General features: G+C 39.4%; 2 protein-coding genes and 1 pseudogene across 11 annotated transcripts in view; 2 read left to right on the forward strand and 1 right to left on the reverse strand.

The window, feature by feature from the left end:
* CXHXorf66 (chromosome X CXorf66 homolog) overlaps window positions 1–4860 on the forward strand; it is a 9959-nt gene extending 5099 nt beyond the window's left edge. Inside the window, exons 2-3 of the mRNA XM_003940755.1 lie at window positions 2487–2640; window positions 3996–4860. Of these exons, the coding sequence (XP_003940804.1) occupies window positions 2487–2640; window positions 3996–4860 (1019 nt within the window). The remainder of the gene's footprint in view (window positions 1–2486; window positions 2641–3995) is intronic.
* Window positions 4861–28963: 24103 nt separating this feature from the next.
* Window positions 28964–233223, forward strand: ATP11C (ATPase phospholipid transporting 11C (ATP11C blood group)). 10 transcript variants are annotated; one of them, XM_074391506.1, is made up of 31 exons: window positions 29838–30022; window positions 119405–119422; window positions 129526–129645; window positions 136492–136581; window positions 138949–139029; window positions 141254–141361; window positions 152054–152182; window positions 154830–154933; window positions 156989–157039; window positions 158372–158436; window positions 158760–158841; window positions 159796–159946; window positions 160589–160786; window positions 168713–168874; window positions 169859–170010; window positions 170944–171015; window positions 172964–173037; window positions 175218–175321; window positions 175755–175936; window positions 183555–183818; window positions 189624–189798; window positions 194765–194867; window positions 196067–196212; window positions 200540–200599; window positions 208899–209026; window positions 213527–213662; window positions 215741–215806; window positions 218247–218350; window positions 221285–221438; window positions 227840–227944; window positions 230635–233223. In XM_074391506.1, the coding sequence occupies exons 1-30, from the start codon at window positions 29996–29998 to the stop codon at window positions 227939–227941; spliced, it is 3408 nt and encodes a 1135-aa protein (XP_074247607.1). In that variant the 5' UTR covers window positions 29838–29995; the 3' UTR covers window positions 227942–227944; window positions 230635–233223. The 10 variants fall into 10 exon arrangements, with proteins under 10 accessions (XP_039320039.1, XP_074247607.1, XP_039320040.1 ...); XM_074391504.1 differs by lacking the exons at window positions 29838–30022; window positions 227840–227944 and adding exons at window positions 30046–36410; window positions 221558–221623; XM_074391501.1 differs by lacking the exon at window positions 29838–30022 and adding an exon at window positions 30046–36410.
* LOC120361961 (U6atac minor spliceosomal RNA) lies at window positions 61662–61780 on the reverse strand (annotated as a pseudogene).
* Window positions 233224–258584: the final 25361 nt, after the last annotated feature.

The raw sequence follows: 258584 nt of genomic DNA on the forward strand, positions 1-258584 counted from the left end.
TCAGAGAGATCCACTGTTAGTGTGATGGGCTTCCCTTTGTAGGTAACCTGACCTTTCTCTCTAGCTGCACTTAACATTTTTTCTTTTGTTTCAACCTTGGAGAATCTGACGATTATGTGTCTTGGAGTTGGTCTTCTCCAGGAGTCTCTTAGTGGTGTACTTAGTATTTTCTGAATTTGAAAGTTGGCCTGTCTTGCTAGATTGGGGAAATTCTGGATAATATTCTGAGGTGTGTTTTCCAACTTGGTTCCATTCTCCCCGTGACTTTCAGGTACACCAATCAATTGTAGGTTTGGTCTTTTTCACATAGACCCATATTTCCTGGAGGCTTTGTTCGTTTTATTTTTTCTTATTCTTTTTTCTCTAATCCTGTCTTCATACCTTATTTCAGTAAGTTGATCTTCAATCTCTGATATCCTTTCTTCTGCTTGATTGATTTGGCTATTGATATTTGTATGTGTGTCACAAAGTTCTCATGCTGTGTTTTTCAGCTCCATCAGGTAATTTGTGTTCTTCTCTAAATGGATTATTCTAGCTAGCAGTTTCTGTAATCTTTTATCAAGGTTCTTATCTTCCTTGCATTGGGTTAGAACATGTTCCTTTAGCTCAGAGGAGTTTGTTATTACCCACCTTCTGAAGACTACTGTCAATTGCTCATTCTCATCCAGTTTTGTGCCCTTGCTGGAGAAGAGTGGAGATCATTTGGAGGAGAAGAGACATTCTGGTTTTGGAATTTTCAGCATTTTTGTGCTAGGTTTTCCTCATCTTTGTGGATGTATCTACCTTTGATCTGTGAGGCTTATGGTCTTTGAATAGGGTTTTTGTCTGGGGGTACTTTTGTTGATGTTGATGTTATTGCTTTCTGTTTGTTAGTTTTTCTTCTAACAGTCAGGCCCCTGTTCTGCAGGTCTGCTGCAGCTTGCTAGAGGTCCACTCCAGACCCTATTTGCCTAGGTATCACCAGCAGAGGCTGCAGAACAGCAAAGAATGCTGCCTGCTCCTTCTTCTGGAAGCTTTGTCCCAGAGGGGCGCTGGTTTGATGCTAGCTAGAGCTCTCCTATATGAAGTGTCTGTTGACCCCTGCTGGGAGGCTTCTCCCAGTGAGGAAGCACAGGGGTAAGGGACCCACTTGAGGAGGCAGTCAGTCTCTCTCTTAGCAGAGCTCCAGTGCTGTGCTGGGAGAATCCTCCTTGTCAGGATCCACTGCTCTCTTCAGAGCTGGCAGGCAGGATGTTTAAGTCTGCTGAAGCTGCCCCCAAAGCCACTACTCCCCCCAAGTGCTCTGTCCCAGGGAGGTGGGAGTTTTATCTGTAAGCCCATGACTGGGGCTGATGCCTTTCTTTCAGAGATGCCCTGCCCAGGGAGGAGGGATCTAGAGAGGCAGTCTGGCCACAGACACTTTTAAGCACTGTGGTGAGTTCTGCCCAGTCTGAACTTCCTGGCCTCCTTAGCACTGTCAGGGAAAAACTGCCTACTCAAGTCTCAGTAGTGGCAGACATCCCTCCCTGCACCAAGCTCGATTGTCCCAGGTCAACTTCAGACTGCTGTGCTGGCAGCAAGAATTTCAAGCCAGTGGATCTAAGCTTGCTGGGCTCCATGAGAGTGGGACCCACTGAGTGAGACCACTTGGCTCCCTGGCTTCAGCCCCCTTTCTAGGGGAGTGAACGGTTCTGTCTCACTGGGCTTCCAGGTGTCACTGGGGGGGTGGGGGGGACCAACCTGCAGCTAGTTCTGTGTCTGCCCAAACAGCTGCCCAGTTTTGTGCTTGAAACCCAGGGCCCTGGTAGTGTAGGCACACAAGGGAATCTCCTGGTCTGTGGATTGCAAAAATCATGGGAAAAGCATAGTATCTGGGCTAGATAGCACAGTCCTTCATGGCTTCCCTCGGTTGGGGAAGGGAAGCCCCCAGCTCCTTGCACTTCCTGGGTGAGGTGATGCCCCACCCTGCTTCTGCTGGCCCTCTGTGGGCTGCATCCACTGCCTAACCAGTCCCTATGAGATGAACTGGGTACCTCAATTGGAAATGCAGAAATTACCCGCCTTCTGCATTGGCCTCACTGGGAGCTGTGGACCAGAGCTGTTCCTATTTGACCATCTTGCCAGATCTCCAGCATATTGTAGGTTTTTAACAAGGGTTTGTTTTTGTCACATCCCTTTTCAATCACACACATTCACACACATATTAACACTCAAGTACACTTATACATGCAAGACATAAACACACAGATTCAAAAACCCGGGTAATGTGGTAACAAAGCCATGATTCAGGGATAACCCAGGAAATGGTATGGATTAGCCAGTGATACCTCCCAGATTTAGCTTCTGGACTGGCTGGATCCATGAGGAAAAAACAACAGTGGTACAATTAATCAGGTTTAAAAAATAATTGATGAAGAAATGTTATTTTGATCTACACTATCAAACTACTATCAACGTGGAAAAAAACTTGGTTACCTAACACCTCTGATTATACAATCTCTTTGCAGAAGCTAAACCCGTTGAATCAATGCAGACAAAACTGGGCTACCTTAGACGAAATCTACTTATTTTAGTTGGTTTTATCATCATCTTCTTCGTCTTTACCTGTTTTTGTTATCTCCATTATAATTGTATAAGCAATGATGCCGCCAAAGCAGAAATGTAAGTTTTACTCCTTTAAATTAAGAGTGCAAGCTGTGTGTTTGTGTGTGTGTGTGTGTGCATGTGTGTGTGTATACACATAGTGGAGGTTTCATTATTGCTCAGGTTACTTAATTTTAGACTGGTGAAGAGCTACCAACATGTTGTAGGTGAATATTTTCACTTAAATCATATCAGCTTTTAATATTCTCTAGTACATTATTAACTTTAGCCAAAGTGTCTCTTGTTCAGGGTTCAGCTGAACTCCAGGATATTAATTGCATTATAAATGCAGTGTAGGAAAAGAGGGCATGAATAGCTGAATAAGAGTGGGAGAATGAAGAGAGAGAAAGAGGGAATTGGGTCTCTGTTTTTGAAAGACAATAAAACATTTTGGATAATCTACCATTTTAAGATTTAATGCATCAAAAATTATTCATTGTTGTTACTCTCATGATCTTAGTGCCTGCCTTTTATATACTAGTTCCCTAAAAATATCACATTCCAAAGACTGGTGACTATAATGTGGTACTAGTTCTGTACTCCTTTAGTTTCAGAGGAATGTTATGAATTTAAATATGCACAGATAACTTGATACTGCAAATATGATATAAAAACAATGACTTTTTCTACAGATGCTTTATCTTGTGATACATTATCAATTTGTGACTTTTTTTATAAATAGTTAAATTCTGAAATAAGTGAGATTCATTCTCTCTCTTTCTCTCTCTGTGTGTTTGTGTGTTTCTTTCTCTCTTATTGTAGTAGATTTGAAACAACTTTGTGTCATTCTATATGTGGACTATACAGTTATCTAATGTGGTTAAATAGTAAAATACTCCTAAGAAAAAGCATTAAACAAGAGTTCATATTTATAACCTTAGTTGTGGCTTTCACTACACTCCAATTCTATTTTTTTGCATGTGTTTTTTTGTTGGTTTTTGAGACAGAGTCTCATTCTGTCACCTAGGCTGGAGTGCAATGGCATGATCTCGGCTCACTGCAACCTCTGCCTCCCAGGTTCAAGTGATTCTTATGCCTCAGCCTCCCAAGTAGCTGGGGATTACAGGAGTGTGCGACCACGACAGGCTAACTTTTGTATTTTTAGTAGAGACGGTGTTTCACCATGTTGGCCAAGTTGGTCTCGAACTGCTGTCCTCAAGTGATCTGCCCTCTGTGGCCTCCCAAAGTGCTGGGATTACAGGCGTGAGACACCACGCCCAGCCACCACACTCCAATTCTTACCGTGTTCAGTCTTCATCCTAAAGCCTCAAAAAGATCACATGTCTAAGCTGACAGTACTGTATGTTCTCTGATAATAGTAATAAGTCTCTTTTGTTTTAAATCATTATATTCCAAATTTTCTATGCTTTCAGGGGCAAGGAAAAAGGTATGGCATCCAACTTGTGCAAAATGTCATTCAGTGAGGACAAGACAGCCAGTCAATTCAATCCCGAAAAACAATCTCTACTATCCACTATAGACAAGATATCTGAGCACTCAAGTTCAGAAAATTCATCATCCAGTGCAGAAAAATTAATCAGGCCCTTGAGTCTACAAAAGCCATCCATACAAAACCACGCACAAAAGTTAACTAGGCCATCATATCCAAAAAAGTCATCCAAGTCATCATGCCCCAAAAAATTATGCAAGTCATCTCACCTGGAAAAGTCACATAGGTCACGCAGTCTAGAAAAATTATGTAAACTAGCCTATGCGGGTAAGCTAGCCAGTTCAGATAAGTCAGTCAGGCAACCTTTGCTATCCAAGCCACTTTGCTCATCCCATCCAGAAGATGAAATCTCATCACCCGAGCCATTTGGTCTACAGAAATTGGCTAAGCATCCATTGGCTAAGCCTCCCAAACATTTTAATCCAAAAAGGTCGGTGAGTCCAGGCGGGGCAGTCTTATCATCCAACCCTCAATTAGCCAAAACTTGTCAATTCCACAAGGAAAGACATCTTATTTCTAAAACCTATAAGCCTTTGGTCAATGGCATTTCTGTGGCAAAGAAGAAAAATACTCAAAACCTATGTGTTTCAAGAAAAGTCAAGTCCTTTTCCAGGTCCTCTAGTAAGTTAGATTCCAGGAATAATGCACACTGTGATCACGTGAATGATGGGAATAAGATGAAATGTTACACTAAGAATGACAGTGATAGGGAGGTAACCCTTATGTGCAACATAGCAATGAAGCCATCTTCAAGTGATCCTCAACGATTAGGAGCGCAACAAAAATAAAATCCAAGTGTGAAAGAGGAAACTTATACCAATTATTTTACGCTCATCATTGCTTAAGACACCAATAGAGGGAAAAATCACTATCAAAATCAGCCCTATCCATCTTGGAGGCGACTTATTTTAAAAATATCAATAAAATGCACGACATAAATTACTATTGTAATTATTATTTCATTTTAAGGGGGACAAGGATCTTTTGATGTATCTTACTTAGACCTGGTCACTTGGATACGAATCTAAACATACACTCACACAAACTTAGAAAGAAATTGCAAGATGGGGCTGGGTATGGTGGCTCATGCCTGTAATCCCAGCACTTTGGAAGGCAGAGGCAGGCAGATAATCTGAGGTCAGGTGTTCGAGACAAGCCTTGCCAACATGGTGAAACCTTGTCTCTACTAAAAATACAAAAATTAGCCAGGCATGGTGGTGGGCGTCTGTAATCCCAGCTACTAGGGAGGCTGTTGCAAAAGAATCGCTTGAACCCAGGAGGCGGAGGTTGCAGTGAGCTAAAATTGAGCCACTGCCCTCCAGCCTAGGTGACAGAGCAAAGCTCCATCTCAAAAAAAAAAAAAAAAAAAAAAAGAAAAGAAAAGAAAAAGAAAAAGAAATTGCAAGATGGGTACCCTAGACTCTTCCTTACCTTGGATTAGCTCTCAACTGAAGCCCCAGTCCAATTATTTTTTAATGTTTAAGTGCAGTCCTCACAGTTGAAGACTGTCTCTTTTTTTGTAGTGTCCAGTGCCTGTTGGAAATAGCTCTGTGCTGTGGACTAAATGTTCGTGTTCCCCCAAATTGATGTGTTGATACCTAATCCCCTATGTGATGGCATCAGGAGGTGGAGGCTTGGGGAGGTAATAAGGTCATGTGACCGGAGTACCTTTCAGCCCCATATATGGGTACTAATCCTTTATAAGGGGCTAAAGAGTTCACCCCTTCCACCATGTGAAGACACAGTGAAAAGACTCCATCTACACATCATAGAGCCAATCTTCACTGAATATTCTGGTGTCTTGATCTAGACTTCCTAGCCTCCAGAATTGCAAGCAATAAATTTTGGTTGTTTATAAGCCACCCAGTTGATGATATTTTACTATAGCAGCCTGGACAGACTAGAAAATTCAGTGCACTTGATTCTGGCTGAGTTGGGAAAATTCCTGATAACCACTTCTGTATTTTGGGTTTTTTTTCTCGCTCTGTCCCCCAGGTTGGAATGCAGTAGTGCGATCTCGGCTCACTGCAACCTCTGCCTCCCAGGTTCAAGTGATTCTCCTGCCTCAGCCTCCTGAGTAGCTGGGACTACAGGCATGCGCCACCACCCCCGGCTAATTTTTGTATTTTTAGTAGAGACCAGGTTTCACCATGTTGCCCAGGCTGGCCTCGAACTCCTGACCTCAAGTGATCCGCCCACCTCAGCCTCCCAAAGTGCTGGGATTACAAGCGTGAACCATCACATCTGGCCTTCCTGATGACCACTTTTAACACCGTGGCCTCTGGTGGCTGTTACCTAAAGTGAAGATCCAGCCTGTGGCACCCACACTTGGAGCACCATGACATTAGTCTAAGTGTTCTAAACTTCTAAATCTCAACAAGGCTTTTCATTGTTTCATTACTCATCAAAATGGTAAAAGAGTTTGCCCTGGCATGCAGTCTTCAAAGGTCTCAGTTTGTGGTCTACATATTCGTACATATTTGTCCTACATGGCACCTCCCAACTCTGAATCGGAAGTGATAGGAAGCCAGAGGAGAATCTTGGAGTTACATCCTTTAAGTTCCCCATTGATTAAATGTTATCCTTGCCTTCTTCCAAGGGCATCATTGAGAAAATCAGGCAAAGTCCTGTATTCCCAGCCTATATTCTAGTAGAGTATAGTCTGTCTCATATAACATATAGCAGGCAGAATTTAAATGTTAGTAGCAAGCATATATTGGATGTGCATTATTCTTCAGGTACTGTACTAGTCCTTTTATATTTCACAGGTCCTAAGTTCACTCTCAAGTTTGCTGATTCACCACAAGTACTCACAAAACTCAATACTCATGGCTAAGGTTTATTAGAGCAAGGTTACACAGACCAAGAGCAACAGGAAAAATATATCAGGAGAAATCCAGAGAGGTCAGGGACAGGCTTTTTTCCCATCTGGGGCCACATAGGATATGCCTTCTCTCTGGCAGCAAACTGCATTGACAATGTGCAGAATGTCTCTGCCCAGGGAAAACTGTTAAAAGTCTCTTGGTCTGAGGTTTTTATTGAAAGTCAGTCTCATAGCGACATCATGCTACATTACCAGCCAAAGCAACCGAAACACAGGATCACAAATGAAACAAATGCACTTCATATAGGTTGATGTTTATGCAAAGCAAAATCCTGACAAGCTGATGAGGCCAGGTCCATTGCTCCAGGTGTACAAAACATAATTATCAACCATTCACATGAGAGCATTCTGAGGGCTACATTCCCAGGGGTTGACCAAAGGTCAGTAATGGTTCCAGGTTCCCTTGAAGACATACACGTCTGTTGTATTAATACTACATATCTTTTATTTAAACTTCAACAGTTCCCCATTATATGAAGGATTATACAAGTAAACTCCTGAGGCTCTGAAACATATAGTAAGATTACATCTAGCAATTGGCCGAACTGAGATTCGGATCTATGACTGGCTTATGCTCAGTCATGCATTATGTTGTACTGCCTTCTCACTACCAGCTGCTAGGATGCTGATTACTCACAGATCACCCAATCCATCTATGTGAGCAAAATCTCTACTTCACTTCTTTTTTTTTTTTGAGACAGAGTTTCGCTCTGTCGCCCAGGCTGGAGCACAGTGGCATGATCTCAGCTCACTGCAACCTCTGCCTCCTAGGTTCAAAAGATTCTCCTACCTCAGCTTCTCAAGTAGCTGGGGTTACAGGCATCCACCACCACACCCAGCTAATTTTTATACTTTTAGTAGAGACAGGGTTTCACCATGTTGGCCAGGCTGGTTTTCAACTCCTGACCTCAAGTGATCTGCCCATCTTGGCCTCCCAAAGTGTTAGGATTAGAGGCATGAGCCACTGCACCCAGTCTCAATATGAAAAATTCTAAATGCATTAATGCAGGCTTCACACATATGACCAGTATAGCATATGTAACAGAAATATATGTACCATAAGTCAGAGAAGAATTTTAGCAAAAAAGAAAAGAAGGAGGAAGGGAGGGAGAGAAGGAAGGAAGGAGGGAGGAAGGGAGGGAAAAAGGAGGGAGGGAAAAAAGGAGGGAGGGAGGGAGGGAAGGAAGAATGATTGATTTACCAGTGAAAATTTGGCCAAGCTAATAATTTAAATAATTAAGCCCTACTCCTTCTATAAATAGTCTTTAGTTATTCTTAGAAATGTCCTGATTTAAGTACAAGAGTCACAAATTTCTCCCTCTTGGCCTTTCTGCAGCATCATCTTATCTCTTATGGTACCTTACTTCCTTCTCCCCCACTCTCCATTTTGTCTCTCCTATTCAGTAAGAGTCAGGGTCACATGTTCAGTCCATTCATTGCTTCCTTACTTTTCCCTTCTCTAAAGGACACTGTAAAGCCAATTTCAAGTGTAGCTTTTCCCTCTTAGACCAGTCCCGCCTCCTTTCTGTTGAATTACCTTTATTATACTCATTTACTAAGCTTATAACCTGCTCCTGGCTATGGGCCCGAAATGGATTACATTATATTATGCTCCTTTTGTTCAGTACAACCCTTTCTAAAAATCCATTACTTTTTAAAAGAGCATTGAAAGGTCAAATTTTAAACATTTCTCTTGTATATTATCTACATGAAATTATATAAGCACAGAGTTAAAAGGATGCTTAGAGATCCTCAATTCCACCCTCCTGTGGGGAGAGGTGTTTTCTAAAGAGGCAAAAGAATGTTCATTCAGCAAGAAGACTACTTTCTACCAGGGCTGGGGGTGAGCTAGCCGTGGGATACTGCTAGGAATAGGAATCACAGATCTTTAGGCAGCCACAATGAAGTGATATGCCACATGTGAGATGGTTATAGTGGTGTCAAGCAGGGACTTACTAAAAGTTTTCAGCTTTGTCAGTTCCCACAGTTCTACAGTCCCTGTCATGCTGTGTTCAATCTCTAAGAATTAGAAGCAGCCAAAGAAGGGAAATAGAAGTAGAAAAAAAGGACTGGGCGCAGCAGGTCATACCTGTGATCCCAGCACTTTGGGAGGCCAAGGCAGGTGGATCACCGGAGGTCAGGAGTTCAAGACCAGCCTGGCCAACATGGCAAAAACTTGTCTCTACTAAAAATACAAAAATTAGCCAGGCAAGGTGGTGGGCACCTGTAATCCCAGCTACTTGGGAGGCTGAGGCAAGAGAATCTCTTGAACCTGGGAGACAGAAGTTGCAGTGAGCCGAGATTGTGCCATTGCACTCCAGCCTGGGCTACAAGAGTGAGACTCTGCCTCAAAAAAAAAAAAAAAAAAAAAAAAAACAACAACATTCAGCCGAGCAGCTCTATTGTAATCCATGTAAGACTTACAATAATTCCTGTGCCACTGGGACCTTAGAAAACAAGGGTTAAGGCCAGGTGTGGTGGCTCACACCTGTAATCCCAGCACTTTGAGAGGCTGGGGTGGGTGGATCACCTGAGGTCAGGAGTTCAAGACCAGCCTAGCCAACATGGCAAAACCCCGCCTCTACTAATACAAAAATTAGCTGGGCATGGTGGTGCATGCCTGTAGTCTCAGCTACTTGGGAGGCTGAAGCAGGAGAATCTCTTGAACCTAGGAGGCAGAAGTTGCAGTGAGTTGAGATCATACCACTGCACTCCAGCCTGGTTGACAAAGCAAGACTCCATCTCAAAAAAAGAAAGAAAGAAAAGAAAACAAGGGTTAAGCACAATTAATTAGTTTTGCAGTTATTTATATAATGCATAGAAAGATCATAAACAAGGACTAACTATAACTTACATCTATGAACTTTCAGAGAGTTTTACTTGTTTAGAATTATTCTGTTATATGCCTGTATCAAAATGACACATTGGAAAGATTGCTGAAACAGATAAGGAAATAAATGTCCATGAATATATATATATATATATATATATATATATATATGTAAAAAATAAAACATAGCAATAATCTAGGTATAATATAGCCATTTTTCACTGACCAGTAGAAATTTGCTGATAATAAAAAATCAACTATAGCCTCTATCATTGACCTCTTCCTTAAGTCAAACCTTTTCCTAGAAAAATGGGCCATTTTTGAACATTGCATTGAAATGACCAAAAAGCAGGTTACTGAAAAGAAGAAATAAGGATCTATGGTAATACATGGCTGAAAAATTTAGTCAGGAAAATGTTGACTGTTTCTGTTATAAATGGACCCTCTCTACCATTTTTCAAAAAAAAAAAAAAATCAATGTCAAATTGCTTGGCTACAAATTGGGACAAAGCAGATGGGCACGATGGCTCACGCCTGTAATCCCAGCACTTCAGGAGGCCGAGGCTGATGGATCTCGAGGTCAGGAGTTCAAGAACAGCCTGATCAAGATGGTGAAACCCTGTCTCTACTAGAAATACAAAAATTAGCCAAGCATGGTGGTGGGCACATGCAATCCCAGCTACTCGGGAGGCTGAGGCAGAGAATTCCTTGAACCTGGGAGGTGGAGGATGTAGTGAACAGAGATCATGCCACTGCACTCCAGCCTGGGCAGCAGAAGGAGATAAAAATAAAGGGGGACAAAGCAATGTTATTGAGCTTCTTGCTTTTAATTTTCACATATTCATCTAAATAAATATGAAGCTGCTCACAGTAAAATTAAACTTCTAAAGCACTACAAGACTAATGGCAGATATAGATTATTCAAATAAAAAGAGTCAACTTCTAAAAGTTATACTTGTTGAAAAAAGGAATATAATACTATTGTAAAAACAAGTTTCTTTTATAAAGTTTAGTTTTTCTGAAGGAATAGAGATGGCAAAGAGTGGAACTGTCTCTGGGTGCGGTGGCTCACTCCTGTAATCCCAGCACTTTGGGAGGCCAAGGTGGGTGGATCACCTGAGGATACACGTTTAAGACCAGCCTGGCCAACATGGAGAAACCCCATCTCTACCAAAAACACAAAATTAGCCAGGTCTAGTGGTGCATGCCTGTGATCCCAGCTGCTCAGGAGGCTGAGGCAGGAGAATCACTTGAACCTGGGAGGCGCAGGTTGAGGTGAGCTGAGATCGTGCCATTGCACTCCAGCCTGGGCAATAAGAGTGAAACTCCAGGTCGGACGCGGTGGCTCAAGCCCATAATCCCAGCACTTTGGGAGGCCGAGGTGGGTGGATCATGAGGTCAAGAGATCGAGACCATCCTGGTCAAGGTGGTGAAACCCCATCTCTACTAAAAATACAAAGCATTAGCTGGGTATGGTGGCGCGTGCCTGTAATCCCAGCTACTCAGGAGGCTGAGGCGGGAGAATTGCCTGAACCCAGGAGGCGGAGGTTGTGGTGAGCCGAGATCGCGCCATTGCACTCCAGCCTGGGTAACAAGAGCAAAACTCCGCCTCAAAAAAAAAAAAAAAAAAAGAGTGAAACTCCAACTCAGAAAAAAACAAAAAACAAAGAGTAGAATTGTCAAAAACAAAATTTTCTGTGCTGATCTCTTGTGGTTACTATAGAAAGCAGTAAGAACATCTTATATAGGCCATTAAAAAATTAAAGGCAGAGGAGGGGTAAACTATTACAGGACCCATATGCCAGTTGCTAGGCCAGTGGATCATCAGCAAACCAGTCTAGAGGAGTATACCCCAATTCAAGCCACTTTTCTTTTTTCATCACAGTTATCATGATCTAAACTATAAAAGTCTAAAATAGAGATTTATCATTCTCTGGAGCTTTAAACCACTTTTAGGTTGCAATCAGTTTCCCCAAAAGCACCTTTCCTGTTCATTAGCTAGGTACTGGGTGCTACACTGGGGGGAAAAATATTTTGTGTGACCATGACATCCCATGGGTCCTAGATATATGCCAGGTTTTGTCGTTTAGGTTTTTTCTTTCTTTCTTTCTTTTCTTTTTTCTTTCTTTTTTTTTTTTAAGAGATAGGGGTGTTGCTATGTTTCCCAGGCTGGAGTATAGTCACTATTCATAGGTGTGATCACAGCATACTACAGCCTCCAAGTTCTGGGCTCAAGCAATCCTCCCACCTCGGCTTCCCCAGTAGCTGGGACTAAAGGTATGCACCTCCATGCCCTGCTTAGTTTCTTATCCTAAAGCTCACATTTTGTTGTACATCTCTGTCTAAGTCTGCTTCTGGTGAGGGCTTCATGAAGCTTCCACTCAGGTGGAAGGCAAAGGAAAGCCAGAGTATGCAGATCACATGGTGAGAGGGAAGCAACAGAGTGGGGAGGAGGTGGCAGGCTCTACTTAACAATCAGGTATCTTGGTAACTAAAAGAGTGAGAACTCACTCTATTGAGGATGGCATCAGGCATTCATAAGGAATCCACACCCATGATCCAAACACCTCTCACTAGGCCCCATCTCCAACACTGAGGATCACTTTTCAACATGAGATATGGAGGGAACAAATATCCAGACTAGTCTGTTGCATCACAGGTAGTAGGGGTTAAGTTTTATCTAGTCATACAAGGCCTCAGAACACTTTTGAAAGTAGTACTCAAATAAGAGGAGAAACAAATCTAGGAGATGCCGTAAGGGGTATGTGGTTTAAGAGTGATGGTGTTGGACTGGACACAGTGGCTCACGCCTGTAATCCCAGCACTTTGGGAGGCCTAGGCAGGTGGATCACCCAAGGTCAAGAGTTCGAGACCAGCCTGGCCAACATGGTAAAACCCTGTCTCTACTAAAAATACAAAACTTAGCTGGGTATGGTGATATATGCCTATAATTCCAGCTACTCGGGAGGCTGAAGCAGGAGAATCACTTGAACCCAGGAGGCGGAGGTTGCAGTGAGCCAAGATCGCGCCATTGCACTCCAGCCTGCAAGAGCGAAACTCCGTCTCAAAAAAAAAAAAAAAGAGTGATGGCACTGGTGTTATGGGTCGAATTGTGTGCCCCCAAATTCATGTATTGAAGTCCTAACCCCCTGTGCCCCAGAATGTGACATTATTTGGAAATAGCGTCATTGCAAATGTAGTTAAAATGACGTCATACTGCAGTAGAGTGGGCCCCTAATCCAATGTTACTGGTATCGTTTTAAAGAAGGGGATATTTTGTGGCCAGGTTCATGCATATTGCAGATCCTGGGACTTCTCAGCCTTTATAATTGCATGAGCCAATTCCCATAATAAATCTCCTCTTCTATCCTATCAGTTGTTTCTCTGGAGAACTTCAACTAATACAGTGGACTTTGAGAAAAAGAACAAACAATCTCAGTTCCTGCTTGGCAATTCCAGTTTTAAATTACTTTGTGGCCTGGCTGTACTTCAGAGTCCAGACATTTTAATATTGTCTGTTGTATTCTTAATAAATCTCCCTTTTCTGAGCTAGTTTGAATCAGATTTTATGCCTTGCTACCCCTGCTCTTTAATTAAGACAATGTACATACGACCTCTTAAAGTTAGAACAGAAATGACAAATGGATTTCATCTCAGATGACTACTCTGATCTATTGACATGGCTGTGTAGAGGGCCGAATTAAAAAACATTATGGTATTACTTCCAAATTCAATGACAAAGAGTGCTTGACTAGCACTATTTGTTATGAAGGTGGGAGCAGAGAGTGAGCAGTGGCAACTGGCGACGTATGTGCCACGTATTTGCCATCACTACCATTGAGGATGCAATTCAGGTAAGTATATATCTTCCTTTAAAAAAATGCTAGGGGTCACTGTGTGACTACATTATGGAAATACGAGGTACATATAAAGATCCCAAATATACACAATCTCATAACCCCATAATCACAGCAGTTTGCTTAACTTTTGTCTGTTTCTTTTCTTTTTTTTTCTTTTTTTGAGGCCAGGTCTCACTCTGTCACCCAGACTGGAGTGCAGTGGTACAATCTCCACTAAAGGCAACCTCTGCTTCCTGGGTTCAAGCGATTCTCCTGCCTCAGCCTCCCGAGTAGTTGGGACTACAGGCATGAGCCACTACCACCCAGCTAGTTTTTGTATTTTCAGTAGAGACAGGGTTTCACTATGTTGGCCAGGCTGGCATCCAACTCTTGACCTCAAATGATCCACCAGCCTCGGCCTCCCAAAGTGCTGGGATTACAGGTGTGAGCCACCTGGCCAACTTTTGCCTGTTTCTAAACATTCTTAAACTTATGCAATCCTTAGATCACAAATAGAAATGACCATGAATCCATTTTCCTGGAAGGTTTTATTTGGACTTTTTTTTTTCTTAGATAGGGCAGGGATTCCACAGGTATTACAAATATGCACACTACATGGGAAGCACATCCCTAAAGAAGATGAACCAGGGCATGATCAAGAGTCCTGTACTTTAGGGCCAGGTGCAGTGGCTCATGCCTATAATCCCAGCACTTTGGGAACTCGAGGTGGGGGGATCTCTTGAGGTCGGGAGTTCAAGACCAGCCTGGTCAATACAGCAAAACCCCGTCTCTACTAAAAATACAAAAAGTAGCCAGGCATGGTGGTATGTGTTTGTAGTCCCAGCTACTCAGGAGGCTGAGGCAGGAGAATTGCTTGAACTCGGGAGGTGGAGGTTGCAGTGAGCTGAGATCACACCACTGCACTCCAGCCTGGGTGACAGGGTGAGACTCAAATCTCAAAAAAAAAAAAAAAGATTCCTATACTTTAGGCTGGACGTGGTGGTGGCTCACAGCTGTAATCCCAGCACTTTGGGAGTCTGAGGCGAGTGGATCACTTGAAGTCAGGAATTCAAGACCAGCATGGTCAACATGGCAAAATCCTATCTCTACTAAAAATATGTAAAAAATATATACAGGCATGGTGGCACACTCCTGTAGTCCTAGCTACCTGGGAGGCTAAGGCAGGAGAATTGCTTGAACTCAGGAGGCGGAGGTTACAGTGAGCCGAGATTGCACCACTGCACTCCAGTCTGGACTACAGGGCAAGACTCCATCTCAAAAAATAAAAAAATAAAGAGTCCTGAACACCAGATTGCTGGTGGACTAAGAAATAACTCAAGGAGGCAGCCCCAAAGAGATAAGAAACCCAATGATCCGATGCTTAAAGAGAAAAAGAAAACTGTTGCCTGATGAACGTACACACACTTGGTCCTTAAACTATTCCACTCTTTCGTGACCTATTTCTTTAAGCTTAATTTCATTTGGATAGCAATATTGGGATGGGAAGGTGAGTTGGCCTGCAAGAGATTTATAGTAATTAGACCTAGCTAAAACTTCCTGTGGATACCTGGGGGTCATTAGAAGCATGCCTGCCTTATGGTAAAATACAACAGTCATTAATGATAGAAGATTGCTCAGCAGTCAAGGAATGACAGTTACCAGAGAAATAGCCTACTTACTAATTATGACTTATAGCTGAGCATGAGTTCAGACATTACCAATCATAGTCTTAGGAGTGTTCTGTAGGAGAGAGGCTAATTAACTTGTTAAGAATGACAAGACCATTGCACCTTTAAAGTCCTACATTCTACCCGGTTGCCTGGGTGATTGTGGGCAATCTATATGTATTTATGTACACACACACAGTCAAGAAAGTAGCTTTACTCTGAATTTTAATGAAATGTACAGTGTAAGTACTTATTTGATGCATTTCTTTTATTGTTGAGTGATCTGTGTTTCCCCTAGCACTGATGAGGAAGATTCTCTTAAACCACTGGTACAGTAGTCCAGTGGAGGGCGGGTGGAGTAAGAAGGTGTTGAAAATTGAAAGGTGAGCCCATTGGGGCAGAGACCTTGCCACAAATGTAAAACAGAAGGTATTACATAGAATACTTGGCAGTCACTTACAAGTTGTCATTCAAGAGGCAGTAGGTGAATGAATACACTCAAAAAGCTTACCTATTGATACTTAAGGTCTCATCATCATAGACCCAGCATTGCTTATTCCCTGTGGTTCTTATAAACATTTGCACACTTTTAGAAGTATTCAAATTCTTAAATTAAAGAGGTTTATCAGATCTCATTCCTCAACTCATTAAGAGTGGAAGGGATTGCAGAAGAGCCCTGTACACTTGAGGCAGGGGCTAGAAAAATGCAGTGATAAAAGGAGGGACAGGAGTTTGACAAGGACTAGTAGATACCTATTGTGATGGCTGCCTTGCTTACCTCTATTTCCTGTTTTGATGGGAGCTCTCTTTTTAAGAAGAATTTCCTGGTTTGCTGATGAAGTCTAGTGGAGATGGAATGTCTACCCAGGTATGATGACACAGCTGCCAGTCACAAACTGAGTGTTATCTGATCTGGCTGGCCATACAGTCTGGTATGCTCAGTAGTATTTCATCATCTTGTGGAAGGTATATATGTGGGACAGGGCCTGAAGAAATAAGTTAGTTTCTTTTTTTTCTTGCTTTATTTTTTTGAGATGGAGTTCTGCTCTGTCATCCAGGCTGGAGTGCAGTGGCATGATCTTAGCTCACTGCAACCTCCACCTCCCAGATTCAAAGGATTCTTTGCTTCAGCCTCCCAAGTAGCTGGTATTACAGGCACCTGCCACTATGCCCGACTAATTTTTGTATTTTTAGTAGAGACAGGGTTTCACCATGTTGGCCAGGCTGGTCTCGAACTCCTGACCTCATGTGATCTGCCCGCTTCGACCTCCCAAAGTGCTAGGATTACAAGCATGAACCACTGTACCTGGCTGAAATAATTTAGTTTCATAAGCAAGTGGTTCAGGCTCCCATGGGCACTTCCTCCTGCCATATTGCTGCCCCTCCCTCAATCCATACCTGTGGCCTTATGGCAAGTTACCTATGATCAAATGACTGAAGAAAAAAAGAAATACATGAGTCTGGCTTACACACAACTTTGCACAGTTAAGATGGCACCAGCTGAAATAGGCAAACTGCACCCACCATGGAATGCCCATAAAAGACAATGGAAGAGATAAATTTTCCCATGTGGACAGAACTTTTGAGTGGCATATCTAGTTGCTTAGAGAGATGACCTGAGGTACAGATTTACTCTGATTCACAGGCAGTAGCCAAAGTGTTGGCCAGGAATTTAGAACATGTTTCTAACAGCAATCTAAATATTGCTACTTGGAAAGCTAAAATTATATCCACTTTGAAATGGCATGTAAAATTCATAAAATTTCAATCAGAAGCAATGTCATCTAATTCCCTCATTTTCACGTGGGAAAATAGGGTCCAGAAAGTGTAAGTGATTTGTCCAGCAAAAACTCTACATAGGTAGAACTGACATCTCCTGGATCACAGTTCAGGGCTCTCTCCTTAACAGCACATAGATAATCATTCACTTATTGCCAGTATTCCCTAATGTTTATTCTGTTTTGTGTATGTTGGTGTATTTTTGGTGTATGTTGGTGTATTTTCAGTGTATGTTGGTATAATTTGTGCACAGTTATAGCCTGTGACAAGAAGTAACTGGAACCAAAATGGCAAACTCTTTTTCAAGTAAGGCAGACTAAATTCTTGCTGAAGAGTGCCAAATGGAATTGCAAATGCTAGAAATTGAACCACTAAGAACTATATGGCTTGAAAATAAAACAGATACCAACAGAGATATTAATTAATTCAAGGTTGGATTTGATTGTTAAGGCAAGTTTGCATCTCTATCACTGCTGGGAAGAGAGCCATTTTTAATGGATTTTGATGGCATCCTGCCTGAGTCTTAGTACCTAAATGTTGGCCTGGGTGAGATAAAATTTGAATTAATTGATCAGGAAGACTGGAGGATGGTGCAATCTGCTATTATTTTAAAACAGTAGAAAGTGGTTGAAATAGGCCTGTGGAGTATCCAAAAGGTTTGTTAATTTTCAGCTCTGAACCTCAAACTGTATTCTTCGATTCCTTCTGAAACTCCATCCCCTTTTCCAATTGCCCATTCTCATAAAAGCTCAGCTTTGCTCAAAAGGTAAAGACCACATACTCCCATGCATTTTCTTCACCTAAGACCACTTGATTCACTTTTTCTTCTCTCAGCCTTCTTTATCATCTTAAAGAACAACACTCCCTGCTCCTCTCTCGATTCTGAGCCTTGTGCGCTCTAGTTCACCCCTTTCTACCTCATTTCACACCTAGTTTCCTCAATTATCTTCTTTAGCTTCTCCTTTCTACAGAATTTTTCCTCTCTGCATTTAAACACGTGTAGGTCCCCTCTGGTTTGGAAAAGAAAAGTCGCTTAACCCTCCTGACAGCCCTCCTACACTATTGTACAACCTTTTTTTCTTCCTTCCACCATTAAGCTTTGCAAATGAACAGTTTATACCTATAAACTCCTGCAATCTCACTTCCAGCTCAGCTAACACTGAAACTGTACTTTTTTTATTTCTTTTTTTTTTTTTTTTTTTTTTTTTGAGACGGAGTTTCGCTCTTGTTACCCAGGCTGGAGTGCAATGGCACGATCTCGGCTCACTGCAACCTCCACCTCCTGGGTTCAGGCAATTCTCCTGACTCAGCCTCCTGAGTAGCTGGGATTACAGGCACGCGCCATCATGCCCAGCAAATTTTTTGTATTTTTAGTAGAGACGGGGTTTCACCATGTTGACCAGGATGGTCTCGATCTCTTGACCTCGTGATCCACCCGCCTCGGCCTCCCAAAGTGCTGGGATTACAGGCTTGAGCCACCGCGCCCGGCCTGAAACTGTACTTTTAAAGCTCATGCAGAATTTCTGAAGCATTAAATGAAATAGCTTGTTACAATTTTGATTTCTCTTGACCAGGAATAGATTTTTGAGGTTTAGAGCATATTATACTAAGCTATAACACCACATTTTCCACGCACGCTGGACATTTTTTATTTGAATACCCTGTTGTTACTTCAACATAGTTAAAAATGAACTGATAATTTTCTCCACCGAGGTTCCCCTGAATGATTTTCCTATGTATGACAGACAGTAAGCTCTATGAGAGCAGGAATCATATCATATTTCTCACATTCGTTGCTATATTTCCACCAAATTACTTGGATGTAGTCAATAGTCATCATTTTCCCAGTATGTAAGTCTTAATTCCTTGGAGTTATTTTGGATTCATCCCTCTCCTTTGTTCTATAAATTATTTCAGTGATTAAATCTTGTCAATTATGCTTCAAAACATAGTGGCTAAGAGTATGGATTTGTTGTCAGATGGATCCCTTTGTATCTTTGCTCTGCTACTTTCTTTTTTTTGAGACAGAGTCTCTCTCTGTCACCCTGGCTACAGTGCAGTGGTATGATCTTGGCTCACTGCAACTTCTACCTTGTGGGTTTAAGGAATTCTCCTGCCTCAGCCTCCCAAGTAGCTGGGGTTACAGGGTCATGCTGCCACATCCAGCTAATTTTTGTATTTTTAGGAGAGATGGGGTTTCACCACATTAGCCAGGCTGGTCTTGAACTCCTGACCTCAGGTGATCTGCCTGCTTCGGCCTCCCAAAGTGCTGGGATTAAAGACATGAGCCACCATGCCAGGGACTTTGCTTTGCTACTTTCTAGCTGTGACTTTGAGCACAACTTTGAGTTTTGTTCCATAACCACTCAGTTTCTTTACCTTTAAAATGGAAGATAATAGTAGTACTTGCCTTATTTGGTTAGTGAGTAAACGAGTAGTGTGCACAAAGTGATTAGCAAAGTGTCTGGCACATAGCAATTACTCAATAAATGATAGCTATTAAAATTACCTTTGACTACTCCCCAGTGGGGACTCTCTCTTCCCTTGGGAGATATACTTAGTAGTTTCTATTTCATGTCTTTGCTGTTTCTCTTAGCTGAAATATTCTCCTTCCCCTCTGCCCATTTAAAATGCCATTTATTCTCACTCATTTATTACTTTTTATTTATTGAAAGTAATCCGTATTCTTAGTAAAAAGTTAATAGCTTTTTTTTTTTTTTTTTTTTTGAGATGGAATCTCTCTCCATCACCCAGTCTGGAGTGCAGTGACATGATCTTGGCTCACTGCAACCTCTGTCTCGCAGGTTCTAGCTATTCTTCAGCCTCACCCTCCTGAGTAGCTGGGATTATAGGCATGTACCACCGTATCAGCTAACTTTTGCAATGTTAGTAGATACGTGGTTTCACCACGTTGGCCAGGCTGATCTTGAACTCCGGACTGCAGGTGATCCACCTGCCTTGGCCTCCCAAAGTGCTGGGAGTTAAATAGATTTAAATGACTCATAAGGAAAAAGAGCATGTGGCCAGGAGAGGTGGCTCACACCTGTAATCTCGGCATTTTGACAGACCCAGGTCGGCAGATCACTTGAGGCCAGGAGTTTGAGACCAGCCTGGCCAACATGGAGAAACCCTGTCACTACTGAAAATACAAAAACAACTTAGCTTGAACCCAGGAGGTGGAGGTTGCAGTGAGCTGAGATCCTGCCACTGTACTCCAGCCTGGGCCATAGTGAGACTCCATCAGAAAGAAAAAGGAAGGAAGGAAGGAAGGAGGGAAGGAGGGAAGGAGGGAGGGACAGAGGGACAGAGGGAAGGAAGAAAGGAAGGGGAGAGAGAGAGAAAGAAAGAGAGAGAGAGAGAGAGAGAGAGAAAGGAAGAAAAGAAAAGCAAGCAAGCAAGCAGATGCCTACTCCATCTCTACCAACTTCTGATCTGTACTACTAGAGAAACCACTTTTAATCATTTTAACTGTTTCTTCTAGTATTAACTTCTATTTCTTTCCTTTCTTTCTTTCTTTTTTTTTTTTTGGAGGCAGAGTCGCACAGGTGTGAGCCACCCTACACCTGGCCTGGCTATTTTTTTTTTTTTTTTGGAGACAGAGTCTTACTCTGTTGCCCAGGCTGGAGTGCAGTGGTGTGACCTTGGCTCATTTCAGCCTCTGCCTCCTGGGTTGAAGAGATTCTCCTGCCTCAGCCTCCCAAGTTGCTGGGACTACAGGTGTGCACTACAACACCTAATTTTTGTAGGTTTTTTTTTTTAGTAGAGATGGGGTTTCACCATGTTGGTCAGGCTGGTTTCAAACTCCTGATCTCAGGTGATTTACCCGCCTCAGCCTCCCAAAGTGCTGGGATTACGGGTGTGAACCACCACCCCTGGCTTTTTAAAAATATTTTTAGTAGAAATACGGTCTCACCATGTTGCCCAGGCTGGTCTCAAACTCCTGAGCTCAGGCAATCCACCCACTTTATCGTCCCAAAGTGCTGGGATTACAGGTGAGCCACTGTGCCTGGTCCCATATTTCTATATAATGTACTTACAAGGACATTTCTTGATCATTCAGTTTTTAGATACTTCCTATTTTCTTTTTCTTTCTTTCATTTTTTTTTTTTTTTTGAAAGTGAGTCTCACTCTGTCACTAGGCTGGAGGGCAGTGGCGCAATCTCAGCTCACTGCAACCTCCGCCTCCCGGGTTCAAGTGATTCTCCTGCCTCAGCCTCCCGAGGGACTACGGGCACCTACCACCATGCCTAGCTACTTTTTGTATTTTTAATAGAGACGGGGTTTCACCATATTGGCCAGGCTGTTCTCCAACTCCTGACCTTGTGATCTACCCGCCCTGGCCTCTGCAAAAGTTCTGGAATCACAGGCATGAGCCAACCATGTCCAGCCAACTTACTTTCTTTTTATTATGGAAAACAAAGGCTTATATCTCTTACGACAAACCTCCCTCCAACTTTTTCTCCCTTCATCCTACAAAAGAGTTTTAATTTTGTAAATCAGTAATATAGTGTTTCGATTGCTACGGCTGTGAATGTCTGTCACAGTAGAGTCAAGGAATATTTTATCATAACTCGTTTACTTTCTGTTTACTTTCTTTCTTTCTTTTTTTTTTTTTTTTGAGACGGAGTTTCGCTCTTGTTACCCAGCCTGGAGTGCAATGGCGCGATCTCGGCTCACAGCAACCTCCGCCTCCCGGGTTCAGGCAATTCTCCTGCCTCAGCCTCCTGAGTAGCTGGGATTACAGGCACGTGCCACCACGCCCAGCTAATTTTTTTGTATTTTTAGTAGAGACGGGGTTTCACCATGTTGACCAGGATGGTCTCGATCTCTTGACCTCGTGATCCACCCACCTTGGCCTCCCAAAGTGCTGTGATTACAGGCTTGAGCAACCGCACCCGGCCTCATTTACTTTCTCGAGCAACTTTTTGTTTTTCTTGGCCTTAATAGCTGCCTTAGTTTTTGTTACTTAGTTTGCTTCACTTTCTATGTGTTTATCACTAAGGTTTTACTAATTTTCCCACAATATCATGAAACATTTCTGAATACTATTCTCCACATGGTCAAACACATTGAGTAATGTATCAGTTGTTTTTCTCTTTTCTCTAAAGATATCCCTTCTTGATTCCTCTATCTTCCTACTCTCCTCTGGCCTTGCTAGGTGTCCTACACAGCTGTCTACTGTGAACTTTCATTCATCATTATCTGGGGAATTCCCTACTCCTTTCTTCCAGGTTCATCCCATTTTCTGGATTCCATGTCTTCCTCTCTCTTAGTTTATGCTCTCGTTTGGTAGAATGCATATTCCGGTGGCTTACTGAGAATCAAAGTTACAATTTTACACCATCTACTCTTAGTTTATTCTCTCGTTTGGTAGAATGCATATTCCAGTGGCTTACTGAGAATCAAAGTTACAATTTTACACCATCTACTACTTGTGAACCCCAAAAATCTGAGACCGCTCTCAGTTAATTTAGAAAGTTTATTTTGCCAAGGAGGAGGATGTGCGCCCGTGACACAGCCTCAGGAGGTCCTGGTGACATGTGCCCAAGGTGGTCGGGGCACAGCTTGGTTTTATACATTTTAGGGAGACATGAGACATCAATCAATATGTGTAATATGTACAACGGTTCGGTCTGGAAAGGCAGGACAACTGGAAGCAGGGAGGGAGCTTCCAGGTCATAGGTAGGTAAGAAACAAATGGTTGCATTCTCAAGCTTCTAATTAGCCTCTCCATATGAGGCAATCAGAGATGCATTTATCTCAGAAAGCAGAGGGGTGACTTTGAATAGAATGGGAAGCAGAGTTGCCCTAAGCAGTTCCCAGCTTGAGTGATTTTGGGGCCTCAAAATTTATTTTCCTTTCACATATTCCTCAGTATGGAACAATGCTTCTCTAGATAGGTCTATTTACTATTTACTGGAATATCCTCACTTCTACATCTTTGCCATTTCTCTTGGCTATAATGCTCTTCTACCTTCTGTGTGTGTCCAAACGGTATTTGTATTTTAAAATAATTTTTATGAAAATAATGTGTGTACATAGTTTTAAAAGTAGAAGTTACAAGGCATATATATATATATATATATATATGCATATATATATAAAGTCCCTTATCCCTTTCTTCCTTACTCTAGATTTGTGTTCCTAAAGGCAAGTAGTTTCTGTTATTTTAGTTGTTTTTTCTGCTATTTACCTCATTTCTAAATAAAATAATTATACTGTATTAATATGTCTGGACAATAACTTTTTATTATTGGAGATAAGAATTTAGTCTTTTTTTTTTTTGAGATGGAGTCTCACTCTGTCTCGCTGGCTGGAGTGCAATGGCGTGACCTTAGCTCACTGCAACCTCCGCCTCCCAGGTTCAAGCGAATCTCCTGTCCCAGCCTCCCGAGTAGCTGGCATTACATGCGCCTGTCACCACGCCCAGCTAATTTTTGTATTTTTAGTAGAGACGGGGGTTTCCCCATGTTGGCCTGGTTGGTCTATGAACTCCTGACCTCATGATCATCCACCCACCTCAGCCTCCCAAAGTGCTGGGATTACAGGCGTGACGCATCGCACCTGGCCACAATTTAGTCTTTTTATGCCATATCTTTCTAACCTCTTCTCTATCTTCTCAATATAGTTTTGTAAGATGTTGAATTCTGAATTAGAAATGATTTCTTGGCCAGGTGTGGTGGTTCACCATTGTAATCCCAGCATTTTCGGAGGCCGAGGCGGGCAGATCACTTGAGGTCAGGAGTTTGAGACCAGCCTGGCCAACATGGCAAAAGCCTGTCTCTACTAAAAATACAAAAAGTAGCCAGGCATGGTGGCAGGGGACTGTAATCCCAGCTACTCTGGAGGTTGAGGCAGAAGAGTCATTTGAACCCAGGAGGCGGAGGTTGCAGTAAGCTGAGATTGTGCCACTGCACTGCAGCCTGGGCAACAGAGTGAGACTCAGTCTCAAAAAAAAAAAAAAAGAGAGAGAAAAAGAAAGAAAGAATGTCTACAGAATCTTGAAGGCCAAACTACATCTCAGTGAACATATTGTGGTTCTTAGCAATTGCCTCTTCCTTTCCACGGTGGTTTTTTAAAAAACAAAACTATCCTTTTAGTGATCAGTTATAGAACCTTGCTTGCCTTTGATATTATGATTACTAGAATATACCTTCTTCCTCTTTTTGAAAAGCAACGCAATATTAGATCATCCCTCAGTCCCTTTGGACTTTTGCCATTCTCCATGATTACTAACCTCATCTGTCAGTACCATAGGATGTAATTAATACGGGCTCTTTGGAGGACAATAACAGGGAGCCCTGATCTCATCTGAGGAAGTGACATTTAAGCTGAGATCCAAAGGATGAATAGCAACGGCGTGTGAAAGCATTCCAGTAGAGACTGCTGCCTGTGCAAAAGCTGTCAAGAAAGAAGGAGCTTTGGAAACTCAAGGAATGTAAGCAGACCAGTTGGGTAGAGCCTGATGAGAGGAAAAGTTGTCCACCTGAGGTTAGAGAGAGAGGGCAGAGGTCAGAGAATTCAGGGTTCTTTTTGGTGATGTTAAGGTAGGATTTTTGAATTTATACCAAGAGAATGGGAAGCTACTGAAAAGTCATAAGCAGGGGAGTAATTTGATCTCACTTGCTTTCCATAGATTTCTGTGGTTACAGTGTACAGAATAAATTGGAGGGGCTGGATAGGAAGATACAGGTAAAATTGGTCATAGATAAACATCAAGGCTAACCTTGAAAGGGGGAAAGAAATTTCAAATGAGCAAAAGATAGTTTTAGCAGGTATGTTTGGAAGCTCAGCATAGATGGTTGAATTCCCTCAATTTGCTGATGATGCGGTGATTTAGATGCTAATACAACAGGCTCAATTTTTCTTCTTTTTTTCCTTTTTTAGTATTAGATGGAAATGACTCCTTCACACCGTTCCCCTCCTGCCAGACCACTTGAATTGCTGACTGACCCACAGATCCTAGAAGCAGTTGGCCCTCCTTGGTCACAGGTATGGCCTACATCCTGTGCTCTAGTGGTTGTTTCGCTCACTTGCCATGGTGAGATTTCTGAGGAGTTGAGGTAGAAGGTACGGAAGACTGCGGGTGGGGACAACAGGAAACAAGTGTTCCTGAGTGATTTGTACAAAAATGGTGCAACAGAATTGAAAGGATTGAGAAAGAACTCTTTTCCTTCCTTCCCTCAGGTAGCAAGCATTATCTAGTCAAGTTGATAATAAGGACAGAAAGAAGACTGCTTCCTCTGAATTCCTACCTGCTGGAGTCCGGGGCTTCTTTCTGTTGGGGTTTGCAGTCAGCTGATCCACCAGGAGAGTTGGTGTTACCTGTCAGGGGTACAACAGTTTAGGCAGGAGGAAGTTCGTTTTTGCAGTTCTGTTCCATGGAGTTGTCCGAATGAAAATGCTGGCTGAGGGCCTGCTGTACATAGTCACAGACAACAGCTTTCTACAACACCTGGGTTTTCTTTGGAAACTGTGAGGAGGCACTAAAAAGAACCAAAATCTTTTTTCCTGCCTTAAAAAAACAAAGGAGTGACTCTGAAGGATGTGTGTGAGAGTAGCTCTAATTCCAGGTTGAGTTTGGATATAGAAAAAGTCACCTTGCATAATTTTATGTTTTGCTGAGTATATTTTGATTTGCATGGAATTGCATTTAAAAAAAAAAATAGAGTGGCCAGGCGCAGTGGCTCACACCTGTAATCCCAGTACTTTGGGAGACTGAGGTGGGCGGATCACGAGACCAGGAGTTCAAGACCAGCCTGACCAATATGGTGAAACCATGTCTCTACTAAAAATACAAAAAATTAGCAGGGTGTGGTGGCAGTTGCCTGTAGTCTGAGCTACTCAGGAGGCTGAGGCATGAGAATCGCTTGAACCTGGGAGGCAGAGGTTGCAATGAGCCAAGTTCGTGCCATTGCACTCCAGCCTGGGTGACAGAGTGAGCCTCTGTCTCAAAAAAAAAAAAAAAAAAAAAGAGATGAGGTCTTGCTATGTTACCCAGGCTGGTCTCAAACTCCTGGACCCAAGCGATCTTACACCTTGGCCTCCCAAAGTGCTGGGATAACAGGTGCGAACTACCACGTCAAGCCTGGAATTGCATTTTTTTTTTTTAGATGGAGTCTTGCTCTGTTGCCCAGGCTGGAGTGCAGTGGCACGATCTTGGCTCACTGCAGCCTCCGCCTCCTGGGTTCCAGTGATTCTCCTGCCTCAGCCTCTCGAGTAGCTGGGATTACAGGTGCATGCCACCATGCCTAGCTCATTTTTGTATTTTTAGTAGAGACGAGGTTTCGCTATGTTGGCCAGGCTGGTCTTGAACTCCTGACCTCAGGTGATCTGCCTGCCTCAGCCTCCTAAAGTGCTGGGATTACAGGTATGAGCCACTGTGCCTGGCCTGGAATTGCATTTTTATAGTAGAGCAAATTAGACTGGACCCATGAGTATAGGTATTGTATTGCAATAAATTGAGAGAACAAATAAATAGCAGAATTATAAGAAAAACATGATAAAAATACTGCTATATCTTTTTTTAGGGGGGTGGAGTTTTGCTCCTATCACCCAGGCTGGAGTGCGATGGCTCCATCTTGGCTCACTGCAGCCTCTGCCTCCTGGGTTTAAGCATTTCAGTTCTCCTGTCTCAGCCTCCCAAGTAACTGGGACTACAGGTGCTCACCACCACGCCCGGGTAGTTTTTGTATTTTTAGTAGAGATGGGGTTTCACCACGTTGGCCAGACTGGTTTCAAACTCCTGACATCGGATCACCCACCTCGGCCTCTCAAAGTGCTGGGATCACAGATGTGTCACCATGCCCAACCCAAAACTGCTGTATCTTGAGGAATCTTAAAATTCCTGTGATTAGGCTGCAGTAACATGACAATGGGCAAGTATGAGAGAATACTGCAAACAGAAAAAAATTTCTGGTCACAAAATTTTTTTAAAGTTGATCTGTTTGAATTTATAAGCAAAGTACATTTTTCCATTTGTTTAACAGAATTGAACTTGGAACGATATTACTATTCACTACCAAGCACTTGCGTCCCCAAATGTCTAAACTAGTTTATTACTTATTTTACTGATAAGGATGTATTTTGGTAAGAATTCTAGACTTATGCCTAGAACAAATGACAATAACCTTCTCCACATCCCAATTCCAGTATCTAGAATGTCTGCCACATAGTAATTATTCAACATATAAACCAGTGAATGCACAACATGGTGAAACCCGTTCTCTACTAAAATTATAAAAATTAGTGGGATGTGGTGGCAGGCACCTGTAATCTCAGCTACCTGGGGGGCTGAGGCAGAAGAATCACTTGAACCCAGGAGGCAGAGGCTGCAGTGAGCCAACACTGCACCACTGCACTTCAGCCTGGGTGACAGAGTGAGACTGTCACACACACACACACACAAAGTAAAGCCAGAAAATAACTCTATTTGAAAATAAATCTTTAAAGCAGTAGAGAGCAAAAATTTAGATCCATTTTGTCAATAAAATATTGTAATATCTGATTAATATAAATTATAAATCGTAAAAACCATTAGATACAAGCTCAACTGTGAGCAAAGAGAAGGAATCATAATCGGGGAAGAATTGAAAACGGTTGGTTTTACTTCTTGGCAGTTAAGTCAGTTTGGGAACAAACCTTAGGTCTCCAGCATTTAGCATTTTATTGGGGATGAGCTTCTCATTGATCACAGAATGAAGTTCAAACTTTGTAACATGTTTCTGAAGAATTTTACATTTTAGCTTTCGTTTGAGCTGCCCTTACCTACACATCCTGGCTGTCTGCCACTATGGTGTGATCTCTTTCTTAGTTTGTTCTGCACTTTTTCACTGACCTCTCCCCCTCTACCCTGGACTTTTTGTCCCCTTGGGCTCAGTCAGGTCCTCTAAAGCCTTCCAACGTTTCAAGGGCCACTTTAATCTCCAGAGCTTTTAGGAAAACTCCCCAGACCCTCTTTTCCGATGCAATGTCCCTCTCCCCTATTTCCTTAGCACTTTGAACTCTAGCTGTTATTAAATTCTAATGTGGCGTTTTCGCTTGTTTCCCCAAACCAGACTGTGACCACCCTGTTGGTGAGGTCTTTTAAGAAATTGCTGTGTCCAGCCCTGGCACAGTGCCTGGTACAAAGAAAATAACCAGTAAAGGTTTGTTGAAATGAATTGAAACTCCAGAGGGTAAAGGAGAAGCACCTGTGTCTAGCAGTAAAGGCCTTTCAGGACCTTCGGGAAGGCCTGCGGTGTGGCTGGGCCCTGTCCCTAGCTCTAGACTGGCAGGAGAATGTGGCGAGGCGGAAGTCTCGTTTAAGTCTCTTAACTCCCTTTACTTACTTCTTTTTGACTTTTATAGAAGAATCTGCAAGTTCTGCCACAGCCTTGGGCCCCGCCTTCAGGGGCGGTGAAAAGGGGTGGGGTTGTGATAGTTGGGAGGGATGCCCAGCCTCGTGGCAATTCTGGACGCACTTGTCTTTTGCAATGTTTAAAGTTTCGTAAATTCCAGCTCTAAGCTGGGGGCTGAGGGTGTCGAGGGTTTCCTGGTGCGCACATTTCGCGTTCCAGGGAAAGCTCCCAGCATTCGGAGCTTTGCGTATTTTATCCGTCTCACATGTCCCCATCTCCAGGAAGCTACCGAGCACACCCGGCCTCCACACCCAGCGGGCCGGCGTGGAGAACCCGCGGTTCAGCCGGCGCTTCCTTCTTCCACCCTCTGGGCAAACCTGGGACTAGCGTGTGGGGGAGCTCCCAGCCCGCGGTACCAGGCGGAGTAGGGGGACTGTGGGACTACAACTCCCAGGCTGCCCCGGGAACGAGGCGGGGGAAGGGGCGAACGGGAGGGGCCTGAGGGTGGGGCGGGGGGGGCAGGGAAATCCCGCCCCACTGCGCAGGAGCGGCTACACAAAGCCTGACTTTACAACCTCAGAGAAAGTGGAAGTAAGAAGGCTTAGGTGGGCAGGCGGGACGAGAGAAAGAACGAGAGGAGGGAAAGCCGCGTAGGTGGGAGTGGAGCAGAGCGAGGATCGAGGGGGGAACCCTCGTCCGTGAAGATGAGGGTGGGCTTTCAGAACTAGTCCCCCCTCGCACCCCACTCAGGACCGCCCTTCCCTTCCCCTCCCCTCCCGCGCTGGGGTCTGCCCAGTGCCCTGCCTCAGAGCCCGGCTCCGCCCCGCCCGGAAGGGGGAGCCCGGCCGTCGGCTGGCTCCGGGAGGGCTGGCTGGCTGCGCCGAGGCTTCCTAGCCTGAGTGCGGGACTAGAGCGCGGGGCGGCGGGGCAGCGCGGCAGTCGCGGACTGAGGAGGGGCTGCGAGTGAAACCGCGCGGCGCGGCGCGGCGCGGCGGACGAACTAGGGCTGGGGCGAGGGAGGCTGTGGCTCCCGACTGAGACAGGGGAGTAGTGTCGGGCTGAGGCACGGCGTGTCTCGGGAGGGTTCCCCGTGCCCCGAGGGGGGTGGCCGCGGAGGCCAACGGGGAGGCGGGCGGTGGCGCCCCGCAGGGGAAAAGTGCAGCTCCCGGAGTGCCGAACCCGGTGCTGGCGTAGAGACGGGGGCGCCCCCCTCCCCACAGGAGGAGCCTCGCGCTCCTCCGCCATCCTTTCCCCGCGTGGCGGGCTTGCCTTCTCAGTGGGTGCTGCGGGAGCTGCCGGCCCGCGGCGCCGGGGCCAGATGAGGGCGAACTGCGGGGCCGCCGCCCCGGGGGCGGGCAGGCCGGGGGCGGGCCGCGAGTGAGGCGGGGCGGCGGCGAGGCTGCTGGCGGCTGTGGGGAGGCGGAGCGCGGAGAGCCGAGTGGGGCAGGCGGCGAGCGGGTGGCCCGGTAGCCCGCCTCGCTGCTCCGCTTGGCGCCGCCGGCCCACGCCGCAGTGTGTTTTGTGGACGGCGCCTTCCCAGACAGCCCGGTAGAGCCCAGCTCAGCGCCTGGCCGCCTTCGACGCGATGTTCCGCCGGAGCCTGAATCGTTTTGTAAGTACACTCGCTGCGGCTCCGCTCGTGCCGGTTTGCTTGCTCGTCAGTCCTTTCGCCAGGTCCCTCACAGCAATTTTCTGAGGGGTTAGTTACATCTCTGAGAGACGCCACCACCCCTCTTGTTTTTCACCGAAACACGGTGCTCGGGCGGCCGGCGACGTGAGGCAGGTAGGGCTCTCGAGATATCCCGCCCTCGCCCCCAGGACAATTGGACCCAGGCTTCCCGGAGCTGTTTCCAACTCTGCCTGAGACCGGGGCCGCCCTCAGGCTGGCTGGTGGGGGACTCGTGGGGGCGGTCGACCCGGGGACCCCTTAGTTTGCCAATTAGTCGAAGATGGCGTTTTATTCTCAGGGAGGTTGCTTTCTTTTGTTTCCTCTGCCACGAGCAAATGGAGGTAAACCTAGACCTGTCACCGTGACCCAAAAGAAGAGCTGGGGGCTGAGGGAGCCTGAGGCTAGGGCCAGATTCTGCCTTGCCTGGGGCGCAGCCAGCGGGCGGCTGCTGACCGGAGGCTGGGCAAACTTTGGAGACCCAGCCTACAAAGCTCACCTTTTAGGGTGTTTGAAAGGCGAGCGTGATTGTCAGGGTGGGCTGGCTGGATGTGCAGCCTGGAGGAGGCTGCACCGCCACTGCCCAAGCTGCCGATCGCTGGTTTGAAGCCGCGCGGAGGACTGAGCACTTCAGACCTTGAACCCATGGGAAAAGGCAGACTGCGACTGGACTCCTCCGTCCACGTTTCCCCCCTTCAGAATCTCCAGAAAAGGGAATTTCATTTTCATGGGAGTTTGGCATAGGGAAAATCTCTTTCCTGCTACTGACTTTTTCGAGTAACCTGTTTACTCCTAGAGGGTACATTAAGAATGGAGCAAAACAGGGCCATTTACGTCTATGTTGCTATTTGTAGCAACTTCCTTAATTGCAAGAGGAGGTGTCGGGGATAGGATTTTATTTCTGCCAATGATATGAAAGAAAGGTTTCATCTGCAAATTTTCGTTTTTCTGTAGTTAGGAAAAAGGGTTGAATGCTGAGTGCTTCCTTCCACCTGTCTTAAGAAATGCATCTTTTGAGAACTTGTCCGTTTGTAAGTACACTCTTGCAGTTATTCCTAATCAAAGCATTACTAACAATTTTCAGACATCGGATAAATTTTCTCTCATTTTTCATTCACTGGAAACTTTTGCAAATGTACACTGGCTAAAAGTAATACTTGCACATCCCTTTTTAGGATATTATTATCGCAATAGTGCTATATTAATGGTTTTCTAAATGTTGACCTCATCCAGAAACATGCAGTATGAAATTGGAACAGATAATTACCTGTGGCACAGAGCAATAGAGGTTGTACATATCAATCAGCTTGAAACCGGTAGGCGATGGCTTGTACTGATACCTTTGCTGAAGCGAGTGACTAAAATTGGTTTCTCACATTTAGCCTGAGAATGCTAAAGAGTATTGTTCTTCATAGCTCTGTTGCACATAGATTCTTGTGATCTTGGAGTGTTGTTTGGGGGTGACAAAAAGGGAAAGGTGACAATGAGAGCTAATTGTAGTATTTAGGAAAAGGGTCTTTTCACATGGCACTCTTGTGGTTGAAAACAACTGGGCTCTGAATCATAATAAAATCCTTAGCTTAAACTTAAGATGTTGAAATCCTCTTTTTTTTTTTTTTTTTTTTAAGGATTTGAATATTTGAATATTTGAAACTGAACAACTCAAGTGTCGGTCTAAAAGCCCATTTGCTTTTCTTTTGCGAAGTGATCTGCATCGTATCAAAGTCTAGTAATTAAGCAGTGCTGGCCCAGGAAGCCAGGGCATGCAGCAGAATTTGCAGCAGTTGTTGAGGTGCCAGCCTGCAGGTTTGAGACCAGTGCTTTGTATCCCCTACTGATCTCAGCAGAGAAACACTTTTGCTAATACTGAAATGAGCTTTGACCTCATTGTTTCAGCTGGAATGTTCAGCTGTTCACATTTTCCTGCACAGCCATGACTATGGTAAGTATCGGGAATTTGTACCAGTGCAGTAAGCTGGAAGATTCTTAGGAGTTATGTCTGAACCCTAGGCCCAGGGCAAGGAATTAATCTGCATACCGTTGGACTGAATGTGAAAAATATTATCAAATACTTATTGCTAAACAATGGCTTCAGAATTTTGTTGGGGGCAGTTTTTCGATCTCTTAGATCAGTAAACCATGCTGTTCTCATCTTTTGCCTGAAAAATTCTTTGAGGAGCACTTCCATTTAAATTACTAGAAGGCTAGAATTAAAGATTTGGGTGGAACTTTGAGACTTGCACAGCAATATAGATATAGTCAAGGTTGGGAGCTGTCTTATGATTGTTTTAATATTTTAGAAATAGAGCTACGAATTCCTTTCAAAATTAGTTGTGTTTTTTGGTGTACCTATATGTATCTGAAATTGGTTTTGATTGTGAAATAAATTACAGTGGTGTTGATTGTAGTTGTTGGTCATTGAAAACTAGACTACATATTAGAGAAGTGCTTTCTTTATATTTTAAACTTGAAATGGTAAGAATGTCTTAGGATTCTTAGAAGCATCATCTTCTATAGCTCAGTTGTGTTTGCTGAATCATTTTTGAAATGCCATTTATTTTTTGAGTTCTCCAATTTCAAGCTAAAAGAAAATAGTGATTCACTGTATTTTTTAAAGACGTGATCTTGACTTCTTTGCCATTAATAATTGTGTTCTTTTATTTCTGATGAATTATGACTTTCCTTTTGACAGTTTTGAGGTGGAAAGAAATTGGTGGATTTGGTTTAGCATTTTAGGGTTGAGGCATGTAGACGGTGTCCTAAAGGATTTAAGAGTTGGATGTCTCTGAGTGCAATAAAAGCACTGCCTGTTCTTAGTCAATATTTCCATTAATACAGTAAGTAAATAATAATAGGTCTGTCTGTACAATTTTTCTTCAAAGGCATATTTAATCAGAAGTCTGGACTAGTTGAGATTTAAGGGTCATGGACTTTTATGTTCTGTCTTGTTTTATTCGTAATGCAATTCCTAGTGATTATAGTAACATGTTCTCTTGGGTTTAAAGGTTTACTGAGAGTCTAAAAACAATTCCCCCCTCTTTTTGGCTTATTTAATTATTTTATGCTAAAGATTTAAGATAAGAGATTTCTTGATAAACTAGATTGGGGGCTTGGCCAAGAGGACACTGTTCATTTAGCTTGACAGAGAGTGATATTTAACAGGTATGCATTTTTAGACCTTTGGTACATGAAAGTTTAATTGTGAGTGTGAAATACTGGAGTGCAATTGAATCTCTGATTCTAGGAGCCCTCAAGCTGCTTTGGTTTCATAAAACATGCAACATGTAATCATAATATCACACAGAAAATGCCCAAGACTAGACAGAAATTAGTCTGCCTAAGGAAGGATGGAAATTTAAAATAAGACTAAATAATACAAAATAAGAATTAATGAAATAGGTAGCTAATTTATTGCTTTGAGTCCAAGGCAAGGCTAGTCTAATGAAGCAATATATGGAAGCAATTCAGAAAATAATTCAGGTAATTGCTTTTTTTTTTCCAGGAGCAAGAAGGTTTTTAGTTTCCCCCTTACATTATCTGTGTAATTAAACTTTTTTTTTTTCTTTTCTGTTTGACTTTACTAATAACCCTGACCTGACATTGACGAGTGGGAAAATATTGTCTTTATTTTACTGTGTTTAGAAATATGTCTGCATATATGTAGTGCAGTATTTTTACACTTGCATGACTTACAAATGGTCTGTGCATCTTGGCTCCCACATGGCTGTTCATAGAGGTCTAGATTTAACAGTTGACCATACGTAAAAGCAGCTGTTTAATCATATTGTGTTATAATTGCCTTTTAACTTGTGTGGCTCCCTAGACTAGTCTTTCTCAACATGGAAAGAATTGGCACTGAGGCCCTAGGACATGCACTGTAAGTAATAAATTAACTTTTTTCCTATGCAGCTGGAGTTAAGGAACCGTAAATTGAGAAAGGCTGTCCTAAACAGGGACAGTTCACAGTATGTTCTTATCTCCTAGTACAGTGCCTGGTCCCCAGTAGGTGTTCATTAAAATATTTTTTGAAAGAACAACTTTTATGTGTATCACATAAATAATAACCTTTATTTATAGATAATGATTATTGTAAACTCGCCCTTATGCAGAATGAGTGAAGGATGAGGAATTCTTGTTAATTGGGGTATACCATATACATTACTAGTTTTCTAAGAATTAGAATAAATACATCTAATGCCGAAGCTATTCTGAACATAGTATAATCTGTCTTTTTTTTTTCTTTGTTTTCTGTTTTGAGATTTTTTTTAATGGGAATTTGATGATGCAATTATAGAGGCTGAGAAATCCCAGGATCTGCCGTCTGCATGAGCCTGGCCACAAAATATACTTTTTTTTTTTTTTTTTTTTGAGACAGTCTCACTCTTGTCACCCAGGCTGGAGTGCAATGGCATGATCTCGGCTCACTGCAACCTCCGCCTTCCAGGGTCAAGCAATTCTCCTGCCTCAGCCTCCCTAGTAGCTGAGATTACAGGCACCTGTCACCAGGCCTGGCTAATTTTTTTGTATTTTTTAGCAGAGACAGGGTTTCACCATGTTGGCCAGGCTACTCTCGAACTCCTGACCTCAGGTGATTTGCCTACCTCGGCCTCCCAATGTGCTGGGATTACAGGCATGAGCCAGCATGCCCAGCCTCTTTCTTAGATGATTAAGCCATTGTATGGTTTTGCAGAGCATTATTTCATTCAACAAGTACCTACTATGTTCTGGGCACTGTAGTAAATTCTGGGGATGTAGATGAGCAAGACAGACCCAAGTTCCTGTCTTCATGAGCTGTAATTATCATCACATATACAACTATAGATATAGAGGGCATGTTAACTGCATTGCATTGAATACACGTGTGACATACCATGAAATTTGATCTTTATGAATAAGTTACTATTACATACTTGTCATTTTTCTATCAAAAATAGATTGTACAATATCAGTTATTTTCTGGTTGTTTGGATGCCAGATAAAAAGGAGTTTATTGCATTTGTCTCCTTTCATCTGATCTATGTATGGCAAACTGCTCTTTTGCAAATAGATGCTAGGCTGACCCTGCGCAAGGTGGGAAACCTGTTTAGAAATGAATCACTATAACTTGAAATAAATGTTTACACAAATGAAAGCAGGTTTTGTCTTTTTTTTTTTTTTTTAATCTACCTTTTACTAAGCAACATAAAACTCTGAATGTGTCCTGAGTACCTTCTATAAGGGTTTCCTGTTTGTTCCTTTTGTTTATTCTTCTTGCTAATAATTCAGCCATTTAGTGAATAATATTGAGTGCCTATATACCAGGTAGTTTCCAATGTTCCTAATGAACTTTTAGCTGAATTGAGATTTGGGCAGGTGAAGCTGGCCATTTTTATGTTGATGCAACTGTCCAAATGAGCTTGTTTTCTGAGCAAAGCTGCCAGTTGACCACCTGCTGGGCAGTGGGTTCTAAGAGGTCAAGGATGGCCAGTGACCCCTGACAGAACCATAACTAACCTTCCTGTGTCTGCATGATGTACAAAGAACTAGCCCACTGAGTGAAATGAAATACTGGTTTGTTGAGTGATGGAAAACATCATCAAGGCTAACTACTTGTCTAACATGGTGGGTCAGTTCTTTCAGAGGATGAATGCGTGGGATACAAAAACATACTAGTTTTTTCTTCAAGGTGGTGCAAGTTTTGTAAATCTGTAGTGCTTTATACAGATGAACCTTTTACATCTGGAATCCACAAGACTGAGAGAGTTTTTCTGGTTAGGTGGAGGGAGGTTCTGGGCTTCCACAAGTGAATTAGGTTCTGGCTCTTGAGTTTATTTCCTTTCATTTAACATTTACCTTCTTGGCCTGGTATAAGGGTAGAATAGCAGTGATCGTAAAGCAAACATATTGGCATAACTGCAGCATATGTTAACACTGCTGCAGCTTAATGATGAATGAGTGCTCAGCACTGCAGATATGGGCACAGGATGCCCTATGCCAGTACATTGGCAGACAGCCCCTCAATTACTGCAGTGTATGGATGGATTGCTGGTTTGGCAGACTTCTTGATAATAGAAGATGTGATTTACAAATGATAATGGACCATGGATATCCAGATTTAGAAGGTGAAGTAGAAATTATTGATTTCTTGCCCCATATTTATTGAATGGAATATGGGAGGATTGGTGAGGCCTACCCTGTTCTAGCAGATATCATCATTTGTCTTTTAGGTGTCTCTATTATATGTTATAAAGTATTAATGTCGCAATGTTTTCCTAGTCCCTTTCTCTTTACCAAGGTATTCTTGGAAAAATCAGAAGTGCTCCTGAAAATGATCTTGCAGTTAGCACAGCATCAGGTAAATAGTAGATGTTCAATTAATACTGGTTTAATTGTTTTGAGCTGAATTGGTGATACAGCCTGAGTCAGTAATAACAGATGAAAAATGATCAGTTGAGGAAGCAGCCACCAAGAAGCTTATGCATTTCAGACTGGGCTATAGATAAGTGCAGAGCACTGAAAAAAATTTCCTTTTCAGTGGACAAAAATACTACACTAATTGTATTTTATTTTTTGAGATGGAGTCTTGCTCTGTGTCACCCAGGCTAGAGTGCAGTAGTGTGGCCTCTACTCACTGCAACCTCCGCCTCTCCAGTTCAAGCAATTCTGCCTCAGCCTCCCGAGTAGCTGGGATTACAGGCTCCTGCCACCATGCCTGGCTAATATTTGTGTGTGTGTGTGTGTGTGTGTGTTTAGTAGACATGGGGATTCACCATGCTGTCCAGACTGGTCTTGAACTTCTGACCTCATGTGAGGCCTTGGCCTCCCAAAGTGCTGGCCTCCCAAAATGCTGGTATTACAGGTAGGAGCCAACATGCCCAGCCACTATACTTATTTTAAATGAGAAAAAATAATAATTACGTGCTTACTTAAAAAGTAATCGGAAAAAGGTTGTTGTTTACTTAAGACTTTTCTCTGTCTACTAGAAGGATAATCTTTAACCCCCCTTCCTTTCTTGGCCACTCATAGAACACTATAGTTTAAATATTGTACAAACTAAAATTGTGAGCAAATTCATATTCTCATTAAGTACAGTTGATAAGCTTATATTTTCTGTTGCCACCAGCACATCAAATCTATTTTGAAAACCAAAGTTTCAGTGTTAATTCTCCAAGAGCTGTGAATCATTTGACTTACCTTTGTAAGTGTCCATTATTTGGATTCAGGAGACCTCTTGGTATTTGGTGCTGGAAATGTAAGGTACTTTCCTTTGTTTGCATCCAGTCACCGTCAGCTGGATGGGTACCTGTAGAAAGAAGACAGAGCAAACCAGAAGAACTGCTGAGTTTGAGGGATTTGGAAGCAGTTGTGTTGTGAAATGAGCTTCAACCTTGTTTAAAAGAGTTAGTACAAGTTCTGCCATTTACTACCTAGCTTGAGAAATTGGGAACTGAAGGCTGTAGTTCATATACAACAAAGTGTTTCTCAAAATGTGGTCTTTGGACCACTTACATAAAAATAATCTTGGAGCTGGGTGTTGTGACTCTTGCCTATAATCTCAGCACTTTGGGAGGCGGAGGCGGGTGGATGACTTGAGGTCAGGAGTCCGAGACCAGCCTGACTAACATGGTGAGACCCCATCTCTACTAAAAATAGAAAATTAGCTGGGAGTCGTAGCGCAGGCCTATAATCCCAGCTGCTTGGGAGGCTGAGGCAGGAGAATCCTTTGACCCAAGGAAGCAGAGGTTGCAGTGAGCTGAGATTGTGCCATTGCATTCCAGCCTGGGCAACAAGAGTAAAACTCCATCTCAAAAAAAAAAAAAAAATTATTGGATGCTTACTATAAATACAGATTCCTGGGCTTTGAACTTACTGAATCCAAGTCTTGGGTGATAGGCCCCAAGAAACTGTGTTTTTAACAAGCATTCCAAGTGGTTCTTAGGCTCACTAACATTTGAGAACAACCATGTATGATATAGTAAACACTGAAATATTTATTTTCTGGGCATACTCTCTGTTCACCTTTTTGAACTTACAGTGTCTTCATCGATAGAATGGGAATAATAATACCTATTTCACAAGATTGTTGAAAAAAATGTTTGATAGACTATTTAACACTATACCAATTGTGTCAGAAGTCCTTAAAACCACCCTAGGTTTGATGATTCACTGGCAGAACTCAGTGCATAGAGACACTCTGGGATGTGATTTATTTAACAAAAGGATACAGAGCAAAGTCAGTAATGGGAAAAGGCTCACTGGGGCCAAGTCTGGAGGAAACCGTGTGCAGGCTTCCAGTCTTCTTTCATTGAAGTCACACAGATCATGCTTAATTCCTCCAGCAACAAATTTTAACAACTTGTGTGAAATGCCTACTAGGGAAGCTCATTAGAGATTCAGTACCCAGGGTGTTTCTTGGGAGCTGGTCACATAGGCACCCTCTATCTGATACACAGCAAAATTTCAGACCCCAAGAAGGAAAGCAGATATTCAGTGTCAACCCTATTGTTTACACAGCTTAAGTAGAGTGAGCCACTCTTATCAGTTAGGGTGATGGGAACCCTCCCAAAATCCGAGTCCCCAGGTACCAGCAAAGGACCAACCTTGCAAACAGGACTTACGAAGAGTAGCAGTTTCAGGTCGGCTATGTTAACTCTTTCCAGCACACAAATATTGTGAAACACTGGTATTTTTTTCAGTGAAAGGAAATGACTTGTCCAACATCATTAAGCTAATCAGCAGTAGAGCTGAGACAGACTCCCAGCAATCACACCTTTTCATTGCTGCCCATAGCCATGCTTCTACATTATGGGTCATTCCTTTTCATACTGTCATTGAAAGCACTCACTGTTTGTCACTTGCAGCAGAAGAGCAGCCTGCCGGTGGTAAATTGATGCACCCAGTGGGGGAGCCAGGAAGTATTGATGTTTCTGCCAGTTTAACGTCAACACTTGCTGGTTTCCTCTCTGGAGCATCACCAAGTTCGTGGATTTTCATTTTTCCTGACTTTTGGACTTTTCTTACTGCTCCCATTCATTTGATCATAGTCTTAACACTTATTTGCATCATCACCTCATCCCATTACATACCTTTTGGGTACACAATTTCCAAACAGTGGGCATACTGCAATATTTTGTCAAAGAAGACTGTATAGGGAAAAAAACAGCCACTAAAAGAAAAAAATATTCTGGGCAATGAATTTTATGGCAATATTTACAAATACTGGTTTTTAGCCTGAATTGTCTTTTGAGTTTCATAGTCGTGGAAAACCCTAGGGATATCTCTGGTTATTTGGAGTTTGAACCGTTTTTACTGTTATAAAGGAAAATGAACTGTTCTTTTATGATTGGTGTAAGGAATAAATAAGGAAATCATACTTGATGGTGCAGTAATCCCACATATCGACACAGGGAGTAGAAGCCAGGAGGGAATTGCCACAAATAAGTAACAGCTGGGGAGAGCAGATTATGTAAGCTACACCTGTTGTGTAAGCAGTGGGGATGTTCTTTAAGCTTCACAATTAATGTATTTTGCAGTAATATGGATTAAGGGATCTGTGGTGTAGTGTACAATTTACTCTGGTTTCTTTTCTGAAAACATTCATGTGAATCACAGCTTTCTTGGAACGCTCATGCCCTATTTGGTGCTGTAGAGGTGTGTAAAGTACAGCCCTGCTCACCAGTAGCTTGCAGTTTGGTAGAAGACATAGAAGAAAAGCACAAAGGACCAACCTCCACACAAGGCCAATAGGTCACCAGTGCCATCCTTTCGCAGGACATACACAGTAAGTGCAGTAGGCATGCAGAAGGAGATACTGGCTCTCTGTTTTCATTTCCTGGGGAGAGCTTTATGGAGGACGTAGCCTGTCAACTGGGCCTTTGGAGACCCAAAGGGCTGAAGATCCTGAGATTTTAGGGATGGGCATTCTTATTACAGGAGGAAGCAATTACCTGAGCAATGGTGGAGGGTCATTGTTTAGCACTTAAAGCATGGGAACCAGTCAATTTAGAGAGCGTATGTGCCAATCCCAAATGAGTTTGAGCTGTTATTAAAAAAAAAAAAAAGTGTAACAGGTGGGGCACAGTGGCTCATGCCTGGATCATTTGAGGTTAGGAGTTCAAAACCAGGCTGGCCAACATGGTGAAACCCTGTCTCTACTAAAAATACAAAAATTAGCTGAGTGTGGTGGAGGATACCTATAATCCTAGCTACTTGGGAGGCTGAGACAGGAGAATCACTTGAGCCAGGGAGGTGGAGGTTGCAGTGAGCAGAGATGGCACTATTGTACTCCAGCATGAAAGACAGAGCAAGACTCTGTCTCAGAAAAACCAAAAAGTGTAACAGATGACCATAGATTCAGTGGCTTATAAACAACAGAAATTTATTTCTCACAGTTCTGGAACCTAGAAGTCCAAGATCAGGATGCCAGCATGGTTGGGTTCTGGTGAGGGGCCTTCAAGTTGCAGATTGGTGACTTATTGTATCTTCATGTGGCAGAGAGTGAGATGAACTCTCTAGGGCACTAATCCCATTTATGAGGGCTCCAAAACATGGCCTAATCACCTGTCAGATGCCTTGCCTCCTAGTACCATCACCTTGAAAGTTAGGATTTCCACATGAGAATTTTAGGGAAACACGAATATCCTGTCCATGACACATCAGAAAGACCAAAACTTTGATCTTCAATGCCTTATGTTTGCTGTAGTATTTTTGATTTTAAAAAAGGAGATGCTGAAGACGGGTATCAGGTGGCTTTAGGTCTCTGTAGCAATAGCTATAGGAATCTTCCCATATGTAGATACTCTTTTCTGAAACCCATGACTCCAGTGAATTTATGTCATTTATATATATATATATATATATATATATATATATATATATATATATGTTTTTTTTTTTTTGAGACAGAATTTTGCTCTGTTGCCCAGGCTGGAGTACCGTGTGGTGTGATTTTGCCTCACTGCAACCTCCGCCTCCCTGGTTCAAGTGATTTTCCTGCTTCAGCCTCCTGAGTAGCTGAGACTACAGGTGTTTGCTACCATACCTGGCTCATATTTGTATTTTTTTTTTGTTTGTTTGTTTTTTGAGTCAGAGTCTCGCTCTGTCACCAGGTGCCAGGCTGGAGTGCAGTGGTGTGATCTTGGCTTACTGCAACCTCTGCCTCCTGGGTTCAAGCAATTCTCCTGCTGCAGCCTCCCGAGTAACTGGGACTACAGGCGTGTGCCACCATGCCCAGCTAATTTTTGTATTTTTTTAGTAGAGATGGGGTTTCACCATGTTGGCCAGGATGGTCTCCATCTCTTGACCTCGTGATCTGCCCAACTTGGTTTCCCAAGGTGCTGGGATTATAGGCGTGAGCCACCGTACCCTGCCTCATTTTTGTATTTTTAGTAGAGATGGGGTTTTGCCACGTTGGCCAGGCTGGTTTTGAACTCCTGACCTCAAGTGATCCACCTGACTCAGCCTCCTAAAGTACTGGGATTACTAATGCATGAGCTACCATGCCCGGCCTGATTTGGTGCAGGGACAGTAAGGTAGAGACCAGGATGAAATATACATTTGAGGTAATATATCATGATACTACTTCCTGTATTATTATAGGACTGCTTACTTAGTTACCCTGCTTAAATTATGGGTGCCCATCTCTGGGAACTTTTACTATACAGGGGAGACAGGACGATAGTTTATTATCTTCAGTACTAGTGGTCATTTATTTAAAAAGCTGGGGATGAGGCCTTTGTTCAGGAGCACATGCCTTACCAACACATTTGTATTTCACTGCTATTAGATAATATGGCTTTTGATGGACTTTCAGATCTGACTGCATCATTCTGACTTACCAGAACATGAATTGCATCTCATTTCTTCTGTATTAGTCTATTTTCATACTGTTATGAAGAACTGCCTGAGATTGGATAATTTATAAAGGAAAGAGGTTTAATTGACTCACGGTTCCACTTGGCTGTGGAGGCCTCAGGAAACTTACAATCATGGCAGACGGCAAAGAGGTAGCAAGGCACCTTCTTAACAAGAAGGCAGGAAGGAGAAGTGCCGAGCAAAGAGGGAAGAGCCGCCTATAAAACCATCAGATCTGGTGAGACTCACTATCACGAGAACACCGTGGGGAAACCTGCCTCCATGATTCAGTTGCCTCCACCTAGTCTCTCCCTTGACACTTGGGTATGATGGGGATTATAATTCAAGATGAGATTTGGGTGGGGACACAAAGCCTAATCATGTCATCCTCATAACTAGTTCATCATGACAGCATGCTCAGTCAATGCCACTTTTCTTTTTCATCATGAGTGTTACCTTCGTTCAAGTCATCAGCATCTCTCCTCTTTCATATTTGTTCCTCCAGTTTTCTCCTGTTCAGTAAATGGCACCATCTCCCACCTAGTAGCTCAAGCTAAAATCCTGCAGTCATGCTTAATACTAACCTTTCCCTTTATCACATTTGTCAGAGAATCCAATAGGTTCTATTTCTGAAAGTGCCCCCACATCTATCCACCTTTCTTCATGCCCACACCTACCACCATTCACGTTCAAGCTACTGCTGTCATTTAGCTGAATCTTTGTAGTCGATGATTTTATTACCCACTTTTACCCTCTCCTTTCCATCTTCCACAAGCTCCAGAGGGATCTTTTACAAATGCACACCAGGAGGCTTTCATTGACTTTTCACTGATTACTGGATACGTTGCTGGTATTGTTCTTACTCTTTCTCACTTTCTTTTATTCACTTTTAAAAATTGAGATAATTCGGCCGGGCTCGGTGGCTCAAGCCTGTAAACCCAGCACTTTGGGAGGCCGAGGTGGGTGGATCACGAGGTCAAGAGATCGAGATCATCCCGGTCAACATGGTGAAACCCCGTCTCTACTAAAAATACAAAAAATTAGCTGGGCATGGTGGCTTGTGCCTGTAATCCCAACTACGCAGGAGGCTGAGTCAGGAGAATTGCCTGAACCCAGGAGGCGGAGGTTGCGGTGAGCCGAGATCGCGCCATTGCTCTCCAGCCTGGGTAACGAGTGAAACTCCGTCTCAAAAAAAAAAAAAAAAAAAATCGAGATAATTCACATAAAATAAAATTCGCTGCTTTAAAGTATACACTTAAGTGGATTTAAATTTACTATGCTGTGTAACTATTGCAGCTGTCAAATTCCAGCACATTTCCACTACCTCAAAAAGAAACCCTGTACCTGTTAGCTCTTAGTCCCAATCCTCTACCCTTCAGCCCTTGGCAACCACCAGTCTGCTTTCTTATCTCTGAATTGCCAATGGAATAATACAATATGTGTCCCTTTGTGACTGAATTCTTTGGTTTAACATGGTAATATTTTCAAGATTTGTTCATGTTGTAGCATGTATCAGTATCAGTACTTCATTTTCCTTTTTTTTTGAGATGGAGTCTCTCTCACCCAGGCTGGAGTGCAGTGGTATGATCTCGACTCACTGCAACCTATGCCTCCTGGATTCAGGCGATTGTCATGCCTCAGCCTCCCCAGTAGCTTGGACTACAGGCATGCACCACCATACTCGACTAATTTTTGTATTTTTAGTAGGGACGAGGTTGCGCTATGTTGGCCGGGCAGGTCTTAAACTGACCTAGGGTCATCTGCCTAGCTCGGTCTCCCAAAGTGCTGGGATTATAGGCATAAGCCACTGTGCCTGGCCTCATTTCTTGTGAAGGCAGAGAAATATTCCATTGTATGGAGAGAGCACATTTTATTTACTTGTTCATCAGTCGATGGACGTTTGGGTTGTTTGCACTTTTTGACTCTTGTGAAAAATGTTTCTTTGAACATTTTTGTACTTTATTTTTAAAAATTTTTTTTTTTTTTTTTTTTAAATTGAGACAGAGTCTGACTCTGTCACCCAGGCTGGAGTGCAGTGACGTGATCATGGCTCACTGCAGCCTCTGCCTCCTCGGTTCAAGCAATTCTCCTGCCTCAGCCTCCAGAGTAGCTGGGACAACAGTCATGTAACACAACACCTGGCTATTTTTAGTAGAGACTGGGTTTCACTATGTTGGCCAGACTTATCTCGCACTCTTGGCCTTAGATGATCCACCCACCTCAGCCTCCCAAAGTGTTGGGATTACAGGTGTGAGCCACTGTGCCTGGCAAACTTTTGTCCTCTTTAAAATGGATGTGTTTTTACTTGATTATGTATTAGTGGTATTGCTGGATCATATGGTAATTGTATGTTTAAACTTTTGAGGAACTACCCAACTGCTTTCTTCATTTCTTCCTCACTTAAATAACTACTCTGTGTGTGTGTTTATGTGTGTGTGTGTGTTTGTGTGTGTTTCGAGATGAAGTCTCACTCTGTTGCCCAGGCTATAGTGCCGTGAGCTCTGCTCACTGCAACCTGTGCCTCTCGTGTTCAAGCCATTCTCCTCCCTCAGCCTCCCGAGTAGCTAGGATTACAGGTACCTGCCACCATGCGGCTAATTTTGTATTTTTAGTAGAGACGGGGTTTTATCATGTTGGCCAGGGTGGTCTTGAATGCCTATCCTCAGTTGATCCACCTACCTCGGACTCCCAGAGTGCTGAGATTACAGGCGTGAGCCACTGTACCCGGCCGTGTGTGTGTGTGTGTGTGTGTGTGTGTGTGTGTGTGTGTGTGTGTGTTTTGAGACAGTCTTGCTCTGTCTCCCCAGCTGAAATGCCAGTGGTATGATCTTGGCTTACTGCCATGTCTGCCTCCCGGGTTCAAGTGATTTTTGTGCCTCAGCCTTCTGAGTAGCTGGAATTACAGGTATGTGCCACTACACCTGGCTAATTTAAAAATATTTTTAGTAGAGAAGGGGTTTTGCCATGTTGGTTAGGCTGGTCTTGAACTCGCGACCTGAGGTGATCCGCCCTCCTCAGCCTCCCAGACTGCTGGGATTACAGGTGTGAGCCACAGCACCCGGCCAATAACTAGTATTTTTAATTGTTAAAAAACCACATAAAACTTACCACCTTTTTTAAAAGTGTAGAGTAGTGCAAATTATATTCACATTGTATGTAACAGATCTCTAGAACATTTTCATCTTGCAAAACTAAAGCTCCATACACATTAAACAACAGCTCCCCACTTCATGCAGTATTTGTTTTTGTGACTGGCTTATTTCAGTTAGCATAATGTCCTCCAGGATCTCCATGTTGTAGCATTCTGAGAGGATTTTCTTCTTCGTGTTCTTTTTTTTTTTTTTTGAGACGTAGTTTGCTCTGTCGCACAGGCTGGAGTGAAGTGGCGCTGTCTTGGTTCTCTGTAACCTCCACCCGCTGGGTTCAAGCAATTCTTCTGCCTCAGCCTCTTGAGTAGCTGGGATTATAGGTGCCTGCCACCACGACTGGCTAATTTTTGGATTTTTTTTAAAACTTTTTTTCCTTTGTTTCAACAGTTCTCCGGTTCGTCATAGTTTTTGTATTTTTAGTAGAGATGGGGTTTTGCCATGTTAGCAAGGCTGGTCTGGAACTCCTTACTTCAGGTGACCCACCCACCTTGGCTTCCCAAAGCGCTGGGATTACAGGCATGAGCCACTGTGCCTGGCCTGATTTTCTTCCTTTTTAAGGCTGGGTTATATTTCATGCATATAGATATATTATGTTTGTCTATTAATCTGTAGCTAGTCATTTAGGTTGCTTCTACCTCTTTGCTATTGTGAATAATGCTGCTATGAACTTCAGTGGGCAGGTATCTCTCTTCGAGATTATGCTTTCAATTATTTGGATATATACCCAGAAATGAGACTACTGTGTCATATGATAATTCTGTGCTTAATATTTTGAGGAACCTCTATACTGTTTTCAACAATGGCTACATCATTTTACATTCCCATTAAGGGTTCCAGTTTCTCCACATACTCACCAACAATTGCTATATTTTTTATAGTAGCTGTCTTTTTTTTTTTTTTTTTTTTTTTTGAGACGGAGCCTTGCTCTGCTGTCCAGGCTGAAGTGTGGTGGTGCGATCTCTGCTCGCTGCAACCTCTGCTTCCCAGGTTCAAGCGATTATCCTGCCTCAGCCTCCTGAGTAGATGCGATTACAGGTGTGTACCACCATGCCTGGGTAATTTTTGTCTTTTTAGTAGAGACTGGGTTTCACTGTGTGGGCCAGGCTGGACTTGAACTCCTGACCTCAAGTGATTTCCTTGCCTTGGTGTCCCATGTGCTGGGATTACAGGAGGTAGTCACCGCTCCCAACCTGGAGTAGCTGTCTTAATGGGTGTGAGGTTACATCTCATTGTGATTTTGATTTGCACTTCTCGGATGAATAGTGATGTTGAGCATCATTTCCTATGTTTTTTCACCATTTTTATGTCATCTTTTGAGAAGTGTCTACTTAAGTCCTTTACCTGTTTTGGTGGCAGGGGGATTATTTCCTTTTTTGCTGTTGCTCAGTTGTAGGAGTTACTTACATATTTTAGATAATACCTCCTTATGAAATAGATGATTTGCAGATGTTTTCCCACATTCCATAGGTTGTCTTTTCATTGTGACCATTACGTACTTTGATGAATAGAAGTTTTAAGATTTGATTTAGTCTCAAATGTCTGTTTCTGCTTTCATTGCTTGTGCTTTTAATGTCGTTTCCGTGAAATCATTGTCAAATACAAGTGTCATGAGTCTTTTCTCTGTTTTCTTCTAGGAGTTGCGTATTTTTTAGTTGATAGTTTATAAGTCTTACATCTAGGTCTTCAATCGACTTTGAGTTAATTTTTGTATGTGGTATAAGGTAAGGTTCCAACTTCATTCTTTTGTATGTTGATGTGCAGTTTTCCTAGCACCATTATTTGAAGACTCTCTTAGCATCATAAGACAGGGTAAGAAAAAAGAAAAGATTCTCTTTTCCCCACTGAGTGGTTTTGGCACTCTTGTTAAAGATCATTTGACCATGTACATGATAGTTTACTTCTGGGGTGTTTATTTTACTCTGTTTGCCTGTGTGTCTGTGTTTATGTCAATGCTGCATGATTTTAATTACTTTGATTACAAATTGTTTTGTAATATGTTTTGAAATCGGGAGTTGCGAGACCCCCAACTTTGCTCTTTTTCAAGATTGCTTTGGCTATTTGGGGTTTCTTAAGATTTCTATATGGATTTTATGATGGATTTTTTTTTTAATTTCTGCAAAAAACCTTCTTCATTTTTTGTGTTCTATCTGCTACAGGACTGTTGTATATACTATATATTCCTGGCACACTTCTCTCCTGTAGTCAGTTGTCTCAACTCTTACTCATTTCTCAGAGCTCAGCTTAATCATCAGTTCCCTAAGGAAACTGTTTCTGATCCTTGCCTCAGACAATGCCAGGTTCTCGTGTTACTATGAACATGTCCTTTATATTCTTTTTGTAGTTGACTTTACATTTGTATATTGTATTTGTTTGCTAACTTATTTAATATTTAGCTTTCCTCTGTATAGTATGCTCCATGAAGGTAAGAACTGTGACTATTTTTGCTCATTGCTATATCCCTAATGCCTCACTGCCTGACATAATATGTGCTCATTAAATGTTTGCTGAATGAATAAAATATGATTTCTATTTGCATTTCTAATCTTATTTTCCATTTATAATTACAGACTTGTAGAGCTTGACTGAGAGATCAAAGACTAAGTGATGTTCAGTCTTTTTTTTTTTTTTTTTTAAGACAGTCTTACTCTCTGTCACCTAGGCTGGAATACAGTGGCACGATCTCAGCTCACTGCAACCTCTACCTCCTGGGTTCAAGCGATACTCTTGCCCGAGCCTCCCGAGTAGCTGGGATTACAGGTGTGTGCCATCACACCCAGGTAATTTTTGTATGTTTAGTAGAGACAGGGTTTCACCATGTCGGCTAGGCTGGTGTCGAACTCCTGACCTCAGGTGACCTGCCTGCCTCGGCCTCCCAAAGTATTGAGATTCCAGGTGTGAGCCACTGTACCTAGCCACATGTTGTGTTTTATAATACATACTTCATATCTTTTTAATTATGATTTTAGTTATTTAATACTCTGTGATATAGTTAATGAATTAACTCTAAAAGCTTCACTGTTTTCATAAACATTTACAGCGTTAACTTTCTTCAGCAATTTGCTATTATATTTTCGAAGTAATGTACTCCTAAATATGTACAACTATTATATATCAATTAAAAAATACTTCTGTATAAATACGAAATGAAGTGTTTATTAATCAAGTATTTTTTTTTCTTTTTTTTTTTTTTTTTTTGAGATAGAGTCTTGCTCTGTCACTCTGGCTGGAGTGTAGTGGCTCACTGTAGTTTCTACCTCCCAGGTTCAAATGATTCTTGTGTCTCAGCCTCCCGAGTAGCTGAGACTACAGATATGCACCACCATGCCCAGCTAACTTTTGTATTTTTAGTAGAGACGGAGTTTCAACATGTTGACCAGGCTGGTCTCAAACTCCTGGCCTCGTTTGATCCTCCTGCTTCGGCCTCCCAAAGTGATGGTATTATAGGTGTGAGCCACTATGCCCAGTAATTTTTAAGTCCTTTTGATAACTTTTTGTCTAGGTGTTTTTCAAATTCTTGTTTCAAATTTTGTTTTTAAGCAGTTTTATTGAGGTGCAAGTACTTTTAATATTATTTTTGTGAGTTTATTGCAACTTTAAGGGGTACCAGATATTCAGCAATGATAGTAGTGTCTCATTTAAGTCCTTATTGCATAAAGATGGAGCTACTCTTATCACTTTACATGGGTCAGAATTTGAATTTTCTAAAAAATCTTTTTAAAAATTTTACTTTTAGTGTAGGAATTTGTGTTTTGTTAGGATATCTGTGTGCAGAAGTAATTTAAGTCAGAGCCTTGAATTGCTGATCCATGATTTCACTGATTTGTTGCAGGTTTATGGAGTTGTTAATAGTTGTAAGTTGTTTTTCTTTGCCTTTTAACCATAATAATGACAGCAAAAACTAGAGCTCTAGGAACTGTTTTAAGTGCTGTGTAAGCATGACTTTATTATACACATTTGGTTATTAGTTAAGATTCTCCAGAGAAACAGAACCAATTGGATATATACAGGAAGTGATTTGTTGTAAGGAATTGGCTTATGGGTTTATGTAGTTTGACAAGACCCAAGAGCTGCAGTCAGTAAGTTGGAGACCCAGGAGACCTGGTGGTGTAAGTTCCAGTCTGAAGCCTGGTAGGTTCAAGACTCAGGAAGAGCCATTATTCAATTATGAAGGCAGGAAAATGCAGAAGAAGTTATTCCTTAGTCAAGAGAAGGGAAGGGGCAGCCTTTTTGTTCTACTCAGGCTTTATACTTACTGAATGAGGCCCATCTACATTATGGAGAGCAATCTGCTTTACTCAGTCTTCTGATTCAAATGTTAATCTCGTCTAGAAACACCTTGGCAGACACATCTAGAATAATGCTTGGCCAAATACCTGTGCATGCTGTGGCCTGGTCAAGTTGATACATAAAATTAACTGTCACACTTATGTCCCAGGATCGTGTGAAGATTAATGAACAAATCTAAAGTGTCTATAGGTCAGTCAGGAATGACAGACTACTATAAATATAATTGTAGTTTGCTGTTCTCCCCATCTGTAAAATAAAGGGCTTGGGCTACTAGATGGTCTATAAGGCTCAGTGAATCCTAGAACTACTAAAGGACCTTAGAGGCCATTTAGGAGTCCAACATCTTCATTATAGCCGGACGGAGATTGGGTAAGTTTCCAAGATTATTCAGTGAATTGGGATTTCAGAACTATGGAATTTTAGGGTCAGTTCTATTGCCCTTGTTCTCAGTTTCCTCATCCGTGAACTGCAAGGGCTCCTGGGATGATTTATATCTAACTTCTCTTCCAGCTTTATGATTTTGTACTATATGTGTAGGCTTCAGAGTCTAGGAGTGAGCAATCTTTTGACTCTTTACTGTTGGGTTTTTATCTGTTTTACTCTTTGGGTCGCCATCTCTTGATTGCACATTTGACGGTACTCTGCCCCAAATTTCAGTTTCCCTTTTAATAGGAATAAGTTTGAAGTGAATTTTATATACTTTGGATGTAACAGGGACAAATTTTAGGAAGTACTGTTTATAGATTTTTAATAGTGGTTATACTGTTTAGTTTCACACGGATCTGGCTGATTGAGGATCAAATGTAGACCCATGCCCTGGTTAGTATTATGCTCTAGAATTAATTAAACTCAAATCTAATTATATTGATCTCTTAGCTAAAAGCACTAATGGAGGAGAGGATTTTTGTTGATGCTGGAATATTATGGGCAAGCTTCCTGGGAATCAGCACCACTGCCTTTGCCAGTGGTCACCTGCCATTACTTTTTAAAAGCACTCTTGCTCATCTCTATTCATGAATACAATTAATTAGTTGCAGAATGTTAGATAGAGTAGCAGCCTTTGGGTAGGCTGAGTGACAGCTGCTAGGAGGTGATAGGAGGCAATAAGTAGGCAATTCATGTGTATATACTTGAGAACAAGTAGTAATTTGGTCAAGCTGAATTGGGTGCCATGTTTATTAGAGCCAATGATTCAATCTAAGGTTGAGAGCCCTAGCAAGGTAGCAGTTTCAGAAATTGAGTATGTAAATACAATCTATTTTAAAAGTCATAATCATTTGTTAGGTTAGACCCTAGACCTTGATGAAAAATATCCGGAGAGCATATATCCCTGTTTTGAAATTTCAGGCAGTGCAATTAAAATATTCCTGTAAAAATTCAGACATATTACTTATTAAAAATACTAATGAAGACAGTGCAATCAAAATAAAATCATATGCAATCAAATCAGAAGACTTATTAATGAATTTATAGAATCCATGTTTGAAATTAATGTTTTTAAATAGTCATGAAATTGATGTTGCATTAACAAGTATCTGTTTAGTTCCTAATACGTACCTCAGATTGTGGAAGTTTTTTGAGGTATGGGGATGGGAATTTCTTTGTTATGGTGCTTCCACTGAGCAGCATAACCTTGAAAAAAAATCATTTCCTTTTAAAAGAAACTGTCATTTAAAATTATAATATTCAGTGCATATAAAATAGATGTAAAATATGTGCATAATAATAAACCCCTGCATACCCACTACCCAACTTGAGAATTATAACATTAGCAATAAATTCTACCTATGTACTACTTCCCTATCTCGTCTCCTTGCCTTCCCACCACCCTGTAACCATTAGCCTTATTTTTGTTGTGATCATTCTATTTTAAAATATAGTTATAACATGTATGTATAGAAGCTTAGGTATTTAGCTTTCTTATTTTGAGCTTTATGAAAATGGTTTATATATTGTTTTTTACTCAATATTATATTGCTAAGATTTTTATTTATTTATTTTTTTGAGACAGAGTCTTATTCTGTCTCCCAGGCTGGAGTACAGTGGTGCAATCTTGGTTTACTGCAAACTCTGCCTCCTGGGTTCAAGCGATTCTTCTGCCTCAGCCTCCCAAGTAGCTGAGACTACAGGCATGTGCCACCATGCTTGGCTACTTTTTGTATTTTAGTAGAGATGGACTCTCGCCATGTTGGCCAGGCTGGTCTTGTACTCCTGGCCTCAAGTGATCTGCCCCACCTCAGCCTCTCTAAGTGCTGAGATTATTACAGGTGTGAGCCACTGTGCCCAGCCTGCTAAGGTTCTTTTTAAGGTTTTATGTAGGCATAATTCATTCATTGTCACTGCTGAATAATATTTCACTTTGGGAGTTTACCAGAATTTATCCATTGTCCTGTCAGTGGGCCTTTAGGTTGTTCTCAGATTTTTTATTTTCCTGCTATGATCAGTGCTGCTAAGAACAATATGTATCTTTTGGTTTATGTGTATTTATTAAAGGGTCTTTACCTTGTACAGTATGTATGTGTGTGTAGGATATGCATATACATAGAAACACACACAAAAGTGTATACATAGGAAATCTCACATACCTAATTATAGGTCTTGGAATGTGCAACTTTACAAAAGGAGGTAAAATTGTTACCCAGAGTAGTTGTACCAATGTGCATTCTCACGAGCAATGTATGAGTTTCCGTTGATTCATATTTTCTCAACACTTGCTATTGTTTGACTTCTTTCTTTTTGTCAATCTATTATGTGTGAAATTTTATTTCATGATGATCTTAATTTGCATTTCTCTGAATACTAATGAAGTTAAACATCTTTGCTTATGTTTATGGGCCCTTTATGTTTCTCTCCTGATACATTTGTTCGTTTCCTTTGACTATTTTCTGTTGGGTTGTTTATCTTTCTCACGCTGACTTTAAGAGTCCCTTTCATCTTCAACACACTAAAGCTTTGTGGTTATGTTTGTTGCAGATATCTTCTAAGATACTTTGCTTTCGCCGGGCGCGGTGGCTCAGGCCTGTAATCCCAGCACTTTGGGAGGCCGAGGCGGGTGGATCACGAGGTCGAGAGATCGAGACCATCCTGGTCAACATGGTGAAACCCCGTCTCTACTAAAAGTGCAAAAAATTAGCTGGGCATGGTGGCACGTGCCTGTAATCCTAGCTACTCAGGAGGCTGAGGCAGGAGAATTGCCTGAGCCCAGGAGGCGGAGGTTGCGGTGAGCCGAGATCGCGCCATTGCACTCCAGCCTGGGTAACAAGGGCGAAACTCAGTCTCAAAAAAAAAAAAAAAAGATACTTTGCTTTCTCCTTTTAATATTTTTTGGTACCTTTTGATAAACAAGTTCTTAATTTCAATGTAGTTAGATTTTTCTGTCTTTTTCTTTATGGCTAGTGCTTTATATATTTTGTTTAAGCAATCCTTCCCTATGCCAGTTGGGAATCTAGTCTCCTGTTTCTTTTTTCTAAAACTTTTAACATTTTGCAAATCATTTTTTGAGCCTCACTTTTCAGGTCTTTAGAATGCATATGTGGAACTAGATGTTCCCTAACAAACGTATTCTCTTACTCCTCGACAATGTGACCTGAAGTAAATTTCTGATATGTGACTGTGTTTTCAAAGTATGCAGTATTCTTTTTTTTTTTCCCCACAGTCTCTCTCTGTTCCCAGGCTGGAGTGCAGTGGTGCAATCTTGACTCACTGCAACCCCCACCTCCGAGGTTCAAGCAATTCTCCTGCCTCAGCTTCCCGAGTGGCTGGGATTACAGGTGCCTGCCACCATGCCAGCTAATTTGTGTGTGTGTGTGTGTGTGTGTGTGTGTGTGTGTGTGTTTTAAGTGGAGACGAAGTTTCACCAGGCTGGTTTCGAACTCCTTATCTTAGGTAATTCGCCTGCCTCAGCCTCCCAAAGTGTTGGGATTACAGGCGTGAACCATGGTTTTTTTTTTTTTTTTTTAAATGCAGTGTATGTTGTATAAAGAGGAGCCTGCGTAGATTAGTACCTTACATGGCATCTATCAGGATAACAGGATAACCTCAATTGTTGCGTCAGAGCCTTTTGTAATTTCCAAATTTAAATGAAATGTAGTTATTGTGGAGAACTTTACATTTTTTTTCCTTGAGCTATTATTTTCTTTTCATAGGAGTCTTTTTCTTGATAGGAAAAAAACCTTAATTAGCATAAATCCTGGATGGACTTAAATAGGCAATTCAGATTGTAGTCCTTTTTTTTTTTTTTTTTTTTTTTTTTTTTTGTCTTAAGGCTAGTCAAGTGAAGCAGTGGGAGTGGGGAAGGAACAAAGAAATCTGTAACTGGTTGTGATCAGTTAGTTGTAAACACCACTGCACTCGGACCAGCCCAGATTATAGTCTTAATCGAAAAATAAATTTCTGTCAATGGCCAAAAAAAAAAAAAACCAAAAAAACCAGGCCCAGCCTGTTTTTACTGTTTACTGTTCTACACTCAAGAATAGTACAGATGTGTGGAATATGCCAATACCTAAGTTAAAAAAGTAGATGATTAGATCTTTCATACGTTTAATGACTGTCTTTTTCAAACTTTTAGCAACTGTCTTGTAGTTCTTTCCCACAGATCTAACAACAATCCTGTGAGTGAAGTAAAACCACAGAGTTTCTCTGTGAGGCATTTCCGACAACATGCAGGCTACAGGAATGCAGTGTTCTTTTAGTAACCTTTCCCTCTATGAAGTTTCATATTTACTCCTACTTCTCTTTCTCTCATTTCCCCAGTGTCTTCCTGTTTTCTTCAGAAAAGCAACCAGCTGAATTCTGTAGTATCCTAGAGTTTCTGTGTTGAAACAACATTTTTGATGTAAAGTTTTTTCGACACGTTTATGGATACATACGCAGTTGTAAGAAAAAATGCAGAGAGATCCCATGAACTCTACCCAATTTTTCCCCAATGGTAACATCTTGTAAAATTGCACTATAATGTCACAACCAGGATACTGATGTTCATGCCATCCACCAATATTTTTCAGATTTTCCATATTTTGTATTCTTTTGTGTGTGTGTGTGCACATGGGGGTGTATGTGTATGGTTTAGTTCTATGCAGTTTTATCCCATGTGTAAGTTCGTGTATCCACTGTCACATCACAGACCAGATACAGAAGGAAAGAAACATTATTTAAACAGCGTGGTTTAGGCCGGGCGCAGTGGCTCATGCCTATAATCCCAGTACTTTGGGAGGCCAAGGTGGGTAGATCACCTGAGGTCAGGAGTTCAAGACCAGCCTGGCCAACATGATGAAGCACCAGCTCTACTAAAAATATAAAAAGTTAGCCGGGCATGGTGGCAGGCGCCTGTAATCCCAGCTACTCGGGAGGCTGAGGCAGGAGAATTGCTTGAACCTGGGAGGCGGAGGTTGCAGTGAGCCAAGATCATGCCACTGCACTCCAGCCTGGACAACAAGAGTGAAACTCTGTCCCCCCCCCCAAAAGAAAAACAAAAAACAAAACCAGTGTGCTTTAAAGTCTCTGTCACTGAGTACCCCCAGATCGTTCCAACTGCCCAGTTTGGCTGGTGCCTCAGAGTTTTAGAGAGCAATCTCAGCTTACATAAATTAGAAGCAAGTTGATTAACTGAAACTTTGACCTGAGAAAGCAGAGGTGCTTTAGTCCTGGGTGTGAAGTCCTGGGAGGCCAGTTGGCATGGTCCTAAAGTATAATAATCATTTATTTTAAATTATATGTCCATGTGAGCTTGCAGTGGAAACAGCCTAGTAAAAGCTACTTAGTCCATCATACCAATAGGAGTCATTAAAATTCTACCTGCTTATTAGCAACTAAAAACTAGTAGTGGAAAGAGGGAATAATAATTCTTCTAAGAAGACAATAAAAAACCTGCCAGATTGTGCATTGGTTTACAGTCCCATAAATAGAAACTAACATTATTGTCAGGAAGGTAGTCAAGGACATTTGAATACTGTATTTATAGAGAACTACATATGCTTTTAGTAACTAATACCCACCCTAACATACTTAAACACTCAACATCTTTAGTGAAGTTCATTTACTCCTTTATTGCCTATTTATAACCAGCTAGACACTATATGCTAGGCAATGGGGACCAAGTGGTGAATAAAAACAAAAGTGGTTCATGTCCTTATGGACCTTATCATCCAATTTATAATGGAAAACCCAACAATTTTTTTAATTACTCATTTTCATAAGTGTTATGAATAGAATACAGAGCTAGCAGAAATAGTATATGTTTTGTTAGGGTAGCAGGATGTTCTGTCTGAGAAGATGACATTTAAGCAGATAACTGAAGGAATGAAGACTTACTTTTTACAAAGGGGTTTGGGAGTAGATACTAGAACCAGCTTGCTCAAAGACCCAGAGTTGGGCAAGAGTCAGGCCCATTGGAGAAACTTAAAGGAGGCTAGTGGGGCTGAAATGCACACTCAGTAGAACTGGGGGAAGACGGCAGTGAATGGGATTTTGTAATCTAACTTTGGTATCCTATCATGTGCCAGGCACTGTTCTAATTGTTGGGGACGCACTGATGAGCAAAACAGATGGAAATCTCTGACCTTTTGGGCCTTACATTCTAATGTAGGAAGGTGTTGTTAGGGTACAGGGTAAAATAATGTAACAAAAGCTCCAAAGTACAGTGATCAAAAAATTATAGACATTTGATTCTCTGGCATATAACGACCCAGAGAAGGTAAGCAGCCTCATTTCTATGAGGTCATCCAGCATTCCAGGCTGCATGGATCAATTCTGTCTTCCACAGCATTTGGTTTTCAAGTTCCAGCCAACATGAAGGAAAGGGAGTCCAGGACAAGCTTCTTTGGGAAGGTGACCAGGAACTTTCACATATCACTTTTGCGCACATGCCATTGGAGAAATCTTAGTCATGTGGCCCTCCCTAGCCATAAGGGAGACAAGGAAATGTAGTTTCTGGATGGAAAGCCAGGTGTTCAGGGAGAAAGGAAGAACAGATTTGGGAGGACAACCCAGTGGACAGGGAGGCAGGCAGTAAACAACATATTTGTAATATCTCTTATGCTAGTAATGAGTGATAAACGAAAAATAAAGCTGAGAATGACAACAGAAAGTGCCAGGGGTGAGGGTTACAGTTTTTCAAAGGGTGATGAAGGCCTTACTCAGAAGGTGTCATTTGAATAAATCCCCAGATGAAGTTTTGTGAGCAAGAAATACCATTTTGGGTTGTTGGGAAACCTATAAGAATGCATGGCTGGTTTTAACATGCTTGAATCTTGGACCTGATCAGACCCTGTCTGAAAGTGTGTGGAAAGGCACCGTTATGCTACAGTTTCACCTACTGCAAGCAATACAAGGCCTTAATGAATGTTAAATTAATGAGTTACAATGCTAGGACCTGGACTGAGGTATCTGTCTGAGAGATTTTCTCTTGGCTTTTTTTTTTTTTTGGAGACAGTGTCTTGCCCTGTCACTAAGGCTAGAGTACAGTGGTGCAGCCATAGCCCACTGCAGCCTCAAGCTCCTGTGCTCAAGTGATTCTCCCACCTCAGCCTCCCAGGTAGCTAGAACTACAGGTTTATGATGCCATGGCCCCAGCTAATTTTTTTTTTTTTTTTTTTTTTTTTTTTTGTAGAGATGGGGTGTCACTCTGTTGCCCAGGCTGGTCTTGAACTCCTGGGCTCCAGCAATCCTCCTGCCTCAACCTCCCAAAGTGCTGAGCTTATCGACATGAGGCACCGTGCCCAGCCTTGTCTTGGCTTTTTCTTAGATGGAAAGCTTACCTCCCAAAGAAGGGAGGGACTAAGATTCCTCTGCCACACACAGTTCAGAGTGTTGCACATACTTGGACTGTAGGAATATCTGTGTGTGGGGAGGAGGACATTGGGAGGGGAGGTAGGTTTTTGCTCAGGGTAGAAATTGTTTATGGTGTGAATTTGCTGTAGAGCTCTAGTTAACTTCAGTTAGCCATTGTCAGTACAGTTTAAGGATGTGGTGACGTGGAAGAGTGGAAGTATTTTCATTTTTGCCGTTGATCTTCCAAATCTTGCTTAGTAGCTTTTCCAATTACAAGAGGCAGTATTTTCCAACCTTTTGCTATTTTCTTTAATCATATTTGAGTGCTGCTTTAAACATTTTTACATAAAATACATAAGTACTTAAAAAAACTTTATCACGTTTTAAAAACTTTTTCTGTATCACGTTTTTAAGGGTAACTCATTTGTTTAATGAGCTAAAAGAAAATAATTTTCTGCCTATTTTTTCTGTAATCTCCTTCCTACTTAAAACATCCCTAGGTTGGGGTAAATAGATCGTCTTTGGGATTTCTTATTTTTGTGGTAAATTATGTTTCACTAGGGAACTTACAGTTTAAGAAGGTAGATGGGGTACATTAATAATATAATGAAAATACAAGATAGAAAGTGATAAATGCCCTGAGAAGGTGAAAGTAAAATGCTCCTGTAGTTCAGAAACTATGGAATGAGATGAATAACCCTGTCAGTCTGCTTCCACAATTGTGAAAGGAGACATTAAAGCTAACTATGAGCTTAACATACAATACTCTCAAAAGGAATTTTCCATTCTTGGAAAAGGGAAACATTTGATCTGTCATCCTACTGGTTAAGTATTTTTGTAAGCCCCATCTTTTCCTAAGCACAGATAAAATCCATTTTTTTCCTTTCACACTATGCCATAGGGAACAATTCAATTCAGATTGGAAAAAGCACTGCTAATCACTTCACAGCATTTTGTAGAGGCATGGAAAGTTAGCCTTGAATCTTTCTTCCTTTCTCTCACTTCATCTTACCCAGTTCATCACCCAGTTCCACAGACTGTGGTCCTCTGAATGTTTTTTAGATCCACTTCTACTTTTGTTCCACCTTTGCAAAGCAGCTAGGCTGACTCTTTTTAAAACATACATTAAGTCAGTTTCTAGTAATAATCCCTATCCCTAGTAATTCCCTTCATACTTAGAGCACAATTCAAACTACTTACTCTGCCTGCTAGGCAATAATATATCTGGACTTCCCTGAGGCACCTACCCTCTTACTGTACTTTGTTTATTCTGTGTGTGATTTTCCCACTGTATGGAACTCTCTCCCCGAGGACCCCATTTCTGCTCCTCCTTCAGAACTAAGTTCAAGAGTCTCTTCCTTAAAGAAGCCTTCCCTGACCCAAGCTAACGTCAGACCACCCAGTCTTACAGGGCCTCATAGTACCTTGTACTTCTCTTATGCACCTCTTACTGCAATTGTAATTAATGAATTATGGGACTAGTTATTACCTCCCCTCTGCCTCTAGAACAACATATAAAAAACAAAGAAGCATGTGTGTTTTAATTTACTCACTACTCTACCGAGTACCAGTGTCTAGTCTAGTTCTGGGCACTGGAATAAATGCTCAAAAAATATTTGTAGCAAAAGAAAAAGAGCAAAAAATTCACAATTATGTAAATTTGGTTTTGAATTTTGTTTAGGTCCTTACATTTGATCATAGGTTTTTCAATGTCGTTGGAGTGTTAACAAAAGACAAGAGAGTGCACCACATCACCTGGGAGCTGTTAGAAATGCAATTCACAGACCTCTGATTCAGATCTGCTGCCTCAGAAACTCTGGGGGTAGGGCCTGGCAATCTGTGTTCTAACAAACCCTCCAGGTGTGGTGATGCATAATAAAATTTGAGAACCAGTGTTCTTTAAAAATATTGAGTGAAGGTTAACTTTGTCCTAGTTCAGGCTGCTGTAACAGAATACCACAGATTGGCTGGCTCAAACAACCCAGAAGTTTATTTTTCAAAGTTCTAGAGCCTGGTAAGTCCAAGATGAAGGCTCTGGCAGATAAGATGTCTGATGAGGACACTCTTCCTAGTTTGCAGATGCTGTCTTGTGGTTGAGATCAGGGAGAGAGGTATAGCGAACTCTTTGGCCTTAAAAAAATTTTTTTTACGCTGACTGGTTTATTACAAAGGGTACTGCAGAGGATACAGATGAAGAGATGCATAGGGTGAGGTATGGGAGAAGAGGCTCAGAGCTTCCAGGCCCGTCCTGGGGGTGCCACCCTCCAGGAACCTCCACGTGTTAGCTATCCAGAAGCTCAGTGAACCCTGACTCCTTGCATTTTTATGGAAGCTTCATGACATCAGCGTTCCTTCTCCCAGGGTATAGGGTGGGACCCTCTCATGGAAGGCTCTTGAGACCTACAATAAGAAAGGAGGGCAGGAAAAGATCAGAGGCCTGCCCCTGAGTCCTAACACACCCAACATTATCACAAAATACTGTAACAAGGGTTATGGGAGTTATGAGCCAGGAACCGTGGATGAAAATCTATGTATAGCATCACACCACAGGCCACCCCCTGGTTTTTGACAATGGATTTTTTACATACAAATATATACTGTGCACGATCATTAATAATTAGTTCAGCCCATCATAGTATGTGAATGTCTTTTAGGATGAGGCCACTCATGTTTGTGGGTTTCCTCACAATCTTGTCAGCTTCCAAAAGCAGGAGTGGCCTTGGTAAATTTATATAGCTTTACTTTTTCGGGCATCTGGGATTATTGAGCTTAGAGACAGTGTTATCCCTGGCTCTGATATTCTTGAGTTGGTAACATAATATTTAATTTTCCTCAATAACCCATTTTTTTCATTTCTTTAATTTCAGCTAGTATTTCTCCTTCTCTCCATTTGTACTCTAACTTTTCCAACTTTGGAAGAGACATTAGAATTGCATCTGTGCTGGTCTAGATTGCAGCCTGCAGTACAAGTCTGGCAAGTACCTCCTCAGTCTACTCCCATTCAGACAGGGTATGGTTACAAAGGTACAGAATTAGTGCGCTGTTTTTACCAGCAGGCAATATAGCTGCAGTCACTGTTAGCCCCAATTTTGCTAGATGGATTGAAGGCACTACCCATCATGACCTTAGGAATTTTGACTTAAGGTTTAAAAACATAGTTTTAGTTTTTTGCTTAGAAATTATCCCTTTTGTTCTAGCACTTGTAGTTGCAGCCCTGGTCCTAGGGCCGTTGCATCAGGCAGGGGAGAAAAAAGTAAATATATTTTTTCCTGAGGTGATTTGAGGAAGAAAGAAAAAACTGTAGTCGTTATGCTAGTGTAGTCTTCCCTCGGCAGGAACTACATAGACATACCAGTGTGAACCCCAAATATGAGACAAGTCTCAGTTAATTTAGGAAGTTTATTTTGCCAGAGTTAAGGATGGCCGGTAACAGCCTCAGGAGGTCCTGATGACATGTGCGTAAGGTGGTCTGGGTACAGCTTGGTTTTATACATTTTAGGGAGACCTGAGACATCAATCAATATGTACCTTGGTTCACTTGAGAAAGGCAGGACAGCTTGAAGCTGGGAGGGGGCTTTCAGGTCACCGGTAGATAAGAGACAAAAGATTGCATTCTTTTGAGTTTCTGGTTATCCTTTCCAAAGGAAGCAATCAAATATTCATCTCAGTGAGCAATGGGATGACTTTGAATAGAATGGGAGGCAGGTTTGCCCTAAGCAGTCCCCAGTTTGACTTTTTCCTTTAGCTTAGTGATTTTGGGGTTCCAGGATTTATTTTTCTTTCACACCAGCATCCTCCCCACCTCCTCTTCCCCAGATAAACCAGAAAAGCAGAGAAAAAAAAAATCTAACAAGGATACTCTAGTCCCACTCATGTTGAATGTGAATACAGTCATGAAGGCTTGTAAGCCAGCCTTTCATGCTTTTATCTCCCGTTTTAGACAGCCAAGGTGGTCTACTTCTCTGTCAAACTGTTAGACTCTAAGGAGAATATCTCTCTGCCCATTGTTGGACTTTGTGGGCTGTACAGTGTGTTCCTTGGTCTGAAAAAAATGGTCAGCTATCCAAATCCAGGCAAAATTTTCTGTGTTTTTTTATGGTACTCTGAGCATTTTCATCTTCCATTAGATAAGCAAAGCCCACTCCAGAGTCAGTGTCTATTCCTGTCAGGTCCCATTTTTAGCCTCCCCCAGGGCTACCAACATCAGTCTCAGTTGCCAGCTATGTTCAGGGCCTTCGCACCAGAGAATCTGCCACACAGTCACCAATAATGTCTAGCTGCAAGTTTTTCATAGATGCTCTATATCAGTCTGAGGAAGTTTCCTTTGATTTCTAGTTAGCTGAGTTTTTTCTTTTTTTAAATCATGAAGGGCTGTTGAATGAATGTTGTACTTTTTCTGCACCCATAGAAATAGTCATACAGATTTTCTTTCTTAGTTAGGCTGCTGTCACAGTGAATGGCATTGTGTTTGACTTATGAATGCTGAACCATTCTTGCATTCCTAGTCTAAACTCCACATGGCAATAATAGATTAGTCTCTATTTTATGGATAAAAATCATGGATAAATGACCCGAAGTAGATAGCAATTTCTTAAACATGTGTTTTATAAGTCATAGAAACTCTTCCATTCTAAGGGAAGTGCTAACTCTCTTGCTTAACATACAATACAGATAGCATATTTTTGCTTCCTCTTCATTTGGTCTTTTAGGCCATCGAAAGTGAGTGAGGGGAAAGGTAAGAAAAATAGTGTTTGCTAGGCGGTGTGTGTGTTTTTCTTATTTCATCTCAGTTGATGGAAAGTGAGGTCCCTCAGACAATTTGTACCGCGAAGTCTTGGAGCTAGTAAATGGGAAGGTCAGAATTTAATTGCAGGTGTTTGGGATAAAAGCATTATTATTTTATTTTATTTTTTTGAGACGGAGTTTTGCTTTTGTTACCCAGGCTGGAGTGCAATGGCGCGATCTTGGCTCACTGCAACCTCTGTCTCCTGAGTTCAAGCAATTCTCCTGCCTCAGCCTCCCGAGTAGCTGGGACTACAGGCGTGCGCCACCATGCCCAGCTAATTTTTGTATTTTTAGTAGAGACGGGGTTTCACCATGTTGACCAGGATGGTCTCGATCTCTTGACCTCGTGATCCACCCGTCTTGGCCTCCCAAAGTGCTGGGATTACAGGCGTGAGCTACCGCGCCTGGCCGGATAAAAGCATTATTAGTTCACTATATAGTATTGCCTCTCTTTGGAAGTGAGTGGGTATGTTCCTTCATATGTTTGTGTTTGTGTGAGAGAGACAGATGGAGGAAGGGAAGGACAGGAATTAGGAGAGTGAAGTAGAAATTGATTGAGCTTGATCTGGCTCTCTAAATTTCATTGATTTGGTAAACATTCAAAAACTAAATGTGTAATGACTACCTTTGTCCCACAGTTAGGCTCAACAAATGTGATTAGATGCCTGTCTTCAAAGGAGTTCATGAAATAACCAGTTGGTAAGAGGCAAAGTTTGGGAATAATTTCTTCCACCCTTCATACACATAACCGTCTCTTTCTAGATTGACTGGAGAGGGTTCCAGTGTCCAAGCAGGAATGACCAGACTTCATGAAACTTTTGAGTGGCTTTAACTAAAATGCTGGGGCATGATGTGAGGCCCAACCTTGTAGATTTAGTGAGATTCTTGAGGAGCTACTTCGTGTAAAACACCATTCTAAGATTAAAGCAAAACAAGCAAAAAATGTGATTTCATTCTTCATTCTTCCGTACCTCACAAGCTAGCAGACAAGATGGAAACATACATAGAAGTGCTTCCAATTTCTGCTTTGTCCTGTCCAACCTTCATTCTGCCAGCAGAACAGTTTTTTGAAAACATGTCCTTTACTTGCTTAAAACTTCCTGGTGGCTTCCTGTTTCTCCTAGGACCAAGTTGAAGTTTCTTATCAGGGCATACGAGGCCTCCACTGATTTGGCCCAGCTTCTTCTATACTTCCACAGCTTGCTCCAGGCACATATCACTCCTTGGGGTGCTTAGAACCTATCATGATTTTTCATACGTCTGGGTGTTTATGCTGAGCCCTCTGTATAGAATGTTGTATTAATCTGGGTGCTCCGCAAAACAAACACACAGGATTAAACTGGCAAGGGTTTATTAGCGGAAAACGCATGTGGAACAGACAATGGTGAGGGGGCTGGGAAGACTGAGTGCCGTTAGTCCTTGATGCAAGTCTGAGTCCTGGTGAAGGGGATAGGGAAAGCTGGTAAGGCAGAAGCTTTCCAGACTGCTGTGCAGTCTAAAGAAGATTCAGAAAAGCTATTGAGGAGTCCAAAGTCAGCTGTTAGTGGAGTCCTGCATCTTCCAGCAACAGTCGGCTTTGGTATCCCTGCTGTACTCAGTGGTTGGTTGGAAGCATCCCTTTGGAGGTGTGAGTTAGTACAGACACTAGGATGAATTTCAGCGGTAGATGGGGTCCTTTATCAGTTGTGCTCTTTGTATGTAGTTGGAGACCCTTAAGTTGCCTCCTTTTGACCTCTTCTTGGCTGCCATAAATTCCTTTTCTCTTTCATTGAATTCTTCCTGCTTGTCCTTAAACGGCCAGCTGTAAATGTTTTTTCTTCCAAAAAAACTTTTCATTGAAGGAAAATATCAGAATGTCCATCATGATCCCATGTCCTAACATGATCATACTGTAATCTTTGCCTGGCAAATTTTTAATACATTGGTATTATAGGACCAAAAATCTGTTAGATACTCAGGAAATGTTTGTTTGAATGAATGCATTGGTAGGTCTTGGACAGGCAGATTTGGGGAGAAGGTAGTTGAGGCACAGGGAACTGCTTAAGCAAAGCCATAGAGGGAGAATAAAGGATTTACACTGTAGTTAATAATTGTCTTTTTTCCCCAAATAAGTATATCTTCCCCCAAAGCTGTCATTTTAGAGAAAGCCTATTATGATGCAAAACAGTAGGAGAAAGGAGTGTCTTCCTGGCAGTTGAAAATGATTCATATTTGAGAACTTTGTTGAACAATGTTTTGAGTATTTCCTGAGAGACTTCTTTCCTGAGAGGAAACAGTTGATGGAAATGGAATTTTACTGCTGCCAGGAAAAGTGCGATAAAGATAAAATCTCATGCAACAACTACTACCAGAATAGAAATTTCCATAGAGCAAAGATATTTCAAAGTCTTAACTAATGGCTCATATGTATTTAGTATTCAGTGCAGCTGAACTGTAATTCTGTAATGGAATTTGACCAATTTTGAGAAACCAGTTTGTAATGTATGAATTAGTGGAGACCCATACATCTTGACGTTTGCTGACTCTTCCAGATGTTGGTTATATTTCTGATGGAAAGAAACAGAGAGCTGGCTGGGATCCCAAATCTTAGAATTGCTACCAGCCGCCTACCACTGCCACATGTTGCAGTGGTAGGAGATAAACATGCTGAGGATAAGGCCTAAAAAAAAAAATCACTCTATATCAGCAACCAGAGATACAGCCCCTAATCCCTATGAAATGTTTTACTCTGTTGGCCTGGGTTGAACCATGTATGAGGCAGGCGCTCCCTTTAGCCCAGGCCCAAGTCTGCTCTATGTAGTCTACCTCATGTCTTGTTACCCTAGAGCAGGCATCCCCAAACTACGGCCCGTGGCATGCATCCCCCTGAGGCCATTTATCTGGCCCCCTGCCGCACTTCAGGAAGGGGCACCTCTTTCATTGGTGGTCAGTGAGAGGAGCACAGTATGTGGCAGCTCTCCAACGGTCTGAGGGACAGTGAACTGGCCCCCTGTGTAAAAAGTTTGGGGACGCCTGCCCTAGAGTTACCACTTGAAGGCATGCAAGTTTCCTTATGTGTAATGTGATGATGATTACTGACACCTAGCTCATGGGCTTGCTGTGAGGTTTCAATCAGATAATATATGCTGAAGGCTTAGATTGTGCCTGGCATAGAGTAAGTGCTCAATAAATGGGAGTTAAATTTCTTTTATTATGCAATGGAAGCAGGACTCCGAGGGTAACATCTTAATATTTCCAATTGAGTGTTATCAAAGTCAGTTGTACATGCATTTGTTAAATTACGGGCCATAGCAACCCAGGTCCAGGACTCTATGGGCCTGGACTGCTTTGTCTCAGACTGTAATTAATCTAACACACAGTTGCTTATATCTGTCTTTTCTCCCAAGTGAGGACAGTTTGTTGTGACTTGTAGATAAGCAAAATTACTTGCTTCTCCATTGTGTGCTAACATGGCGTGAAATTTTTTCTTGTCTGTCTTATTTACCCATCACTCTTACTTTCAAATTTCTATTATAATTCTCCTTTAGATTATAAATTGCTAAGTTAAAGAAGTCCCAGGTGTGAAAATAAGGAGCATGCATGATGTATCCCCCTTCCCTTGATTTTTGCTGATCAGCATGGGAAGCTGATCCAATAGCTCTTCACTTCTATATCTTTTCTTCCCTTTCAGTGGAGTAGTTCACATGGGATATTATCTTTTTTTCTTTTGTCTTTTACTACTAGGACATTTCTTTTAACCATCTTCCTCCTTTCTTTTCCAAGTTTTGCCCAATTACATCAGGAACTTCCTCCTCCTCCTCATTCTATCCCATATGAAAGCCAAATACATGAATTGAATTGTAAATGGTAGGAAATGGAGTATTACTTTTGAGAGACATGTTCCAAGGCAAAGGAAAGCCATGTACGTATTAAAATGAGCAAGAGGAAAGTAGTATTTGAATTCCCAAAGCCATCTCGTACTCACTATGTCCAACTCTGAAATCACTCTTCTTTGAGCCTTCAGTCCTGCCAAAGCCCTTTGGAAGTTTGTGGCAGTCTACTCTCAAGATATTTCACCAGTGGGTTTATTTTATTCTTTTTACACCTACTGTTTTTGCTCTGGGCCTGGCCCTCATCATCTTTCATCTTGAGATAGTAACTTCTTTTAATATCTTTTTGTACCCTCTCTGTCCTGAATGACCTATATAATGGCAAAATAAAGTGTTTTTTTTTCCTTTCCTTTTTAGCTTTTTTATTGTAAAATGAGACAAAGATTAAAAAATCAAACAAATATGTAACTTAATACAGTATTACAAGGCAAACATACTTGAAATCCCATCCAGATCAAGCAATAGAGCTTTGTCAGTCACCCCAGAATTCCTTCCAGGTGCCCTTTCCCAGTCAAAAACCTTCCCTCCTTCCAAAACAACCATTATTCTGACTTTTAAATTAGTAATTTCCTTGCATTTCTTAATATCGATAGTGCTGTTTGAAAACTGAAGTCTTGACACATGCAGTTGCCTTTATGCTAAAATCTAGGAATGCGCAAATTCCCTAATGGGTTTTCTTTTTAAAAAAATTGTTTTAAAATATTTAATTGACAAAGACTGTATAAATTCAAAGTTGTAAATGTGATAATTTGATATACATATACATTGTATAATGATTATCACAATAAAATTAACTAATCTAATGCCACTCATGGTGTACATTAGAACCCCAGAACTTGTTCATCTTTTATCTGAAAATTTGTGCCACTTGATTATTTTCCCATCTCACCCCTTTATCTCTGGAAACCACTACTCTTGTCTGTTTCTAGGATTCAGCTTTTCTAGAATTCCACATATAAGTGAGACCATACAGTATTTGCCTTTCTGTGTCTGGTTTATTTCTCTCAGCACAACTGTCCTCTAGGTTCATTCATTTCGTTACAAATGGCATGAGTTTTTTTTTAATGCTGAATAATATTCCATTGTATATGTATGCCACATTTTCTTTATCTGTTTATCTGTTGGTGGATACTTAGGTTGTGACCAAGACCATATCTTGGCTACTGTGAATAATCCTGCAGTGAACATGGGGGTACAGATATCCCTTCAAGATAGTGATTTACTTCCTTTCTTTCCAGCCCTCACAGGTTTTCTCAGGCCTACATTTACAGTCTCCTGTTTTGTTTTGTTTTGTTTTTGAGATGGGGTCTTGCCCTGTCACCAGGCTGAAGTGCAGTGGCTCTATCACGGCTCACTGCAACCTCCACCTCCCCAGGCTCAGGTGATCCTCCCACCTCCGCCTCCCGAGTAGCTGGTACAGGTGCCTGTACTTTTTAATTTTTTTGTAGGATAGGGTCTTGATACGTTACCCAGGCTTAGTCTCCTTTCTGTGATTCCTCCTCCCCTCCCCAATACCGTAGTCCAAAACACGCTATTTGTAGATTGCTAGATACCTCAGGTGTCTGTTGGTGTTTGCCAGATGCCTCTAGGTATTGACTCCCGTTGCTCCCTCTTTCTGGAGTTGCTACTCTTCCCATTCACTGGTGAAATCCTAGACCCAAATCAAATGTCATATCTTCTGTGGTATGCTGCCCTGGATCTTTCTTCCCTGATATACCTGAGGTAGAATGAATTCCTCCCATCCCTGTGCTCTGCATACATTATAGCATTTTACACATGCTATAATGTGTAAAGTACTGTGATGTACTATTTGTTAGCCTTTTTCACAGTCTCTGTTACCTAACAGATTGTTTGTAGGTGCTCAGTAAATGCTCATTGAATGAGTGAATCTGTGCAATCCCATCTTTAAAGCTGTTTCAGGGTGTCACATTTTCTTCAGAATCAACAAAAATTTCACACAATGTTAAAAACATGTTCATTTTATTTTCTGTCTATAACTATTATAATACTGCCAGTGTTTGGTTTTACTCTCTTTTCTTTGTTTGATAAATATTTGCCGTTTTGGCCACATTATTGGTAAGATAGACCTTTGTGGCCTTTTCTGGCTACCTATACGTCATTTTTATTCTTTCAAGGATAACAATAATTATTGAGTACAACTTTGTGCCAGGCATTGTGCTAAGGCTTGTCTGTGCATTATTTGCTGACTTATCACCCTGATCCTTTATTATTTTCATTTTACATGTCAGAAAGTAAAGCTTAGAGAAGTTAAATGAGTTAAAGTTACAACGCTAAAAAAGGGTAAATTCAGGGTGCAAATACTAGATAGTCTGACTATAAATGTAAAATTCATTTAGAAAAAAAATTTTCTTTTTCCTCTTTGAGACAAAGTCTCACTTTCTCTGTCACCCAGGCTAAAGTGCAGTGACACGATCTTGGCTCACTGCAAACTCCCTCTCCCAGCTCAAGTGATTATTCTGCCTCAGCCTCCCAAGTAGCTGGGATTACAGGCACGCGCCACCACACCCAGCTAATTTTTGTAGTTTTTAGTAGAGATGGGGTTTCACCATATCGGCCAGGCTGATCTTGAACTCCTGGCCTTAGGCAATCCACCCATCTTGGCCTCCCAAGGTGTTGGGTTTATAGGCTTGAGCCATTGTGCCAGGTGTTTTTTGTTTTTGTTTTTTATTTTTTTTGTTTTTTACCATTCTGTGTTATTTCTTATTATGAAAGATAATAGTTCTCAGTAACCAACAGTGGACTTTTGCAAAGCATCCGTGGAGCACAGCTAGCTCATTTGTGGAAGTTTGCTGCACTGGCACTCTAGTCAGTGCTTTTAACGTCTTCATTCCCACTTCCCTAAGTTGCTCCTGTGCAAGGGTCTGTCCAGCTCTACTGATATTAGATATGTATATCTTGTGGTGAATGGGTGGCAGCTTGGTTAATGACTCTTTGTTAGCCAGAATTAAGGAGGTTGCTTTTATATTGACATGTCTCTCTTCTTAGCCACATATGTCATTTAGCTTATGTCTACTGACTTAAGAGTTATCATCACTATAAATGATGTGCCTTGTGCCTGGCAAGGTGATAAGTTGTGTCTTCTAAAATGATATTGGTCATAAATGTTAATTGCTATTTTTTAACTTCCCTTTGAGGTGCTACAAGGAAATCCATGTATGAACAACTGAGGAAGCAATTAAGCAGAACAGCAGCACAGGAAAATCCAATAGTTGGTACTGCACATGGCCTCCTGGGCTTACAGAAACTCAGACCAGGGTCCCCAGAGGAATTGGCTTTGAAATAGCAGCAGTGGAGGCTCAGCCTTTTGGGGAATCATTGATAGTCGTTGGTAGATGGCTCAGACGAATGAAGTCTAGTCTCACTTGAGTGTTTGTCCTGTTTCCCTCATTAACTTGTCACTTTTCCAGGGCAGAAATTGTAGCCTTTCTTTGGTTGAGTCCTGTGCCCCTTAATACTGCCCAATCCTGCATATGGCGTAGATATGGCATTGTTCACTTGCAGGCACTTCTTGTCTATTTTAAATAACCCTCTTACTGCATTTTGGTTTTTTAAGTCAGTTTTCCATTTAAGCAAATTGCCAAGGTTTATCTAGAATTTTTGGTTGTGTAAAACTTAGCAGCAGCAGCTAACATTTTCTGTTCCTCTAGCAAATGCCAGGTGCTGTTTAAAACACTTTCTATATAGTTACCTCTTGTAGTCCTCTCAAAAATCCTTTGAGATAGGTACTGTTATTATCCCTGCTTTCTAGCTCAGGGTGGAAATTGGCATCACTTTGCAGCTTAGAAGATTTCTTGTTACAAAGAAATTTGTTAGGGAGATGTATTGATGCCCACCTGTAGTCCTAGCTACTTGGGAGGCTGAGGCAGGAGAAAGCCTTAGGCTCAGAAATTCAAAGCTGTAGTGTGTGATGATTTTGCTTGTGAATGGCTACTGCACTTGAGCCTGGGCAACATAGTGAGACCGCATCTCAGAAAAAATTGTATTGGAATTTCAGCCGCACTTTCTGCCTAAGGTACTGCTTTGTTTGGAAAGGGTACTTAACAAACATCTGTGTGGCTGGGAGGGTACCTCTAGAGATAGTGATTTTTCTCTAGGATCAGTTATGTAATCATTTTGGGAAAAAAACCACACCATTTTTGTTTTGGTCTTGGTAGAGATGTGGCTGTAGCATTTTCTTTCAATTGATACTTTATCAATAGCTTTCCTAGGAAGTTTTATTATTTTTTTTGTGGGGTGGTGAGCTTCAAGACTATATGTTGCTGTTGTTTCTTTTCCAGACTACCCTACTTCCTGTTGTAGTCTAAGTACTGTAGAAGGGTTTAGTGACTGATGGTCAGCAGTTTGGCTCTTTTGTTAATTCCTGATAGTGCAGATGAAGTAACGGGTTTTCTTGTCAGGTAAAATGTATAAGGCTGCTTCTCAGGTTGACAGGAAGAATAAGCTAGAAGTACTTCTCAAAGAAAAACATTTCAGAAGTAACTTCTGTTTTTGCTTTTTCATTTCCTAACCTTGTTCTCCTGTATCCTGCTCTACTCCTAAACAGGTATGTGATTTGAGCAATTCATTTAATCTCTCTGAACCTCAGTTTTCTTATTTATAAAGTTTCTCTAACAATTCTATGAGATAATGCCTGTACAGTACACATCACAGGGACTGGAATATAAAAAGCATTTAATAAACCTTAGATGTTAATTGCAACCACATGAATATAAAAATGCACACTTCTTCAAGGGCCTGAATGCTCTCCAGGTTCGTGCTCCAGGAGTATTGTTTTTTGTTTTGTTTTGTTTTGTTTTGAGACAAGTTCTTACTTTGCTGCCCAGGCTGGAGTGCAGTGGCATGGAACACAGCTCACTGAAGCCTCAACCTCCTGGGCCCAAGTGATCTTCTGCCTCAGCCTTTGAGTAGCTAGGACTACAGGTGTGTGCCACCATGCCAAGCTATGTGTGTGTGTGTGTGTGTGTGTGTGTGTGTGTGTGTGTGTGTGTGTGGTGTGTGTAGATGGGGCCCAGGCTGGTCTTGAACTCCTGAATTCAACTGATCCGCCCACCTCGGCCTCCCAGAGTGCTGGGATTACTGGTGTGAGGCACCACGCCTGGTCAAATTGGTGTTATTATTCTCAAAAGGAAACCTAGGTTGATATCCTGCTTACCCTAAGGAAGGTTCTTCAAAGATGTTGTCCTATTCTTGGCTAAAGAGCATGAGAAGGGCAGTAACTAAAAGCACTTTAGTGGCTAGATGAGAAACCAGGTAGATACTGGAAATACCTAAATTTGTGTGATTTTATTCTGAGAACATGACATTTGGTTTCATCTTCCTACAATGGAAGCAAATTAATGGATAACTAAAAGTGGTATGCTGAAGAGGACTGAGTCCTGAATTTGTGTAGTATGCTCTTCCAGCAAGGATTGAGATTAGGGGGAGGAGAAGGTAGTAGGAGAGGGAAGAATATTTAAATAAGACGATACATTGGGCTGGTCATGGAAATGGATGTCAAGATTCATGCCCCACCTGCTAGTAAAGTTAATCAAAACCAGAGAAATTAGGAAGCCTCATTGTAGAGCAGATTTTGTTCATTTCCCCTCTCCCTCCCTCTTCTCAAATTCCCCGCAGTGTGTCTGATTGCAGCCAGATGTGGCTGGGAGTTCCAGGCCTCACCTCCAGAGATTGGTATTCACTAGGTTTGGCCTGACACGTGGAGCTTTGCATCACAAGTTCCCTGGGGATTCTCCTGCAGACCTTTTCAGAAGCACCTTTTGTGAAAACCTGGATTCAAATTAAGGCCCACATATCGCCATAATTGGTCAGCCTGGAATGATCTAGCCCAGGCGTCCCCAAACTTTTTACACAAGGGGCCAATTCACTGTCCCTCAGACCGTTGGAGGGCCGCCACATACTGTGCTCCTCTCACTGACCACCAATGAAAGAGGTGCCCCTTCCTGAAGTGCGGCGGGGGGCCGGATAAATGGCCTCGGGGGTGATGCCTGATCTAGTCATACACATCCACTTGTCCTCTTGTATTTTTGCCAAAATGGGAACACATGCATTTCTTTTTACTTTGGGAAAATCAACTTTTTATATTAATGTGGTTGCTAATAATAGCTAAAGTTCATTGAGTGCTTTTTATATTCCAGTCACTATGACGTGCACTTTACAGATATTAGCTCATCATTAGAAAAACCTGGTTGTTTTCTGTATTCTGTAAATAAGGAAACTGAGGTGCAGGGAGATTAAATGAGTTGCCCAAATTACATAGTTGCTTAGGAGTATTGCAGGAAGTTTATTGAGATAACCTACTTGCATCTGTACTCTGTTTTTGTTCTTAATTGACCTCAGGTACATGGAGTTGTTGGCTGCACTTTAACTGCTTCACTGCACTGTCTTTGGAGCCAAGCAACTTTTTTTAAATGTTTCAGAAACAAGCCAATTTACTTTTAAAAATTCCTTTTAATTGTGGTAACATACACATAACAGAATTTACCATTTTAACCTTTTGCTTATTTATTTGTTTGAGATGAAGTCTCGCTCGGTTGCCCAGCCTGCAGTGCAGTGGCATGATCTCGGCTCACTGCAGCCTCTGCCTCCCAGGTTCAAGTGATGCTCTGCCTCAGCCTCCCAAGTAGCTGGGATTACAGGCCTCCACTGCCACTCCTGGCTAATTTTTGTATTTTTAGTAGAGATGGGGTTTCATCATGTTGGTCAGGCTGGTCCCAAACTCCTGGCCTCAAGTGATCCACCTGCCTCGGCCTCCCAAAATGCTGGGATTATAGGCGTGAACTACCATGCCTGGCCCATCTTAACCATGTTTAAGTGTACGGTTCTGTGGCATTAACTGCATTCACACTATTGTGCAACCATCACAATTCTCCATCTCTAGAACTCTTGTCATCTTGCAAAACAAACTCTGTATTCATTAAACAATACCAGCCCCTGGCAACCACTGTTCTACTTTCTGTCTCTATGACAAAGCCAACCAATTTTTGTGTTAAGAGTATACCATTAATCTCTACAGCCAATAGCTTTCTATTGAATTTTTAAATAAAAAAATTTACGAATCAAACCAGCATTTATAAACATATACTCAATATTGAAACAAGAAGTCCATAGACATTTTAAACAGAATTCAGCATGTCTTTAAAAATGTGCAATTGTAGCTTTTTTTTTTTTTTTTTTTTGAGATGGAGTTTCGCTCTTTTTACCCAGGCTGGAGTGCAATGGCGCGATCTTGGCTCACCGCAACCTCCGCCTCCGGGTTCAGGCAATTCTCCTGCCTCAGCCTCCTGAGTAGCTGGGATTACAGGCACACGCCACCATGCCCAGCTAATGTTTTTGTATTTTTAGTAGAGACGGGGTTTCACCATGTTGACCAGGATGGTCTCGATCTCTTGACCTCGTGATCCACCCGCCTCAGCCTCCCAAAGTGCTGGGATTACAGGCTTGAGCTACTGCGCCCGGCCAATTGTAGCTTTTAAAGGACTTGAAGTCTGCTCCACTAGATGAAACAACTAGGTTACTATTTGTTAACTTACACATAAGAAAGCTACACTGAAAGGAAAAACAAGCCCTATTGCTGGGTGATTCCTTTATGCTTGAGAAGGCAGTTTCTTTGGAAAAGAAATACATTTGTGGTCATATGAATTAATGCAGACTGCTGCATCAGGCTAAAAATCCATTATGCTCAGTAACTTTAAATAATGAGATCATATATTTTGGGATGTTTTGGACAGAGCAAAGCAATCTATATTAAAAGTGCTGATTATGAAAGCTGAAGCCCCACTTTTTCCTCCCATCTGTTTTTTTAAGTTGAAATTTAGAAAGCCGATTTGTGTGGTTACACAGGTATAGTAGTTTTATTTTAAGCTTTTAAAGATACAGTTCCACCCCTCCCAGAGACATGCATTTTTGTCTTATCTTTCTGGGAAAATCCTGAACCTGGAAGCTTCTTTTACAAACTTTGTTCTGTGTCAGACAATTAAAGATCAGCTTGATGTAGACAATTTGTTATTCTGAAATGTACTATGGTCATTATCAATTTTTAGCTATTTTCACAAAGCGTTCTTGTGTTTTAATTTTTTAGGCTATCTTAAAATACTTAAGTTGTGTCAGCCAAATAGGGACTGAGGGTGCTTTATAATAACTTAAAACTTAGATCCCTTTTTATCTAATGATAAAATCAGTAGGAGTGCATTTTTTCATTCAGGGTCATCTCTCTCTTTAACTCTCTTTCATTTACATGTTATGTAACCAGGATATATATGATTTAAAAAATTTGACAATTAGTCATCAGGATTTGTTTTGAATTTAACAAGCATTATATGTGGTTACAAATTTCTAAACAGGTTGGGTGAGGTTGCTCATGTCTGTAATCCCAGCATTTTGGGAGGCCGAGGTGGGTGGATTGCTTGAGTTCTGTAGTTCAAGACCAGCCTGGGAAACATGGTGAAACCATGTCTCTACTAAAAATACAAAAAAATTAGCTGGGTATGGTGGCACACACCTGTAGTCCCAGCTACTTGGGAGGCCGAGCTGGGAGAATCACCTGAGACTATGGAGGCTGAGGTTGCAGTGAGCTGAGATCGTACCACTGTACTCCAGCCTGGACAATCAGAGTGAGACCCTTTCTCAAAAAAAAAAAAAAAAAAAAAGACCTGGCATAGTGGCTTATGCCTGTAATCCCAGCACTTGGAGAGCCAAGGTGGGTGGATCAGTTTGAGGTCATGAGTTCAAGACCAGCCTGGCCAACATAGTGAAACCCCATCTCTACCCAAAAATACAAGAATTAGCCAGGCGTGGTGGCACGTGCCTGTAATCTCAGTTACTCAGGAGGCTGAGACATGAGAATCACTTGAACCTGGAAGGTGGAGGTTGCAGTGAGCTGAAATTGTGCCACTGCACTCCTGCCTGGGCAGACAGAGTGAGACTCCATCTCAAGAAAAAAAATTGTATTATAGAAAGTGTAAAGTTCACATCTGTGCTGCATTTAAAGCCCTGTTCAGTTTCTTATCTGGACTTTCAGATGGTTTTTATGTCAGTCTAAGTACACATACAAATGTACACAGTACGCATACCTTTTTATACACAGTAAGAACCATACAATTTTTGATATTCAATTTAATTTTTAACTTACTATATGTTAGAAATTATTTTATGGGTATTTTCGCAGCTACTCATACATTTTAACAGTCCCACAGTATTCCAATGTTTGGGTATTCCGTAGCTAATTTAAACAGTCCTCTCCTGATGGACATGTGGATTATTTAATTTGTTTTAATATTATAAACAATGCTTTCATCAAACATTCTTTTACATTTTTGTTTACTCATGTTTATGGAATCACATAAAAAAATTTTTAAAGAAAAATTGGAGTAATGACGTTATTGAAAGTTTATACAGTCTGCTATTTGATAGTTCCTAATTTTAAAAAAGCCAGTGTAAAAATAACCTTTGGAACAATAAAAATGAAAACCAGTATCATACACTTGAACATGGATATCTAAACATAAGTGTAAATATTATTTTGAATAATTACAGCTTTTATTTAATGATCACCAATGTTACTGTATTTATTCCTCACAACACTATCAGGTAGGTACCATTTAAAAACATTTTTAAAGCAGCTTTATTGAATTATAATTGATATACAAACTGCACATATTTAATGCATGCAATTTGATGAGTTTGTACATATGCATACACCCATGAAACCACTACAACTAAAGTAATAGACATATCTATTGCCTCTAAAAGTTTCCTTATGCTTCTCTGGTTTGTTGTTGTTGTAAGAACATATAACATGAAATGAAGTGGGATCATACAGTTATTTGTTTTCCTGTGACTGGCTTATTTCATTTAGCAAAATGTCCTCCAGCTTCATTCATGTCACAATGGGATGATTTTCTTTTTTAAGACCAAGTAATATTCCATTGTATGAATATACCACATTTTCTTTGTTTTTTGGCCAATTTAGTTCTATTTATTATCGCTTCATTTCCCACTTTCACCTTCCCAGAACTTATTTTATTGTTGTTATTATTTTGAGATAGAGTGTTTCTCTGTAGCCTAGGCTAAAGTACAGTAGCATGATCTCGGCTCAGTGCAACCTTTGCCTCCCAGGTTCAAGCAATTCTTGTGCCTCAGTCTCCCCAGTAGCTGGGATTACAGGCATGTACTACCATCCCCGGCTTTTTGTTGTTGTTAGTAGAGAAGGGGTTTCGCTACGTTGGTCAGGCTGGTTTTGAACTGGCCTCGAGCAATCAACCCCCCTCAGCCTCCCAAAGTGACCTGCCCCCCAGAACTAATTTTAAACAATTTCTAAACATTGTATGATTCTATTTATAAACACTTCGGCTATCATTATTATTTAACATAGGAAATATTATATATTTTGGGTAGAAATGCTGTAATAAAAGCACTTTTATGTTGTAATATTAAATATAAATATTTCTTTAAACTTACGGCTTTCCTTGGTTCATCAAATTGGGTAATAAATTAAACAGGTTCCAATTCAGATAGTGAATATATCATATTTTCTTTTTCTTTTTAAATACATATTTTATTGCGTTTTAGGTTTTGGGGTACATGTGAAGAACATGCAAGATTGTTGCATAGGTACATACATGGCACTGTGGTTTGCTGCCTTCCTCCCCATCACCTACATCTAGTATATCTCCCCATGTTATCCCTCCCTAACTCCCCCACCGCGCTGTCCCTCCCCTATTTCCCCGTAACAGACCCCAGTGTGTGATGCTCCCCTCCGTGTGTCCACGTGTTCTCATTGTTCAACACCCACCTATGAGTGAGAATATGCGGTGTTTGTTTTTCTGTTCTTGTGTCAGTTTGCTGAGAATGATGGTTTCCAGGTTCATCCATGTCCCTACAAAGGACACGAACTCATCATTTTTTATGGCTGCTTAGTATCCCACAGTGTATATGTGCCACATTTTCCCTGTCCAGTCTGTCATCAGTGGGCGTTTGGATTGGTTCCAAGTCTTTGCTATTGTAAACAGTGCTGCAGTGAACATTTGTGTGCATGTGTCCTTATAAAAGAACGATTTATAATCCTTTGGATATATACCTAGTAATGGGATTGCTGGGTCAAATGGAATTTCTATTTCTAGGTCCTTGAGGAATCGCCACACTGTCTTCCACAATGGTTGAGCTAATTTACACTCCCACCAACAGTGTAAAAGTGTTCCCATTTCTTCACATCCTCTCCAGCATCTGTTGTCTCCAGATTTTTTAATGATCACCATTCTAACTGGCATGAGATGATATTTCAGTGTAGTTTTGATTTTCATTTCTCTAATGACCAGTGATGATGAGCATCTTTTCATATGTTTGTTGGCCTCCTGTATGTCTTCTTTTGTAAAGTGTCTGTTCATATCCTTAGCCAACTTTTGAATGAGCTTGTTTGTTTTTTTCTTGTAAATGTGTTTTAGTTCTTTATAGATTCTGGATATTAGCCCTTTGTCAGATGGGTAGATTGCAAATTTTTTTTCCCATTCTATTGGTTGCTGGTCCACTCTAATGAATGTTTCTTTTGCTTTGCAGAAGCTCTGGAGTTTAATTAGGTTCCATTTGTCTATTTTGGCTTTTGTTGCCAGTGCTTTTGGTGTTTTAATCATGAAGTCCTTGCCTATGCCTATGTCCTGAATGGTTTTGCCTAGATTTTCTTCTAGGGTTTTTATGGTGTTAGGTCTTATGTTTAATTCTTTAATCCATCTGGAGTTAATTTTATTGTAAGGTGTCAGGACGGGGTCCAGTTTCAGCTTTCTGCACATGAGTAGCCAGTTTTCCCAACACCATTTATTAAACAGGGAATCCTTTCCCCATTGCTTGTTTTTGTCACGTTTGTCAAAGATCAGATGGTTGTAGATGTGTGGTGTTGCCTCCAAGGCCTCTGTTCTGTTCCATTGGTCTATATCTCTGTTTTGGTACCAGTACCATGTTGTTTTGATTACTGTAGCCTTGTAGTATAGTTTGAAGTCCGGTAGTGTGATGCCTCCCGCTTTGTTCTTTTTGCTTAGAATTGACTTGGCTATGCGGGCTCTCTTTGGTTTTATATGAAATTTAAGGTAGTTTTTTTCAGTTCTGTGAAGAAGGTCATAGGTAGCTTGATGGTCATAGCATTGAATCTGTAAATTACTTTTGGCAGTATGGCCAGTTTCATGATGTTGATTATTCCTAACCATGAGCATGGAATGTTTTTCCATCTGGTTGTGTCCTCCCTTATATCCTTGAACAGTGGTTTGTAGTTCTCCTTGAAGAGGTCATTTGTATCTTTTGTTAGTTGTATTCCTAGGTATTTTATTCTCTTTATAGCAATTGTGAATGGCAGCTTGTTCTTGATTTGGCTCTCTTTAAGTCTGTTATTGGTGTATAGGAATGCTTGTGATTTTTGCACATTGATTTTGTATCCTGAGACTTTGCTGAGTTGTTTATCAGTTTCAGGAGATTTGTGACTGAGACAATGGGGGTCTTCTAGATATACAATCATGTCATCTGCAAATAGAGACAATTTGATTTCCTCCTTTCCTATTTGAGTATCCTGTATTTCTTTTTCTTGCCTGATTGCTCCGGCTAGAACTTCCAGTACTATATTGAACAGGAGTGGTGAGGGAGGGCATCCTTGTCTAGTGCCAGATTTCAAAGAGAATGCTTCTAGTTTTTGCCCGTTCGGTATGATATTGGCTGTGGGTTTGTTTTAAACAGCTTTTGTTATTTTGAGATACGTTCCATTGATGCCTCGTTTATAGAGAGTTTTTAGCATAAAGGGCTGTTGAATTTTGTCAGAGGCCTTCTATGCATCTATTGAGATAATCATGTCGTTTTTGTCTTTGGCTCTGTTTGTGGTGAATTACGTTGATAGACTTCCATATGTTGAACCAGCCTTGCATCCTCGGGATGAAGCCTACTTGATCGTGATGAGTAAGCTTTTTGATGTGCTATTGCAGTCGGTTTGCCCATATTTTATTGAAGATTTTTGCATCTATGTTCATCATGGATATTTGCCTGAAGTTTTCTTTTTTTGTTGAGTTTCTGCTGGGTTTTGGTATCAGGATGATGTTGGTCTCATAAAATGATTTGGGAAGGATTCCCTCTTTTTGGATCAGTTGTAGTAGTTTTAGAAGGAGTGGTACCAGCTCCTCTTTGTACGTTCGGTAGAATTCAGCTGTGAACCCATCTGGACCTGGGCTTTTTTGGGGTGGTAGGCTATTAATTGCTGCCTCAACTTCAGCCCTTGTTATTGGTCTATTCAGGGTTTTGACTTCTTTCTGGTTTAGACTTGGGAGGATGCAAGTGTCCGGGAATTTATCCATTTCTTCCAGGTTTACTGGTTTATGTGCATCAAGTTGTTTGTAGTAATCTCTGTTGGTTGTTTGTATTTCTGTGGAATCTGTGGTGTTATCCCCTTTATCGTTTTTTATTGCATCTATTTGATTATTCTCCCTTTACTTTTTTATTAATCTGGCTAGCGGTCTGTTTGTTTTGTTGATCTTTTCAAAAAACCAGCTCCTGGATTTATTGATTTTTTTTTGAAAGGCTTTTGGTGTGTCTATCTCCTTCATTTCTGCTCTGATCTTAGTTATTTTTTGTCATCTGCTAGGTTTTGTGTTTTTTTGATCTTGCTCCTCTAGCTCTTTCAATTTTGACCATAGGGTGTCGATTTTATCACATTTTTTTAATCCAGTCATCTGTCAGTGGACATTTGGGTTGCTTCCTTATCTTGGCTATTGTGAATACTGGGTCAGTGAATACTGCGTACAGATATGTCTTCAGGATTCTGATTTTTATTTTTTGGATATATACCCGGAAGTGGGATTGCTGGATTGGATGGTGGTTTTATGTTTAATTTTGGGGAGAAGCACCATACTGGTTTTTACAGTTGCCCCACCATTTTATATTTCCACCAACAGTGTTAAAAGGGTCGCAGTTTTTCCACATCCTCACTGACACTTTTTATCTTTTGATTTTTTTTTTATATAATAACCATTCTACCAGGTCTGAAGTGATATCTCATTATGGTTTTGATTTGCATTCCCTTGATAATTAGTGATGTTGAGTTCCTTTTCATATACATGTTGGTCATTTGTATGTCTTTTTTGGAGAAGTGTCTATTCAGTTCCTTTGTCTATTTTTAAATTGGGCTCTCTGGTTTTTCGCTGTTTAGTTATAGGGATTTCTTTTTTGCTTATTCATTTTTTTTTTTTTTTTTTGAGTTGGTGTCTGGCTCTGTCGCCCAGGCTGAGGTGCAGTGGCACGATCTTGACTCACTGCAACCTCTGTCTCCTGGGTTTAAACAATTCTTCTGTCTTAGTCTCCCGAGTAGCTGGGACTAGAGATGTATGCCACCACGCCTGGCTAATGTTTTTTGTACTTTTTATAGAGATGGGTTTTCAGCATTGGTCAGGCTGGTCTTGAACTCCTGACCTCAGGTGATCCACCCACCTCAACCTCCCAGGGTGCTGGGATTACAGGTGTGAACCACCGTGCTTTGTCAGGAATTTCATATATATTTTAGATATTAGCCCCTTGTCAGATAGATGGTTTCCAAATATTTTCTCCCATTCCATAGGTTGTCTATTTGTTCTGTTGTTTTCTTTGCTGTGCAGAAGCTTTTCAGTTTCGGATAGTCCTACTTGTGTATTTTTGCTTTTGTTGCCTGTACTTTTGGGGCCATACACAAGAAAATGATTGTCAAAACCAGTGATTTATTTTTATGTTTTCTCATAGGAATTTCAGTTTCAGGTGTTACATTTAAGTCTTTAAGCTATTTTGTGTTGATTTTCATGTATGGTATAAGATATCAGGTCCACTTTCATTTCTTTGGATGTAGATAATCCCTTTTCCTCAAGACCATTTGTTGAAGAGACTATCTTTTTCTGTAATGTATTCTTGGCACCCTGGTCCAAGATCAGTTGACTGTTTATGACTGGTTTTATTTCTGGGTTCTTCATTTGGTTTCATTGGTCTCTATGTCTTTATGTCAGTACTGTACAGTTTTAATTATTGTAGGATTTTTTTTTTTTTTTTTTTTTTTTAAGACAGTCTTACTCTGTTGCTAGGCTGGAGTGCAGTGACGTGATCATGACTCACTGTAACCTCTTCCTTCCAAGTTCAAATGATTCTCTCGCCTCAGCCTCCTGAGGAGCTGGGACTATAGGCACACACTACCACACCTAGCTGTTTTTGTGTTTTTGGTAGAAATAGGGTTTCTCCATGTTGCCCAGGCTGTTCTCAAGTTTCCTGAGGTTAAGCCATCTACCCACTTTGGCCCTCTGAAAGTGCTGGGATTATAGGTGTGAGCCACTGTGCCTGGCCTGTTTTAATTGCTGTAGATTTTTAATATATTTTGTAATCAATAAGATGATTAAAGGTTATATCTCCAGCTTTTCTCTTCTTCCTCAAGAGTGCTTTAGCTATTCTAGGTCCTTTTTTTGGTTCCATATGAAATTTAGAATTGCCCTTTCTATTTCTGTAAAAAAATGCCGTTGGAATTTTTACGGGGATAACATTGAATCTGTAGATTGCTTTGGATAATGTGGACATTTTTGCAGTATTGAATATTCTAATCCTTGAAAACAGGATGTCTTTCCATTTATTTGTATTTTTAATTTCTTTTGTCAGTGTTTTGTGGGTTTTAGCATATAGGTCTTTCACTTCCTCGGTTTATTTCTAAGTATTTTATCATTTTTGATGCTATTGTAATTGGGATTATATTAGTTTAATTTTCATATTGTTTGTTGTTAGTATGTATAAACACAAATGATTTTTGTATGTTGATTTCCTATCTTGCAATTTTACTGAATTTGTTTCTTAATTAATAGAGTTTTGTTGGGGAGGGGATTTTTAGGGACTTTTACATATAAGATCATGTCATCTGCAAATAGTTTTACTGCTTTCTGATTTGGATACTTTTGTTTTTATTGTCTAGTTGCCCTGGCTAGGACTTTTAGTACTATGCTGGATATTAGTAGTGAGAGTGGGTATCCTTGCCTTGCTCCTCATCTTAGAGGAAAAGCTTTCAGTTTTTCTCTGTTGAGTATGATGTTTGCTGTGGGCTTATGGTCTTTATTATGTTGAGATACATTCCTTCTATACCTAGTTTGTTGAGTGTGTTTATCACAAAAGAATGTTGAATTTTGTCAAGTGCTTTTCTGCAGCTATTGAGATGATCATGTGATTTTTATCCTTCATTCTGTTAATGTGATATATCATATAGCTTTATGTATATGAAACCGTTTTTATATTCTAGGGGTAAATCTCCTTTGACCATGATGTATGATCCTTTTAATAAACTGTTGGATTTTGTTTGCTAGTATTTTATTGAGGAGTTTTGCATTAGGAGTATTAGCCTGTAGTTTTTTCCCCCTCCTTCCCCTCCTCTCCCTCCTTCCCTTCCTCCCCCTCCTCCCCCCTTTCTTTCCTCTGCTTTCTTTCACCCGCCTTCCTCCTCGTCCTCCTCCTCTTCTTCTTTGTAGCGTCTTTTTTTTTGGCTGAACACAGGGGACTTTATTGATGGTTCACAACAAGGTGGGGCTCCCTAGGCGTCTCCCTCTTTAAGGGGTCTGTGTGGAAACTTTGAGGAGGGAGATTCTCAGTATGGTAGGGGGTTGAGTCAAGCAGGGATTATACAGCAGCTGAGGGCCTTTTCCTCTCATGCTCTTGCTCTGAGGCTGGTGGTCTGGTGGCCTTACTCTTTGGAGGCTATGTGGACCATGAGGTACACCACTCTGTTGCTGCAGCCAAATTTATTGTCATACCAGGAAATAAGCTTGACAAACTGGTCATTGAGGACAACGCTAGCCCCAGCATTTGAAGGTGGAAGAATGAATGTCACCGTTAAAGTCAGAGGATACAACCTGGTGCTCAGTGTAGCCCAGGATGCCTTTGAAGGGACTGTCAAATGCCTGCTTTACCACCTTCTTGATATCATCGTATTTGGCAGGTTTCTCCAGACAGCAGGTCAGGTCCATGACCCACAGCATTGGCGGAGGTGACGCAGAAGGCCATGCCAGTGAGCTTCCCATTCAGCTTGGGGATGACCTTGCCTAGAGCCTTGGCAGTACCCGTACATGCAGGGATGATGTTCTGGAGAGCCCCATGGCTGTCATGCCACAGTTTTCCAGAGGGGGCCATTCATGGTCTCCTGGGTGGCAGTGATAGTGTGGACTGGGTCATGAGTTCCTCCATGACGCCAAAGTTGTCATAGATGACTTTGGCGGTGGGGGCTAAGCAGTTGGAAGCGTGGGAGGCCTTGCTGACAATCTTGAGACTGTTTTTGTACTTCTCATGGCTCATGCTCATCATGAACCTGGGGGCTTTAGCATGGGGGGCAGAGATGATGACCCTTTTGGCTCCCTCTCTAAGTGAATTCTAGCCTTCTCGATGGTAGTGAAGACACCCGTGGACTCCACAACATAATCAGCACCAGCATCACCCCATTTGATTCTGGTATGATCTCACTCCTGGAAGATGGCGAAGGGATTTTCATCGATGACAAGCTTCCGGTTCTCAGTCTTGATGGTGCCATGGAACTTGCCATAGGTGAAATCAGGTGGGAACAGGTAGACGATGTAGTTGAGGTCAATGATGGGGTCATTGACGGTGACTTTGTCAGAGTTAAAAGCAGCCCTGTTGAGCAGGAGCTCAGTATGGCCAAATAGCTTACTCTAGTCTTCACTTTCATGATGTTGTCTCAGGGACCATGTGGCTGTCTGTCAAATTGGCGAAACAGAGAGCCGTTTATAGTGTCTTTGACTGGCTTTGGTATCAGAGAATGATGTCCTCATAAAATAACTTTGAATGTGTTCCTTTCTCTTCATTTTTTGCAAGACTTTGGGAAGTGTTCATATAGTTCTTTTTAAAATGTTTGATAGAATTCACCAGTGAAGCCATCTGATACTTAGTTTTTCCTTTTGAAAGATTTTTGACTACTGATTCAACCTCTTTACTCATTATCAATCTGCTTCCTGATTCAGTTTTTTTTTTTTTTTTTTTTTGAGATGGAGTCTTGCTCTGTTCCCCTGGCTGGAGTGCAGTGGCATGATCTCAGCTCACTGCAGCCTCTGCCTCCCCAGTTCAAGCGATTCTCCTGCCTTAGCTACCTGAGTAGCTGGGATTACAGGCACACACTAGCACGCCCTTTTAGTTTTTGTATATTTAGTAGAGACAAGGTTTCACCATGTTGGCCAAGCTGGTTTCGAACTCCTGACCTCAGGTGATCTGCCTGCCTTGGCCTCCAGAAGTTGGGATTACAGGTGTGAGCTACTGCTCCTAGCTACTGCTCCTAGCCCTGATTCAGCCTTGGTAGGTTGTATGTTTCTAGGAATTTATCCATTTCTTCTTGATTATTCAATTTGCTGGTATATAATTGTTCATAGTAGTCATTTATAATCCTTTTTTATTTCTGTGACATTAGTTGTAATATCTTTTTTCCATTTCTGAATTTATTTTTCTTTCTTTTTTTCTTAGTCTAGCTGAAGGTTTGTCTTTTCTAAAAAACCCTCAGTTTCCTTGATTTTTTTTTTTTTATTGTTCTTATAGCCTCTATTTCATTTGTTCCTATTCTAATCTTTATTATTCCCTTCTTCCTTCTGACTTTGGGCTTAGTTCTAATTTTTCTAAGCCCTTGAGGTATAAAGTTACAGTATTTATTTGAGTTGTTTTTTTTTTTTTTTAGGGTGTTTATTGCTGTAAACTCTTCATACTGCTTTGGCTGCATGTCATATGTTTTGTTACATTGTGTTTTTATTTCCATTTGTCTGGAGATCTTTTCTGATTTACCTTTTGATTTCTTCTTTGACCCATTGGTTGTTCAGGAGTATGTTGTTTAATTTTCACATATCTGTGCATTTTCTACTTTTCCCTCTACAATTTTTTTTTTGAGACAGGTTCTCACTCTTGCCCATGCTAGAGTGCAGTGATGTGATCCTGGCTCACGGCAGCCTTCACCTCTCAGGCTCAAGCCATCCTCCTACCTCAGCCTCCGGAATAGCTGGGACTACAGGCATGTGCCATCACTCCTGCGTAATTTTTTTGTGTGTACTTTTTGTAGAGACAGAGTTTCCCCATGTTGCCTAGGCTTTCCTTCTATTCATTTCTAGTTTGATACATTGTGATTGGAAAAGATACTTGGTATAATTTTTTCTTAGTTTTTTTTTTTTTTTTTTTTTTTTTTTGAAATGGAGTTACACTCTTGTCGCATTGCCTAGGCTGGAGTACAGTGGTGTGATCTTGGCTCACTGCAACCTCAACCTTCCAGGTTCAAGTGCTTCTCCTCCCTCAGCCTCCTGAGTAGCTGGGATTACAAGCATGCACCACTATGCCCGGCTGATTTTTGAATTTTTAGTAGAGATGGGGTTTTACCACATTGGACAGGCTGGTCTTGAACTCTTGACTTCAGGTGATCCAGCTGCCTCGGCCTCCCAAAATGCTGGAATTAAAGGCATGAGCCACCATGCCTGGTCTAGTCTTCTTAAATTTGTTAAGACTTGTTTTGTGGTCTAACATGTGATGTATTGAAGAATATTCTGTGCGCATCTAAGAAGTATGTGTATTCTGTTGCTGTTGGATGGAATGTTTTGTATATTATTAGGTCCATTTGGTCTATAGTGTTGTTTAAGTCTGCCATTTCATTATTGATTTCCCATCTGGGTATTCTCTGCACAATTGAAAAGGGACTGTTGAAGTCTACTACTATTATTGCTATTTCTCCTTTCAGGTGTGTCAGTGTTTGCTTTATATATTTAGGTGCTCTGATGTTGGGTACAGACATATTTATAATTGCTGTATCTTTTTGATGAATTGATTGTTTTATCATTATATACATCTTTGTCTCTTATGACTGTTCTTTAGTTGACGTCTTGGAGTAAGTACTTCTGTTGTTCCTATGTGCAGATGAGGCAACTGAATAAACATTAAATTCTGTGCCCAGCATCCCATAGGTAATAAGCTTCAAAATAAGGACCAAAAACGGTTTGTATTCAACAATAAAAAGCAAATAATCCAATTGGAAAATAAAGGATTTGAATAGATGTTTCTCCAAAGAAGATATGCCACTGGCCCTAATTACATGAAAAGATGCTCATTGTCGTAAGTTACTAGGGAAATGCAAATCACAACTCCTTACTAGGATAGCCATAAAAAATAAAAGTGGAAAATACTGTTGATGAAGATGTGGAGAAATTAGTACCCTCCTACATTTTTGATGGGAATGTCAAATGGTGAAACTGTGGAAAACAATTTGCCAGTTCCTCAAAAAGTTAAATATGGAATTAACAATGACCTATTTCTGTTCCTAGGTATATTATCAAGAACAATGAAAGCATTTTTACACATGAAAACTTGTACATGGATGTTCACAGCAGAATTACTCATGATATGATAGCCAAAAGGTAGAAACCCAAATGTTCACTAATGAATAGATAAGGAATCAAAATGTGGTATATTCATACAATGAAATATTGTTTAGCCTTATATAAAAAGGAATGAAGTACTTATACATCCTAAAACATGAATGAAGAACCTTGAAAACATGCTAAGAGAAAGATGCCAGACAGAAAAGACAACATAGTATAGGAATCAGTTTATAAAAAATAGGCCCAGAATAGGCAGAGAGTAAATTGGCAGTTACCAAGATCTTGGAGGAGGGTGGGAGATGGGTAGAATGGCTGATGGGGAGTGACTGCTAATAGTTACAGGGATGAAAATGTCCTGAAACTGGACATTTTCAGTGGTAATGGTTGCCCAACTCTGTTAAGCATACTAAAAACCTTTGAATTGTACTGTTTAAGTGGGTGGACTCTATATATTTTCGAGCATTATAAAACCATAGAGGACCATTAAAATATTGTTGCCCTTAGAGATCTGTCCTTAACCCTTTTTTTAATGGGTTCATTTCATCGGTTCAGTGCCATGCCCTCAGTTGCTAAATTTAGGATGATGATGAACAAATCTATCTTTTCTGCAGTGTAGTACTCTCCCCTGAGCTATACAATTATATTTGGGGCTGCCTACTGAATTGCCTTTCCTATTGGCCTCTCAGACACTGCAGTGTGTTCAAAACAGCTCATTATTATCTTCATTCATAAATCTGCTTCTTTTATATTCCCTGATTAGGTGATAATATCCCAATTTACTCTGTCATTTAAGCAATAGACCTCCAAGTCCTTTCAGTTCTTTTTTATCTCTCTCAACTCCATCTCCTCCTCTTCCATTCTCATGGCTGCAGCTTTGGCCCAGGCCCTCAACAGTTATTACCTAGATAAATATAGTTATATGCACCCCAGTGTGGCTTGGACCCTGCCCAGCCTTGCCTCTTGCTGTCTTTTTCCTTATATGTTTTTCTTCAGCAGTGGATCAACTCCATGTGGGTCACTCAGTCACCCCATGCCATCTCCTGCCCTTGAGCCTTTGTGCATGCTAGCTTCCCTGCCAGGTCCTCCCTCTTCTTAGTCTATCTAACACCCATCTTTGAAAGGCTTGCTTCAGACATCACATCTAGGAAGTCTCTGCTGACCCCTGAGTTTGATCACGGGCACTCTCTTTTCCCACACTTGCCTGTAGCTCCTCTGATATTATATTCACCACACTGGGGTATAATGATCTATTTGGGTGCCTGTCTTCTCTTCTGGATTGTGAGTTCTCAGAGAGTGCAGCCATGGGGAAATCTATTGCATTTTTCTGTGTGTGAATGGGAGTGGGGTCTCTCCTTTAGTCATAATGTCTCCTTCTCAGGAAGACCTTCCTTTGTAACCCTATCTAAAATTGCAACCTCCCCCAACACTTTTTATCCTCCTTCCTTGATTTATTGTTCTCCTTGGCACTTACTGCTCTCTACCACACTGTAGATTTTACTTATTTTGTTTATTGGTTGTCTCCTCTCACTAGAATGTAAGCTCCATGAGGGAAGGGATTTTTGTCTTTTTTAAAACTATTGTGTTCTTACTGCCTAAATTATACCAGGTATGTAGTAGGCAGTCAGTGAATATTTGTTGAACGATTCAAAAGAATGTTTGCCCTAGGTGCCTCTGATAGTATATTTTGTTTTGTTTTGTGTTTCAAGACAGGATCTTGCTCCGTTGCCTAGGCTGGAGTACAGAGGTGCAAACACAGCTCACTGCAGCTTCAAACTCCCAGACTCAAGTGATCCTCCCACCTTATCCTCCCAAGTAGCTGAGATTACAGGCACACACTGCCACACCTGGCTAATGCTTTTCATATTTTTTTGTAGAGACAGGGCTTTGCCATGTTGCCCAGGCTGATCTCGAATTCCTGGGCTCAAGCAATCTATTTGCCTTGGCCTCCCAAAGTGTTGGATTTACAGGCGTGAGCCACCATGCCTGGCCGGTATAGTGTTTGAATGTAGTATTTGGAGCCGGACTGTTAGACTTCAGATTCTTCTGGCATCTTTTTTCCTTTTTTTTTTTTTTGGAAACAGGGTCTTGCTCTGTCACCCAGGCTGGAGCTTGGTGGCCCTATCATTCATTGCTCACTGCAACCTCGACCTCCCAGGCTTAATGTGATCCTCTCACCTCAGCCTCCTGAGTACCTGGGACTACAAGCATGTGCCATGATTTAAAAACGGCTACTTTTTAAATTTTTCATAGAGACAGGGTTTCTCCATGTTGCCCAGGCTGCTCTCAAACTCCTGAGTTCAAGTGATCCGCCTACCTCGGCCTCCCAAAGTTCTGGAATTAATAGGCATGAGCCGTTATGGCTGGCTTCCTGCAGCTTTTTATCTGTGTGATTATGGGCAGGTCACATAATTTATGTGTGCCTCAGTCTTTTCTGTTTTAAAATGGGACTAGTAGTCATTTTAATGCACAGAGTAAGTAGGTGTTTGTGACATATTACAAGATTACCTGGTACAGTAAACGTTCAAAAAGTATTACTTGTTTTTATTCCTCTCTTAGCAAGTTGGCCTTAGAGACATCTAGTATAGCTATGTATTTATCTTGGCATTTCCAGAGGCTGGCCTCATAGTGCACACCTGAAATTATCACATATTTCTATGTAAGATAAATATTTGAATGGAATTTAAGGAGATTTTTAAAAACTATTGTCTTCTTTAAATTAGTGTTTTGGGCCGGGTGTGGTGGCTCATGCCTGTAATCCCACTACTTTGGGAGGCTGAGGTGGGCAGACCACGAGGTCAAGAGATCGAGACCAGCCTAGCCAATATGGTGAAACCCCATCTCTACTAAAAAAATACAAAAATTATCCAGGCATGGTGGTGCGTGCCTGTACCAGCTACTCCTGAGGCTGAGGCAGAAGAATTTGCTTGAACCCAGGAGGCGAAGGTTGCAGTGAGCCGAGATTGTGCCATTGCATTCCAGCCTGGGTAATAGAGGGAGATTCTGTCTCAGAAAAAGTGTTTTGGATTTTTGTTAATTAATATAGCAGTTTGTATTTCAGTTAGCTATGTGAATACCTAACGGAGCAAATCTTAAAACTTTTTTTTTTTTTTAAGAATCTCACTGTGTTCCCAGGGTAGAGTACATTAACATGATCATGACCTCAACCTTCTTTCTGGCCTTAAGTGATCCACCTGCCTGAGCCTCCTAAGTATCTGGGACCGCAGGCATGTGCCACCATGCCAGTTTATTTTTTTAAATTTTACTTTTTATTTTTGTACAGATGAGGTCTTGCCATGTTGGTCTTGAACTCCTGGGCTGAAGCAGTCCTCCTGCGTCACCTTTCCAGAATGCTGGGATTACAAACATGAGCTACGGCGCCTGGCTTTAAACATTTTAGACAAAAATGGGAACTTCTGAGCTTTGACCTTGATTAGACCAGTAAGCACACTCAGGTTCTAAGGTTAGAAACTCCTTCAATTTCTGTCGAATGTGGATACTGTTGTAGAATTCTAGACTGTGCTTAAGCTAGTAGATCTGTTTCACGTTTTAACTCCTTGCTTCATTTTCACCAGCTTTAGAGTCCTATATCTTTGTAGCCAAGAAAGAAATTAGTCTAGGCCTGTAAAGACTCACATGTAGTTAGGATAGACAAGTCTTTAGTTTTTAGTAATATGATACAAAAAAGGCAGAAAACTACACATCTTGGTTTCTTGGAAAGTGAAACTGTATGTGTACTAAGCTCCATCTGTCAAAAGTAGTGTTTAATATTTTTTCCTTAGCATCTTTTCAGAAAATAGGAACGTGGGTGATGGTGATGGAAATTAACATTTATAGAGTGCCAGCTATGGGCCAGACACTTTGTTTTGTATGTTATTTTGTTTAAACCTTATAGGAATATAGTATGTCCCAATTTACATATAAGGAAACTGAGGCACAGAATGGCTAAGTAACTTGGTAAAGATGACATACCTTGCTAGTAAGTAGCAGAGACAGTGTTTTGATCTACAATCTTGTTTACTCTCACTTTCCATATCTGCCACACACTTGAACAAGAAAATGTACAGTTGTCTTTCATCTTGAATGTTGATAATTTGTCTTATTGTCAGATTTTTGCTACTTTTCAAAAACTGGCACAAAGCTTAAAAGAACTTTGGATTTCTTAAAGTTGAGAGGTTTGTGGTTCCATTTGTAAGAAGTTAAATCCTAAAAATATACTGCAAAGTATATTCAGTGAGCAAATTATACATTAATAGCTGCAAAACTATAATTTATATTATACATACTGATTTATGTAATATATAAACTAAAAATTAGAGGTGTGAAGGATCCTTAACATGGTTACACATGTTTCAGTTATCCTAAAATACTTTTTTTTTTTTTTTGCCAATGCTCTTTTTTTTTTTTCTTCCTTTTTTCTTTTTCTTTTTTTGAGGAAGGATCTTGCTCTGCTGCCCAGACTAGATGGAGTGCAGTGGCTTGATCTTGGCTTACTGTAACCTCAACCCCGTGGGCTTAAGCGATTCTCCTACCTCTCAGCCTTCCAAGTAGCTGGAACTACAGACATGCACCACCATGCCCAGCTAATTTTTGTATTTTTTGTAGAGACGAGGTTTTGACATGTTGCCTATGCTAGTCTCAAGCTCCCGGGCTCAAGCAATCCACCCACCTTGGTCTCCTAAAGTGCTGGGATTATAGGTGTGAGCTACCACACCCAGCCCACCAGTACTTTTTTCTTAAAAAATATTTTGAGCCGGGCGCGGTGGCTCAAGCCTGTAATCCCAGCACTTTGGGAGGCTGAGGCGGGTGGATCACGAGGTCGAGATATCCAGACCATCCTGGTCAACATGGTGAAACCTCGTCTCTACTAAAAATACCAAAAATTAGCTGGGCATGGTGGCGCGTGCCTGTAATCCCAGCTACTCAAGAGGCTGAGGCAGGAGAATTGCCTGAACCCAGGAGGCGGAGGTTGCGGTGAGCCGAGATCGCGCCATTGCACTCCAGCCTGGGTAACAAGAGCGAAACTCCGTCTCAAAAAAAAAAAAAAAAAAAAAAAATTTTGAGAATTTTTTTTCTTATGACTTCAACATTCTTTGGAAATGTTGTACTTTCCATCAGTAAAATGTTCCTAGTTTCTACTCTAACTCTGGAGCAGTATTTGTATGTGTTATCAATTGTTTAAATCAAGCATCTTAGTAATGGCATACTATTTGGGCTGTTATATGGCTCTGATGAATGTTATTTTAATTTAATTTTTTTAAAATTTCATTTATTTTATTTTAATTTTGAGACAGAGTCTCACTCTGTCACCCAGGCTGGAGTGCAGTGGCCCGATCTTGGCTCATTGTAACCTCCGCCCCTGGGTTCAAGTGGTTCTCCTGCCTCAGCCTCCCAAGTACCTGGGACTACAGGTGTGTGTCATCACAGCTGGCTGATTTTTGTATTTTTAGTAGAGATGAGGTTTCATCATGTTGGCCAGGCTGTTCTCTAACTGCTGACCTCAAGTCATCTGCCCACTTCGGCCTCCTTAAGTGCTGGAATTACCGGTGTGAGCCACTGTGCCTGGCCTGTGAATGCTATTTTATATAGTTCTCAGGAATAATAAAAATGAATGTGTTTTTATAAGTGGTAGAAATGATAGATAAAATCACTTTGAAATTAAATTCCACAGGTAACATAGAATTTGTTTCCCTCAACAAGTCATGATGTAGCACATAGTATAATTTTGGCAGATCCAATTCTATTACCAACAAAACTGTAAAGCAAGTCCAGGGTCCTGTTTGTTTTCTCTTTTTGGGGGGTTTCTGTTCTTACCAGAACAAGTCAAAGTGCAATGTGCATTGCTGGTCTTCAAGAATTATTCGTTTTTGTGTTAACTGTTTAATGCAGAAACAGATGCTAGAGCTGTTACTCCACAAGGTACCATGTGTGTAAAGCATTTTTAAGGCACTAGTATGTTTTCAGTGTGATAACTGCTGCTCTGGTAGAACTGTATACATAGTGGTTTACTTTTACAGTGTGGTTAGAACTGACATTTCTAATATATTAAGAAATTTAAGGCCAATTTGGATTTGTACTCTGGCTCTGCTTCCTGCTAAGGTAGAAGACTGAGTGATTTAGTTATTCTCTCTGCCTCTGTTCTCTCCTTTTCAAAGTGTGGATGATGAAACCTACTTCATAACTTTGCTGTGAGGATTTGTTTTGGAAAAACTCTCAAATTAGCTCTGCTCTCACATCAACAACACAACAGCAATCCACACAAAAGACTTCTGTGACAAAATGTGGGGATTTTTTTCCAACACATTAAACAGTGAACATCAGCTGAGTGTCCTCTAATTCAATTCTGGCACCATCTTTCTGGAGATAGCATCAGATCCCACAGGCAGAGGGCTCAGTCCCCAAAATTGCCCTCTCTCTCAGATACCAGTTCCAAGTCTGGGCCTCCGGAACTTCTTACCAAGGAGCTTCAAGTTGAGGTTCCCAGGAACCTCTCATTGGGTTTGATTACTTTGCCAGAGCAGCTCACAGAACTCAGGGAAACACATTTACTGGTTTATTGCAAAGGATATTACAAAGAATACTGATGAAGAAATGTGTAGGCGAGGTATGGGGGAAGGAGAGTGGAGTTTTCATGACCTCCCTGGGTGTACCACCTTCTAGGAACCTACATGTGTTCAGCTTTGAACCCTGTCCTTTTGAGTTTTTTATATATTTTATGTAAATAAAACCATGTAGAAATGTGATAGGACAAAAAGCTCATGATCTAAACCTAGCAAGGCTTGTCTGTTGAGACTTTTATTGGCTTCTCTGTGTAGCATTCCTTTCTCTAGGGTATGGGGCAGGGCCCTCTTTGAAATGAGGCTCTGTTGACTCACAGTAAGATAAGAGTCTTCCCTTGGGAAGATGAAAGGAAGACAGGAGAGTTCAGAGAGATCTGTTTCCTGAGGCCTGCTTCCGAGGCCTAAAGTGCCCCAACATTATAACAAAAGATTATAACAGGGTTATGGAAGTTATGAGCCAGGAACTGTTGATGAAAAGGTGAAAAAGGGGTGTGTGTGTGTGTGTGTGTGTGTGTGTGTGTGTGTGTAACGGGATTATTATCTAGGACTACATGAATTTGATTTATGCATTTAAGACAGTGTAGTATTGTATTAGATATGCAGGCTTGAGAGTCAGTCTGTTGAGATACAAATTTTGGCTTCACTCCTTTTTAGTCACCTGAACTAGGATAATCCACATAACCTCTTTGTGCTTCAGTGTCCTCATCTGTAAAATGGAAAAACTAATAACTACTTATATCATAGAGTTGTTATAAGGATTAAATGAGTCAATACATATGAAGTGCTTTGAACTACACCTGGTAAGTCTTCAGTAAATGTTAAATATTGTTATTAATTTCTGCAATATTGTTACCTCCACTTGTCAGCATGCTATGTCAACATTCATTCACTATGTTCACTAAACTGAGACATCCTTGAGAACTTGACCAAAATCAGTATTTGTATCTCCTGAACCTGGCATATTTATACTTAATTTAAAATGTTTATGAAATGAATGAAATAGTGAGTGAAGGAATACATTCATGCTTCTCAGATCTGCCCTTTTTCTTTTTTCCATTTCTTTTGAAACTAATCTCTTTCTTGCATGACTCATATCATATTTGCAGCTGGACTGTCTGGGCTTTCTACAACAAAAATTTGGGATACTAGATCTGAAAATAGATCAGTTTTGTTAAGACTGCTGTACTATTTATCACAGTCCAACATTCTGTCTCAGATGTATTTCTTCTCTCCTACTTCTTCTTTCTCTCTAGTCCCGAACGTACAATGTGTACAATGTAGAGTCTGGGGCATGGGGTGTAGAAATGCTTGATAAATGATTATTGACTTGAGCAAAGAGTCTACAGGGTTGATTCAGGGCATGAATTGACCTTCCTCATGCTTTTATCTCAGTTGGAAACAGAGCTGCTCATTCACACCAGTGATGGTTTCAAGATTATTAGGAGCTGTGGGATCTGAATCTGGCTGCTTTTTTTTGAGACGGAGTCTCACTCTGTTGCCCAGGCTGAAGTGCAGTGATGCGATCTCGGCTCGCTGCAGCATCTGCCTCCCTGGTTCAAGCCATTCTTCTGCCTCAGCTGCCTGAGTAGCTGGAATTACAGATGTGCACCATCACACCTGGCTAATTTTTGTATTCTTATTAGAGATAGGGTTTCACTATGTTGGCCAGGCTGGTCTTGAACTCTTGACCTCAGGTGATCCACCTGCCTTGTCTTCCGACAGTGCTGGAATTACAGGCATGAGCCACCACGTTCAGCCTGAATCTGGCTTGTTTCTTTTTTTGAGATGGACTTTCACTCTTGTTGCCCATGCTGGAATGCAATGGTGCAATCTCGGTTTACCGCAACCTCCACCTCCTGGGTTCAAACGATTCTCCCGCCTCAGGCTCCCGAATAGCTGGGATTACAGGTTTGTGCCACAACGCCCGGCTAATTTTGTATTTTTAGTAGAGACAGGGTTTCTCCATGTTGGTCAGGCCAGTCTTGAACTCCGGACCTCAGGTGATCTGCCCACCTCAGCCTCCCAAAGTGCTGGGATTACAGGCGTGAACCATCATGCCCTGCTGAATCTGGCTTATTTTGAAGTAACACATTTCGAACCTCAAGTTAGGTGCAGGGTATATGAGACCCAGAAACAGGCATTTGAAAATATTCTCCTTTGTAAAATTAGATATCTGTGCTTTTCTTCTAGGTTATTCTTTTCTCAAATCTCTTAAAACCTATGTATCTATTTTTTAAAAAATATATATTTTATGCACTTTAGGTTCTAGGGTACATGTGCAAAACATACAAGTTTGTTGCATAGGTACATACATGGCAATGTGGTTTGCTGCCTCCATCCCCCTGTCACCTATATCTGGCATTTCTCCCTGTTATCCCTTCCCAACCTCTCTGCCCACTGCTGTCCCTTCCCATTCCCCCACAACAGACCCCAGTGTGTGCTGCTCCCCTTCCTGCATCCCTGTGTTCTCATTGTTCAACACCCCGCCTATGAGTGAGAATATGCAGTGTTTATTTTTCTGTTCTTGTGTCAGTTGGCTGAGAATGACGGTTTCCAGATTCATCCATGTCCCTACAAAGGACAAGAACTCCTCATCTTTTATGGCTGAATAGTATTCCATGGTGTATATGTGCCACATTTTCCTTGTCCAGTCTATCATCGATAGGCATTTGGGTTGGTTCCTGGTCTTTGCTGTTGTAATCGGTGCTGCAGTAAACATACATGTGCATGTGTCTTTATAATAGGATGATTTGTAATCCTTTGGATAGGTACCCAGTAATGGGATTGCTGGATCAAATGGAATTTCTATTTCTAGGTCCTTGAGGAATCGCCACACTGTCTTCCACAATGGATGAACTAATTTACACTCCCATCAACAGTGTAAAAGTATTCCTGTTTATCCACATCCCCTCTAGCATCTGTTGTCTCCAGATTTTTTAATAATCGCCATTCTAACTGGCGTGAGATGGTATCTCAAATGTGGTTTTGATTTGTGTTTCTCTAATGACCAGTGATGATGAGCATTTATTCATATGTTTGTTGGGCTCATAAATGTCTTCTTCTGAAAAGTGTCTGTTCATGTCCTTTGCCCACTTTTGAATGGATTTGTTTGTTTTTTTTTCTTGTAAATCTGTTTTAGTTCTTTGTAGATTCTGGATATTAGCTCTTTGTCAGTTGGGTAGATTGCAGAATTTTTTTCCCATTCTGTTGGTTGACAGTTGAGTCTAATGATTGTTTCTTTTGCTGTACAGAAACTCTGTAGTTTAATTAGATCCCATTTGTCTATTTTGGCTTTTGTTGCCAATGCTTTTGGTGTTTTAGTCATGAAGTCCTTGCCTATGCCTATGGCCTACATGATGTTGCCTAGGTTTTCTTCTAGGGTTTTTATGGTGTTAGGTCTTATGTTTAAGCCTTTAATCCAGGTGTCCCCAAACTATGGCCTGCAGGCTGCATGCGGCCCCCTGAGGCCATTTATCCAGCCCCCTGTCACACTTCAGAAAGGGGCACCTCTTTCATTGGTGGTCAGTGAGAGGAGCACAGTATGTGGCGGCCCTCCAATGGTCTGAGGGACAGTGAACTGGCCCCCTGTGTAAAAAGTTTGGGGACGCCTGCTTTAATCCATCTGGAGTTAATTTTAGTATAAGGTGTCAGGAAGGGGTCCAGTTTCTGCTTTCTGCACATGGCTAGCCAGTTTTCCCAACACCATTTATTGAACAGGGAATCCTCTCCCCATTGCTTGTTTTTGTCAGGTTTGTCAAAGATCAGTTGGTTGTAAATGTGTGGTGTTGCCTCTGAGGCCTCTGTTCTGTTCCATTGGTCTATATCTCTGTTTTGGTACCAGTACCATGCTGTTTTGATTACTGTAGCCTTGTAGTATAGTTTGAAATCAGGTAGCATGATGCTTCCAGCTTTGTTCTTTTTGCTTAGACTTGTCTTGGCTATGTGGGCTCTCTTTTGGTTCCATATGAAGTTTAAGGTGGGTTTTTTCCAGTTCTGTGAAGAGGGTCATAGGTAGCTTGATGGGGATAGTGTTGACTCTATATATTACTTTGGGCAGTATGACCATTTTCATGATACTGATTCTTCCTAAACAGGAGCATGGAATTTTTTCCATTTGTTTGTGTCCTCTCTTACTTCCTTGAACCGTGGTTTGTAGTTCTCCTTGAAGAGGTCCTTTACATCCTTTTTCAGTTGTGTTCCTAGATATTTTATTCTCTTTGTAGCAATTGTGAATGGCAGCTCGTTCTTGATTTGGCTCTCTTTAAGTCTGTTATTGGTGTATAGGAATGCTTGTGATTTTTGCACATTAGTTTTGTATCCTGAGACTTTGCGGAAGTTGCTTATCAGTTTCAGGAGATTTTGGGCTGAGACGATGGATTCTTCTAAGTACAGAATCATGTCGTCTGCAAATAGAGACAATTTGACTTCTTCCTTTCCTAATTGAGTACGCTTTATTTGTTTTTCTTGCCTGATTGCTCTGGCTAGAACTTCCAATACTGTATTGAATAGGAGTGGTGAGAGAGGGCATCCTTGTCTAGTGCCAGATTTCAAAGGGAATGCTTCCAGTTTTTGCCCATTCAGTATGATATTGGCTGTGGGTTTGTCGTAAATAGCTTCTATTATTTTGAGATACGTTCTATCAATACCTAGTTTATAGAGAGTTTTTAGCATAAAGGGCTGTTGAATTTTGTCAAAGGCCTTCTCTGCATCTATTGAGATAATTATGTGGTTTTTGTTTTTGGTTCTGTTTATGTGGTGGATTACGTTGTTAGGCTTGCATATGTTGAACCAGTCTTGCATCCCTGGGATAAAGCCTACTTGATCGTCATGGATAAGCTTTTTGATGTGCTGTTGCAATCAGTTTGCCAGTATTTTATTGAAGATTTTTGCATCTATGTTCATCATTGATAGTGACCTGAAGTTTTCTTTTTTTGTTGAGTCTCTGCTGGGTTTTGGTATCAGGATGATGTTGGTCTCATAAAATGATTTGGGAAGGATTCCCTCTTTTTGGATTGTTTGTAATAGTTTCAGAAGGAGTGGTACCAATTCTTCTTTGTATGTCTGGTAGAATTCAGCTGTGAACCCATCTGGACCTGGGCTTTTTTGGGGTGGTAGGCTATTAATTGCTGCCTCAACTTCAGCCCTTGTTATTGGTCTGTTCGGGGTTTTGACTTCTTTCTGGTTTAGGCCTGGGAAGTTGCAAGTGTCCAGGAATTTATCCATTTCTTCCAGGTTTACTGGTTTATGTACATAGAGTTGTTTGTAGTAATCTCTGTTGGTGGTTTGTATTTCTGTGGAATCTGTGGTAATATCCCCTCTATCGATTTTTATTGCATCTATTTGATTATTCTCCCTTTACTTTTGTATTAATCTGGCTAGCGGTCTGTTTGTTTTGTTGATCTTTTCAAAAAAACCCAGCTCCTGGGTTTATTGATTCTTTTGAAGGGTTTTTTTTGTGTCTCTGTCTCCTTCAGTTCTGCTGTGATCTTAGTTATTTCTTGTCTTCTGCTAGGTTTTGAGTTTTTTTGATCTTGCTCCTCTAGTTATTTCAATTTTGGTGATAGGGTGTGGATTTTAGATCTTTCCTTCTCATATGGGCATTTATTGGTGTACATTTTTCCTTAGATAAAGCTTTAAATGTATCCCAGAGATACTAGTATGTTGTGTATTTGTCCTCATTGGTTTCAAAGACATCTTTATTTCTGCCTTCATTTCATTGTTTATCCAGTCAACATTCAAGAGCCAGTTGTTCAGTTTCCATGAGGTTGTGCTGCTGTGAGTGAGTTTTCTTAATCCTGAGTTCTAATTTGTTTGCACTGTGGTCTGAGAGATTGTTATGATTTCCATTCTTTTGCATTTGCTGAGTAGTGATTTATTTCCAATTATGTGGTCAATTTTAGAGTAGGTGTGATGTGGTGCTGAGAAGAATGTATATTCTGTGGATTTGGGGTGGAGAGTTTTGTAGATGTCTGTTAGGTTTGCTTGATCCAGATCTGAGTGCAACTCCTAGATATCCTTGTTAATATTCTGTCTCGTTAATCTGTCTAGTGTTGACAGTGGAGTGTTAAAGTTTCCCACTATTGTTGTGTAGGAGTCTATGTCTCTTTGTAGGTCATTAAGAACTTGTTCCATGTATCTGGGTGCTCCTGTATTGGGTGTGTATATATTTAGGATCATTAGCTCTTCTTGTTGCATTGATTCTTTTACCATTATGTAATGCCCTTCTTTGTCTGTTTTGATCTTTGTTGGTTTAAAGTCTATTTTAACAGATACTAGGATTGCAACTCCTGATTTTTTTTTTGCTCTCTATTTGCTTGGTAAATCTTCCTCCATTCCTTTATTTTGAGCCTATGTGTGTCCTTGCACCTGAGATGGGTTTCCTGGATACAGCACACAAATGGTGTTGACTTTTTATCCAATTTTCCAGTCTGTGTCTTTTGATTGGGGCATTTAGCTCTTTTGCATTTAAGGTTAATATTCTTATGCGTGAATTTCATCCTGCTGTTTTGATGCTAGCTGGTTGTTTTGCCCATTAGTTGATGCAGTTTCTTCATTGTGTCAATGCTTTTTACCATTTGGTATGTTTTTGGAGTGGCTCATACTGGTTGTTCCTTTCTATTTTTAGTGGTTTTTTCAGGAGCTCTTGTAAGGTAGGGCTGGTGGTGAGGAAATCTCTCAGCAACTGCTTGTTCATAAAGGATTTTATTTCTTCTTCTCTTATGAAGCTTAGTTTGGCTGGATATGAAATTCTAGGGTGAAAGTTCTTTCTTTAAGGATGTTGAATATTGGTCCCCACTCTCTTCTGGCTTGTAGGGTTTCTGCTGAGAGGTCTGTTGTGAGTCCGATGGGCTTCCCTTTGTGGGTAACCCGGCCTTTCTTTCTGGCTGCCCTTAGCATTTTTTCCTTCATTTCAACCCTGGTGAATGTGATAATTATGTGCCTTGGGGATGTTCTTCTTGAGTAATATCTTTGTGGAGTTCTCTGTATTTCCTGGACTTGAATATTGGCCTGCCTTGCTAGATTGGTGAAGTTCTCCTGGATAACATCCTGAAGAGTGTTTTCCAGCTTGTATTCATTCTCTCTGTCACATTCAGGTACACCTATGAAAGGTAGATTAGGTTTTTTCACATAATCCCATATTTCTTGGAGGCTTTGTTCATTTCTTTTTACTCTTTTTTCTCTAATCTTGCCTTCTCATTTTATTTTATTGAGTTGATCTTCAATTTCTGATATCCTTTTTACTGCTTCATCAATTCAGCTATTGAAACTTTTGTATGCTTCGCGAAGTTTTTGTGTTGCGTTTTTCAGCTCCGGTAAGTCATGTGTATTCTTCTCTATGCTATTTATTCTCATTAGTGTTTTGTCAAACCTTTTTTCAACATTCTTAGTTGCTTTGCATTGGGTTAGAATATGTTCTTTTAGCTCAGAGAAGTTTGTTATTACCCACCTTCTGAAGCCTGTTTCTCTCAGTTCATCAGATTCATTCTCCATCCATGTTTGTTCCTTTGCTGGTGATGAGTTGTGATCCCTTAGAGGAGGAGAGGCCTTCTGGTTTGGGGTGTTTTCATCCTTTTTGTGCTGGTTTCTTCCCATCTTTGTATATTTATCTACCTGTAGTCTTTGTAGTTGGTGATTTTCGGATGGGGTCTCTGAGTGGATGTCTTTTTTGTCGATAATGTAGTTACTTCTTTCTGTTTTTTAATTTTCCTTCTGACAGTCAGGCCCCTCTGCTGTAGGACTGCCAGAGGTCCACTCCAGACCCTACTTGCCTGGGGATCACCTGCGGCAGCTGAGAAACAGTAAGGGTTGCTGCCAGTTTCTTCTTCTGTTATCTTCGTCCAGGAAGGATACCCGCTGGATGTCAGCCTGAGCTCTCCTTTATGAGGTGACTCTTTGGACATATTGGGGTCAGGGAGCTGCTTGAGGAGACAGTCTGTCCGTTATAGGAGCTCAAGTGCTGAGTTGTGAGCTCCCTTGTTTTGTTCAGAGCTGCTGGGCAGGTACGTTTAAGGCTGCTGCAACGGAACTCATAACTGCCTTTTTTCCCATGTATTCTGTCCTGGGAAGGTGGGACTTCATTTATAAGTTTCTGACTTGCTACTCTGTGTTTTCAGAGCTTCCCTGCCCAGCAAGGAGGTAGCCTAGTCACAGTCTGCCAGCAGAAGTGTTGGTGAGCTGCTGTGGGCTCTGCTCAGGTGCTTTGTGAACTGTTTTGTGGTTTTGTTTATAGAGGTATAGTTAGAACTACCTCAGTAATGGTGGTCTGCTTCAGTAATGGCGGACTCTCTCTCTGTAATGGCAGATTGGCTGGTAATGGCGGACTGCCTCAGTAATGGTGGACTGCCTCTGTAGTGGCAGGCGCCCTTTCCCCAACAGAGTTGGACCACCTGGGTCCAGCTGGGCTTGCTGTGAAACTCTCTATCCAGAGCGTTTCAGATTGCTGGTCTTTGTGGGCGTGGTACTCACCCAGCCAGTTTACCTGGTTCCCTGTTTCAGCCCCCTTTTTTTTTTTCAGTTCAATGGGTGGCTCTGTCTCCCAGGAGTTCCAGGTGCCAGTTGAAATGGCCACCCAGATTTGTGTGAGTTTTTATGCGGAGACCCACCACGCCAGCTGAAACAGACGTGCTGGAAACTAGTGGCGCTTTTCAGCCGGGGAATCTCCTGGTCTGTGGGCAGTAATAACTCGTTTGAAAATGTGTTGTTCACTCACCTTCTGTGTTGTTCTTGCTGGGAACTGCACTCCAGAGCTGTTTCTATTCGGCCATCTTGGATCCCTTCTGTATATCTGTTTTTTAAAATTTCCTATTCTATTTCAGGTCTTCAAGTGGTAAATTAAATTGGAAATAATTCATTGGTAATTTGCAGTCACTATGCAAGGAGAGTTGGCATAAATGGTGCAGTTTTACTCTTGCTTCATCTCTCTACCTATGGCAACACAGAAATATATTTTCTAATTATAGTCATGAAAAGGCTAATGAACTCTCTTCCGTTTAAAAAAAAACCCTTTCCATTTTCTTTTGTAAGCAGTTTCTTTTCATTTGTGCCATATATATGGCTGAAAATTGCCATTTATATACCCTTCTGGCTTTACACATTTGGTTCCACTTTCCATGTAACTAGACACAAATGCATTATGCAAAATTGTGTTTGTAAGGAGAGATCATCCTTCATTCAGTCTGATAAAGGTTTTCTCTTTTTTACTGTTTACATGAGGGTTGAATATGTCAGCCTTCTGGTAACACATTAAGGCTGCAATATTTGTCTAGTTGTAGGAATACTCAGCTTTTATTTGTCTGATTTTGACATAACATATGGGTAAATCTAATCCTGATGAAAAGTTCCATTTAATTTTTTAAAACAGCTTTTAATTGATATATAATGTATTTATGAGGTATACAGCAATATTTCAATACATGTATACAATGTGTAATCATTAAATCAGGGTGATTAGCATATCCGTCACCTTAAACATTTATTATTTCTTTGTGTTGAGAACATTGAACACTTTCTAGTTATTTGAAAATATGGAATAAATTATTAATTGTAGTCACTCTACAGTGCTATAGAATACTGCAGGTTTTTTCTTCTGTTTAGCAGTAGCTTTGAATTTGTTAACCTCTCACCATTTCCCTTCTGCCTAGCCTTCCCACCCTGTAGTTGCCGCTGTTCTGCTCTGTGCTTATATGAGATTAGCTTATTTAGAAAGCTCCCTTTTTAAACACATAAAAATATTTTTGTACTGTAAAACCAATATATGTATACTGTAAAAAAAAGTTTGTCTTAATTGGCTTAACATATGTTTGAATTTTAAAAATGTAGTTATCTTAAAGTTTCAGTTTCTGAAATCAAAGTAAAAAAGTACTAATACTAGTGCTTCTTCATGTATACTGGGTTGGGTTTCTTTTAGGGGTGATGAAAGTGTTTTAGAGTTAGATTGTGTTGATGGTTACACAATGCTGTGAATATGTTAAAAACCATGGTATTATTGAATGAATTTTCATTTAGTCTGTGATTAATGAAGCTGTTTTATGTAAAAGGTACTCATATCACAGTGAACCACTCTACCACTTACTAGCTGGCTGTGTAACCTTGGGTTAAGTTGCTTTCTTTTTTGTGCCTTGGCTTCCTCATCTGTACAATGGAGATAATACCTTCCTTATGGGTTAGTTGGGAGGACTAATTGAATAAATACATTCAAGGAACTTAGAATTGTCCTTTGGAACATAAACCCTCAAATGCCAGTGGTTGTCATTATTCTTACATTGCGCGTAGAGTTCAGAAGAGAAATCTGCGGCTTTAGATACACCTTTTTGGTGTGATCAACATAAAGATGGTAATTAAACCCACACATGTGGATTAGGAAACCCAGGGAGAACTTGTAGAATGATGAAGGACAGAGAGCTGAGGGCCAAATATAGAGAAATAGCATCATTTAGTGTGGGAGCAGAACAAGCAGATCTGGCAAAGGAAACTCAGAAGGCATGTCCGTAGAGGTGAGAGAGGTATAATGTTAGGGAAGGAAAGGAAAAAATTGTCTTCCAAAAAGGAGAATATAGCTAATAGTGTCATGCTAAAGAGAGCTTATCTTAGTCTAATTTGTGTTGCTCTAACAGACTGGCTAGTTCATAATAAAAATAAATTGATTTCTTACAGTTTTCAAAGGCTGGGAAGCCCAAGCTTGAAGGGCGCGTATCTGCCGAGGTCCTTCTTGCTGAGTTGCCCCATGGCAAAAGGTGGAAGGCCAGAAAGTTAGAGAGTGAGAGGGCAAGAGCAGAAGGGAGCCGAATTCATTTTTATAGCAACCTACTCTTAACATTAATCCATTCATGAGGGCAGAGCCCTTATGGTCTAATCACCTCTTAACATTCCTGGTCCCACCTCTTAATACCATCATAGTGGCAATCACATTTTAGCATGAGTTTTGAAGGGGACATCCAAACCATAACTTTCTGTTCCTGATGCTCTGAAACCCATGTTCTTCTCACATATGAAGTATATTACTTCCATTTTAATGGCTCCAGCAGTTTTTTTTGGGGGGGTAGGGGTGGTGCACAATCACATCTCACTGCAGTGTCAACTTCCTGGGCGCAAGTGATCCTCCCACCCCAGTCTCCCACATAGTTGGAACTATGGGCACATGACACCACAAAAGTCTTAACTCATTCCAGAATCAATTCCAAATCCCAGAGTCTCATCTAAATCATATATAGTTGAGAGACTCAAGGCATGATTCATCCTAATGTGAATTCCTCTCCAGCTGTGAGTCTGTGAAATTAACAAGTTTTGTGCTTTCAAAATAGCATAGGTTAGACATTCTCATTCCAAAAGGGAGGAATAGCCAAGAAAAAAGGGGTATTTCATCCCCACTAAATTCAAAGCCTTTCAGGGAAAACAACATTAAGTTTTAAAGCTAAAAAATAATCTCCTCTGACTACATATCCTGCATCCTAGGCACACTGGGATAGAGATTTGGCTCCCACGGCCTCAGGCAGCCTTACCCCTATGGCTTTGTTGGGTTCAGTCCACTCAGTAGCTCACAGGTTGGAGTCTCCTACCTGCAGCTCTCCCAGGCTGATGCTGTAAGCCGGGAGCTCTACAGTTCTGGAGTCATGGTAATGGTCCCAGTCCCATATCTCCACTAGGCATTTCCCTAGTGAGGACTCTGTGCTGGCTCCAACCTCACATTTCTGCTTGCCATTTCCCTGGTAGGGGCTTTCTGTGATGGCTCCACCTGTCTGACAAGTCTTTGTCTGGGCCCCAGGCTGTTTGTGACATCCTTTGAAATCTAGATAGTTAGCTATGCCCCCACAACTCTTATGTTCTGCACCCCTGCAGAATTAGCACCAACTGGACACTACCAAGGTTTATGTCATGGACTTCGTGGAGCAGCAGCTCAGTTCACATCTGGGCTCTCTTGAGCCATGGCTGAGGTGGCCATGGAGCACTGGGCTGGAATGCAGGGAGAAGAGACTCTGGGCAGATAGCCTGTGGAGTGTGCCCCAGGTCTGTCCTCCAAAACCATTCTTTCCTACTGGAGCTCTGGGGCTGTGATGGGAGGGCAGCCTCAAAGACCTCTGAAATGCCTTTGGGGTTTTCTTCCATTGTCTTGGTGATTCCTTTTGTTAGGACGAATCTCTGTAGCAAAGGGTTGCTTGGCCACACGGATTTTTTCCCCAGGAATGCTTTTTTATTCTGTACGTGGCCAAGCTGAAAAAGTAAAAAAAATCTTTCTGTTGTGCTTTTTTTAAATTGTAAATTTTGCCTTTAAGTCATTTCTTTCTTCTCACATCCTACTGTATATGGTTAAAAAAAGCCACACAGGGCGCTTCCTCAAGGACCTAGAAACAGAAATTCCATTTGACGCAACAATCCCATTACTGGGCATATACCCAAAGGATTATAAATTGTTCTGGTATAAAGACACATGCACATGTATGTTCATAGCGGCACTGTTTACAATAGCAAAGACCTGGAACCATCCCAAATGCCCATTGACGATAGACTGGACAAGGAAAATGTGGCACATTTACACCATGGAATACTATGCAGCCATAAAAAATGATGAGTTCATGTCCTTTGTACGGACATGGTTAAATCTGGAAACCGTGATTCTCAATAAACTGACACAAGAACAGAAAAACACCGCATGTTCTCACTTATAGGCGGATGTTGAACAATGAGAACACAGGGACACAGAGGGGAGCATCACACACTGGGGTCTGTTGCGGGGGCAAGGGAGGGACAGCGGGGGGTGGGTGGGAAAGTCGGGGAGGGATGACATGGGGGGAAATGCCAGATGTAGGTGATGGGATGGAGGCAGGAAGCCACATTGCTATGTGTGTACCTATGCAACAATCCTGCATAATCTGCACATGTACCCCAGAACCTAAAGTACAATTAAAAGAAAAAAAAATAGCCACACAGCTCCTTTGATATTTTCCTTAGAATTTTCTTCTACCAAATATCCTAGTTCATTAGTTCATTGCTTTTAAATCCTGCCTTCCATAAAGCCCTAGGTCTTGCACACAATTCAGCCACATTCTTTGCCACTTCACAACCAGGATGACATTTATTCCAGTGTACAATAAGATATTTGTCTTTTCTATCTGAGACCTTATCAGAATGGCCTTTATGTTTATGTTTGTACCAACATTCTGATTATGACCACCTAAGTAATCCCTAACAAGCTTCAGACTTTCCCCATAGCTCTTCTCTTCTTCTGAGCCCTTATCAGAATCATCCTTAATACTCCATTTATGGCATTCTAGACTTTTTCTAATCTGCTCTTTCAGGTTCTTTCTGCCCCTTCCCATTACCCAGTTCCACATTTTCAGTTATTTTTTTTATAGTAACAATCCTACTCTCAGTACCAATTTTCTGTCTGTCTTCATTTTGTGTTATTGTAATAGAATATCACACACAGTAATTTATAAAGAAAAGAAATTAATTTCTAACAGTTCTGGAGGGTAGGAAGTCAAAGGTTGAGGGCTCGGCTTCTGCTGAGAACTTCCTTGTTGCATCATCCCATGGCGGAAGGCAGAAGGGCAAGAGAGGGCAAGAGCAAGTGAGCAAGAGAGGGCTGAACTTGCTTTTATAAAAACCCACTCTTATGATAACCAACCCACTTTTGCAATTATGACATTAATCCATTCATTCATGGGGGCAGAGCCCTCATGGCCTAATTATCTCTCAAGGGTTTCAGTTTTATCTCTTAATACCATCACAGTGGCATTTAAGTTATAACATGAGTTTTGGAGGGGACATTCAAACCATAGCAGAGGTTTAAGTAAGGTAAAAGACAGAACTATTCATTGAATTTGGTAAGTTAGCGTTATGGGAATGTGGGTTCATCGACCACCTTAGAGAAAGAGGGCTGAAAGAGTGAAGAGGAGGTAAGTGGAGGTGGTATATTCTTTTGAGGAGACTGGTTATTTATTCAGAAGTTATTTATTGAACTCCTACCATGTGACAGTCCTTGTTCTAGATGTTAATGGTATCTCAGTGAACAAAACAAACACATTTCTGCCCTGAAGAGTACCACTTTACCTTGGACCTATAGAGGGAAGGGGAGAAGAGGTTAGAAACAGCATACATTGTCAAGGAAATTTTGGAGTTTTTTAAAGGAAAATAAGTATTTAAATATATTTAAGTTAAGGAACCAAGGAACCATGGGTAAATAGAAAGTAGAGATGAAGTGGTTGACAGTATAGGAAAGACAGGTTAATTATTTGTCTAAAAATATAGGAAGATAGAGATCAAAACAGGTAGAGGCTCTTTGTGAGTCTTGAATTGGAGAAGAGATTCTTTCTCAAACTGATGTGTACACACAGGGCAGTGGGAGGGAATGCATCCTAGATGACTTTGATATTCTAAGGGATGTAGGAGCAAGATCACCCATATGGAGAGGATTGTGATAGGGAACTAGAGAGTCATAAAGCTTTGAAATGAGCATTTAGGGTAAGTGGAGAGTCAGAGGAAGGAAGACACGTGGAGGTTTGTGGAGTAGCACTGAAGAATTTGTAATAACATTAATTTTTTGTCTGTGGTTTTACCAAAATTGTTCTCAGCTTCCTACGTGCAAGAATGAAGAAAGCAGTTTGCGAGATTGGTCCTGGTTTTAGGGCTTTGTAGGTAGGTCATTTATGGCAAAAAGTCAGGTTGGGAAGGAATTGAGAGGGCTGGTGAGAGACTAGGTCTCACGAGTGAAGTTGGTGTTCAGACATCACAGGGAAAGTGCAGGTAAGGACTAGTAAGGGCTTTGAGAAAATGAGGCTAGGGTCAAAAGAGTAGTGGTCTTTAGCTGGGTGCGGTGCTACATGCTTGTCCGCCCAGCTCCTCGGTAGGCTGAAGTAGGACGATCACTTGAGCCCAGGTGTTGAAGGCTTCAGTGCACTATGATTATGGCTGTGAATAGCTACTGCACTGTAACCTGGGCAGCATAGTGAGACTCCCGTCTTAAAAAAACCAAAAAACAAAAAACAGAGTAGAGGTCTTAAAGAGCTATGTAGTGGAAGTTACGGAGCTGAAAAATGAGAGAGGGCTATTATCATGTGTTAGGGATGAAGCAGTAGATGGTAACATCCTACTCTCTCACTAGAGAGGATGTGGGTGAAGACTAGAGGTGAAGATCCTTAAAGCAAAGGAGTTTTGTGACTCAGCAATCTAGGTTTCTGGATTGGGGTGGGTGTTGCATGTGGATTATGGAATTTTCAAGTATCATGGCAGATGTTGGCATAGAGAACAAGTTTGAAAGCCAGATTTCAAAGTCTTCAGCCAGTGGGCAATAACTGACCAGAGATTGGTGTTTGATGGTGATTATAAGGGATGGTAAAGGTCACTACAGATAAGAAGTCTGAGAACTATGAGATGGTGTGTTCAGATTTCATCAGATGATGACAGGAGATGAGATGGAGGGTCCACTAGTGACCCAAATGAGCGAAGACATATGTCCAAGGAGATGGATAGATGACCATGATGAGGATGGGTAAAAACTGGTATCTCTAGATGATTTCAAACTAACAGAATGATGCCAGGAGTATGAGTTAATGGACTCTATAAGCAAGGGAGGCAAGAGGAAGCTTGCCTCTTGCCGTCTGAGTTACATAGATGCGAGATTCACAGAGGGAAGAATTTTAAGAAGAGAGCCAAGTTTTCAGGAATGTGGGGAGTTGTAAGGTAGAGTTCCTGATGTTAAGGATGTAGAGAGTTTGATTAATAAGGATGGCAAGTTCTATAGGACATAGTATTTTTTGTTGTTGTTGTTGTTTTTGAGGCAGGGTCTTGCTCTGTTTTCCAACCTAGAATACAGTGACACAATCATGACTCACTGCAACCTCAACCTCCTGTGCTTAAACGATCATCCCCTGGCTCAGCCTCTGGAATAACTGGGAGTACAGGCGTGAACCAACACATGCAGCTAATGTTTTTTGTTTTGTTTTGTTTTGTTTTGTTTTGTTTTGTTTTGTTTTGTTTTTTGTAGAGGTGAGGTCTCAGTATATTGCCCGTCTGGTTTTGAACTTCTCTGGGCTCAAGCAACCTTCCCACCTCAGCCTCCCAAAGAGCTGGGATTACAGGTGTGAGCCACTGCACCCAGCCATACAGGACGTAGCTAGCTTGTTTGTTTGTCTCTTTATGAGAAAGGGTCTCATTTTGTTGCCCAGGCTGGAGTACAGTGGCACAATCTTGACTCACTGAAATCTCTGCCTCCCAGGATCAACTGATCCTCCTGCCTCAATCTCCTGAGTGTCTTGGACTACAGGTGCGCACACCACCTGCCATACCCAGTTAAATGTTTTGTATTTGTAGAGACAGAGTTTTACCATGTTGCCCAGGCTTGTCTCGAACTCCTGAGCTCAAGTGATCTGCCTGTCTGGGCCTCCCAAAGTGTTGGGATTACAGGTGTAAGCCGCCGAGCTCGGCCCAGGACTTAGTTTAATCAATGGATTCGGGGAGAGAGACGGAAGGGGAATAATTAGGTCATGTATGTGGGGTGGAAGAAGGAAGCCCAGAGCAGTAAGCGGATGAAGTTGAGCAATTGGATGAGAGTCATGGGTAGATATAATTGGCCTTTGGGTCCCACATCTGTCTATCTTTCCTTCCCCTTCCCCTTCCCCTTCTCCTTCCCCTTCCCCTTTCCATTCCATTCCATTCTATTTCGGGTACAGACATTTTCAGTTAATGCCATGTAAGCAGTGCAGAGTGCCACAGGAGTCACCAGTCAGTTGCTTCCACCAACTGTTTCCCTTTGCAGATACTGTCTGGGTCTGAACCTGATTAGAGTTCTAGGTTATAGGCTTCCTACCCCAAATCTTAACGTTTATTCTAACTAATATCAATCTGTTTCATGCAAAATACAAACTATAACAATGAACATACTGTTTTAGAAATGTAGCCAAAATTCTTATGATCTATGTTTATGTTTCTTTTAAATTTTAAATGTATTCCTAGGAGTGAATGAAAGCATTTCTTCATAGTATTTTATGGTCACCATTAGAGCCCAAATCCTGCTTTCCCTATAGCAACTGGGTGGTTGGGTTTTTATTAATCTATCAATTTATTTTTAAAAAGAAAAAAGAGCAGCAAAAGCAAAGTAAGCCTTTACTTTTGTAAACCTAACCGAGTTACACAGCGGATTGTATTCTTATTCTGTGCACAATTGCTAACCTAACCTTACTTTAACATTTACAAAGCCAGTTTTTGATTAGCTTTTTATTCCTGGTTATCAGATATACTCCAATTCTCTAAACTAAGTCCAGAGGTGATCATTACTGAGATTTATAGCCACTGATATCACAAAGTCTTAAAATTCAGCTGTTTAAGAATTCTTTTAGGTGAAAATTATTTAGGAAGGAAATCTCGTGTTCAGGTTGGAAACAACTCGACATTAATAAAATTGAAGCCCCTTAGCAAAGCTTATTCCAGTTTGTTATATAACATACTGGTTAACAGCCAGAGGTTACCTGGATTCATGCAAGAGGCAATATTTCTCAGGGTCATGCAATGTATGGCCCTTTATTACAAACTTTTCTTTTAAATATGGATATGTAAGTCAAACTTATTTTTGGATGATCATAGTGAAACCAGAAGACCCATAGTGAAGTTTATGTGACAGAGATCCCCACACAACAATCTGAGCGGTCTCTATAGTGGTGTACAACTTCCCTCTCACTTTGGCAGTTTCTCAAATGTAATTATTCCCAAAACAAATCTATTCAAACATATTGAAAAAGAATGTGACAGTATTGGCAAGCATAAGGATGTTTTAATAGTGATTCCAAAGATTTCTTTTAAAGGTTTTAGTTGTAAGAATGATGGATAATGAGAATTGCAGAAAATTAGCGAGAGTTCTCTTGCCAAAAACAGTTGTTTGGGAAAGCTTTGGGCCTTAAATAGAGGGAATTATGAATAAAGACAATAGTTGATAAAGATGAATACAGTAAAACTTAAAGTGTTGTTGGCTTTAAGAGTATTTTATGTATAAACTTGATTGATGTAAACTTGATTGTTCAATGTTTAAAAGCTCTAATTAATGTAGTTTATACTTAGTATGAAGCACATCAAGGTCTTCATTTTCTCTACTGATTGGAATAATTGAACTATATATTCAGACTTTTCTCACTGCTTCACTCCCTACATGTATTCAGTTTTACTTTTCTCTCAGAAATCCCTGACTTCTTCTGATATTAAAAGTAAGTTTCTTTAAATATTTATTGTTAATAAATACATTAATGAAAAAGCAGAAACATTTATGGTGGTTTCTCTAGTTTTTTTTTTAAACAAATCCCTGGAGGGGTTCCTAATTTATTTCTGTTCCACATTGCCCTCTGATCACTAAATCAAATACAGAGCCACTGCTGCTTAGGGATCTGGCATTCTAGCAAGGCAAGCTAGTGCTAGGGCACTAGCAGGAAGCTTGTTTTGAGCTTACTGGAGGCTATGAGCCTCCTAAAGAAAGAGAGAGGGTCCCTTGGGCCTGAGGCTTATCAGTGATGGGAGGAAATGTTGGGTCCAGTCCCTGGGGAGGTGAGGTGTACTAGAGAAACTGAGAGGCAGGTAAGTGTGTCCACCAGAACCTAATGTTGCTCACAACTCCTTAACCACTTAATCATCTGTCATTCTTTTAAGTAAATACCTGCTTAGGCTCATTTTATCATTTTGAACTTTCCTTCTTCAGGGTGCTAACTTGATAAATTTTTGGTAAATCTGTAGAATATTAGATAAGCACAAGAACCTTCTTGTTCAACTCCCACATTTTATGAATGGGAAAACAGACTCAAAGAGAGGGAACTGAGATAAAGTTGGCTTTCTGGTAAGATAAGCTTCCTAATTTACCATGGGAATTATACTTATCACTGTGTCTAGCTCCTTCCATGTTCTTTAAATATTTGTTTCAATAAAATGGGATAGGCCTTTGGGATAGAGGATCTTACAAATAACACAGGCCTCTACGTACATAGATTATTGATTTGATTTGGAAAGAATGGTAGGAGAAGATGGATGTCTGAGGCCATCTGTTTTCAGTTCTAAATCTGTGGCCCCTTCTTGTTCAGAGCTGTCCACTGGTCTGACCATCTTCTCTTTAGTTAGGGTGCTACCAGGGCAGTATTGAAGGTTTCTTCCTACTGCTTGCTTGCATGTGCTTTCTTCTTACTCAGCACCAGGCCTTTCCTGCATTGCAGGTATTGCAGAACCACGTGGTGTGACACAGTTGGGCGACTTTGATTACACATGCTGTTTATTTCTGCTTCCCATCTAGTGCTTAACCAGAGCCTTCCACGCTCTGCTATGCCTTGCATTCAACCCTAAACTGAGTCATTTATCATAACCTTTGCAGAACCTTTTGAACCTGATTTTTCTTTCCTTTTTCCAAGCATTTTGAATGTTTCATTGAAATCTTGAATGAAGTCACAATGTACTATTCTGTTTTTTGGTTCATGTGCTAATTAAAGAAATTATATCTGGTTAGTGTGGCATAGTTCATTTACAAAACAACTATTCATGGTCATTTTTATTTTATAAGCTTTCTCTCTGTTTCAATTTCGCAAAGACTGTATCTTTATTTTAGTTTAAAAAAAAGTTCATGTTAATTTCATTCTTGCCCACTGAATTTTAAGTGTAATAGCCCTGCAGATATATTTCACCTATTTGTATTAGAATTGTATTTTTTCCATGGACATCAGGGTTGTTTTGTTTTGTTATGTTTTGTTTTGTTTTGTTTTTGTCTGTGTCAGAAGCAACTAGTTATTGGCAGCAAAGGAATTTACTATTCCATTGTGCTATATAAAACAACTAACATTTTTTCAGTGTTTATGATATGAAGGCACTGTTTCATACTTGCTTTATAAGTTGTCATGAATATAATCACCCCCATTTAGACTAGTGGGAAAACTGAGACATCACACGGTTAAGGAACTTGCCCCAGGTCACATGCTAAGTGGCAGAACCAAGATTTTTGAACCCAGATATGTGGCTTCAGAACTCATATATATAGCCAATATATTTCTCTGTTCTTCCTTGTCCCTTGTATAGCCTCTTTGAAACAACCTGGTAATTGCCATGCTCTGTGAAAAAGGGCATTAAAATAGCAAATATCAGAGTACCTCTGATTTTTGAACATCAAAAATGTACCCATTAGAAGATATTCATGAGACAGCTAATCGTTGAGACTCCAGCCTTGATCATACTGTATTTTCATCTCCGGTCATACATAGCTTGATGACCTTTGATGACTTCAAATGACTCTAAATGATATTCTGATTTTGGGGTTAGGCCTGTGTATCAAATGAATGAGCCGTATCTATTTGTAATTCTTCCATCCATCCGTCTTTTCATCTGTCCATCTATAGAATACTTCATCTGCGCATAACAGATACTTAGGTGTTACTTATCCTTACTGCAGCAGCAGAAGCCTTGTTGTGTCCTAAGAGAATAAGACACAGCTTCAGGAATCACTGACTGATCACCTTGAGGGGAAGCCAGTTTGTGAGGGGAAGCCAATTTGTAAGGGTTTGCCAATTTTATGTATCTGCAGCCTTCCGTATGTTACAGGGACTCTTGATTAAGCTGCTGAATTTGGCATTAGTTGAACTTCCAGTTTACTTTCAAGGAGAGTCATTCAGACAGTTCCAGTCCAAGAGAATAGCAGTTGGGAATAAACTGAGATATTTGGCGAGAAAATGAGGTGGGAGATGAATTTGGTGACAGCAGAGCATTCTTATTGGAGACTACTATTGGAAAATGTAGTTAGAATGGCAAGGGAAATAAAAGTTTGTTAGAGTAGCTCTGAAACCAAGCACAGTATACGACTGGAAATAAATTCTCTTGTCATTGTAGGCAAACTCCAGCTTTGGAGCCTGACACGTGTGAAGTATACAACAGGTTTTCAAACTAATTTGATTGTGTTCCAAATCACAAGAGGTCAAAATTACCCAAGGCTCAGACACATTAATCTTATAGAAATTTAAGACAAACTCTACCCAGCCCCAGTCAGTCTTTACATTTCTGCAACTCTTTCTCCTTTCTTCTTCGGTATTTACTTAGCAGTGCGCTGCAAATGTACTTATATACTTCCTTCACTTATGTCCTACTTGTGTTTCCTGTGAACTCTATGAGATTGTAAACGCGCCTATTGTAGGAACTGGTACAGCCCTAGCTCAGAGGTCAGTGAGAGGTAGAATGCAAGCAAAAGGAGAGAAGTGATTTGACTTCGCCTCAGCCTGCTCCTACTGCCAACTGATGACTTTTCACAATGGCGAAATGTGAGAGTGGAAGAAGAGGGGGAGAGTTACTATATGGAGTGTGGCAGGAGGAAGATTGGCACCTTTGGAGGGCATGTATGGAATTTAAAACATGCTCATGCACTCTGGGGAGGGCAACGCAAGGCAAGATAAGTGGAGCCCTAGATAGCCATGGGCCTGTCTTTGAGTTATAATATGATAAGGTCCTAGTTCCAGGAGGGGAATGAGGAAGAAATTATAATTTTCCTTAGGGAAATCACTTAAAAGAAATCACCTTACTAGATTCCATTGTTTATGAGCTCCAGAGCAAGATGGAGTGTGTATATATGTGTATGTATATATAATGTTTTTAATACTTTATTGTTTATTGTCTTTTGTATCACATGGTACTAGAAAATTTGGTAAGTGGCAATTTTTTGTGATTGAAATATGCCACTTAGGTGTTCTAGTTGTTTTTCTACCCAAGATTTACTGTATTCTCAGCATAGGGATGGCAAAAGCTGATAGGAGAAAATTCTCTCTCATGTCTCTTGAATATAAATAAAAGGAGAGTTTTCTTTACAGCTCTGCAGCTCTTGAATGTTGAATTTTAATATTCTCATTTGGAGTTTCATTTGAACAAATAGCTTTCTTCTCCAACCCATTGTACCAACAATCATTTCAACCTGCAGTTCTCCTCTCCTCCCCCTCACCCTTTGTGGAAACAATTCTTTGATCTTAGTAAGGTTTAGACACAGTTCATTAACTAGTATTTTGTATTTATGAAAATTCAGGTGTATGGATGAAAACTACTGAAACAAATAAGTCTTGTTGTCCAATTGTAGTAGAGTATCTCCGTTTGGAGTTGATTGCCCAATAGTGTTGTGGAGACTATGACCCAACAAATAGTGTCATTGATTACATGCTATTGCTTACTCATTTATTAGTAAACCCTTTGTGTGGGCTTCATTACTAATTGTTATGTCAAATATCTGTATAAATAAATAATATCTGTTAATCATTGAGATGTTAGTCTTTAAAATGTAATTTTCAGGTTCTAAAAAGCACAAAGATAATGATATATCACATCAATGTTCTTTGACAGCTTTGGCAGAGTCTTTCTTGACTTTTTTTTTTTTTTATTTCCATAGGTTTTGGGAGAACAAGTCATATTTGGTTACATGAGTAAGTTCTTTAGTGGTGATTTGTGGCATTTTGGTGCACCCATCACCCAAGCAGTATACACTGAACCCAATTTGTAGTTTTATCCCTCACCCTTCTCCCACCCTTCAGTCTTTTTTTGTATTGGACTTTATGTAGGTTAGTGATGTTTCTCCTTGCTCTGCTTGCAGAGAAATGTTGTGAAAAATACCCTGCCCCAGCTTGTGATTATTAAGCGAGGTAAACTTAGAGAACAGCTCATGGCTGGCTGATTTGAATGTGTTTGCCTTGTGATCAGCCTCCGTTCCATGGTGCACACTAGTGCTGGGTTGATAGGCCCTCCTGAAAACCTTTTACAGTTGTCCTTGTATTTTATGGCAGGTTATGCTCACAGAAAGTTTTCTGTAAGTCAAAATAATATAAGTTGAATCTGAATTCTTCAAAGAAACAATATTACATTGGGGATTATATCTCTGGCCTGATGCCTAACTTTTTATAAAAATAGAAATAACTATAACCATCATTTTAATCAACTGTTTAATCAGCTGGAAATGATGAATCTGAATACTGTTCAGGAGAAAATTGTCTGAAATATTTTTAAAATCAGTTAACAAGGCATCACAATAACCAGTCACATTAAATTATGTTTAATGAACTAAAGTGTCATAGTAGACTATACAAAGGTTTTTATCATAATCACTGCCTTGTTTTTACTGAAACTAATCAGAAGGTTGTTTTTCTTAAAGCACTTTCTGCAAAGTCAAGGACTTCTCACAGGATTTCTTTTAGTAAATTTTGATAGGGATGCTTCAGGAGACTCTTGGGGGAGACTTTGAGGAGACTTGGCTTTACAGCTTTTTGAGAAATTGAATTGAGATTTTCCTTATGCTTTGCTTTGCTCATTGTAAATACCCTGTAGCAGACACATATTTTGGAGAATAAGTTATTGGTCTCTTCATTTTGATTGTCACCAGAGAAGGGTTAATGATAAAGTTATGGTTGTTGAGATCTGAAGGATTATTATCAGTAGGTAAAGAAGTGGGCGTATTCTATGTCAAGGGAAACAGTGGAATACCCAGAGACCAGAAAGTGCCTGAGGCTTACCTGGAATGGAAAAAAGGCCAGTGGATTATAATAGAGAAAGAGAAGAGGAGGGCAAATGAAGTTGGGCAAATAGGAGGAAGAGACCAGACTATGTATAAGACTTCACAGATCAGAGTAAGGATTTTAATTTTCAGTTTTAAGATCATTGGGAAACCTGTAAAGTGGGGGCTGGAGGAGCAATATGATCAAGTTTGTGTTGCACCTGGTTGTTGTGTTGTCCTGCTAGGTTAGCTCTCAGAGTACTATGTAGCCATCATTCTTGGCACTTAGCTGATTTCTATGAGCATTTAATGAATATGTGGTCTCCCCTCTCCCTATACTCTAAGCTCCTTGAAGGCAGGGAGTGTGTCTGTTTTTTATTCATCACCCCGTCTCCAGTGCCTTACACAAAGTAGGAGCTCAATGAATATTGGTTGAATGGATGCATCAACTGTGTTAACAGATTAACCTTGTGACCCGCTATTAGGTGAGGGAGTTACTTTTTTATTGATGCGAAATTCACATAACATAAAACTAACCATTGTAAAGTGAACAATTTATTGGAATTTAGTACATTTATATTTTTTATAACCACCAACTCATACCTACTTCCAGAACATTTTTATCTCCTAAAAACGAAACTCCATACTTACTAAAGAGTTACTCTCCATTCTTCCCTTTCCCTAGCTCCTGGTAACTACCAATCTGCTTTCTTTTTTTTATGGATTAACCTATTCTGCATATTTCATGTAACGGAATTATACAATATGTGACCTTTTGTGTCTGGCTATTTTCACTTGACCTAATGTTTTTGAGATTCATTCATATTAAAGAACATATCAATGCTTCATTCCTTCTAATGGCTGAATAATATTTCATTGTATGGATATACCACATTTTGTTTATCCATTCATCAATTGTGGACATTTGGGTTATTTCCACCTTTTTGTTTTGTTTTTTGAGACGGAATCTCACTCTGTTGCCCTGGCTGGAGTGCAGTGGTGTGATCTCAGCTCACTGCAATCTCCACCTCCTGGGTTCAAGCAATTCTCCTGCCTCAGCCTCCTGAGTAGCTGGGATTATACGCATCTGTCACCATGCCTGGCTAATTTTTGTATTTTTAGTAGAGACAGGGTTTTGCCATGTTGTCCAGACTGGTCTCCAACTCTTGACCTCAGGTGATCCACCTGCCTTGGCCTCCCCAAGTACTGGGATTACAGGCATTAGCCACCGTGCCCAGCTGTTTCCACCTTTTGAATAGTGCTACTATAAACATGCACGCCCAAGTTTTTGTTTGAATACCTGTTTTCAATTCTTTTGGACCTATACTTAGGAGTAGAATTGCTGGGTCATATGATAATTCTATGTTTAACTTTTTAATGAACTGCCACACTCTTTCTCATAGCAGCTGAATCATTTCACAGTCCCACCAGTGATGTATGTGAGTTCCAATTTCTCCACATTCTTACCAACACTTGTTATTTTCTGTTTTTATTGTTGTAGTTGTTTCTTTAATTCTAACTAGCCTAGAAGGCTGTTCATTCATGGCTTCTGCAATGCATGAGTGAACTTCCCCTTATTTGCAGGGAATATTTTATTCCTTGGTACTTTATCACATTGTTATTTCACAGTATGAAAATTGAAGTGAAACTCAAAGGTACACTGGGAAGAATTGGATTCTAAATTCATAAAATTTGAGTCCAGCAGCATTCTGTTACATTGCTTTCTGAGATAGACCTGCAACTATTAGGAGAACTATATTTTTTCTCTTATATACTATTTTTAGGATTGAAGAAGAGGTCTAAAGGACTAATCTCACATCCAAAGAAGTTTCTTCTTCTGAACATACGTGTTGGCTAAAGCATTTATCAACTCTTCTATTGCATGAGTCTTTTGAGAGTTCCACTGAGAATTATGAGGAAGCGCCATGTAGTCTTATAGCATAACGTTCTCATCATAGGCAATTTTGTATTGGTTTGACACATTTGTGTTTTCTACTCTTCTTCTTCTTTTTTTTTTTTTTTGAGATGGAGTCTTGCTCTGTCACCCAGGCTGGAGTGCAGTGGCATGATCTCTACTCACTAGAACCTCTGCCTACTGGGTTCAAGTAGTTCTCTGCCTCAGCCTCCTGAGTATCTGGGATTACAGGCACCTGCCACCATGCCTAGCTAATTTTTGTATTTTAAGTACAGATGGGGTTTCACCATCTTGGCCAGGCTGTTCTTCAACTCCTAACCTCGTGATCCACTTGCCTCAGCCTCCCAAAGTGCTGGAATTACAGGTGTGAGCCACCGCGCCCAGCCTCTATTGTTTTCCTTTCCGTTATTGTTTTGTTTTGTTTTGTTTTAGTTTAGCTGTGCTCAGCATGCAGGGAGCGGTTGTATTTGCTTGTAGTAAATGACTGGTAACCAAGCTGAGATGTCAGCAGAACATCATAGAATACTTAAGTACACTGACTATATAAAATCATTCAGATTCCTGTCCATCTGAAGTAATCAGACTATCAGTCCACCATTAATTTGTCCTCATTAATAATACTAACAAATACAAATGCACTTTAATTTCCATTCTTTGAGGACTGCCTTTATTTCATTGATTTCTGCTATTTTTCTACCCTTAAGTCATAACTATTTGGCAGCATTTAGAACGTTCCACATCATATCTGAGTTTATAAAGTAGAGCAAGAATAGACTTAGAAATGTATTAACACATTGCATACACATATGCTTTTTATAATAATGCAAAGTGGAGTTAAATGCATTACAGTCAGGAGAATTGAGTCTTTATGAACATTTAATTTTTGAGTACTAGTCATGACTAAGCTGCTTGCATTCCACTGAGCAAAGGTTTCTTAATGAAGAAGACTACAAACCACTGTGTTGTTTCATGATTTAGCTGAAAGCATTTTTTTCTGTTTAAAGCTTCCTAGGCATTTTTTAATGTTGGCTACAAATTCTTATAATTGTTCTAGATACCCCCTATGTATGCTTTAGAAATACCCCATTGCTGTTTTCAATCATATACTTGAATAGGACTTCTAACTACTGTTTTTCCTATTTGGTAAAAAACATTTGTTTTGTGGAAAATTGTTTGGTTTTCAGGGTGGTTTGGCCTTTAGTGTGAGTGGTGTTTGTTTTTGTGAAGTCGTGCATTTTGAATGTATCCACTCTAATATAAAATAATTTCAAATGGTTTTTTTCTCTCTCTTTTTGTGTGTGTGTGTGTGTTTTTTCATTTTATAGCTGAAATCCTGTGTACAGGTAAGATTTGTATTCTAAGAGGTTTATTAATGTTAAAAATTGCCCTTATGGTAGTTAATGCTAATGTGATTGTACCTTAGTTGCTGGGACTTGGATTTCATTCTATTTTATCAGAGGAGTAAACAGTTTCCCTAGGGTGACAGGCCCATTTGAAAAGGCATTCATTTTTTCACATTTAAAGATTACCATTAAATAAATTGCTACTGTTGTGTTTTACGTGGACATCTTAAAGGCCTGAAAGAACCAGTGTACCCTCTTGTGTACCAAAATTAGCACCCTGAAGGAGTTTTATCTAGTAAGTTTGTACTTAAACATTTTTTAAAAGGCATTATCACATGACCCTTTCCCAAGTCTTTGTGACTTTTCATGATGTTTCATTTATTTCTCCCTCCTTTTCTGCTTTGGAGCCTGCATTTTTTTTTTTTTTTTTTTTTTTGAGACAGTCTCGTTCTGTGACCCAGGCTGGAGTGCAGTGGCACAATCTCGGCTCACTGCAAACCCCGCCTCCCTGGTTCAAGTGATTCTCCTGCCTCAGCCTCCCGAGTAGCTGGGATTACAGGTGCCCTTCATCAGTCCTGGCTAAGTTTTGTATTTTTAGTAGAAATGGGGTTTTGCCATGTTGGCCAGTCAGGTTTTGAACTCCTGACCTTAGGTGATCTGTCCATCTCGGCCCCTTAAAGTGCTGGGATTACAGTAAGGCTTGAGCCACCGTGTCTGGCCTAAGCCCGCAAATTTTTATTCCACATATATTGTCTTCTCGTGTGTATTAGTTTGTAAATTATTCTTTATCCTGAAACAGGGAGTGGTCTCTTCCTCACCCTTGAATGTTTTGTTTTGTTTTAGGGGGCTAGGCTGAAACAGGGGGCAAATGATGCAACATCCAAAGCCACATTTCAAGTTTTGTGTGTGTGTATGTGGCAGGTGAAGGAGTCTAGCTCTGTCACCCAGGCTGGAATGCAGTGGTGTGATTTCGGCTCACTGCAACCTCCACCTCCCAGGTTCAAGTGATTCTCCTGCCTCAGCCTCCTGAGAAGCTGGAATTACAGGTGTGGGCCACCATGCCCGGCTAATTTTTGTGTTTTTAGTAGAGATGGAGTTTTGCCATGTTGGCCAGGCTGCTGTTGAACTCCTGACCTCAAGTGATCCACTCACATTGGCTTCCCAAAGTGCTGGGATTACAGGCGTGAGGCACTGCACTTGGCCGACCACATTTCAAGTTTTATTGCTAGAATATCTGGCTCCAATAGCTGGGTGCTGTGGCTCACACCTGTAATCCCAGCACTTTGGGAGGCTGAGGAGGGAGGATCACCTGAGGTCAGGAGTTCAAGACCAGCCTGATCAACATGATGAAATCCCGTCTCTATTAAAATTACAAAAAATTAGCTGGGCATGGTTGCAGGCACCTGTAATCCCAACTACTCAGGAGGCTGAGGCAGGAGAAGTGCTGGAACCCAGCAGGCGGAGGTTGCAGTGAGCCAAGATTGCACCATTGCACTCCAGCCTGGGTGATAAGAGCCAAACTCCATCATAAAGAAAGTCTGGCCCCACTTTCCTTTGCATCATTTTAGATCAGATTATTAGTCAAGTCCTCTTCAAGTTATATATGAAGAAATCAATGCCAGGACTTCCCCAAGACACATACAGGCTAATTGGTGATAGAAGGCTATTAGGACCTCCATCTCCTGGTTTCTTACCTCTCTTAATTAAGCGTTAGAAGCAAAAACACCCACCTGGGATCATAACCGAATACTTAATTTTACTTACCCATTTTTGCTATACATGGATAGAAATTATCACAAACAGGACAGTGATCTCACTCATACTGTTGAGTACTTTGCCAGTATTGTTGATTGTGAATACGATGTATTTTTCCTACCAGCAGACTCTTGCATAGATATAGCCCAGATATGCAGACATGTTTGCTGAGATAAGAGATATAGTAGCATTGCCCAAAGCATGTTGTATAGAATGTGATGTCCCTGGAGTTTCCTTGTGGGGAAAAAAAGAGTTCTGTGGTCAAAAAATTTGGGGAAATGCTGACTTACACAAAGTTAAAGAGGTTTCTTTAAGACTTTATGGAGCTTTTACTACGTGAGTATGCATTGTGAATAGCCGGGAGGAGGGGTTACAGGAGTGGGCTTCCCCTTTCTCTAAGGAACCTCATTATTAACTTGTTTCTTGTAACTCAGTCTGGGGAACATTGAGTGTGGTATCCTGATATTCTTGCCGGTTATCTTACTGTGGCATTCCTAGTTGGCAATACTCAAAGGCAAATTAAAATTTAACAATCTAAACAATTTTTATTTATACGTAAGGCATTACTGAGTATTTGTCGTGCTCTTCTTTTTATGCTTCAAGATACAAGTTACACATTACACTTCAAACATCTTGCTAATTTATATAGTCTCTTTTAAGCATGTTTTAGGAGTAACTACAGTCCAATCATCTGTTATATTTATAACAACATCCAATCTTTATATTGCAAAGAAGCTTCAAATCCAAAGCTTTGGGAAGAGGGAAGAGATAGATGATAGAGAGACAGTGTCAGTAATTCCAGTGCAGTTCCCAAGTGCCTGTGTGCTCTGCCACAAAGGGAGAAACGAATTCCTATTTTTACTGTCAGGGTGTCAGATCAACAGTTCCAAAAGACTAACAGTATATGTTATGGACAGCAGCCTCGCCTCCATGGGTTCTTTGAGTAGCCCTCAGTTGTCATCAGACATGCCACTTGTCAGCCTCCATTGCCAGCTCTAGTCCTTCATGAACACTGAAGAATAGTGGTTTCAAAACCAAGTGCTCCCTGCTAGTGGACCATAACTCATCCTGCCCCTTTAGGCAGGGGTAGCACCAAAATTGTCTATGCCTCTTCTGTAGAGCCAGAAACTTTTCTTGCTTTAACTAGAACATTCACATGTGGGTTATGTTTAGGACATTGCCTAGTTCCATGCTGTCCCAGTTGCTAGAGTTTTAATATTCTCACAGTTTGTTAACATCTACAAACCTCATTTTTTTGTTCCTGTGAATACTTTACAGTCATTTAAAGTGATTGTTTCTGTTAATCTTGCTGTAAGCAGTCTGGTAGGTTATGTGACCTTGTTTTATAGATAAGGAAATGAGGCTCAACTAAGCCATTTTCTCCAGGTCTCATTTTGAAGAAAAAAAAGATACAAATAATATTTCTCATATCTTTCTTGCTTCCCCTGTCCTCTCCAGATTTTATCCTGAAAGCCTACCCTATAGAATGTTTGTTGTTGTTTTTTTTCTTTTTTAAAGAGATGAGGTTTCACTCTGTTGCCCATGCTGGAGTGCCACAGTGGTGATCATAGTTGACTATAATCTTGAACTTCTGGGCTCAAGTGATCCTCCTGGCTCAGCTTCCCTAGTAGCCAGGACTACTGGTGTGTGCCAGCATGCCATGCTAATTTTTAATTTTATTTATTTATTTATTTATTTTTAAAAACAGGAGTCTCACTCATTTGCCCAGTCTGGTCTGGAACTCTGGGCCTCAAGCAAAGCATTTGGGATTACAGGCCCAAGCCACTGTGCCAGATCCAGGAAGAATGCCACCACCATCCGCCCCTGAAATCCCTTACTTTTTTCATTTATTCAACTAAGCCATGCTCCACAGTGGAAACTTGCTTTTTACCTACTTCTTTTATTGGGGATTTTAAGAAAAGTTATAGCCTGGATATGCTATTTAAATTAATTACATTTACAGCTTGGGCAGTTTTTAAGCCAATTTGCTTGTATGGTATTTAACAGTTTACTTGCAAAAATGCATTCATTGGTTTTGCTGAACACACTCCAACTTATATTTGAACTGGCAGACCTTTCTAGGAAACTTAACAACTTTTATAGTAATTACACTATCACTGAAACAGGAAATAAAACCTGTTCAGGTCATCAGACACCCCTTTTACAATATGTTTTTCTTTTGCTCCAGCCACAGTTTCTTATCTCTTCTTATACTGTAATAGAAATTCTTCTCTGGTGATCTAGAAAGTAATTTTTGGATGAGAATTTATCTCTTCTAGGTAATGATATTGGTAAAGGCATTTTTCTCCCTAATAGCAGCTTTTTTTCCTTGTGATTGTTAGATATTACTGTTGGCTGCTGAGATAAAACTTTCTTACCTATGAGATAGCTAAATAGTGAGAAAAATATTCCATCTCTAAGGGACCTTTCCACATAAACTGTCTGCTTAGGGCTTGTGTATATTTTTGAAGCTTGAATTTACAATATTGCAGTCACTCTCTTGGGGTGGGCAAACTCTGTATCATAGCAAATACTTAGATTATGTTACATACACTACAACCAAAAGTCCAGTTCATCTTTCCTCAGAAGCTTATTGTTTAGCCCCACTTTTTATTGTGGTCCATTTATTGTAGGTAGGGATTAGAAAAGAACTTCCCAAGATGAGGAGAAATTGTGTGGTGTGAGATACTGATATTTTAAAATAATAACACCTTAAAAATACAAAAGTTACCAAGACAAATCAGGTCTTTGGAGAAGAGTAACAAAAAAATGATGAAATAATGGGGCCAAGGCCACTAGAGCACTGCTTTGAACTCTTAAGGAATAGATTGTCCCCTGATGGCTTTCTTTGCTGCCTCCCATGGAAGTACAGGAACTAGGCAAGCCACAGTTGGCTCACTTCCCAAGTTCTGGGAAACTTTACAAGGATCACAGGGGTTGGTACAAGTTACTTGATAATCTGCAGCATTCTCTCTGAGATTTAGCTGCCATTGTGTTAGCAAATTTCTGCATGTCAGTATGCGGTTGGTCCCATCTCTCCCTCCAGCCTCTGAGGTTTGTAATCTATATTTTATTCTCGTCTTTTTCAGCTAAGTTGGGCTTTGAGGCCTGGGGCCTGCTTATTCCTGCTTTTTATTTGCACGTATATTTTTATCCATTTCCTGAGGGTAATCGTAAATGGTTAGCTGGATTTTCAGCCTCACTGCTCCTATCTTTAGAGTTAAAAATCTCTTTATTTAGAGTTTTAAATTAATTTTCTTGAGTGTTTGGAATGAAAGGCTGTGTGTAAAGATGGGTAGGGTGAAAGTGAAAGGGAACTTCTGAGGCTTTGTATACTTGCTAGTTAAATTTTTGTGCATAATTGTCAGGCTTTGGGTTAGGAAAGATTCTGTTAATAAGGAAAGTTGAGTTACTGAGACCCCAAAGGAACGCTGAGAGTCTCAGGTTCCTTCCTATAAATGGAAGAACCCGAGTCATTAAAAGATAAAACTCCCGTTAGAATCTTGAATCACAAAATGTTTACAGTATTTTCGATCCATCAACTTTCTAATAGCCATCCTGTAATGAAGCTGCATTTTAGTCTTTAGAGCCACAATTTCTGTAGCCCTGAAGTTCTTGGAGTAAGGGCATAGTGAAGGAAGGGGGATCAGATTGGGAAAACTTAGAATTGATTGTCACTATTGAAATTAAACTGCTCAGTGGATCAGTTTGAGATAATGAAAGGTCCTCTCTGAGCTTCCAAACAAGGCATTATTCTTAACCAAATCCTCATGATCAGTGCTTTTTCTTAAGCCTTGTGCATGCTGATTTAGGTGTTTATGTGAGGTTTAATATCCATTTCCTATAGCAGGTTTTATTCAATTAAATATGCTGCCTTTGGGCAATGCCTAATTAGAAAAATTTATGTCTAGGGATAAACTTTGTATATTCAGTTGTCCCTTGGTCAGGTGTTTGAGAATTTCAGTTAATATGACCGTAATTAAACTTTAAAGGCAGAACAACACAAAATGCCCTATTGGTCTTGCTTCACTTCCTTTGGCTTAATCACTTATAGAAGTTGCAGTAAAAGGAAAATCTGAAACGTGCAATTTTAAGGATCATTTTAGAGTTATGATTGTAAATTACACATCAAGTTTATTCAGCTTTGCTTGTTATAATGGAGTGGGCTTGGGAACCTCAGCAATTTGGCCACTGAATACATTGTAGTTATTTTAACCAAGAAGCTCAATACACTGGAAATGTTCCCTGGAACTGTAATGATCTCCCTGTACCCCCACCCCTTCAGCCCTAGTGTGGAAATGCTGACTTCTGGGAGCATTTTAATAGACATCTGAAATTTCGATGAGATGCTCTTTCAGTTTTGAATTTGGCCTTTTTAAGACATTATACTGTTCAAAAATATTCCTGCTTCAGAGAAGAAAATAGCTTTGGGCTGGAGTGTGGAGTTTTAAATCATTGCCAAGTCTTCAGATTTTAATAAGAATTTTTTGTTGTTGTTCGTTTTTGAGAGAATACTTTTATTTGCTGTAGTAACTTTCAGAAAGCAGTTTGATGACCAATAAAAATAATGCTGTAACTACCAGGGATTACATCAGTTTTAAGATTATTTGCTGATAATCCAAGTAGCTGCATTGTATCAGGGCCTGTAATTCTCATTATTAATGATCTGAATAACTGAAGGGGGATTAACCACATGCAAAATAAATTATCAAAGGGGAATCTTTGTGAGCAGCTTAAAATGGTTGGACAGAACAATATTTGAGGGTTATTTGTATTCTTAGCCTTTGGAAAGGAAATTGTTTAAATTATTTACATTAAAGAAGTAGTGCAAGATTATGGATGGCATACTAAAAATCATAGGATGTTATTTAAGGATGATTACTGTTTGAAAGAGAAAGTCTGTGGCAGTAATTCTCAGCTGTGGTTGCAAATTAGAGTTGTCACCTGGGGAGCGTCCAGAAAAATTAAATATTAAATAAAATACCCAGGCATCAGTATTGTGTTTAAAGCCACTGTGTGACCAGGATTAAGTCAAAGATCTATGGCTAACTGATAAATTTAAGTCTTCCAGCACCTGGAAAGGATGTAGAGGTAGGCTTTATTTCAGATCTTGTGCTAGCTTTTATAGTGACAGTCTTGTATTGAGGTCTCTATTTTTCTTCAGTTCTTATCTAGTCACTGGTCTGGAGGCAATCGGGAAACAAATTTTGTTTCCAGTGGCTTTTCATTTTGTATGACTAGCAAAGACATAGGATTTTAAGATGGTACCAGTTAAATAATTACTCTGTTAGGTTTTTTACCGAGAGGCCATTTTGGGGTATAAATTACTTGCTTTATTATTTTTTTACAGTATTCAGTTTGTACTGTGAAAGTATAAATTCAGAGTACAAAAGGTTGATTTTTATTGTGAGGAAGAAATTTATGTTGTTTTCTCTGTTAATTCATAAATTGTAAACATACTTTTAAATATTTGCCATACTTTATCATGTAGTGTGATATCTCATTAAAATAGAGTAAGTACCAGCATATTTCAAGTTTTAAGAAATGCTGTTCTTAGGGACAATTGAATGGGAAGCAGTTCAGAACAGGATGGACTCCTCTGATGAATTGCAATTCATTATGAGGTGCTAGGAATCACACACTCCCACTCCAGACTACACTGCGTGCCATCCAAATGGGAATTTTAAAAATGATTTCTACTTAGTGTTTCTCTGCTTTGGCAAAGACATCTACATTACTCAAAATCAAAGGAAATAACAACACTGTTTTAACACTATATTGGCAGCAGGTGGACAATTACGGAAAATTTACATGAGTTCAGCATTGCTTTTTTTTTTTTTTTTATGTGAACCAAATATTATACCGTTGCAGGAAATTCCACCAGATATTGCAGGTTCATAAGCTTTTAGAGTGAAAACAGGCATGGAAAAGTCACCTACTTCATACTACCCTATCCCCAGTCCTCAGGCACTTCGCAACCCAAACCAGTTTGGGTAATTTTGGAAAATGCTCAGAAGTGGACGTTCTGCAGCTTCTTTCAGGCTTCTGTTTCATTGTCTAGCAACAGTCACTGCCAGGATCTGCACACACATAACCCTAAACCTGCATAGTAATTTCAATCCATTTTCTCCAATTTAATGGAGGTAGAGGTCACCTAGGCCTTCTTTAAAAGAGATTAGAGAGATGATGTAAGAGGAAAGCTCTTAGTAAAACTAAGAGCTATATCATTCAAATATAGGGAATTCATAAAAATATCAATGTGCCTAAAAAATTGTGTTGTGTCTTTGCCTTTTGTTCTTTGGCACAGACTATAGAAGACAATTCAGAATTGGGAAAGCACTAGTCCATTTTTAAGTTAATCAGTGGTTGCTGTAATTTAAGGGAGAAATCCATAATGGCATCACACGACATATCCTACTTCAGTCATTCTCTAACTCCTTTGCCTCTTCTCCATTTCAACTTGTAGAATTAATTAAGAACTTGTATAAAAGGTAACTCTGCCTCATTTACTCTACAGCCACTTCTTGCTTGTGTGAAAAACTAAACAGCCATATGAATATTAAATTAAAAGTTGCAAATTACAATGTATATGTGGACTTGACATTTTCTGTAATTCAAATTGGTATAAGAGTCAGGTCTGTTTTGGAGACCACAGATAGGCCTTAACCTACAACAGAAGATGGGAGCTGGGGTGAAGCCAAATAAACTATACATCTGGCAGGTGCATATGCTTTCATTTTAAGTTTTACAAAATGGATATTATGGAAAATTTGGTGCTCTTACCTATAAGCTGTGTCAGAACCTGTGTATTACAATTGCAAACAGAGAAGTAAGTCGCTAAATCAAAGCTATCACTTGGTGAAAATACTGTTTACTGGTTTCTAGGAACTGTGTGAAATTTTACCTATGAATCATTTACTCTTAGTTTGCGGAGGACCTTGGACAATCAGTTGTTCTAATGCCTTGTCTTTGGGCAGACAGATAAATAACTAAGCTATCCAGCACAGACACTTACTGACTTTTTCCAGGTCTCCAGGGATCCCACAGATTCCCTTAGCACATGCCAGGGTAGCTTCCCAGAGTTACATACAGCTTGAATCTCTCTCCTATTTCAGTTTGTCCCAGTTACTTTTTGCATGATTCTCTACAAATTTTGAAGGCAGTATCATAAGCTTAAATGAAAATGCAAGGCAAAGAGGTTTTATCTATACTTTGGGGTGATTTTTATTTTTTAAAATGAAGAAATTATTTTCTATATACTGTATACCTAAGATGCACAAATTCAGACTGGAATACATTCAGACATTGTAGATAATTGGAAGACTACAAGTTCTTAGTAGTCTTGCATAAAATGATTAGTTTGAGGGTGGGATTTAATCTTTGACCTTTAAATAGATCATTGAAAGGAAGGAAGATCTTTTTGACTACATATATTAAAACATTTTAGGTTGGGGAATTATATTTCTAAAAAATAATGGGAATATATAAATGGATATTGTTTTCTATCATACATCCTTTGACTTAAATATGAGGTAAGTCTCGGATATGGTAATATAGTACCATAAAAGGAGACTGTCTCAAATTTATGTAAGAAAAGGGTATTATCCTGATTTAAGCAAAGAGAGTGAGGCCTCAGCAAAATTAAAGAATGGGATAAAATGGAGCCCAATCTTGTAACTTTTAAATTCAGTGAGTCTACTTATTAAAAATGTAAAAGGGGCATGAAAAATATGTTGTGTGAAATGGGACTTTACAAGAATAAGGCTCTGAGAGATTGCAAAATATATTCTATAAAGCCAAATAATTACAGTTGCCTTGTACAAAAAGTTGATCATTTCTTCAGTAGTGGCAGCCGTTCTGTTTCTGACCTGTACACTTATACACAATTATTTTGTGTTTAGAAGTAATCTGCATTGTGCTTTCTGTTCTCTAGTAAGGTAGTTGGCAGGGTCCTCAGTAGTTGCATAATAAATGAAATATTCCCAGTTCTTTCTTTCTTAAGTTAGTGTGTTGCTAGTGAAGGTTATGATTAAGATTCATTTGAGCTGTGGATGAAAGAAAAATGATTGGCAGTAAAAATATTGTTTCTCTAGGATACTTTCTTTAATCATTTTAGAATTGCACAGTTGACCTCAGAACAGTTGGTTTAAGCAACACTTTCGGTAATCTTTCCTATGTCAGCAAGTAAGAGCTTAGTGGATTTTGAATTTCCTAACAAGATTTTCTCCTATCCCTACTACTTTCTCCCCAGATTATAGCCCAACATGCTTAGACAAGAATTCTGGGCTTGGTAGAAGTGTGAAGAAATGTGATGAAAAACTGATTTTTTTTCCTTTTCTCTTGGTCAGTGTGCTGGAGAAGAGAAACGAGTTGGTACGCGCACAGTATTTGTTGGGAATCATCCAGTTTCGGAAACAGAAGCTTACATTGCACAAAGATTTTGTGATAATAGAATAGTTTCATCAAAGGTAAGTTTTTGTTTTAACTCAATAGATGTTCATATAGTGAATCAGATAATGCATTTATTCTAATTTATGCTTCTGAGGACACTGATGCATTTTTATATGTGTACATGTATGTGCACTTACACAGATCATATACCAGCTATGGTAAGTATTCCTTTGAAAGACAGTTTATTTTAAAAAATCACTTTGCTTGTTATAGGTGAAAGATCATTCACTTGCCTTCCACTACGATTCACAGTGCTTGTTGATTATGTGTATTACTTTAAACCTTAAAGTGTGCTAAAAATAGGAATTATTTACTTGTGCAAAGCTTCCTGAATTACCCTTGAATGGCTGAACTAGGATATAAATGATTTGCATTCTTTTGGAGAGAGCTGTCCTGGAATGACTTTATTTGCATCTCTTTCTAATTCCCCTGCCAACCTCTCCACCTCCCATCCCACTTCTCAAGTATAAATACAGTCTTAGGTCCCAAAGGGTGCATGCTGCGCAGTACACTCCTTCACCTGTGATCTGTTAAGAGTTAAATCACTGCAGCTGTGCCACTGTTTGACTACATCTTACTTCAGCATAGTGTAGGACTAAGAGCATTGGCCTGGAAGTCTGAACACCTGTATTTAAATCCTTGCCCAACCACGTACTACTTGTGTCATCTTGGCCAAATTAATCGCCCTGAGTCTAAATGTCCTCATTGGTGAAATGGGGCTAATACTCTATGTGTGAAACCACTTCTTATAGCTCCTAGTACCCAGTAGTCATTATTCTACAAGTGTTATTTAGCTAATCTTTACCTCTGGCTGACCAGGTTAGGTGCTAGGTTAGCCTACTGCCATCTCTTGTAGAATGGAATAGATCTTGAAGATATTCCTCACTTCCTCATGTGCCCTGGCAAGACAGAGATAAAAGTTGGTGACATTTGGTTCACTGTATACTTGTAATCACTTAGAACCTCAAACACAAAATTAGGCCCTTCCTTAAAAGTATATGACATTTTGTTTTTCAAATATGCATTTAATTTCTCATTTGGGTGGTGATAACAGTAGTGATTATGTTTAGCCGGGAGATTAACATGTAAAGTATGGTCAGGACAGGTGAAAATTTTGTTGCCTGCCAAATAGGCAGATTTGTAGGCCTGTAGAACATTTTATTTTGGTTAAAAATGTCTATTTCCTGTTAATCTTATACACTTGTGGCAGAAATTTTATTCTCAGCCAGAGGTTTACATATTTGTGCCTAAAATAGTGAAAAGATCTTTTACTGGAAATTTCGATTCACCTTGTAGCCAATTAAATGGTCAGTAGTAGTCCTTTGATTCAGGATTGTGGACTTACAGAGCTGCAAGATCTTAAGAGGTTATCTTATTCAATTTATTGACTTTACAGATGGAGAAACCAAAGCCAGAGAAGTATAGTGACATGGTCACTAAGCAGAGTTAGTAATAAAACCAGTAGTAAAACTACTTTATAAGGTCTAGTTGCTCTGAATAAAGAGCCCTTTTTACATCATTGTGCTGTTTAGGTTCCTTCCTCATTTTTTTTTCTCTCCTCTTGCATTGTGCTTGGCATGGGGCGACAACTCAAATGGTAGCTGCTATTGTTATTTGTGTTTCTGTGATAAGTATTACCATACTGAGTGGTACTATTGATTTACTCAGGTTCATATGTTTTGAATGTGTGGGATACTTCTAAATGGAGGCCTTCAGGTCTACTCCATAAAGACCAACAATTTTATAATTTGACTTTTTCTTCCTCACATTGTCTTGGCTGTTGTATTTATACCAGAATTTTTTAAAAGATTATTTTTTCAAAATATACTGTTTATAGAATATGTTAGCTGTCTTCCAACTTTGTAGCAAGAGTTGATTTTCTTTCTCTCTACCCTTCAATCATAAAAATAACTATCTTAATTGAATGCTTCTTTTGTTTACAAATACCATCAGTAATGTGTCATTATAAGTGTTGTTAAGGCCTGGAACACTGAAGACAAACATTTTGACCTACTTTAAATTTTATTTGCTTATAAAATTAGTGCTCTTTTTTTTTTCTCCTGGGATCACAAATACTTTCTTTACAAAAACTTGTCTTCTACAGCCTCACAACTTTAATGTGCTCTGCAGGTACTTTGGAAATCACCAGAATTTTGTAGCTGATGCAAAACTTGGAAATTCCCTTCTTTAGCAAAAGGAGTATTGATTGTACTCTGCTGTGAATTTTAGGATATTTAGTTTCCATCATGTTTATCTGTTGTGTGTTTTTATTCTTTAAAAATTAAAAAAAATTAAAAATTTTTTTGGTACTTTTAGTAGAGATGGTGTTTCACCATGTTGACCAGGTTGGTCATGAACTCCTGGCCTCAAGTAATCCCCCTGCTTCAGGCTCCCAAAGTGTTGGGATTATAGGCATGAGCCACTGTGCCCAGCCTTTTGCCCAGCTTTTAATGGGGTTGATTTTTTTTTTTCTTATTATTTACGTTCCTTGTGGATTGTGGATATTAGTCCTTTTCCAGAAGTGTAATTTGCAAATATTTTCTCCCATTCTATAGATTGTCTGTTTACTGTTGAGCATTTCTTTTGCTGTGCAGCTTTTTAGGTCCCATTTATTTTTGGTTTTTGGGCATTCGCATTTTGTCTTTGTCATAAATTATTTGCCTAGGCCACTGTCCAGTAGAGTTTTTCCTAAGTTTTCTTCAGCAGTTGACTGCCTTTTAAAAATTTGTATTGATTGATTGATTGATTGATTGAGATGGAATCTTGCTTCATTGCCCAGGCTGGAGTGCAGTGGCCCAATCTCAGCTCACTGCAACCTCCGCCTCCCAGGTTCAAGCAATTCTCCTACCTCAGCCTCCTGAGTAGCTGTGATTATAGGTGCCCACCACCACACCCAGCTGATTTTTTTACGTTTTTAGTAGAGATGGGGTTTTACCACATTGACCAGGCTAGTCTCAAACTCCTGACCTCAGGTGATCCACCTGCCTCAACCTCCTAACCTGCTAACTTTATTATTACTTTAAATATCTACTACTTTATTTTTATCTCTTTATTTTTCATTTTTGCTGCTATTCATACACATTAGAAAAAGTTATTTGTAGTCTTAGGTTCCTCATCAGCATTTTTAATGCTAAATCATCAGCATCTTTAATGATAAATTGGAAATCTTGGGTAAAACAGAACTGATAAAAACAAGTAAGTTCTAAAGCCTCCTTTTGCTTAAATGAAATAATTGAATCTCAAAGCTGAGATTCTCTTCTACTTTCTTCTTTTGGGAAATTTGCTTAGTAAGTTTGTAAGATTTTGGTTTCAAATTAGATGGCACATACTTGAGCCAGTGACCCACTACTTTTTCACATAATTTCATCTTTAGTGACCACACTTGTGTACAGATTATTTAATCCACTACAAACCAGGTATAAAATGCATTGTATGTACTGGGAAAGCTGGCGTTACCCCCTCCTCTCCTGTTCCTTCCCCTCCCCTTCCCTCCCTTCTTTCCTTTCTTTCTTTCCGGATAGAGTCTTCTCTGTCACCCAGGCTGGAATGCAGTGGCACGATCTTAGCTCACTGCAACCTCTACCTCCCGGTTCAAGCAATTCTCCTGCCTCAGCCTCCCAATAGCTGGGATTACAGGTGCCCACCACCACGCCTGGCTAATTTTTTGTATTTTTAATGGAGACAGGGTTTTGTCATGTTGGCCAGGCTAGTCTCCAACTCTTAACCTCAGGTGATCCACCAGCCTCAGTGCCCAGTCCAAAGCTGGTGTTTTCTGTAGAAATAGTTTTAAACATGTTCTACATGGGCTACTTTTTAAGTTTATAGTTGCACTTAAAGATAGTATAAAAGAGGCTGGGTGTGGTGGCTCACAACTGTAATCCCAGCACTTTGGGAAGCTGAGGCAGATGAAGTTCAAGACCAGCCTGGGAGATGGTTCACAGGGAGAGCCCATATCTACAAAAAATACAAAAATTAGCCAGAGATGGTGGTGTGTGCTTGTAGTCCCAGCTACCCAGGAAGCTAAGGTGGGAGGATTGCTTGAGCCCAGGAGGCAGGGGCTGCAGTGAGCTGGAAATGCATCATTGCACTCCAGCCTGGGTGACAGTGTAACACTCTGTTTAAATAAATAAATAGATAGATAGATAGATAGATAGTATTTAATGATGTCTCCAAGTAAGAACTAACTTGTAACAAAAACTGAATTCTCATCATTGTGTCTAAAAAACTGTTACACACATTTTCTTTTTGTTATTAACTTTTTTTTTCTTTTTTTTTCTTTTTTTTGCCCTGGAGGTCATGCTTGAGAACATTGTTTTTGGTTTGTAGCAACTGACCCAGCCGGAGAGTCTACTTTTTAGATAAACAAGTTAATTGAATAACTTGATGTATATGGCTGAACTAAATTTTACTTTTGAGTTAGACAACTCTAAAAAGTAGACTTTTCTTGGTCTGCATTAAAATACTACATTTGTATTGTGATAAAAAAGATGTGATAGAAACTAAGTTTACCTTTTAGTTAAACCAGTAGAGTAAATGGCTAGGGCATAAGTTTGAATAACGATTTCTTGTATACTTTCTATGTGCTAAACTATGGTTCCAGCTATTGTTCTAGGCACCTGTGGTAAGGAGACATGTGACATGCTCCCTGATCTCTTAGTAGCTCATGACCTGATGAAGGAGAGAAGAGGGCAGTCATTTCCTATGAAGGGAATAATTAGAGCAGTTCATTTAATAAGACAGCGGTAAACTGATACTTGGGACTTAAAAACGACACCACCAAAAAAAAGTATTCCCTTTTGATGTATTTATGTCACCTTTCACAGATGACTCTGTCTTTAATGCTTATTTGAATAATTAAAAACTCTTTAATTTGGGAACACAAGGGTAACATACCGGAAGCTCAGCCATTAGCCTGTTGTTGGAGTTTACCTTATTGTTTTAGAAAGTTGATTTTAAGTAATTGGGACAGTTAAAAATGCTGGTCTGCCCTGTGTCAGCTTCAAAGTGACTGGATCAGTGGTTTTGAATGGTTTCTATTTTTGGTCACAGGCTACCTTGGGAATCTCATGAAAAATGTGGACTTTATTCTCCTCACTGATGCATACCCATGCACAATTCTGCATTTATCTTAAAATTATTTTCCCTAAGGCACTACTTGGACTGCAGGATAGAACCTTTTCTAAATTGGTTATTGGTTGTAATGCAGCTGTTCTACTGAATGTATTTGCTTCCTTTTGTCTTTTTTCTCTCAGGATTCCCTAAATTTTGAGCCCATAAGCCTTTTTAAACTGAAAGGTTAGTAAATTCCCATATATTATGTCGAGCAATATGACTTGGCTTTTCAGTCACCTTATCAAAGGATATATTCTCATATATTATGCACATAATTGGGATGAAGATCACTCAACTGTAAATGTAGCCCTTTTGGTAAAGAAACATTTCTTTCTTTCTAGTTTCTGGTCTTACTAGGTCATCTCAAAAATTCAACTTTTTCTGGTCACTTTTAAGTGATTCAGTCCTTGAGCTTAAGGTATCAGGTACAAAGTACGTATGGTTTGACAGTTGGCCCGAGTTCTCTTCTTCTGACCATATGCAATTTAGTATGAAACTTTTACCTACTGCCAATTACCAAAGCCCAGCCTAGAGTGGTATGTTGTTGATTAAAATGAAAGCCCTCCGTGGCCCAGGGTTGTATATACACCTTCCTAGCTGTCATGGAAATTAGAGGTACTCACAAGGACAGAGTGACTCATAGGGGTATCTGTTATAATTATCAAGATTCCGGAGGTCAGTTGAGCCAGGAATTAATGTGTCCATTCATTCCTCCAATTAATTAATTAATTAATTAATTTTTATTTTATTTTATTTGTTTGTTTTTCTGGAGACAGAATCTTGCTCTGTAGTCCAGGCTGGAGTACAGTGGTGTGATCTTGGCTCACTGCAGCCTCCGCCTCCCGGGTTCAAGTGATTCTCGTGCCTCAGCCTCTTGAGTAGCTGGGACTACAGGCATGCACCACCATGCCTGGCTAAGTTTTGTGTTTTTAGTAGAGATGAGGTTTCACCATGTTGCCGAGGCTTTTTTTTTTTTTTTTTTTTTTTGAGACGGAGTCTTGCTCTCACTCTCTTGCCTGGGCAGGAGTGCAGTGGTGAGATCTCATCTCACTGCAACCTCTGCCTCCCAGTTTTAAGTGATTCTCCTGTCTCAGCTGCCCGAGTAGCTGAGATTACAGGTGTGTGCTACCATACCTGGCTAAATTTTGTACTTTTAGTAGAGACGGGGTTTTGCCATGTTGGCCACACTGGTCTCGAATGCCTGACCTCAGGTGATCTGCCTACGTCGGCCTCCCAAAGTGCTGGGATTACAGGTGTGAGTCACTGTGCCTGGCCATTCAAACAATTTAGTGTCTACCTTGTACCAGGCACTGTGTTAAGTGTTGGGGAAAATGTAAACAATACAGGTGAATAACCTGCCCCTATAGAACTCAGTGCTTATTGAGAGAGAAACTTTAATTTAAAATGTACACATATATAATTCACTATAAGGAGTGTATTAAGTAAGTATATATAGGATGACATGAGAACACATAACAAGGAACCTAATTTGGATTGGGTCAGAGAAAGCAAAGACATGAGACTAGATGACTATTGTAATGCTTAGAATGAAAACTTTTATTTCTGAAAAAGTTTTTTATATACTGTGTCTCTAAATATGTGCTTATGTGTATGTGTGAGGTTTGTATTTCCATGAGTTGGACATACTAAATATCACTTTATATGATAATGTGTACCCGTAGTCAGTCATTACTATTAAGATTTTTCAAGTTTCCTTCATAACAGTGTTATTTTTTCTTCCTCCCTTACAGTATACACTTTGGAATTTTCTCCCAAAGAATCTGTTTGAACAATTTAGAAGAATTGCAAACTTTTATTTTCTCATAATTTTCCTTGTACAGGTAAGAGCTCCTTAAACAGCCACTTAACGTTGAAACTTGATTGCTTCAAACAAATTTTCAATCTATTTCTAACCTTAAAATGCTATGCAATAAAAAAAGACATTCCAGAGCTTATTATAATATGACTTCTTAAAAAAGTAGGAACATAACATTTAAAGATGATCATTTTATGGATTTCTAAAGTGACATTTTTGCTAGAAAACTTATTGAGATTTTATTTCATTATTTTCTTTGAAACTTTCATATCTCTGCTCTTCCTAGGACGATGTGTGTACCATTAAATGAAATGGAATATATCAAAATTGAAAATAGTTCAAACTAATAGTTTTATTCTGTTACATACCAGTTTCAGCCTAATTGGAAACTTCTCACTCATCTTCCTGATTACCATTTTTGCTCCCCCTCGTTGATTTACTCACTTTAAAGGTGAGAGCCTAGTAGATTAATCTGCTTCTCTGTATTCTTTCTACTGTTTCTCATTTTAAATTTTAGACAGTTTAAATTGCATCTTCCATCTTTGAATCTGTAAGCTATTAAAATCTTTTCCTCGCCATAATTACCCCTGAAAATTTTACATTAAAGGTACTTTTTTTCTCATTTCATTTTTTAAATGAAACATAAAAATCCCAATGAAATTACTCAAATGCCTTGTTGATGTTAAGTGCTTCTGTTTACTCACTTTAAGGGTTTGAGTAAATGGTGCTATAATTGAATTTAGCCTTGCTACTTAACATCTATCTGGGATATAATATGGGCAAGAGCCTATTTTAATCATGAATGATGGAAGATTTGAAAAGGAGCTCCTTTGGATCCATGGTCAGATGTCTTACCAACAGAATAAACTACCTCAAGGATTCTGCTTGCAAGAATCATTCTACTTGGTGGGCAGTGCATTTCATTTCAATTCAGCGAATGTATGCTACTCACCCACTTACTGTGTGCTATGCAGTAGCACAGACAACAAAAATGGTAGCAGGTACAATGAAGATCAAGATAAAGCTTTTCTATGCTTAAGGAATTTATGCTATAGCTAAGAAGACCAGTCACGTAACAGTTATGTATTCACTTAATGTAGTAAAGCCATTCAAGAAGTATGAACAAAATGCTTTGGGCATATAGTGTAAGTTATCATTTTTTTCTCCCCAAGAGAATTTGGGAATTTGAGAAATCTTCAGAAAATAGATGATATCTGAATGAAACCTTGAAGGATTAGTAGGAGTTTACCTGGTGGAGAATGCTGAATTGGTATTTTAGGGACAGGGAAGAGATTGCCTAAAGTGACAGAAGCATGTAGAAGCCTTATGTACATGGAAGTATGTGTTGTACCTACAACACACGTGTGTGGAAGGGGTAGGCCTGATGGAGGATTGGAGATGAGAGTCAACAAGTTGTGAGGACAGATTGTACTCATGACCATCTTCCCTTAAATCTAGTTCTCGTTCAGTATTTCCCGTCTCAGTGAATGATGACAACATCCACCTAGGCATGCTAACCTGATACTTGGGAGACATCTTTAAGCACTTACCCTCTAACTCCTGCCATTTTTGCCTCCTAAATATTTATAGAACTTCTTTCCACATCTGCTAACACTCTAGTCCAAGCCAGCATCTTTCATCTAGATTACAGAAATAGCCTCCTAAATGACCCTGCCTTCACTTTTGTTCCCTTCTAATTCGTCTTCCACAGAGCAGTGAGAATGATCTTTTCAAAATGCAGTTCTGTTCATGTGACTTTTCCTTGTTTAAAACTTTCAAGGATTTCCTGTTATTTGTGGGATAAAGAATGAACAGCTTTGTTTGGCCTAGAGGGCCCTGCACAGACTGGCTCCGGCCTCCCTCTCTAGCTCCATCTCACACCACACTCCCTCTTGGCATTGGCTTCCTTTATTTCCCAAAGACCTGCATATACTATTCACTGTGCCTAGAAAACTACCTTTCATCTAGTTAACTTCTTTTTACCCTTCAGACCTCAGCATCTACATACTTGTTTTACTATCCGATTTTTCCTATAAGCTACCACCTACATGAAGGCAGGGACTTGTCTTCATCTTGTTTAAAGCAGTCTATCTAGAGCTTGGCTGATAATAGCACAAGAGCTGACAGAATGGTGCTTAGCAAATAGGTGGTAAGTGAATGGCTATATTTCAATAAAGGGGTTAATCTGAGCTGGGATAAAAACTATGCCTGAATTTAGGACTATTTGTTAAACTGTCCTTTGTCCTTTTGTTTTAATAAAAATTAATATTTACCCTACTACTGGAATGTGTTTCGTCTATGTTTCTGTTTGAAATGTTTGCAGCATGTAAAATGCTGCATATGAGTTAATAACTAATTTTCATTTTCCTTTCAATTTAATTTCTTTACCTAGGTCACAGTAGACACACCAACTAGCCCAGTTACCAGTGGACTTCCACTTTTCTTTGTTATAACTGTTACAGCCATCAAGCAGGTAAATTTCTTACTTATACTTGCAATTGCATTTCAATCCAGGCTTGTTGGAATTTCATTGTCAAAGGCCCTTTTTCATATTTATATACAGTGGGCATTATCTTCTATGGATTTACTTTTATTTTATCATTTATTATTATTTTTTGAGACAGGGTCTTACTCTGTTGCCCAGGCTGGAGTGCAGTGATGCGATCTCGGCTCACTGCATCCTCCGCCTCCTGGGTTCAAGCAATTGTCCTGCCTCAGCCTCCCAAGTAGCTGCCACCCACCATGCCCAGCTAATTTTTGTATTTTTAGTAGAGACAGGGTTTCACCCTGTTGGTCAGGCTGGTCTCGAACTCCTGACCTCAGATGATCTGCCTGCCTCGGCCTCCCAAAGTGCTGGGATTACAGGTGTGAGCCACCATGCCTGGCTGTATTTATTTTATATTTGTTACTTGTTGAAAACCTATTAAAATGATAGTAAAGCACATCCTTAATATTTCCTTGTTTCCTCTTCAATATCTGTGTGAGGGGGTGTAAACATAAAAAAAAGCAGGTAAAAGGTATAGCCCAGTTAGGAAATAGGAGGTAGATTTTTAATGCACATTAATTGTTTCGGAGTAGTAGATAGAGGGGACATTTCCTGTTTTTTTTTTTTTTTTTTTTTTTTTTTGTCAGAGCTGATAGACTGCCACAGATTGTGATATAGATGTCTTTGAAGTATTTTGAACATTTTGTATGCTAGTATGTTTGAAAAATTCCAGATGAGAATAGAAACAGAAAACTGGAGGTGAAAGGGTAGGTTAACAGTGTTAATCATGTGTTGTGTCAGTCCACAGGATCTGACTATTTACAAACATACTTTTAGATATACTTAACAAAGTGCTTTTAAAAAGGATACCAAAGAAGCTTGCAAAAAAAAGATCATCTTAGCAGTACTGGGAACAAGATTACCTTTCCTCTTGGGGTTATCTGGTCTTATATCTTGCCTACCAGGAACTATAAGAGTATTTTATCAAGTGTTCAGTTGCAAAATAAAGACTTTTGGAATGTTCTTTCCCTTAGGCTGGTAGAATTATCTTCTTTAACATCATAAAATTGCTGGTTCCAAGAATAGCATGTGTGGTTTTCAAAGGCTTTTTTACTGATTCATTCTACTCCCAGTACTGGTTCATGTTAGGGCGTTTATTTCTTCACCAGCTTCACAGAATGTACCCTATAAAGTGATAGCCTAATATTGTCATAAAGAGGACAGAAGAAGAGTAGATATAGCACCTGAGGGGAAAAAGTAGGGGGGAGGTGATGAAGAGATTTTTCAAACAGTTGTATTTTAAAAGGTACAGACATCATTACAATGAACAAGGCAAAGGTATATAAAAAATGAGAGGAGGTCATGCTCAAACAAATGAACATCCTCCTTCTTTAGATCTTCTGGCTTAAATCTACTTGAGATGAACAGTCCAAAGTAAAATGAGCCATTAGATCTTTCTCTGATTACTACAAAAAATGGATACCTATCACTTCTCGGCCTTTTGGCTAAGATCAAGTGTAAAAATGGATACCAATTTGTGTTTTTTTTTTTTTTATCACTAAGTCCGTTGAAAAGTTTAGCTGTTGATCTCTAAAACTTATCATAGCTTCTCTGCCAAAACAATCCTAGCTTGCCTTTTCTATTCTTTGTGGGTGAGAAATAAAATACTCCCTTGGAGATGATTACTCGAACAGCCTACTACAGCATGTACAGAAGATTATATGTAAGTGATTATGGCTATAAGAAAACACAAACCCAGGACAATCTTTTTTCAAATTAAAAAGTAGAGAGAATTAACATTCACTTGAATAAGACTACAATTAGAATCAATCATAGTCTTTCACACATACGAAATAGTAAGTCTCCAATGCTTGTGTTTTCATTAATGTTTATCTAAAGAATGGAGAAAACTTAACACTGTATTTTACTTTTAACTATAGTTAAAAGTAATCAGAGAAAGATCTAATGGCTCATTTTACTTTGAACTTTTCATCTGAAGTAGATTTAAATAAAGCTATTTACCTAAGGGGTATTTTGAAAGTATATCTCAGATTTACTATTAAAATATACAGCATTGTCTCTTTAACAGACTGAGTTTAAATTAATGCTATAAATATAAATATCTGCTGTTGACTCAGGGGAGGATACAGAAATTTATTAACAACTTTATTCAGTATCTGAACTCTATTATATAGTTATTTTTATCTTTCAGGGATATGAGGATTGGCTGAGACACAGAGCTGACAATGAAGTCAACAAAAGCACTGTTTACATTATTGAAAATGCAAAGCGAGTGAGAAAAGAAAGTGAAAAAATCAAGGTATTTTTTCTTAGTCCACCCCTTTTTTTTTAATGGTAAAAATGCACCATTTTTAAGTGTATAATTTAGTGTCATTTAGTACTTCATAATGTTGTGCAACCATTAACTCTATCTAGTTCCAGAATATTTTCATCATCCAAAAAGGGAACCCTATACCCATAAGCAGTTACTCCACATTTCTCCCTCCTCCCAAGCCCTAGCAATACTAACCTTCTTTCTGTCCCTATGGGTATATGTATTTTGAATGTTTTGTATAAATGCAATTATATACTATGTGGCCTTTTTGTCTAGCTTCTTAGCTTCGTCTGTATTACAGTGTATATCAGTATTTCATTCCTTTTGGTGGCTGAATAACATTTCATTTTGTTTATTCATCAGCTGATAGACATTTGGGTTGTTTCTACCTTTTGGCTGCTATGAATTGCTATGAACACTGAATTACAGTTTTTGTTTGAATGTCTGTTTTTAATTGTTTGGGGTATAAACCTAGGAGGAAAATTGCTTGGTTATATTGTAATTACGTGTTTAACTTTTTAATGAACGACCAAACTATTTTCCATAGTGCCTGTGTCATTTTACATTCCCATCAGCAATATATGAGAGTTCCAAGGTAGTGTTGTTTGTTTACAATCTCAGGCTATTATTTATTCCAGTTAATCATTGTTTCTTATTTACACAATAAGACCCCTGTCAAATAACATCTTTGACTTGTCCATGTCAAACACTAATTTTTTGGCTCTCATTAGATTTTTGTAGATTACAAAATTATATTTTTAGAGCAGTTTTAGGTTCACAAGAAAATTGAGCAGAAAGCATAGAGAGTACCCATAAACCCATTGTTCCCAAACACATTTTCTCTGGCTGTCAACATCTGACACCAGAATGGTACATTTGTTACAATCAGTGAACCTATTTTGGCACACTATCACCCAAAGTCCATAGATTACATTAGGGTCACTCTTAGTGTTGTACATTCTGTGGGTTTTGTCAAATGTAGGATGCATATCCACATATCTTACATTTGTATGTATGTACATATGTATCCATTGTAGTATCATGCCAGGATAGTTTCACTGCCCTAAAAATCATCTGTTCTCTTTCTGTTCATTCCTATTTTCCCCCATGGCAACCAGTGATCTTTTTGCTGTCTCTATAGTTTTGCCTTTCCTAGGATGTCACATATTTAGAATCATACAGCCTTTTCAGATTGGGTTCTTTCACTTAATAATAGACTTTCAAGTTTCTTCCATGTCTTTCTGTGGCTTGACAGCTCATTTGTTTCTAGTGATGAATAATATTTTATTTTCTGGATATACCATAGTTTATCCATTCACCTACTGAAGGGCATTTTAGTTGCCTCCGAATTTTGGCAATTATGAGTAAAACTACTAAAAAAAAAAAAAAATAAAAAAAAAAAAAAATAAAAAAAAAAAAAAACTACTATAGACATTGTGTGCAGGTTTTCATTTGGATGTATGTTTTCACTTCATTTGAATAAACGCAAAGGAGTGCTGAATTGTATGGTAAAAATATGTTTAGTTTTGTAAGAAACTTTCTGCCTTCCGAAGTAGCTGTATTGTTTTGTGTTCCCACCAACAATGAATCAGAGTTCTTGTTTTTCCACATCTCCGGGTTTTGATGTTGTCAGTGCTTTGTATGTTGGCCATTTTAATAAATGTGTAGTACTTTCTCTTTTTTGTCTTAATTAGCATTTCACTGATAATATATGATATGGACTTTGTTTTCACAAGGTTCTTTGCCATCTGTATATCTTCGTTGGTGAGATGCTGCTCAGTTTTTGCCCATTTTTGAAGCAGGCTGTTTTCTTAATGAATTTTAAGAGTTCTCCATATGCCCAACAGTAGTCAAATTTTCTTGCAACTTCTTATAGTAATGGATGGGAGGAAGGCTACAGAATGGGAAGGTCACCAGTGTTTGACATAGAATGCTTTCCTTTTTCTACTTTTTCTTTTCTCTATTCTCTACATCCTGGCCTAGGGGGAACTTGTGCTTAACTAGATTAGGTTAAGATCTGAAGTTTTTGAAACAATTGTAGAAACTCAGCATCATTAATCAGCATAAGAAACAAAGGCAGTCTGAGTACAGTGGTTCATACCTGTAATCCCAGCACTTGGGAGGCCAAGTTGGGTGGATAACTTGAGTCTAGGAGTTGGAATCCATCCTAGTCAACATGGTAAAACCCTGTCTCTACAAAAAATAAATACAAAAAAATTAGCCAGGCATGGTGGCATGCACCTGTAGTCCCAGCTACTTGAGAGGCTGAGAGGATCCAAAAATTGAGGCTGCAGTGAGCTGAGATCGAGTCACTGCACTCCAGCCTGGGTGACAGAGTGAGACCTTGTCAAAAAAAAAAAAAAAAAAAAAACCTCAAAGGCAGCCTAGATTCATAGCATCCAATCTGTTGCTCCTAGTACACGACATAAAATTGCAAAGCAGGTAAAGGTCTCCTACATCTCTCCTTTTCTCTCATTTCCTCTTTCTGATTTTGGTGACACTCTACCCCACAACCCTTTACAAAGGCCCTTGTCTTTCACTTTCACTTCACCAAGCTTTTTGCCTTGAGGCTGAACTCAACCAGGTATAATCTTGTTTAAATAAATGTGAAACTATTGTGATTAAATTATTGTGTGAAATGCTATTTGATGTAGCTGTTTCTGGAGTGTAAATGTGTGGGAAGAGATGCTTATTAGCCAACGACCTCTAAATGGTAGATTGCTTGGCTGGGGAGTAGAGGGATAGAATTTGTGAAGACTCATTTTGAGCAAGAGAGAGACTTGGTCTGCATCCTCAATGTGGTGGGGAGTCTTTGAAGTGTTAAAGCTGGAGAGTGACCCCATGATTTTTTAAAAATAAAACTGGAGAGAGGCAAAATGAAAGCATGGGCAAATGTGCAATCAGATATTGTGTCGGCAACAAATGATAAGGGCTTATATTAGGATGATAGTGGTATTGATTACAATAATAAAAAATAGTAGTCACCATTTATATAGTATGTAATACATGCCAGGCATTCTTTTTTACATTCTGTTAACTCATTTAACCCTCACTTCACAACAGCCATATGAAGGTATTTTTATTATCCTCTCTTTACAAATGATGAAACCGAGGCACAAGGTGGTTAAGAAACTTGCCCATTACTAGTAAGTTGGAAAGCTGGGATTTGAATTAAAGCAAGCCTAGTTGTAGAGTCCATGCACTTAACCACAACTCTCTACTACCTGTTTAGATTTTAAGGGAAATAGATATATTCAGGATATTTTTTGGAGGTAGAGTCATCAGGATTTAGTGATTTATTGGACGTAGTGGGTGAGAGAAAGAGAAAAAAAAAAAAAAAGAATAATTAAGATAGCCTTCCTGGTTTTTGCCTGAGTGAGTGAATTACATAGTGCTATTAAAGAAAATGCTGGTGCTTTTAAATAAGATGGGAAAGCTGGGAGAAAAACAGATTTAGGGACAGAGGTGAGAATGAAGGGAAATCAGGAATTCACTTTTGGCCATGTTAAGTTTGAGAAACCTGTTAGACATATAGTTGGAGTTGTCAATCCTGGAGCTCAGAGATGTTTTAACTAGAAGTTGAAATTTGGGTATCATCAGTCTGTAGACACTATTTGATGCCATGAAACTGGATGAAATTTCATACAGCACAGCCAACAGGACTTAGTAATAGGACTTGAGGAATTCCAATGTAAAGACACCATTATTTTTAACAGGAGTATTTTTTGGCATCAGAAATATTGGAAACTAGATATAGTAAGACACCTCTCAATAATATGTCATGCTTTAATGCCAAATAGAAATATAAGTTATACTCTAGTACTTCAGCCAATGAATCAACCAAAATGTATTGAAATACTGTGCTGAGTTCTAGAAGGGTTACACAGAATAAGAAGAAATGGTTCATGCTCTTAAGAAGTTTTATAGTTTAGCTTAGTAGTCATGACACATAATGCTAAAAGAATAAAAATACAAGATGGTAACTGGTCAGAACCCAGTGAGTGCTTCTGGGGGGAAAAAAAACCAACTCTGAATTTAGAGAAGGGAAATGAAAACTTTTCTCACATGAAATGGGCATGAAATAAATTGTAAAATTCAGAGAGGCAGAGTGTGAAAACATATGGATTGGGGCAGAGTGTGAGGAACAATGCCTAAGAGGTAAAGAGGGAGCTCCTTGTATAAAAATGAGGTGTTAAGTTAGATTTAGTAGTAAAAAAAAGTTGATTTGAATCTGTTTTCTAATACACACATTTAATGCTGTAAATTTTCCTCCAAGTGTTGCTTTAGCAAGAGCCTACAGATTTGGATATATTACGTTTGCATTTTCATTTAGTTTAGTATTTTCTGATTTCTCTTTAATTCTTCCTCAATTCATGGATTATTTAGAAGTTTGCTATGTAATTTCTAAATATTTGGGAATTTTCTAGTTATCTTTTTTTTTTTTTTTGAGACAGAGTTTCACTCTTGTTGCCCAGGCTGGAGTGCGGTGCTGTGATCTTGGCTCACTGCAACCTCCACCTCCTGGGTTCGAGCAATTCTCCTGCCTCAGCCTCCCAAGTAGCTGGGATTATAGGCATGTGCCACCATGTCCGGCTAATTTTGTATTTTTAATAGAGATGAGGTTTCGCCATGTTGGTCAAGCTGGCGTCGAACTCCTCAGGTGATCCACCCACCTCAGCCCCCCAAAGTGCTGGGATTACAGGTGTGAACCACTATGCCTGGCCTAGATATCTTTTTGTTACTGATTTCTAATTTAATTCCAGTGTGTTCAGAGAATATATTTTCATTTCTTCATTCACATCTTTTGTGTTACTATTGTCATATGTTTTACCTTAACATTTTATAAAGCCCACAATATGTTACTATTTTTGCTTTAGCCATTGAGTTATATTTTTTGGTAATAAAATATATAAAATAAACTTTACTGTTTAACCTTTTTTTTTTTTTTTTTTGAGACGGAGTTTCGCTCTTGTTACCCAGACTGGAGTACAGTGGCACCATCTCGGCTCACCGCAACCTCTGCCTCCTGGGTTCAGGCAATTCTCCTGCCTCAGCCTCCTGAATAGCTGGGACGCACCACCATGCCCAGCTAATTTTTTGTATTTTTAGTAGAGACGGGGTTTCACCATGTTGACCAGGACGGTCTCGATCTCTTGACCTTGTGATCCACCCACCTCGGCCTCCCAAAGTGCTGGGATTACAGGCTTGAGCCACCGCGCCCGGCTTAACCATTTTTAAGTGTACAATTCATTTATAGTAAGCACATTCACAATGTTGTACAACTATCACCACTATTCATTTTCAGAACTTCTCTATTATCCCAAACAAAGCTCTATTCATTAAACAGTAGCTTCCCATTTCCCCCTTCATGGATAAAAAATTTAAAACTAGATAGGGAAACTAGATATAGTATAGGGAACTAGATATTGGAACTAGAAGATAGATATAGTATAGGGAACAGCTCCATGTAGCTTCTATTCTATTAATACTTTCTGTCTCTATGAATTTGCCTATCCTCAAAACTTTATGTAAGTGGAGTTATACTTGTTCATTTATATCTAGCTTCTTTCACTTGGCATAATGTTTTCAAGGTTGATCCATGTTATAGCATGTATCAGAAATTCCTTCCTTTAAAAAGGTGAATAATATTCCATCATATGTGTATAACAATTTGTTTATCCATTTATATGTTGATGGACATTTGAATTATTTCTGTCTTTTGACTATTTTGATTAATGCTGCTGTGAACATTGGTACGTAAGGATCTGTTTGAGTTTTTGCCTTTGATTCTTTTGAGTATATAACTTGGAGCAGAATTGCTAGGTTGTAATTATCTTTCTTAAAACTGTTTTTTTGTTTGTTTGTTTGAGACAGAGTCTGCTCTGTCGCCCAGACTGGAGTGCAGTGGCGCAATGTCGGCTCAATGCAACTTCCACCTCTGAGGTTTAAGCGATTCTCCCTGTCTTGGCCTGCCAAGTAGCCGGGATTCCAAGTGCCCGCCACCACACCCAGCTAATTTTTGTATTTTTAGTAGGGACAGGCCTTTGCCATGTTAGGCTGGTCTGGAACTCCTGACCTCGGATAATCCGTGTGCATTGGCCTCCCAAAGTACTGGGATTATAGGCGTGAGCCACTGCGCCCAGCCTGTTTGGTGTGTTTGTTGTTGTTGTTTTGAGATGGAGCCTCGCTCTGTTGCCCAGGATGGAGTGCAGTGGTGGGATCTCAGCTCACTGCAACCTCTGCCTCCTGGGTTCAAATGATTCTCCTGCCTCAGCCTCCCGAGTAGCTGGGATTATAGGCATGCGCCAACACACCCAGCTCATTTTTGTATTTTTAGTAGAGACGGGGATTCATCATATTGGGCAGGCTGGTCTCAAACCCCTGACCCCAAGTGATCCGCCTGCTTCAGCCTCCCAAAGTGCTAGGATTACAGGCGTGAGCCACCGTGCCTGGCCTAAAACTGTTTTTAAAAGATTAACAATAAGAACTGTATTTTATATTTACCCACATTTTTATCATTTCCCTATCTAGATTTAAATTTTCATATAGTATCTTATTTTTTATCCATGAGGAACTTCCTGTAGTATTTTATAATGTAAATCTGCTAGAAGTGAATGTTCCTCTGGAAAAGTTTTTATCTCACCTTCAATTACAAAGATTATTTTTCTGGGTTTATAGAATTATGGGTTGGAGGGTTTTTTTTTTTTTTCTTTCAGTACTTTAAAGATATTATGCCATTATCTTCTAGTTTGCATAGTTTCTAATAAGTCTGTTTTATTTCTGTTCTTGTTCTTATGTATATAATGTTTCTTTGATGCCTTCACATTTTTCTTTTTATTTTCAGTTTTCAGCAGTTTGACTATGATATGCCTACATTTTTTTCATCATAGGTATCCTTCTTGAAGTTTTCTTGGATCTGCTGTTTGTTGGCTTTGATTGACTTTGGATAATTCTTGGTCATTATCTTTTTCATATATTTTTTCAGCCTCATTCTCTCTCTTGTTCTGGTACTCCAATTATATGACTGTTATACTGCTTGATATTTTCTCCCTTGAGTAATTAAATACACTCATTTTTCTCCTGTTTATATATCACTCTGGATAATTTTAGTTGCTCTGTCTTCATAATTGATGATTATTTTCTTTGTGGTACCCTGTCTACTAGTTGAAGGAAATCTTCATCTCTGATAATATTTTTCATTTCTAACTTTACATTTTCCTTTTTTTATATTGCTCATCTCTCCACCAGCATTCTTCATCCACTCTTATATGTTGTCTACCTTTTCCACTAAATACCGTACCATTTAACATCTTTTTGTTTTTTTAAAGAGACGGGGTTTTACTCTGTCACCCAGGCTGGAGTGCAGTGGCGCAGTCATAGCGTTCTGCAGCCTTGAACTCCTGGGCTCAGGCAGTCCTCGCACCTCCATCTCCAGCTTACCTGGGTTTGTAGGTGTGCGACTACACTTGGCTAGTTATTATTATCTTTTTTTTTTTTTTTTTTTTGTAGAGAAGGGGTCCTGTTAAGTTGCCCAGGCTGCTTCAAACTCCTGGCCTTAAGCGATCCTTCCACCTTGGCCTTCCAAAGTGCTGGGAATATAGATGTGTGCCACCACACCCCACCCATTTAACATCTTAATCATAGCTATTTTTAAGTCTCTGTTTCATAACTCGAAAATCTGGACATTTTGGGTCTGGTTTCATGGACTGCTTTATCTTTCAATGATGGCTCATTTTTTGCCTGTGTTTTTGTGCATCTCATTTTTTAATTGAATTTTGGGCATTGTATGTAAAAGAATGGTATTCACTGAGGTCAGTGGTATATGTGTTCTGAAATGGGCCTGGCTTCTTCTGTCAGGCCACTAGTATTGGGGGTTGAGTCAATCAAGTCAAGAGTTGGGCTGGCTTTGGTTTTTGATGCTTTTAGTGTGCCACTTAACTTCAAATTCCTTAAGTGGTAGAATGCCATTACCTTGAGCTTTGTGTGGGACCTGGTGTGCCAGAGAGTTTTTTATGGTTTTCCTGTTCAACTCTCTGCTTTCAGCACATCCTGTGCTCCTGAGTCACAGAGGGTACCTCCCCCTGTTCCCTTGCTTTTTCTCCAGTGGTACACTGCTATTTCTTGTTTGTAACTCAGTGTAAGGCTCTTGGTCAGAACAGAATCGTATCTTGGTTTTCTGGTTCCGGTCTCAGTATTAAGCAGGCCATATGCACCAAAGCCTCAGGGTAAGACTTTCTCAGTATTCCCGCCCCACCCCCGATACCAGATGAACTTCTGCCTTTTATCAGTGCCAGGTTCTTGGTACGAGTAGGTTTCCTTTCCCATTTTCTGTAGCAGGTCCCATCCCTTGTAGCAGGTCACTTTTGTTTCTACCTCTCCTCTAACAGTAGTGATGTTTCCCTGAGACTATGCCAGGGAAGGTTTCCTGCCTTCCTCCTAAATGCAAATGGCATTTGCTTAATATGAGAAAGGGGTCCATGATTCTGGCATGTTTTTTTTGCCTGCCTCTTCACAGCAGTCAGCCACCACTGTATGCTTGTGCCAGTGAGAAAGTTGCTTTTAGGTCCGCTGCCTGTATGCTTTTACATGAACACTCAGTAGAAGCCTCTAGAGAAGAGCTGGTGAATGGTTATGGTCTCTTGTCTCTCAGGCTTGTAGAGATTCTAAACTGTCATACTAGCTCACACCTAGTCTTTAAGAATTGGTTAAAAATTTAGTTGTTTTCTTCTTACCCACTTTCATGGTAACCATCTCTTCTTCTATGCTTGGTCAGTTATGAAACAGTTCATCTGTCCTGTCTCTCCTCAGAAACACTTGTTACCCTTTGAAATTCAGTTCACTTGGTTGCTTTGCAACCTCAGCTCTCTTATGGACTAAAAAAATACATATTATTTTTAGATTATCCATTTTTTCCTAATGTTTGTAATGGGAGGTGATGTTCTCTTGTGGCTTTTAAAATGGTAAATAGAACTCTGGAGTTCATTGTCTAACTAGATCATGTTATTCTCTGTCTTTAAAAGTCCTGTAGTTATCCTTTTACCTTTAGGGTGAGGCCTAAATCCTTTGGGCTGGTCTGCCAAGCCCTTTGTGATCTGACTGCTACCCATCTCATCAGTCTCAGTTTGTACTGCAGATGTAGGGGTCTTTTGATTTCATATCTGAGTACATCCTAACTGTTGAAGAAAAAAAAATGCTCCCTTTGTGTGTTTTGTCAGGGCCTGAGAGTCATCTTCCAACCTCTAATGAGTATTTCCTTCTTCTAAGATGTGTTAGGATTCTGTTTGTTATCTCCCTTCTACATATTTAAGCATCGATTGTGGTTTTATGTAAGCAACATAAGTGTTTATGTAAGTGAGGAAGGAACAATCCAACAAAATAAAATATTATTTACAAATTAGTTCAATTATTGATGCTGTTGATCTTGGCTAGTGATTAAGATTGACAAAGAAAATAGAATTTTTCGTGAATCGATCTTGAAATCCTCATCTTTATTTGCCAAATCATATTGCAAATAGAATTCAGGTGTTGCATGTATTACTTAGCATTTCAGAGTCAATGTGTCTAGGTCAGTGTGCCAAATATTGACTCCCTTCTAAAGTGGGTTATCTTCTGCATCCAGCAGCCTCTTCCCTTTACCTAAAGGTGCTGTACAAAGGTACTATTTATAATTTTCAATATGTACCATGGTGTGAAAATGTTGGGAAGCACCAGACTGGAGGATTTCTTATATCTTTCCAAAAAAATGTTATGACTATTCATAAATTGGGAGTAAAGTAGTTGTAGGATGTTAGTAATAATTATAATTAACACCTTTGAAGTAGTTAAATATGCCAGGCACTTTGCTTAATACTTGTATCATCGTTTCATGCTCACATCAATTCTCTGAGGTAGTTGCTGTCGTCTAAGACACTTATTTAAGGTCATATAGTTAAGTGGCAGAGCTGGGATAAGAAGTCAGGTTAAAGAGTCCAAACTTTTAACAGTTATGATTTACTCCCTACATGATTAAATTATTCACAATTTCTTCTCTCATGTTTTTCCTCTCCTTGAGCTTTGGGTACTTGGTGATAGGAAATTGTTTCTTATTGCTATATTAAATGATTCTCCTGACAGCAGATGAATTCATAGAAAGTGAGCTATAGAAAAAAAAATTCAAATATTATGGGAAAAATCAATGCCTCTCTAATTAACCGAGATATTCTGAACACTGAAGAAGGACCTGGCACCCAACAACACAGTTGTTATCACGTGGCAGGTAAAGTATGTTGAAATAGGCATGGTACAGAGTGGGAGTGTGGCTTCTCAGTGTTCATGAAGTGCCCAGTTTGTGACATGGAGGTTTTCTTGATTCATTCATGAAGTGATAATGTCATTGTCTTACCAAACATTTGTGCAAGAAATATCAGAGAGCAAACGGGTGTCAGAATCATTTATTGAAGGTAAAGGTCAGTGCTAAGGTAATCTGAAGCATCCTAAGTCCTTCTGACCTTAAAGAGGATTTTGAATGTTGAGTAATATTCTTTCATCACCTTTCACATGATGTAGGATGCTCATACTCTCAAAGCCCCAGAGCTAGAGGTAACCTCTTGCTAATGTTTTGACTTTTATATGAGTATAATGAATGCTTTGTTTAGAATTAAGAATATTTATATTTCTTTCTTTCTTCCTCAATTCTAGGTTGGTGATGTAGTAGAAGTACAGGCAGATGAAACCTTTCCCTGTGATCTTATTCTTCTATCCTCTTGCACCACTGATGGAACCTGTTATGTCACTACAGCCAGTCTTGATGGGGAATCCAATTGCAAGGTAACAGAGATTAAACCTTTCGTAAACATTCTGATTTCAGGATAGTTAATCAAACAATACTGCCTCTCACCACCCCCTGATCTTTTACTGTTTTCTTATTTATACAGGTTTTGTATTTGAAAACAGCTTTTTCGTCTTCTTCCTTCTTCTTCCTCCTCCTTCTTCTTCTCCTTCTTCTTCCTCCTCCTCCTCCTCCTCCTCCTCCTCCTCCCCCTCCCCCTCCTCCTCCTCCCCCTCCTCCTCCTCCCCCTCCTCCTCCCCTCCTCCTCCTCCTCCTCCTCCTCCTCCTCCTCCTCCTCCTCCTCCCCCCCCTTCTTTCTTCATCTTCTTCTGAGACAGAGAGTTGCTCTGTCGCCCAGGCTAGAGTACAATGGCACGGTCTGCAACCTCTGCCTCCCGGGTTCAAGTGATTCTCCTGCCTCAGCCTCCCAAGTAACTGGAAATACAGGCACCCACCACCATGCCCAGCTAATTTTTAGAATTTTAGTAGAGACGGGATTTTACCATGTTGGCCACGGTGGTCTTGAACTCCTGACCTTTTGATCTGCCCTCGTCAGCCTCTCAAAGTGCTGGGATTGCAGGCGTGACCACTGTGCCCAGCCAACAGTTGTTATATAATTGTCTTTTAACTTCTGAGCAAACACTCATCTTTGGATAAAAGGGCAGTATTAGGTAGAAAAACTGAGCCCCAAGTAAAAGTTACCACAATTTTTATAGCACTGATTGAATTTAATATTGACACAGCCTATTTAATATTTAGACTCTTTAAAATGGGAGTAATCATAGGCTTAACCTATGTAACTCTACAAATAACTTCATGTGTGCTAACCTTACACTTTGATCTTTTTTTCCCCCTAAAATGTTGTATATTTTCATTTAAAATGTATATTCTTGGAATATAAGAAACCTAACCTGGAGTAATTTCATTGCTATTTTAAAATAACTTAGGGCCAGGCACGGTGGCTCATGCCTGTAATCCTAGCACTTTGGAAGGCTGAGGCAGATGGATCATTTTAGGTCAGCAGTTCAAAAGCAGCCTGGGCAACATGGTTAAACCCGTCTCTACTAAAAATAAAAAAATATTAGCCGGGCATGGTGGTGTGGTGGTGGGTGCCTGTAATCCCAGCTACTCGGGAGGCTGAGGCACAAGAATTGCTTTAGCTCAGAAGGAGGAGGTTGCAATGAGCCAAGATCGCATCATTGCATTCCAGCCTGGGCGACAGGGCGAGACTCTGTCTCAAAAAATAAAAATAGGGTGTAGTTTGGCAAATGTGTGCTTTATAAGTAATGAAGCAACATTTTATGTATGTATAAGAAATTATAACTCACTAATAATTACAAGTAACTTAAAGTAGATTTGGTCAAACAGGGGTAACTTAACTTCCCTCATACTTTCTGGCACAGTTGGTTTTCTTGGCCATCGTCCAGAGCTCCACAGGGCATGAAGATGTATCCTCTCTATGCTGCTTTCAAGGAGGGTAACTCATGTGGCTCACGTCTGGGTGTATCTTTGGAGGGTTCCTCTGCTGGTTTATTCTATCTGGAGTTGAGGACTAGGTTTCAGCATTTAAAAGAGAAACTTTACCTGTTGAATGACTAATTCTCTATTTCAAAATCATGGTAATGACTTGCTTTCAACCTGTTCAAAAGCGAAGTTATAATTTAGGGAATGTCAAGATGTAAATCAAGAAATCTACGTGAAGATTTCCCGATAGTGAAAAAGTTGTTTAGAGGAAGAAAACTTTCAGATAGTTTCTTTTTTCAGTTAAGTTGATCTGATCAAATCAGCTAAAAGTACAGAGGTTTAAAAAATAAAAATAAAGTAAATAAAAGCACAGAGGTTTTCAAAATCAGGAGATAGTTTTAAGTATAATCTAGACATTGCCATAATATTCCCCCAAGATGGCAACAACAGCTTTCGCTTCGGTGTAAGTGGCACACTCTTTGAGTCCGCTTAGCCCTTGTTTGATGATATGTAAATGGGTTCATTGGAGCCTGCTTTGAGTTCTGGATGAATCAAGTGCATAGTATACACTTGATTCTACTATGTAGAATATTCTACATAGTAGAATATTCTAATTATCTGACTAATGCAAGACACATCATCTTCCTGCCCCTCGTACAAAATGTATCCATGTTGAACATTTTCAAGATCATTAATTAAACTATTTGTGTAATGGAACTATTAATGGTTTTTTCTTGCTGTTGGCAAAATTTTAGCATTTTTATGACCAAAAAGGTTATGTTCAATTTATATGTGTATATCTTGATTGCCATACACTATAGTGAGCAAAATAAGAAGTCTCAGTTCTGTAAATAGGAAAAATAAATAAATGTATTAAATTTTTCATGGGGTTTCAGTTAATTATATGCATGTTGCAAATAGAATCCTCTCAGCTGTTAGTGTCAAGAAGAGATTTTAGGTTTTTGTCTTTGAAACCCCCCTGCAGCAGGTTATCTTTCTAATTATTTGTAATATATTTTGATAATACCATAAAACTTACATAGTGATAAATGTTAATATTTGTTTATTCTGCCAAAGCCTCTTACTAAAACATACTAAATTTGTTCTTGGAACCGGTTGGGTATATGATTATGAAAAGAAACAGTTTCTTTTGTTTTTACTTTTTCTTCTGCTTTCAATTAGACACATTATGCAGTACGTGATACCATTACACTGTGTACAGCAGAATCCATTGATACCCTCCGAGCAGCAATTGAATGTGAACAACCTCAACCTGACCTCTACAAGTAAGAATCACCTGGTTTCATTTTACTGCTGTTTGTTGGCTTTGCTTCTCTTTGCTACCAGTATTGTAAAATAAACACCCACCACTTACCAGCCTACTCTCATTTGTGTTTTTATGGGGTATTCCTTCCTTCTGGCAGGGAAATGAATCAAATCAGCCTTGTTCACTATCAGCCCAGGATAAGTCATTGTGGGCCCAGGTGTCTTAAGATTTTTCTTTTATTTTTGTTACTTGTGAACATGGCCATATATCAAAATTTTAGATTATATTATCCTGTAAGACCGATCTATCAAACTGATGCAGTAACCAGAGTTAAATGCAAAACATATCCTTTTACATGACATCTAACATTAAAAAGAGAAGGGGAATATCCTCTTCATGCAATTGTAGGCTCTATCCTTTCTTACAGTGATCATGATGCACTAAGGATTGCAAACAGGCTATTTCTTGTCCACAGTAAACAGTTAAGGAATGAGTAAAATGGTGTAATTTCGTCTATTTTACTATACTTAGGCTGTCTGGAGTAGGTTTGCTGATAATTAGTCATTGTGGATTGTCAAAAATTTGGCATTTGATTTCAAGATTGGTTAGTGTGGTTGATTAGAGCATGGTGCTAATGTGGGTAGTGTAACAGGTTTTATCCCCATGTGGGCTAATTAATTTTATCCTATTCTACCGTTGCAGATGGCATCCATTACCCATCTTGTTAATGCACACTGTTAGTCATAATGAGCAACCAAGTGGTTGGATGTGGTTTATACTAATACCTAGTAGTGGAAAAACAAAGTATTCATTCTACTTCAAGAACCTCCCTCCTTCTCATCATTTTTTCTTTCCTCTTTCCCTTCCTCTTTCATATTCACCTTGATAGGAACTAGGGCCACAAAGTGTAACAGCTATTCTCTGCCTTCAAGGGGCTCACTGTGTACTAAAGCTAAGCTTATACAGCGTGATAATAGAGGTGAGTCTAAGGTCCATGGAATCACAGAAAAGGGAGCAACCTATTCTGCCTGAGCTAGATAACAGTATCTGTACCCTTACATATTTATAGGGAAACCCCCACATTTTTCAGTTGCTTTAAGTATGAAGGATAATGTTAGGACAGGGAAGGTTATTCCTAATTTCCTTAGATGATTGAATTCCTTGCTCTGTGACTTTGGAGTACCTTGTACTTCTATCACTAGTGGTAAGCACTTGCATCATAATTGCTTATTTACTTGTCTTTCATAGGGCAAGGAACATTTCTTTTTTGCTTAATAGTGCATCTTCAGCACCTAGTATAGCACTGGCACAATTAATATATGACAAATGAATGAGCAAACCTTCATATTTTGTGTATTTGAGTAGCATAATATATTTCTATTTTCTGGGAAAATGCTGTTTACAATGCAGGTTACAAAACACTCATATTAACAAGGGATTAGGTGTTTTTACCTTATTTTGCAGAAATACGGGTTACCATATACCTATTATATTAAGTGATTGGGTGAAGCTCAGTATTAAGATCAACTGCAAGTCACGGCTAGACATTTCCAAGATAGCAGTGAAGCGTTCACTGTCTAAGACTAGTACTGTGGTTTAAAGAGTGGTTTCGTAGCACCGTTACTGGGAACCTGAATCAGAGCTCAGGGATGGGACCTAGAAATCTGTGGTTTAATAAGCCCTCCAGTGATTCTGATGCACACTGAAGTGTAAGAACTACTTAACTAATGGTTTTGAAAATTGCATTTTAGCACCAGAAACTTTTCTTCACATGATCCAAGATACAAGTCAATGTTATGTATATAACATTATAAAAGAGAGAGGTATTGTGTGCATGCATGATGTTAAACAGACCTTATTCCCATCATATTATTTAAAAATTACATGAAAATGTTATACACATTATCAATTCAACATAACTTTTTTCCCCAGAAATATAATAGGCTTTTGTAGTTCACTCACAGTTTCATCTGTCTCTGTTTTATTATTTGTATTTTCATTCCTTCTCATATTTCTGGTACATAGATTGCACCCGGATATAGAAAACAAATTTGCAATTATGCTCTTTTTACAGATTTGTTGGGCGAATCAATATCTATAGTAATAGTCTTGAGGCTGTTGCCAGGTAAGTTTGCTATTTCTTTAATTTGTCCTTTGCGGGTGGGGGGGGGGTCTATTTTTCTTTTAAATCAAATAAAATAGCCAAATACCTTTCTATTATAGAAAGGAATATAGGCCAGGTATGGTGTCACACACCTTTAATCCCAGCACTTTGGGAGGCCGAGGCGGGCAGATCACCTGAGGTCAGGAGTTTGAGACCAGCCTGGCCAACATAGTGAAACCCTGTCTTTACTGAAAATACAAAAATGAGCCAGGCATGGTGGTGGGCACCTGCAGTCTCAGCTACTTGGGAGGCTGAGGCAGGAGAATAGCTTGAACCTAGGAGGCAGAGGTTACTGTTAACTGAGATTGTGTCATTGCACTGCAGTCTGAGTGACAAGAGTGAGACTCCATCTCAAAAATAAATAAATAAATAAAAAGGAATATAAAGATATAAAGGTGAATAAGCAACTAACTTTGTGATTGGTAGGGTTGTGGTCATAGGGTCTCTGTGTGTTGTGGGGAGGGGGTTGTTAGAAGTAATGCTTAGGGTTTCCAAAATAGTAAAGATCTAGACACACACTTTGGATGATATTCCCAAACCTGTTCTAGCCATGGTATTTATTATCCTTGGTTGTGAAGTGGCTGACAATATTGGAATTACACCTGGAGAACAGTGGGAGAGTAATTGAGAAAGTAGGCAGTGGGTAAAATGCTGAAAGAACTACCTGGACTTAAGCAAAATGAAAGGCTTCATTAAAATGATAATTAGAACTTAAGTAAAATGATAAATTGTATTGGCCTTCATACAATTTATCAAGCAATTCATACAAAAAGGGATGCTTTCTTTCCTCTTCTATCATCATATTAATTACCACAACTTTCCACTTGGCCTTTACAGTCACACTCAAAAGGAATTTAAAGAAATACAGGGTCCCCAGTGGTCCCCCAAAAGGAGGGTTTATTCTCTCCAAATACGTCAGTGTATTTTTCCCATCTTGACATTTGCATTCCCAGTCTTTTATCCATGACTCTCTGCTTCTGTGTCTCATGATCTGCTGCTCTGTCCTGTTCTCGTCTTGCTGTCTATGATTCATAATCCTTTTATCCCCCCGTGCATTTCTTTGCCTCTGTGTGTTGCTGGCTATTCCTGTACTGTGCTTCCATCTGTGCTGTACCCTCAAGTAACTTCAGAGTGAAGGATCTTTCAGCTTGTCCTGGGGAGTAAGCATATGGTATACGTAGACAGATACATTCTGAACCCCTTGGAGATAGGTGTGTGTCAGGGCAAAATCTGTCTCCAGAGTTGTTGATGCTATTAGCTTGTTTGGATAAGCTGTGTTCATTTTTTATTTAGGTCTTTGGGACCTGAAAATCTCTTGCTGAAAGGAGCTACACTAAAAAATACCGAGAAGATATATGGTGAACAATTTTTAAGATATATTTATCAAAAATATGCCTTGTAATGGCTGTGAATAAATAGTGTATATTAAGAAGTAAACAAAGCAGGTTTTGCCATTTAATCTAAACCTATATTTAGATGTTGGGAATTTATAAGGTGGTAAACTAAGATGAAATATGACAAATGCTATATATAATTAAAATTATACTATAAATGATAGACAATTGGTGATGGAAGAGGACCTAGATTTCCCACTTTTATAGACTTAAAAATTCATAGAGCCAGCTGGGTGAGGAGTTGGTTGACATTTTCTTAGTTTTCATTATATTCTGTTATTTCTTAGGAGTTGCTGTTTACACTGGAATGGAAACCAAAATGGCTTTGAACTACCAAGGGAAATCTCAGAAGCGTTCTGCTGTTGAAAAGTTAGTATGCACCACAATTTATTTAGTCATTATTGATTAGAAGAGTTACTTTCTCAGTAATTCCAACTAACAAGCCTAACAAAAAACGTCAATTATAATAGCAACTACTATTTTAAGCACTTGTTTATATACCAGAAACTGTGCTCAATGATTTGTATGTCTGATTTGGTTTAGTCTTCTGAAGAACACTGTGAAGTAATTCATGTTAACGTCTCCACTTTACAGATGAGGAAATGGTGTTGGAGATGGTATGTGACTTACCTAAGCTCACATAGCTCTTGAAGGGCAGAGTTTACTTCAACTATAAATTCATTCTTTTTTGCTACTGGAGTTAATGGTTTGGAGTTCTTTAGTTGCTATATGCAATTTAGTTCTATAATATAGATAATAGTCTCCTGGCACCTATTGAAGCAGTACCTGGTAGATCCTCAAGCCAGGTGCCACTGGCATAGACCTCACCCTATATTTGGCATGGAGTATATCACTGGCACCCTTTCCGTAGCTCCACTTTCAAACTGAAAGAACCTACACCAAGCTTGAGGATTTCACATTGCTACTGTGCCCTCTACCCCAAACATTTAGGATTCAGGGAAATGGAGACAAGATACTCCTTCTATAAGGGTTGAGTAAGTAATGGTATGTATATGTGTGCATGTGTGTACATCTCCTGTCACTTTATAGGAACCTTACTAAGGTGTATTCAGCTAATCAGCCATTGCACTTGGGGGAGCATTGTTGATCAATAAACAGTTCATGGCCAGCTTTTCCGTTTTGCCACTTGAAAATAATGCTGCAGTTATGATAACTGAGGTTCATATACAATGGCTTGTGCTGTAGTTATACATTATATACAGAAAAAGCTTTAGATGACTCAGTAGTTTAATTCATATCTGGCTGATGTCTTAAGTATTAATAATTAGGTGGTTTTAAAATCCATGCTATCTTATTTTTCAGATCTATTAATGCCTTCCTGATTGTGTATTTATTCATCTTACTGACCAAAGCTGCAGTATGTACTACTCTAAAGTATGTCTGGCAAAGTACCCCATACAATGATGAACCTTGGTATAACCAAAAGACTCAGAAAGAGCGAGAGACATTGAAGGTAATTTGTTTTCTGCTGAAAATTGAAACTCTAGAACTTTGTGACTGAGCCAACTTTCATTGAAATGCTGTTCAGGGAAATGGCACCTTTTGTTAGCTTCTAAATTTTCTCTTGATTATATGGTGACTGTAAGCCAATAAATATTTAAGAAGATTTAGAGTTTTTTTTTTTTTCTTTTACTTTAGGCATCTATGCTTGTTTTTAGCTCTTTATGTAAGAATTTTAGACGAAACCATTTGGCAAGACGCTTTGGCATTTTAATATAATATGATCTTGTGAGATGTCATAATAAAGGCATAATGAATGCTTACATATGAGCTTTGATTTCACTTTCATATCTTAGGGTGGAGTGAGCAAACAGAACTTAAAGAAGTGAAAAAGTACTGACAAGTTGCATATACTTAAGAATAATGATAAAATTGTTCTTAAATGTTGTTCTCAGATACTGTGATAATTTTGACTACAGTGATGTAGTGTTACTGGGAAGTTCCGTCTTTACAGCAAGAGCACGTTTTCAGCACTGAAATAAAGATGAAGTTAATTCTTCCTTTATATTATATTAGTCGGGTGGAATTGTGTGTCTAATTAGCATGAACTATCTCTTTTATTTTATGTTTTAAAAATGTTCATCTTTTTCTTTAGGTTTTAAAAATGTTCACCGACTTCCTATCATTTATGGTTCTATTCAACTTTATCATTCCTGTCTCCATGTACGTCACAGTAGAAATGCAGAAATTCTTGGGCTCCTTCTTCATCTCATGGGATAAGGACTTTTATGATGAAGAAATTAATGAAGGAGCCCTGGTTAACACATCAGACCTTAATGAAGAACTTGGTCAGGTTAGAGCATTTTTTTACTTAAAATAATTTGTCAATATAGTGAAAATATCTTTTTATGTAGTCTGGATCACCAATATATGTGAACACATCACATTTGGAAAAGTGATTCAGAGAAAATTATTTTTTGCAGGCATGTAATGAAGATAAGCAGTGTTTTCATAGTTACAGCATCAGTTCTTTTGCTGGCCTTTTTGAGAAGGATACAATTTATGTATTAAATGTGAATGTTACTGAAATTCTCCTTGGACCTGGGTGATATTACATTATTAGCTATTGCTTTGGAACAGGAAACAGGTAGTCTTCATCATCATCTATAACCATTTGTGGATAGAATATGGGATAACAAATATAGTTATTTTATAAATGCATTTTGTTCCATAAGCAAAATTGACTAGAGTTGTCCTATTGACATTTTCTTGGTACATTTCTGATGAGATAGAATATAGACCTAACAAGCAGAATTATTTATTCCAGTACAAGAATTTCAGTGAAGGGAAAACGTGAGGGCATGCACTCCTCAAAATGCATTCTGCTTTATATACCAATATAACTCAGACTGTGACCCCATTCTAACCCAGGTACATTTATTTTCCAGTGCAACATCACTGTAATTCTTCAAGTGATGATTTCTTAAGTGCTTTTCCTATTAGTGTTGAGAAAGTTTTCCCCTTTTTCTGATTTTACTCTGTGTCATGTAATGATCTTCACGAGCTGAAGGAATTTTTTGGCTTACATTTTATTCTCATGACATTTACAATGTCAGGACTGTGGAAATGTCGTTTTTGTGACTGGGAGTTGCAAATTCAGTTAATGAAACTGTGTGGCTGGAACAGAGCCTCACCCTCACACTTGCTGTAAATGGGGCTGATTTGCCTTCTCACCTCAAAACTCTTACTTCCTGAGTTTAACTCTCTCTGCAGTCCCTGCACTCTATTTCTACTCTTGATATAGCCTTTACCTAAATCAAAGTACCCACATGGCAACTGCAGTTGAAAGGTAGCAAAGACTCTCCAGATACCATTTTGTTTAGACTTGACTTCAGGACAGCAATGTCTGAAACCATGGAGTCTGCATCTGATGCAGATACTGAGGCACTAAGAATAGGAAAAAAATTGAATGGACAAATGGCTTTTCCTTTGGATATTGTTCCCAGAAGGTTATTTTGTTGGTGATGTGGGCTGCCATACCTGACCATTGTCTTTTAAGCCAGAAGTTTTCATGCAGGGTTAGAGCTGTTTGAGTAGAACTGCTCTGATCTCAATAAAAGGCATCAATTTGCAGAGTTTTTTGCATGAGAAAAAAGTTCGAATATACAAGCTACCTTTAGTGAACCTTTCCCTGACAGTTAATTTAGTGGTTCACTCTAGATGCTGAGCAAATCTGCCTGTTCTAGATTAAGTGCCTGGCTTTGTGTGTTAACCTACCCAAGGGTGAGCATGGCTAGCTTGGGGCTAGCCTCAACTACTATTACGAATAGCCGTCATTCCGAATATGACACTTAATGTTCACTAAAAACAAGTAAGATGCCCAGGTCAGGTTCCAGTTGATGAGACTCTTATCTCTTTCAGATTTCCATCTCAGCAGATTCCATATTACCTATGGGAATGCAGTCTTCTTCTTATCTAGACTATGTTAACACTGCAGAAAATAAAGTAGAGCTTTGAGTAATGATCTAGTAAATTTGATGAGTGAAAAGAAGCTACAGTCTTCCTTTTAGTCACTACTCCTTTCTCCTACCAAACCTTGCATTTCTAATTGTGATTGTCATTTAGTCAAATCGTTAATAGTCAGATGATCACTTCAATTAATACAGTGTATAAACTACTTGCTGTCGTTATTAGCTTACATGTATAGAAATGACCTAAATGAAAGTGCAAAGAAGTCTTGAAATAGTTTCTTAGGCCATTTAGTATTCAATAAACAAGCACACATTGTTTTTTTCTGTTAAGTGTAACCTGTTTTTTCTTTGTTGAGTCAAATTTAAGATCTCTGTACCTTTTTGTGTTACTAAAGCCAGTGGCATTTAATTCCTGTCCATACCATTGCAAGCATTTGCTTAACCTCTTTTAATCTGACCCACACTGGGATTAAAAAGTAGAAAGATATGTTTAGGACAGTGTTTGACATGAGAAACAAAAGGAAGTAGACTGCTCAGCTCATTTGGAAAATATTGGGGTCTTTTATGATCAGACATAATCTTTTAGACAACCAAATAATTGTAATCTATATTGAAAAAAATGTGAGGCTACTCTTCTTCATATTGCCTTTCCATCTTGCAGCTCTGCCTAATGATGGAAATTTATAGTGTAAGTATATAATTCAAGCCAGTAGCTGTTATTCACCTTTTATTGTCTGAGATGTGTGTATATTCTAGGTACTATTATGAAGTAAACAAGAAACCCTCAAATTTTTAAAAATATCATTGGGGAGACATACACATCAGATGTAAATACAGCAATGTGATCATAATCAATCAGAAAAATTGTGGGGGAATGCAAAGCGTCTGGTGCTCTTTGATTTTGGTCAAGTCAACAGTGGTGACCGTCAGCATGTATATAGTACCTTAAAGGTTATAGGTTATTATTATTGGGCTTTCTTTTTAATCTTTACATTCTTGTGCAGCAGGTATTGTTAAGGTTAATATTTGAAGTTCATAGAGGTACAGAGATTTTCTTAAGGTCACAAAATTAGTAGGTGGTGGAGCCAAGATGGAGTCCAAGTGTTCCATTAACTCGAACCATGTGGTAAGTTTCGATATAACAAATAGGTGATTTCACATGTTCAACATACACTTAAGAGCTTTTTCTACCCTACAGCAGTTGTCTCACTAAGAAATAGGAAAAGTATTTTTTCTTTTTTTAGAAATTATAGTTTATTCAATGAAATACTAATTAATCAACAAAAGTTATTATGTAAATCTATATTCTTGACATGGAAATACACATATATATTTTTTTTTTTTTGAGACGGAGTTTTTGCTTTTGTTACCCAGGCTGGAGTGCAATGGCGCGATCTCGGCTCACCGCAACCTCCGCCTCCTGGGTTCAGGCAATTCTCCTGCCTCAGCCTCCTGAGTAGCTGGGATTACAGGCATGTGCCACCATGCCCAGCTAATTTTTTTGTATTTTTAGTAGAGATGGGGTTTCACCATGTTGACCAGGATGGTCTCGATCTCTTGACCTCGTGATCCACCTGCCTCCGCCTCCCAAAGTGCTGGGATTACAGGCTTGAGCCACCGCGCCCGGCTATATATTTTTTTTATGTGAAAAAAATAGATTACATAGCAAACATAATGAGGTTATATTTTTGTTCAAGTGGTAAATATACATATATGGTATCTAGAGAGATAAAAGTCAGAATGTTAACTATGATTGTTTCTGTATGATGGGATTAATATGTTTTTCAGGGAAAACTCCCAAAATGTGTTTTTATTGTGCTCTCACACCAAACAACACAGAAGACTTCTGTGTCCAAATGTGGGAGGGAGCAATTTTTCTCACCAACAAGCAGTAGACACCAACTGGATGTCCTCTAGTTCAATTCTGTCCACCAGGAGATAACATTGGATCCCACAGGAAATCCTTAAGACTTCCCATGCCTCCCAGACACCAGTCACAAGTCTGGGCCTCCATAACTTTTCTGACCGACCAGCTTCAAGATGGGCTACTCACAACCCCCTCTTTGGGTTTGATTAGCTTGCTAGCGCAGCAGACAGAAGTCAGGAAAACACTTAGGTTCACCAGTTTCATATAAAGGATGTTGCATAGAATACAGATAAAGAGACATGTAGGATGAAGCATAAGGGAAGGGGCGTTGAGGTTCCATACCTTCCCTGGGTGTGCCACCCTACAGGAACCCCGACATGTTAGTTATCCATAAGCCCCTGTTTTTCTTTTACTGTTCTCACATAGCCACTCAACACAACACTCTTGACACAAGCTATGTGAAGTTTTCTCCTGACACACCAAGCAAGCAGTTCTCCAGCAAACACCAGCTAGGTATCTTCTAATTCATTTTTGATACTGCCTACCTGGAGTTAGTGTATTGTGTCAGATCTCACAGGTTGAGCGCTCAGTCCCACGAGACTGCCCCCCACTTCAGATGCCGGTTACTAGTTCAGGTTATAACTTATGCTTCTGATTGACCAGCTATAAAATGGGGTCCAGTTTAGAAATAAAAGTTCCATTTGACCCAGCAATCCCATTGCTGGGTATATATCCAAAGGATTATAAATAGTTCTACTATAAGGACACTTGCACACGAATGTTCATTGCAGCACTGTTTACAATAGTAAAGACCTAGAACCAACCCAAATGCCCATCGATGATAGACTGGACAGGGAAAATGTGGCACATATACACTGTGGAATATTATGCAGCCATCAAAAACAATGAGTTCATGTCCTTTGTAGGGACATGGATGAACCTGGGAACCATCATTCTCAGCAAACTGACACAAGAGCAGAAAATCAAACACCGCATGTTCTCACTCATAGGTGGGTGTTGAACAATGAGAACACATGGACACAGGGAGGGGAGCACTAGACACTGGGGTCTGTTGGGGGGAAATGGGGGAGGGACAGTCGGGGGTGGGGAGTTTGGGAGAGATAGCATGGGGAGAAATGACAGATACAGGTGATGGGGAGGAAGTCAGCAAATCACACTGCCACGTGTGTACCTATGCAACAATCTTGCATGTTCTTCACATGTACCCCAAAACCTAAAATGCAATAAAAAAAATAATAAAATGGAGTCCAGTAAGTTACTAGACCCCCTCGTTGGATTTGATTAGTTTACTAGAGCAGATCATAGAACTCAGGGAAACAGTCACGTTTACTGGGAGAAGGGGCGTGGAGCTTCCCTGACCTTTCCAGGCATCCCACCCTTCAAGAAATTCCATGTGTTCAGCTATTCAGAAGCTCTTTGAACCCAGTGTTTTGGGGAGTTTTATGGAAGCTTCATTATGTGGACATGATTGACTAAATCATTGGCCATTGCTGTTCAGATTAACCTTTGGCCACTCTTTCCTCCTTCCCCAGGTCAGGTGTGGGGCTGGAAATACCAACCCTATAATCATGCCTTGGTCTTTCCAGTGACCTGCACTCATCTTGAAGCTATCTAGGGGCCCCCAACCATTTGTCTTCTCATTAGCATACAAAAATACTCTTAACACTCTGGAGTTACTCAGGCTTTAGGAGCTTTATGTCAGGAAACAGGAAGGAAGATCAAATATATATTTATCAAATATATATTTAACAATATCATGCAAATGATAGCTTTGAGCCTGCTGATATAGAGGAATCTTTTTGGCAAGCTTGAAGACGAGGCTGTTTTTGAGAGAGTCAAGCAGCAGCCACCCACTTCATTTATTTCTCTCCTTTAAATATGAGAATAGTGTTCTTTTTTTGTTTTTGTTTTTTAAATTTTTCTCTGAGGCGGAGTCTTGCTGTGTCACCCAGGCTGGAATACAGTGGCATGATCTCAGCTCACTGCAACCTCCACCTACCAGGTTCAAGTGATTCTCCTGGCTCAGCCTCCCCTGTGGCTGGGAATACAGATGAGCACTACCACGCCCAGCTGCTTTTGTTTGTATTTTTAGTAGAGATGAGGTTTTGTCATGTTGGCCAGGGTGTTCTCGCATTCCGAACCTCAGGTGATCTGCCCACCTCAGCCTCCCAAGATTACAGGTGTTAGCTACCACACCTGGTCTAGAATAGTTCATCACAGTTGATTCCCTCCTCTTCTTTTTCTAAGTATAGATCATATATTAGGGTGGTAGTTCTGTCAATATGATCCTGGGACCAGCAGCATCAACACTACCTGATTAAGTTAGAAGTGTAAATTATCTTGTCCCACCTCAGACTGACTCAGAAATTCTGGCAATAGAGCAGTGATCTGAGTTTTAACAAGAGCTCCAAGTGCCTGTGATACATTCTACAGTTTGATAATTACTGCACTCATGTATAATTTGTAGGCATGTAACTATGAGATTCAATGTTTGCAGATTCATACTGCCCAAACTGTTTCACATAGGCGAGTAAATTGTACTTTATATTTTAAAGTTGCCATCTTTAACACTAACAAAAGAGATTCTAATGCTTATCCAAGTTCAAGAGGTGAAATAACCCAGGACACCCTTCAGGAGAAAATGAAGGTTAATAATTTTGATCAGAAAAAAGCCCCAAAGAATTTCATTTAAACTGGAAGAATCTAAATGATATACAAGTAATACCACTTGGATTAATTTAAAGAGAGAGTTCAAACTTGGCTGGCTTAACAGGAAAAAAAAAAATTGGAATGCCGTATTTGTGCCAGTGCTGCTACCGTGAAAAGCTTTGAAAAATAATTAGAAAGCAACTACTGCCGTAGTTCATCTCTTTCTCCCTTACATAATAAAAACCTTAATCTTGTGCTTATGCTTGTTCCTGTCAGCCCATAATTTTAACTATTTAATCATAAATTGCCAAAACGAGGATAAAATTGTAGGTTTCCAAAAGCCAGATGTTAAAAATAGAAGAGATAAAAACTGAGATAAAATAGAAATGCTCAAAATGATTTATCTTAATGGCAAATTTATGTCTTAGCTTATGTTTCCATTATTTATGAAAATATACTTGTGTTATACTTTAACCTATCATTAAGACTTCTGCTTTTCTCTAAATTTGGAAACTTGAATATTTTCAAAATATGTATAGTATATAGAAAGAAATTTCAGTTATGGTTTTGATCACTTGACCTACTGTATCTTCTAATTAGGTAACTGTTAACGTTATTATTGATTCTTACGTATATTATATGATGTGATACATTTTATTTCAATTCAGCATTTTTATAGAAAATTTTACTTAAAAAGGAGAAAAAAATCTTTCATCAGTTTCTGTTTTGTTACAGCCCATTTAATTCATTAGTAAATATTTTTAATGGGTAATATACATACTAGCCCACAGAGAGAGAGAGAGAGAGAGAGAGAGAGAGAGAGAAATAAGTAGTATAATTTCCCACTTGAAAAATTGATTTATGTAACTTCTTTACATCAAACAGGTTAACTGGCCTGGGCATGGTGGCTCATGCCTATAATCCCAACACTTTGGGAGGCCAAGGCTTGAGCCCAGGAGTAATAGACCAGCCTGGGCAACATAGTGAGATCCTGTCTTTAAAAAAAATTACAAAAAATAAGCCTGGTGTGGTGGTGCATGCCAGTGGTCCCAGCTACTCAGGAGGCTAAGGCAGGAGGATTGCTTGAGCCAGAAGTTCGAGGTTACAGTGAGCTATAACGGCTGCTGCATTCTGGCCTGGGTGACAGAGTGAAACCCTGTCTTTTAAAAAAAAAATGTTAACTTGTATTAGAAGGGTTATAAGTTTGATAAAATAGTCACTTTTTATTTGTTTTTTCTTTTTGTGGGTTAGAGTCTCAGTCTATTGCCCAGATTGGAGTGTAGTGGTGCGATCTTAGCTCACTGCAATCTTTGTCTCCTGGGTTCAAGCGATTCTTGTGCATCAGCCTCCCAAGTAGCTGGGATTACAGGTGTGCCATCACACCCAGCTAATTTTTGTATTTTTAGTAGAGATGGGGTTTTACCATGTTGGCCAGGCTGGTCTGAACTTCTGAGTTCAAGTAATCTTCCTGCCTCGCCTCCCAAAATGCTGGGATTTTAGGTGTGAGCCACCATGCCCAGCTAGCAGTCACATTTTTTTCTATTCATCTTTTACATTTGAGTAAGTCTACCTTAGACATGTGATACCATTTTAGTGTCTTTAAAAATACTCATTTTTTCCTCATTTGTTTGGTAATATTGTTTCTGTAATTCCCTGACATTTGACAAGAAGTCTTAGGTGATTTCCTATGGATATGAAAATAGCTTTGCATTACAGCAAACTAGTCACACTGAAGAAACCAACAATGTATATGTTTGTGTGCTTGTTTTAGGTGGATTATGTATTTACAGATAAAACTGGAACACTTACTGAAAACAGCATGGAGTTCATTGAATGCTGCATAGATGGACACAAATATAAAGGTGTAACTCAAGAGGTTGATGGATTGTCTCAAACTGATGGACCTTTAACATATTTTGACAAAGCAGATAAGGTGCATTTGCATTATTATTTTATATAAGAAATCAATCTATGTATGCATGTTAACATTCCATAGTAGAAAATTTTTTCGTAGGAGCATGACATGGACTTTTGTGGATATTTTGGTTTGTTTGGTTTTTTTGAGACAGAGTCTTGCTCTGTTGCCCAGGCTAGAGTGCAGTGGCATGATCTCGGCTCACCACAACCTCCGCCTCCTGGGTTCAAGCAGTTCTCCTGCCTCAGCCTCCCAAGTAACTGAGATTACAGGCGCCTACCACCATGCCCAGCTAATTTTTTTGTATTTTTAGTAGAGACGGGGTTTCACTATGTTGGTCAGGCTGGTTTCGAACTCCTAACCTCAGGTAATCGACCCACCTCAGCCTTTGGAAGTGCTGGGATTACAGGTGTGAGCCACTGCACCCAGCGAATTTTGAATAACTATTGTTGGCTTCACCTTTCTTGTTTTACTGACACTTCTGAAATTTGTAAATGAGTAGAATTTATAAGTAAAGAGAATTGTGGGAAATGACATTTGGGTAAAAGCTTGCCTGTCCATATGATCATAATTTTTTGTTCTTTGTCTTTTAAAGCTCTTCCAAGAATGATGTCTGTTCAAATAATTAAGGTTTCAGGAGTGTCTAGGCAGTAAATTAACCAGAGTCTCCCTGCACTTGAGCTATTGCTAGATTGTGAATTAGATACTGAATGAAGTCTTTTAGACCATGAAGAAGTCATTCCTTTGGCTTAGGTGATGCTACAATAACCTGAATGAGTTAACACAGCCTATAGAGGGGCATGCTAGCTGAGAACCGGGAACTTTGTTACGTACTAGGAGAATATATAGCTGATTTGAGTGTTAGGAATTTATATATATCTGCTACTAAGTTTGCTAGAGGTTATAACATTCTGTCTCATTACTATATTTTCTCTGTTCACTGTCAAGTTACTGAGTGATCAAATTAAAAATAATAATCATGATTTTGTTACTATTCCACAGAATCGAGAAGAGCTGTTTCTACGTGCCTTGTGTTTATGTCATACTGTAGAAATCAAAACAAATGATGCTGTTGATGGAGCTACAGAATCAGCTGAACTAACCTATATCTCCTCTTCACCAGATGAAATAGCTTTGGTGAAAGGAGCTAAAAAGTAAAGTATACTTTCTTATACCTCTCCTAAGAAAGTGAAATCACAGGAGGACAGAAGTTATTTTGTTTTTTCTGTTTGCTTCAGTCACCTTAGCATGTATATCTCCTACTATTTAATAAAAAAAAAAAATAACTGCTTTAGCCAAAAGTTTTTTATAAAATTCCCATACCTGACTAGTTAGACCAAGAAGAAAATAGTGACATGTAGGTATTACTTGCCTTACTATTTATGCATGCCAGCCAGAAGTCTGAATATTATATTTTGCAAATAACGTAACAGTGGCTACTTTTTGTACAACACATGCTATTTCTGAGGTGCTCCCAGCAATTTTGACATCATTTGAGAACTGAAAGTCCAGTTTTACCCATGAGGTTTAAGATAATTTAAGTGGCTAAGAGGTTACCCAGTGTGTTAGCTGCAGAATCAGAAACCCAAATTGTCTCTCCCTTGGTTACAATAATTGTGGCTGGGCATTGACTTTTTCTGTTATCATTTCATCAAGGAAAAGGAAGTACAGTTATATGTTGAGATCATATGAAAGAGAAGAGAAGCATAAACAAGAATGAGTAACCCCATTGAAAATTAATCATTCTAGGCCAAGCGCAGTGGCTCATGCCTATAATCCCAGCACTTTGGGAGGCCAAAATGGGTGGACCACCTGAGGTCAGGAGTTTGAGACCAGGCTGGCCAACGTGGTGAAACTGTGTCTCTGCTAAAAATAAAAAAATCGGTCTGGTGTGGCGGCATGCACCCATAATCTCAGCTACTCAAGAGACTGAGGGAGGAGAATCACTTGAACCTGGGAGGCGGAGTTTGCAGTGACCCATGATCTTGTCATTGTACTCCAACCTGGGTGACAAAGCAAGACTCTGTCTCAAAAGTAAAAAATCATTCTTTAGAGATATACAAGGTCTTTTTTATTGTTTTTGATAGGTACGGGTTCACATTTTTAGGAAATCGAAATGGACATATGAGAGTAGAGAACCAAAGAAAAGAAATAGAAGAGTAAGTAGCTCTGTGTTTGATGTTTGTCATTTCTTAACCCCACAGTCAAATTTAAATGGATTCAGGCAGGGCAGAAAAGGAAGTGATGCCACTAAAAATACAGGACTCTGCTCTCTCAGTTCAGTTTTAGGTAAATGTAGTTAGGGTAGAAGCCATTTTACATAGCATGGCAGAAACTGGGGTTTGAGGTAGAAACTTCAGTCTGGTCCACATCTGGGTCCAGTAGCCAGAAAGAGAGTCTGCCTGGACTGTTTCTGAAATTTAGATGCCATTTCAGATTTCTAACATATGTTACAAGAAAAATCAGTTAAAGTATGTGAAACATTCTGCTCTCTAGTGTCTAAGCAATCACTCTGGGATTGCAAGCCCAGCCAATAAAGGCAGCTTTGCTGTAAACCAGAAGTTTTGTCTTGGGGATGTTCAGGTGTGAGTCTCAGGGCAAGTACTCTGATGTCCCAGTGTCTTCACATTTCCTCTTTTGCCACAAAGACCCCGGTGAAGAAATTCACCTTATCTTAATGGTGGATTTTAATTAGGCTCTGTGTTTAATTTGAATTTCTTCTCTGACTTTCAGGAGATCCCCTAGGATCTCCAGACCCATCTCAGAAACCTGTAATAACATTTATACGTACTTGAGTAATGCGCCCCTTTGGAGAGAGGTGCATAGAAGCCCAGAGGAAGGTTCTTAGTCTGACTGACAGGGACCCAGGGTCATTGTCAGAGTTTAGATTCTAGTCTGTCTGCAACAGTGCCCTCATCTGGCCAACAACAAACCAGACGCCATTGTAGATGTCTTAGGCACATATAGTCCCCCAAGACTAATGACCCCCTCACTCCTACCAAAAACAACATATATAATAAATACTTTTTTAAAATATTAGTTTATTTTCAAGGAAATATTTCCTCTCACTTTTTCTAATAACCAACTCTTATTTAAACTCTTCTGTATCTCTCCATTGATTAGTTCAGCCATCCACACACACGTTTGAACAATTTCATGATGTCATTCCATTGTTTAAACCCTTTCATTGGCTTTCTTTTGCTCTTACAATATAATCCCAAATTCCTGAAATGGCTTTTGTGTTTCCAGCCTCTGCTTACCTTTCTTGCTTTATCTCTTGCTATTCCCCTATCAGTGAGTTTTTTGGGCATTGGTGAGCTACTTCAAGTCCTCCATGGGCTGTGTGCTGTCATGTTGCTTTGCTCATTCCGTCTGCTCAGAATGCCATGGCCCCCTTTCTTCATCATATTACCCCCAGCTCAGGCATGTCCTCTTCCAGGAAGCCTCCTTTGAGATGGCTTCCTTCTGTGTTCTTATATCTCCCCTGTAAGTGCCTTTATTACAGCATTTGAGAGACTAGAAGGGTAGTTATCTCATTATACTCCATCTCCCTTATATGGTGACCTGTGTAAAAGAAGGGGCTTACACAAGTCACCTTATGATAAGGGAGACAGAGCATAATGAGATAATTATTATAGCAACATTTATGTATGGAGTGCCAGGCACAGTGCTGGGTGCTGGGGAATAGAGGTGAATCTGAGCCAACTCTGTTCCCCGGCACCTAGCACTGTGCCTGGCACTCCATACATAAATGCTGCTAAAATAATTGGCAGAGTGGGACTATTTCTAGACCCCTCCAAATATGGCTTGGTGGGACAGCTCTTTATCCTCCATTTTATGTGGTCATTCTTCTTACCATCTTAAATAGTATAGTGAGGGACTATAAATGCCCCTTAACCAACACTGGTGTCCTCTGACAGCATATTTTATGTTCAGAGAAATTCTAAGACAAAGGAAAGTACCAGTTGTGTAGACAACCAGTGACCCTCCTGCATAGAGGATAGCTATCTGTTGATTTAAGATGTTTAAATATCTTAACATATTTCTGTTGTGCTTTATTTTTCTCAGTATGTGCTAGGATTTTTACTTTTCTCATTTCTCTTAAAGATATGAACTTCTTCACACTTTAAACTTTGATGCTGTCCGCCGACGTATGAGTGTAATTGTGAAGACTCAAGAAGGTACGTATTTTAAAAACTTGAATTTTTCTCTTTGTTCATTTGTAGGCTTACTGGTTGATTCACTCTTTCAAGAAAGAGAATCATTTCATGTAGTAGCATAGGATTAGTGAAAGTCATGCGAAGCAGTATTTTTTTGTATATGCCTTCATGTTTTTTTTTTTTAAGCAAACATGTTCAGTTTACCAAATCGTTAGTGGTAGAACCCTTGTTATAACAGGAAGTGCATTTTCTTATTAGCTGAACAATATCCCTCTGCTCTGGGTGTTCATACAGGAACTGAAAGGATGACTTGTGTGTGGTTCATGGTACCGACCAGTCTACCAGTAAAGTTTACACGCAGCCACCCAGCATGGTTGGATGGTCTGGGATTACTAGTAGTAGAATCCTTGCGTATAGGGAGTTGCTTATTATCCCTCACTGACCTTCCTGGTTCCCCTACTGCTTGACATTCCCTGGAAACAGGTTAGGTAGAGAGGAGTAAGGGCCTGGCTTCTGGGAAATGGCATTGCAGTTTTAATCCAGAGCTCAGGTTCTTTGTTTTAAGAAGAATAAAGCTTGCCTTTTGCAGGGGAACTGGTACCATAATCCTGGCTTCCCTCATGTCTTTGGAGGCAACATGGTGGTTCGCCTTCTGCTCAGATTCTACAAGACTCATAGGGGAGCACTTCTGCTTTATTCAAAGGCTCTCAGATACATGTGTGTATGGTGTACCCAGGGGTTTGTTTTCTAAAAATTCTTGATTTATTTCCCAATAGTTTACTTTTTACTATTAAATTTTCTAAATTCCTTAATGTGAGAATGGGAGGATATAGACAGACCCTTGGGGGGAACATACCCCACTTTATTCATACTTTGTGGTATGATTGCAAAGTCATGACATCGATTTTACGTAAGTGACCATGGAGTTTGTTTTGTGAACTTTAAAGTACACTTTGGATGTATAAGAATAAATGGAAAAAAAAAAACAATATTTCAAATACTTGCTATTCTTATGTCTGCACATCCATGTGTTCAGCAAATGGTGAAATGTCTGCGGAACTGGTCTACAAAGGACATTGACCTCAGAGCTACACTTTTTGTTGAACTTAGTTGTTTCCCTTACAAGAATAAAGTGTCTCTCTTAGTGCACAACTGTGAATATTTCCTAGGTGTGTGAAATGATCTAAAGCTGCACTTATACCAGCATTCTATAATGCTATTTTCAAGTTTCAGTAAAAACCATCAAGCCAGTGTTTTAAAAGCTAGTTAATATAGTTTATTCAAAATTATTTCAGCTTGTTTGAGCTTAAGTTTTCTTCTTGACATCTATAGATGCCGTATGTATACTCTAGGCCATGGCTTCACTGCATTTCTTTGTTTCTGGGTTGTTTTTTTTTTTTTTTTACCCGAGAGAGGGTATTACTCTGTCATCCAGGCTGTAGTGACAAGATCATAGCTCACTGCAGCCTTGACATCCTGGGCTCAAGCAATCCTTCCACCTCAGCATCCAGAGTCATTGGGACTATAGGCGTGTATCACCATGCCTGGCTAATTTTTTAATTTTAATTTTTTTAATTAAAAAAATTTTTTTTGAGACAGAGTCTTGCTCTATTGCCCAGGCTGGAGTGCAGTAGCATGATCTTGGCTCATCACAACCTCCGCCTCCCGAGTTCAAGCTATTCTCCTGCCTTAGCCTCCCGAGTAGCTGGGACTACAGGCACGTGCCGCCATGCCCAGCTATTTTTTTTTTTTTTTTGTAGTTTTAGTAGAGATGGGGTCTCCCTATGTTACCCAGGCTGGTCTTGAACTGAGCTTAAGTGATCCTCCTGCTTCGGCCTCCCACAGTGCTGAGATTACAGGTGTGAGCCACTGCACCTGGCATACATTTTCATAAGGAATTCAGATTCACCTCCTTGACACAAGCCCAGTCCTCCATGAATTGGTGGGAGGAAGTATATTTTAACAGAGAGGTACATATTGTAAACTCTGGCTTGTTAATTGTGTTCATAATGACCTGTAGGGGTGTGCCTTTCTGACAGACTAAGGGCCAAGATTTCTCATTTCATTTGAGTGAGTATTGCAAAGCATGCTCAGAATATATAACAATTGGGTGAGAGAGACTACTTTAAAAGTTATCTCTTATTGAAACCACAATACCAGCCTTAAAACTCTATGTCAAGTACTATGGTTCTTTATTTTAGGAGACATACTTCTCTTTTGTAAAGGAGCAGACTCAGCAGTTTTTCCCAGGGTGCAGAATCATGAAATTGAGTTAACTAAAGTCCATGTGGAACGTAATGCAATGGTGAGCCTATACTCCTTCCCCTACCAATAAATAATCAGAGAAATGCTGAAGATGACTGTGTTGATTGGATTTCTGTTTAAATGACAGCTTAAATACATTTTAGCATGTTTTTGTGGTCTGTGTTTTGTATTTGGGGATTCAATAATATTACTTTCTTTATCTTAATATAAAACATTATTCTGGAGCAAGTTTCTGGTCAGAATTTATAGCCTTAAAGACTTTTCAGCAACCTTTGTTAAAAGAACTGTTACTTCCTTTTTCTGAACCTAATTGAATGTGACCTTTTCAGTTGTAATTTGTTCAGTTTTACAAACTAAATATGTGTCACAATTTCTCTTTTGTACATATAGCTAAAGCAAGAGCATTTACAGAGTATGGGTGTTTTTTCTCAATTATTATTAGAATAACTACAGATCTCCTACTTTACTCCTAGGATGGGTATCGGACACTCTGTGTAGCCTTCAAAGAAATTGCTCCAGATGATTATGAAAGAATTAACAGACAGCTCATAGAAGCAAAAATGGCCTTACAAGACAGAGAAGAAAAAATGGAAAAAATTTTCGATGATATTGAGACAAATATGAATTTAATTGGAGCCACTGCAGTTGAAGACAAGTAACTAGAAAATGATACTCTAATTATTTTAGTGACCAATCATTTTGGGTGTGATCTGTCCCAGATTAGTAATTTAATCTCAATGTTTGAAATCTTTAGTTTAGTTTTATTGTTTAAGTGGGTTTAAAGATTTATTATAGCAAGTATGAAAAGTTACACCAGATTTTGAACTGTTAGTAGGAATGATTTTTAAGGTAAATTCATGTAACCTAGAAGAATGAATCAGTTATCACTAAGGTCTTTTGACTGTTTACTAAGTCATCCATATATTTATGCACAAATTATCAAATAGTCTTGACATGTGTAGGGAAGGGTACTATAGCCATTGTTTTGTACTGGTGCCTAGGTGAAGGGGTAAGCTTTGAGAGACAGATGAGCAGAAAGAAAATTTAAGGTAGAGTGAACAGCATGAGAGGTTACTCTAGCTTAGTTCAACAGACCAGAGTATGTTTCTGCATGCTTTATTTACTTATTTGATTTAATTTAATTTAATTTTTTTGTTATTTGTTTTTTTTTTGTTTATTTATTTTTTTGAGACAGAGTCTTACTCTGTCACCCAGACTGGAGTGTTGTGGCACAATCTTGGCTGACTGCAGCCTCTGCGTCCTGGGTTTAAGTGATTCTTGTGCCTCAGCCACCTGAGTAGCTAGCTGGAGTAATAGGCATATGTTACCACACCCAGCTAATTTGTGTATTTTTAGTAGAGATGGGGTTTCACCATGTTGGCCAGGCTGGTCTTGAACTCCTGGCCTCAAGTAATCTTCCTGCCTTGACCTCCAAAAGTTCTGGGATTACAGGTATGAGCCACTGGCCTGGCCTGCATACTTTAAAATAATATGCTTTTAACTTATAGGCTGAGCTTTTTCAGACGCAATTGCAGGAGACTGCCATTGATCTGCTTGAAATAATTTTTAGATTCTTAATATTTTTTTGAATTTTCTAAATATTGTATATGAAAATTATAAGACTTTAATAAAAAGTTACAAACATATATTCAACCATATTAAAAGGTATTGAAATTCTAATGAAATTCATTTAGTGTAATTTCATTATTATTCTGTGGCCAAAAGAAACCCAGAGGAAAGTGTCATTCTTCTATCCTTGCCTATAAGAATTATAATTAAATTCTCATTCAAGATGGTTGGCGTTCCTCTTTTTGGAGGGTGGGTCAGGGGTTGTAAACATGCAGGTTTGTTACGTGGTTATATTGTGTAATGCTGGGATTTGGGCTTCTATTGATCCCATCACCTAAGATACTAACATAATACTTAATGGGTACTTTTTCAACCATCATTTCCCTCCTGTCTTCCCCCTTTTGGAGTCCCTGTTGTCTATTATGTCCATGTATACCTATTGATTAGCTCCCACTTATAAGTAAGAGCATGCAGTATTTGATTTTCTGCCTCTAAGTTATTTCAGTTAGGATACTGGCCTCCAGCTGTATCCATGCTGCTGCGAAGGATATGATTTCACTCTTACGGCTGCATAGTATTCCAGCAATCTTGCCTGATTGCTCTGGCTAGGACTTCCAGTACTATGTTAAATAGGAGTGGTAAGAGTAGATATCCCTGTCTTGTTCCAGTTTTTAGGGGAAATGCTTTCAACTTTTGCACATTGAGTATGGTGTTGGCTGTGGGTTTGCATGTAAGACCCTTATTATTTTGAGGTATGTTTCCTCAATGCCTAGTTTGTTCTCAGGGGTTTGTTTTTATCATCAAGTTATGTCAAGTTTTATTGAATTTTTTTTTTACATCTATTGAGATGAACATATTTTTGTTTTCATTCTGTGTGTGTGGTAAATTACATGTATTGATTTGCACATGTTAAACCATCCTTGCGTCCCAGGAATAAAACCCATTAGATCATGATGAGTTATCTTTCTGTTGTGCTGATGGTTTCAGTTTGCTAATATTTTGTTGAGGATTTTTATATCTGTGTTCGTCATGAATAACAGCCTGTAGTTTTCTTTTTTTATTGTGTCCTTGCCAGATTTTGATAACAGGATGATACTAGTTTTATAGAATGAGTTAGGGTGGAATCCCTCCTCATTGATTTTTCTTGGAGTAGTTTCAGTAAGATTGGTACCAACTTTTCTTTATATACAGCTGATAGAGTTCTGCTGTTAATATTACTGATTCCATTTCATAGCTTATTATTTGAGACAGAGTCTCAAATAATATTTGAGAAAAAAATATTTGAGACAGAGTCAAGCAATCTCAGGATTGCTTGAACCCAGGAGTTATAGTGAGCTTTGAGGTGACAGATTAAGACTTTGTTTCTTTTTAAAAAGGGCTAAAAATACATCCCCAATCTTCTGTCTTCTAAGGTTTCTGCTGAGACAGAGTCTCAAATAATAGTCTGTTTAGGGTTCTTTTCCTCCTGGTTCAATATTGGGAAGTTGTATATTTCCAGGAATTTATTCATTTCCTCTATATTTTTCAGTTTATGCTCATAGACATGTTCATAATAGTCTCTGAGGATCTTTTGTATTTCTGTGGTATCAGTTGTAATGTCACCTTTGTCATTTCTGATTGTGCTTATTTGAATTCTCTCTTTTTCTTGGTTAATTTGGCTACTAGTCTATTTTTCATTTTTGTTTCATTGATCTGTTGTATGATTTTTTTGGTCTCAGTTTAGTTCTGCCACGATCTTTGTTACTCCTGCTAGCTTTGGGTCTGGTTTGTTTTTCTGTTTTTTTTAGGTGTGACATTAGGTTGTTCATTTGAGAGTTTTCTTCCTTTTTGATATAGGCAATTAGTGCTATAAACTTTTAACACTGCTTTTGACGTTTCCTGTAAGTTTTGATATGTTGTGTCTCTATTTTCATTTGTTTCCATTTTTTTTTTAAATTTCTGCCTCAATTTCATTATTTACTCAAAAGTCATTCAGGATCAAGTTATTTAGTTTATATGTACTTGTGTGGTCTTGAGAGTTCCCCTTGTTATTGATTTCTAATTTTATTTCACTGTGTTCTGAGAAGATGTTTGATACGATTTTGAATTTAAGGAGACTTACCTTATGACCAGGCATGTGATCAATTTTGAGAATGTTCATGCACAGATGAGAAAAATGTATATTCTGTAGTTGTTGAGTGGAGTGTTTTGTAAATGTCTATTAGGTCTATTTGGTCAAGAGTCCAGTTTAAGTCCAGAGTTTCTTTGTTATTTTTCTGCCTCAATAATCTGACTTGTGCTATCACTGGGGTCTTAAAATCCCTCAATATTGGTCAGGCATGGTGGCTCATACCTTTAATCCCAGCACTTTGGGAGACCAAGGCGGGGGGATCACGAGGTCAGGAGATTGAGAACATCCTGCCCAACATGGTGAAACCTCATCTCTACTAAAAATACAAAAATTAGCTGGGTGTGGTGGCACATGGCTTGGCTGTAATCCCAGCAGCTACTGGGGAGGCTGAGGCACAAGAATTGCTTGAACCCAGGAGACAGAGGTTGCAGTGAGCTGAGATCGCGTCACTGCACTCCAGCATGGCAACAGAGTGAGATTCTGCCTCAAAAAAAAAAAAAAAATTTCCCCTCAATATTACTTTATGGCTTTCTGTCTCTAGGGATGATTGTTTATCAATTTGGGCCCTCTGATGTTGGGTCCCTATATATTAGGTTAGTTAAATCTTGATGAATTGAATCCCTTTTTATTACATAATTCCCGCCTTTTTATTTACTGTTGTTGGCTTAAAGTCTGTTTCAGCTGATACAGGAAGATCAACCCTGCTCTTTTTTGTTTTCTATTTGCATGATAGATCTTTCTCCATCCCTTTAGTTTTAGTTTGTGGTCATCATTATGCCTGAGATGGGTCTGCTGAAGTTTTCGAGACCAAGTCTCACTCTGTCACCCCGGCTACAGTGCAGTGGCATGATCTCGGCTCACTGCAACCTCTGCCTCCCAGGTTCAAATGATTCTCCTGCCTCAGCCTTCTGAGTAGCTGGGACTACAGGCGCCCGCCACCATGCCCGGCTAATTTTTGTATTTTTAATAGAGATGGGGTTTCACCTTTTTGGCCAGGCTGGTCTCAAATTTATGACCTCAGGTGATCCTCCTGCCTCGGCCTGAAGTGCTGGGATTTCAGGTGTGAGCCACCACACCCAGCCTAACAGATGGTATTTTTGTATTCAGTGTGCCAATCTGTGTCTTTTCAGTAGAGCATTTAGGCCATTTACATTCAAGGTTAATATTGATATGTGAGGTTTTGTTCCTGTGTTAGTGCTGTTAGCCAATTGTTTTGTAGTCTCAAGGATATAATTGCTTTATAGGATCTATGAGCTTTTTACTAACATATGCTTTTATAGTAGCAAATATCATCTGTTTGTGTCTGTGTTTAGAGGTCCTTTAAGCATTTCTTATAGGATAGGTTTGGTGGTGACAGATTCCCATAGCATTTGCTTGTCTGGGAAAAACTCTATTTCTCCTTCCTTTAGGAAGCTTAGTTTAGCAGGATATAGAATTCTTGGCTGCAGTTCTTTTTCTTTAAGAAGGCTAAAGGCCAGGTATGATGGCTTGTACCTGTAATCCAGTGCTTTGAGAAGTTGAGGTTGGAAGATCACTTGAGCCTGGGAGCTCACAGCTAGCCTGGGCAGCATAGTGAGACCTGTTTACAATTTTTTTTTAGAAAACTAGGCGTGATGTCACATACTTGTAGCCCCAGCTGCTTGGGAGGCTGAGGTGGGAGGATTGCTTGAACCCAGGAGTTACAGTGAGCTATGAGGTGACAGATTAAGACTTTGTTTCTTTTTAAAAAGGGCTAAAAATACATCCCCAATCTTCTGTCTTCTAAGGTTTCTGCTGAGAAATTAGCTGTTAGTCTGATGCTATTTCATTTATAGGTAATTTTTCCTTTTTTTTTTTTTATTCTAGCTGCCTTTAAGATTTTTTTCCCTGTTAACCTTGGGTAGTCTGACTATATATGCCTTGGTGATGGCCATCTTGTGTAGCATATCACAGTTGATCTCTGAATTTCTTGTGTCTGCATGTTGACCTCGAGCAAGGTTCAAGAAATTTTCCTGAATTATTCCCCAAATATGTTTTCCATGTTGCCTGTTTTTCTTCTTCTCTCTCACAAATGCCAAGAAGTTATAGATTTTGTTGCTTTACATAATTCCATGTTTCTCAAAGACTTAGCTTGTGTTTTTTAATTTATTTTTTTATCTGACTGGGTTAATTTGAAAGACTGCTCTTCAGGCTCTGCAATTCTTTCTTCTGCTTTGTCTACTCTATTGTTAAAGCTTCCAGCTATATTTTGAAATTGTTTTAGTGAATTTTTTCATTTCCAGATGTTCTAATTGGTTTGTTTTATTATAGCTGTCTTTCATATCCTGAATCATTTTTCTGGTTTCTTCGTGTTGGGTTTCAACTTTCTCTTGGATCTCATTGAGTTGCCTTGCAATCCGTATTTTGAATTCCTTATCTGTCATTTCAGAGTTTTGATTCTGGTTAGCCTGTATTACAGAGGTAGTACAATCCTTTGAATGTGTCAAGACACCTGACTTTTCGTACCACCACAGTTCTTACACTGATTCCTTCTCATCTGAGGGATCTGTCACTTCTTATTTTTTAATTTGCTATAGTTTGGATGAAACATTTTTATTTTTCAATACTTTTTTCCCTTGAGGATATGACTGTGTTATATGTTGTGTATGATTGGCTTTGTTTCTGGGTGCTTTCAGTGGGGCAAGGCTCTGTATGATTTCCTTGGTTGTGGATAGCTTCAGTGCAGTGGCTTTCTCAGATACTGATTGTTGTAGTGAGGTATGGAATGCAAGGGCCAACACACTGTCTCCTGCAGGGCTAAGGGTGTCAGAAAGCCTGTCATGTGTACTAGCACTAAGCCCTTCTGACAGTTGTTATTTGGTGGTGCAGTTCAGGCTTCAGTCCAATAGGTGGCGCTTAAGAGTAAGTCAGTTCTTCCTCTGGTAGGCTGATGATGGATGGAAACACCTACTCTGAGGGGAGGATGGGGGCAAGAGCTGGAGATCCTGTTGGGGTATGCCAAGGTCTTGGGGGAGGGAACGAGGAGGGGTGTACCAGCTCCTCATCCTGTGCAGGTAGGAACGTGAGCTGCTTCTCTATTATGCCCTGTCGTGGGGCTCACGACCTTCAGTTCATATAGACTTTATCCTTTGGTTCCTGGTCACAATGTGGCTGCAGACCATGAATACACCTCTCTGGTGGTTGCCACCCAAATGGGCTTTGGCCAAGCCTTTCCCCCAGGTTCAAAGCAGACAACTCTGCAGCTTACCTGTCCATTGCTGGGATGTTGCTACTCTGTGTCGGGAGTGGGAGTTGGGTCCTGCCCTTTGTGTAAGCCTAATTGGCACGAGCTCATTTTCAGCAGGGGTGGAGCTACTGCAAAAAGTGTGAAAAGTTTCTCCAGGTACATATGTGCCACCCTCCACTGGGAAGAACCACTGCAGGCTCCATCAACAACAGTGTACAGGGGATGGGCACAGTGGGAAATGTCGCCTCTTCATGACTGTTCCTGGCCCTCAGTGCTACTGCCTTCAGTGATTGTCACTGTGTCCACATTTCCTTTGTCCCAGGAGGGTCCTTGGTGGACTGTAACTTCCCTCTTAGGGGCATTCCATGCCAAGAGATAGATCTCCAGGAGTCCCATAGCTCCTTGGGGACTCGCTGATCCCCCTGAGCTTGCCAGAGTCAGGGTGGGCTGTGGAGTATGTTTGCTGGGAATTGATGGTGTGATAACGCAAGGGCAGAGATTCCCCTAGGTAGGGCATTGGCCCACTGTCTAAGTTTTGGTCTGAGGGAAGTACTGATGTGCCTGCACGAGCTAGCCACCTGGATCTCTGTCCTTGTGAAGTTCCTGTATCACCACTGACAGTATTGCCCTAGGTAAGGAGGGCAGAGGGGTATCCCAGCAGTTTGATAGTCAGGAGATTGTCACAGGGTCAAGGAAGCAGAGAACCATTTCCACCTACCCTTTACATGGGGCTCTGAGTTCTTCGGGGATCAGTCTCTGCCAGACTCTGGCTACTTTCCTTTTCTGTATCCCAGCTTCCTCTTGGGTTCTCTAGCAGGTCCTGGCTCTTTTCCTGCAGTTTTTAGTTCAGAACAGGTCCGTTCACCAGTAACTTTGATCTTTTTTATGAGGACAGTTGGCATCTGACATCCCTAGTCAGCCATCTTCAAAACCCATGTTCCTGTTCTTAAAATTCCTGAGGGATAGAGATTCACTAATTTCCCTCATTATCTGATTAGAATCTTTGGCCCTTTATACTGTGAATGATGTTAAGTGATGTTAAGTATTGGTATGGTTAAATATAGCAATGAAATATGCTAAAGTGACAGTGAGTACAAATGTTTCTGAACATCTTAGCTTAGAATGATGATACTCAATTCTGCCATTGGATACCAGTTACTTTGAGGTGTCACAAACTTTTCCGAACCTCATTGTTTAGAATTTAGTAAGTGAAACTATGTCAGAGACAACACTCAGAATGAGTAGGGGATGTATATGAAAGCCAACCATGATAAGGTGTCAGGATTCTAGAACTGCTATGAATTATTAAAATACTGTCTTTAAGAAGCCTTCCTATAGAATCTTTGTCAGGAATTTTAGAAAATCACGAAGTTTCTTTTGTGTTCCCAGGCTACAAGATCAAGCTGCAGAGACCATTGAAGCTCTGCATGCAGCAGGCCTAAAAGTCTGGGTGCTCACTGGGGACAAGATGGAGACAGCTAAATCTACGTGCTATGCCTGCCGCCTTTTCCAAACGAACACCGAGCTCTTAGAACTAACCACAAAAACCATTGAAGAAAGTGAAAGGAAAGAAGATCGATTACATGAATTATTGATAGAATATCGTAAGAAACTGCTGCATGAATTTCCTAAAAGTACTAGAAGCCTTAAAAAGTAAGAAAGTACATCAGTTTCTTATATTTAGACATTGATGCAGATGTAAATCACAGCTGTGTATACACAAGGCTTCACTTTCTGTAATTTATGATTTTCTATTTGCAGGTGTTTTATCGTTATAAGTTAAAATTGTCCCTGAGGACTTGACTAATGGCCCATTTCAGATTATTTGGCACTTTCCACCTTTCTTTTAACTTAAAACTGCACATTTCTGAAGGTTTAGAAAAATGGCTCAATTTTTAAATGTTTACAGTCTAGGTATTCAATGTTGATATTATGGCCTGGTCCATGTTAAGAAAAAAATATTGCTTTCACAGTCTCTTAAATTTAATGTAATAAGATCAATCACTATGACAATTTTTGTGCATTTTGAGGTTCTGGAGCCATTTTATGTGCATTTTTATACCCCACAGCTCCAAAGGGAACCAAATACTTATTAACGTGGCCACTTTATTTAGAGGACATGGCCGTTTTGACTCTGCTTTCAACTAGGAAGAATTTGTGGAACATAAAGGTGTCAGGGAAAGCCATTGATACACAATAATTCAATTCCCAGACATATATCTTCTATACTTCCCATTGACCAAGGGTCAGCCTTGTCTAAACCAATTGCTTGAATTTACCTTGGCCATAAGCAATTGATTTCCTTTTTTGGAATGGCACGGGATGTGTCTGTACTAACTCAAAATATCCCTAAACAATATTATTTTTAATTTCTTGAGCACACTTTATGTTCCAAGAACAGTGTTAAGGGCTTTGTATGATAATTGTCATTTAATCTTCATTAACAACCCAGTTAGGCAACTGTATTTTCTTAATTTTACAGATAGAGATCACACAGCTAAGAAGGAGTTCAGAAAGTTTATCTAATTCCAGATACCATGCTTATAACAACTATGCTATATCTGTATCCTCATCTCTAATATTTAAACAAACTTTAAAAATGAATAGCCCACATTCTTGAGGCTATGGCCAATTTTAAAACAGCTGTTGTTCTTCTAGTACTTGGGCATCATTGAGAATAAATAGGTTTTTATTAATTGCCTATGAGAAACATTTTCTTTAGCCAAGTGGTACTTATAAAGACAGTCCAAAATATGTGCATTTTACTTCTCCGTTTGTCTTAGTCTACTTGGGCTGCCATAACAAAATACGATAGATTGGGTAGATTAAAAAGCAGAAATTTGTTTTTCACAGTTTTGGAAGCTAAAGTTCTGTTACTGGAGTGTCAGCATGGTTGGTTTCTGATGAGGGCTCTCTTCTGACTTGCAGATGGCTGCTCTTTTCCTGTGTCCTCACATGGCAGAGAGAGCTCTGCTGTCTCTTCCTCTTTTTTTTTTTTTTTTTTTTTGAAACAAAGTCTCACTCTTGTTGCCCAGGCTGGAGTGCAATGGCGTGATTTCAGCTCACTGCAACCTCTGCCCCCCGGGTTCAAGCAATTCGTCTGCTTTAGCCTCCTGAGTAGCTAGAGTTATAGGCATGCACTACCACGACTGGCTAATTTTTTTTGTATTTTTAGTAGAGACGAGGTTTCTCCATGTTGGTCAGGCTGGTCTTGATCTCCCGATCTCAGGTGATCTGCCTGCCTCAGCCTCCCAAAATGCTGGGATTACAGGCATAAGCCACCAGGACCAGGCTGTGTCTTTCTCTTATAAGGGCAGTAATCCCATCATGGAGGCCCCACCTTCATTCACTCATCTAAAGTCAGTGTATTAGTCTGTTTTCACACTCCTGTTAAAGACATACTGAAACTGGGAAGAAAAAGAGGTTAAATTGGACTTAGAGTTCCACATGGTTGGGTAGGTCTCAGAATCATGGCAGGAGGCAAAAGGCACTGCTTACATGGTGGCAGCAAGAGAAATATGAGGAAGAAGCCAAAGCAGAAACCCCTGATAAACCCGTCAGATCTCATGAGAGTTAATTCACTGTCACGAGAATAGCGCAGGAAAAGATCAGCCACCATGATTCAATTAACTCCCTCTGGATCCCTCCCACATCACATGGGAATTCTGAGAGATACAATTCAAAATGAGATTTGGGTGGGGACACAGCCAAACCATATTATTCCATCCCTGGCCCTTCCAAATCTCATGTCCTCACATTTCAAAACCAATCATATCTTCCCAACAATCCCCCAAAGTCTTAACTCATTTCAGCATTAACCCAAAAGTCCACAGTCTAAAGCAGGCGTCCCCAAACTTTTTACACAGGGGGCCAGTTCACTGTCCCTCAGACTGTTGGAGGGCCGCCACATACTGTGCTCCTCTCACTGACCACCAATGAAAGAGGTGCCCCTTCCTGAAGTGCGGTGGGGGGCCGGATAAATGGCCTCAGGGGGCCACATGCGGCCCGCGGGCCATAGTTTGGGGATGCCTGGTCTAAAGTCTCATCTGAGACAAGGCAAGTCCTTTCTGCCTATGAGCTTGTATAAAATCAAAAGCAAGCTAGTTACTTCCTAGATAGAATGGTGTACAGGTATTGCATAAATACAGCCATTCCAAATGAGAGAAATTGGCCCAAACAAAGGGGTTAGAGGGCCCATGCAAGCCCGAAATCCAGCCAAAATTTGACTCTGTGTCTCACATCCAAGTCATGCTGATGCATGAGGTGGGTTCCTATGGTCTTGGGCAGCTCTTCCCTGTGGCCTTACAGGGTATAACCTCCCTCCTGGATGATTTTGCAGGCTGGCATTGAGGGGCTGTGGCTTTTTCAGGTGCATGGTGCAAGCCATCAGTGGAGCTACCATTCTGGGGTCTGGAGGATGTTGGCCCTCTTCTCACAGCTCCACTAGTCAGTGCCCCAGTAGGGACTCTGTGTGAGGGCTCTGTCCCCACATCTCCCTTCTGCACTGCCTGAGCAGAGATTTTCCATGAGGGCCCCATTCCTGCAGCAAACTTTTGCCTGAGCACCCAGGCATTTCCGTACATCTTCTGGAATCTAGGTGGAGGTTCCCAAGCCTCAGTTCTTGACTATGCACCCACAGGCTTAACACCATGTGGAAGCTGCCAAGGCTTGGGGCTTCCACCCTCTGAAGCTGATGACCCAAGCTCTTCATTGGCCCCTTTAAGCCATGGCCTGAGCAGCTTGGACACAGGGCACCAAATCCCTAGGCCACACACAGCATGGGGACACTAGGTGTGGCCCATGAAACCACTTTTTCCTCCTGGGCCTCTGGGCCTGTGATGTGAGGGGCTGCTGTGAAGGTCTTTGACATGGCCTAGAGACATTTCTCCCATGGTCTTGAGGATTAACATTAGGCTTCTTGCTACTTATGCATATTTCTGCAGCTGGCATGAATTTCTTCTCAGAAAATGGGTTTTTTCTTTTCTTTTACGTGGTCAGGCTGCAAATTTTCTGAGCTTTTGTTTCCCTTTTAAAATGAAATGATTTTAACAGCACCCAAATCACCTTTTGAATGCTTTGCTGCTTAGAAATTTCTTCCACCAGATACTCTAAATCATCTCTCTCAAGTTCAAAGTTCCACAAATCTCTAGGGCAGGGGCAAAATGCTGCCAGTCTATTTGCTGAAACATAACAAGAGTCACCTTTGCTCCAGTTCCCAACAAGTTCCTCATCTTGAGACCACCTCAGCCTGAACCTTACTGTTAATATCACTATCAGCATTTTTGTCAAAGCCATTCAACAAGTCTCTAGGAGGTTCCAGATTTTCCCACATCTTCCTGTCTTCTCTGAGCCTTCCAAACTTTTCCAGCCTCTGCCTCTTTCTTACTGAGTTTCAAAGTCACTTCCACATTTTCAGGTATCTTTTCAGCAATGCCCCACTCTACTGGTGCCAATTTGCTATCTTAGTCTGTTTTCATGCTGCTGATAAAGACATAACCTGAGACTGGGAAGAAAAAGAGGTTTAATTGGACTTACAGTTTCACATGGTTAGGGAGGCCTAAGAATCATGGAGGGACGCAAAAGGCACTTCTTATGTAGCAGTGGCAAGAGAAAAATGAAGAAACAAAAGTGGAAACCCCTGATAAACCCATCAGATCTCATGAGACATCACTCAACTCTCACAAGAATAGCACAGGAAAGACTGGCCCCCATGATTCAGTTACCTCCCACTGGGTCCCTCCCACAACACATGGGAATTCTGGGAGTACAATTCAAGTTGAGATTTGGGTGGGGACATAGCCAAACCACATCAGTCAGTTTCCTCTCAAGGGCCCTACCTTCTAATAACACAACACTGGGAGTTAAGAGCTTCAACAGAGGAATCTTGGGAGAATGCAGTTCAGTCTATAACAGACACAAATTCCATTATGAGGGCCTCACCCCCTAAAGCTACCATCTTCCAAGTACAATCACATTGTGGGTAGGACTTCAACATATGAATTTGCGGGGGAACACAATTCAGTCTGTAGCACCATTCAGCAGGCCTGAAGGGACTTCTATAAAAGCCAGAGCTTAAGGAAAACTTAGCATTCTATCACTGTCTCAGATCAACCCATCTTCCTGGTTATCTGTATGGAGTAGGGCACAGTCTTTTCTCTGCTTACTTACACAGGGTTCAGACTCAGAGTCACCTTTGCCAGCTTCTGCTCCTTTGCCCTCCTTCAAATCAGCCCCCAAGCCTTATTCATACTCCCATTTTCACTACTAGTGCCCCGCATTAGAGGCCTAGTACCTCATGCATGAAATCCCTTAAGCCCCTCTGCCAGATGAATGATCTTTAAGTGAAGTACTGTCCCTATCACAGTTCTTCTCAGAAACCTTTGGTGGTTCTCTATTACCCACAGATTCAGGCCACACCAAAGGCCTTAAGTGACCTTTTCAATGTGCTTTTCCAGTGCACCCCAGCATACATTCTATTACTTGCCCTCTTCCTTGTCTTTCAAGTCCTACTTTAGATACCACACTTCACAGAGAATTCACTATTTTCTTTGTGGATGTGTCTCAATAACTGAGCATTAACCATTGATTATCTTGTTTGGTTGGGTATGTTCTCTCATGTATGCTTCCATCACTGTAAGGAGATTTTCTATTCTCCATAAAAAGATTAGTCAGTAATTCTTTGTGTTCTTCTATATAGTGAGCTTATAATTGGTGTTCACAAGTATTTCTTCATTGGTTATTGAGTTGCTGTTTTCAGCCCCGTAAGTAAGCTAATAATATATGAGTAGGGGAGCAAAGAAAGAGAACAAAATCATTGACATCTCTTTATTTAGTGAATGAAATTATGCAGCAAAATATGGGTAAGTATACAGTATTATGGTATTAGTAGTATACACTGAAGGAATATAGAATAAAGGAGTGATGAGGTATATGAGGCCCTCACTATTCAAAGTTTCATCTATAGAATAGCAGCTCCATTGTCACTGGGCAGCTTGTTAGAAATGCAAAATCTCAGGAAGTAGCTAAGGCTACTGCGGCAGGAAGTCTCAGCCCTTCTCTTAAAACCTTTCAAGTGACTGAATCAGGCCCACTCTAGTTACCTAGGATGATCTCTCTTACTTGAAATCAACTGCTTGTGGACTTTTATCACTTCTACAAAGTACCTTTACAGCAACGCTTAGATACTTGTTTGGTTAAATAACTGGGAAACGTGACCTCACCAAGTTGACCTTTTGGAACTTACAGTCATCTATATGTGCAACTTGGGTCTCAAAGGTAGGATTGCAAGCCACTGTTGTGCCGTTATTAGAGGCCCTTGCTTCTTTAGAGTGAACAGGTCAAGGAACCAGACTGATGACTCCTCTTAACCTGGAACAGCCCCCTTTGTGGTTAAAAAAATCTGGATCCTAAATAGAAATGTATAATAGATCCAAACATAGCATTGTTTTTCTTTTTCAGAGCATGGACAGAACATCAGGAATATGGATTAATCATAGATGGCTCCACATTGTCACTCATACTAAATTCCAGTCAAGACTCTAGTTCAAACAATTACAAAAACATTTTCCTACAAATATGTATGAAGTGTACTGCAGTGCTCTGCTGTCGGATGGCACCGTTACAGAAAGCCCAGGTAACTGTGAACGTTAGTTAACGTTCCTTTCTGGATATTTCTATACACATATGTGCAAATGTTTATTTTTTTTTAAAAATTATTTCTTCCTCAAAGGGCCATTATTACCATCTAATTTCTTCCTCCCAGGCTTCTTTCTTTTTGTAATCAGATTCAGAAGTCTTTCCCCATTTTGAATTAAATGTATGCTGTACCTTGTTGTCCCCTCAGTCTGGCTGTCCCAATTCCTCACCTTCCAGACTTTTTTCTCTGATGAGTGCTTTGTGCTTGCTGCCACTGCTCCTAGATCCCTTATGACATTAGCTCTGTGTGTTCTTTCTGCTCTTCTTACTCCCTTGGCTTGCCTGCAGGTAGACCTGGCCCATCCCTTGTGTAGTCTTCCATTCTCTTTCTCATTTCTCCTTTGCACTTGACATCAATTATATCCTCCTTAAAATTATCCTTTCATGGTTTCCATGATGGTCCATGGTCCTGACATTTTATTTGTCAACTTAGTGGCTTTTTATTTTGTGCCATTGTCTATTTTCTCCCAAATTATCTGTTTTCTCTAGGGCAAAGTTTTCTCTCCACTTTTAACTTTATGGTCTCTCACTGGATAAGCACATCTATTTCTCTGACTCCCATTGATGAATGTGTGGCCCTGACATTCTCTTGACATTAAGTCTCCTATTTCTACCTGTCTGCTAGACAACTCTATATGGATTCCCTACTGTCACAAAAATTCTAGTGTCCAATACAGATCTTAAAATGTTCTTCCTCAGACCAGTTTGGTTTTTCTTTTATATGTTCTTGTTACCGGTATTATTTTTCTCTTGTCCCTGTATCTCAAAACTACCTTTGATCCTTCTCCTTTCCCTCTACATATAGACACCATGTCCTATTGGTCCTACCTTTTGTCATAGTTCTCATTTTAATGCCGTATTTCAAAACCTTTTACTGCCCGACTAGTCCAAGCCCTTATGACTTTACACATAGACTATTTGATTTAGTCTCCTCACTGGTCTCCTTGCTTTCACCCATCCATTTTTAATCTCTCCACATTCCCAAATTAATCTTGTTAAAACACAACTCTTGCCATCATACGTTCTTTTTCAGATACTTTCAGTAGTTTCATAGTCTCTCAGGATGAAGGGCAGTTGGCTGAATGTGGTACATGGGGCTCCCCATTGTTGTCCCTTAACATGTCTCTACGTATTTTGTGCTTTGTGTCCACTATCACTCCTTTCTGTGGCGTAAATTCTTCACTCCTGTTGGTTGTTCCTCTGTGGTCTTCCATATGTCATGCTCAGGGCAACTTCGAAAACTTTTGTCATGTCATTTCCTCTTCTGGCATTCTTTCTGAATTCTTCTGGTCTAACAAAAATTTTACTCATAATGAAACCTAGCTGAAGGGCCACCTCCTAAATGCAGTCTTTTCCAGCTCCTCCAGTCCAAATTGATCTGCCTCACCTTGCTTCTTTGTATTCACTTGGTATGAGGAAGCTTAGAGTCTCCATTACATACTTTTTCATTTCCATATATGCTATAGGATATTCTTTCATATGTGTTTGTCTTGCTTCATCAGATTTTTTTAACCAGTTGCTCTAAAGGGGATGGCTGTGTCTGTGGCTTTTCCTTTACGTAATGTGTGTGTGTGTGTGCAGACGCACACACACATCCCCATCATATATGGGGCATTTTACACACACACACACAAACAAACACACATCGTATATGGGGCATTTCCACTGTCTGCCTTCTATTTCTCAGTCCCCACTGCAATCAGAGGCTCTTCTTTCTTTTCTTCAATCTTGAAAACCTCTCTTGGCTGCAGGTCGGGAATCAGCTCCAACCAGAAAACACTATCCAAAAGTATCTGTCCCCTTAGTCAGAGGTTTGCCTGCAAAAGCAACCTCTTTTTTCCCCCCTTACATTCAGTGTATGCTGCTCAAATTGTTCACCTGGGTTCTGACTGCTTCATTGCCAGGGAGGTATATGAATTCCTGACCCCATGCTGCTTCTTCCACCTTGATTATGCCACCACTCTCATTTTGTTTTATTTCTGTCAGTGTAGTCATTTCTTGCAGGATATTACATACTTAGCTGTCACATTCACGTAGGTGATATTCAAGTCACTATCCCAATCCAAATATTTGGTAATTATCTTCTTCAGCCAAACACGTATTCTTAGGTGTCGCATTATCACCCCAAACCTGACTTCTCTAGAGTCCAACCATCATTTTCCTTGGCATGTTCTTTTTCTATGACTGACCTCAGTGTACTTCCAGGTTTCTAGATTCAAAACCTTGAAACCTGTGTTGCCTTTCCACATACTTTACTCTTCCATCGTGGTTTGTGGTCTTAGTAACTAAATGTTGTCCATTTCCTATTACATTGTCTTTTCCATCTATTCCTTTCTTTTCATTACCTTTCCGAGCCAGGCCTTTCAATAGCTCATTGGACTTCTAGAACTAGCTACCTAACTTCTCTCTTTGCCTACAGTCTTGCTTTCCTTCAGTTCTTCCTACACCCTGCTGCCACTTTCGTATCACTCCCTGTTGAACTAGCTCCAGATATTTCTGTCCATGTCCGCTATATGAAAATTCCAATTGATCTGGGCAAGCCAAATCTCTTCTCTCAGCATGTACTGTATTTATCTGGCTGTGTGCTCTTGGATATGCTAATCCCTTTCTCTGGAATACTCCTTTCTTTCTTGTCTATGCGAGTCTTAACTAATATTTTGTGATTTATTCCTTCTAAAAAATTTCTGATCACTTGGGCATATGGTGTCTTCTCCCTTCTCTGACATCCTAGGCCTTCTTATGTGGATGACAATATCACGTTACCCTGCACAGATGCTACGTTTTGTTACCTTGTATTGTTAATCTGTTTATCTAATATTCTTGTACTCATGACCTAACTCTACTACTTCATTTATATGCTTTTTAAGGTGTGTGATGAAACTTTTTGTTTTGGCTCTTAGCACATTCCTGTATATAATATAAAGCAAGCTATTATAGTTGATGAATAAACAATGTTTGGTAACTTTTTTTTTCATGAAGCTATCCTGGATACTGAAGAGGTCTTAATCCAGTTGACCTAGGGCTAAGTGAAAAAGTCCATGTTTACCAATCCAAATCCTTCATTATTTTATGGTCCATGATTGAATATCCTTTTATCTTTCCACAAGGATGAGTTTTACTCTTTTTAGTCTACATTTTCTTACAGAAGCTGTCACTCTTGATAATTTTATTGCCTTCTCTAAACCTTCTCTGGCTGTGTATTTTTTCCTTGACGTTCAAATCATTACTACACACAGTGTAACATGTGCACTTAGTTAACCATTAGTGTAGCCTATTACAAACAAATTTAGTTTGGGTTCTTCAATTTTGTCTTTTATTCTTTCATTTACAGGTTATTTCTGACAGTCTTCTATAAAGTTTTTAAGAGGAACCAACATGAGGGGGAGGGATTGGGGAAAGCTGGAATTTTGTAGTCACAACATTTTTGTGTTAAGTGGAATTGGATGTGGGGTTTTTTTGTACCATTTAATACAACTACAACCTGATTGAATTCTGTTTAAAGAAATAACTGTAGGGTGCCTTAGCCTCATATGAATTATTTTTAATCACTCCAGTTATGTTGAAAATGGATTTTATTTATGTTAACTGGTCAGAGCAATTGTGAGGACAGTATTTTTGCAAAGCATTATTTAGCTACTAAATTATTTAAGTTTTTTTAAGCTGCTAGATTCCAAGGGGTTTTGTGGCTTGCCACATCTAACAGTGATTATCTAAAACATAGGGAAGGAGGGCAGCTGATTACCCAATAGACTTCTGACAAATAACTCTGCCAGAAGGTTTTTGGAGAACCACAAGACAGAAGTATTTTAGTACCACGGATGAACATTTTATTCAGTACCTGTCATGAACATGGCACTGAATTACACAGTATCATTTATGCATCTTGAAGAACACTCAGGGAATAGTGACAGGCTTTGATCTGAAAAAACACTCAGGGAATAGTGACAGGCTTTGATCTGAAAAAACACTCAGGGAATAGTGACAGACTTTGTACACGTATCTTGGGCGTCTTTCTGCAAATGTCAGCCCCTTTAGTATACATCTTTTAAAATATAGCTACTCACAGGAGAGGTCAGATCATATTTAGCAGTGAGAGATTTATTAAAGTTTAGTTGGCAGCCAGATAGGTATAAGAATTTAACATTAGGTAGGTTCCTGGGAATAAGGGTTGATGTGCTCCTAGAAAAGGTGAGAGTGTCAGCAGCAGGGAGAGAGTAGAAAGTAACCAAAAACATTGTTCTCTGACTTTCCACTTGGTTCTGGTGGCCCTATATATGTTACCCCAAATCAACTTTCTGGCTTCTGTCACACACTCAACATCGGATCTGAAATAACACATGATGCAATCACAAAAGAAGGAAATGTATTGACCTCTAATATGCATGAAAGGCAAGTTTTTTGATAGTTCATGTATGTACAGAACTAGGACAAATTGGTGTTGGTGTTACAGTTTGAATGGCTGTGTTCTTCTGCATTCTATGAATTTGACACTGTTGTACATATTACAGTTGGCCCTCCGTATCCACGGGTCCTGCATCCACAGATCCAAACAACTGTGGATTGAAAACATTAGAATAAAACTAAAACAATTAACAATATAACAATAAAAATAATACAGATTTTAAAACAATATAGTATGACAGCTATTTACATAACATTTATATTGTAGTTAGGTATTCAGAGTAACCTAGAGATAATTTAAAGTATGCAGGAGGATTTTGGTATCTACGAGGGTACTGGAACCAATCTTCTAAGGATACTGAGGGATGACTATATATGCACAAACTATCTTTCTGTTTGAAAGGTCACTATTTACAAGTGTGAATGAGGCATAAACCCCTGAAGTAGTCCAATCTTACATTCTTCTTTGACCGTTTTATACCTCTTTTGTATTTAATATTTAGATTGTCAGAATGGTGAAGAATTTAAAAGGCAGCCCAATAACTCTGTCGATAGGTGATGGTGCCAATGATGTTAGTATGATCTTGGAATCCCATGTGGGAATAGGTAAGATATATCTAATGAGATGGCAGCTGTAAAAAGTACCAGTATTGCTTTTAGGTAGTGTGGTCTTATATTCTAGAGTGACTGTTTTGGTTGCTCATCTTGAATTTGAATTTTGGAATGATAATTGTTAAGTGAATGAAGGCCTCATCTGATCATGCAACATGTCCATCCCAAAGTCTACCCTGTGGTAGAAATGTAGCAGTGTTACAAAGTTAAAGGATATTTTTCAGTTAGCCAAGTAAAGTGAATTTCCCAAAGCTAGTGGCAGCACAATTGACTGTTTAGCTCTTACTTTGACAGCATGCATGAAATTTTTATTGATTTTCTGCTCCTGGCCAGACTGCCTGCTTATGTTGCTGTACTATATCTTTTGAGATCTCAACTGTTTGGAGCTAAGAAATGATAATTGGTTGGCTGTTTTTCAATGTGGCAGTATTTATGGGTAGTTTGGGCTGTGGTGTTGAATTTATATATTGACATGCAGCAACAGCTTTTCCACCACCTGTACCATTTTTTCCCTTCCTAGGTTGCTGTTAGGCAACAAAACTAACTCCTCAGCAAGTTAGTTAGCTAGTTTGTTTGTTTTGTCAGGGTGATGGGGCCAAATATGGGATTCATATCTTGGGAATTATTGTACTGCAGTTCGGATTCCCAAATTGTTCTTTCCATTTTGAAGTAGTCCTATTTAGTGTGCAATTAAAGTTCTACTCATTGGTTATCCAAGTATGGAAATGGCCTAAAGCCGCTCAAGCTCATAGAACCCTTGCACTGCTAGTCAGGGTTTCAGTCATGAAAGAATTTCACTGTTTTATCATTGAGCTCCTAGACCACAAACCCCAGATTTCTGAGTTGCCTTAAAACACCTAGTCTAGCATCACACACAATTAAGCACTTAATGAATGACTTAATCATTTTTAAGTTGAATTTTTTCCCTTCATATAATTTTTGCCTTGTAATGATTGAAATAATGATTCTATTTAATTATTGTATGTTGTATTACAAATAGGGAGTTACCAGTTAAACCTAGTTAAATTATTTGGTAAGTCTCAGTGTCACTGTTATTACCCCTTTGGTTTTTAAAAAGGGGAAACTAAATGATAGAATTGAACTATACGTTTAACCAAGTTGAAACTATGAAAATAAATCTGGGAGTCATTTATTCTAGAAAATACTCACTGTATAGAGATACTCTCTTTTAGGAATTAAAGGCAAAGAAGGTCGCCAAGCAGCTAGGAATAGCGATTATTCTGTTCCAAAGTTTAAACACTTAAAGAAACTGCTATTGGCTCATGGACATCTATATTATGTGAGAATAGCACACCTTGTACAGTACTTCTTCTATAAGGTATGTGATAAAATATATGTAATTTAATTTTATTTGAATCCAGCATTGGCTCAGCTTGGTCATGGTTTTGTTCCTTTTTTCATGCTGCTTTTGCTATGTCATACTGAAATTTGTAGTCAACAAAGCAGAGGTGGTCTATTCAGTGAATCAGAAACCAGAAATTCCTTTTGATGTAAAATATTCGATAGGAATTTTTAAGCCCTCTTTATTGAAGTATAAATTAAATCCAACACAGTGTATTCATCAAGTGTACAGTTCCATGAGTTTTGCCAAATGTATACATCCGTATAACCATCACACCAATCAAAAAAATAGAACATTTTGGCCTGGTAATGGCTCATTCCTATAATCCTAGGGCTTTGGGGGTCAAGGCAGGGGGATCACTTGCGGTCAGGATTTCGAGACCAGCCTGGACAATATAATGAGTCCTTGTCTCTACAAAAATAAAAATTTTCTAAAATGAAATTTTTGCAGTCATTTGTAATTGTCTATAAACATGCCAACCGAGAGAACCAGTGGTAACATTTTGATATGTGACCTTCTGGTCTTTTCTCTATACAAACTAATGTGTGTACATACTATTTTTATACTTTTATACACTGTACACTACATATGGGTTAAAAAAATTTTTTTGAGATACAATTTAACAAAATTTATCTTTTTTTTCCCTTAAAGACAGAGTCTTGCTCTGTTGCCCAGGCTGGAGTGCAGTGGCGCAGTCTCAGCTCACTGTAGCCTCCGCCTCCTTGGTTCAAATGATTCTTATGCCTCCGCCTCCCAAGTAGCTGGGATTACAAGCACATGCCACCATGCATGGCTAATTTTTGTATTTTTAGTAGAGACAGGGTTTCACCATGTTGGCCAGGGTAGTCTCGAACTCCTGACCTCAAGTGATCTGCCCCCTTCAGCCTCTCAAAGTGCTGGGATTACAGGCTTGAGCCACCATGCTTGGCCTAAATTTCACCATTTTGAAGTGTATAATTCAGTGACTTATAATGTATTCACTATGATGTGCAACCATCATCACTGTCTAATTATAAAACTCTTTTGTCATTCCCAAAAGAGACCTTGTACCTATTGGTATAATACATATTGCTTTGCACTTGCCTTTTTCATTTAATTTATATTGTGAACATTTTTCTCACCCAATTTAATATTCTTCAAAACTTGATTGTGCAACATCACAAATCCTCAATATTGGACACTGAAGCAGTTTCCTCAACAATACCTTGGTTTCTTTTTATCACCAAGCATTAGAGTATACATTAGAGCGAGTCTGCATACCTGTTATTGTCTTCCAGGGAATAGAATTGATCATATTTCTTAGATTCTAGTTTGTAGGTATAGTATTAAGTGTATGTTCCAACTACTACTATGGAATTTAGTATATGATTCAAGTAGTTATAATATTTGAATTTCATACCCTATATTTTACAAGAGCTAAAGCTCAGCAACTGATTTTGTGTGTCAGTTGTCTATAGTCAACCTGGGTCTTTCTTACTAACTTTATATTAATGAAAATATATATATGTATGAAACTGTGAACGCAGTTTCGCAGATTTTCTAAGACCCTGCCAGCCAGTGTCCTTTGGTAGCCAGGCCAAACACTGTGGGAGGAGGAAGATGATGATAATGATGATGGTAACCCAATATATGTAAGGTATTTTGTGAGTTCAAAAAATCACGTTTTAAAGAATGCAATCCTCACAAACATTCTATGAAGCAAGTAGTATCTCCATTTAAGATACATAGAAAATAGAGCTCAGAAAGATGATATAACTTGCCTTTGGCTTTCTACCCTGGAAGTGACAGAGCTAGATGTTCTACCATAGACTCATTTAATCCAAATCCATGACTTTTCCTGTGTCACAGTTAGGGTCTGTTGGGCCTTGTACCCAGCTGTTCATGGAAATAAAGGGTTATTCTCTCTTGACCTCCACCTAGTAGAAGATCCCTTGAAGATTTGTCATATAGATCTGCCTAGTAATCTGAACCTATACCAGAGGCTTAACTTTGCCTCTTTCGAATTTTGGCCTGTAATTCAAGCAACTGCCACCAGATGGAAGGAATGATCTGTTAAGGAGAACAAAACAAGCATTAAAATGGCAAATGTTGACCAGTAACTATTTATGTAGATGATAACCTCCGTCTCCCTTAGTATTTCTAGGCCCATTATCATCTTGGTTACTGACTCAGCAGCATTTCTTTTTTATTAATATCTTTGTGCCAAGAAGATTTCTAGTATTTTCAACTCTGTTTGGCTGACCTAAGAAGTCTTTCCTTCCTCTTGCCACTGCATCTTCAAATTGTTATTGCCCACTCGTGGAGTACTTCGGTGACAGGTCTTCCTGCCTTACATTTCTCAATTTAATCCTCCTTACATAATTCAACTTGATTAGTGTTTAAAGAATGCCACTTTTCGTGTTGAACAATGAGAACACACGGACACAGGGAGGTGAACATCACACACTGGGGCCTTGGGGATGGGGGGCTAGGGGAGGAATAGCACGGGGTGGGGGCATTAGGGAGGGATAGCATTAGGAGAAATACATAATATAGACGACGGGGTGATGGATGCAACAAACCACTACCATGGCACTTGTATACCTATGTAACAAACCTGCACGATCTACACATGGACCCCAGAACTTAAAGTATAATAAATAAACCAATAAGCAACAAAAAAAAAGAATTCCACTTTTCAGCTTGTTCCTTAGAAACTTTACTCTTCATTGTCTCAGCCTTAGTCTGGCTTTTAAGGCACCCCACAGTCTGACCCTGTCTTACCATATAGGTTTAAAATACACACATTCTTGTCTTGGTTCCTGCCATCAACATGTCCTGTTCATCTTTATTCATAGTTCAAGTTTTAACTTTTTTATTCAGTCAACAAATGTATTTTAAATGTATTATCATAGGCCAAGTCCTGTTTTAGGTACTTGAGGATGCACCATGGAATAAGACAGGTAATGTCTCTGTTCTCATGAAACTTAACATTCTCATGGATGAGGTAGACACCCACTCTCCCTTCTCATGAAGCAACCCTATGATCCTCACTGAGCCCTACCTACTTCAACCTCAGAACACTTGTTTTTTGCGTAAACTGTGACTCGAGAAATACTATGAACTACATTTTGCCTTGTATCAGAACTGATAATGTAAAATGAGTGTTGCTCTTCCAGGTGATGACTTTGAGAGCTCTGACTCATGCTGCAGGGGTGATTCAAAACATGTTGAGCTCATTTCTTTAGAAACGTCCTCCAGAGCCAGTAGTACATTGATCTAAATATCCTCAGCTGTGGTAGATATTCATCCTTTGAGGTTGCATTTGATTTTAAAAAACAGTCTCAAGTCTCCTAGAGCTAATTCTGGAGAATTAGCTGACAGAAGGGAGGAGACTGGTTTTCTGGCATGACTGGAAAGTGGGCTCTTGAAGCAGCTTGTTGAAGGGAAGTTCAGAGATACCATGAGCAAGTGACAGCAAAGAAGCTTACAGGCTGCTTTGAAGGATAGCACTTGTTTGAAAATTCTAGTCCTAGTGGTTTTGCTTGAAGACATCAATTTCAGTGTTTTTTAATCACAGTAGCTTTTACTACCTTATGAATTCCCAGCTTGTATTTCTTTTCTGCTTGTCTTTTTAGTATTTTTCAAATTAAATAAGTCCCTTAGGACAGCAATCTCCAACCTTTTTGGCATCAGGGACCTCAGACTATTAGGCTCACTTGCCTGCTGCTACCTCCTATTGTGCAGCCTCGGGGAGGGGTGGGATGGGGGCCCTGACTTAGGAGAAAGAAATGGACTTTTTTTTTTTTTGGTATCACCTATGTGCCATCTTTGTGTATAGCAGATGCTCAATAATATGTTGATTGTTTGAAGAAGTAGTAATAAAGGTATTAAAGCATTTGTTGATATTGTTAGTGTCAATATAATCTGTAGTACTTTCCCAACTATTGGCATTAATTGACTTTGTATGCTTACAGCATTGTCAGTCTACTATATGATTTGCAAATCTAATTGGTGTTAAAGATACAGTACCATTTAGTGTTCATATTGGATGAGCTCATTTCTTTCCTGGAAGAAGAATAGCAAGAGATTCTCATAAAGTAAATAAGATCCTCTTCTGCCTTGATAGGGCACAAGTTGGTCTTAATATGAATTAATAATTTTTTGAGTTGTTTCCTTATGTCTCTGGCATAGAGGTTTATTGCATTCTGACATTAGAAGGATTTAGGAATAATTGTAAACTATTTGGCATATATATTCCCATTTCAGTTTAGCAAGTTGATTAAGTGAAGATGTTAATTCTTGTCTTCATTTTTTTTTCTAGAACCTTTGTTTCATTTTGCCACAGTTTTTGTACCAGTTCTTCTGTGGATTCTCACAACAGGTTTGTTTCCCAAGTTATTCATTATAATGTTTACATTTGCTGTTAATAAATTATCCTTATATATTAGATTTATAGAGATTAGAGATGTATGTCTAAAGTAAAAGGATCTCTTGGTTTTGACAACAGCAAATGTTTATGTCTTTGCTTTACTAGTTTTCTTATTGTTACCTTCATTTTGAAATGTTTTTGGTACACCCTGTTAGAGTTGTGATAACATTACAAAGAATATTTTGAAATTTCCCTTTTTATCAATGTATACAATCTGTTTCACAATTCTAAAATGTTATAACTTAATATTTCATTAAATGAAATCGCCCAACTTTGGAGGTTCTCAGGTTAGTTTTATAGAAAATATTAATCTTTAAGCTAGTCGAGAACTGTGATTCCTAGAGAAAGCCTTGGATTACATAAAGCAGCTATAGATGTTTTGTCTTCCATTGTTTTCTGAACGTACATAAGGAATATGCTGTATATTAACTTGATACCTAACTGGTAGGATGGGAAGGCATCTTTATTTTAACAACTGAAATGGATCTGGCATTACTTCTCATGGGAAGTATAGTGAAATACAGGAGCTATAATGCTCAGTAACTCAGAAATTTTTAATTAATCTATGAGAAGTTCAGTGATTTTTGCCAGACTGAGCTACCACATTGCCATAGGTATTAGAGACTGAGTTTCTAAATTTCAAAGGCAAGCTTTGTATACACTTCTGTGAATACAGAGTATACTTATGAATGCATTTATGTATTATTCTTGATTCTTCCTGGTAGGAAGTGATTTTTTTCTAATTCTTTGGCAGTATTTTTTTTTTTTTTTTAATTTTTAGGTTCAGGAGTGCATGGTTTATTATATAGGTAAACTTATGCTACAGGAGTTTGGTGGACAGTTTATTTTGTCACCCAGGTAATAAGCAATGACCCAATACAAAAGAACTTTTTAATCAGTATCTGATAGGTTGCTTTTTGATCCTCTCACCCTCCAACCTGAAGTAGTCTCTGGTGTCTGTTGTTCCCTTCTTTGTGTCCATGTGTTTTCATTGTTTAGCTGCCACTTACAAGTGAGAATATGCTGTATTTGGTTTTCTGTTCCTGTGTTAGTTTGCTTAGGATAATGGCCTCCAGCTCCATCTATGTTGCTGCAAATGGTATGATCTTACTCTTTTTTATGGTCACACAGTATTTCATGGTGTATATGTACCACATTTTCTTTATCCAGTCTACCATTGATGGGCATTTAGGTTGATCACATGTCTTTGATATTATGAGGAGTGCTGCAGTAAATATATATGTGCGTGTGTCTTTATGGTAGAATAATTTATATTCCTTCTGGTATATACCCAATAGTGGGATTGCTGGGTTGAATGGTAATTCTGTTTTAAGGTCTTTGAGGAATCACCACACTGCTCTCCACAATGGCTAAACTAATTTACATTCCCACCAACAGTGTACAAGTGTTCCCTTTTCTCTGCAACCTTGCCAGCATCTGTTATTTTTTGACTTTTTAATGACAGCCATTCTGACTTGTGTGAGATGGTATCTAATTTTTGTTTTGATTTACATTTCTCTAATGATTAGTGATGTTGAGCATTTTTTCATATGCTAGCTGGATGCATGTATGTCTTCTTTTGGAAAGTTTCTGTTCATGTCCTTTGCCCACTTTTCAATGGGGTTGTTTGATTTTTGCTTGTAAATTTATTTAAGTTCTTTATAGATTTTTGCTTGTAAATTTATTTAAGTTCTTCATAGATATTAGACATTTGTCACATTCATCATTTGCAAATGTTTTCTCTCATTTTGTAGGTTTTTTACTCTGGTCAGTTTACTCTATTGATAATCATCTTCTTGTATGCAGAAACTATTTAATTAGGTACCATTTGTCAGTTTTTGTTTTTGTTGCTATTGCTTTCATCATCTTTGCCATGAAATCTTTGCCAGGTCCTATATCCAGACTGGTATATCCTAGGTTGTCTTCCAGGGTGGTTATAGTTTTAGGTTTTACATTTAAGTCTTTAATCCATCTTGAGTTGATTTTTATATATGGCGTAAGGAATGGGTCCACTTTCAATCTTCTGCATATGGCTAGTGAGTTATCCCAGCACCATTTATTGAATAGGGTTTCCTTTCCCCATTGCTTCTTTTTTGTCAGTTGTGTTGAAGATGAGGTGATCATAGATGTGTGGCCTTTTTTCTGGGCTCTCTCTTCTGTTCCATTGGTCTATATGTTTGTTTTTGTACCAGTACCATGCTGTTTTGGTTACTGTAGCCCTGTAATACAGTTTGAAGTCAGGTAATGTCTCCAGCTTTGTTCCTTTTGCTTAGGATTGCCTTGGCTATTTGGGCCCTTTGTTTGGTGCCATATGAATATTAAAGTATTTATTTCTATAATTATACAACTCATCATAATGTAGAATCAGTGGGAGCCCTGGGCTTGTCTTCCTGCAGCTAGACAGTGCTATCTGGGGGTGATGGGAGACAGTGATAGATAATCAGGCAATAGATTCTCGTAAGGAGCACATAAGGTAGATATCTTGCATGCACAGTTCACAATAGGGTTCACACTCCTATGAGTGCCGAATGCCACTGCTGATCTGACAGGATGCACAGCTCAGGGGATAATGCTCATTAGTCCACTGCTATGTGGCCAGTTTCTACAGGCCATGTCCCAATATGGTCTTTTTTTTTTTTTTTTTTTTTGCGGGGTGGAGGGTTGATTGTTTTATTTTACATTTTTGAATTTAAATTGTTTAATATTAAATTAACGTGGCCCTATTAAAAACATTGAAAAATAAAGGAAACAAAGGTACTAAATGCTAACCTATTTCTACGGTTAGTGTATCTTTTTTTACATAATGTATATTCAAATAAATATATACTGTATATGCAGTGTTATAATTCAGCAATGTATTATGAGCATTTATGTGTTATAATAAAACCTTCATAACCACTGTTTTAATAGCTGCATTAAATGCTATTGGTTAAATACATCAAAATGTAAAAAAAAAAATTTATTTCTAAATGTGAAGAATAATTTGATAGGAATAGCATTGATAGGAATAGTAGTTTGATAGGAATAGCATTGAATCTGTAAACTGCTTTGGACAGCATGACCATTTTAACAATATTGATTCTTCCTATCCAAGAGCATGGAATGTTTTTCCATTGTTTGTGTCATCTCTGATTTCTATGAGCAGTGTTTTGTAGTTCTCATTGTAAAGATCTTTCACCTCACTGGTTAGCTGTACTCCTAGGCATTTCACTATTTTTGTGGCTATCGTGAATGGGATTATGTTACTGATTTGGCTCTCAGCTTGGACGTTGTTGGTGTATGATTGCTATTGATTGTTGTACATTGATTTCATACCCTGAAACTTTGCTGAAGTTACCAGGTCAAGGAGCTTTTGGGCCAAGGCTATGAAGTTTTCTAGGTATTGAATCGTATTATCTGCAAAGAGAGATAGTTTGACTTCTGTTTTCCTATTTGCATGCCTTTTATTTCTTTCTCTTGCCTGATTGCTCTGGCTAGGACTTCCAGTACTATGTTAAATATGAGTGGGGAGAGAGGGCATTCTTGTCTTCTTCCGGGTTTTGAGGGAATGCTTCCAGCTTTTGCTTGTTAAGTGTGATGTTGGTTATGGATTTTTCTTAGATGGCCCTTACTATTTTGAAGAATGTTCCTTCAATGCCTAGTTTGTTGAGAGTTTTTAACATGATGAATTTTACTGAAAACTTTTTCTGCATCTATTGAGATGATCATGTGGTTTTTGTTTTTAGTTCTGTTTCTGTAATAAATCACATTTATTGATTTGCATATATTGAACCAACCTTAGATTCTAGTGATAAAGCCTGATTGATCATGGTGGATTAGCTTTGTGATGTGCTGCTGGATTCAGTTTGCTAGTATTTTGTTGAGTATTTTTGCATCTATCTTCATCAAGGATATTGGCCTGAAGTTTTCTTTTTTTGTTGTTGTTGTGTCTGTGCCAAGGTTTTCGTATCAGAATGATGCTGGCCTCATAGAATGATTTAGTGAGAAAACCTTCCTCCTCAATTTTTTGGAATAGTTTCAGTAGGAATGCTACCAGATCATCTTTACACATCTGGTAGAATTTGGCTGTGACTCCATCTGGTCCTGGGCTTTTTTTTTTTTTTTTTTTGGTTGGGAGACTTTTTATTACCATTCAGTTTTGGAAGTCATTATTGGTCTTTTCAAGTATTCAGGAAGTCCCTGGTTTTCTGACTAGTTCAGTCTTGGGAAGTTGCATATGACCAGAAATTTAACCATTTCTTGTAGGTTTTCTAGTTTGTCTGCATACAAATGTTCATAGTAGTCTCTGAGGGTTTTTTTGTATTTCTTTTGTGCCAGTGGCATCATCTGCTTTGTCATTTGTGATTGTGTTTATTTGAATGTTTTTTTTTATGAGTCTAGCTAGTGGTCTATATATATTATTAAACTTTTTCAAATAACCATCTCCTGGATTTCAGGATCTTTTGTATGGTTTTTTTGTATCTCAGTTTCCTTCAATTCAGCTCTGATTGTGGTTATTTCTTGTCTTCTTCTAGCTTTCGGGTTGATTTGCTCTTGTTTCTCTAGTTCTTCTAGTTGTGATGTTAGGTTGTCAATTTGATCTCTTTCTTTTTTTGTCCTTTGAGAGGGAGTCTCACTCTGCCACCCAGGCTGGAGTGCAGTGGCACAGTCTTGGCTCACTGCCTTCTCTGCCTCCTGGGTTTAAGAGATTTTCCTCCTTCAGCCTCCTGAGTAGCTGAGATTACAGGTGCCCATCACTACACCTGGCTAATTTTTATATTTTAGTAGAGATAGGGTTTCACCGTGTTTGTCAGTCTGGTCTTGAAATCCTGACCTCAAAGGATCTCTCTGCTTTGGCCTCCCAAAGTGCTGGGATTACAGGCTTGAGCCACCGCACCTGGCCCTCTTTTTAACTTTTTGATGTGGGTATTTAGTGCTATAAATTTTCCTCTTAACACTTTCTTAGCTGTGTCCCAGAGATTCTGGTATGTTGTATCTTTGTTCTCATTAGTTTTAAAGAAATTCTTGTTTTTCACCTTAATTTCATTATTTATCCAAAAATCATTCAGGAGCAGGTTGTTTAATTTTCATGTTGTTATATGGTTTTGAGTGATTTTTCTTAGTATTAATTTCTATCACACTGTGGTTTGAGAGTATGGTTGGTGTAATTTTTGTTTTTTTGAATTTGCTGTGGATTGTTATGTCCAATTGTGTGATTGATTTTAGGGTATGTACCATGTGGCAATAAGAAGAATGTATATTCTGTTGTTTGGAGAGGGAATAGAGAGTTCTGTAGATATCTATTAGGTCCATTTGGTCATATGTTGAGTTCAGGGCCTGAATATCTTTGTTAACTTTTGGCCTCAGTGATCTGTCTCATACTGTCAGTAGGGTGTTAAAGTCTCTTTGGCAGTATTTTTAAGAGAATACATTCTTCTCAATGGAAATGACTGTTCTCTTTCTCTTGAATTTGCCTCTTCACTGTTTGATATGCTGTCTCTTACTTCAGTGCCATGTCATTAGCCCAGTAGTGCCAGTTATAAACAGCTCACATTATGAATTAAGCATCTTTCAGTTTTTGGAAGTGCCATCAACCTTCTTGTATTCAAAATTAATAGTATTAGAGAGTTTTGTAAATTCTGATCAATCTGTTTTTCTTGGACATTCAAATTGCTATTGAGCAAAATGTTGCTAATTCCTTACTTTCTTGGATGAATCTAAGTATTAAAAAGCTATTTGAAATTCTCTTAACTAATATGTAGCAGTATACTAAAGATGAGTTGGCTTGTTCTGGTGGAAATACAGTTTTTTCATTTTGAAAGGAGTCTGTTGCTTTGTTATTCTTTTAAAACATGTTTACCAAGCACAAGTTATAGGGCAAAAATGACTTATTTCTTATAAAGCCATCTGAGATTCAAACCATGGATTGTCTTCAGTCTGCTTAGATTACCCTAACTGCTTATGGTTCCATAGGAGTTGATGTTTGGCTCCTCTATTGCTCAACTGGTAGGTTCATTTATTTTTTTTTCCAACCATTTCTTGATTGCCTACTTTATGCCAGGTTACATGGTGAGGCTATAGCAATGATCAAAACAAGCTTCCTTGCTCTCATGAAACTTGTAGTGTGTAGTGATAGGGTGAAAGATAACAATCAAATACATTATGTTGAGTACTGATATATGCTATGTTGGAAAAAAGAAAGCATTATAAAGTGATGGAGTGTGACTGGGAGAGAGGGCTGCTGTTTTAGAGATCTGGAAAGGTCTCTCTGATGAGGTGACATTTGGGCAGAGACCTGAAGGAGGTAAGAGAAGGAACTACGTGGATGTCTTAAAGGAAAAATATACCAGGTAAAAGGAAGGTAAAAGTGTACTAGGAGAGTTCAAGAGGTAATGTGATATGCAAAATCTTTATTTTTGATTTTGGTCTTGTGCTAGTGCTTAATGTAGCAACCTTTTATTGCAAATATCTTTGGAGTACCTATGGGTAGTCAGCCTTTTTCAGTCCAGAAGCACATTAGGCATTCTCTGAAACTTGCAAAGAGGACTATGAAGAGTGTAGATATGGACCAGGATTCAGATTCTTTACCAAAAAAGAGCTTCCCTTTCTTTAGCAATACTAGGATAGATTTTTTTTTTTTAATGAAAAGAAAACATTGTAACAGGTTTCATAAAAAACAGTATTATCAACTAAACCTGTTTGTTTTGGGGACATACTAATTATGTACCTAAGAATTACAATTATCCGTCATGTGATTTTAAAGTACCATAGTGAAATAAAAGTAGGTTGATGCTTCTTTTGTTTGAATGAAATTCAAGACTAAATTACACACTAGTCAATCTGAATTGTATTTTTTTTTAATTTACTCATTAGTGAAAATGAGTAGTTTTCAAAGGAAGTGTAGTGTTATATGCCACAGACTAGTCCTCTCCTTTGAAAATAAAAAGGAATGCAACACCTTTTTTGTACTTTTTAATTCAGCGGAATATCTTTACTGAGCTTAAATCTTTGTTTATAGAAAATATGTTGAAAGTATCTTTCAACTTCATGGAGAATGTTGCATCCATTATCATTTGCCTTGTCTCTCCTGCTGCCAGAGTTGTTGTACCCTCCTCTGGGCTTCCCCAGCTCCTTGTGCACCTCTCATTCTGCCTCTCCATCTAGAATTTGACCTCTTTGGTGGACAGGGAATAAGTCATCTCTGTCCCTAGTACTTGTCATTTAGTAGACACTCAGTAAATGTCCTGCAGTCAATTAGTGAAGTAACTAATGCACTATTCAAGTCATTCCCAGCCTTTTAGAGTCAATCTCCATTATGATAGTAATTATTTTTCATAGCCATTGATTGAAAATACATTATTTTGTTAATTTGTGTCATAGTTAAATGCATTTTATTAAAGAAGGGACATTTATACATGTGAAAAACACATAGAAGTATGGGGAATTATTTATTCAGGCCACAGAAAATGTTTGTATGACAGTCTTTAGCACTGTGTAAATACTGACGTAAATACTTTTGTCAGAATGAGGTTCATAGAATAAATTTTTTCAATAAAGGAAGATTTATAATATCAGAGCAGGCCTTTAGAAATGTTACAGCTTTCTATGTGTACTCATTTATTTATTCATCTAGTATTAATTGAATGCTTTTTGTATACCAGGTTCTGTTATAGGAGCTTAAGATTCTCCAAGTTCTCCAGTCAAAGACCACCAGGACCACACTTGGAGTTGATTAAATTAAGTTTATTTCTTAGGGAGGAATAACACACGCCATGAGGAACTGTAGGGCTTCTCAGGAAGACCATGTTAGAAAATACACAATTTGGACTTGAAAATACTAACCAAAAATACGTAAAATGTTAACCAAAACAATTGTGACATAGGCTGGCTGCTGCCTATATTTAGTTTCTCTAAGGATTCTTCACTTATGCTTAATGGTCTTTGCTGAAGTAACTCCTGAATAACTAGTTTTAGCTACTAAATAATCTTTTGAAAAGTTATTAATGTCTATTAGAAACACAGCTTATAGCGTGTGAAAATTCTAAATTAGATTCTGTTAAAGGGGAGATATATTAGTGTGACACATCACAATATGTTAGATTCTTTTTTGTAGTTACTAGGCAGTTATCTTATTTACAGTTTCCTTTGCCACCACCAAAAGCATGACAGAAAACTTTCTTATTTTAGCTAGTAAGTTTTCCACATACATAAATATCATCTTGTAGATGACTGTCATATGAAATTTCTTTCTTTCCTCTGTTTTCTGTTATAGCCACTGTATGATGCTGCTTACCTTACAATGTATAATATCTGCTTCACATCCCTGCCCATCCTGGCCTATAGTCTACTGGAACAGCACATCAACGTTGACACCCTGACCTCAGATCCCCGATTGTATATGTAAGTTAAATATTTAGTTAAAACCCCCTAAGACTTTCAAAGTTGTGGTTTTCATTTCATCTGCAGGTGAGAAGAACACAGAACTATGTACTTGGTTTTTGGTTTGATTATGTGGTTCTGTTTGGAATTTTTAGCTATTGAAAATGACAACAGGAAAATGACTTATTTCCTAGGTGTGGGTTCTGTACTTGAATCTGTGTGAAACATTTAGTTCAGAGTCACTCATTTCTAAAACTTAAACCTACAATGTCATAATGTTCTGGTGTCTCATGGGAAGATATGATACTTTAACTCCAAAGAAAAAAAGCATACACAAAGATCTTCTGTAGTTTAGAATATTGATTCCTACTTGTTGCAGATTGCATGATGAAGTTATATTACCCTTTCTCATGTAGACTGCACCTACAGCATTAGCCGCCCCAACCCCACCTTTGTTAACCCCATTCTAAAACTCTTTTGTTGAAGAAAATAATGAACTCATAAGCCACTGTATTCATTTTATGTCAGCTGAAATAGATGCTTTTCTCTGTGGAAGGGGGACTTAGCACTAGCCCCAGTTGCTTAACTTATGATTTAATTGGATTTTTAGATTATAGCCTACAGCTGAGGATAAAGATGTTAATTTACAGCAGATTGTAAGCATTGCTAAATAGTAGGTAGCAAGTGCAATAGAGAGGTTTGGATGATTTATTTGTATGAAATGAAGATGCACAAATTTAAGGGATTTTTTTTTAAACCAGCATGACTCATAAAAGTTAAATTTAGCAATTGTTAGAATTATACAGAATTATAAAATTTATCATTTTAAAGGTCTTTATTAAGGAAAATTTCAGACATACATAAAAGTAGAGAGAATGCTATTTATATAATGAATGAATGTAAATAGTTGTCGAACCACTCAGTTTGTCTTAACCACTCAGCTTCAACAACTCTCCATTCCTTGACATTCCTGTTCGACTAATAACCCTATCTGCTCTATCAAAGGCTTATTTTGAAGCAAATCTCAAACATTATATAAAACAGTTATTTCACTATGCATCTTTTAAAGATAAGGACTTTTAAAGATGATAATACCCTATCACTTAACAAGTTCTTAATATCAAATATCCAGGCAGTGTTCACATTTCTCCAGTAGACTCACTTTTTTTCATAGCATGCTTATTTGAATCAGGATCGAAAAAAAGTCCACACATTGCAATTGGTTTATATACTTTCTGAGTCTCTTTTAATCTGTAAGTTATCCCTACAATTTATTTGTGGACAAAACCCGATTGTTTATTTTGTAAAATTTCTCCCAGTCTAGAGTTAGCTGATTATATCCTCACTGTGTTTACATGTTCTGCTGATCCCTGTATTTGTTGTAAATGCATAATTAGATCTAGAGGAGAATCATTAGAACTTTGGTAGAAATCTTACAAGCATCAGCTCCTGCTGTTCTCTTTTTGAAAATGAAGAACCAGGGCTCAGAAATGACTTACCTAAGGACACAGGATACAACCAGATGCAAAATGAAGATCAGAATTCAGTCCCCTTTCCAGTGCTTTTTCCAGCAGGCCAGTGGTTTTAAAACGTTGTTTTAACTACAGTTGTTTCCAGACAACTTCTAAAGTGAAGCCCAATAGTGCAGTTGTTCTGGTGAAGTGGGATTTGAGGGGTAATAGGCAGAATTCCTACCATACAGTCCCACCAAGAGCTCAGACTAACACATGGGATGAAATCCTCTGCCACTTAACCATGTGACCTTATGCAGGTTGCTTGACTGTAGTGTGTCTGTTTCATCTCAGTAATATATGGGCAACAGTAGCACCTAATCATAATGGTTTTGTGAGGAATAAATGAGTCACTATATACAAAATAACTAAAGAAACAGTGCCTGACAAGTTTACAAGCAACGATAGCTATTCATCTTATTATCTAACACCCTCCTCCAGCCTTCAGGGCTGTGCTGAGCATTTGTATAAATTAAGAATGTCAAAAATCTGCAAAAAACTGTTGAGTACAAAATATCATAAGGGTTTCCATAAAGTTTTAGTGACTGTGCTTTAGGTGTAGGTCATGATTTATTGAATTTTGCATAGACTTGCCACACCTGAGGCAAAAATAAAGTCCATGGCATACCTATTGCCCAGCCCAAAGTGCCACTTTCCTCTTTGACCTCATGCTTGTAAGTAGTGAATGCCTTCTCTGACAAGACATTGCTCTTGGCCTGTCACCAGACTCTAGATTGCTTCATTACTCTGACTATTCTTTTGTGAACATGAAGCCCTGGTCTTCCTCTATGGCTCTCTGTACAGCATGCCACTTAATATTAGCAGTGGCATTGTGTAGCATATTATAGATTTTACCTTTGGTGATTTAGTAACTTTGATATTTCCAAACACTTTGATGTGAAACAAAACATAATTGGATGTTTTAATATTTTTAAGAAAAACGTAAAAAACTGGTTTTTCTATAGAGGGAGCAGGTGTAATTTGTTTCTTCTACAGTGTTAAAAGGCAAAAGAAAGGGTTCTGGTATACCTGCTGCCTACCATAATATGGAGGTGCTCAGGCCCGTGCTGCTCATCGACCTCTCCCCAGATCTTGATTCTCTCTCATGCTCTCTTTCATGTTGATTGCCCCATTCTTGAGTTTTTGACAGTTTCTTCATTCGAGGGCAGCTAGAAAGCCTGACCTATAATTCAACGTATCATGTTTCTCCTGCTCTTTTTTCCCACTGAATGTGATGTAACTCCTGTCGATGGTCTGTAAAGACAGGGACCACTTCCTGCTTTTGCCCTTTCTTCCTCAGCCCAAGTTAGTGACTGTCAAAAGCCACATTGGCTGGCAGTTGTTGGGCAGTGCCTGCAAGGATCTTTATGGAGGTGCCTTCCCTTTGGCTCCTAGTTGTCTTGGAAACATGACTTACTGGCTGTAGGGAGAGCTTGTTTCTGGGAAGCAGCTACCTCTTTCTGCCATTTTTCAAGGACAGACAGCATACCCTGAATTACAGATCGCTGCATGCACCTGGAAATCCTAGTAGATAAAAGTTTCGTAATTGCCATGTGTTCAGGAAACCCCACAGTACTGAATACCGACTCAACAAGGATCAGTTGTGTTTACATTACAAAGGTGTTTCTTACTTGATACAGCCCAGTAACATTCTTGGTGGTGTTAGAAACAAGTATGTTATTTGAGTAATTCGATATCATTTATTAAATGTTAAGAGCAATTTGAAATAGAATCCAAAAGAAACACATGCACAGACCCATCTTTTTCTGCAGCTCTGCTCCATTAGAATTAGTAGCCTTATTTAGTATTCTGACTTGTGCTGTTTTTGACAGATTTAAACTTAATCTGTCCACCTGCCATTTATCAGAGTATCATTATAAAACTCCAAACATGTTATTTGACTTGATGGAAAAATATAAAGGGCACCATAAGACCTAAAAAAAAAAAGGTTAAATTACCAGGAATAAATCTTGATTAAAAGAAATATCTTAATTGTTCTTGGAAAGCTTGGTAGCTTGATTGAGAACATATGCTCTGAAGTCTAGTCAATCCAAGATTGTATATTAGCTCTGTCTCTACCAAGTGAACTTTGGCATTGCTACTACACTAGTGGTTCCCAAACTATACTGCACATTGAAATCAGCTGGGGAGCTTTAAAAATATCCTGACCTCCATGTTACACCTTATGCCAATTAAATCAGAATGAAGATGGGAGCCAGGCATTAGTAGTTTTTTTTTTTTTTTTTTTTTTTTTGAGACGGAGTTTCACTCTTGTTACCCAGGCTGGAGTGCAATGGCGCGATCTCGGCTCACCGCAACCTCCGCCTCCTGGGTTCAGGCAATTCTCCTGTCTCAGCCTCCTGAGTAGCTGGGATTACAGGCACGCGCCACCATGCCCAGCTAATTTTTAGTATTTTTAGTAGAGACGGGGTTTCACCGTGTTGACCAGGATGGTCTCGATCTCTTGACCTCGTGATCCACCCACCTCGGCCTCCCAAAGTGCTGGTATTATAGGTGTGAGCCACTGCACCCGGCCGGCATTAGTAGTTTTTAACGATCCTCAGGGGATTCCAAAGTGCATCAAAGTTTGGGAACCATTGTGTTAAACCTTTCTGAGGCTCCTTATTATTTGTAAATCTGAGTGCTAATAATACCTATCTCATGTAGTTTTTATGTGGATAAAAATAGTTGATGTCTGTAAAACTCTTAGCCCAATTCCTGGCATATAAGTACCATTAATCGAAGGGAATTATTGATGTTATTGTTGTAAGCAGCCAAAAATTTAGAAGAGTTTAGAGAGTTTATTCCAGTGGCTGAGTCAGGAGATGACTGCATGAAGGTCAGCCTTTGGCTCAGTCTGACCCTTTACCAAAAATCTGTCAGGCCATTAAGGATAGCCCCCTACATTATAGCAGGGTCAAACCCCATGCCCACCTTTGACATTTTGACATTTCACTGTATGTTTCAATGAAAAGTTTCACTAATGTTTTTTTCCCCCATTTCTCAATAGGAAAATTTCCGGCAATGCCATGCTACAGTTGAGCCCCTTCTTATATTGGACATTTCTGGCTGCCTTTGAAGGGACAGTGTTCTTCTTTGGGACTTACTTTCTTTTTCAGACTGCATCCCTAGAAGAAAATGGAAAGGTAAAAAGAGCCTGTCATTACATCTTTTGGTATTATAAGCATGGCTTACCTTTTTCCCACAGGCACTGGATCTGTCATATACATACTCTAGCGGTAATCATTTTACAAACTTTTTCTGAAGATACAGTAGTTAGTTCTCACAGCTTCTTTAGAACAGTAGAAGTGAAATAAGAAATCACTTTCTGTGTGCATGGCTAACTAGAGAGCTTATCTGCAAACTTTCTGGAACCTTAACTTGGCTGTAATTTTTACTAGATTAACAGAGTTCTTGGGACTTCAGACTCCTGCTCTTTGACGTGAAAAAGATTTTTCCCATTTTAAAGTAAAGCCTGGCCACACTCAGTTCTTATTCACGGTGGCCTTCCATGCTTGGAGCTAAAGTGGGTAGCTGCCATATATTTGGAGTGTTTGCCCAATAGGTGAAGAGGGGAATTCTCTTCTCTCCTTCCTTCTCTTCCCAATGGAAGCACAGTATTCTCCAGAAAGGCTACTCTGGTCCTGCCAGTGTCTTCCCAGCTCATGACTATCTCATTCAGCAGCTGTGCTGGGGTAATTTTGCCCTGTCTATACTCTAGGAGAAAATCAGTGATGAGGAACGGGTGAGGCCTTCCTCCTGCAACCACACAATAGGAAACCAAAAACACTACCTTGCATACTGCTTTCGTTATGTTCTCCTTTGCTGTTTCTGAGATTCTTCATTTATGGTTGTTCATTCTTTATAATCATTATGTGAAGCAAAGCTAAGGTTCAAAAGGAATTTACTGAGTACATTATGTCCTGTTACAGAAAAATAGGTTCAGTGAATTTGAATGGTACTTTAAAATTAGGCACTGCAATCAAAACATCTCTAATTTGGACAAAAATTAGTTTAGTATGAATCCATGAAAATTATTAATCACAAAGTACTTGTTGGGGAAACACAGATCTACTTTAAAGTAGTCACATGCAGCACTTGCCAAAGAGAGTGTCCTGCCAAATCCTGTGAGCCCTTGGGAAAATCACATCAGTTTTCCAGGTCAGCTTTGCCCACCAGTAGGAAGAATTGATTTGATTTGATGATTTTCTGGCCTCTTCAGGTTTATAACTGATTGTGCAAATTCACTTTTTATTTTGGTTTTATTTGGCAGACAGATTTTATATGGCTGGCTACTGCTTAAAAGGAGTTTGCCCCAAAGTAGCAGATACTCTCCTACAGTTGATATGATTCATTTGCTCAGCAAACTTTCCAGGTGGTGCCTGAGAACATCGACTCAGCATCTGTTTAATTCGTTACCCATTTTGAGTTCACAAAGTCCAAATTAATAAGGTTTTACTATATATGTCACCATCCCTCTAAATGTTTGCTAAAATTGCAGTAAGTATATGAATTACTATTAGCAAGAAAAAAAAAACACTCATGTATGATTTGAGTAAATCCTTTTTTTGCTTCTATTAATCTTAATTTTTGTTTTTATTTTTTTGAAAACCTTTTACATGTCATTTTCTGTTTTAATGTTATGCATTCAGATCTTTACAACATTTGGTAAGCATATGTGCCATTCATTACCATCATTTGGATTTATACATGGTATCTGCTTTTCTTTGATGTGCACATACTGACAGCTCTTGTATTTACAACCAAAAAAAAAGACTCATTTAAAAAAATGTAAATTCATTTGTCTACAAATTATTGCTCATTTGAAAGGTTTAGTTCTGTATTGTAGGAAAACCCCGTATCAAATTCTTCAGAGACATGAATCATTCAAATGACTTATTTTGATGAACATTGCTGTTAGTAGAGTATTTACTTTCTTTGGCCTTTGTCACACCAGCAAGTTCCCTGTTTAATGCTGCTTGGAGTAATAGAAGTAAACCCTGCCAACCACAGGTGGGGCGTATCTATTCGTGAAAATTTAGAATCACAGGAAAATCTGGCACTGTGGCCTGATCTTATTGACTAGCTGTTTCCTTAAACAATTCATACAAAAATCTTTGGCAGTTACACACAAGATTAAACTTGGCTTTTTTTTTTTTAATAAAAAAATACTAAGATAATACTTGCATATACATGGTACATGTAATTATTAAATGTTTTTCAGGTATACGGAAACTGGACTTTCGGAACCATAGTTTTTACGGTCTTAGTATTCACTGTAACTCTGAAGGTTAGATTTTTACTTATTCACATATATTTAACACTGTTTCTGTAATACTTTCTTGTCTTATCCCAATATACCATTTCTTTGTCTCCTAAGCTTTATTTTTGTTATGGGTTGTTATTAAAGTCTTTGTCATCATACTTACTAAAATGTGTATGATGTTAGGGATTTGGGTATTTGTATACTATTTTTAATTAATTTTTTTTCCAGTATATTGTCATCTTTATTTTGTTTTACTTTTAAAAATTCAAATATCATACTTACGGTGAAAATCTGTTTCTTTACTGCTATTTTAAGTGGCATATAAACAGGTTGTAGGTGAGAGAGAGTGTGTGTGCTTGCGTGCGTGCATGTGTGTGTTTGTGTTTTTATGTTAAGTACTTGAATCTTCTAAAAATTATACATCTGTTTAAGAACCCCAGGCCTAAAATAGGCATATATGAGAAAGATAGATGTGAAAAAGGGCTTGATAGTAGTAACATTTAATAAAATGTATTCATCATTGATGGCCAGATGTGGTGGCTCATGCCTATAATCCCAGCACTCTGGGAGACCAAGGCGGGCAGATCACTTGAGGCCAGGAGTTCAAGACTAGCCTGGGCAACACAGTGAAACCCTGTCTCTATATGTATTTTTTAAATTTAAAAATAAATGTAGAAAAATAAAAAAATGTATAAATTGAATTCATCACTAAAATTTACCCATGTTAGTGATAAAGTGCCTACGAATGTAATGCAGGTAAACAAAAGAACGGTAATTTTGGCAAAATTATTGGCACTGACATACAGACGTGATAATGCTGTGAAACCTCACTGATTGCTACCCTTGATGCCCATGATTTGGGAGTCTCTTATAGTTGAAATTATTTTTATCGTCAAATTATTTTTATCATTCCAATAATAAACACCTCACATGGGGTCCATGAGTAAATACCTTTAAATGAATTCCAGCATGCCCAGGGGTTAGAACCAGAATTCAGAAATTGTCAAAGGATCTCTCTCAACTTTCCCTCTAAATTTTTTTTCATGGTTTATTTCTCATACCAGATAGAGCTAACATATATTTGGTTTATTCATCTATTTCAGTAATATTTTAGGACCTTAAAAGGACATATTACAGTTCATCTCAGTATAGCCACTTACTAGCTGTGTGTCCTTGGGCAAGTGACTTTAACCTCTCTGTGCCTCGGTTTCCTCTTCTATAAAATTGAGATAAAAGTAACACCTATCCTTCTTAGGGTTTTCTGAGGAGTCAATTAGCAAATACATATTAAACACTTAGGATGGTGCTCATTACAATAAGTGCTAGTTTTCAGTTTTTATATCTCACAGTATCACAATTTGAAATGGGTGCCTTCCACCTCCTTTTTTCCCCTGTCTTGCGTATAGCCTAAGGGCCTCCAAATGGCCTTCACAGTGTTTTTCCAGTGTATCTCAAAGACTTACACCCCCTTCTCTTTGGATGAATAGTAGTATTATCTTTGGATTCATATTAGTATTTTCCCTAGCAAGCAGAAGAGTAGCAATTCAAGACTGAGCTACATTAACAATGTTATCAACATCCTGTTTATAAATGAGAAACTATAACAGAGAGCTGATGTCCTTGGTGTCACAGCAAGTAACAAAACTAAGAAACCATATCCTCTATAAAAATTAACTACTCTGGGTATTAGCTCATGTGACCTAGAAGTTTTAAGCAAGTGCAATAGACCATACTTTTGTCTTTAGATCACATTTTGAAAACCCAAATGCCACAATCTGAAAACATGATTATTCCTGCAGGAATGTGAAGAGATTAAAATCTAACTGAGTATTTTATTAATTTAATGGAATAGATACAGGTTTTGGAATTGGAAAGATACACTACATAGTCAAACCCATGATTCATTGCTATATGATGTTAGGTGTATAGAGCCTTTGTATTTAGTGGCTTTTGTCTGTCGTGTTTGAGCTTTCATAATACATTTGAAAATTTTGTAGTTTGTCTGCCCTTCCTAGGAATGCATTCCATCTCCTACGTACGCATTCCATCTCCTACTTCTTTTCAGCATATCTGCCTCCACCAGCTAGGTCTCCTTTTGCCATCATCTTCCTGGCTGCTATTGCATAAGGACTTGGAATTTGGGCCTCCTAGATATTACCATCACTTCATTCCTTATCCATTGCCCACTACGAGATATCTGCAGTCCTATATCTACTAGCTACTTAGCCTGATCACACCTCCAACCTGTATTCCAGAGTTTAGAGGCCTTAGGGCAGAGCTCAACTTTCTTACCCTTGTTCTTTGAAAAATGTAGATTCTGTTTAGTTTCACTCTCCTCTGGATCCCTGGCCCAAGCTAGATCCTCCCATAGGTATCATTGTGTGTACTAGTTTTCAGATACTGTAGCATATTGCCTGGTGCAATTTGTAACCATAATGAAATCTTTTGTGTTGTATCTTTTCAGCTTGCCTTGGATACCCGATTCTGGACATGGATAAATCACTTTGTGATTTGGGGTTCTTTAGCCTTCTATCTATTTTTCTCATTCTTCTGGGGAGGAATTATTTGGTAAGTAATTGTACATGTGTGAGCAGTGTACACTATATATATAAGCATTCATTATACTTTTCAAGTTTTGATTATATAAGATGGCAGAGCTTTAATATTAATGGACTAAAGGTTACTTGTTAGCTGGTAATGCTACTAATTTCAGGTAAGATTTTTAAATACCAGTATATACACTACATGAATCACTCAGAAGACCTCCCTTTCGTAACCCCTGTCCAACTCTTTCTGTTTGAAGATGTGTAAACATCTCTCCAGTGAAACTAGTTTTTAGCATACCTCTCATGATTTTCAGAGGAAATACTCATCCTGTGAAGTTTTTACCTGATATATTCGCCAACAGATACATTATTGTCCATTTGGACCCTGTTTTCTCTTTATAGTATATAACTGTCATTCATGTTACTACAGGTATGCCCAAGGTATAGGATATATACTACTTAATACTCAGAGGGTTGTATTTTGAAATCACCATCTCACTGTTTTGGTGGGGGTGGGAAGATGTAGAAAGGCAGACTCTGCAGCTTGTCCTTAAAGTTCATTTAGTTCATCTTGGTTCAACAGATGTTTGTTCAGAATCAGTTTTGTGCTTGGGACTCTATGGGATAGAGAGATGACTAGACTGTACTCAAGGAGAGTAGAGTCCATTGAGGGACACACAAGCTGTGATTGGGGAAATTATATATTTGCATTTCCTTTCTTTACTCCCCAAAACCTATATTTTGTTTTTAAATGTTAAGAGTTTTTCTTTTTTAGTCATGGCTGCCTAAGAGTTTAGACAAGGATGCCAGCAGTAGAGAGCATAGCCAGAGCCAGCCACAGGATAAGATTTCAGGAGTACATATTTTCAGAGCAAGCCACAGGATAAGATTTCAGGAGTACATATTTTCATTGCTTTGAGCAAAATCTTACATACAAAATATTTCTGTTTTATTACACAAATGTGAGGCCTATGTTTATGTCCCTTGAGTCTTTAGAAGAAACTTACTATTTTGAAAAGCTTTTCAAAAATAAAAACCTTAAGAAATAAAAATATGAGAAACCTACTCATTTATGGAAGTACCAGCTTTAAAAAGTATAATTACAGCATATATTTGGTACCTCTATAGGTAATTGAGAGCACTGAAGCTGAAAGAAGTCTCTATTTTCTTGAATAATATACAAATAAATTAAAGTTGATTAAGAACATACCATATACAATTGTATGTCTGCCCAGAGTACTGTAATTCTGTCTATGAATCTATGTAATCAGCATTTGAACTAATTATGCAAAATTTCTACAAGAATAAAATGTTTCTAGCAAACTCATTTCCAACTCTTTCCAGTCTATTCCTTATTGATGAAAATAAATCCATTAAATGATTAAGATATTGTCACACCTGTTTCTATTCATTAGTGATGCTACATATGAAATGTTAATCTATTTTTTATTTTATTGCCTGAAGTATTATTGTTAAGTAGAGTTGAGTTGAGCCACTACATGAATATAAACTTATAAAGCAACCAGTAAAATGTGACTGGAAACAATGTGAAACTTCAGCTGAATGTGGTCACAGTTAATTTATCTGGACATGTTCTACCCTGAGGCATTGAGTCACACCCCTCTTTGGGGTTGGGTAGTGAAAATGATGACTTCCCAGCTCCAAATCACAGCCAGAAATAATAGTGTTTGTTTTTTACTGCCCTACAAAACTCCATAGATGACATGGAGGTTAAGAAAAAATACTGGAGACATTAGTCAGATGGTATGATGCAAAGGAACAACCTGTGACTAGCTACCAGTTGTTACCTGGGCCCCTGTTATGGCTCAGTTAACTGCCTAGAACATTATTCAAGGTGATCTTCAGAATTCAAGTGAGGTAGTCCTGCAGAAGGCTTTTCTGTGTGGCAGACATTTCCCAGAAAGCTTTTGTAGCCCAGGCCTCATAAATTTTTTCACCTCCCTGTTCTTTTATTCCACAATCTAGTTTTCATATAAGTAGAGCCACAAACTCAGTTTTATCATGTTACATAAGAGTACATGGACATTAATTTTTAAATGAGAAATCAAATTATCCTCAGCAAGCATGATGTGTCATCTTATAAACAGGAACCACAGTTATCTACCTATAGTTCTTAATCCTAGGGCAATCTGTTGTGCATCCTGTCCTTAAGCAGCAACTTCTTCCCCCTCACCTTTGAACAACAATAGCTTCACCTAGTGAGGCTCTCTGTGGTTCAGCTCAGACAAAAGGGAAGGGAAACAGGCCGTGCTTCTCAATGGCCACTTAACAATGAAGTGGATGACTTGGAATGAAATCTAACTTCAGAATAAGAGTTCCTCCTGGATTTCTGGATTCTAAGGCTTAATGTCCAATTAGCAATATTCTACTATGTATCAACCTATTTGGCACACACTGTTAATATATATTTGTAGATGACAGTGGTAGATTCCTTCCATTTGAAAGAGATGATAAACTTTTACTGTCCTTTTTATATTTACATAGTGTTTTTATTGAGGGAGAGTTATAAAAATGTCTTAAATTTCTGAATACAGAACACAAACCCATCTCCATCTTAATAAAACAGCTGAGGAAATAAAATGCTTGTCAGGATAAAAATGAACCATCATTTCTCTTGAATGCTTTTGAAATACCAGCATTTTCGAATGCACATAAATAGTCACCAGTTGACAGCTTTAGAGTTGATTGCCTGATTGTTTTCAAGTCAAATGCATTTTATTATCTTTTTTCTCCTTTGATTATCATTCTTTTTTTTTTTTTTTTTTCAAACATTTGGTAACTGAAATTTGTTTACTACTTTTGGGATATTCTAGAGAAAATTATTAATATGTGTAGGGAAGATTCTTTTAAATACAAACAATATTTCAATTAAACTTCTACTTCATATGACAGGATTTGATTTGCTTTTCCATCATGTATTTTCTTTCCACTGCAGGCCTTTTCTCAAGCAACAGAGAATGTATTTTGTATTTGCCCAAATGCTGTCTTCTGTATCCACATGGTTGGCTATAATTCTTCTAATATTTATTAGCCTTTTCCCTGAGATTCTTCTGATAGTATTAAAGAACGTAAGACGAAGAAGTGCCCGGGTAAGAACTAAGTTTATCTTATAACCTGATTTTTGGAAGGGGCCTCAATATCTGCCGTGAACTAAAAACCTGATTTAGAAAATTACATTAGTTACAGCATGTTAAACCCCTCCTTACAGGTTCATCACTTAATTTCCTCTTCTGCATAAAAAGTATAGTAAAAACTTCGTTATCCAATGCAGGTGGTAAGTAGATTCCTTAATAGTGTTCTGTGTGACCTTTAGCAATCCATATGGAGTATCTCATATGCTCCATATGGAATTTTAAAAGGAAAAAATGATTTCATAGCCTAGAATTTTCACACCAGGAATTTCCACACCAACATTTCCGCTTTAAACTTAGAAATTTCCCTGTGGGCTGTTTGCAGATTTTTTTTCAGTTGATAAACCAATTTGCTTCTTTAAAACCTTTCCCCTTCCTTTAATTATAGTGCTGCTTAATCTCTGTGTTGCTTCTAGCCCTGTCTGTCCAGCAGTATATTTGAACCAAAGAGAATTCCCTGGATGTGATTTCTACATCCTTACACTCTGGAACACACTCATAAAAATTCAAGGTAGTTTTGTGAGTGTGTTTTTATTTTTCCTATTAAATTGTAAATTTCCTATGGGAATGAGAAGTTATTTTCTTTGCTGCCTCATTATGATATCTTTTAAACATTTTTTTAAAGAGCTTTTAAAGCGCAATAGGGAGATAAGCATGGAAAATAAAACTTTTGGCATATTTTGACCAACAGGCTAATTAAATATGTCATATTCTTGCCAACAGTAGCTGATTTTGTTAAACGACTGTTTCTGTCATATTGACATGAACTAGATCTTGTAGTACCTCCAAGGCAGTATTTCCAGGTAATATTCTAAGCTATGACTACCTGACCTATTTGATAAATTTGCCAACCAGTTTATCCACAAAACTTACATAATGATTTTGGTTTTACCTATTGAATTGATAGAATCCAGTGGTTGATATTACATAGACATGGGGACTTGAAATGATTAGAGTAGGAAAACCTTCAGCACTTAGAATTGCAAAAGAAGAGTTTCACATTACAAGTCAATGTCATCCCCAATCAAAACAAGAGAATTAACAGAGGGTACATTGATTCTTCATATGCAAGGCCAGTCAATGTATAGTTAGGTGGCCAGAATTGTCCTTAACTCCCTGCTTCTGCATGTCTTATGGACTGGAACTGGACACAATAATGTTAGCTTAGTTAGACTGCTTCACTGTAGTCTTGGGTTTGGTTTTATGATGGAAAAGTAGCATTCAAATACCTGATTATGTCTTAGTGTCGGGTGAACAGGGATAACAGGTTGATATAACAGACTCCACCCAGAATGTCTTATGTGGCAATTTGCATGAAACCAAATAAAATACGTTGCAATAAGAAATGATTTGGGGCTTTTTATAATAGAGAGTTTTCCAGGGAAGGATTTCCAAGTTGCTCTTCCATCCTCCTTATTTGGGAGTACACTTTGGAGTAATCCGAAATGTGTCTTTTATTTGAGGTAATGGAGCTCATGTTAAATAATGGCTCACACCCTGCATGGTCTCAAGATGATAGAAAAATCTCAGAAAACAAAACCTTCAAACTTACCTTCTTCTTTATTAGGCCCTCTCTTTAAGAAGTTAGACATTGGCTGGAGGTGACTCTTACATAGACCACTAAATTGTGGGATACTACTAAGCAGTCACAGATAAAGACTTAGAACATTTTCTTTCCATACAGATTCTGAACTTCTGTTGAAAGTATGGAGTTCTGGGACTGCATCCTTTTTTTACTTAGCAGCATAGACTGTTGCCAGGGGTTTAGCAGGAAATTTGTTATGGGTTATGTCCAGCATAGGAGGAATTCTAGTGTCTGTGCTATAGCTTGGCATGCTGATGTACTAGAACAACCAGAAAATTTTCCATAATCATTTTCATTCATGCAATCATTCATTCATTTATTCCTACCCTTGTTGAACCAATAAACATTTGTTGAACCGCCTACTGATGAACATCTCTCTTTACATCCAATGTCTGAAAGGCTAAATGGTTTTTCAGACTCTGTGGGATTTCGAGAGTTGCAAATGAGACAAAATGTTGTGGGCACTCAGCAGCGCTGCCTCTTTTTTTTTTCTTGTGAAAAAAATGCAAGAGCAAAATAGTGCAATATGAATGCATAAAGGCCTACTGCAACATGGCAGCCACGGCTATTCTGTTTACATAAGGCCCTATTTGGCTATATCAAAGAGGCGGAGGCCAACTTCTAAGATAAAGGAGAAAGAGTATGTTACTTTCCCCAAAATATTTTAGTCTTTATGCTCAGTGACCAACAGTCTTGACATTCTGTGTGATTTCCTACTTTGTTCAGAATTCCTTGCTAAGACATTGGCCTCATTTTAAAGAAAGGCAAAAGATACTGGATCTGCTCCATATCCTCATAGATCCCCCTAATGGGGTCAAATGTATGTTTCTACCTAGAGAAAATATCCCTGACTTCAACCAATAAGCATCATGAACACTTTATACATAGCCAGAAATGCGACAGGTCAGCTGCCAGTGCTATTCTTTTATGGGTCTTGGCAACTGCTTTGAGAAAGGGACTTAGCAGTGTGTAGTGAAAATGTCTCTATTGCATTTAAGAAAGAAGCTAAGCTATCTATATTTAACAATTCAATTATAACAATTCTGTTCAATTCAGCATAATTTGTATGAGTTAGCTACTGTACTAGGTGTTGGTAATTCAGGGATCAATCAGATGTGGCCCTAGCTCACAAGGGAGCTCTCATTCTAGTTAAGTTATAAGGAGCATTCATATGGAATCCTTCTGTAAGCAGGTGTTAAATGATAGCAGAATCAATGATATGGCTTGTTTTAACACAATTGGGCTATTGCAAGTCACTACCTCCTGAAGCTTCCAGTAAAATCGCTAGTATGGCAGCCTCCAGTGCAACTGAGTTCTGTTATAATGTTATAATGCTAGTATTACAAAGAGTTACACTATCTTCAAAAATAGGTTCTCTCAGCTGTTTAACTCAGTTGTAGTTAAGTCATATATCCATCGGCTGTATTTTTAGCAATGAGTTTAATTTTTTCCAAAGTTTCATTATTAAGAATTCTAGGCCGGGTGAGGTGGCTAAAGCCTGTAATCCCAGCCCTTTGGGAGGCTGAGGCGGGTGGATCACGAGGTCAAGAGATCGAGACCATCCTGATCAACATCATGGTGAAACCCCGTCTCTACTAAAAAAAAAAAAAAAAAAATACAAAAAATTAGCAGGGCATGGTGGCGCGTGCCTGTAATCCCAGCTACTCAGGAGGCTGTGGCAGGAGAATTGCCTGAACCCAGGAGGCAGAAGTTGCAGTGAGCCAAGATCGCGCCATTGCACTCCAGCCTGGGTAACAACAGTGAAACTCTGTCTCAAAAAAGAAGAAAAGAATTCTAGAGCTTTTCTTTAGCTTTATCAAGTGACAAAGCTGCATAGCAGTGCTGCCCATGGTATGTGATGAAACTATCATTGAGCACTGGACAGTGAAACAGCAAGATAACACCTCAAGGAAAGCTAAAGTATAGGATTTTTGTATTTCAAAAAGTTGTGTCCCCCCCCAAAACTGTCTATAAGTCAATGAAATATGCCTGGACTTTCTGGCCAAGTAGCCAATACCACTTCACATTTCTGGTGGAGAAATTTTCCACATTATCTCGTGTGAAGTTTTCTCATGTAGGTCTCCTTTTTGTTAACTTAGCCTGCTAGACGTAGGAAGACTATAATTTAATGGGAATGCACCCAGCAGCACGGCCATGCTTAGCATGGGATGTCAGCATAAACAGGAAGGAATATTTTATTACGTAGAGAGCTCTTTCAGAGTGGCAGACAAAGAAGGGAAGAATGTCAATGGTCTGAGCCAAATTTCCAGAGAAAGCACTTTGGAAATTTTGGAGAATATAGTTGATCATTATAATAATGATGATTACTATTATGGTTCTTAAAGTGTCATATACAACCATGGGTTCAGAGGGCAATAGCCCTGATAGCTGGATTAGACAAAAATAAAGTTTAATCCTAATGTCGTGGCGATTGAGATGGGCCTTTATCCATTGGCCTCTTTGACATACTGCTAATTGAGCTGCTGTCAAAGCTCTCTAGATGACTGCAAAGGAATGTGGAAATTTCATTCTGTTTTAGCTCATTGTCTCCTGTTTTCCCCACCCCACCCCACTGCCAGTTGCTAGCTATATCAATTTTTTTATTGCTTTAGTTACTCTTTCCATGCTTTCTCCTGCTTTCTGTACTTTTATTTCCTTTATAAAGTAGTTTTAACACCTAATCTATTAACTCCTAAAATTTCTGCTTCATAGAAATAATTTTATCTCCGATGGTTGGACACAAGTTTTTGAGCACACCAAAACATGCTTACCGTTACAGTCTTGAATAGATAGGTTTGTGCATTAAACACGGGGGTGGGGGAACTTGATATCGTGCTAATCTTGTTGCAGAGTTTTTGCCCATGAAATAGAAGATAGAAAAAATTAAAATCTTTTTCTCAGAATCTAAATATTCTCTAGCTTTATCAATTGGTAATTTGCATTCTACCAACATGTCTACCAACTTTCTTCATTCTACCAACTTTCTTCATTTAAGGTAAAATACAAACAAAAAAATACGGTTGTCAAAACATGAATAAATTATTTACCTTTAAAAGTTTAATTGTTTATTAGAATCTTGTGGATACATATGTTACTTTAGCTGGTTTCTTTTTCTAAGCACATTTTAAGTCACTAAATAGACTATATGGGTAATCTTTATTAGCAGAGTTGTTTAACTCATCCACATTGTTGACCACTCATCTTCTGTTTTGCTTGGGCAATGGCAAAACTGACTGTATATTTCCTTACAATTTCAGGCACATAATCAGAAGGAAAAAAAATAACCTTAGGTTTGCTAGTTAAACTGTATCAGTTTTTACTTTTCTGAGTGTTTCAAGGGGAGAAAAATACCTTACCTAGGTAAAATTTAGCCTACCTTTCTAAAGAGAACTTTTTAGGAAAAACAGGGAAACCAATCAAATTAGATTGTAAGAAAGGAAGTTAAGCATTGGTCAGAGGCAAATGGGACTGAAATGTGGTATCACCAAGTGTTTTCCCATTGTTCTTTTTGATTTGATTTTTATCCTGCAACTGCTTAAGAGCAGTCAGTCCCTTCATAGTGTATCTGTACAGTTGGATAGGGGAGATAATTACTTCAAGATAGATTGGTGATTGACAATGGACCCTGGACATAGCTCTTTGAGCAGTGGATTTTAAACAAATGTAGGATAGTGAATTAATGATTAGAGATAAGTCTTATTTTAATGAGAAGTAGATTTTAAAGCTGTTTTATTTAAAATAGTCAGTTTTCCCATTAACAAAGTAATTTCAAATTGATAAGTAGAGAAATAGTAGTTGGCACATAATAATAGACTATTCCTATCTGACTCTGCTTTTACTTCAGAAAATAACGTCTTCAAAACTAACATATCATTTCAGCTTCAAATTCTCAAGGTTTCTTTTTAAATGTCTTAGATTTGAGAGATTATTTACTTTTTTTTTTGGTTTCTGCATTTCTCTTTTTTCTACTGCAATTTTCCACCTTTTGTGCAATTGTGAACAAGGTAACGAAACGCCTCCCTTCCTCAGGAACATCTACTATCTTCATGCTTTCTCAAACTTCCAGCAATCACAGTTTCTCTTGGAGTGAATAAGGTGATTTTCTTTCTTAATGTACCAACTTGCTTGCATTATCATTTGCCTGACACCATTTTCTGATTCTTTATGAAAAATTACTTCTCATGACTCATTTTATATCTTCTATTGATACTTAGAGTATTTTGTCATTTTTTTAAATCATTTGTTCACCTTCCAAATTGTCACACTGAAGAGGAAGTAATTTTTAAAAGCTCGAACCATGGTTCTATAGCCTTCGTCGATCCACGATATGCAGTAGCCATGGTGTGTTAGAGCTAGTCTGTTCACCAGGACAAGAATGTTTTGCACAAATATCTCTTTGTTTGATATACTCACAGCACCGGCACAACTCTCAGAGGTGTTCACCAAAAGGATGGTAAGGTTTACTAATCCATATTGATTCATCTTACCATATTACTTACCAGTGCCATTCCAGAAACCCGTTTGCCACATAGACTACTGTTGTCTATTATTTCTACCACAAAAACAATTTGAGTTGGAGACTTTCGTAGGCCTTTGAGTGTATTTATTTGAATGTGATACATTTACTATATAGTGTAATCATTGTACTTTTGGCCAGAATAGTAGTCTATAGGAAATGAATGTTTCTTTTTTCTTTTACCTTTTTTTTTTTTTAATTGCCAGGTAGGTTAACCAATTTTCAAATGAGTTAAGTATCTTTGCCTCACTATTACAGAGTAATCTGAGCTGTAGAAGGGCATCTGACTCATTATCCGCCAGACCTTCAGTCAGACCTCTTCTTTTACGAACATTCTCAGATGAATCTAATGTACTGTAACAGGTACCTAGTGTTAAACAAATGGGCTGGCTTTAAAAAAACAGATTAACAGCATTATAAAGAAAAAAATGAAAATATCACTCTCTAAATTTCTCTGCTGTTGGTGTGGTGAACTTTACAGTATTCTTTGCAAAAATATAAAGATGCATTACTTGGAATATGGGGAAATATGCATTTTTAATTTGCTAAGCCTGTCAAAATAAAATGTTAAATATTTTTTAGAGCCAAATGTTGATATAGCATATTTAATTTGTAAGGGGAAAGTTGTCATGGCAGGACCATCTTGTGAAAATGTGTGTTAATGTTGATCAGGAATATAACTTTGATTTATAAAGATCATTTGGAAAATTAAAAATAAATATTCCAAAATTGCATCTGTATAACATCAAGTCAATTTAGCATTGCATGTTCTCTTGGGAATTATGTGAAAATAACTAAATGTGTTTGTACCTTCATGTGCTGTGTCTGTGTGTTTGCAGGTACTGTATATACTTACGTCCTTGTAAATGTCTGGTCCCCTAATAGATAGCAATGAACCAGTCTAATCATAACTTTTCTAATGTCAAGTTTTATTCAAGCTAAATGTTTCAACTTTCAGAGGTAAAATCTTTTGTAGCCATTCAGGGGGATGCTTGCCTAATGATATAAAACGCTTTATAATTAATATTTCAAAAAATGATTAAATTCACTTTATAATATATTGTTTCACTTACCCTCAAAAATATTTGGGAGGAATTGACTAATTGTGGGAGGGACCCTTGAACTCAGAATGACTCCTTATGTGTAGTCTATATTTCCTTCAGTGGGGGCCTTTAACAACCCATACCTCTGGAGGTCTTTTATTCATCCATAGAAATTTAGAGTAATTCATGAATGAGGCTTCCAAGCTTGTCAGCTTGGAAACAATTCTACACAGCTTAGAGCGGGGCCATCTTTCATGCACACATAAAAATTAATGATCATCATGAATAGAAATTGTGCGTTCACTTCGAAGCTAATAATTGTGAGTCCACCTCATAGGCCCATAGTTTTTCATTAGCTGTCAACTCCGCCACCTTCTGGCAAATAATATAAGTTAAACTAATGAATTGAATCCATTGGTTCTCCTGTCTCCTGGAGTTCATCACAGTCTGCTTCTGCACTGTTATTTTAGAGGCAGGCTCATTTTGCCACAGTTAGCATCTTTTTACTCATTTTTGAACAACTTACCTGCATATGTTTTCCCATAGTAGTGAATCTGCTTCACAAGTAGCCTTCAAAGTCTTTGACCCCTTTGTCCCAGATTGCTTTGCTCTAAGCTGTGTGATGCATTTTAGCTATATTGTTTCTGGTTAATTTTGTATCCCCCTGGATTGCTCTCTCTAGCTTGGTCTGTGGTTTGGGGGACTGGGCTGGATAGAAGACACTGCTATTGCTTTTGGCCTCTCCAGGGCCTTATCTCCTACAATGTCTACCATAGAACTGAGGAAGTATTTTTTAAAAACAATTGTCTTATTTTTAATATAGTTATTTCTTCCAGAAATAGATTTTCATGTGGCTTTATTTCTCCTCCAGGGACAATAATTAGCAGTTAGTTAAGGCACCTAGTATGTTCCTTGGTTGGTAAGAAAACTACCTAACTCCTCAATGTGAGTTACATTCTCAATATTAATGGGCAACCTTATTTTGGTTAGAGTCACCATGATCCCCTGCAGAGCTACCTGAAAACCTACTAGTGGTTCTAGAGAATGTGGAACATAAATAGAAATGGAAGGTATTCTAATGAACTTCTAGTCCAACCATGGCAAAGGAGGTGTCCCAGAATGGGAAGAAAATAGCATACTACTTAAGACCTTCCACTACTCAGGTTCAAAAAGATTTGAGTTTTAGGGTGGAGAATCAGTTAGGCTCCCTGTTTTGACATACGACTTCCATTTCTTATCATACTTGACTTAGGACACTTGATGATCAGTTTGTCTGTCGTGCACTGTCCTGATAATAGCATTTGATGATGTTTAGAGTACAGAGAAGAATCTACAGACTTGCTAGGGAAATATCCATGGTTTCTCTTCCAAAAAGATGAAGCATAAGAAAAAACGGAAGAATCAGTTGACTCATACATACGTGATCTACCAAAAGGAAAATTAACTTTCATATTGTATGGGGACAACATGCTTCTTTCAGTAAAAAAGAAGAATATTTTCACAATAATCTTCCAAAGCTGAATATATCTTTAGACTTCCTCTATCACAATTAACACATCAAGAAAAAACAGTAATCATTCATTAAACATTTCCTGAGCATCTGCTGTGTGGTTGAAACTATATACTAGGTGCTGGAGATAGAAGATAAATAAAACGTTCCTGTTTACAAGGACCTCCCAGCCTAGAGGAGAAGGGATCATAGCAAGGTAAACTGCTGCTATGGTAGATAATCCTAGAGGTAGAAAGTATTAGGAGAGCCCTGGAACAATCCAAAAGCAAAAAGCAAGCCTGAATCTATTCAGCTAACAAATGAAGAAAGGATTAAAATCTGGTTATAGTGTCACTCTTTTTTTCCCCTGCATGTGAATAAAACTTGGCACTTTGTTAAGACAGTTGCTTTACTCTCCTAACAAAATTTACTACTTGATTTACTTCTGAAAATGCTAAACAGATGGTTTCACATTATTGTTAAAATAAACCTTTTAAATCTCTGTATTTTACATTTTTCAGAATCTGAATCTTGAACTGCCTATGTTATTGTCCTACAAGCATACTGACAGTGGTTACAGCTAAAACAGAAAGTATGAAGAAACAACTACAAAAAATTATCATCTCAGGATACTCGATATGCAACACACTAAACCACTCTCATGTTTAGAGTTCACAATAAATGTTCATTAAAATACCAAATGATTCTCTTAAGCATTTATAATTATTGTAAGTAGCCTTTATGGCCAAAGCTGTTAAGTTAAGAATTATATGAAAGTTGAAAGCAAAAATACTTAGAATTCTGGCTTTAGAGAGAATAATATAACTATCAAATGGGTGCTCTTTTAACCCATGAACTTTGTGAATGGATTTAAATACAGTAGTATAAAGTAGAAGTTATGCAATGAGAACGAATAGATTTTGCTAATACTACTTTTTTTGCCTGGCAGAAGAAATAGACTATTTGGATCACATTTCTTGTTCCTCCTGAATGATCATCTTAAATTATTTTTTTTTCAAAAGTACATAAGGAATACTTGAAAATACAGAAGAACTAAGTAGTATCAATGCATCAGACAGAATAGTTAATCCCTTCTGTTTGCCCACATGCTACTTATGTCTTGGTAGAGTATTCTTGCCAAAAAATACCTTGAACACTTACGTGGAAAGTGTTAATTTATGGGTATTTTTGTGGGAATAGAAAAAAAATTGTTTGTTTTTTTGTTCTTCTGAATTATACCCCACTTATGGGTGTAAGGCTACTAGACTTTGAAAATAAAGTATAAAACATTTCCAATCACTTAGTAGCCCCTCAAAGTAGGAAATAAACAGATTTTTCCAGTGTTGATTTTACTGGGATCTGCAATAAGGTAGTTTAAACCATACTTATATAAAAATAAAGGTAATTCTGAATATCAGCCTTTTATAATTTTATGTGAAAAGGAAGAAGAATCACTTATTTTAAACTGTTGACGGTTTTTATTTGAAAGAGATTGCATTTATCATATATGCAGTGCTTTTTCTTAAGCTTGGCCAATTTGGAAAGGGAAAAGGATCCATCCCAAAAGATGGTTCAGCTTATAGAGCCATGACTGTGAAAAATGAATGTTGTCTCTTAGTTAACTTGGACAGGGCAATGGTCTAACTCTAAACCATGAGATTGACCTTGGTAAAGTCCTTGACTAGCTGAACTAGAAGGAAGGTGTAGCCTTCTAATTAGTTCACTTGAAACATAAATGTGAAATGTCTTCATTCAATGTTAAACACAGTTTTTTTTAGATATAAATGATCATATTTATTTGACTCCTAGTTTTTTGGCATGCCTGTACTTACTAATGTTTATATTGTACCTTGATTTGGGAAAGTGTTGGAGTTAAGATGTATTATATTTAATATAGTCCATGTGGCACATTTGATTCTTCCACATATATTTTGTGTTAATGTTTAGATATGATTTCTTTCTAAATTCTAGAAAAGAACATAATTTCAGTTATCAGAAACCATTCCATCATTATGGACCGTTTTTCATTATTTCATTTGTTCTCATTTATCAGTATTATTTTTGAGCATTTTGTTACATGTCATTCACAACTTACCGAAGTGTGCTGTGTTCTGGTAGCCCGTATTTAAGGTAAGCTGCTGAAAACAAAGTCTCTATATTCTTTGCCTATTCCAAAGAGTTAAAAAGTCTACCCAGGAAAGCTTTTGATATTTTGTGTTTGTGTTCTTGTTCTTATGGTTGTTGTTACTGTATTATTATTGTTGTTGTTTTACATAAAATCTATGGGAACTGTGAATACAGACGAGAGCCACAGTAGAGAGGCTTGTTTAATGCAGTACCATTAGAGGGTTCACAGAATAATCTAGTAGAAAAATGACTGGTTACATGTAAAATTCCTTCCAGGCAGAGAGAAAGACTAAAAGTAAGGGGGATTTAGAGTTATATCTCAGCTATGCATTACATGGTAACACTGCAGCTCAAATTGAGAATGGCAATGATACATGATATCATGGCCTAGATCCTTGAGCCGGACCTGGCTTTCCTTTTTAAAAGATATTTCATTGAAGAACAAAAAAACGGCTAGTGTGGGGTTAGCAGATTGGACAACTGAAACAAACCATGCAGTATTCCTAGCACTACAATGTAATCACCCTATTTGTAACAGAGAAAGGAGAAAAAATGTAATAATAGGATCATATACCTATAATTTGAATAATTTTGAGCTATCAAAATGTCTTTGTAATTTTCACAACTGTTGTTCATTGTTTGACAATGTTACCTACTAAACTGAAAACATTCATTCCATATCTACTACATATACACCAGCAACAGTAAAAAGTAAGCCTAACTTTGCAAAATTCATAATAATTTAGTGATGGAATTTTTTAATAACATGCAGTACATAAATGTGCAGATTTTATGCGTGTTGACAAGATCATTTTTCAGCTTGCAAAATGGGACTGCAGTATTACATTTTTCACTTAAGCAATTTTTTACATCTGAGTTGTTGCTTTCTAAAATGAATGTGAATGCCATCTTTTATGACTGCAACTTGCCTTTTCCATTACAGAAATTTTTGTTTGATGTAATCAATAAACTTTGGTATGATATGATTGATATTTCAGCCTCTTTTTTGGAAAGGTCTCAGTTTGACATTAATATAGAAGCAATATTGGTGATGGGAGAGAAGTTTCTAGTTTCTTCTTCAGCTGGTATTTTATAGCAATACCTAATTGGGGAGGGTAAGATACGTGTCAGGAGTTTTTAATGAGACTGTATCTTGTTACTGTATATATAAAAGTTTAGCCAAATCAGCAAGTCCATATTGAAAGTCTACTTTGTGCTTGGCAGTGTGCTTGATGTCACCCATGCATTGAAGGTAGTCTATGTATGGTCTGTGTGGTCTGTTTCTTCAACCCATTGAAACCATTTGATTATTCAAGTAAGCAAACATGAAGGTATTTTGCAGTAGCTTGAAAACTTGTTCCAAAGATGTGTGCATACACAGCACTTCCTACACCTCTTCTTACATTGCTCAGCCTGCACCCAAGACCTAGTGAAAGTCCTTTTTCTTGAAAAACCCCACTGTCCTTGACTGCCAAGAAGCGAAAGTTGCTCTACTGAAACTGGTCTCATTGCATTTCTACATTTCAGTCTCTATGTTTTGGTAGTCTTGTAGTCTGTTGGTCTTTGATCTTTATTTAGTGTGTATTTTCTTCTTTTTCATTAAGTGGAAAATGTCCTGTATTCAGAAGTGAAACCTGAATTAAAGTATCAGCTTTGCCACATTTCTCTCTGAATCCTTTTTCTTTTTCTTTTTTTTTAAATTGCATTTTAGGTTTTGGGGTACATGTGAAGAACATGCAAGACTGTTGCATAGGTACACAAGAGGCAGTGTGATTTGCTGCCTTCCTCCTGTTCACCTATATCTGGCATTTCTCCCCATGCTATATCTACCCACCTCCCCACCCCCCTGTCCTCCCACATTTTCCCCCAACAGACCCCAGTGTGTAGCGCTCCCCTCCCTGTGTCCATGTGTTCTCATTGTTCAACACCTGTCTATGAATGAGAACATGCGGTGTTTGATTTTCTGCTCTTGTGTCAGTTTGCTGAGAATGATGGTTTCCAGGTTCATCCATGTCCCTACAAAGGACACGAACTCATCGTTTTTGATGGCTGCATAATATTCCATGGTGTATATGTACCACATTTTTGCTATCCAGTCTATTATCGATGGGCATTTGGGTTGGTTCCAGGTCTTTGCTATTGTAAACAGTGCTGCAATGAACATTCGTGTGCATGTGCATGTGTCCTTGTAGTAGAACGATTTTATAATCCTTTGGATATATACCCAGTAATGGGATTGCTGGGTCAAATGGAATTTCTATTTCTAGGTCCTTGAGGAATCGCCACACTGTCTTCCACAATGGTTGAACTAATTTACACTCCCACCAACAGTGTAAAAGTGTTCCTATTTCTCCACACCCTCTCCAGCATCTGTTGACTCCAGATTTTTTAATGATCGCCATTCTAACTGGTGTGAGATGGTATCTCAAATGTAGTTTTGATTTGCATTTCTCTAATGACCAGTAATGATGAGCATTTTTTCATATGTCTGTTGGCCTCCTGTATGTCTTCTTTTGTAAAGTGTCTGTTCATATCCTTCGCCCACTTTTGAATGGGCTTGTTTGTTTTCTTCTTGTAAATCTGTTTTAGTTCTTTGTAAATTCTGGATATCAGCCCCTTGTCAGATGAGTAGACTGCAAAAATTTTTTCCCATTCTGTTGGTTGCCGATTCACTCTAATGATGTTTCTTTTGCCATGCAGAAGCTGTGGAGTTTGATTAGGTCCCATTTGTCTATTTTGGCTTTTGTTGTCAATGCTTTTGGTGTTTTGGTCATGAAGTCCTTGCCTACTCCTATGTCATGAGTGGTTTTGCCTAGATTTTCTTCTAGGGTTTTTATGGTGTTAGGGCTTATGTTTAAGTATTTAATCCATCTGGAATTAATTTTACTGTAATGTGTCAGGAAGGGGTCCTGTTTCTGCTTTCTGCACATGGCTAGCCAGTTTTCCCAACACCATTTATTGAACAGGGAATCCTTTCCCCATTGCTTGTTTTTGTCAGGTTTGTCAAAGATCAGATGGTTGTAGACGTGTGATGTTGCCTCCGAGGCCTCTGTTCTGTTCCATTGGTCTATATCTCTGTTTTGGTACCAGTACCATGCTGTTTTGATTACTGTAGCCTTGTAGTATGGTTTGAAGTCTGGTAGTGTGATGCCTCCTGCTTTGTTCTTTTTGCTTAGAATTGACTTGGCTATACGGGCTCTCTTTTGGTTCCATATGAAAGTTTAAGGTGTTTTTTTCCAGTTCTGTGAAGCAGGTCATTGGTAGCTTGATGGGAATAGCGTTGAATCTGTAAATTACTTTGGGCAGTATGGCCACTTTCACGATATTGATTCTTCCTAATCATGAATATGGAATGTTTCTCCATCTGTTTGTGTCCTCTCTTACTTCGTTGAGCAGTGGTTTGTAGTTCTTGACGAGGTCCTTTGCATTCCTTCTTAGTTGTATTCCTAGGTATTTTATTCTCTTTGTAGCAATTGTGAATGGCAGTTCATTCTTGATTTGGCTCTCTTGAAGTCTGTTATTGGTGTATAGGAATGCTTGTGAATTTTGCACATTGATTTTGTATCCTGAGACTTTGCTGAGTTGTTTATCAGTTTCAGGAGATTTGTGACTGAGACAGTGGGGGTCTTCTAGATATACAATCATGTCATCTGCAAATAGAGACAATTTGATTTCCTCCTTTCCTATTTGAGCATCCTGTATTTCTTTTTCTTGCCTGATTGCTCCGGCTAGAACTTCCAGTACTATATTGAACAGGAGTGGTGAGGGAGGGCATCCTTGTCTAGTTCCAGATTTCAAAGGAAATGCTTCCAGTTTTTGCCCATTCAGTATGATATTGGCTGTTGGTTTGTCGTAAATAGCTTTTATTATTTTGAGATACGTTCCATCAATACCTAGTTTATTGAGGGTTTTTAGCCTAAAGAGCTGTTGAATTTTGTCAAAGGCCTTCTCTGCATCAAGTGAGATAATCATGTGGTGTTTGTCTTTGGTTCTGTTTATGTAGTGAATTAACGTTTATGGACTTGCATATGTTGAACCAGCCTTGCATCCCTGGGATGAATCCTACTTGATCATGGTGGATAAGCTTTTTGATGTGCTGTTGCAATTGGCTTGCCAGTATTTTATTGACGATTTTTGCATCTATGTTCATCATGGATATTGGCCTGAAGTTTTCTTTTCTTGTTGAGTCTCTGCCGGGTTTTGGTATCAGGATGATGTTTGTCTCATAAAATGATTTGGGAAGGGTTCCTCTTTTTGGATTATTTAAAATAGTTTCAGAAGGAATGGTACCAGCTCCTCTTTTATGTTTGGTAGAATTCGGCTGTGAACCCATCTGGACCTGGGCTTTTTTTGGTTGGTAGGCTCTTAATTGCTGCCTCAACTTCAGACCTTGTTATTGGTCTATTCAGGGTTTCAACCTCTTCCTGGTTTAGGCTTGGGAGGATGCAAGTGTCCAGGAATTTATCCATTTCTTCCAGGTTTACTAGTTTATGTGCATAGAGTTGTTTGTAATAATCTCTGATGATGGTTTGAATTTTTGTGGAAACTGTTTTGATAGCCCCTTTATTGTTTTTTATTGCATCAATTTGGTTATTCTCGCTTTTCTTTTTTATTAATCTGGCTAGTGGTCTATTTTGTTGATCTTTTCGAAAAACCAGCTCCTGGATTTATTGATTTTTTGAAGTTTTTTTTTGTGTCTCTATCTCCTTCAGTTCTGCTCTGATCTTTGTTATTTCTTGTCTTCTGCTAGGCTTTGAGGGTTTATTTGTCTTCTGCTAGGCTTTGAGTTAGCTCCTAGAGGAGCTAGGATCTTGCTTCTCTAGCTTTTTCAATTTTCATGCTTGGGTGTCAATTTTTGATCTCTCCTTACTTCTCATGTGGGCACTTATTGCTATATATTTTCCTCTAGAGACGGCTTTAAATGTGACCCAGAGATTCTGGTATGTTTTGTCTTCGTTCTCGTTGGTTTTGAAGAACATCTGTATTTCTGCCTTCATTTCATTGTTTTTCCAGTCAACATTCAAGAACAAGTTGTTCAGTTTCCATGAAGCTGTGCGGTTCTGAGTAAGTTTCTGCATTCTGAGTTCTAACTCGATTGCACTGTGGTCTGAGAGACTGTTTGTTATGATTTCCATTCTTTTGCATTTGCTGAGGAGTGATTTATTGCCAATTATGTGGTCAATTTTAGAGTAGGTGTGATGTGGTGCTGAGAAGAATGTATATTCTGTGGATTTGGGGTGGAGAGTTCTGTAAATGTCTATTAGGTTTGCTTGTTCCAGGTCTGAGTTCAGGTCCTGGATATCCTTGTTGATTTTCTGTCTGGTTGATCTGTCTAATGTTGACAGTGGGGTGTTAAAGTCTCCCACTATTATTGTGTGGGAGTCCAAGTCTCTTTGTAAGTCATTAAGAACTTGCCTTATGTATCTGGGTGCTCCTGTATTGGGTGCATGTATATTTAGGATCATTAGCTCTTCTTGTTGCAGTGATCCTTTTACCATTATGTAATGTCCTTCTTTGTCTCTTTTGATCTTTGTTGCTTTAAAGCCTATTTTATCAGAAATGAGAATTGCAACTCCTGCTTTTTTTTTGCTCTCCATTTGCTTGGTATATCTTCCTCCATCCCTTTGTTTTGAGCCTTTGTGTATCCTTGCATGTAAGATGGGTTTCCTGGATACAGCACACTGATGGGTTTTGACTTTTTATCCAATTTGCCAGTCTGTGTCTTTTGATTGGGGCATTTAGTCCATTTACATTTAGGGATAGTATTGTTATGTGTGAACTTGATCCTGCCATTTTGATGTTAGCTAGCTGTTTGTTGGTTAGTTGATGCAGATTCTTGATTGTGTTGATGCTGTTTAACATTTGGTATGTTTTTGGAGTGGCTGGTACTGGTTGTTCCTTTGTATGTGTAGAGCCTCTTTCAGGAGCTCTTGTAGAGCAGGTCTGGTGGTGATGAAATCTTTGAGTACTTGCTTTTTTGCAAAGGATTTTATTTTTCCTTCACTTATGAAGCTTAGTTTGGCTGGATAGGAGATTCTGGGTTGAAAGTTCTTTTCTTTACGGATGTTGAATATTGGCCCCCACTCTCTTCTGGCTTGTAGGGTTTCTGCTGTGAGTCTAATGGGCTTCCCTTTGTGGGTAACCCGACCTTTCTCTCTGGCTGCCCTTAGCATTTTCTCTTTCATTTCAACCCTGGTGAATCTGACGATTATGTGCCTTGGGGTTGCTCTTCCTGAGGAATATCTCTGTGGTGTTCTCTGTATTTCCTGGACTTGAATATTGGCCTGCTTTGCTAGGTTGGGGAAGTTTTCCTGGATAATATCCTGAAGAGTATTTTCCAGCTTGGATTCATTCTCTTCCTCACATTCAGGTACACCTATCAAATGTAGATTAGGTCTTTTCACATAGTCCCACATTTCTTGAAGATTTTGTTCATTCCTTTTTGCCCTTTTTTCTCTATTCTTGCCTTCTCTTTTTATTTCATTGAGTTGATCTTCGACCTCTGATATCCTTTCTTCTGCTTGGTCAATTCAGCTGTTGAAGCTTGTGCATGCTTTGCGAAGTTCTTGTGTTGTGTTTTTCACCTCCATCAATTAACTTATATTCCTCTCTATGTTGTCCATTCTCGTTAGCGTTTCGTCAAATCTTTGTTCAAGTTTCTTAGTTTCTTTGCATTGGGTTAGAATGTGTTCTTTTAGCTCACTGTAGTTTCTTACTACCCACCTTCTGAAGCCTGATTCTGTCATTTCATCACCCTCCTGCTCCATCCGGTCTGGTTCCCTTGCTGGTGAGGAGTTGTGATCCCTTTTAGGAGGAGAGGTGTTCTGGTTTTGGGAGTTTTCATCCTTTTTACGCTGGTTTCTTCCCATCTTTATGGGTTTATCCACCTGTTGTCTTTGTAGTTACTGTCTTTCAGATTGGGTCTCTGAGTGAGCTTCCAGTTTGTGGATGCTGAAGTTACTTCTTTTTCTTAGCTTTCCGTCTTAACAGTCTGGCCCCTCTGCTGTAGGACTGCTGAGGTCCTCTCCAGGCCCTGCTTGCCTGGGGATCACCTGCAGCAGCTGCAGAACAGTAAAGGTTGCTACCAGTTTCCTCTTCTGCTTTCTTTGTCCCAGAAGGATGCTCACCAAATGTCAGTCTGTTCTCTCCCTTATGAGGTGACTCTTTGGATATACTGGGGTCAGGGAGCTGCTTGAGGTGACAGTCTGTCCTTTATTTGGGCTCAAGTCCTGAGCTGTGAGCTCCGTTGTTCATTCAGAGCTGCTGGGCAGGTATGTTTTGGTCTGCTGCAGCAGAACTCCCTTTCCCGCCCCTCCCTCCCAGGTGCTCTGTCCCAGGGAGTTAGGGCTTTACTTTTGAGTTTCCGTTGTTCTGCTGTCTTTTTTTTTTTTTTTTTTTCTTTCGGGGCTGCCCTGCCCAGCAAGGAGGCAGCCTAGTCACTGTCTGCCTGCAGAGGCTTTACTGAGCTGCTGTGGGCTCCGCCCAGCTGCAGTGTGATCTTCCCTGCAGTCCTGTTTATATGGGTGTAATTAGAACTGCCTCGGCAATGATGGCCCACCTCAGTTATGGCGGACTCTCTCTGTAGTGGCAGGTTGCCTCGTCAACGGCCGGCTGCCTCAGCGATGGCAGGCTGCCTCCATAGTGGTGGAGAGTCTCAGTAATGGTGGACGCCCCTCCCCCACAGAACCAGACCGTCCCGGGTTCAGCTGTGCTTGCTGTGAAATTCTCAACCAGAGCATTTTCAATTACTTTTTTGTTGTTGGTGGTGGTGGTGGTGGGGGAAGTGGGACCAGCCGAGCCTGATCACCTGGCTCCCTGACTCAGTCTTTTTTTTTTTTTTTTTTAGTTGAATGACCCAGCGTTCCAGTCGCCTGTTGAAAAGGCACCGGGATCTCCCGTGCCACGACTCACTGAGCCAGCTGAAACAGCGGTGCTGAGGTTCCTGGCGTTTTTTTTTTTGTTTTTTTTTTTTTTGCCTAGGTATCTCCTGGCCTGGCTCACTATTTCAGATGAATGGGCAACTCTGCCGTCTCAGGGCTCCAATCGCCAGCTAAAAGGGCTCCCAGACCAGTGGCTTTTGTACGGAGAACCGCCATGCCAGGTCATGGTCAAAGCAGCCGTGCAGGCCAAAATAGCCGCGCCGGCCGAAACAGCTGCGCTGGCAACCCCTCCGCCTAGGAATCTCCTGGTCTGTGGGCAATAAAAATCCGTCTGGAAATGCGGCGGCCACTCACCCTCTTCACTGTCACTGGGAGCGAAATCCTGAGCTGTTCCTAGTTGGCCATCTTCCCAGCAGTCCCCTGCATCCTTTTTCTTCTCACCTATAAGACGGTGTGTGGCAGGGCAAATAAGGAAAAAAATCAAAATAGCTTTGTAAAATGTGACTTGCTATTCATATATAGGCACTGTTATTTTTATATTAAGGGTATTTTATTTTTTAATGAATAGTTGTCATTTACCACATTTTCACAGATGTCTTACATGATTTTTAGCTTATTGAAATTAATTTAAGCTTCTTTCCCTTCCCCTATCCAGCCTTAATGGGGAGCTTCCTCTTACCCTTACTGCTTCGTCTACCCACAGTTGGCCAATACAGTGAGTATTGTGAGGATCTGAATGGTTTGCCCCCTTCGGCAAGAAGCACAGGCAGAGGTTAAGGGCTGAGGTTATCACTGTGGTTATTCAGCGAATGTGTCTATGGGTGAAGTACTGGCTGCATACTAATGAAGCCTGAAGGCCTGCATTCTGAAAATGGTTGTCTGGGGGAAAAAATGGGCTTAATTATTTTGTAGCTTTTAAAAAATTAGACAGATTTTTAGCAACAACTGATGGGCAAGGAAACACGGGCTCAGTTCCTAGTGCATAGACCTGTTGTGCTAAAGAAATGTTGCAGCGTGGATCAAACAAGTCCTCATCACATGGGCCTTGGAAGTAAGTGCTCACGCCTGTGGCTGAGAGGAACAGTACACTCATGGTAGGCCAGAATTCCTGCTGGCATTGAGTCTTTGGCCTTGGCTGTTTGGGCAGGCTTGAGCAAAGGATATACATAACTAAAATACCTGTTGCTGCTTTGGTCTCTTCATCAGTTGCCAAAACCCAACTCCTCACATTAGCTACCACTTACATAGCATTTAATATGTACCAGGAACTATTCTAAGCACTTTACACATATTCATTCCTTTAATAATTGCAATAACCCTAAGAGATAGTTACTGATGTTTCTTTATCTGACAGATGAGGACACTGAGTCCCAGAACTACTCAAGATTACACAGTCTGGTGGAGCCAGAGTTTGAACCCAGGTATTCCGATTAGAGTCTGTGAACTTAATTAGGACACTATATTTCCATTCTTATACCACCCCTGCTGGCATGAATAAACATATCATAAAAATGTTAGTATTAACCTTGAGAAAACAGCCAACCAAAATTGAGGGATATTCTGCACAATAACTGGCTTCAAAATTATGAAGATCATGAAAGAGCAAGACTGAGTAACTCTCCCAGATAAAGGAAACAACTAAAACTGTATTGTGAAAACTAACTGTGGAATCTGATCTTGGCCTAGAAATTGAACATTAGTGGGATAATTAGTGAAGTTTGATTACAGTATTTAGTTTATATAATATATAGGCAATATATCAATGTTTTCTGATAATTTGAAATTATGCAGTAAATACATATGATATATTTTGAAGAGTCCAAGTGAGGAGTATATCAGAATTCTTTGCACTATTTTTGCAACTTTGAAGTGATTTCACAATTTTAAGTTTAAAAAGCTGAAACAATGAAGCTTAAAAGTATTAATGGGAAAAAAGCGTTAAATTAAGCTGTTATAGAAGACTAATTAGCTGACATCTGCATAGCACTTTATGGAATGCTTTTGTATGTACTTCAATTTTCACAACCGTCCTATGTAGAGGTGATTGAACTCCAGATACCTAACAGATTAACTGAGGTTCAGATAAGTTAATTATCGTGCTGATCTCTCAGGACAGAACTCATGTATGACCCACTTGTTTCCTGCTATACTACACTTTGCAGTTTGTCTAGGACTCTTAAAGCGTTCCCTGTTGGATTCTGGAATGATCAAAAGGCAAGCGTTATTGCAGTCATTTTTGTGTGGGTCCATCAGATGGAGTCAGATACAACCATAGACAGAACCATGGACAGGAGTCATATCATTGCTCTTAGGGTTGTGAGTGGCCTGAGAATGGCCCAGGCCTAGGTTTTCCTTTTCCCGTGTTCATCTAGTCCGATGCTGCTGAACTGGGCCTCAGCACCAATACTTACTCAGGTATTTTCCAAGGCAAGTTTCAGCTTCCTACCGCTGCTTGCCACCCTTGGAGTGAGAGTACAAGAACACTTCTTTAACTTTAATAATGAAATTAATACAAGGAATTGATTACACAGGTAGTACAGCTGAACAGCCAATTGGGGATTCTGTGAAGCGGCCCAGAGATTAGAAAGAGGCAGAGGCCAGAACCATCCTTAGGTTGTGGGGGCAGTAGGAGCAAATGGACTTCTGGAGCCTATGGCCCGGTCGTTTGGCAGAAGTCAGAGTCATTGTGGGCCTATCTGGAGTGGCTGGCGCCACAGCAGAGCCATAGCCACTATTGGAGATGCAGCCTGAGGTAGAAATACTCTGGCTTCTGTCCACCAGCCTTCAGTCTGCCTTCCATTGGTTGGATGCCACTAACATGGGAGCCTGAGAAACAATACAAAACAGAGCAACGATGTGCAGGGAATGTATCTGAGAGTAAAAAGGTTGGGAACTAGCACATCAAGGATTTAAGGCAGGCATCCCCAAACTACAGCCCGGGGCTGCATGCGGCCCCCTGAGGCCATTTATCCAGCCCCCCCGCCGCACTTCAGGAAGGGGCACCTCTTTCATTGGTGGTCAGTGAGAGGAGCACAGTATATGGTGGCCTTCCAACGGTCTGAGGGACAGTGAACTGGCACACTGTGTAAAAAGTTTGGGGACGCCTGATTTAAGGAGTCAGATTCGGATTTAATACTCTGTGTAAAAGGTGAAACTTTAACGGGCTAGATTTCAGCCCCTTTATAAATGTCATTTATATATCCCATATGAAAAAAATAAATGTGGAAAAACATTTGAAGTCACTCCTGTAACATATTTAGTGCAAAACTGATGATAATTTTTAATGGATGCTTGGATTAATGGAAATAGAAGGTCCTTGTATAATTCAACCTTCTTAGTAATAAAGACTTAGCATTTAAGATAGATTTAAATAAAGGAGTTAGCATATCATTTCATAGATACATGAAATTTGCCTACATCATACTCAAAATTCAATAATAATTCAGGGTCTGGATAAAAAGCTGCAATATTAATTGCAAAGGAAATGACTTTCCTTCTCTTCATTCTTCTGCCTCCACTCATGAAATAGGAACTGTTTCCCTGCAAGAAGCATGTGAAAGAAGGTTTCTGCTCTCCCACTTCTCAATTAGCTGACTGGTGAGACTGGAGGAAGGGGTTACTCCATATGTGTGCTTCAGCCCCACTTGGGCCCTTCCTCTTTCAGAACCGCCAGCTTGCAGCCTGCTTGCCTTCCTTTCTCCCTTCCCAAATCCTCCATGCAGTATGCTCACTGTGGGAAAGGAACCAGATTGGCTGGGTGGAGGAGGTGGCTCTAGTTTTCCAGCCACTCAGTCTGTGATTAAATGGATAAATTCAATTTGCGGGGGAAGGAATGGGAATTCATTTTGGCCTCAGACTAGGCCAAGTTTTAGAATGCATCTTTGCAAATAATAGATTGCTATTTTGTCTGCTTCAGGCACTGCTGTATTCTTAGTACCTAGAGCAATGCTGGGGGAGCATAATGTTTAAAAACATTTGTCGGATACACAAATTCTATCTCTGATGTCTGGCCTATTTCTTGACTGGCTTTGAACTCGGAGGGGGGAGAGATATCACAATTAACCTATGGGACATTTTCCCCTTTCCATTCTCTATATTCAAACAGATGGCTGACCTCATGCTCATTACTTTAGGAGAAGTATTAATATATAGCACCAGGAAAGCATAGGATTGCCTGCAGAGCTTCTTGGCTTTTCTGTTCCATAGGCAGATAATTAAGAATGTAAGTTTGCAGTGGAGAGGGAAAAATGGGTGTTATGGGCACAGAGTGTCTTGGAACTACATGATTACAGAAGCCTTTCCTCAAATTAGAAAAACAGGATGCTTCAGGCTGCAGGGAGAAGAAATGAGAAAGGATCTTTGAGTGCAAAGATCAGGTCGGACCAGTGTTCTGCTGAGCAGCACCTTCAGGGAAACAAGAACAGAGAGTACAATAGAGGGATGCATAGAGGCAAACAGCATCCCAGCCAGCATTGGCAGAAACCATACCCTAACATGGCAAGAACACAGCACAGCTTCTGGCCCTAGAACACATGATGCAGAGAGGAATAATGGACCTCTTGAATGATAATGTTTGTGGATGATAAAGATAAGACGGATGTCCTCCATCTCCAACACCTTGACACTGCATTAGCTCCAAGAACCAAAGAACAACCCTAGCGAAAGGGGCACCCTAGGCCAGATAATTTTCATTCATACATTCACTAATTCATTTATTTAGATATTTCTCCAGAATGGGAGCTAGGCAGGGTTCAAGTTTAATTTTTTAAATGTGTTTATTGAGTGCCTTCTCCCACATTTGCTGCATTCCTTAACAGCTGCCTTCAATATTGTTTTTAAAGCACCGTCTCTTTCCTCCTGCTCTGTCAATTTCTACTCGGTTGCATTTGTTAGACAACTGCAGTTATTCTTTGGGGGCATTAAAAGTTCTTCTTCATGTCATTTGAGTGGAAGTCTTTAGAATGTGCTGCACTCATCTCTGCGTTCATATGCAGAAGGCACAGAATACCACCTCACCTTCTCAATAATGCTGAGTCATCATTATGGATATCCACTGAAGTACTCAGCAGTACATTATGGATATCCACTAAAGTAAAGTCGTGCCAGCTTTTCTGTGTCTTCACACTGCTTAGCTTTAGAAGGATATTGTATTTCTTTCTATAGTCTTCTTGTCAGCTCCCTTGCTATCATTGTCAATATTAATTTTTGTTACACCTATTGTTCCATGTCTACCTTCTTCCTCTTGACTTCCCCCACAGATTTTTTAAAATTATAGCATGTGACTGACTGAAAATCCAGAGTAGTATATCAGAACCTAGTGTATACTTTTGGACTGTACTGCACTCAGGGTAGTGCCCACTTCTTCCCACCCCAAAGCCCCAGGAACAATGTAAAAACCTCTGCAGCTGCTGGGTAGTCATTGGTTCCAGATATTCCTCTACACCTCTCTGACCTGCTTCCTGTGTTGAGCCTCTCATGCATGGAATTCCAAAGAGCTAGACTTGTTGGCCTTCCCATTTATCTTCCCTTTTTGTGGAGACTCCACAGGACACTGCTGATCTTTTTACCTTTGCCTCCATGCTCCACAGCCTAACAAGCCAGGCTGTCTCAGGCTCCCAGGATGCTGCAGACCAGCCCTCCAGCTTGCCTTTCTCTTCAGGAAGGAAGAACAGACACTATATACAAAATGATGAGAGATAGACTCTGAGTGAGGAGGCCCTAAGGATTTTTCTGAATGAAGTTCATCGGCTTTAATGCATAGGCTTTAAACCATTTTGTCTGCTCAGAAATCTGATTATTTCGGGTGTTTGTAATAGTTAATATTGCCTGGTAAGTGATTTCTGAGGAGTACTTTGACAATGAATTGTATAATTTGCTAAATTTAGATATGGCAAAGGGTCACTATTGTGTAGAGGAAACAGCAAGATATGGTGGAAAGAGTACTAGAAGCAAGGGGATCTGAGTTCAATTTTTAGCTCACCCACAAACAGGTTGTATGACTTTGGGCAAGTCACAATCTCTCTCAATCTCAGTGCTCTAATCTGTAAAATGGGGGTATACTAGGTTTCTCTAGAGAGACAGAACTGAGAAGAGGGGTGGCATGGAAAGGAGATTCACAGGAAAATTGGCTCAGGTGATTATGGAGCTGAGAAGTCTCACAACAGGCCATCTACAAGCTGGAGAACAAGGAAAGCCAAGTGGCATGGTGCAGTCCAAATCCAAAGGCCTCAGAACAAGGGAAGCCAATGGTATAACTCTCAGTCTGAATCCATAAGCCTACAAACCTGGTGAGCCATTGGTGCTAGTCTTAGAGTCCAAAGGCCAGAAAACCTAGAGTTCTGATGTCCAAGAACAGCAGATGAAGGGTGTTCCAACTCCAGGAGAAATAAAGTGAATTCTTTCCTCTCTTTCTCTGTTCTGAGCCCTGAGCAGATTGGATGATGCTCACCCACACTGGATAAGGGTAGATCTTCCTTACTCAGGTACACTGGTTATAATACCAATGTCTTCTAGAAGCACGCTCACAGTACCCAGAAATAATGCTTTACCAGTTACCTGCAGTGTGGAAAGACAGATCATGCATGTTGAAACAGCACAGGCCAAGTGCAGTGGCTTACACCTGTAATCCCAGTACTTTGGGAGGCTGAGACAGGCAGATCAACTGAGTTTGAAACCAGCCTGGCCAACACGGTGAAATGCCATCTCTACTAAATATACAAAAATCAGCCGGGCGTGGTGGCGGGCACCTGTAATCCCAGCTACTCGGGAGGCTGAGGCAGGAGAATTGCTTGAACCTGGGAGGTGGAGGTTGTAGTGAGCTGAGATTGAGACACTGCAGTCTAGACTGGACAACAAGAGCAAAACTCCATCTCAAAAAAAAAAAAACACATAGCACAGATTTTAGCTTTAGCATATACTAGACACTCAGAAATTGTAAAACATCTTAACAGTTTTATTAAACCATAAAATAGAAAACAACCAAAAGTAAAAAAAAAAAAACAGTGCTTTCCTAAAGCATCCAACTTAACCCTCTAATTTTACATAGAAGAAAACTGAGGTTTAAAGGGGCAATGCTATGTCCAGAGTCACATAACCAATTAACTACAGAGGCAGGAACAGATGTTATGTCTCTGAAATTAGGAAACAGTACTTTTCCCCTTTTCAAATACTTCCAATGTTCTGAATTTCTATAATCAGACATCAGTTTTTTCTTGTTTTACTTTCCACTGGCTAAGCCCAATTTTGCCTCCTGAAGCAACACAAAACAAGATTACTTCCTCTTTGACAAGACAGCTTTTCACATATTCCGAGATTACCCTCATGTTCATTGATTTCTATTCCAAGATCCCCATCTCCAGTGCTACCAACTCATCGTTTGCATGGCAAGCTTTCCAGAACCAACATGGTCCCAGTCACCTGTCTCTGGCTAGGCTCCCATTCATCAATGTCTCTCTTAACAGGTAGCACTTCGAGCAGAGTACGATATTGCAGCTATATGGCAGAATGGTTAGCTTCTTCAGTCTATTAACTCTGTTTCTGTTGTGGCAGCCAAAGACTGCATTTGCTTTCTTTTTGTTGTTGTTGTTTTGAGACAGGGTCTTGCTCTGTCACCTAGGCTGCCGTGGTACAGTGGTGCAATCTTGGCTCACTGCAACCTCCACCTCTGGGGCTCAAGCAGTCCTCCTGCCTCAGCCTCCCGAGTAGCTGGGATTACAGACATGTGCCACCACACCCGGCTAATTTTTATATTTTTAGTATAGACTGGGTTTCGCCATGTTGACCAGGCTGGTCTGGAACTCCCGGACTCCCACCTCGGCCTCCCAAAGTGTGGGATTACAGACGTGAGCCACTAGGCCCAGCCCTGCATTTGCTTTCTTTATCAGTCACATCATGCTGTTTGCCCAGACATTTTTAACGTAAATCGTTGCCAAGCCATGGTTCCTTATATTACTGTACTTGGGCTGCTGTAAAAAATTACTACAGACTTTGTGGCTTAAAATAACAGGAATTAATTCTCTTTTGCAGTTCTGGAACCAAGAACTCTAAAATGAAGGTGTCAGCAGGACCGTGCACGCACTGAAGATTGCATAAGAGTCATTCTTTGCTTCTTCCAGCTTCTGGTGGTTTTAAGTCCTTGGCTTGTGGCTGTAAAATTTCTCTCTCTCCATCTTTACGTGGCCTTCTCCTCTCCTCCCCTTGTCTCTCTTTTGTGTGTATCTTACAAGGATTCTTGACATTTAATTTAGGGTCCTCCAATAGGACCTCATCTTGAGATCCTAAATTTAATTACATCTACAAAGACCCTTTGCCAAATAAGATCATATTTACAGATCCCAGGGATTAGGGCATGGACATATATTTTCGAGGACCACCAACCCACTATAGCTTCCCAACCTCTAATTGTAAATTGGTTTTTGGAGGATGAAGGCCGGACTTTCTACTTACCCATGTTATTCTAATTTCCATTTCCCAGATCACAATAGCTGGTTTAAAAATTGCATCGCCATAATAGGAGTATGATGTTTTGCCGATTTTGTGCTACCTGCTACTGTGGGACCCCTAGTCCCCTATCAGAGTCATCTCTTTTGCAGGTTCTTGTAAGAGCTCATGGACACAGCTCTCTCCATAAGCATCTGCAGGTCTCTTCTGTTTCTTCTCTGCCTCCCACAGTGAGGTATCCGTGGCCACAAAGCTGCTGTGAAGATGTTCCATGGCTGCCTGATTACACTAATGCCACCTTTCACCATGAATACCACCATGCAATTGATGTTGTCTTTCTAGATGTAGGTGTCATGGGGTGGGGGGCAAATCCTCTCTCCATCTCTTTTGTGATCCCTAGACAATTTCCCTTGTGTTCTCTCCATCTCACACAGATGACTTATAGTGCCATGTTTTTTCTAACAGGAGATGGTCCCATGGGGTCTGCTCCCCCGTGGGCCTGAGGCAAAGGACGACCTGAGTGATGGAGACATTTGCTTCCTGACCTGGGCCAGGGTCCCAGGTTATCTGCTTCCATTACTCTCTGTGTTTCCCTTTTCGTGTCACTTGTTCAACATTTTCCTTCTCTGCTGGCCTGCAGGCTCCATTGAGGGCAGTGAATAAGTCAATCTTGTTCACCAGTAGATCCTCATTGCCCAGTGGAGTGCCACAGAGTGGGACCCTAAAGAAATGTTTATTGAGGTAATAAGTGCTGAACAACTAGTGGCTCTAAATCACCTGAGGAAAAGGTGTGAGATTCACAATCTGTCACTCTGTACCTGTACCATTTTCATACCAAAGCAGTATGGCATGGAAGGTAAGCATGTGGATTCTGCCACTTACAAGTGGGGTGACCTTGAGCAAGTCACTTAACTTGCTCAAGGTTAAGTCTCTGTGTGTCAGGCTCGTCATCTGTAGATTGGAGATAATATCAGTACCTACATCATATGGATGTTGTGCAGGTGAACTACATATAAAATGTTTAGAGCAGTACGTGGCTCAACATAGACCCTATAGAAGTTTGATTAAATAATAACATCATACTTTATTGTCTTACATATTTGCCCTAGTTATAGTTGTAAACTCCTTAAGGACAGGGGCCTTGTCTGTTTTTGCTCCCCATGTATCTCTCAGTGGCTAATATAGTGTCTTGAAAATAGTACGACCTCAGTATTTGTTGAATGAATGAACAAATGAACCTACTGTACTCAAAATCTTTCTCCTTCTGATAACTAGCCTAATTACTGTCCATAGACTTTGACATATTCCTTAAGTGACTTCCTGCCTATGAGGCAACTCAGTCCCTTTCTCTGGATCTAGACTTACTGCCAAGTTATCTTTCAGATCTTCTAGACATACTCCCTTATGGATGGATTCTGAGGAAAACACAATTTTAGGTCCAAGTGGAGACCTTGCTATGCTGGTTTTTAACCTAAATATTCCAATCTGCTGAGTTATTTGAAATCTTGATTCTATAATCTCTGGTAATAATGCTACCTCCAAAGTCTGTAGCATCTGCTAATTTTATATACATGCCTTTTAAGATTTGACTCAAGTCATCAATTCCAAATAAACTTCGTTTGACTGCAATAAATTACACAACTCTATATTGAAAATTGTCTATGGAAAAGAACTAAAAATATAATCATTACAATAACAAGTCAGCAATCATGAATGAGGAAATTCTAGAAGTAATAACTGCTTTTTGAATATGAGATGATAGCTAATGTAGAAGGTGGCAGACATTAGTGATTTATACTACTGAGAAATAGTGAATGTAATATTGAATTAAATACTAAATTCATATAAAGAATCAACTTGGCCAAGGCAGGCAGATCACAAGGTCACAAGTTCGAGACCAGCCTGACCAACATGGTGAAACCCCGTCTATATTAAAAATACAAAAATTAACTGAGTGTGGTGGCTGTCGCCTGTAATCCCCGCTAGTCAGGAGGCTGAGGCAGGAGAATGGCTTGAATCCGGGAGGTGGAGGTTGTGGTGAGCCGAGATAGCGCCATTGTACTCCAGCCTGGGCAACAAGAGTGAAACTCCACTTGAGAGTGTAATTTCTTTGTAACATAGAAGTATTAGTCAAATATGTTTTCAGTACAGTTCAACATTATACATATTTGCAGGAGAAATTCTTAGACTTCCCTAATAATTAAGCTCATGTGAGCTATCACAGGACAGATGGCTCTGCTATTTAAAACAAATTATAACCTTTAAGGATGAACATGTACTATTGAAATCTAAGTGTAAATTTGCTTTGCATTTTATTTGAATGGTACTATTATTTAATAGTTGAAGCTGATATGAAGACTTTAGAGTTTTTTTTTAATAAGGATACATCTTAAATGACAAAAATATTAGTCAGGCAAAGCTTATTTATGCAATTTGCTAGTATTTCTGGAAGCTTTAAAAAAGGCTTTTCCTGACATTTAAATTATCTGTTCTATTGGATAATTTTGGAACTCAAAAGAGATGACAAATTTTTATCTTGTTTTTTTTTTCCCCATGCCTTAAAGTGGACATGTGTGTAAAATTTGAATAGCAGTTTTAACTTTTATGTCAATCACTGATGTGTCATCAAAGGGTGTGTGTAACCTAGTGTTCGCTGATGGCATACTGAATATTTTCCCCCAAAGACTCTACTTTTGATGATGAGAAATCTTCTGACCATTCGATTGAAATCACTGTCTAGTCCAATGTTTAAATTTCAGTGTTTTGGGCTGGGTGCAGTAGTTCATACCTGTAATCCCAGCACTTTGGGAGGCCAAGGTGGGTGGATCACCAGAGGTCAGGAATTTGAGACCAGCCTAGCCAATGTGGTGAAACCCCGTCTCGACTAAAAATACAAAACTTAGCCAGGCGTGGTGGCACGCATCTGTAGTCCCAGCTACTTGGGAGGCTGAGGCAGGAGAATCGCTTGAATCCAAGAGAAGGAGGTTGCAGTGAGCCGAGATTGCGCCACTGCATTCCAGCCTGGGTGACAAAGCGAGACTCCAGACTCCATATCAAGAAAAGAGAAGGATTTCGTTATTTAGCTTTTTGGTTTTTACTTTGATTGTCCTTGTGGTATTTAAAATGTGATTTTGTCTACAAGGGATCTTCAAAAAATCATGGAAAATGAGTCTTAGAGAAAAAAAGCTATACATGGATCTAAAATTTTTTTCACCAAAATAAACTCATATTAACTTGTTATAGCATGACTGAACAGGATTTAGTTTGAGGCATAAAGAAGCGTAAGACATCAATTTGAAAAACGCCCCTATCAGAACAATATGAATTCTGCTAAAACTGAAGCAAGAACAAACATCAAATTTATGGTGAAACTTGGGTTTAAGAATTGGGAAATAATTGATGCTTTACTGAAGTTTCTGGGGACAATGACCCCAAGAAATTAGGCCAGGCACGGTGGCTTACACCTGTAATCCCAGCATTTTGGGAGGCCAAAGTGGGTGGATCGCTTGAGCCCAGGAGTTTGAGACCAGCCTGAGCAACATGATGAAAGCCCATCTCTACTAAAAACACAAAAATTAGCCTGGTGTGATGGTGAGTGCCTGTAATCTCAGCTACTCAGGAAGCTGAGGCAGGAGAATTGCTTGAAACTGGGAGGCAGAGGTTGCAGTGAGCCAAGATTGCACCACTGCACTCTAGCCTAGGCAACAGCATGAGACTCCATCTCAAAAAGAAAAAAAGAAATCAGGAGTTTATAAATGAATAACTAGTTCTAATAAGGGACGAGACAATGTTGAAGATGAAGGCCACAGTGGCAGGCCACCTGTATCAATTTACAAGGAAAAAAATTTATTTGCACTGTAATTGAAGAGGACCAACAAGTCACAGAAGAAACAATAGCCAACTCCATAGATATCCCAATTAGTTCAGCTTGCAAAATTCTGACTGAAAAAGTTGGACAAACTTCCACTTGAGTGCCAAAACCATTGCACCCAGATCAGCTGCAGCAGAGTGTTCAATGGAAATTCAAACAAATGAGATCAAGATCCCAACACATTTCTTTGAAGAACTGTAATGGGAGATGAACATGGCTTTACCAGTACAATCTTGAAGTAAAAGCACAATCAAAGCAATAGTTAAAAGGTGGTGGAAGCGGTCCAGTCAAAGCAAAAGTGGACCAGTCAAGAGCAAAAGTCCTGGCAACAGGTTTTTGGAGAAACTTAAGGCATTTGCTTGCTGACTTTCTGGAGGGCCAAAGAATTACAACATCTTTAGCATATCATTAGGCACAGCTTTGGCAGAAAAATGCCCAGGAAAGCTTCACCAGAGAGTCCTTCTTCAACATGACAATGCTGTTGCTCATTCCTCTCATCCAACAAGGGCACTTTTGTGAGAGTTTTAATGTGAATTCACTAGGTATCCACATCACAGTCTGGATTTGACTCCTAATTCTTTTTTTGTTTGTTTCCTAATCTTAAAAATCTATAAAAGGCACCCATTTTTCTTCTGTTAATAATGTCAAAGACTAAATTGACATCATTAAACTCCCAGGACCCTGAGTTCTTTTCTAAATGGCTGGTATCATTACTTACCAAAGTATCTTGATCTTTATGGAGCTTATGTTGAGAAACAAAGTTTATATTTGAATTTTTATCTTTTAATTTTAAACTTTTAGAAGTTCTCTCATATTTGGAATTTTTAACAATGGAGGTATAAAAGAACAAATTCTACAATTGTAATCTGTTAACCTTATTTTGACACTAGTTTTATATTGAAAGTTTAGACATGTTTTTCTTCACACATTAAAAAGCTATTGTCAGTAGGAAATGAGTATGCTTTCATGTTTAATAAAAAGAATATATTCGGCCAGGTGCAGTGGCTCATACATGTAATCCCCGCACTTTGGGAAGCCGAGGTGGGCAGATCACGATATAAGGAGATTGAGACCATCCTGGCCAACCTGGTGAAACTCCGTCTCTACTAAAAATACAAAAATTACCTGGGTGTGGTAGCACGTGCCTGTAGTCCTAGCTACTCGGGAGGCTGAGGCAGGAGAATCACTTGAACCCGGGAGGTGGAGGTTGCAGTGAGCCAAGATTGCACCACTGCACTCCAGCCTGGGTGACAGAGTGAGACTCTGACTCAAAAAACAAAAGCAAAAAAAAAAAAGAACATATTCAAAATTATGAACAGTATGATTTCAAATGTCTGAAAAAATGCTGTAATTTTCACTGTGGTTGCCACTGAGTGATGCAATTAAGACTGGGGTTTGCTTTTCTGTTTCTTTATGCTTTTTCATGGTTTGAAAGTCTTCCACAATGAGTATGTTTTACTCTTAAATTTAAAAAGTGAACAAATAATAAAACCTTTATTTTTATGAATAAAAGTGTAGACATTTGAACAGTTTAGTACCGTACTCCCATTTCCTATGTGTTAGCTTTAATCTGAAGTCCTGTTGTAACTTTGCTACTGAGCCCTTTTTGGTTGCTGCTAAAATCTCCACTGTTGATCCATAACAGCTGTGTGAAACATGGTACAAGTGAAGTGCTATGTCTAACACCAGCCTTTGATGCTTTTGTTCATTTACTTCATTTGCAAACATGGCAAGCCTACATGATAGAGTAACTGAGGATTGCTTGGCTGCAAATTAAAGATAGTGATGTGGGAACACAAGTTCCCTGGGCATTTTATGAGTACTTTCTCAGATGCCTTTTGTTATGCATTTTCTCTCCACTTTTCCACTCCCTAGCTTCTCTTGTACCGTGGTCAGTGGGGTGATTTTCTTGTACCTCCACTCTCTGTGCCCTGGGTTGGGAATATGACACTAGTGTGATGCCAATGAGTGTTCACAGAGAGTTGAAGAAAAGAGATGGCAGAGATTAAAATGCATCTTAGAATTCCCAAAAGAACTGGGCGCGGTGGCTCACGCCTGTAATCCCAGCACTTTGGGAGGCCGAGGTGGGTGGATCACGAGGTCAAGAGATCGAGACCATCCTGGTCAACATGGTGAAACCCCGTCTCTACTAAAAATACAAAAAATTAGCTGGGCATGGTGGCACATGCCTGTAGTCCCAGCTACTCAGGAGGCTGAGGCAGGAGAATTGCCTGAACCCAGGAGGCAGAGGTTGTGGTGAGCTGAGATCATGCCATTGCACTCCAACCTGGGTAACAAGAGCAAAACTCTGTCTCAAAAAAAATAAAAATAAAAAAATTTAAAAAAATTAAAAAATAATTTTAAAAAAAGAATTCCTAAAAGAATACTTTTAAGAGAGCAAGTTAATGAATAACTTTGTCCTTTTGGTACAAGAAACAAACCAGAAAGCAAACAAAACTCATAAAAACTATTTGTTCAAATTGTGAAAAATATCTAGCATTATTATATTGTAAGAATAAGTTTAGAAAACTTGCACTTCAGGCAGAAGCCCATTTTAGTTACCTGAGGTTTTGCTAAATTCAATAAGAATTTTATTTTTTTCTGATTATAATGATGATACTTGCTCAAAATCAAGCAATACCTAATTGTATAAACATAAAAGTCACTTATCCCAATTCCCCTGAGGTAACCATATTTTTGAATATGTATATATACACATATATACAACATATATACATATATGATTTTGTATATGTTGAACTATGTTATGCACACTATTTTATAATTTTGAACCATAAGTTATATTATTGTTCTATGTTATTTAATTCAGATATATATGACTTTTAAATAGCTGGGTGGCATTTCATTTATTTCATGCACGTGGTTTAACTATTTCCTAGTTTATTATATAAATTTTTTCTCCTCCTGCCTGCCTGCTGTTATGAATAACATGGCAATTTATTCTGTACAAAAATATTTCCATTCCTGCCTGATTAGCTTCTTGGTGTAAAATCAAAAATGTGGAATTCCTAGGGCAAAAGATGTGTACATGACAAACCATCTTTTAGAAAAGCTATATCAATCTGTGCCCCCAGCAGCAGTGAGCCAGTTTGCCCTCTCCATTCACAGCATTAAGTGTTCTCCATCTTTAATCACTACCTGTAGATCTGGGGTCAGCAAAACTAACATTCTTGGGCCAAATCCAGTTAGCATCTTTAGGGTTGTAGGGGAAAAAAAAATGGTAATGAAGAATGTGTGACCAAAACTATATGTGGCCCACAAAAGGGAACATTTCTATTATCTTAGCTGTTCCCCCCCCCCCAAAAAAATGCCAGCTCCTGGATTAAAGGAAAAGTAGTCTTTACTCTGGGTAGTATTAGCTTTTCTTTACTTATTTGTGAGTTCAAGTAGATTTTCCATGTACATGTAGGTGTTTATATTTCTTCTTTTGTCAATTACACCTCCTTCACCCACGGTCCTATTAAGCCGCTCATCTTTTTTTCCTTTTTTACTCATTATAATTCTGTGTATTAGAATACGTGCATTTTGTCATGTATTTCACAAGTATTTCTCTCCGTGTCAATTTACTATTAAGTATGTATCTTTTATATTGAACAGAAAGGTTTAATGTTTATGCAGTTAACACAAATGTTCAGAGAATGATAGCAGGTGCTACTTCCGATATGTTAGTGAAAGAATTCTCTCTGACAAGGTGACATTTGAGCAGAGAACTGAATTAGTGAGAGAGGGAGCCATTCATATATATGGATGAAGGGGAATCCAGGCCATGTGGACAGCAAATGCACAGGCCCCAAAACCACCTAAGACCTGTGGAGGTTTGTTTTGTAGACCCTGACACAGCGACGGATGAGTGAAATACACTTTTGTACACCAGAGTATAGTGAATTTGAGTCGGCTAGGGAGGTTGTTAGCTGCTTTTAGAGGGTGATTGCCCCTAACCGACCACAATGTTTTTTTTAAATTTAGTATAGATTTAATAATAGAAGTTTTAAGTTAGCATGTTTGTGGATAATTAATATGGTTAAAAGAATGGTTTTATGAATGATAAAAGGTTTTGGTTTGGGGCTTTAGAATAAACACCATTAATGGGTAATTTTTTTTTAACCTTTTTTTGAAAGGGCTATTTAGCATAAAGTTTACATGAGTAAACAAATTAGGGATAAAGGAATGTGGGGTAAACAGACTTAACTTGGGAAGCTTTTATTATTTTAATTTTTACCCTATGACCTAAAGTTTTAACATAAGAACTGGCTGCCTTTAGCTTGTTTTATTAAACATTTTGGCTTTTTAAAAGGTTTGAGACTATGATTTTATACCTTTTAAAAATATTTTTAAAGTATTTTCCCAGCCACCCCCAGTGAATCCCAACAGCCATTCATATATATGGATGAAGGGGAATCCAGACCATGTGAACAGCAAATGCAGAGACCCCGAGATAGGAGCTTTCATGGCATGTTGGAGGTACTGCCCACTATGACTGAAATGGAGGGAGATTGATAAGAGTTGAAATTAGGTGCAGAAGGATGACATCATGCAAAGCTGTGTAGGGTACGATAAGGACATAGATTTTATTCTGAATTCCAATATAAGTCTAGAATATTGGCCGGGTTCGGTGGCTCACATCTGTAATCCCAGCACTTTGAGAGGCTGAAGCAGGTGGATCACGAGGTCATGAGTTCAAGACCAGCCTGGCCAAGATGGTGAAACCTTGTCTCTACTACAAATACAAAAATTAGCCAGGCACGATGGCAGGTGCCTATAATCCCAGCTACTCGGTAGGCTGAGGCAGGAGTATCTCTTGAACCCGGTGGGTGGAGGTTGCAGTGAGCTGAGATCATGCCATTGCTGCACTCCAGCCTGGGCAACAAGAGCAAAACTCCATCTCAAAAAAAAAAAAAAAAAGTCTGGACTATTATGAACAGAGGAGTGACATGATCTCACTTAAGTTTTAAAAGGATCACTTCTATTTTGGGTATCTTTTAAAAATATGTGTTATTTTTTCGTGTTATAAATTAAATGCATGTCCATTTCCAATTATATAGATAACATGCAAAAAAGAACTAAGTAAGGATACTATTTTAATAAGCTTTATCTATATATATTAAGGTTGGGACATATGTTAAATATCTTCTGGCCTAGAAATAAATCCAGGCATTTATGGTCAACTGATCTTCAAAAAAGCTGCCACAGCACACAATGAAGAAAAGACAGTCTCGTGAATAAATAGTGTTGGGAAAACTGGATATACAAATGCAAAAGAATGAAATTAGACACATCTCACACCATGTGCAAAAATCAACTCAAAATGAATCAAAAGCTTAAAGGTAAGGCCTCAAACTGAATGCTCTTACCACAAAGATATGACAAATATATGAGGTCATGGGTATGCTAAATACCCTGATTTGATCATTATACAATGTATACATGTATTAAAACATCACACTGCACTCCATAAATGTATTTTTACTCTGTGTCAATTCAAAATAAATAACATAGAAGAAAAGTTTCTTAACATTAATCTAGGCAGAGATGTTTTTGGATATGACCCCAAAAACACAGACAACAAAAGGAAATAGAGTCAAATGGGATAGCATTAGACTACAAAGTTTTCTGCACATCAAAGAAAACAAGTGAGTCAAGAGACAACTTATGCAATTGGAAAAATATTTATAAACTATACATCTGATAAGGGGTTAATACCCAAGGTATATAAAGAACTCAACTCAATAGCAAAAATAAATAATAAATAACCCAATTAAAAACAGTCAAAGGACCTGAGTAGACATTTCTTAAAAAGAAGACATACAAATGGCCAACCAATATATGACAAAATGTTCAACAACACTAATCATCACAAAAATGCAAATTTAAACCACATTTAGATAACACTTTGTACCTATTAGGGTAGCAATTATTAAAAACACAAAATAACAAGTGCTTGTGAGGATGTGGAGAAAGGGGAGCCCTTGTTGTTAGGAGTGTAGATTAGTATAGCCACTATGGAGAACAGTATGGATGTTCTGGCCTAGAAAAAAAATCCAGGCATTTATGGTCATATGATCAATTACCATATGATCCAGCAATACCACTACTAGGTATGTATATATCCAAAGAAAAGGAAATTAGTCTGTCA

This window comes from Saimiri boliviensis, chromosome X (genome assembly GCF_048565385.1).
Source record: "Saimiri boliviensis isolate mSaiBol1 chromosome X, mSaiBol1.pri, whole genome shotgun sequence".
Taxonomy (NCBI): domain Eukaryota; kingdom Metazoa; phylum Chordata; class Mammalia; order Primates; family Cebidae; genus Saimiri; species Saimiri boliviensis.

Excerpts from the sequence above, each read along its gene's own strand:
- ATP11C (XM_074391501.1), top strand. The coding sequence starts at position 36,219 with ATGGAATATGGGAGGATTGGTGAGGCCTACCCTGTTCTAGCAGATATC. Across the intron at positions 158,842-159,795 it reads AAGCGTTCTGCTGTTGAAAA|ATCTATTAATGCCTTCCTGA; the intron begins GTTAGTATGCAC and ends CTTATTTTTCAG. Across the intron at positions 215,807-218,246 it reads TATTCACTGTAACTCTGAAG|CTTGCCTTGGATACCCGATT; the intron begins GTTAGATTTTTA and ends GTATCTTTTCAG.